The sequence below is a fragment of the Neospora caninum genome, chromosome Ia (genome assembly GCF_000208865.1).
Source record: "Neospora caninum Liverpool complete genome, chromosome Ia".
In the NCBI taxonomy this organism is placed as follows: domain Eukaryota; phylum Apicomplexa; class Conoidasida; order Eucoccidiorida; family Sarcocystidae; genus Neospora; species Neospora caninum.
In genome coordinates, this window is record NC_018385.1 from 174,808 (window position 1) to 449,421 (window position 274,614).

General features: G+C 55.6%; 41 protein-coding genes across 41 annotated transcripts in view; 21 read left to right on the plus strand and 20 right to left on the minus strand.

Moving 5' to 3' along the window:
• Positions 1–751, minus strand: part of NCLIV_000170 (conserved hypothetical protein) — a gene marked incomplete at both ends in the record, with an annotated part of 6,299 nt that extends 5,548 nt beyond the window's left edge. The window contains one exon of the mRNA XM_003879505.1: positions 675–751. Within this exon, the coding sequence (XP_003879554.1) occupies positions 675–751 (77 nt within the window). The remainder of the gene's footprint in view (positions 1–674) is intronic.
• A 3,649-nt stretch (positions 752–4,400) lies between these two features.
• Positions 4,401–8,265, plus strand: NCLIV_000180 (conserved hypothetical protein; the record flags this gene model as incomplete). Its single annotated transcript, XM_003879506.1, has 2 exons — positions 4,401–7,647; positions 8,111–8,265. 2 exons carry the CDS (start codon positions 4,401–4,403, stop codon positions 8,263–8,265), a joined length of 3,402 nt encoding a protein of 1,133 aa, XP_003879555.1.
• A 4,750-nt stretch (positions 8,266–13,015) lies between these two features.
• Positions 13,016–17,005, plus strand: NCLIV_000190 (conserved hypothetical protein; the record flags this gene model as incomplete). The annotated part of the gene is made up of 1 exon (XM_003879507.1): positions 13,016–17,005. One exon carries the CDS (start codon positions 13,016–13,018, stop codon positions 17,003–17,005), a length of 3,990 nt encoding a protein of 1,329 aa, XP_003879556.1.
• Positions 17,006–19,081: 2,076 nt separating this feature from the next.
• NCLIV_000200 (hypothetical protein) lies at positions 19,082–23,938 on the minus strand (the record flags this gene model as incomplete). The annotated part of the gene is made up of 1 exon (XM_003879508.1): positions 19,082–23,938. The coding sequence occupies one exon, from the start codon at positions 23,936–23,938 to the stop codon at positions 19,082–19,084; it is 4,857 nt and encodes a 1,618-aa protein (XP_003879557.1).
• Positions 23,939–29,420: 5,482 nt separating this feature from the next.
• On the plus strand, positions 29,421–32,768 carry NCLIV_000210 (hypothetical protein; the record flags this gene model as incomplete). The annotated part of the gene is made up of 1 exon (XM_003879509.1): positions 29,421–32,768. One exon carries the CDS (start codon positions 29,421–29,423, stop codon positions 32,766–32,768), a length of 3,348 nt encoding a protein of 1,115 aa, XP_003879558.1.
• A 4,808-nt stretch (positions 32,769–37,576) lies between these two features.
• Positions 37,577–40,805, plus strand: NCLIV_000220 (putative pyruvate dehydrogenase (lipoamide) kinase; the record flags this gene model as incomplete). The annotated part of the gene is made up of 2 exons (XM_003879510.1): positions 37,577–40,272; positions 40,583–40,805. 2 exons carry the CDS (start codon positions 37,577–37,579, stop codon positions 40,803–40,805), a joined length of 2,919 nt encoding a protein of 972 aa, XP_003879559.1.
• Positions 40,806–45,732: 4,927 nt separating this feature from the next.
• NCLIV_000230 (conserved hypothetical protein) lies at positions 45,733–53,850 on the minus strand (the record flags this gene model as incomplete). The annotated part of the gene is made up of 1 exon (XM_003879511.1): positions 45,733–53,850. One exon carries the CDS (start codon positions 53,848–53,850, stop codon positions 45,733–45,735), a length of 8,118 nt encoding a protein of 2,705 aa, XP_003879560.1.
• A 4,887-nt stretch (positions 53,851–58,737) lies between these two features.
• NCLIV_000240 (putative WW domain containing protein) lies at positions 58,738–60,648 on the plus strand (the record flags this gene model as incomplete). Its single annotated transcript, XM_003879512.1, has 1 exon — positions 58,738–60,648. The coding sequence occupies one exon, from the start codon at positions 58,738–58,740 to the stop codon at positions 60,646–60,648; it is 1,911 nt and encodes a 636-aa protein (XP_003879561.1).
• Positions 60,649–62,259: 1,611 nt separating this feature from the next.
• NCLIV_000250 (putative ribosomal protein L20) lies at positions 62,260–62,625 on the minus strand (the record flags this gene model as incomplete). Its single annotated transcript, XM_003879513.1, has 1 exon — positions 62,260–62,625. One exon carries the CDS (start codon positions 62,623–62,625, stop codon positions 62,260–62,262), a length of 366 nt encoding a protein of 121 aa, XP_003879562.1.
• Positions 62,626–64,939: 2,314 nt separating this feature from the next.
• NCLIV_000260 (conserved hypothetical protein) lies at positions 64,940–75,693 on the plus strand (the record flags this gene model as incomplete). The annotated part of the gene is made up of 14 exons (XM_003879514.1): positions 64,940–66,975; positions 67,235–67,867; positions 68,411–68,646; positions 69,223–69,405; positions 69,779–69,933; positions 70,454–70,672; positions 71,186–71,884; positions 72,513–72,624; positions 73,031–73,136; positions 73,562–73,670; positions 74,003–74,100; positions 74,466–74,509; positions 74,850–74,884; positions 75,331–75,693. 14 exons carry the CDS (start codon positions 64,940–64,942, stop codon positions 75,691–75,693), a joined length of 5,028 nt encoding a protein of 1,675 aa, XP_003879563.1.
• A 5,547-nt stretch (positions 75,694–81,240) lies between these two features.
• On the plus strand, positions 81,241–85,068 carry NCLIV_000270 (conserved hypothetical protein; the record flags this gene model as incomplete). The annotated part of the gene is made up of 1 exon (XM_003879515.1): positions 81,241–85,068. One exon carries the CDS (start codon positions 81,241–81,243, stop codon positions 85,066–85,068), a length of 3,828 nt encoding a protein of 1,275 aa, XP_003879564.1.
• Positions 85,069–86,155: 1,087 nt separating this feature from the next.
• Positions 86,156–88,596, minus strand: NCLIV_000280 (ranbp1 domain containing protein, related; the record flags this gene model as incomplete). Its single annotated transcript, XM_003879516.1, has 4 exons — positions 86,156–86,310; positions 86,958–87,092; positions 87,517–87,748; positions 88,468–88,596. The coding sequence occupies 4 exons, from the start codon at positions 88,594–88,596 to the stop codon at positions 86,156–86,158; spliced, it is 651 nt and encodes a 216-aa protein (XP_003879565.1).
• A 2,207-nt stretch (positions 88,597–90,803) lies between these two features.
• Positions 90,804–93,135, plus strand: NCLIV_000290 (putative mitochondrial carrier domain-containing protein; the record flags this gene model as incomplete). Its single annotated transcript, XM_003879517.1, has 3 exons — positions 90,804–90,833; positions 91,482–92,060; positions 92,503–93,135. 3 exons carry the CDS (start codon positions 90,804–90,806, stop codon positions 93,133–93,135), a joined length of 1,242 nt encoding a protein of 413 aa, XP_003879566.1.
• Positions 93,136–94,873: 1,738 nt separating this feature from the next.
• On the minus strand, positions 94,874–96,243 carry NCLIV_000300 (conserved hypothetical protein; the record flags this gene model as incomplete). The annotated part of the gene is made up of 2 exons (XM_003879518.1): positions 94,874–95,281; positions 95,887–96,243. 2 exons carry the CDS (start codon positions 96,241–96,243, stop codon positions 94,874–94,876), a joined length of 765 nt encoding a protein of 254 aa, XP_003879567.1.
• Positions 96,244–100,142: 3,899 nt separating this feature from the next.
• On the minus strand, positions 100,143–101,996 carry NCLIV_000310 (putative arginine N-methyltransferase; the record flags this gene model as incomplete). Its single annotated transcript, XM_003879519.1, has 1 exon — positions 100,143–101,996. One exon carries the CDS (start codon positions 101,994–101,996, stop codon positions 100,143–100,145), a length of 1,854 nt encoding a protein of 617 aa, XP_003879568.1.
• A 1,998-nt stretch (positions 101,997–103,994) lies between these two features.
• NCLIV_000320 (hypothetical protein) lies at positions 103,995–105,770 on the minus strand (the record flags this gene model as incomplete). Its single annotated transcript, XM_003879520.1, has 1 exon — positions 103,995–105,770. One exon carries the CDS (start codon positions 105,768–105,770, stop codon positions 103,995–103,997), a length of 1,776 nt encoding a protein of 591 aa, XP_003879569.1.
• A 1,630-nt stretch (positions 105,771–107,400) lies between these two features.
• On the plus strand, positions 107,401–111,516 carry NCLIV_000330 (conserved hypothetical protein; the record flags this gene model as incomplete). Its single annotated transcript, XM_003879521.1, has 4 exons — positions 107,401–108,335; positions 108,883–109,424; positions 110,510–110,711; positions 111,078–111,516. 4 exons carry the CDS (start codon positions 107,401–107,403, stop codon positions 111,514–111,516), a joined length of 2,118 nt encoding a protein of 705 aa, XP_003879570.1.
• A 3,424-nt stretch (positions 111,517–114,940) lies between these two features.
• On the plus strand, positions 114,941–117,998 carry NCLIV_000340 (hypothetical protein; the record flags this gene model as incomplete). The annotated part of the gene is made up of 5 exons (XM_003879522.1): positions 114,941–115,652; positions 115,966–116,125; positions 116,454–116,540; positions 117,365–117,527; positions 117,909–117,998. The coding sequence occupies 5 exons, from the start codon at positions 114,941–114,943 to the stop codon at positions 117,996–117,998; spliced, it is 1,212 nt and encodes a 403-aa protein (XP_003879571.1).
• A 1,655-nt stretch (positions 117,999–119,653) lies between these two features.
• On the minus strand, positions 119,654–120,409 carry NCLIV_000350 (conserved hypothetical protein; the record flags this gene model as incomplete). The annotated part of the gene is made up of 1 exon (XM_003879523.1): positions 119,654–120,409. One exon carries the CDS (start codon positions 120,407–120,409, stop codon positions 119,654–119,656), a length of 756 nt encoding a protein of 251 aa, XP_003879572.1.
• Positions 120,410–120,675: 266 nt separating this feature from the next.
• NCLIV_000360 (conserved hypothetical protein) lies at positions 120,676–121,241 on the minus strand (the record flags this gene model as incomplete). Its single annotated transcript, XM_003879524.1, has 2 exons — positions 120,676–120,830; positions 121,163–121,241. 2 exons carry the CDS (start codon positions 121,239–121,241, stop codon positions 120,676–120,678), a joined length of 234 nt encoding a protein of 77 aa, XP_003879573.1.
• A 2,172-nt stretch (positions 121,242–123,413) lies between these two features.
• Positions 123,414–125,138, plus strand: NCLIV_000370 (conserved hypothetical protein; the record flags this gene model as incomplete). The annotated part of the gene is made up of 1 exon (XM_003879525.1): positions 123,414–125,138. The coding sequence occupies one exon, from the start codon at positions 123,414–123,416 to the stop codon at positions 125,136–125,138; it is 1,725 nt and encodes a 574-aa protein (XP_003879574.1).
• A 2,667-nt stretch (positions 125,139–127,805) lies between these two features.
• On the plus strand, positions 127,806–129,464 carry NCLIV_000380 (potential mitochondrial membrane protein,related; the record flags this gene model as incomplete). The annotated part of the gene is made up of 1 exon (XM_003879526.1): positions 127,806–129,464. The coding sequence occupies one exon, from the start codon at positions 127,806–127,808 to the stop codon at positions 129,462–129,464; it is 1,659 nt and encodes a 552-aa protein (XP_003879575.1).
• A 1,364-nt stretch (positions 129,465–130,828) lies between these two features.
• NCLIV_000390 (conserved hypothetical protein) lies at positions 130,829–132,067 on the minus strand (the record flags this gene model as incomplete). The annotated part of the gene is made up of 1 exon (XM_003879527.1): positions 130,829–132,067. The coding sequence occupies one exon, from the start codon at positions 132,065–132,067 to the stop codon at positions 130,829–130,831; it is 1,239 nt and encodes a 412-aa protein (XP_003879576.1).
• Positions 132,068–134,622: 2,555 nt separating this feature from the next.
• Positions 134,623–135,885, minus strand: NCLIV_000400 (conserved hypothetical protein; the record flags this gene model as incomplete). Its single annotated transcript, XM_003879528.1, has 1 exon — positions 134,623–135,885. One exon carries the CDS (start codon positions 135,883–135,885, stop codon positions 134,623–134,625), a length of 1,263 nt encoding a protein of 420 aa, XP_003879577.1.
• Positions 135,886–139,930: 4,045 nt separating this feature from the next.
• Positions 139,931–142,712, plus strand: NCLIV_000410 (hypothetical protein; the record flags this gene model as incomplete). The annotated part of the gene is made up of 3 exons (XM_003879529.1): positions 139,931–140,012; positions 140,742–141,414; positions 142,355–142,712. 3 exons carry the CDS (start codon positions 139,931–139,933, stop codon positions 142,710–142,712), a joined length of 1,113 nt encoding a protein of 370 aa, XP_003879578.1.
• Positions 142,713–145,052: 2,340 nt separating this feature from the next.
• On the plus strand, positions 145,053–155,162 carry NCLIV_000420 (putative DNA ligase; the record flags this gene model as incomplete). The annotated part of the gene is made up of 12 exons (XM_003879530.1): positions 145,053–145,177; positions 145,664–145,808; positions 146,277–146,450; positions 147,093–147,317; positions 147,868–148,112; positions 148,472–148,951; positions 149,488–149,610; positions 151,189–151,297; positions 151,979–152,077; positions 152,588–152,715; positions 153,103–153,274; positions 153,978–155,162. 12 exons carry the CDS (start codon positions 145,053–145,055, stop codon positions 155,160–155,162), a joined length of 3,210 nt encoding a protein of 1,069 aa, XP_003879579.1.
• A 4,069-nt stretch (positions 155,163–159,231) lies between these two features.
• Positions 159,232–162,298, minus strand: NCLIV_000430 (conserved hypothetical protein; the record flags this gene model as incomplete). The annotated part of the gene is made up of 4 exons (XM_003879531.1): positions 159,232–159,368; positions 159,679–159,832; positions 160,317–160,478; positions 161,570–162,298. 4 exons carry the CDS (start codon positions 162,296–162,298, stop codon positions 159,232–159,234), a joined length of 1,182 nt encoding a protein of 393 aa, XP_003879580.1.
• A 1,884-nt stretch (positions 162,299–164,182) lies between these two features.
• NCLIV_000440 (molybdopterin biosynthesis protein, related) lies at positions 164,183–167,929 on the minus strand (the record flags this gene model as incomplete). The annotated part of the gene is made up of 1 exon (XM_003879532.1): positions 164,183–167,929. The coding sequence occupies one exon, from the start codon at positions 167,927–167,929 to the stop codon at positions 164,183–164,185; it is 3,747 nt and encodes a 1,248-aa protein (XP_003879581.1).
• Positions 167,930–172,596: 4,667 nt separating this feature from the next.
• Positions 172,597–173,316, plus strand: NCLIV_000450 (conserved hypothetical protein; the record flags this gene model as incomplete). The annotated part of the gene is made up of 1 exon (XM_003879533.1): positions 172,597–173,316. One exon carries the CDS (start codon positions 172,597–172,599, stop codon positions 173,314–173,316), a length of 720 nt encoding a protein of 239 aa, XP_003879582.1.
• Positions 173,317–177,353: 4,037 nt separating this feature from the next.
• NCLIV_000460 (conserved hypothetical protein) lies at positions 177,354–192,400 on the plus strand (the record flags this gene model as incomplete). The annotated part of the gene is made up of 23 exons (XM_003879534.1): positions 177,354–177,433; positions 178,288–178,415; positions 179,055–179,183; positions 179,917–179,970; positions 180,208–180,285; positions 180,681–180,800; positions 181,182–181,384; positions 181,988–182,057; positions 182,469–182,975; positions 183,587–183,955; positions 184,348–184,443; positions 184,776–185,032; positions 185,425–185,518; positions 185,892–186,146; positions 186,445–186,564; positions 186,814–186,858; positions 187,370–188,035; positions 188,358–188,493; positions 189,107–189,298; positions 189,753–190,278; positions 190,745–191,444; positions 191,839–192,255; positions 192,354–192,400. 23 exons carry the CDS (start codon positions 177,354–177,356, stop codon positions 192,398–192,400), a joined length of 5,289 nt encoding a protein of 1,762 aa, XP_003879583.1.
• A 2,639-nt stretch (positions 192,401–195,039) lies between these two features.
• Positions 195,040–196,517, minus strand: NCLIV_000470 (putative poly(ADP)-ribose polymerase domain-containing protein; the record flags this gene model as incomplete). Its single annotated transcript, XM_003879535.1, has 2 exons — positions 195,040–195,889; positions 196,300–196,517. 2 exons carry the CDS (start codon positions 196,515–196,517, stop codon positions 195,040–195,042), a joined length of 1,068 nt encoding a protein of 355 aa, XP_003879584.1.
• A 3,963-nt stretch (positions 196,518–200,480) lies between these two features.
• On the plus strand, positions 200,481–204,382 carry NCLIV_000480 (conserved hypothetical protein; the record flags this gene model as incomplete). Its single annotated transcript, XM_003879536.1, has 6 exons — positions 200,481–200,665; positions 201,114–201,420; positions 202,011–202,107; positions 202,550–202,638; positions 203,190–203,310; positions 203,757–204,382. The coding sequence occupies 6 exons, from the start codon at positions 200,481–200,483 to the stop codon at positions 204,380–204,382; spliced, it is 1,425 nt and encodes a 474-aa protein (XP_003879585.1).
• Positions 204,383–206,700: 2,318 nt separating this feature from the next.
• NCLIV_000490 (conserved hypothetical protein) lies at positions 206,701–211,979 on the minus strand (the record flags this gene model as incomplete). Its single annotated transcript, XM_003879537.1, has 9 exons — positions 206,701–208,561; positions 208,846–208,916; positions 209,008–209,060; positions 209,573–209,679; positions 209,979–210,033; positions 210,458–210,533; positions 210,921–211,070; positions 211,383–211,430; positions 211,812–211,979. The coding sequence occupies 9 exons, from the start codon at positions 211,977–211,979 to the stop codon at positions 206,701–206,703; spliced, it is 2,589 nt and encodes an 862-aa protein (XP_003879586.1).
• Positions 211,980–217,250: 5,271 nt separating this feature from the next.
• NCLIV_000500 (conserved hypothetical protein) lies at positions 217,251–225,521 on the plus strand (the record flags this gene model as incomplete). The annotated part of the gene is made up of 6 exons (XM_003879538.1): positions 217,251–217,772; positions 218,130–222,910; positions 223,425–223,716; positions 224,269–224,367; positions 224,824–224,898; positions 225,492–225,521. 6 exons carry the CDS (start codon positions 217,251–217,253, stop codon positions 225,519–225,521), a joined length of 5,799 nt encoding a protein of 1,932 aa, XP_003879587.1.
• A 2,741-nt stretch (positions 225,522–228,262) lies between these two features.
• Positions 228,263–233,888, minus strand: NCLIV_000510 (putative translocation protein sec62; the record flags this gene model as incomplete). Its single annotated transcript, XM_003879539.1, has 11 exons — positions 228,263–228,379; positions 228,674–228,768; positions 229,310–229,417; positions 229,966–230,073; positions 230,585–230,780; positions 231,197–231,277; positions 231,589–231,728; positions 232,181–232,217; positions 232,705–232,896; positions 233,539–233,616; positions 233,868–233,888. The coding sequence occupies 11 exons, from the start codon at positions 233,886–233,888 to the stop codon at positions 228,263–228,265; spliced, it is 1,173 nt and encodes a 390-aa protein (XP_003879588.1).
• Positions 233,889–237,343: 3,455 nt separating this feature from the next.
• NCLIV_000520 (conserved hypothetical protein) lies at positions 237,344–238,607 on the minus strand (the record flags this gene model as incomplete). The annotated part of the gene is made up of 3 exons (XM_003879540.1): positions 237,344–237,535; positions 237,883–238,006; positions 238,390–238,607. 3 exons carry the CDS (start codon positions 238,605–238,607, stop codon positions 237,344–237,346), a joined length of 534 nt encoding a protein of 177 aa, XP_003879589.1.
• Positions 238,608–242,840: 4,233 nt separating this feature from the next.
• On the plus strand, positions 242,841–248,516 carry NCLIV_000530 (3-oxoacyl-(Acyl-carrier-protein) synthase II,related; the record flags this gene model as incomplete). Its single annotated transcript, XM_003879541.1, has 10 exons — positions 242,841–243,041; positions 244,216–244,446; positions 244,905–245,076; positions 245,377–245,505; positions 245,849–246,006; positions 246,278–246,570; positions 246,933–247,097; positions 247,507–247,645; positions 247,788–247,958; positions 248,436–248,516. The coding sequence occupies 10 exons, from the start codon at positions 242,841–242,843 to the stop codon at positions 248,514–248,516; spliced, it is 1,740 nt and encodes a 579-aa protein (XP_003879590.1).
• Positions 248,517–250,040: 1,524 nt separating this feature from the next.
• On the minus strand, positions 250,041–252,057 carry NCLIV_000540 (50s ribosomal protein L27, chloroplastic,related; the record flags this gene model as incomplete). The annotated part of the gene is made up of 4 exons (XM_003879542.1): positions 250,041–250,510; positions 250,826–250,909; positions 251,226–251,477; positions 252,030–252,057. 4 exons carry the CDS (start codon positions 252,055–252,057, stop codon positions 250,041–250,043), a joined length of 834 nt encoding a protein of 277 aa, XP_003879591.1.
• Positions 252,058–253,149: 1,092 nt separating this feature from the next.
• On the plus strand, positions 253,150–257,488 carry NCLIV_000550 (putative dihydroorotase protein; the record flags this gene model as incomplete). Its single annotated transcript, XM_003879543.1, has 9 exons — positions 253,150–253,340; positions 253,627–253,714; positions 254,131–254,226; positions 254,487–254,537; positions 254,877–255,005; positions 255,250–255,372; positions 255,674–255,829; positions 256,922–257,018; positions 257,463–257,488. 9 exons carry the CDS (start codon positions 253,150–253,152, stop codon positions 257,486–257,488), a joined length of 957 nt encoding a protein of 318 aa, XP_003879592.1.
• Positions 257,489–260,848: 3,360 nt separating this feature from the next.
• NCLIV_000560 (conserved hypothetical protein) lies at positions 260,849–263,350 on the plus strand (the record flags this gene model as incomplete). The annotated part of the gene is made up of 1 exon (XM_003879544.1): positions 260,849–263,350. One exon carries the CDS (start codon positions 260,849–260,851, stop codon positions 263,348–263,350), a length of 2,502 nt encoding a protein of 833 aa, XP_003879593.1.
• A 1,427-nt stretch (positions 263,351–264,777) lies between these two features.
• Positions 264,778–272,810, minus strand: NCLIV_000570 (conserved hypothetical protein; the record flags this gene model as incomplete). Its single annotated transcript, XM_003879545.1, has 14 exons — positions 264,778–264,825; positions 265,081–265,190; positions 265,682–265,774; positions 266,003–266,261; positions 266,690–266,818; positions 267,243–267,722; positions 268,098–268,161; positions 268,297–268,375; positions 268,654–268,850; positions 269,192–269,316; positions 269,531–269,746; positions 270,829–271,029; positions 271,647–272,147; positions 272,796–272,810. The coding sequence occupies 14 exons, from the start codon at positions 272,808–272,810 to the stop codon at positions 264,778–264,780; spliced, it is 2,517 nt and encodes an 838-aa protein (XP_003879594.1).
• Positions 272,811–274,614: the final 1,804 nt, after the last annotated feature.

A 274,614-nucleotide genomic window follows, 5' to 3' on the forward strand; every position in this document is an offset into this window, starting at 1 on the left:
GGAGGGAGAGATCGCGGGAGCGCGGCTCAGCGAGTTTTGTTCGCTCTCACGGCACACCCAACCTCGCGTGCTTCTCTTTTGTGCAGGAAAATGAAGCCGCAATCGCGGCGCTGTTACAAGGCATGATGGCGTGGCGGGAGGATCTTCTGAACAAACACGTGAACGTGTACGACGTCTTCGCAGTGGATCGGTGAGTGCTGTTTCTCCAGCCCAGGTGAGTGCGCGTATCGAACGAGGACGTAAGCTCGCAGACTTCGACAACCGGGTGCTTGAACAGCAGACGCGCCAAATTGCACGCGATCACTGGAAAAGGGCGAATAGATCGATACGCGTGTGTGCAGGCGACACTGTGCGCCAGCCGAAGAACGCGAAACGCGGAGTCTTTGTAGCCTCTGTCACCGTGCTCTCTCGGCGTAAAGCCCGATACAAGGAGGTACATGCGGGTAGGCAACGCAGGAAGCAGCGGAATTTCAGTGCATCCGGGGAGGAAAGGTGACCTGCGACACCGTCGATCTTTTCCCGTGGATCGTCGACACCACAAGGACGCCGAGAATCCCCCCAGCACACGACCGTGCATCTGTCGGTCGAGGTTCACCGTACAGAAACATAAGACGAAACTCAGGCACGCGAGGGAGTCGGCAGGCACGACGCAGCTGCACAGAGAAACCATGTACCTGTTGTTGATCGTCTCATAGCACGCAGCAAGAGAGTCCTGAAGCTCGTCAATGCCTACGGCGGCTCTCGCTGCCATCCTCGCAGGGTTTTCGTGGTCAAACTTTTGCGGAGGATCTTTGTCGCCTATTCGGGGCTCTGGAAGCGGCTGCCCTCCTGAGTTGTTGCTTTCTAGAAACTGAGATCCGCGTTTCTGTGGCCGGGCAACAATGGTCAGATTAGGAGTCTTCCGAAAAAGAGCTGCACACGTTCAGCAAGCGTGTGCCATCTCCGGTGAAAAAAACCGCGGCGGGGATATCCAAACCGCCTCCGGCCCGACGAACAAAACACTCGGCAACAGTTGTCCTTTGTGAGCTTTTTGCTTTGTCTGTGTTTTGCGAAAATTGCCTGTTGCGAGCTATCAAATGAACTGGGCCCGAGGAAAATCTCGTCCGAGAAAGTCAAGTTAAACCACACAGCGCATGTGCGCGGTCTTGCACAGTCTCTGCATCAGAATGTAAAGCTAGGGAGAGCGAAGTCGTACACCGCGCAGCTCCAGATCATCACCAGCAGTTCCCAAAAAGGACGATAACGCAGGAATTCCTCAGAAAGACATCATGCTCATTCGGCTCTGGACTGCTTCGAGGCGATCGGTCACTTGAGATTTTCCGTGCATGCGCAGAGCGCAAGGCAACAACAGCGAAGCCTGGCGGGCGGCGTCAGGCTCGAGCGCGCGTGAAAAGCTCTGGCCGATCTGTGTGTGTCTCTCTCCCGTTTCGACGGGACAGGAAGGGATCGGGTACGCGTGTTGGGGTTCGTGAGAGAGCGAAGGAGTGCCTTCCACAGTTGCACTGCCTTTATTTGTCAGCAAAGTTTACTCTGGAAAGATCGCGCTCTGCAAGTTCTGCCGCGGCAGCGTTCGGCAGACTCCTTTAAACTTTAACGCACGTGTTGCGCCACGTTGCAACAGCGAGAATAGGGAACCTTCTGGAGTTGTTGTCTCTGGTTTTTGTCGCTCCTATAACTTCTCCCAGACTCCCCCGCTGGATCAGGCGAGGAGAGACGGTTGAACGCGCCGACAGCCGAGACAACGGAATCATGCTAACGAACGAAGTGAACTCAGCTGTGGCACATCCGGATCGACAACTCTTCTCTAAGACGCTGTATTCTTCGAGAGTCCTCCCAGTATATTTGAGCTGGTCTCTTCAGAAAGGGGAATGCGTGCTGTTCTCATAGGCTGTCCCGAACGAAAAGTGGTTCCCACCTGCAGCGCCCCTCAGATGAATTCTCTGCCGGCCGGCAATTGCTCGGCCACAAAAAAAATACCGCTGTCGAGGAATAGTATATAAAAACCTCATGGTCTTGGCATACACACCACAGATCTTCCCTGCCTATATAGACCTCCCCAATGGAGTCACCAAAAGCCTCAGACGAACAGTTGCTCTTTTGACACAGTGTATACTGCACTAGTTGCTGCTTCGTGGGCACGCCGAGGAAAAAAGACTGGCGATTTTATCTCCGTGCAGTCCTGCGCATTGCGCCGCGCACCATCCTTCGGATGAACGTCCCAGTGGAAACGGTCGTTTTCCGCTTCACAGCCGATCAGTTTCACTTCGCGGTCCATCGGTCGGTCAGATGGCGCCATGTGACTTCCACATCTCCTCAAGTCGTTGTCTACAAACTCCCTCGAAAACTGTATTGGCTTCACACCCTCTGGGATTTCCCAGCTCGATTTTGCCCCAAGGGTAGCCTTTGCGTCCTCTGCCGCTAAAAAGCTGAGCTCTCTCCTCGACGTTCGCTTGGAAGACTCTGCCTCCACTGCCAAACTACTTGTTTCTCAGCCTCTGTACTTTTCCGGATTTGTGCGCTACACACTGTAATGCCATCTCAACTCGAGCTCCCCCGCAGCTGCTCACTTGCCGACTACGGCCGGTGTCTTTCTGGTGAACTGTCGGTGGTTTTCCACATCCCAAGTGCCGCTGGCATTTCGCGTTTTTGCAGAAGACTCCCATCCGCGCCGCAAGCAGCACAAGCTGGCTTTGTCCTTGATTTTTCGTACCCGTCTAACAGGTCGGCCAAGCGGCCGACAGACTCCCTGGCCTCAGTCGACGCCCGGCGACTGTTCTGTTTGTTGATGTGACATGTCGCTTACGAATGGGTGCCCATAGGAATGAACCGAAGAGCCAAGGTCGATTTCAGAAGTGGGAGGAGTTGACTATATTGACTATACCAGCGAAAGAATCGGCGTCCATCTCGTCGCCACCACGCAATGCGTTTCGGCGGGAGCGGTCGTGCAGGGTGTCTCGCCACTGCGGCTGGTGAAAATTGAGGGAGTTTGCGCCCTAGACGTGTCTGTGGTAAACGGCAGGGAACCGGCGGATGACAGACATGGCGAAGCAGATGGCCACAGGCCGTACACACCACGTTGAGCGGTAGGAGAGTGGCGTGTAGATCCGCGCCAAGAGCAGTGCTCGGGCGCGGCAGCCTTTATCTACGAGGTGTAGAGTAGAGAGCGTATTCCCCGGGCCTACGGCTGCTTTCCACTCCAAAGAAAGTTTCTTGAGGAGCTCGATCGTCTCTAGCAGCATGGAAGAAAAAGAATCCGCACCGTCTGCTGTCTCACGATAACTGGCGACGTGCTGGTTAGCTGCTCGGCGCGGATTGAGTGAAGTCGAAGTTCCTTTTTTCTCACCACGGCATCGCGTAGTGCCGCCATTTGAACTAGGCTTCAGAACCACCTCGCACTAACGGGGAAATTTCTTCTGTGTGTATCGTGCTTTGTCCAATAAATGAGTAGATTTGAAGGGAGCCCGGGCGTTCTTCTTCCTCTCTCCCGTGTTTAGTCGCGCATGCCTTTTGGTCGAGTTCTACAAGGCACCGTGCAGAGAGGGAGAGGGGGGTACAGTCTGTACACTTCGGCGTCACCGCATGGCCGTCCGTTTCACGTGGAAACTGGTTTTTGTTCTAAAAATCCCACGTTGTGCCCATTTATCGTGAGTGAGCGAGCTGCAAATACTCCCGATGATTCTGGTGGTCGGACGCTTCCCCCTCCGAAATAAATGGGAACGAGAGAGCTGCCGTTCCTGGTGTCTGGGACGGGGGAGAAACCGTCTTTTTGCTGGTTCCTGTAAATTGCTTGCAGAGAGAGACACAAACACGTTTCCGAGCTTCCAGAAAGCCTTTTCTGTGGAAGTTCAGTTCCCAGCCACACTACAGTAACGCTGGGGCTGCGGCGCGGGGTGTCTCACAGACGTGTGCCGCAGATGAGATTTTGCATTTTGCGCAGGCGACTCTTGACTCGCTCTGCGCTGGACCCTTTGGTCGCAGTTTCTGTCTGTCGAATCTGCTAGGCTCTCCTAAATTTGGAGGTTTCGGGATTTCCCTCCTCGACTTTTTTCTTTGCCGCCGCCTGCAGTTCCGTAGCTTCGCCCCGTCCACGACAGCGGCCTTCCGTTTCGCTTGTTTCCGGCACTGCCTGTCTCGGAACACGGCCCCCTCTGTCTTATGAAGACGAGAAAATCGAACTGCTCGGTGCGTCGCTGATGCGTCCAGGGAAACGAAGCAAGGGAATTAAGGCGGCTGCGCTCCAGCCTCTCCGTTGGGTTCCCCGATCCGAGTTTTTCCCCGCGATTGCCTTTCTAGTCCGGCCGCTCCGAAGAGGAGAGCTGAAGAGAACGCCTTGCAAGAACGGTTCCCTTGGTCCCAGTGGAGCTGCTACTCGGTGGGGTGTGAACCGTTGTTCCAGAACGATGCCCGGTGCGGCATCTCGTGAGTCTCCTCACGAAGTGGTTGCCTCTGCGGATTCTCTGGAGCGACCTCGCAGCGCGTGCACAACTGAAGAGAGTGCGAAGAAGCCCGTTCCAGGAGTCTCTCGCGTTCCTGGGCGGCGCGAAACGGTGTTCCCTCCGCCTGCGGAGCGGCAACCTCCAGGGGTTCCGCTCCCGGACCAGGCAACCGGCAGGCCGCGCTCCCCTGCTGGTCTCTCGTCGCCGGATGGCCAGCGCTTGTCTTGTGTCAAAATCCTTCCGAAAGAAACTCAGCTGCAGGAACACTATACAGGGGGGCGGGGCGTCGGCTCGCCGCTGCACGTTTCGGCTGACTCCCCTGCCTCCTTCCCTGGTGGCTGCGGCACGTGCGGGCGTGTGGAAACGGAAGGGAAATCGCCTGCCACGCCTCTTTACGCATATTTCTACGGCTGCGTTCTCTTCTGTCTGAACCTCTTCTCCGCGGGAATCGTAGACCGAATGGTACGCTGGTGCGTCGTCTCCGCTCTGCGGTTTTTCCTCGTGAAGCTTCTCCAGCTGCAACGCCGGCGGTACCTCGAAGTCTGCTGCGATCCGACTCAACGCTTCACGCACATCCTCTCCGATGGACGCCTAAAGGCAGAGCGGCATTGTGTGCGGACGGCTGACGGCTGCGAAATCTTCTTCTACCGCCTAGCGAAGGTATCTCACCACTGCTGCTCGCTCGCTTGTTCGCCTCAGCCCAACTTTTCGGGGAAATGTCCCGTCCACAGCGGCGCATGTGCGTGCACGGAAGCTGAGCCGGCAACGCGCGTCTGCGCCTCCTCGCCTGGCGAGCCCGACAGCGGTCTCCGCGGTGTCGCTCGGACGTGTCGGTGCGACTTTCTTTGTCACTTGTCCAGAGAGGCAAAACCGTCCGTTCACCTCACCGAACGCCTGCCAGGTTCCTCGGCGACGGGGCCGCGGCCGCCGCCAGTGATCAGCCAGCGGATAGCTCCCCACCCCGGGCCGTCTGCATGCGAAACGCATCTCTCGCCGGAAGACTCGCCTCTCTCCGGCGTGAGTGACGGTGAGGGATCAGCTGTCTGTACACCGGCCGTTTCACGGACTTCTGCTAGGCCGGCAGAAGTCCGTGGGCCAGAGGCAACTTCCGAGGCGTCGGCGGGCAAGCGCCGCTCCACTGACGAGGGCGGCATTCCAGCAGACTGCGGGCGTCGTCTGGCCGGTCTGCCGTGCACAGAAAACGTCCAGAGCGGCATCTCTCCGGGTGTACGGACAGCCCGCGACTCCGAAGGCGAGAGGAGCCGGCCCGCGACGCTGGAGCCGGTGCGTCCATCCGTCAACGTCGATCGCGCTGCGCTGCGCCTGGAACTCGAGAAGAGTGCACGCGAGGGCGACGAGCGGCCTATCGTGTTTCTGCAGCATGGCCTTCTGGAGTCCTCGCTGAACTGGGTCAGCGGCGGCGCGGACTCCTTGGCCTTCATGCTCGTCGAAAGCGGCTGCGACGTGTGGCTGGGCAACAACCGAGGCAACGAGTATGTTCACCTGCGGCCGGCGCAGAAGCTCGCACAGACGCGGGCAGAGGACAGCGAGCGGGGGAATGGCGGGGAAAACCCGGCCGGGGCGACGCAGGGGGGACGCGCCCCAGCCCCCGAGGGCGCGTCGGGCGAGGCGGCTGGCGACGCTGGCGAATCTCGGGAAGACTGTTTCCGCGACTCAAGCGCGGATCTCGACTGTGACGAGGACGCCTGTCTCCTCGCGGACTGCGCGCAGACTGTGCGAGACCCAGACGGAAAGGTGGGGTTTTCGGCGGCACAGCTCGCCGACTGGACGCAGAGACGCATGTGGGAGAAAGCGCCTCCCTGTGGGGCATCGGAGTTGCGCGAGGACTCGCGCTTCCGAACCTGCAGTCAGCTCTGTTGCCAGTGCACGGGTCTGACTCCCTTCCCGGTCGTTCCCAGCTCCAGTTCGGAGGCCGACGAGCGGAGGATTCTCCGGAACGCGTGCCTGGAGGCGACGGAGACGCTCATGCGCCTGCTGCGGTCCAGGCAGCCGTGCAGCAGACGCCGCCCGAGGCGCTGGAGTCTTCCCTTTCAGCGCTTGCCGCGGGCTGGCGACGCAGGTGATCGCGACTCGGGATTTCCACACTTTGGCGAGCGCCTGTCGTTCTGCAGAGGAGGAGACTCTTGGCACGAGGGCGCTGAGGGCGCGAAGAGCACCCGCGAGGCCCGCGCGGCGTCAGACTGCAGCACGCGGGTATCCCCGAGGCAGACGAGCCCCGCGCCGTCTCGACAGCGTGCGAGTGCGTTCCCGCGGTCTACGACACCGCCGCTCTGTGAGGGCCAGGCGCCTGCGTCGGCGGGCGATCCTCTTGGAGACGAAGTCCGGGCGTGGAGTTGCTGGCCTTTCCCGGGGCGCCAGCCGACCCCGCAGGAGAGAGGCGCGTCCCACAGCGCAGCAGACGAGGGCAGAGACTCTGAGCTCCGCCGCGTTCCGCCGTTCTCGACAATCTCTGCAGCCTCGTCTCAGATGTGGACTTTCCACGACATGGCCACGTACGACGTCCCGGCGATGCTGCAGCACATTCTCTCGCAGCCCGCGAGGGACGGTCGGCCAGCTCGCCTGCGCAAGATCTGGGCTCTGGGGCAGTCGCAGGGGGCGGCGCAGTTGATCGCCTTGGCGTGCTCCTACCCGGAAGTCTGTGCTCTGTTCCACTCTCTCGTGCTCTTCTCGCCGCCAGTCATTTTGCACCCGCTCGCGTCTCTCTCGCTCTCCACGCGAATGCTGATTTCGCTGGGGCTGAACCACCCCGCGCCGCTCCTCTACGGCATCAAGGCTGCGGAGAAACTCTTTCCCGCGCCTGCGCTGTCCGTCTTTGGAGACTGCGTGGCAGGACACCGCCTCATGGGGTTCTACACCGGCGACATTGCCTGGCGACAGCGCTGCATCAACTTCAAGTTCACGCCCAGCGGAGGAACCAGCAAACTGAATTTCCAGCACTGGCTCAGCATCATGCACGGCGGCGCGCCCATCGGGCAGTTCGGCGTCGAGACACACGAGACGCGCGAGGAGCTGCAGCTCCAGCGCCGAGAAGCGGAGGCGACTCGCCAGAGGAACCGAGCGCGGCAGGTTCTCGAGAGAGTCGGCGAGACGCGAGACGCCACGCCAGGCCCCGCCGCGTCCTACCGCCTCGAAAACATCACGTGCCCTGTCCACGCCATCGTCGGCGGAAAAGACAACCTCGTCAATGCAGGTGAGCGGTTGTCGCGCATATCTTTTCGTTCCGGGCAAGGGCGTGAGGCCGGAGGCGACTCGACCTTCCTCGAGCTCGCAAGATGCAGTTTCTTGGCCGTCTTTTCAGTGAGGACAGACGTGGAACCGGGGGGAGGAGGGAGTCTATAGGGGCGGACGGCGGCTCTGGGTCCAAGAGAGCGGGAGTGGAGAGGTCCGACGACCTCGAACTCACTTTCGCCAGTTTGTCTGGGGGAAACCGCCACCTTCCCGGCAGTCGCGGAGATCGCGCTTCGCGTCTTTTGGGACACGTCCTCTTTCGGACAGAACCGGATGCAGCGCGCAGAAGCCAAGACACCTGCCGCAAGTCGCAAACGGGCGTAAGGACACACTCCTCGTTTGTCGTTCCGTTCCTCCGTTCCCGTCTGTGAATCGTCGACAACGCGCTTGTTGCGCGTACTTCGATGTCTCTGTGTTTTCTGCAGAAGCATCGGTGGCCTATCTCTCGGCATGCATCGACAAAAATCTCCTGACTGTCCAGCTGTGGCCAGAAGCAGGACACTTGGACTTTGGCTGGGCCCGTGCGCGTCGCTTGGACCTCTACCCCGAGTTGGTTCGCCGAATTCTCTCTCAGTCTTGAGCTCTGGGTGTCGCCGCTTTGCGCTTGAAGGGTTCTAATTTCCGTTCGGCGCCACGCCATCCGCCCAAGAGTCGGCTCGGTCTTCTCTTCGGGCAGCACAGGGAGACAGGGCGCACGTCTGGTCCCCGCTTCAAACACACACGAGAAACCGCTCTGGACTGCGACTTGGAGCTCCGAAGGGATGTTCCAAGGCCCCCACGCTGAGGCCACTTCTCGGCAAGTTCCACGGTTTTTCGGATGGTGACTCGTGCAGAGAAGCGGGCTGCGTCGCCAAACGCGAAGCGCCGCTACGGAGGCACAGACGCAAAACTCTATAAAACTTCACTCCGTGAACCGCCAGCATCGAAGCGATATAGGGTTTACCTGTTTGGAATGTGATGTACAACTACGCGCGTTTACACTGCCCGTCACAAATACACGTATAGCTAGATAGAATATATTATCTAGATATGTAAATATATATCTGCATATGCATGTGCACCGTTTTGGTACTGGAGCCGACGGGTTTAAGAGGGGATGTCGGCGTGTGAGTGGGGAGGTTGCCGCATAGGCTCAGTGAGGGAAAAGGCGGTGCGCGGCGATCCTTGTTTTGAATGAACGAGGTGCGGCTCTGTGCGGCGCGTTCGTGCGTTTGTTTCCGTGGAGTAGTCTCTCTTGTTGAGTGTGTATGGGGACTGTGCACCGTGCGAAGTCGGGTAGGGCAGCGGGCGTCTCTTCTGGGAACGGCGTGGCTCTTTCTGGTTGTTGCTCGGTGCGGCGTTGCTCCTTGCAACATTTTTTTCCAATTTCGGTGGTGGAAGCATTCACCGCGTACTCCTGCGTTTAGTGTCTGTTCAGCTGGTGACGTGTGATCCTTATAAAGGGAGGGCAGTTTGCGGGTGCCTGCTTGGCTTCCGCCGTTCGCACTTCGTTTCACACGGGTTGGGTGTACATTTTGTGGGAGATCGGCGGTCGCGTCAGTTGCATTCAATCAATCGCACATCAGAAACCGATCTGGGTCCAGGCACGCAGCCGGGATGCGCAGCTAGAGAGCGCGTCGCTCGCAACCGCATGCGGCGGAACGGCAGTGGACGAGGGAAGGCGTCGTAGAGTCTAGCCACTTGTCTCATGCATGCAGAATCCCTAGGGAAGCCGAACGAGAGGAGCCTCACTGGAGATCGGGAAACCCGTGTTTCCATACACGCGGGTATACACCCCTCTGTGCCAAAAAGGTAGATCTGTTTACTTGGACCCATGCAGGGAATTGATGGGTTCACGCTGGGGGCTCGGGTTTGAGAGTTAGACAGTAGAGCTCCAAACACACGGCTCAGGGACACTGCGGTTTTCTAGCGATATAGGAGGGAGAGAGAAGTTTGCTTGAAATGCCCTCCATTTCCTTCGCGCAGATGCACGATCTGTGGCAGCAAGATGCAGTTCAGAGGGTGGCGCTCAAAGGATGTAACGACCACTCGGCAGTAAACCAAGTACTTCTTGCTTCACAGCGCTCAAGTGTGTTTTGACGTCGAACGCTCTCCTCTGTTCACGCGTTCACTGGTCTTCATAGGCTATCGATCAACATATTGGGCACATGCAATACACTGACTACAGGACTCGTCATTTTTGCTGGTACTCGCGGATTCAATCATGTCGTAGGAACAGCAGGAAAAGGCAATACTCGATTTTAGGGCTAGTGCGGTCTGAATGTCGTGTATCTTGTCGGAAATTGTTTACCTGTTGAGATGCCATCTCTTATAGTCTCCTTTTGGGAAAGATGCCATACTTGTAGAGCTGCTGCAAATCTTGTTACTCTGCGTAGTCAAATTTAAAGAAGCTGGTGTCCTGACAACTTACAGGAAAGTTACGAGAAGCACGTGACTCTAGAACCGCCATGCCGGATATAGGTATCCACTTCTACCGGTGAGAGCAGTATTCTCTCCAAGTCGAACCCATCGGGTTCAACGTTATCGGAAACTGTGTGCACTACCACTGCATGGACTCGAACCGACTTGGGAGTCAATTTTTTCTGGTCAGTCAATACAACGCAAGATGGAGCGCGACTTCGTATTCGCGACGCTCATAGGTGTTGACCCCCGCCGAGCTACCAGCTGCAGTTTGTGTGGCGAGCGGGTAAATCAAGATCGCACTTGGTGTGGGTCGCAGGACACGGCAGGCGTTACAAAGGGTGGACAAAGTGCATGTTTCCACGGGAAGTTACATTAATCCATCGACTGAAACTTTGCGAACATGCACAGGTGCCATGTGTGCGTCCAAAAACGAAGAATTTCTAGCTTTGCTGACAGCAGGATCATGCGTGGTCTGTCCCAAGCATACTATGCATGTGCTCTGAAGAAACTCCGAGGGCGCGGAACATGGGAGTCAGCCACGATCGGTGTCAGTTGCTTGGAAAAACAGGTTAAACGGGGGTAAACCCGACAAGGATGGCTTCGTAGAGAGAGCATTTGCAGTCTTTCTTTGGTCTTGTGATTTTTTTCTTTGGTTCTTTCTCACATGCGAAAAACTCAGGTGGTCTTCCGAGAACTGTAAGCTGTCGTTTCCATCAGAAAAATTCGTTTTTCCCAACCGAAAGACTTGAGAAGGTGTCGACATTTTCTCTGCCTCAGCCAGGCGGCGCCCTAGCAGAAGGCCCTGAACACCGGCGGTGGTTGGAAACTTAATTTTCCCCTCCCCTTTATCAGTGTCGTTGACTGCGTGTATCAGCATCCCCAAATACATGGAGTCCATCTCTACGCGCGCACACACGGACATTTGTATATCTAACCGAATGGTTTTACACATATTGCGCCAGGTGCGAAGTTTGAGAACGGCAACGGCGTATCTGGACTCGGTCTCACCTTGCGACCGGACTGTCCACTTGTCAAAAAAGCGTTGACATACAGGCATTTCGCTAGACCCTTTTTGTGCCTCAGTCTGTCTCCCTTCTCGCGCCCCGCTGAGTTATGGCTGCTAGGTCTCGACTTTTTCCTCCGGGCGCTTGGCAAGAAGGCCTCTTTGTTTCAGATTGTATTTCTCATCGATGCGGCGCAGCTTTCTGTAGCTTCTCCATCCTCTAGGAACACTGTGGAGCTCCACTTCCTTCTTTGCCTCTCCATTCTTCAGAAGAAGTCGTCTCTCTTTCTCTGATGCACAGATCAAACCGCACTGTCTCCACTCGGTTTTTTCCTCGTCCCTCTCCGCAACGGCGCCACCACACATATTCAGACACATCAAAGCCCACAGCCGACTCCGCTGCTTCTTTGTCTCTCATGTTTGCTCCCGGCGCGTTTCGCTCGTTCAGCCTGAGGCGCCCGCGACGCCTCTCGCGTGGCCTGTTTTCAAGAAGGCCTTCTGGCCCACCAGAAGGAACAGAACCTCACGAGTGCAGAGGCGCCTCGGTGTCCCGACACACTGAGGGAAAACGAAGCAGATCGCACTCCGCAGAAACGCGGCTCTCTCGGTATGAGCGATGGTGGGCCCTCCTTACGAAAAAAGGCCCGGAAAATTCCCCGGAACAACATGGAGTCTTTGAAGAGATCCGTGATCCGGACAGCAGACGATGTGGACGACAAAGCGGCGCTCAGGGGAGAGAGACACGGACCACGGAAGGGGGGATTCCGGATACCGGGCACGCGAAGAAAGACCAGGAGAAAGTAGGAAACGAAGCTGACCAAACAACAAAGGTGAGCGACACTGGGGAAATTTCGTGTGCGTTTTGTTTCTCCCTCACCCAAAGAGCGGGCCCTCACTGTGTGTGTGGCGCGGAACGCGCCAGGAAGGCGGTCGAATCATTTCTCCGTTTCTCCCATACTCTATATATTTAGATATAGATGAGACGCAAATAGCTAGGTAACGATGTAAAAAGGGTTCGCGCGCTCTCCCTGTCGATAAATACATCCCCTGAGTAAATTTCGATGTACCTGCCAGTCGTCTGTGTCTATTTCCGGTACGAAATTGATCCCTGCGAGCGTCGCCAGTCAAATGCCTCACCGCACTTCATCGGTGGGCTCCGGTCCTCCATCCTGGTGAAGCCAAGCACATCTTTTTCTATCGTGAAACTCAACGACGTTCGGCACTAAGATCCATCGCCTGCGTCGCCGCCCGTCGGACCCAAGTGTGTTGCCTCTTCGCTCTCTTCCTCTAACGATAGACAGCTCGAACGTTGTGCAAAGTAAGGCGGGGCCCGCGGGGAGTCCTTGGGGAACCCTGAATCTGTTCAACAGAGCCTTTGAAGAGAGCGGCGTGAAACGACACACGTCGCAGGCGTACTCGGGAAGGAAACCGGCTCTCGGGCATCATATTTTCTGCTCCTCTGCAGGTAGGGGACAAGGCGACTCCAGAGTGCCTCACTCCCGCTCCGGCTGATGCATGTGCGTCTTTTTCGGGCCCGCGCAACCCCTGGCCGGCGCCTGGCCTCCGTCGCTGCCTGGCGTTTCGCGCTTCGGGCTCTCTTTTGTCTCCTTTCGAAAAAGACGCTGGTTCGGCAACACACTCTCCGACCTCGATCGACGTTTGTTGGCGTGGGCCCTGTCGCTCTTTGTCTTCCCACGGCTCCGAAGTCTGCGACAACGCAACGAGTCAGAACTATTCTACGCTCCCGAATGCGGGATCCTCGGTGAGGAGTTCCTGCCCCGTTTCTGTCCCAGAGACGGAAATCCTCGCGAGAGGTGCGTCTTCGCCCTCGGACAGTCAGGTGATGCTAAGTTTGTTTCGCGCAGCAGAAAGCATTGTCCACTGTGGAGACCGTCGCTCATGCAACAGGGACACGCGAGCCCAGATGGTCTCGAGAGAAGCTGAGACGAAGTTCCCTGCTCCACCCTTTTCGGAGCTGTCGCAGTCGAGCGGAGCCCCCGCGCGACGAGAGACGGGGAGAGCGCGGCGCAGAGAGAAGCCCGCTCGCGTGCCGCCGCCGCGTTCGTGCAGGCGACGGCGAGACATCGACAGCCAGCAAGAGGATTCCCTTTCAGAACTTTCTTCTGTCTCCGAGAGTGCCTCTTCGCACGCTGCTGCGTTGCGCGGCCAGCAACGAGGCGGAAACCGCTCGCTGCGAGGTTCGGCTCCACCCCGTGGTGTGCGTTCCGATTTCTTTCCCACGAACGCGCCATCCGCTTCGTCTGGTGACGCCGGTGCGATCTCCGACCTCCCCAAGTCTCCAGAACGTCTATCCCCAGCCCTGCGTCTCTCCGTAAGTCGCCTTTTATCTCCACGTGGACTCGCCAGCACGCGAGATCCTCCCCCTACGCCGGAGCCTCGGACTGCGGTGCGCCCGGCCGGAGGGAGGGAGATCAGGAGTCCAGTTCGGAGTCGCTCGCTTTCGAAAGACTACGACGGCGAGCCCTGGAATGAGCTGTCTTGTCAACTGAGCGTCGCGTTCAACTCCAGCTATCTCTCTGAGGACCAGGACGACGACGAACCGCACTCTCGTGGAAGTCTTCTTTCTGTACTTTCGTCTGAAACGCGGGCGGATTCGCGGCGTTTCGCCCCCGCCGGCCACGCGCCGCTCGCTCCTCCCACCGGCGGCGAGCAGACCTCGTTTGCCTTCTCGCGTTCACCCGGAGCAGAGCCGTCGGGGCGGGACGGCGGAGGCCGAGGCGCGGCTGCTGTCCCTCGCCGCCAAATCGCTTCCCGCGCGTGCTGTCCCGCTGCAGTGGGGTATGTCTGGTCGAGCTGTTCTTTCCTCGGCACGTGTGCGCCTTTTCTCTCAGGGTCGCGTGGGCTCGCAGAGAGAAGTCCAGTCTCCGCCGGTCAACTCCTTGAGGGGGTGGGGCGAGACCGTGAGGGGAAAAGGGAGGACGAACCTCTCCGCACTGAATGGGACTCTGCCGACGCGGCGCCCAGCGGTTCCGCCGAACAGAAGAAAGCCGTCAGGGTGTGCAGAGCGAACTCCTTCGCGCCTCCCCCCGGCATCCAGAAAGCACGACACGCCGGAGACGGAGAAGAACACAGGGAGGACAGGCTGCCGAGAGACGCGGACGCTGGATCCTCCAAAAACGAGTGTTCCCTCAATAAAACAGACGAACAGATTTCCTCGAGATCCCGGGAAGACCAGGGGGAGCCTCAACTTTCTTGCAACGGAAACATTTCGCGCTCCTCCTCCGCTTCGCATTCGTTTTTTTCTTTGTCTTCCCCTTCCGCCTTTTCTTGCGGCTCGTCCTCCGTCCCCTCCTGTCCCTCGTCTCCTTCCGACACGGGCCGAGGCAAGACGTGTGCGGACGGGGAACTCCGGAAAGGCCGGGAGCCCTGTAGGGAGCGCGTCGAGAGGCAAACAGCAGTCCCGGCTGACCCTAACGGCAGTCAGGGCGGGGGCTACACAGCCGACAGGCTTCGCGCCTCCTTGCAAGGCGCCGCTGAGGCTTCAACGGGGTTGACAGCTGCAGAGACAGTCTTGGCTTCAGTCGGCAAAGGCGTCGCCACGGCCATCGAATGCGGCGCGGCGTCGCTGGTCGACCTCCTCGTGGACACGCTCCCGCGCCTGTCGCCAGAGCCGAACTACTCGCAAGTCCGCGTGAGGACCTCGGGGAGTCTGATGCGCCCCAGGTCGTGTTCGCCGACTCTCCTCCGTCGCGAGAGGACGCGGTTTTCCAGTTTTTCGCGCGCGCTGAGCAGCTGCGGGCTGCCCTCGCTCTGCAGCGCTTTCTCACAATCTCCCGACGAGCAAAAGCGCCAAGAGAAGCCGGGAGGAACGGACACCGTTCGCGACGTCCAACGGGACGGTTCATGGTCAACCGTCGCCCCGCGCAGAATCGAAGCAGGGCTGGGCTTTTTTGAAACGGAAGGACGCCCTGTCGAGTCCCCGGAACAACGGACGGAACTCGACAAGAGAATGGTTCTGCACATGCTCCCGAGCTTTTCCTCTTTGCGTTTTTCACCTGTCCCAGCGCCGGCGCCATCTCTCCGCGAGAAACGCCAGGGGGGTTGGGGCCTAGTTGAAGGGCGGCTTCGCACGGCTCCGGCGACTCTTCTTGAGGGCCGCGGAGGACAGCCGTTCTCACCAAACGGTCCTCTCAACTTGGCGCGAACCGGGCGACCTGAAAAGAAAGTCTCTCTCCCGTCTTTCGTGCATCCGGTTTCCTCTCCGCAAGGCAATCGGGGAGAGTGGGAGACAAAGAACCCGTTGAACGGGCTGCCTTCGTCACACTCGCAGTTCGTTACGCACGAACGTCCATCGCATACACCCCAACGCAGGACCATGTATCCCGCTGACACAGACAAGACTCGAGGGATAGCGCCTTTCTATGCTACCTCGGTGGAGAAAAGCCGGGGGACGTACAGACGCATGCCCGAGCCAGTGAGCAGCGCCCTTCTGCATGATCGCGTTGTTGGCGACCGTACAACTCCCCTTTTACGCGGTCGTCATTTCCCGACCCTCCAGGGGAGTGGAGCTTCCGTCGTTCGCTCACCTTCTGCTGGGACGGCGTCTCCACCGTTCTCAGGAGCGCCCGACGCTTCCTCTCCAGGCGTTCCTGGCTCGTGTGGCAGTCAAACCAGTCGTGTCTTCACCCCTTCGATTCCTGCGCTCGTAGGCCGCAGTAGCCCCGCCACGGAAGAACGGACTCCCGACGCCTTTTGCTGTCACGCGACTTCCAAGACCGCATTGACGCCGTGCACGACCGCCGCAACCTCCGTCGCGTCTTCGCTGCGCCAGCTGGCCTCTGAGAAGCAGCCTCTCGAGCCCGTTCCTTCTTCCGCTTCTTCCTCGCCTTCCGCGCCTTCTTCGTCTGGTTTCTCAGCAGGACTTTCTGGCAAAGACGGTTCTACACGGAAGCCTCTCCAGCCTGAATTTGTGGCGACGGGTGAAGAAGGGACCACCTCACGGGGGCTTGCCCCTTCTGGGGCGACAGGAGTTGCCATGAACGGAGCCAGAAACGCGGCGCCAGTTTCACCGGAGAAGCTCCCTTTTTCGTTTAGCGCCCCGTCGGGTTTCTGTTCGGCACCGCCTGGAGCCGACTCAGCCACAGAATTCGAGCGGCGCGCCGCAAACGCCGAGCGGAGTCTTCACTCTGCCGCGCACCTGACACGCCGCTGGCCAACGCAGCATTTAGGGTTAGGAGAGGAGACGCCACGCAAGATGAGGAAAGACAGCGGAAGACGGTGGAGCGGCGAAAGCAACAGCACGGACATCCCCGTGCACCGGGCCAGCGAAGGGATGGAGCCTTTGTTTCCCTCGAACTGCAGAGGAGTGAACGTTGAACAGAAAGGCCCGGAAAGGCCTCCTAGTGTCCAGCGGGGACGAACCTGGGCGGGCTCCGCTCGTGCTTCCTCTGCAGGCCTCTTGACATCGGAGGCGTCTTCCCCCTGTCTCGGAGCGGAGGTGGGGGAAGAGACTGGGAACGACGAGCAAGGATCCGGAAGAACAAGGCTACCTGCCGTGCTACGCGCTCGCTGGCTGCTGGAGGAGCTCCAGAACCAGGCGGACGCAGGAGCACTAACGAGAGAAAATTTCCCGATGGAAGAAGTGCTTGACCTGATGAAGCATTTCGACGTTTTGGATGTGGGCGGAGTGAGCGTGTACAGGCTCGAAGCAGACTGGCAGATTCCGGAGTTCTTCCCACAGGGTGCGCCCAGCGAGGAGTGGGTGCATAAGAACCACGCGGACGGCGTCAACTTCATGCTGTCTCTTCAAGAGATCACAACTATCGCGACAGACTTATACCGGGAACCCTGTTTCCCGAGTTGCCGCCTGCAGTCGCAGGGGAACCTAGACGCGCATGCTCCTTCGGAGCCCGTCATCTTGACTCTGGACACAACGGATGGGCAGAGGAGTTGACACAGAAGCTTACACGAACTCCACGGTCTACGTCGCAATGGACAGCTGCCTCAATAACCTCTACAAGTAGCCGTGCGTATACGCCGTTCGTCGCCTCGTGATTCTCGCCAAATGCAGAAGGTTTGATACCGCTCGGTCTGTCGACGGGTGAGAGCTGTCCGTGTCGCTCAAAATCGAGATTAAACATGTTATGAGAATTCGTATACGGCGGTCCACGAGCGACACGCTTGTAACCGCGAACACCAGAAACGTTCCTTTTTCATATGCTAGCATATCCCGATAGAGGGATGGGACGGTAGACAGGTACTCAAATGGAAATACAAGGAGATAGAGGACTCAAAACAAGTAGCGGTTCGGCTGGTCAGATGTATCAATCCTATAGATCAGTAGTGTGCTGGTGTGGACAGCTGCTGCAGCGCAGAAGGTTGACTGATGTATGATCTGAAGAGAACCTCTGTTCGTCTGGGCTCGAAAACGTGCTCGCAATTTCACTTTTCATCTGCTCCGGCCTTTTCCTTCATGCGTAGTTGCCGAAATTGGTCGCTTGGCCGAGATGCTTCTGAACAATCGACAGTCGGGGTTCCTTCCGAAAGACGAGAAAACCAAAGAACCGGTCTGTCGTGCTTACGCCTTTTTCTGCCATGGAGCGGCGCGTGCGGGTGCTGTGCCTCGTGGCGGAGGCTTTTGCACGTTGTAGAGGGTAGTCTTGGCTATCTCGACAAGAAGAGGTGTGAAGTTTGGAATCTGCCTCGACCTCAGCAACGTGAGGTTTACTTCCCGTGTTTGAGCCCGTTAGTCCGGCAGCGCTGGGGACGCAAACAGCTAATCTCCGCTCCGCGAGGGAAGAATGAAGAGGAGCCAGAGGCTAAAGGTGAAAACACTGCTAGAGACAGTTTGTGCGCATTCTTGTACACGCCCACAAGGACTTCTCTGTTGGGGAGCCTACTTTGTTTTCCTGACTTGCTTCACACACACACACAACCTAAACCCTTCCTCGCAGGGACTTGCGCCACTTGATCGATGCTGCGTGCAGTGTGCAGCGAGGCAAGGAGAATGCTAGGAAAGCCCAGCAGGTTGGCGCGCCAAAAAAAGCTCTCCGCCTGACTTCGTACCCTCTGTTTCTTGCGCCTCTTTGAATCAGAAGTGCTCGCCTGGCCTGTGCGTTCACACTAATTCGCACACACGGCCTGGAGGAGTAGCAAGTCCCTCTGACCTGAACAGCCAATTCATGCGGCCGAACAGAGCTTCCGTTCCCGCACTGTTCCGGAGCAATTTCTTGTGGTCATAACGGCCCTGGAACTCTTTGTCAGTTGAGTCGCTCAAACTTTACCAACTAGATGGGCAATGTCTGTAGTCTCACTTCATTCTGTTTTGGTGAACAATTGCTTCCAGGGGAGCAAACATTGGCGGGTCTTTGCAGCGGAATGCTGCGGAAAAACGTCCTCGACTGCCAGAGGGCCAGGCATCATGCATTCTGGAAAAAACGCGGCAATCCTTGTCAGTTCGAAAGTCACACCTGCATGACGGCCACGTGAATCAGTTGTAGCACAGACCAAGATGCATGGATGTGGATGCCTGCTCTGTGAACTTTCGAGACACGAGCCACACAAACCTCCGCCAAAATTGAAGACTCATACCTGTGCATGGAATCCACGTGCACTGTACATTCGCTGCCAGTGTCTCCTCCGCATCCTCAAAGAGAAACCTCTCTCTCCTCATCTTGCGGGGAAAATCAAAACATTCTAAACGTGGCCATTTCTCCGCATACCCCCATCCCCCGTCTCCTCTTTGACCACGAACCCGAGGTCACGAACACATCAACTGGAACAGAGTATCTCTGATTTAAAATGGGTTCCTCTCTGCTGGAAAAGAAGCCACTTCTACAGAATGGCTTACGTTTCGCATTCCCACCACCACTTTCGTGGGTCGAGAAATCCTGGCCCTCAACATCTGTAGTGTTTTCCTTTGCAAAAAACTAGAAGAGCCGTGCAGCAGAGCCTGAGTGAATCCCTTCTGCAACGTGTGAAAAAATCATCGACTAACTTCGTGAGGAAACCACAAGCCTCAACTAAACCCTCATGTCGTCGCTGTACGGCCACCTTCGTGAAGGGAGATTTCCTGTAAGGAGCGGTACGAATCTATCCGATTCAGTCTGTTGAAAGCTTCTGATGTAGACAAACAAGAGTAGTTCCGTTCAGTCTTTTGTGTCCCTATTTGTCCGCATCGCTGGTTCTCATTTGAGGCGTTGGGAAGCCGTGCCGTCTCTTCCGCTGTCTTCCGTTGGACCTTTGTGGATAGCGCGTTCGGAGCAAAGAACTGCCCGACTCCTGTGGTGCGTTGAGAGGAGAAAGCTACAACATCAGCGTGTGAGCCGGTTCCTGATGCATGCCGGCTTTCAAGGGAATTCTGAGCGATACGGAGATGCCGCCCCTCGTATGTATAGACGGGTTTTATTCTTCTGCAATCGGCAATTCGCTGAAAATGGGGTATTCGCCCTGGAAGTGACTCTCGCCTGTGGTGAATTCCAACTGCTGCCGGTGCAGTGTTTGGAGAAGCGACAAAGCGACGGTTAGGCTGTACTCGTGCGTTCAACTGAGAAAACAGCCAGGGAGACGTGGGTATCACTCCTCCGGGACTACCTACTTCCTTGAACCTGGACGGCTTCTGAATTCGCTCGAGAAAGAACGGAGGAGAAGGCCGGCTCGCCTTCGTCTTTCTCTCACCTGCCGTGGGCCACGCCCCAGTGTAGCCACACCCTCTGCTCGAGAGGGGGAACCTGGAAACCGGAATTGGCTGAGGGCAAAGAGGTATCCACAGAGCCTTGCCTCGCGTTCGTTTTTGTTTCATCTGCCTTCCTCCAGAAGGCCACGAATGGACGGGTGACGGAGAAGCGAAGGGTGGAGAAGAAACAGGGGGTTTGCCGAAGACTACGGCTGAATACGGTGTAGAAGGCGAAGCAGAAGAAAAGGAAGAAAAGGATAAACAAGACGAAGACGGAGGCGCAGGACGTCCATTGTTTTCAGCGAAACGAAGTGTCGAACGGAAATCCCAATACCTCTCGCCACGAGTATGAGGAAGTCTACGGCCAGCCCGAATTGGATCGAATTTCACACCTGCAGATATTTCTTCCTTGTAAGTTCTTTCTCTCTTTCCTCCCGGAATTCGACTGTTGTTTGCCACTAGACTAGGTGACGGACCCGCGCCGTCGACACACGGCGCCCTGAAACACGATTTCCGAGTTTCTGCAGGCCACGAGAGACTGGAGAACTCCGAGGAACCACACCGATTCAGGACCTCGAGTTTCGCTGTTTCACTATGCGGCGCCGTTCTTCCTGCTCGCCTCAAACTGGACGACTCCCCGCGAACAGGGCGCGAAGCGTTGCGGGGACGGTCTACCTGTTGCTGACCATTTTCTCGGTGGGGCGTTGCCCGCGGGAGAGCAGCAGAGAGACAGGCAGATGTTTCGGAGGGTTCACCAACAGCGGGCGTCGGAGACAAAAAGGAAGGAACAGGAGAACAGGGTACCTCACCGGTCTCGGTTGCTCTGGGCACCGCACGAGAGATACAGGGTACGGACGACGGCACTGCTTGTAGAGGAAAGAAACAGTTCGGGGGTTGAGCAGGCCGGGAACAAGGAGAGGCGAGTGGGGAAGACGAGGGGCATTGCAACCGGAGCAGCCTCTTCTGTGGAGAAATGTAACATGGAAAAGACGAGGAAGAGTGATCTGGGACTTTTTTCAGAGATATGTGCAGTAAACCACGTTCTCGATCCTGGGTAGGATGCATAAAATGGCCCATTATCGCCTCGGCTCCTTCCCGGTGGTCAATCTTAAAGCAAACCGGGCTCCTGGTCAGCCCGGTGCCTCCGCACTCGTCCCGTCGGCCACCACAGACTCCCCAGACGGCTTCTTTTTTGCAGAAGTCTTTGTGGAATGAAGAAAACGATGAGGACAAACAAGTTACCTCTCTGTTGCAGGAATACGGTGAGGAACAAGAAAAGTCGGCAAGCGGGCGCTTTCGTCTCCTTGGTTTCGTACAGGATCCATCTCGGGTTCCCTCGTCCTCCAGGCTCTGATCGGCGGCGGCGCCTGCAGGCTCCTCTACCCAGCTCTGTAGCAAACTTTCAACGAGTATGTTTTGGAGTGTCTCGGCACCTCTCCCGAGAACACTCACAAGACCTTCGCCAACGACAGAAATAAATCTTTCTGTCTCAGTCCAGGTCTGCTTGTTCTCTGCTTCAGGCGTTTGCGAACGTCCTCCGTCTGTGGAAAGCAGTGTCTCCGGCTGTGACGGAGATTTCGCCTGATTTCCATCCTCTTGCATCTGAGACGCACAGTCTTCGTCCTTTGGAGCAGATCTGTGAGACGTGGACCTGGAACAGCTGACGCCCTCGACAGAAACAGCCGCCTGATGTGAAGCAGGACGCCTGTGATGGTTGGTCGAGGCAGATGTTAATTCGCCTTTCTCCCAAGGAGGAGCCAGAGTTTCTGGGTAGAGCGGAGGAGGATCAGAAACGGTTGTCAACGATAGTCTCCTTCGTTTGGATCTTTTTTCTCGTCTTCCTCGGACTCCTTCCCTGGATGAAGCAGCAACCTCCAACCCTGCCTTGTTGTCCGAGGAACTCGGATGTTCTCTCTCATCGTGTTCTCTATCTGCCTCCACAGAGCCGGCATTACCTGCTACCTCGTCCATCACGCACGTGGTTCCCGACAACTCTTTTCTGCCGTCGGGAAATTCGCTGCGTTGTCGCAGACAGTAGTCGGGTACCTCACTCTGCGCACTTTCAATGGAAACTGATGGTCCCTTCAAATCTGTACCTGCATGAGGCTCCTCGTCACAATGCACGCTGTTGCTTCCCGAGCTACAAAGGCTTTCGGCACGGTTGTGCAGGCAGGGGAGAAAAACGTTTTCGGGGACTTCTGAAGTCATTCTGCCGGAGTCTCCTGTTGCAAATGGCGTGAACCCTGATGTTTCTTGACACGACAACGGGCGTTGCGCTTCACCCTCTTCTGGGCCTGTCGTGTCTTCGGGAGAGACGAAAACGCAAAAGGAAGGTGAAAACGGGACGTCTTCATCGTCAAAGTCAGTCTGGCTTGGACATCCCTTCCTCTCTGATGAAGAGAGGACTGTCCGATCGCGAGGCAGCAACAGTGCAGTCAGCCGCTTTTGAGAGCCACCGGAGTGGTGACGGACCGTCCAGGGGTGACTGGTCTGAGTGTGTCTCGAGGAGCAGGACGACCGAGAAACTGAAAACAACGAGGTACTGTTCTGGGAAGGACTTCTATAGCTATGTGGGGTTAGCGGCATTGTTTCCGTTTGCAGCCAGTCGTCTCGTGAGCAGCAAGCCGCCTTTCTAGAGAGATCGCTGAGACCGTCCTCTTTCCTTTCTCTACTCTTGAACTCCTTCATATCGTGTTCCCCACATCGAATGCGGGTGTACCGCTTCCTACAGACGCCCCGTATTCTGACTCGTTTTCTGCCGATCATTTCCTCTGCATTGGTTCTTAACATTCGTTTCGCTGTGTGAAACTGTCTTCCTTTCTGCATTTCGTCCTTCTCCCGAAGAGAGCTGAAACTTTCCCGTTCTCTTCCCTCCACTGGCCACGGACAGGAAGCGGGAAAACCTTTCGGTCCAAACGCTAGCATGCCCTCGCCTGGAGGCGGCACGCTGGGCGTTTTTCTCTGGCACGCCAGCGGGTCCTCGCGAGATGCAAACACATCTTCTCGCGTTGAAGATTGCGAGCATGTGGATCTCTCAAACACTGTACAACAAATCCCAGAGCTCTCCGAGGGAGCAGAACAGAGACGAAATGGTTCCGTTAGAGAGCCAGGAAGGTCAAAGATGTTTGTGTCTATTGGGCGGCAACAGCTCCAGTCGTCGCCGGCACACGCTGCTGTAGGGCCAGTGTGTTTTTCATCACAGGGTTCCTCCCCAGAAACAAACGTATCTTCGTCGCTTACGCCATCTTGTCGGCACTCGTATTGGTACTTGCTTCTCTCTACCAAACAGTTTTCATATTCTCCATGGAACACGCGATCCCACTTTTGTGTGGAAGCCTCGTGGAGTCCAAAATCGCTCACAGTGGGTGTCTCGCGTTTTCCCTCTTCAGTTCGTAGTTCAACGGATGCGAACCCCCCTTGAAACCCCGTTCCCGACACAGATTCTCCTCTCGTAAAGCGTGCTGCAGGCAGTGAGTCACAGTTCCGGTCTTTCACTACACCGCTGTCACTGCTTTCCCCTCGACGGGCCGTCTTCTGATTTACGTACGTTTCACCCTCGCTCAACAAAACCGTCAAGAAATAAGGAAAATCCGCAGCAGGGAGAGATATGGGATCCTTTATGTCTGTTTCGTTCCTGTTTTTCTTCTGCCCAATTACGAGTTCTCTGCCTTCTGGGTTCAACAGCTCTCCGTTTGGCGTTCTCGATTTCCCACTAGCTAGTGCTTCCCATCGTTCCCTGTCTGCTGCAGCTGTCCAGTCCTTGCTCACCACCACCTTTGTTTGTCTAGCTGCTGCCTGCTCGGGCAAAAACTGCACTGAAGGTCTGTCTGGAAGAGAGCGTCTCTCTGATTTGAAAACGGTGGACATCAAAGAATCTGACTCAGCAGCACACGGGAGAACTGTTCCTTGGCCGTCGTCGCTGTCGAGGTTTCCTTGATTTCCCTCCGTGCCACACACTCCGGTCCCTGTCAAGGCTTCGGCTTTGTGGTGTCTTTTCACCTTCGACAGATGTTTTGAGCTGATGCACGACGGAAAGCACCTCCCCTGAAAATGCAGCCATCCTGTGCGTCCTGGCCTCTTCGATACGGCGGGGCAGTTCATGGCCTCTCTTCCTCTCCCTTTTTCTGCTCCTGGGAATCCGAGCGTGAAGGCGTCGCCGCTAGAGGCACCCTCTCCAGCTCCGCTTCTCCGATGTTGCTTGAAGCAGAACATCCCGCAGAAGTAAAGAACTTGAAAAAAGTCGCCGAGCATGCAGAGCACACTCTAAAAATCTCAAGATGGGCAGGCTCCGGAAATGTGGCAACGAAAACGACTGAGAAAAAAGAGATACAAAAATCTAAAAATAGATTTGCTCTCACAGAAGAAAGGGATCGAGTCTTTGTTAGGTCAGAGGACCCCGCTGTGTGCCGAGCCATAAACATCAAAGACAACATGTGAATTTCGAGAGCTTGTCGGGAAAAAGTTCTAAAACGGCTTTGTGTTCAATAAGAAGAAGCCGGCAAAACAACCACATTCTCTCTCGGCCGCTATCCGATCCATGAATCGAAAAGTCCATAAGAAAATACGCAGATAGTTCAGAGAAAGGCATCCACATGCAGCAGAGTTCTCGCACACGAACGTGTCCGTTTTCTCGTCAAGAACGCAAAAACTTCGCAGTCAACTCTCTCTCTGTAGACCAGTGTAGTGGACAGTAAGGAAGACTCTCTGTTTCCGTTCATTCCCGTTTCAGTCTGTCTACACGGGTGCTTTCGATTTATGGCCAAAACTCGTGCAGACAAGCTAAATTCTTTTTACAGATGGGGAGGGGAAACAGCGTTTTCTTGTTGTTGTTCTGCTCTGAGCCCAGACCGGCTCGCAGAAGAAAACTGCATAAAAAGCTACGTAATGCTTCTGGTTTCCTGATGACTAGAGGTGACTCTGCCATACAAGAAAGAGGCGCGAACGTCAAGCGAATCGAATTGTCTGACACAAAACGCCAGGGTCGTACAAACGATGAAAAACATTAGTGGCGGAACTCAGGGTGCGTTTGTCTCGCCTCGTCCGTGCCGTGGTATGAAAAAACGAGTCGGAGAATTGCCAACGACAGAGAAAGAAAAACGAGTACACTCCACTGACAACCGAAAAAAGAGGGAAGTAAACGGCTGTTTTGTTTTTTGTCTTGGCATATATCTGTAGAAACGCTGGATCACAGAGACTACGCCCCTTTGTAGCATCATGGGAGAGTGGGGAGGCACAGCAGTCAAACGAAAACAAGCGAATTAAGAGCAACCCGAATGGTCGTGAAGCGTGACACAAGCGCACCAGGAACAACTACGAGAAAGTGTCACGACAATAGGAACACTGGTAATAAGATGAGAACGGTGTAAGCGGTTCTAGCAATGTCCGATTGCCCCAAAACAACAGCGGCAAAAACGCCAGAAACACCAGTAAAAGGCGTCATCGATAAAAACGGATTTTACGGTGAACTGAGCTTGGCTCTTTAGCCACCCTGAGAAAACGTTTTTGTGACAGCTTCTGCTTTTGATGCGAAGCCTCTGCTCTCATTGTAAACTTCACCTGCAGTGGAACCTCTTTGTCAACAGAGAGCAGTCGCTTCTCACCTGAAGCGCCCCCTATAACAGAGGAGAGCTTTTCCTTTCTTTTAGCCTCTCCCGTGCCATTGCGGTGTATCATGAAAATGTAGAAGACCAATTCAAGGACTGATAGGTGAATTCGTTTCAGGCCGCCAGGTACCGGCCACACACCACACTACTCTACATGTGAAACGGCTGGGCAGGTCACTGGCTACAGAATGACTCTTTGTGTGCCTGAGTGCACAAGATTAGCATTAATTCGAAGGTAGTGACAGGGGTATGCTAGCCAGTCTATTCTCTAGGTGGTCTCTCAAAGAGACGGGGTGCCTAGCCGACGGCAGGAGATGGACCTGTTACCTCGTTCCAGATCTCTGTACACCCTGACCTGTCCAAAAACCATTTTCCACTATCCCTAGACTGGTGTGGTCAGTTAGAGCTGTATATTTCTTTCACGAAACAAGCGATCAATAAACTGCTGAATCAGCTGGTCTACGGCAGCTTAGGAAATCGATGAGCACTCAGGAGCACCCACCATCCCTTAAGAGTGCCTGGGGATTTCCTAAGATCATTAAGATCACTCGATCACCGTGCGCACTTGCATGCGAACTGGAGGATAAATCGCTAACTAAAGTGAAAACGACTGGTGTAAAATCGCGTGTCAACCTACCGTGTCTTTGTCATCTTTTTACAGAAGCGACGGGCCACAAGTAAGTCCTGATGGCGCCTGGCTACTTTATTATGGAGTGTATATGCGTGTATCTCATCTGTTCTACGCATCGCGCCGAACGCAATCTACACTTTTAAAACTATTCCCAGGTTTGTCTACCCATGGGCAGCCCCATTCCTGATGTGCGATTCACTGAATGGTAGAGGCAGGTTCTGGTGAGCGGTATGAAGACAAGTTGGGGGCTCGACGGTCTCCCCACATGCGATGTTTAGCAGTAGATCTGCATGTACCGGAAGTTTCCCGTTAGATTTGGAGTAATCCCCGCCCGAAGTGCCTGAAACGAACCTCTTGTTTCTCGCTCTAAAAGTCACACAAGTGTTATTGTGAAAACGTTTCTTCCGGCCTGACGTGCGACAAAACCTGTCTCTCAAGTTTAGTATATAGAAGAGTCTAGGCATTTCCATGCAGTGTCCCACGTGAATGTCCGACTTTTCGTTATAGAAAAGATGAGCACATCACAGGGAGAAAGAGTATGTAGACGACGTCTAGCATCATGTAGTCTGATTCCGGAGAAAAGGGTCTCCCTGCCCGAGTCAACAAATAGGTTGATTCTCTAAATCATGAGGCTACACTCACACCTGTTCAGGTTTTCTGTTCTCATTCCCCATTTTTACGTGGAAATAGGGTCAAGACAGGTGAACCAACCATATTTGCGTGGCAAAGAAGTCGTACTTCACTTAATGAAATGTTTGTCACTTGCTTTCTGTTGTAACATCAGTTTTTTTGTCAACCGAACGGACACCGGAGAAAGCTGCCTGTTTGGCGCGTTGCGTTTTTCCCGAGTTTCGTGAGCTCAGGGGAATTCGACTTTTTTGAGAATGTGTTTGCATTCTGAACAGTTGACGTTTGACCAACCTTTGTCATCAGGGCCGGAACATCGGGCGGACTAACACCAATCTGTGTTGCAGCTGTGTGTGTATCTTTGAGTGCTTCTTGCAGAGAGCTGTGTTCAGGTTTTCTGTTTGTCTTTCTGTTGTTTTTCTTCACACAGTTATCCCCTTCTCTGTAGCGGTGCCAGACGACTCTTCTTCCTATTAGTCTTCGTTTCCTCGTAACTCTTCCGTCTAGCCGACTGCTTTCCCACGTTCAGATATGATCCCGTTGCCTCCCCACCGCGGTGCGGGTCCAGTGTAACCAGTTTTCTCGTGTGTTGTTTCCCTTTGCGCTCCTTGCTCATGAAAGAACTCAAGCAGATCGTTTCCTCTGGAAAGCTTTGCTCCCTACCTACATTCGAAAAACGAAGAGCCTGAACAGAGGCTAGCAGGGCATTCTTTCAGTTGATTCCTCGCCGCGAGTTGGGCAGCCCTGTGTAACGGGACTTGTCCGGCTCTCGACCGAGGTACCAGCCCGTCACCCCGCCGTGGGGAGTGGAAACAGTCCAAACGATTCCAGCCGACGCAAACTAAAGGCATTCAGTCAAAGGCATGCAAACTAAAAACTGTCAAGTGGAACCTCGAGCGCACCTCCCCATTTTTGTGCCTTATTTTGCACCCATGCCATCTCTGAGGTCCTTTCGGGCACTGAGCCGGCAGTGCCAGGAAGCCTCGGGGGTACCTATTGCTCGTCCGTTGGGTTCTGTTCTGCAAGGCGCGAGAGCGGTAGACGCAGAAAGCACATCCGTGGACGGCAATGATACTTTACAAGCGTCACCTGGAGAAAGGGAACGACGAAACGTCTCCGCTCCTCAGTGCGGTCGTTGCTTCGCATTCCTCAGCCGCCGGAATCAGAATCGGTCGGAGGGGGGTGACCACAGAGGCATCAAGGGAAACAAGCATCCAGCAAAGGGTCCATACCGCCAGAAATCAAGAAAATTCGAGGCAGTGTTTAGACGGTTCAGCGATACTGAGAGCCTAGACAAGGTAAACGGCCGTTTACGGGTACCGGAAGTCAGAACGGTCAGAAAGAAACTCAAAGAAGGCCGTAGACAAGCGAGGCCACCCGGCCGTAGACGCGCCCCGGCCAACCCTCTGCTTGTCGCCGTTCTCCAGATTGCAAACATGTATATATATATATATATCATCTTTGTGCGTATATTCAATACGTGGGTCCGGTGCTTGAGTACCAGGGGGGCATCGCTGCGGCCACGGTTGCTTCCTGTACTGCCTGAGTGTGCAAACGTGGTATTTCACTGGCAGTTTTGGGGGCCCATCAATGCAAGCTCGAGCGACTTGACCACTGCGCGGCACGAAGGGGATGTTACTCTAGCCGTCCAGCAGCTTGCACGCCTACAGAGGCACCCCACGCAAACCTAGCATTCGTTCTGCACATGTGTACACACTCTTCTCCCAAACCAAAGCTTATCGGTGGTCCTTCCGTGTAGGAGAAGCCTTCCTCTTTCGCCCCCCGAGTCTTTGCGCTCCACGGCAGCTAATCAACAGGCTGTGTTGGGTCCCGGACGCTCCGAACTCGATGTTTTTCCTCATGTGCCGCGTCGTGTTTCTCTCATTGTTTTCAGGACCGTCCGACGTCTCCCCTTCTTGTCCAGTCGCCTACCCTCAGACCAACCTCCACAGAGGGTACCCAGTGTCCTTCGCCTGACGCCGGTACCGGCCTCAACAGCAGCACTGCATCCCCTCTTTTGCTCTCGCCAGCTTGCGGCGGGTCTGCTGGTTCCGCGCAGTCTTGCGACGCAAGTTCGGAACCGCCTGCCTGTTGTCATGCGCAGACACCCCACAACGAGTCAGGGATCTGTGAGAAGAGTGCAAATTATTTCCACAGCAGGTACCCGCGGGCATCTCTGCGGCCCTGCAGCCCCCGCCGCCGAGAGGGAGAAAGGAGGCCGGGAGACGGGCACGCTTCGCCGACCCAGAGGGTACCTCGGTTGCCGAATCTCTCAACAGACGAAACTGCCGGTCGAGAACCTACCCTCCCTCCAGAGACCCAAGAGGACTCCGAATCTGCCTACAGAACGTTTCACCGTGCTTCTCTGAGAACCTCAGAGGACCGTTCTCCTGAGCAGACTGTCCGCCACCCGTCTGCAGTCATCGGCGTGACCGAGCTGCGACGGGAGGACACGTCCCGGCCTTCCTCCTGTCGAGGGATCGAAGCGCGTGGGAGAAGGGAAGAAATCTTGAGGCGATGCTCTGGCGTCTCTCTGGAATCCTGTCAGAAACAGAGTTCGTCAGGCGCGTCTCCGGTGTCTGAAGACAGCGATGGAGGGGAATCGTCGCCCTGTAGTTTTGCAGTGTCTCAGCAGTCTGCATGCGCCCCTTCGTGTGGCGAGCGACTGAGCGGCGTCACTCTGCGAAGCGGCCGCTCTCCCTCGGAACTTATTTTTGCACCCCCCGATGAAGGCCAAGCAGGCGGTCTCGAGGCACAAGTACCCAGCGAGGCGGAATCGGCGGAAACTGCTGAGGCACGGAGCGGAGGACGAGACCCCGCAGTCACCAGTGCGATGTCGCACCCCTCCCGCCTTTTCGAGAGGAGCGCCTCTTCAAGGATCCCCGACAGCAGCTGGATTGACCGGGTTCCCGGTGGGAGTCCTTCCCAGTCTTCACTGGAGGCGCGAAACGAATCAAGAGTGGACTTTGCGTCCAGCGTCGAGGAGCGTGAGTTGACACGCAGAGCCACGCGCCACCACGAGGAGGGGGTGTCCGATGATCCCCAAGGCGGAGCGAGCGAAATTGAGAAGGAAGCGACAGCCCCTCCAAGCGGCGAAGACGAGGCTCCTTTTCCTTCCACGGTTACGGCTGGCGCCCCACGGGTTTCTCTCTCAAAGGAAACGTTAGCAAGCGACAAGGATTCGCCTGCTTCCGCAGCTGCTGTCGACCCGCGCGACGCTCCGCCTTCTCCAGCGAGCCGAGCTTTTTCGCCTCAGGCGATGCCCGACTTCGCCGTTTCTCTGACGGAACAGAAAGCGGCGTGGAGCCGCCCGGTCGCGGCCTCTCTGCAGTCGCCTCGAGGGCCTTTCCCTCCACCGGCAGTTTGTCCTTACGGGGGGGACGGGAGAGTAGCTGAGGCGGCTTCCCCTTGTCGCCCAGCGGATTCGCTCTCTTCCGTTGCAGAGTGTTTTGTTTCGCTGGCCGACGAAGCGCCTGCCTCCTCCCTCGCGCGGCCTTCATCCGGGAAAACGGCCACGAGCTCCCCAGAGAGTCTCCTGAGCGCTCAGCCGGGACTTTCCGGCCGTGAACCCGATCTCACTTCGACGGCTGAGGAAACCGGGCACACGCACACAGCTTTGCCTTCGCCGACTTCCTCAGTGGAGTCCCCCACGCAGAGGCTTCTGCCCGTGAGGGCCAGCAACGCTCAGAACGCACTGCCCCCGAGTCAAATTGACTCGAACGTCCGCGTGGGGCGAGACGCGCCCTTGACTTGCCTCGCCTCTCCAACCTTTCCGAACGAAGGCGAGACGCCGTCGGAGGGTTCTGCCGAGCCGCATAGCGTGAGCCAACAAGAGCAAGAAGCGAACATCTCGTTTTGGAACGGCCAGCGGGGAGACGCAGTGACGGCAGGTCCATCGCCGGAGGCGCATGCACCGTCAGAGGCCGAACAGGCCGCGGAGGAGGGTGAGAGGCGTCTCGAGACCGAGGAAGACCTCGCGAAGCCTTGTCAGAAAGACACCACCCCAGTTCAGGGAACCGACAACACAGACAGATCCCGAGACCAAGGAACATGGGCAGAAACCCGAAACGAAGATGCCTTCCAGGACTCCACAGCGGAGTTGACGTCTACAGAGCGGGTCCTGGCGACTGTCGGCAAAGGCGTCACGTCTGTATTTGAACGCGGGGCGGCGTCACTTGTGGACTTCTTCACAGAAACGCTCCCCTACCTTGTAGAGCCTCACGGCGCGCAGAGACCCGCCAGGGTGCGATCTTCGAGTTTCACGCCAAATAGGCAGTTCCTTGCAACGACGGCATCCACCCTCGAGAGGCCGCACACGGCTGCGGGTTCGGTGGGGAGGCGCGCGAGATCTATCTCGCCTCTTCGAGAGCGCGTTCGGGGTTTCACCAGTGGAACTGTTTTCGAGTGCGGGGGCCCAGGCGAGCACCAGTCCCTGGATTCCAGCGACGAAGGCGAACCGCGGGTTCCGCAGAGGCGCACGAAGAACCCACAAGAGCTTGCCCGTGCTGTCGTGCGCAAGAGAAAAGACAACAAGGGGTACAAAACTCATCTCCACCCGTCGCCAGCGACAGGACCAACTCGCTTACCGCCGTTGCCGCCGCGACGCGCCTCCGCTGACGTCAGTCGAGGCCTCGGGGACAGGCTCCTATGCTTTCCGTCTGCCGCTCCACAGAGCCCCAGTTCGCGGCCCAAGTCGACAACGAGTCTCCGTGCCCAGACGCCGCCGCTTCCCACTTGCTCACGCACACGGTCTGCTTCATCAAGACGTCCGGAAGATGTCGAGAGAGACGAGAGGCGGCGCACTTCTCTCAGGCCTGGATTTATGCACCAGTCGCTGGATGGCCGTCAGCATTTTGGGCCTTGTGGAGCGCCGACAATTGGGCAGAACGGCGCGCTCCCATCGCTTGATGTGGGCGTCTGCCGGCTGCAGTGCGCGTCGCCGGCGCAGCTTTACACCACAGCACTGTCGCAACTTCCCTTTGTGTCACCGGAACAGCAAGACTATGTTCGCGTCCCTAGAATCCAGTCTTTCTCTCTGCAGCAAGCGGGTTGTCGCCGCGTGTCAAGCATGGCCAGTGAAGCCGCCTTCCCGTTCGTGAGGGCTTCACCCACGTCTGCCCTCGGAGTACCCTCGTGTGCAAGTGTCCCGGGCCATGGCGGCCTTCATAGTTACAAGGTTTTGCCAAGGACAGCCGACAGTTCCTCGTCTGGGATCTATTCTTTTTCGACAGCGGTGCCCGTCTCCTTGGCCACCGACAGCACGTTCGTCGCCTCGCGGGCCGAGTCTCCCGGCCCCCACGGTACCGTCGCGCACCTGCGTTCGGCCCCGGCTGTCGACCAGTCCTTCGGCGTAAGTCCCCATTTTCTGCATCCCTGCCTGTCGGGTTCCCCCTGGCGAGTGAACCCTCACGCCGCCACACCGTTGAGGAACTGCACAGAGCCGCCGCAATTCGGCGCCGTTCCCCTTCCTGCCCCGTCGAAGTTCCCAATAGGCTACAGGTCGGCAGCTTCGCTCGATATGTCCTCAGGTGGTCCCCTTCAGACTGACCCTGCCTCTGGGGTTGTGTGTAGCGTCACGAGACAGCTCAACGACACGCAAGGTCTCCGACCCTGTAGGCTCTTGAATCTCGCGCATAAAATAGAGCGCGGCAGGGACGAAGGCAGGACGGAGACTCCGGGGCGAAGCGCCGCTCGGACTGAAGAGCTGGGCACGCTGTACACAAGAACGTCGACCGGAAAGGAAATGCAGACGCACGCGAAGGCTCAGTACCCGACAGAGCGAGCGGCCGGTACCGCATGCACAGAGGGAAAGGGGGAGTCTTCAGCGTTTACGCTTCTCACGTCCTATGGCGATGTCGGCGGCGAGTACAGAAAGCCGCCGTCTCGGCTCCGCGCGCTGTGGCTGCGAGAGGAGCTGCGGAGGCAGCGGGAAGCAGGAGAACTGACGAAGGAAAACTTTCCCATGGAGGAATTCCAAGATCTCCTAGAACCGTTCGAAATTCTCGAGGTAGGTGGAGTGAAGGTGTACAAGCTTACGGCGGACTGGAAGTTGCCCCAGTCCGTGCCAAGCAGAGAATGGATAGAGCGAAACCATCGGGAAGGTCACGAATTCACAGCTTGTCTTGAAGATATCACCGATGTGGCCAACCAGCTATTCTTGCCTGCGAGTGCGACTGCGTAGCCGCGCTGGATTCGACGTGGCGTCTCAAGTCAACGATTCCAGTGTCCTGTGGGTGCGGGCTTCCGGGGCCGAAAGGCGGATTACGAGTGGTCTCTCGAATCCCACTATCGAGAGCATAAGCTGGACAGCCCCATATCTGCTGTCTCTAGTCTCATATAGTTCCACCGCATATGCAAACGATCTCTGCATCTCGCCTGTTCGAAACGACGGGAAACGCGGGGCTACATTTCTGTGACTGCTGGATCGAGTGCAACAGACCATCGTATTAGTGCAGTGTCGTCGCCCGTGATCGTTTTTCCGATATTTGGTGTCTGACGAGGCCAAAGAGGGGGGGACAAAGGCGGGAGCGGAGGAGAGAGAAAGGCACACAGAATGAGAAAAACGGAGGAGAGGGCAGGACCGACAGTTTGAGAGACAAGAGAGGCTGACTAGAGAGCTTCTTAGACAAGGAGGACGAAGGTAAAGCGTTGCTTCGAGAGGCCCGAGTATTGTTGCAGGTACACAAAACACTGTTGTGTCCGTACTACAGCGACGGCGTGGACCGTCACTGCTGAAGACGCCTCTCTGGTGTCGACTCGAGGTATTTTCCTGCCTCATCGTCCTTCTTTTTAGACGAGTGCAGGTGGTAGCATATGAATTTTTGAAGTCACTTTCGGACCTCACATTGTTTCACTCGGAGATCCAGCACGTTCTGGAGGTGTGTCGCGCCGGCGATAAACAGACACGGGGATCGCGAAATTTGTCGCAAGTGATTTAGCTGTGGTTTCTTGTCTAGGCTGTTGAAAGACGCGACTATTTCCGGTCTCAGTCTTGCGTCTTCCGTTGTTTCCGAGTTTACTGCGAAGTCAGAGTATCCCGGAACCTTCGAGTGTTCGACGCCCTCCACCGCTTTGGAACTTGAGAAGCATGGTCACCGCATCTTGTTTTCCTCTCTGCCGAGTTATGAAACTCACTCATGGGCAGACTGTTCCTCCTGTCTTTTGTGAGGGTTCCAATGAGTTGAGTCTGTTTTCCCGTGACGGAAATGGTTGTACACTTTAGACACGTTACTACGTTCTTCCCCAGTCGTAGTGACGGCAGCTGGACGAGGGTGACCTCAGAGCGTTTGTTGCTTTCTGAGCTTCTAGAGTTTCTGTTGGCGAACCCCGGGCTGCTAGCTACATTCACTATGTCCACGGAAGCTGCACCCTAGAGGCTACACGCTTCTGTCGTGAAAACTTTGCCGGAAGCGGCGTCTATTTGAAGGCGCGATATCCAGTGGCGTGGTGGTGTGCACCAAGAGATAAAACGCACTCTGCTCATATCAGGGATGTCCACGCAAAGTAGCGAACTGGGTCCTTCTCAGACTCCTGGAGTCTATGAGGCCTCCTGGGCCGGCGCCACGCCCTGGTTCTTTTGAGGGCAGCGCAAGCCACAGCATTTGGTCGGGCACTTCACATGCATCAACGACGCGCCCGCGTTTCCTGCCAAAACTGCACCTGATTTGTGCACTGTGTTGATCTTCGAGCATCCCTGAGTGCTCAAAAACACTGCGTGAACTGAAGGAAATTCTTGCAGGTGTGAACACCGCAGAGGAAACGGGCAACTCCGTAACGCGGAAAAGACACGCCATCGGCGAAACCCTGTGTGCGTGCTCGGCTGTCAGTACACCCCATCAAATGAGGTTCCGCCCAATGAGACCCACTATCCGGTAAATCACATCCGTGGGTTTAAGGCTATTTTGTGAAGCGGCAGTACGCCTTTCTGGCAAGGGCAGAAGGCAGTTCCCCCCCCCCCCCCTGTGTAACGGCCGTGTCAATCCTGCCGCAGCTTGGCGGCCTGCTCAACGCATACTTTTCTGTTCTGTTGCCCATGAAACGGGTGTCCCAAAAAAGCTGGCGGCGACGTTCCTCCGGCAAAAGCGAGGTCGACTGGCAACTTGAATCCCTAAATTTCCTCGTGCCACCCACATGCCAGATAAAACACGGGGCCTCTCCTGATTTCCCATGTCTGTCACGGGCCGACAGCGACGGAAGAACTCGAGCCTTCTAAGCTTCTCCCGTGAAAACGTTTCGCGTTTCCGGTGTGAAGAGCGAGCGGGAATCGCGAAAATGAACGGCCGGAGACCTGGCATTCTCGGCCGCTTTGCCGTCTCGCCAGCTAGAGCCACAAAGCGCACGCGGGGAAATATCGTGGTGGGCCAGCTGCGCTGATAGAGAAGAACCCTGATGCGCCGGCAGGCCGGTTCCTCCGCTGCACTGCATGCATTCAGAGGGCAACGTGCACCCGGCTCAGCGCGTCGCTGTCCGTTCCTGTCGGCAACGCCGGACAGGTCGTCCTATAACGCCAGAGACTGACTGCAACGGAGACTGGAGACGAATGCGCTCTTCGTGCGTCCCATTTTTTGCATTTTTTTCGCCAAAACGAGGACCACCCTGCGGTGCAAACGCGTTGCGGTAAAGGCACGTGCGTCTCTCCTGCCATTCTCCAATCAACGAACTGGGACAACGGGACTGTGCCCGTTGGGAACCAACTGCGTGCGACCTTCGCTTACACGAGAATCGCCGCGCGGCACCGACAAGCATTTTCTGCCGACTTGGTGACGCCTCACGATTGCAGGCGAAACTCTGCGGTTAGAATCAGTTCTTCCGTCTCTCTGCATCTCTCCTTTTGAGGGGTACCTCAGTCTGTTTCCTCTGCGGTCCTCGCTGCAGGGACTTCCCCCCGCTGCACTGGTTTGTTCGTAGCTCTCTCTGCCCAGCTGCAACTCTCCTACGCCTCTCCTCCTTCACTCCTGTCTTTTGTCGGGGAAGACCACCTTTCTTTGATTCCCATGACTCGTTGGGACTCGCATTTGCGCCTCGTCTTTTCCCCTTTTCTTAAGATGAATGAATTGACTGGTGTCCGGTGGTGCTGCGGTGTCCGCAGCGCCGTTTTCCCCGACTGTGCCCGGCAAAAAAACGGCGCATCCAACGACGAATCTGCCCAGGTCCAGCAGCACCAGGAGAACCGAGCGAAGATTGCTCAGCTCTATCCTGCAGCTGTGAAAACAGTCTTTGCTCGCTCCATTGCCTAATGAAGAAGTGTTTGCATATTCGCCACTGTATTCTTTTGCCCCTCGGCGTCTGTGCGGCCCGACGTGTCGGTCTCGGCCTCCATTTTTTCAGCCGACGTGTGTAACGACAGCCGCGCGTAGAACGAAAGGTTCCTTCTGCGTTTCCCGCGCTTCCCTGCTGCACTCAACTCCGGCCGACCCGCGAGAACCTTGGACAAGATTGAGTCGGCGACTCCCCCTCTCCTCGGGCGGCCCTGCTGATTGCGAGGGCTGGCCTGTCTAATGTGAGGGCTGTAGGCACCCCATTCTTTAGTCGGATGCGCCAGCAATCTGGACTTGTTCTCTCGGGGAGACGTCTTCTCTGTCCCTGTGCGCCGCGCCGCGAACACTGGTCTTTCGCATCTCTTCGCCGCGCGAGGCCGGCAGGAACGTGCCTTCGCGTGTCTCCAGTCGCTGTGGCAACACATTTCTGCAAATTCGGAGGTAGCCCTCCCACTGGTTCGCCTCCCGCGACAGCTTCCGTGGCATGTGCAGTATTTGTTCCGGGTTGCTGTCCTCATTGCATGCAGGCGTATATTCTGTTTGGAAAACGGTGTGCGGCGGCGTGCAGAACATCTGTCCGTTTTGCAGCTCTTACATGCGTTGGAAACATCTCCAAGGAACTCGTTCACCTGGCGCCGTCAGTGATTCTCGACTTCGTGGAACCCCCTTTTCGACCGTGGCACAGCTGCCAAGAAGCTGCGCCATCCTGTGCGCGACGGACTCCCCCGGGCGTCTCCAGAGAGCGGCTGTGTCTGTTTTCCCGGCGAGCAAAGATGGGTAGGTGCTGCCGCGCTCCAACCTGTATCGGCTGCTTTCTGCGAAGGCGCTGACTGCGCGGGCTGCCGCTGTTCCGCCGCAGTGAGTGCAGTCGACGCTGTTCTCAGCCGTTCGCCCCTCGTCCTGTCTCTGCTTCGTTTTTCCTGTCACTCTCGCTTTGGCATGTTCGTGTATACCGGCTGTGTGTTCTCGGAGATATTCGCGGTCGGAATTCCCCTTTTGTTTCGTGCCGTAGACTTCGTGTTCGCAGTTGCGAAACGGGAAACTTGCGCAGAACGTGGTGTCTCGCCGTTCTCTCGCGAAACCATTTGTGTCTTGTGTTAGTGTCTCGATTCTCACGTCGCTTTCTCCCGGCGAAGAGACTTCTCTGTTGTCTGTACATTGTCTTTGAGAACGCTGAGGGTGGGTCTCTCAGCGAAGAGCGATAGCGCCGATACGCGGCGCAATTGTGTGGTAAAGGGGCGGACGGGTGTCCGTGCTTTTTGAACGCGAGGCGTCTATAAACCCCATCCTGGGACCGTCGCCGTCGTTCGGGGACCGGGAATCTATACGTGAGGCCTTTCTCTGAGGTGCTCGCGTCACGCCTCGTTCACGTGGTTTCCTTCCTGATTTTGCGCGCCTGATGTCGGCTGGGTTTCACCAGTGGAGTAGATTCTGTTTCCTGGCATCGCGTGTTGCAGCCTCCGCTTTTCAAAGCTGGTGTGCCCCGAAAACGCCCACAGCAAATCCGGGGAGCCGTTTATTTGCTTCTCCCCTTTTTCGTTTCGGTCCCGGGAGTTCGCGTCTCCCCGCCCAGGATCGATCTGCCTTCCGGCAAGTGTCTCTTCGTCCCGCCCTTCTTCGCGCTGGGGCGTCTCTTGCGGACCTTCCCGCGGGAAAACCGAGTTTCCCTCGAATTCGCCGCCAGGCGTTCCTGCGCAGTCGCGCTCTGTCTGGTTTTCAAGATCCAGCCAAGATGGTGACTTCGTCGGTAGCACCCCCGTGGAACTCGGTCACCTGCCGCGCAGACATGTCGCCGGCGGCTGCAAAAAGTTCCGAGGTTGACGCCGCGTCCGCCATGGTGCGCCGGCGGTCCGTGGCAGCAAAGATCCCCGAGAGCTCACCTGCCGAGTGCTTTCTGCTGTCGATGCCGAACTCCCTGGTCCCGCCGGGGGCTCCGCGCCCAGACCTGCTGGGAGGCGCCGTCGACAGCCGCCCGTTGCAGGCGCGGAGCCATCGCAGCAGCTGTCCCGACCTGCTTCGCGGCGTGAGCAACGACCACGCAGCGGAGCTGAGTCCGCTCGTGTCGCCTTCCTGGCTGTCGCGGAAAAGAAAGGTGCGCGGCGCGCTCGAGGCCCTGGATTCCAACGACTGTGAAGTGTGGCGGTTCCGGTCCTGCGCGTCAATCTCCAGTTTGTGTCGGCAGACGTGGGACTGGCCGGAGCTGGGCCGAGACAGTTTTGAAGACGCGCGGAGCGGTTCAGACGTGGACGCGAACGGTGGGGGTTTCGATCGCCGGACTGTCTCGCCGGCGTCTCAGGAAGATCTGTCTCCTTTCCGCAGCGGAGGAGAGGAGCACGCGCCGGGGGGGTCTCTGGACGCGGGGCGCGGCGACGCGTGCGAGGCCCTGAAACTTCCCGTCCAGGCCCCGTGCGGATCGAAGGCGCTGGACAAAGCCGACCGCGAGACGCCTGCGACGCACGCGTCTCAGTTGACATCGCCGTTTGGAGACTCTGCCTCGACAGGCTTCTCGGACCGGGGCGACTGCGCGCTGTCCCTCTGCGCCGACGACAGCGCGTCCCCGAGTCTCCTCTCCGAGGACGGCGAAGGCCCAGCTGCGCAGGCAGCGCCGCCTGGAGACGCGAGCTGGAAGACGCGCGTCCCGCTCGCCGAGCTGATGGGGCATTCCGGCGGCGCGGGGCACGCCTCCCGGCATGTCGCCCAGGCGCTTTTTCCGGCCCCGCCGGCGCCGTACCTGGCTCAGCTGCTGCAGCTGCAAGACGTCTACGAGGCAGCCTTCCTCGCCGTCGAAGTCCTCCCGGAGCGGTACCTCCAGCGCATTCAGCAGCTCGACGCGCTCCAGAGCCTCGTGGGGCCGGAGCTGTACACGCGGTGTAGTCACCTCGCGACGGTGCGCGCGATCTACGTGGAGAGTTGCGACCTCGTCGCTCGGTGCAAAGAGGAACTGCTCGCGCAGCTCGTCGAGGAGGCGACACGCCATCGGGAAGAGTCGGTCGAGAACGCAGACGACGACGACTGGCCGCCCGAGGACGCCTTCAGCACGCCGCTGGTGAGATCCTTCTCAGGCACTTCGAGCGGCGGGGGGTTTGCGGCGAGACCTGCAGTCGCGCCGGTCTCGAAGGAAACGCGAGACCCGCGGGCGATCCTGCGGCGGGTCGCCGAGCAGCTGCAGGCGGTCAAGGCGCTCCAGAGCCAGGTCGGTCCAGATCTTCTCGAGGGGATGGCGGAGTTGGTGGCGGAGCTCTGTCGCGGGGAAGCGGGCGAGACCCGCCCGGAGCGGATTCGCGAGTTCGTGGACCATTTCCTTCACGCCTTCTTCAGCTGCCGCGTGGCCGCCGAGCTCCAGCGCGAACACTTCTTGACCGCCGTCGAGGGGCGAGACTGCGGAGCGATCCTCTCGTCCCACGTGGCTGTCGAACACCTCATTTGCCGCGCAGCGCTCGACGCGCAGGAACTCTCGTTGCACCATCTGGGAGTCGCCCCGCCTGTCGAAATCTACATCTCCGAGCTGCGCAGCGTGGACCAAGAACTCAAGGCCTTCCTCCTCGCGGCAGCCCGCTCCGAGGGCCCCTCCTCCGTGGGCTGGAGCTCCTCGGCGTCTCCCGCGGGGCGCGCAGACGGATCGGAAGCGGCCCTCGGGACCGACTCGGCCGAGCGCCGTCCTCCCTGGCTGGCGACTCCTTCGGCCGCGAGCGCCAAGACGGGCGCTCAGTCGCCGGTGTCCTCGCCTTCCTCCTCGCTGCCGGCTTCGCCGCTCGGCGAATCCCCGCGGGAACCGGGTCTCCCCGGAACCGTCCGGTTCCCGTGTTTCTCGTCGTACGCGTATAGCGGGATCTTTGAACTGGTGAAGAACGCCATGCGGGCGTCCGTCGACGCGTGGGCGGCGGCTCCGCGCGCGTCGCAGCCCTCTGGCGACCGCGTGGGACCTCGTGAAGAAGGCGGCAGCACGTGGCGGAGCACGTGCAGTTCGCTCTCGAACGCGTCGCTCTCTCAGGGAAGCCTCGCCGTTCGCGCTCCCTGGCGCCTCGTGACGCTTGGCCGGTCCAGGCGCTTGAGGAAACTGCCGGGACGCCAGCTGGAGTGCGTAGTGGAGCGCAACTCGGCGGGCGAGACGCGAACTGGGCACACGCGCGTCGTCGTGCTGGAAGAGAACGCGCCGTCGTCCGTGAAAGTGAACATGGTAAAGGTGCTCGGCAGTCTCGTGATTCAAATCGAAGACTCCGGCCGGGGTCTGGGCGCCGAGGAACTCGCCAAGATCTGGTCCTTCGCCTACTCGACCGCGCACGAGAAAAGTACAAAGGGCGTCGCCGTGCGCAACGGAGAGTCCGACGAAGCCGTCCCCGTCCTCGCAGGCTGCGGAGTCGGGCTGCCAATGAGTCGAGTCCATGCGCAGAGTCTGGGTGGCGACATCTTCATGGAATCTGCCCAAGGGTAAGAGCGGAGGAGTGCTCCCGCGCGTGTTCGCGTCGTGCGCGTGTAGCCCCGCGAACGTGAGACACGGGGAGACAACGACCCGTCTGATGAAGGGGGAGTGGTGTACGCCGGTGGTTTGGGGGGAGGGGGGGGGGAAAGCAGGCCAGCGCGGCCAGTCGTCGAGTTTCCGCTTTGCTGGAGAGACGAACATGCAGGGGCGGACGTGCATCTCAGAGTCTGAGGAGTGTGTGTGTGTGTGCCGCGTTTTGGGGGCATTCCGACGTCGTTCTTTTCAAGCGACGTTTTCTGTTGAGTGTGCTGCCTGCAGGGTCGGCACGTGCGCGTACATGTGTTTGTCTAACTTGCAAGAATTCCGAAACGAAGCCTTGAAGACGCACGGCAGAAACCACCGGGAACTGCTGGACGGTCTGCACGTACAGCCCCTCTCGTGCGCGGAGACGACCTCGATGCTCGCCTCCACGCCGCCCCCGATGGTTGTGAAGGCCCGCGGCGTGGGTTCGCTACCCTCGGCGTTCTCGCAGCTCGTCTAGGCGCAAGTGAGCGTGGGGACTCGGGGCGTTGCGAAGTTTTCTTTCTGGATGCTGTGAGTCTCGGCGTTTGTTGGAGAGACGGTGGAGAGACGCGCAACGGGGCCGCGCAAAAAGAGAAGCCTGAACCGGGGGCTCCTCGCCTTCTCGGGAGCGAGAGAGGCGCAGAATCAAGGACTCAAAAGGGAGGAGACGCATGTGGGAACCGAAAGGAGAGACCTTTTTGGCGTCGAGAGACGCTCTGGAGCCCTGCATTTCCTGCAGAGTCTCCGACCTTGTGTGTGCGTCACGAAATCGGCACGGAGAGTGCAACAGGAACGCCTTTGGTTGCCCAGAGGCAGAGAGAAGACGCGCGAGAGAAATGGGCGCCCGCACTTTTCGACTATGGCCATCGAAGTCGCGTCAAAGAAGCGCGTTGGTATTGGCGACGCGTGTGTCTCGACGCAAGGCGGGGGGTTCGAGCGCCATGTCTTCCATGAAGGAACGCCGCTCTGAGACCGAGTTTCCGACGTGACGTCTCGTTCTCCGCTGACCTGCGCGTGATGTGCACGGCTGAACGGCCACGTTTTTTCACAGAATTGGGGATGCAGAACGAAGAGTCCACGCCATGTGCGTCCGCGTTCCTCGTCTCTTTTTTGCTAGCGTCTCTACAGCTCAACCGGACAGTAGTCTGAACCGGATGGCTCAGAGTCGGGGAAACCGCGGCTGTGGAGGAGTGTCTTGTCAGAAATCGACAATGGAGAAGGCCACGCCGGATCTTGTTTCGACGCCTTCTCTAGAGAGCGGGAACCAGAGGGCGTGGGGCGACCGAGATAGAGGGGCGAGGGATCGCCCTGGATTTTCCGGTCGGAAACACTCCCCTGTTGCTTTCCTGCGCGTCATGGTTTCGTCCTAACACCCGATGGAGAGAGGAGAGAGGGAACGTGCATGAAAAGGTGACGCCTGGATGTGCCGGTCGCCCCTGGGACCTCGCGCGTTTTGCAGTCGCACGGAAACGCCTCGTCTCGGGAGTACATTTTCGCTGCTGGCGTCGAGCTGGAGACGTGGACGTTCGCCGCGTTTCCCGCGAGTGCGTCGCGCAACGTTTCGCACCTTGCATGCCAGAGAGGTCGACACTCGCGAGACTGTGATGTGTGTTCTCGCGCCGTTTTGTGCAAACAAGGCAATTCCACGCTCGAGAAGGAAAACCTCGAACCGCGTGCGCGGTCGTTCGAAGAATCTGCGCGTGCGAGAGCAGAGGTTTTCAAGAAACGCCTCTCGAGAGGGGGCCTTCAGTATTTTTCGCTCTTTGACAGACTGTCTTTTGAGTTTCGCACGCGCGACGCTTTTCGTGGAAGAGCGGCCGCGCTCGAGATCGATCGCATGTGGCGACGGCGCCTCAGGAGCGTTCCCAGTCTGGCGGTCGCCGAAAAAGATTCCACGCGGAACGGCGACGGGGCCGGAGAAACATGCGCGGGAAAACTGCGGGGGACTGGCACGGCGAAGCTGAAGCGCCGAGCCCGCATTTGAGTGGCGGCCTGGGTGTGACTCCTCCCGTGTACATACACTGCCCAGGCGCACGCCTAAATAGTCAGAAAGTTCGTCTTTTGAGGCGGAGTCGTTTTTTCTGCTCCCTTGCATTTTTCAAAGCAGGGCGTTAGCCTTACCCGGCGGGGCCCTCTGTCTCGCGCCAGCGCGCTCTGGTGTGCACCGCACCAAGGGGCCGTGTCTCTCTGCGGCATCCCCGCGTCCCTGCGGAGCGCGCGCGGAAAAAGAGACAGTGTGTGTGGGGTTCCCCTTTTGTACCTTTCGGGTGGTACGTTTCTGTTGCAGTGTGTGTGAATTTGAACGAGCGCGGTGCGTGGCGAGCTTTGTCTCTCTTTTCTCGCGGCTGAACCGCGAAGAAGACGCCCTCCTCACGCAACGCGCGCGATAGTTGTAGACTCGTGTGCCTCGGAAAACCCATGGACACGCGCTTCTTTACATTTCCTGTGTGGACGTAGCGGTCTCAGTGTGAAGAGCCTTGAGAGCTCAGGCGGCTGACCTTTTATTCTCAAACTTGTGCACTCGTGCGTCTTCAGAGAGACGGATAGGTAGATGGGAGCCCGTGCATGTCGTATTATGTCGCACAGGCTCCGTGGCAAGCGTGGTCTTGTGTCGAACCCTGTTTCGGAGAACTGGGAGAGACTCTCTTCTTTTGGCAGGCGTTTGGGGAGACGTTTTCAAGGACGAGTACACTTTTACGTACGTATTTTGCAAGTCCATTTGTGTCTGCGCCCACAAGTGTGTGTGCACGTTCATATCGCTACGCATGCGTGTAGATTAGGGTGGTGTGTCTGTCGATCAAAGTGTGCACGGGCACTCCAGTGAAAACAGAAAAAAGGCAACGCTTTGATTTTTTAGGTGATCCACGACGAATACGAGCACCACCGCCTGCGCTCTTGAGAACCAGAGATCGAACAGGGACGGAGAACCCCTGGCGCAATTGCTTGTCCGTCTCCCCGTTTGTGTTTTTTCTCCTCTGCGGCGCGCACGCCGCCGTGACGCAGGAGTGGAGGTATCCGAATCAAACAGCTAGACGAGGGGCTCCACGAGAGTGTGTGCACTCGGGCGAAATAAGGGATCTCAATGGTGCTTGTGACTGGTTTGGCGTGAGGGAACGGTCACGTTTTCCCCTGCAACGCACGGAGTATAAAAATGGACAGAGGACGGTTCACGCGAATCGCATACACACGCCTCGCGTTGTCAGCAGCTTCTTCAGCGAAGGTGCTCGTGCGTGCACCCGCAGCAAAAATGATCCGCGACCCTGAACCGTAACTCGAATAGAAAGAGACATTTTAGCACGTACGATCCTGAATATGACTCCTGTTACGAGATAGAGAGACAACCAAGTTCTCGAGGATTGCTGTACACCACCACCGCACTGGACTCTGCCTTTGACAGCTGAAAAAAGTGCTGGATTTGCGCACGGAGAAGAGCCGAGTTCTGGGAAGAGAGAGGCACGGTGAGAAAACGAAAGTTGACGAGGCTCCGGCACGGCAGTGCGTGTGCCTCGCGCCGCCCTGTAAATACGTCGCGTTTCTGCGCCGCGCGTGGAAAAAAGGCCGAGAGGCCAAGGCCGATGCCTCGGTGCGAACGACGAGCTCGACAAGGAAGAAGAGATCACACGGGAAAACGAAAAGAAGGACGGTAGAGACCGCGATGGCATTTTAGGCACAAGTGAGAAACCTGTGTGTAGTGCGCGCGTACGCTCTTTCCCCGATCGACCAAGCTCGACTCTCGCGACAACGTAGAGAATTCGCATGTGACGCAACGCACCTCGGCGGCGGGTCACGCCTGATATCTACCGCTGACTGTTTGTCCATGAGTCTATTTCGTGTGGAGCCGCTCGCGTCGTCTTCAGGGAAGTGGATGAGCGCTCGGAAACGCGTTTTTTCTTACGTGTGCAACAAGCCGCGTCTACGTTTCCAAAAAGAGTCGAGCAAAGAAGCAGTGAGGAACGGTGAGGACGGGCGAGGAAGGCCTCTCGTTTCGCCTGTGAAGTGTCTCCGCGCCAGCCGGAGTTTCTCGCGAGCTGTGCGGATGTGTGTCGTCGAGCCCGCGCGCGGCAGGTTTGCACAGAAGGGTTCTTACGCGTACCAAAATCGTTTGAGGCCCAACGCACGTCTACGTTTCCGATCTTCTCACGAGAGACCAAAGCAAACCGCCGACCATCTCCCTCCGAAAGGGTCGTCCCGCTGGCCTGGTGTGTCTCTCCACGACACACTCGGCGGACCGGCGAGAGACCACATGCGAGAACCCGTTTCTCGAGAAAGTGCCCCGGCTGCGATGTGTAAGAAATATAGAGAGAAGACAGAAGAGATGGAAGATGTCACCGATCTTTCCTACTTCCCTGCCGGGACCTGAAACGGATCATCGTGTTTCTTCCCAAAACGCGAGACACACACGCTTGGCGACGTTTAGCGGAATCTTCCACACTGGCCTCCCCTCCCCCCCCCACCCCCCACACACACACACAACACACTTGGGATCCACGCCAGAAAGAGACTTGCCGCGCCGCCCTCTCCCCTCGAGACCTACAGATCGAAAGCTGCCTCCCTACCTGAACCCAGCCCTGCTTTTGACTTTCGCAGTGCAAACGGAAAGCAGTCGGCTACGCAACGTCGCACAGTCCAAGCGCTGTCCTTGGTGCATCACTCACGCACGGCTGGCCCTCCGCACAGGTTTACCCGCGCACGCAGCGATGGAACCAGAAAAATCCATGCATCGGTACGAAAAAAATCGAGACAAAAAGACCAAACACCCGGCTCCCGAGCCGCTGCCACGCACTCCACAACCACTGCAGATCTCCACGCGAATGCTATGTGACACACATGTGAACATACTAATATACGCTTCGCTACATATACGCGCGCCGGTGACACACAACCACACGCGAATATATACGCATACAAAATGTCGACAGAGAGACGTCGATGACACACATACGAATACACTCAAATGGATTTCGACTCGAGTGATGCTAGTAACTTGGGCCGGAATCGAAGTCTCGACGTGAACCTTGTTTTGCCCCTGGCAGCCAGGGGTTTCCATATACAGAACGGAAAAATGTGATCTTCTCGGGCGCGCGCACCAACCCCTCTCCCGGCGACCATATATACATACGGTTTATGCGCACTCAACGACTCCTTTCCGGACCCACCAAACGCTTCCAAACTTCAATCTCCTACGCTGCTGCTCAAGACACAGCCGCCTCGTGTGCGCCGAGAGATCGTCTTTATATACAAAATGTGTTGCGGCCTCTGAGACGAGCTTTCGCACTCTCTGCGTCGAGATTCCATGGATCGCCACCGCACACACAGAGGCGACGGCGCCGCAGTGCTGCCTGTCAGTTCTCGGGCCCAGAGGCTCATTTCCGGGAGGCTGAAAAGGACGCGCGGCGAGAGGTCGCCTAACCGCACATCTTCTCGACTGCTGGATGAGGGCAGAAGAGTAAATTTGCCAGTGGGTTTTCCATCAACAGCCAGTCGCCTGGTGTCAGGAACTTCTCAAAGTGTCGGAACCTGTCTTCGTAGGTTTCGTGCCTCGGGTTCCGATCGTATCCAGGGCGCGTGCCCACAGTCGCTTGTCGGTCCCCCGGAAACCGGTCGCTTTCAACGCCACGCGACGGCTGGGAAACCCACAACCCAGCCGCGTCTGAGCCGTCCCGCATCGTCTCCGGTCCAGGCCCCCCTCCCTGCGCTCCGAGGCCGTCGCGCGCTCCACGTTGCCGCTCTCGTCTCTGAATCTGCGCATTCAGGAACGAGAATGGGAATGTCCTCAGCACCAGCAGGCGCTCGTAAAACTCGGGGTCCACTGCATCCCTGCATGCAGCCTCCAACGCGTCTGGTACGCCGACGTGTTCGCCTGGGGCCACATCGGACTCCTGGCGAGACCCGCGGCCGCGCACGGCTCCAGAGTCACCGCAGATCTCGGACCCGCCCGCCGGTCGATGCCCATCGGCAACGGGCGGCTGCGCCTGGTAGTCCCCCCAGACGGTCCCTGTCTCTTCGATTTCGCCACAGCGCGCGCCGTTAGGTTTTGCACCCGAGTCGGCAGACGACCAGAGGCGCTCCGGAAGCGGCTCTCCTCGCGACACCCTCCAGAGGGCTTCTTCCAAAACCCGCGACGGGGTCGGCTCAACTGGAAGTCCGAGATGCCCCGAAGCGACGCGCACAGCCGGTCCTCCCGCGCCTCGTGCGGCAAAACAGCTCACAGAGTCTCCAGACTGCCCTCGGTGCGCTGTGTCCCAGACCCCCTCGCGTTCGGGGTTCACAGATCCCAGCGCGGACACGGCGTCTCCGACGCGTTCGGGGTTCACAGATCCCAGCGCGGACACGGCGTCTCCGACGCGTTCGGGGTTCACAGATCCCAGCGCGGACACGGCGTCTCCGACGCGTTCCGCCCGAGCCGTCGTTCCACTGAGAGACGCGCGCCAGCCGCGCTCTATCGACGACGAAGCGCCGAGGTCTTCTCGCCCGCCAGGTACGTCCCACTCCGAGGCCGCTCGCGCACGTCCGCCTCCACACCCTGGCAAGAACGCGCGTTCTACGGAAGGGCGAGAGGATCCATTCCACGACACCCCACATGCACAGGAGGTGAACCCACAGCGCGAACAGGCAAACGCCTCCGGATACGCGCGGGGCCGCGCAGTCGCCGCTGGGTTCGCGCTCGGGCCTAAGGCGAAAGGGTTGCTGGGCGGGGCCTCGGCGCATGCAGGCGTCTCGTGGCCTCTCTTGAGTCGCAGGTTCGACTCGGGCATTCCAGGTGCCTGCGTCTCCGCTGCGACGGCGCGTACCAAGTCCACAGGGAAGGCGCTGGAGACTTCCTTCACGAGGCAGAAGGCGGCGCAGAATTCGTCGAGCGTGACGAGGCACCGGTGGTCGAGCAGCAGGAGAAACGCGTGCTCGAGACGATTCAACTCCCCGACGGAGATGCCCCCAAACTTGGCCCACAATCCGTTCGTGTAGAACCGGTCGGAGTGCGCTTTGGTGACCGTCATGAAGGCCGTGAGGAGGAGGCGGTGCGCGTTCCGAGCGCAGAACGGGAGATGCGGATGGCGGGTGAGAACCCGTGAGATCAAGACGAAAGCAATCAACGCCTCGTGGGCGGAGATTTGGGAAAACCGCTGGAGGCGCAACACGTACTCTCGGATCGACACCGACGGCAGGTGCTGTCCCGCAAAGAGTCGCCACAAATCCCTGTACAGGCCGCGCGCCGACTGAGCATCGGAAGCTGAAGTCTCGCCTCTTGAAACGCCGTATGTGGCGCAGGACGTGGGAAGTGAGGGGGAACGGGAGGACTCCGCGCGCCAAGGCTCGTCCGTCTCCACACACAGTCTCCCTGGCGCATCCGCATCGCCCTCGGCGCCCGACACTCCTCTGTAGGCATGTGTCGCGTCTCCCTCGTGGGTGACGACGCAGGCGGCATGCATACCTGCGAACTCGCGACACTCGGTGTCCTGCGACGGAGACAACTCCTCGAGCTCGAGCTCTTCTCGGCCTTCCGTCTCCCACTCGCCAACCGGCCGCGCCGCCTCCTCGCGAGCTCCGCAACCAAAATGAGGCGCCCCAGCGGTGGGCGGCGCACGAGGCCTCTCCGAACGCGCAGGGCGGAAGGACTGCACTGCGTAAGATGCCCTCTGGAACGGCGGGGCCGAAGAGGAGTAGATGCGAGGTGCGAACTGCCGTGCCGTGTCCCGGTGTCTCCGACTCTCTGCCTCGGCGGAGACAGCGAGTTGAGCCCCCGCGACAGGGCTCGACAACGGGCGACGTGCGTCGCCCCACTCGGGAACAGGCGCGTCCAGGCCAAACTCTGTGGGGTCGAGAGTCTCCGACCCCTCGCCAGAGAGACACGCGTCGACCGCAAGCGAGGCGGAGACGCAAGTCTCTCGAGCATTCGCGGCGCCTGGTCCTCCAGAGGGATGGCCAGTGCCCGAGAAGACAGCCTGTTCCGCCTCGACGCCTTCTGTCAGAGTCGCTTCATCCCACCTCGTCACCGTCTCGCCCTCAGACGCCCGCCAGGGGCTTCTCGGGCATGTCCAAGTTGCAGCCGCTTTCTCACCTCGCACCCCGCAGAGATCTTCTCGCTTCTCGCGCGGCTCGTCTCCCACGGGACACGCCGTTCCGTTCTCCAGCGGACACTCGCGCGCCTCCGGCGCTCCCCACAGTTTGGAGGATCGGTCTCCGACACCGCTGGACACGCACGCCGTTGTCGCTGCGCCCCCAGCCCCGTGTGCCTCTGTGCGCTCTGCGCCGCGCTCCCGTCTGCAGGGGTCGCCGCTTCGCGCTGGAGCGGCTGACGTCTCGCACGCGCACATGCGTTTAAGCTTCGCCTTCTCGGCCCGAGACACCACGACGGCGAAGAGACACGCCTCGTCCAGAACTGCGGCGACTCGCGGCGGCTGCTGGAGCACCAAGGCCGCGAGGGCTGCGACTTCCGCCACATGCAACGGAAAGAAAACGGGGAGAACCGAGTCGTGGAGGAGGAGCCCAAGGGCCGGTGGATGGCGCGTGTACAGGTCGGGGATCAGCCGCAGCAGGGCCTTCGCCTCGCTCGCGTCATTGTTGTCGCGCGTAACCTCTTTCGGCCTCTCGTCCGTGCGCGGCGCCACGTACCGCGCTTGCGCGCTAGCGAGAGCAGGGCGGAACGCGTCTCTGGGCGCATGAGGGCCGAAGCCACAGACAGCCGCGTGCTGTGGCGGGGCGTCGCAGAACGCCCTGCCAGGTCCCGGGTGTACCCACAGCGAAGCGGCGTTGTCGCTTCCCCGAGCGAGCGCCGCAATCTCTTCCGAAGTGATGGGCCCCGACGGGAACGACCTGTGAGCACGAACAGACACTTGAACGCGAGACGCGTCGACTTCAGAGCCGACGTGTCTCGCACCCGACGCTCTCTGAAACATCTCCAGGCCCGAAGGCGCGACGCGCGGGGGGAACGCCTCGGCACCCGGAGCGTCTGACCGCACCAGCTTCGCATACTCGGCCAAGGCCAAGGTGTGCAACCTTTCACACTGTCGCTGGTCGAGCGCATGCAGTTCGTATGCTGTCCCGTCCCCTCCCTCCCCTCTGCGTGCCTCGGCCGCGGCCGCTGCGCGGAACGGCACGCCGCCCGTCCCCGGCAGCTCGTCAGACACAGTCGCGCCTTGGGAAAACGCATGCAGCGCGCGTTCCGGGAGACGTGCGAGGGAGTGAGAGACCGGGCAACGGTCTTGTGCGTCCGGGTTGCTCCGCGGCTCCTGTGCCGCGAACTCCGCTGCGAACGCCGCCTCGTTTCCCCTCGCACCCTTCGCGCTGGTCTTCAGCGCTCGCGCCGCGTGCGCCGCCTGTGCACACAGCGCCTGGGAGACTGGTTGGACCTTCGAGATCGACGCCGCGATTCGCCCCACGTGGTACTGGAGCTGGCCCACCAACTCAAGCACCCGCACGCGCTCCGTGACTCTCGCTGGGGTCTCCCGTTCCCGCGCCCTCGGCTCGGCCAGCGTCGGAGCGTCGCGCACCCACCTCTCGACTGCCGCGCGCTCGTCGCTCCTCAGATCCGGCTCCTGGCGCTCCCACGCAGGCTGCGCGAGGCCGGCGTGGCCGCTCGCCGGCGGTACTGCGCCCTGCGCGAACTGCCGAGTTGAGCTTAGTGCGGGGAACGCGCTCGCATTGGCATGGGCAAATGCCGGAGGCCGTGGAGCCTCGTTCAGGAGCATCTCGCGCCTAGCATGCGTCTCACCTCCAGGCGCAAGTAGCCCCGGCTCCAGCAGCGGACGGAAGGCGACTTCGGACCTCGCGGCGACCTGATCGCCGGTTTGACGTCCGACGCCGCCAGCGGACCCGTAGACTCCTGGCCCCGTCGACGGCAGATCCTCCCGGTGCGCGTCGCCGTTCAGGGGGAGCGCGGTCGGCTCCGAGGCCACGGGCCCAAGAGGGACAGCGCGAAATGCCGCGACGGAAGGCTCAGGATTCTGGGTTGCCCACGGCAGCAACAGGGCCAGGCGAAGGTTGCGCTCCATCGCCCTGTTGTACGCGTGCTGGTCTTCGATGCCAAGATGCGACGGCGCCGGGCCGAGGCGGCTGTCGTCGAGAGACAGCGGCCTGCCGTACTCCAGGCTTCTTCTCTCGCTTGGCAGAGAGTCAACCGTCTTCCCCGGTATGGGCCTTCTCGTCACGTTCTCGAGCCGTGTCACCCCGGAGCCGTCGCCGACGCCGCTCGCTCTGGCGAGGTCGCAACCCGCGCGGAAACGCGCAGCCTCCACAGGCTGCTCATATCCGACCTCGCGTCGCAAATGTCCAGGCAAACTCGTCTCGGCTGCGGTCGGCGCGGGATAGTTCGGGAATGCATGCGGCGCGCCTCCCCCCTCTTGCGCGTCCAGCCGCTCTGCGTCGGCGGCTCCATACACGAAAGCAGCGGCCGTGTTCCGCACCGACACGAGTTCATCCGCGGGGTTCCCCGCGGATCTGGGCGGAGCCCAGGACAGTCCCGCATGCGCACCCGCAGGATGCGCGCCCGCAGCCTGCGAGATCGGCAGATGCGAGTAAGGGTACGCTGGGGCGCTTGCCAGGGGAGCACCGTCGGTCGCACCGTAGGCTGTGTGTGCGCCTGCGGCGCTCTGTGCATTCCCGGACGAGACAAAGGCGTGTGTGCGTCGCACGTCGACTGTCCCCTGTGCGCGGGCGCTCGCGGGGCCGAAGGCCGACTGGGAGGGGAAGGCTCCTGGCCGAGGGTGGTTCGGGACGGAGAGCGCCCGGGCCCCGGCCGCGCCGTCGCCGTTTGCCTGCAGCACATCCTGGGAAATCAGATCTTGTTGCTCGGTGATCAGGTCGGAGACGTGCGCGAGTGCCCGCGAGATCCACAGGCGCGTCTGGTGCCGAGCGCTCGTGTCGGCCGCGGCGCCGTCCCCCCCAGCCACTGCGAGACTTGTCTGGACGTCCGCAGGTCGCCAGGCTCCGAGGCCGCTCTGGGCTGCGGGGTCCGCAGGGCGAGAGGAACTCTGCGCGCCGCAAGGTCCCGACGCTCGGCCAGGCAAGCCCGCGCCCAGCGACTCCACGTGCGGCGGGAGACCGCTCTGGCTGAAGCTCCGGCCGCTCGCGCTCCCCTCGGGCGCCTCGGAAAACGGACAGGGCTGAGCTGTGAAGTCCCAAGGGTTGCTGTCTGGGGAGGAGGAGAACGACGCGAACGCCGAGGTCGGCGAGGACGAGGGCGTTCCCGCGTCTCGGCCCGTCTCAGGCTGCAGAAGAATGTCCAGACTCTGGCTCAAACTCGCGAGTGCCGAGGCCGGCACCTGGAGACTCGCGCGCGCCATCATCGGGTGGGCGACGAGAAGTGCGCGAAGCGCCGCTGTGTACGCTGGATCCTGGAGGAGCGGCAAGGACGAGACCAGAAACGCGGCGAGGTCTCGTCCCAGCTGCTTCATCTCCTCCTCTTCCTTCTTCGAGGGAACGCGAGTCGTGAGCGCCGGCCGCTGCGCAAATGGGCGCCTCCCCTCGCCCGACGGCCTCGATCCCTCGACCGGAAACCGAAGTGCATGCGCCGACCCGTGGCGACGCAACGGCGGCAAGCGGGACTGGAGGCCGGCCGCTGGTGCCTTCGCGACCGGGCCCAACCCGCCCCACCCCATCAGGCGCGCAACGACGTCGGAGCTCCCGTGATTCAACAGGATCCGCGCGTCGCCCTGTCCCCACAAGTCCGAGAACTCCCGCGCATGCCTCGAGGCCCGCTCGCCTGCGAACGCCGGCTCCGCAGCAGGCAGGTGCGAAACAGGCGCGCGCTGGACGGGGGCGTCTCGAGGTTCCCACAACGCCTCCGTGTGCGTGTCGCGAGGCTCCGCCTCCGCGCCTAAGAGACGTTCGCCACTCTCGTCCTCACGGCGCGCAGGACCGGCCGCGGGAGGGTCAAGATACGCCTTCTCACCTTGATGGCGAGATTCGTCTGGGCCTTCCTCCGAGACAGCCTCAGGGACGACGTCGACCTCGGCGCAGTCCACCTGGGGGAGTCCGGAGTCTCTCTGCTCAGGCGTCTCGGCGACCTGGACAGGTGCCCAGTTCGACGCCCCATCCCCCCGGGGGCTCGACCCCGCATCGGCTGGTTCCTCCTCTCTGCTCTGACTCGCGTCCGAGGTGCGCGTTCGCGAGGCGTCCTCCGCGCCCATGCTGGAGGGTGCGGCCTCGTTGTGCGGGGAGCCGGACATGTGGGCGTTGCCGTCGCCTCCAGCACGGGCTGATCCCCTGTCGTCTGCCTGATTGTGCTCTCCTTTGTCTCCCTCCCGCGCCCCATCCGCGTCCGTTCCGCCCGGTTCGTTCTCGTCCCCGTCCACGAGGACCGTTGCCTCCACGTCCGTCGGTGCTTCTTGCCTCACCTCGGTCTCCTCGTCGTGTTCTTCTTTCTCTGTCTCCTTGGAGTCCCCGTCGCCTTCCGTTTCCGCGTGCCCGCCAGACGGGTCCTTCTCTTCCCTCTCTGGGCTCGCCGCTTCGTCTTCTTCCTCGCTCGCTCCCTCAAACAGGTTGTGGTCATCGAGTGTGTAGACATCCCAAGAGCCGCGGCGACTCTGGCCCGCGCTCCGCAGGCGGCGTCGGGGCACACTGTCGCTCATGCTGCTCATGCGCCGAGGCGAGGAGCAGAGAACGCTCCCCGAGCTCACCAGGCTCGGCGTGCCCGTCCCGAAATCTGCGACTGTGCTGGACTCGCTGCAGTCGCTGAAGCGGCGACGGTCCCCCAGCCGAGGCCGCCCCGAGGCGAGGCTCGGCGTTTGCGCGCCTTCCCGTGGCTCCTTCGCGCGCTGCCGCCGGTCGCCGCGAGCCGGTTTGGGCGGCGTGCTGGGCGAGAGACGCCCGCCGGGGGGCGAGGCTGTCTCCCGGGGCGAGAACCCGCGAGCCTCGCCCAACCGGCCTGAACCCGCCCAGCGACCCCGCAGAAAGAAGCCGCCCACGCCGACAGTCCCCGCCGCGCTGTCTCCGTAGCGGGCGAGCGGCGAGATGGGCAAGTCGGTCGTCACCCGTCTGACGCCGGGGAAATCCTCGTCGCGCTCGAGAGCCGCGCACGCATCTTTCCTTTCGCCGCCAGAGACTGCGGGGCGCGGGGCCTGCCGGCGCAGCGAGGCGACGCGGGCGAACCGCGCCCGAGCTGTCTCCGCGGGAGGGACAGCCGGTTTTTCAGCCCGCTCGCTCGCCTCAGCGTCGCCCAGGCCGCCTCTCGCGGAGGCCGAGCCGAAGAGCGAAGAGGACGGCGCAGACGAGGACGACGCCTCGGCGCGGGAGGCGAGGCGCGGCGCGTGCGGGGCCGAGAGCGACCGAGACGTCTCGGGAGAGGTATCGGGAGAAGTCTCGGGAGAGGTATCGGGAGAGGAGGTATCGGGAGAAGTCTCGGGAGAGGAGGTATCGGGAGAAGAGGTATCGGGAGAAGTCTCGGGAGAGGAGGTATCGGGAGAAGAGGTATCGGGAGAAGAGGTATCGGGAGAAGAGGTATCGGGAGAAGACTCGCGGGTGTCCTGAGAAGCGGGGCGCAAAGGGGTGCACCCCGCCCCTTCGTCGCCAGCTGAAATTCCACTCATTCCATTTGAGACAAAAAAACACGAAAACGCTCTGGCTGTTGCCTCCCGGTCCGCCTCGCTGTCTCGGGCGACGGGCGCAGTGCGAAACAACGTGCGCGAGACGCGAAAGAACGCGCGCTTGCGATCCGGAGAACCGATCTGCGCGAGAAAAGAGCGACTTTTGAGGCGCACGCGGGGGGGGGGGGTTTAGCGCCACGCGTGGAAAGGCGTGTGCACGAAAGCGCGAAGCGTAAGAGGAGAGAGACAGACCTTGGAAAGGAGCGGTCGCTTGCGGGGCGCGAGTCTCAAAATCGGGGGGGAGGGGGGGGGGGGGGAAGCTGGGGACTGCAACGGGGTCTGAAGAAGGAGCGGAACCGGCGTGGAGCGCGCGGAACAGGAAAACACCAGAGAGGCGCACTCCGCAGCCCGCGAGAACTTCCGAGAAAAAACAGCAAAGAAAGACGGCTGCGCAAGCGCCCACGAGAGAAGTGGACGAAGCAAAGAGACGGCGGAACTCGCCCTCACCAACGTCTTCAGGAAAAGAAGCTGGAGGTACCAGTGGGTTCCCGAGGCACCGGCGGAAGCGGCGCAGTGCGTGGAGGCGAAGAGTCAGAGTGGGGTTCGCCCGGAAACACGAGAGGAAAGAAAGTTGGGAACAGCACAAGTGAGGGGAGCGAGAACGGGTAGCGGGGGAGATAGGAGGATGAAGACCAGGTGGGACCTCAAAAGGGAGAGGAGAATGGATGTACGTGCTTTTCGGCTGCGAGCGGAAGAGAACCAACCCGCCAGGGGGTTCCCCGGAAAGGCGAAAACGCCTACGTTCCGCGACTTCACGGCCCCGTTAGAGCTTGCTGTCTTGCATGCATCGTTTCTCCGTCGCCGCACGACGCCCCCGACGACAAAGCGGGCCGTCGGCCCCGGTGGGGGAGATCTCGGTTTTCACAGGAGCGCGTTCGGATCCAGGTAAGAAACGGCGGTCTCGAGTTCGTGGGCCGCCGCCACCGACTCTGGCTGCAGTCGCACTCGCTCCTTCGCGGGGAAACGCGCGCCCGCGTTTTCGCAAGGAAAACCGGACTGTTGGGAGACGCACGGGGGGGACGGATCAATCACGAGACAAAGCGGCGAATGAACCGACTTCCTGTGCGCTCCGCAAATATGTGTCTAGGCACACAGTCTTCGCTGGATTCTGTGGCGGGGAGAGGACGCGACAGTCTCGCGCAGACAGAGAGGGGAACGTCCCTGACTCCAGCAGCCGGCCTCCTCTCGCAAGAGAAAATGCAGGAAATCAGACCTGATTCGACCTCCTGGGTCACTTGGGACGACGCTTACAGAGACCGTTCGGGCATCTCTCGGCTCTGTGCTTTTTTCCCTTTCTGGCTCTCCGGCCTCTCGGGGTTTTCCGGAGTGGAGAAAATCTCAGCTCTCGGAGCGTCGGATCCGCCCTGTCCTGTTGAATCATGAACAGGCGAGCGCGAGAAACCGGTCCGCGGAGACTGTAAGAGAAAAAGGCGGCGCGACTAGAAATCGCAGAGAGATTCGCCGAGGTGGGACACACGCTTTCCCCCCTGCGATGCTCACCCAGTTGTGGCCGAGACGGCCCCAGCCCCTCTCGAAAGAGCGTTTTCAGGACCACTCGAAAGAGATCAACGCGTCCCGCGTTGACTTGAGGAAAAGAACAAATGCTTCCAGCACTCTGACAAAGGAAGCGACGAGTGCAGAGAAGCCGCGTCGCATGCTCCGCCCCGCTCCGACCCGAGCAACAGCACAAACTAGCGGAAGATTACCCCGTCTCGAGATCGCAGGCGCAGAGACACAGAGAACGGGCGGTGGGGAAGGAGGACGGCGTGGGGGAAAAGAACGGGGTGCGGGAACAGCCGCGGTACTGCACTGCGCACTCTCTGAGCAGTGGGCGTTCTCCACCGCACAACCGCGTCAAAAAACCAGAACGCACACAATGACAAGGCACTTTTAAAATTCGAGAACACACTTTCTCCGCGACGTACGTGTGTGTCGGGGGCAGCGCAGTTCTCCTCGGCCAGGAAGACAGCCTCTTCCTGGCCGTCCGCCTGCTGCGCACTCCCGACGCCGAGAGTTTCGCTGCGCGTTTCCTCGGCGTCACCTCAGCCACTCGGCGTCGTCTCTTCCGATCTCGTCTTTCCCGCACGGTCCGGTGCGTTCGGCGCGGCCTACAGGCATATGCCGGAACGTCGACCAGTGGCAGTCGTTCTTCCCCGCCTTTTTTGAGAGCGCGTCACCGCGGGGAATTTGAAAGATGATGGTTCCTCCAGGAACGTACCGTTCGCGGGGAATCCTCAGGAAAGCCGTGCGTCGCGCAGCAGCAGCAGCAGCAGAGTGCAGAGCGACAGAGCAATCGCCCCCTCTTTGTGACGCGGAACAAACGGTTGTGATATAGGCGCGCAGCCAGAGAAAACGCGCTCGGAGGCTGTCCCGCCGCTTCTCACAGGTGTACAGACACCGTCGCAAAACCCCGTCACACTTTCTGCCTGGCCGGGTTTTTGTCACTCAGATAACCGCACATGTTTTACGCTGTGTTTAGCAGGCCGAAAAACCCGCTGGGGGAACGGGGGTCGGGAATGGAAAGAGCGAAACCCATTCAAGCAATTCTATCGCGGCCACCCCGCCTTACGTGACCCTGTGCAAGTTCCCCGACATTCCAGTGGGGCGGCCTGCAGAGAAATCGTGGTTTGAACGGAAAGGTGGCTTTTTATTGAGGTGGTTTAGATGGAAACGCAGAGATAAAACGCAGCTGGGGCAGACATTCGACTGATATCGGATTGCCCCGCCTAGCGCCAGGTAGTGCTGGACACTCAATCCGTGAGGGTGAACACTGTAGTGCTGCTGAATCTATTTACACGGTTTTAGTACTCAAGAGTTGCACTGGCAGTCTTTTAGTAGTACGGGCGGACGCGTCACGCGAGAAAGAGCGGTCTAGTCCCATACTGAAGGAACGGCATTCGAAACCCTCACGAAGGCGGATCGATACACGTCAGAAAGAACTCATGGATGCACACACGTGTATATGTGTAGGTTTTGATTCAAATATATGTATATATCTATGTAGATAGGTAGATATATGTGTAGGTACATGCCACTTCAGTAGGCTGGTACTGGAACACATACGATAGATAGGTCAAAATGTAGATCTGTGTACGCCTGTATTTCTATTAGAAATGGACATGTTTACGGGCGTCTCGATTCACATGTGTGCATATATGGACGTATGAATGTTTAGTCAAGTGGTATATTTTGCGTATGCTGGTGTATTTGCATATATAAAAGTTCATGGGAGTGTGTATGTGTATAAACATGCAAGTGTGTTCCTGTCGGCATACGTACTCGTGCGACTCATCCGCTTAGGTGACTGTACACGGGTATCTTTGTGTGTCTCGGCGTGCTCGATCTTGGTTTTCTGTGCCTCGTCGCATGGACTTCCGATGGAAAGAATGGATTTGAGTCGCCGCTTTCCCTTTGCAAACCGGGGAGGCGACAACAGAGATCCAGAGGCGTTTGTGATTCTTCTTCGTCTCTGCACGACCCTTCCGTCGCAGCCTGTGTAACAGGAGAGCGGTGCCTTCGCACCGCGCAGCACAGGCGCAAGACTCTCTCACTGTCTCGCAGCAAGACCAGAGTTTCGGCCCGCGCCCGTGCTCCTTCTTTTGACAGTTTCTCCGTTTTGTTTTTGCTCCAGCGGCCGGGAAACGGACTGCGGTTTTGCTGGCAGGCACCACGTTCTTTTTCCCTTGGACCTCAGCATTCGGCGCGCCGTCTGTGTTCTTTTATCCGGGGTTCTTTTGCGCAAAAAGCGAACACCTTCCTGCGGGAAACTCTTTTGTGCCCGGTGTCTCTCGGTCGCTCAGACGTGCTTTTTCTTCCTTTTCGCTTCACTCGACGGACGCGACAAACACGCGTCTACACTTGCGAGTTTCCGTCTCCAAATCGCTGTTTTCCGTCGCTCGACGCACGCCAGCTTGTGCGAGTCCGCCTCTGCTTCCCGGAGATCCCTTTTTGAGAGGAAACTGGAACTCTCCACTTTTTCTTTCTTTCCTGAGCAAAAAGCGAGACAAATCAACGCACAGAGACCAAGATGGGGAAGGCCAGGCCTCGCGCCGCGGGAAGTTCTGCCTGGCGGCCGCTGAGAGTTTCCCCTCGCGATATCTAGCAGAGAAACGCGCGAGAGAAACAGAGAAAAAGCGAGAAGAGCTCGAAAGGTCACAGCCCAAGAGCCTTCTTGACATCGCTCGTGGAAAGTTGACACTCTTCGCATGCACAGAGTCGCATCTCTAGCCTCTGCCAGTCGCCCTCTCAATCTTGTCGCGAGCTCGATCGTCTGGATTTGTGTGTCTTTTCTTCAAACACGCCATCGTCAACCGCTCCATACACGTCTCTCTCTCTGTCCTTGGATGAACAAATCTCCCGCGTCGCCGTCTCCATCTACGTTTTTGCATATCTCTTCAACAGTCCGTTGCCTTCCACGTAGTTCCCTGCTCGTCCGCCTCCCAGAGGGTGCCGCGAGGCCGCGGCGTTTCTCTCTCCTGCCTCTCGGGCGTCTCCCCTCGTCTGCGGACTCCCTGTCTCCTTCCTCTGCCTGCTGTCTCTCGGTTCCCCCGTCCATCTTTTCTGTTTTGTCTTCCCCGCGCGACGCCTCCGTTTTTTTCGGCTGTCCGCGGTCGCGCTTCTCCTCGCCTGTCCCTGCACGCCCCGTCCCGGGAGAAAAGCTCCAGTCGGGCCGTGCCTCGCAGCCTCCCCCGCCCCTCCTCGCCTTCACTCACCATCTTCTCGCCTGCTCTTCCTCTCTCTTTCTGCGCCCCGCCTTTTCTCTCTCCCCTCTTTCGCAAACGTCCGCCGTGTGCGTGCACCCGCTGAAACAGAGAGAGAGGGAGAGCCCAAATGACGTCTCAGGGCTCCTCCGTGGACGCCTCGCTGGGGCTTTCCCCCGCGGCGCTGTCTCCACTGCCCCCAGACTGGTACGAGTACCGCGACCCGCGCGGCGTCCCCTACTACCACAACCCGCGCCTGAACGTCACGCAGTGGGAACGGCCGACTGCCGCGCCTCCGACCGCCGCGCCCGCGCCTCCGACCGTGTCTCTGGAGCCCCAGGCGTCTCCCGCTGGGGCGGGGCCGAGCACCGTGGACCTCTCGGCGGGGCGCGCCGCGCCGCGCAGCGTGCACCAGGGCGGCTTCTTGTCTCTCAGCGACACAGGCCTCGAACCCCAGTCGCGTGTATGTACAGACCCAGGAAAGACACGCGGCGCGCTCCTCGACGGGGCTGTAGGTCTCGCCTCGGGCGCTCGCGGGCCAAGCCTCACGGCGCCTGCCGGAGACGGTGGCCCCCGACAGGCTGGGGTGTGGAGTCTTTGTGGGTGTTGCGAAGGCGCGCGGGCTGCCCTGCATCGTCTCTTTGACGTCACAACTGACGACATTCTCACGCGTCTCAAGCTCGCGCTTCTCCCCTGGAAAACGCAGGACGTCTGCACGAACCCAGCGTCAGCTCCGGCCGCTGGCGAGAACGCGGAGCCGGCCGACAAGGACTCCTTCGCGTCTTCGACTTCCACTCTGGCCGCACTCTCCCCCCTAACTGCGCGCCCGTCGCTCGTCTTTTTGAACTCGCCGGACGCGTACGGTCCCTTTTGGTGCGCGACTACGCTCGTCCTCCTGTGCTTCGCGTCCAGCAACTTGCCTTTGCTCCTCTGGCCGTCGCGCTTTGCTGCGGCGGGTCTCGCGGCGGATGTTCGGCACTTGACGCAGGCTGCCGGGTCGGTCTATGCCGCGCTCTTCGCGCCGCCACTCCTCGTGTGGCTGGGCCTTCTGTGGGAGAGGCACAGACGCGGGAGCGGCGGAGGTTCGGAGACGCACGCTGGCGCGTCTCCTTTCGCAGATCCGCGCTTCGATCAGCTTTTCTGCCTCCAAGGCTACGCCCTCGTGCCTCTCTGCGCAGGATCCGCCTGTCTGCTCCTTCTCGGGCTGCTGCCCCAGCACGGCTCAGTCGTCGCGCTGCGGTGGACCTCAGCGGGCGCTGCGGGTGCTTCCGCCTCGCGGTTTCTGTACGTACACCTGAAGCCGCTCTTGGCGGCCGAGCGGCGGCGCGCGCGAGTCGCAGCGGTCGCGGGACTGCTCGCCTCCGTGATTCTGCTGCTCTTTGTGCTGCTGAGTTTCGCAGGCTCCTCAGAGCCGCCCACAGGCTCGCGCGAGGTCGAGGCGGCAGGAGACAGATCCTGGAACGGAGACGGAGACGCCGGAGGCACGGCCCCTGCGGCGAGCACTGCGGACGAAGAAGCAAGAGACGCAGAACGAGAAGAAAAAGAAGGAAGAGAAGAAAAAGAAGGAAGAGAAGAAAAAGAAGGAAGAGAAGGAAGAGAAGAAAGAGAAGAAAAAGAAGGAAGAGAAGAAAAAGAAGGAAGAGAAGGAAGAGAGGGGGAGACGGAGCAGGGCGAAGGGGAAGAAGAGAACGGGGAGGAGGGTGCGCGGGGCGAGAGACGAGGCCGAAGCGCAGGACGGAAGAGACAGAGCGAGGCGCGAGACGCGAGAGAGACCGACGCGCAACTCCCAGGAGAGGCGGAAGAGACAGAGACACTCGGAAAGCAGGGACGAACAGGGGAGATGGAAGTCGAGACGGAAGAGAAAGAAGAAGAGAGTGTGCACAGGGAGAAACGTGTGCGCGGAGAAGGAAGGGAGAGAGGACACACCGGAAAGGAGGCTAAAAGCGAAGAGAGCGTTCAAGTCGAGGAAGGGTCGGAGGCGAAACGGCCAGAAGCGCAGAGGGAAAATACAGACAGTGAGGGGAAGGAAGACCCCGAATGAGATGTCACTGGGGGCGCGCTTTTCTGTCCGAAAAACGTCTTTTATACACAGGTGGATTTCACCGTGGGTTTACCGCCTAGGTCTGTGTACACTTGTGGCCGATGCGTGTCGAAGTCTGAGTGCTCGACTCAGACTTTTAAGGACGTTTCCTTCCCTACGCAGGCTGCTCGGTTTCTTCTGGGTCCCCGATACTTCCACTGCGACGTCTTTTCTGCACGCTCACTTTCAACTCGCTGCTCTTCTCTTCCGAAACCGAGGCTCTCCGTTCTGTTCTCGTCTCTCACGCTACCCTCGTCTCGACGCAGCACCTTGTCTCTTACAGACTCCAGGGCTTTCCACTTTCTCTTCTCCCTCTCTTTCTCTGTCTCGTTGGGGCTCGTCTGTGGCATTTGACGCAACAGCCCGTCTTCCTTCTCTGTCTCCGTCTGCTGTTCCTTCTCTATCCTCTTCTTCCTCCCCCTCTCTCTGTTCGTCTCTCTCTTTCTCTTCCTGTCTCTTTCTCTCTCTATCTCTTTCTCTCCCTCTGTCCGTCTCTCTTCCTCTCCCTCTTTCCCTTCCTCTCTCTTTCTCTTCCGCGCTCTCTTGCTCTCTTCTCTGTAGTTTTCTTTCTCTTTGGGTTCCCTTTCTCTTTCTCTTTTTCTCTCCATCTTTCCCTTTTCTCTGTTTCTGGCTCTTGGAGTCTTCCGGCCTTGTTCGTGAACCCGTCTCTCGTCGAAGAGAAGTGCCGAGTCGTCGCCTATACGCAGATCTAGGGATCCTGAAACGAATTTGCTCTCACCCCAGTGGCGAGCAGAACGTGCAAACAAGCGCGTTCGCCGCTTGTCGCCTCGCCGCAGGCACACAAGTCGACGCGGGATACGCTTTCTACACAGAGGTGTGAAATCTTTTCGTCGCACCCGCAGGAACCGAGGAAAGAATCGAAAACGAGTGCTCGTGTTCGGCGGCCGCGCATGCGTTTTTTTGTGTGTCGCCTTTGGTGTTAAGACGGTAGTTGGAGGAAGGTTTTTCAGGGCTAAAAAGGGACGGAGAGCGCGGGAAAGGGATCTCGTCTCTGCGGCTGCGTCTTTCGCTCAAGACTGCCGCAAAAACGCTGGAGAGCGACACGAGCTTTGGCGAGAAAGCAAAACGAAGGCGACCATGCAGCGATGGGCGTGGGGGGTCCGTTGCTGCATGCGCCCCGATTGGGAAAGTGTGAAGCATTGACAATGGCTCTCAGCGTCTTGTCTGAAAGAAGAAAATTCAATTCCCCAGCCCCGTTCGCGCAAAACAGAACGCAAGAGATCTCATTGGAAAACTCATGAGACCAAGATCCAATGCGGCACCACGTCATCACAAATGAATAAATATATATATATATATATATATTTATATATGCATGAATACGGGTAACGTAGCGTCATCCACACGTGTATACACATTTTATATGGTGACGACAACTACAGGTAAGGAGTCGCCCACATCATCTTTGCGTGAGCTCGACGTCCCTCGTTTTCTCCTCTCACTGCCATTTCCTTCTCCCCCCTACATATGTAAATATATATATATATATATATATATATCTTTCCCGCCTCTCTGTCTTTCCTCTTTTCTCTCCGGTTTCTGTTGAGCGTTTCACAGGTCGTGGATGTTTCGCACTTTGTCGGGGCTCCAAAAGAAGACGTTTTTTCCTTCGTTCACGAGGGCGCGGAAGGAAGCAGGCTCGGTTTCAGCGAGGTTGGCCAGCATCTTGCGGTCCAACCAGATGTTTTGTCTCCAGAGACTCGTCGACAGCCAGGCGTAGGGAAAACTCCACTCGCGGCCTGCGGCGTTGATGCGGCCAATCCAGAACACGCGGTACCGCCTCTGACGCTGTCTGCGCATTATATACGAGTAAAGCAGCGCCTTCATCGCGCGCACGCGAGCGATCTTGATGCAGTTCCGCGATCTGCCGCGAAAGCCGCGAACCACCTCGAAAATAATGTCCCGCGGGATCTGCATGCTGCGGACGAAAGAAGAAAGGACGAGGACGGAAAAAGGGAGAAAAGGGAGCGGGGAGGACGAGGCAACAGAAGCGAGACGCTGTGCCCTTTCAGAGGCGACAAAGAGGAGGCACACCGGAGCCGGAAGAAAAGACGGAGAGGCGAGGGTGACGGGAAGAAGTCCGCGAGAGACAACGAACGACGACGATACGGAGGAGAGATCAGACAAAAGAGCGATTCCGTTCTGCGAGGGGGCCGGATCTTTCTTTCCAGGCCTGCGGTCCTTTTCTGTCTCCGCTGACAGGACGACTCTTCTGCGCGGAAAGACGCACCGAGGGGAGAGGCGAGCGTGGGTGCCGAGAAACAAAGCGAGAAAAAGAACAGCTGAAGCATGACCGAGAGAGAGCGGCAACGATACATCCGCAGAGAAGGCAGTCGCGAGAGAAGGAAGGCGGAGAGAGGCCACAAAAGAAGAAGTGCGAGGGGAGCGGAGACACGCGAGGGGACAAAGAGACACAGATGGGACAAACAAGTCACAAAAAGGGTACGGAGGAGACCGAAAGGAAACGAGAGAGGAGTGTCGGACGACGCACACGAGATTGCTGGCGATGTCAAGAAACAGCCGAGCTGCTCTGAGACGGAAAGTTTACAGAGGCATGTGCGGCGGCCGGGACGCCCGGGAAAAACGAGACAGCCAAGACACCGTCGGGGCCGCGCATTCGAACGCCTCTTTGTGAGGGGTGTACTTACACCTCGCTTTGTCTGTCGTCGCGTTGCCGCACCGGCTCTCTCCTGATTCACGCCGAGAAACAGCCGGTCGCGATGGAAGAAAGGCGCTCCTCTCGCCTTTTTTGTGGCAGCGAAGGCGGCACGAAAGTGGAGACACGTCTTCTTCTTTTCTGGGCTTCGTTAACCACGCACCCCTGCTTCCTTCCCGTGTCTCGAGCACGCCGTCTCGCTGGGAGATGGAGATCAAAGGGAGACAAAGGTAATTGGAGCGAACTCGCAGCCGGAAAAACGCGGAGACACTCCCTTTTCAGGCTGCATGCGGGCCGTCTTTGCGCACACTGGCGCCCAGAGCGGGCGTCGCCGGCTATTAGCCGAGACGTACAGTGCACCTGTTTGTTGCAACGCACGCAGAGAGCAAACAGCGCGCGCTGTGTGTTGTCTTTCGCGCACATTTTTCTCGTGGCGAAAGGTGACGAGTACGTCGCACTCGTGGAGGCGCCAGAGGGCATTGAGCGGCGGTTCTCCAGAGTTTTCTCTTTTCTCTCGCTGTGCACTTTGCATTTCTTTGTCATCCCTTCGGACCGGAGGCGACTTCCTCGTGCTCTCCTGTCTCTCGCGATCTCCATGAGACGCGGAAGAGAGGTTGCGACGCTCGCCACACTGAAAACAGCTAAGACACCGAGGAGAGAAGAAGAGAGAGTCGCACGAGAGAAAAAGGAGAGCAGAAAACGAGGAGAGAGGAGGAGAGAAAACAGAGGGAGGCCGGAGAGGCAAAGAGAGCGCAGCGAGTGAAAGGGGAGAAAGAGAATCGGAGAGATGGAGAACGAAGCAGAGAGTTGGAGTTGAGGCGCTTGTGCGGTCACATGCGACGGTCTGACACTGTCTTCGCTCTCTTCTCGTTTCGTCTCTGTTTTGTCGATTTTCCCAAGACGCAGGATACAAAACGCTGCAATTCGAGGCTTCTTCGCCGCCCCTCTGGCGGAGAGCGAGGCGCGAAGACACACGTCGACCTCCGTTCATCTCGTGGCTCTTTCCAGTCACTCTCCCGTCTCTCTTTTCTCCTCGTTTCGTCCCCGCTGTTTCTCGTCCCCCCCTGGTCGCTTTCCTCCCTCGTCCTCTCTCGTCCGTTCGTCCTCTCCTTGTTTTGCGTCTCTCTTCTCTCTTCTTTTCTCTCTTCTTTTCTCTCTTCGTTCCTCTCGTCCTTTGTCTTTCTCTGACTTCTTTTCTCTCTTCTTTTCTCTCGTCCTTTGTCTTTCTCTGACTTCTTTTCTCTCTTCTTTTCTCTTACCTTTTGTCTTTCTCTGACTTCTTTTCTCTCTTCTTTTCTCTCTTCTTTTCTCTCTTCTTTTCTCTCTTCTTTTCTCTCTTCTTTTCTCTTACCTTTTGTCTTTCTCTGACTTCTTTTCTCTCTTCTTTTCTCTCTTCTTTTCTCTCGTCCTTTGTCTTTCTCTGACTTCTTTTCTCTCCTCTTTTCTCTTACCTTTTGTCTTTCTCTGACTTCTTTTCTCTCTTCTTTTCTCTCTTCTTTTCTCTCGTCCTTTGTCTTTCTCTGACTTCTTTTCTCTCCTCTTTTCTCTTACCTTTTGTCTTTTGTTCGGTGCAAGATGTTTCCACCTGACGGGGCAGACCCGTTCTTTCCGTCCTTTCTCCCGTCTGCCGTCTCGGCCGGCGTCGCCCAGTTCGATCTGTCTCCTTTCGGCGCCCCTCCTCCCCCTGAGACACACGGCAGTGCTCTCTCTTTTTCGTACGCTTCTAACTCTTCTAGCGCTTCTGTTCGTCTCCCTGCCTCATCGTCTTCGCCGCTCTCGGGCACTCGCCCCGTCCATACCTACACGGGTTGTGTCCCGTTGGGAAACCTCCGCGTGGTGAACTGCCGCCACGGGGAGCCTGAAGCGCTGCAAAAAGAACCTCAAGAAAGTGGCTCTGCTAACGTCGCCCCTTCCCCCTCCTCCTCTTCTCCCCCTTCCTCCTCTTCTCCCCCTTACTCCTCTTCTCCCCCTCCCTCCTCTTCTCCCCCTTCTTCCTCGCTTCCTTGGAGCTTCTCCGAGTTCTTCCGCGGCGGTCGCTCGCGGCGCATCTTGCCGTGCACGCTGACCGACAGAGACGCGACTCTGAACGCAGTTGTGAGTTCCGGAGGCGGCCTCGCTCTGACGCAGTTCGATCTGCAGCTACGTCACCTTGTCACTGGAGAGCGCCCGCCCGCGCCATGGCTCGACTACTGCATGCGCCGGGGCAGGAAAACTGCCGAGAGTTCGAGGAAAGAGGAGACGCCAGGCGCGAAGGAGACGGGACAAGACGGAGAAGAGGGCGCGGAGTCGAGAGAAGGAGATGACTTCGTCAGGAACTTTCTCGCCGTCGACGCAGAGCCCCGCGACTTGCCGTCTTGTCCCGTGCTTTCGGCAGCTCAGGTCGCCGGCCTGTCCCTTTTGTTGGCGGGGGCGAGGGCGACGGTCGGGGTTTGCGAAGGCGGTCGCTTCTCGTGGGAAGTAAAGATTCTGGCCTTGGAACGCGAGACGCAACCCCTCGCGTTTCCGCCGTGTGAGGACGGGAAGGAAGGCGTCGACGACGCGCGAGAGGCGCAAGCCGCCGATCGCCGCGGCGCTTCTCAGCCCGAAGAACTCGCGACTGGAGTCACAGGTCCCGACGACTCGCGGGCCGACGGAGAAGACGAAGGGAAAATCTGTCAACCGCCGGCCGGCGACACATCCTCTTCCTTCACTTTTTCCTCTTCCTCCTCTTCATCGTGCGCCTCCTCGTCTTTGGTCAACGCAGGAAACGGAGGCGCGAGCTTTTCGGGTTTCCTAAAGAAGAGTGCGGCCGCTGTGTCTCCGCTGTCGCTGCGTTCGGGGCTTGTCCGCGTGGGCGTATGCACGGCAGGCGACAGTCTCTTCCTCGGAGACAGCGCCACGAGTCTCGGCATCGACTCCGAAGGTGGATGCTTCGCTGCGGGCCGACTCGTGTGTCTGCAGAGAGAGAAGAGAGACGCGAGCTCTTCCCTCTCGTCCCTCGCCGCGTCCTCGAACTCGCAGATCCACCCGGCGAGCGTTTCGACGGCCAGCGACTTCGCCTCTGGGGGCGTGCACAGTCAGCGAGAAGGCCCCGCCAGCGTATCGCCCTCCGAGGCGATCTGCCCGGTCCCAGACGGCGAACTCCCGAGCGAGGAGCGCGCGTGGGAATTCCAAGAAGGAGACGTCATCACGGTCGTGCTCAACATGCGGAAGGAAATCTCCGAAAACGGGCGATGTGCAGTCTGTGGCGGAGAGATCCCAAAGGAGACCGAGACGGGAGAGAAAGGGAAGACAGAGGAGGCTGGGGGGGGTTCGGTTTCCCTTCCGTCTGTGTGGGACGATGAAGAGAACACAGGGAAGCGAGAAGAGGGAAGGCGAAAGAGAAGAAGGCGACGGTGCGCTGTCGGGCCTGGCGCGCAGCCGGCCGTAGAGACAGGGAGAGCCTGCGAAGGAGTCCGAGAAAAAGGTCGAGGACTCGAGGGGCGGTCGGGGTCGCCCAAGCAAGGCGAAAGTTCGCCAGAGTGCTCGTGCTGGTCAGTCTCATTCTTCCTGAATGGTGCGCGGCTCCTCGGCGCCGTCAAGCTCCCCAACGCATGCAAGGGTCAAGTCCTCTACCCCTGTTTCAACGTCAGGTAAGCGACTACCTCGTACGCTTCGTTTCATCTCCCCACATGCATTGGAAGAAACACATCTACTCGCATACAGGCATGCGCGAATGGACACACGTGTGTGTTTTCTACGTACCCAATGCTTAATTACATTTATATATATATATATATCGTTATCTTCATATCCCTGTTTCTCTATTGATGGAATGTTTATTGTTTCTGTGTCCTGTGTGCCTTGCGTCCCTCTGGTCGTTTCGCTTGCGGCTCTGGTGTCTTTTTTCAGGGGAGCGGCGACTGTTCTGGTCAATTTCGGGTCCAGGCCGCCCTTCTGCGCCCTGCCGTTTTGGTGCCCGATGCTGCAAGACCACTGTCTCTCTTCTCCGCCGCACGTTTTTCCCTCCCCTTCTCAAGTCGCCTTTTCCCCGGCGGAGGATCCTGCCGCCTCGCCTCTCTCCGCAGAAGCGACGCTCTGCGTGGGGCTTCCAGGCTGCGGACTCTTCGACTTCCTCGACTGCTGGAAGCGCGAGAGAGAGAAGAGCCGGGGGCGGCCCATCACGGAGATCTCCTCCCGCGCAGTCGCCCTCTGGATCCGCCTCTCGCTCTTTGCCGTGGCGAGCCTCGGAAACGCGCGAGACACACAAACGCTCTTCGACGCAGAAAACACCGACTCCGAGCCTTTTCCTGCGTCGCCTGCAGACTGGACGGCTTCGGGCTTCGCAGCGGACGTCATCCGAGCCGTGAGCGTAGAGTCCGGGACGTCTCCGACCGCGGTCGGAGGCGAGAGACACGTCGGGCGCGGAGACGCCCCCTGGAGCTGGCGAGGCGGTCCGGAGGGAGACAGCGTCGCGGATCCCCTCGCCTTGCAGACGGGCGTTGCCGCTCTCGACGATCTGTCGCGCGTGAAATCGGCTCTTTTGTGAGTGTGAAAAACACAGAGTAGATATGTTCCTCCACGGAGACTCGATGTGGAGTGGAGCCCGCCGAGAGAGGGTCTGAAACAGAGACAGAAAAGGCGAGGTGCTCCGCGAAGGTGGGGATGAAGGCAGAAAGACATCAGTGGAGACGTTCGGGAACCCGAGAAGGATACACATGAACCGATCGGTCCAAAATGTTTGCCCGCAACGCTTATGCCACATAGAAAGACAGACGTGCACGCCGCTACATTATATATATGTATATATTTACACACGTACAACCGTATATGCATATGTGCATGTCCAGATGGATAACTGCCTGGATACAAAGATGTAGATATACACATGCTTGTGGAATTTCTGGGTGCTGGCGTGTGTCTTCACGAAGACACCACCTGTTTATTGAACCCGGGGTCTCCAAACGTAACTTTTTTTTCCGATTTCGAGGCACAGGCACGTCTGCATGCGCTCGGCCGTGGACCGCGAGCGATTTGGATTTCTTCCGTGTCGTTTGGTCTTCTGCCTCGGCGTCTTTTTTTCTACAGGCTGCTGGCGGCTTCGTCGCGCCGTGGAGATCTGCTTGTTGCCGACGTGGTAGGAAGCCTGCAGCAGAGTCGGCGTCGAGAGTTCGCGGCGCTCTTTTCCGAGCCCGTGTTCTCTCGCCGGTGTCTCCTCGTCGTGGGACCGCCCCCGCTGGCCTTCGCTGCGAGGCTCCAGGCGAAGCTGCACAGAGAGCAGCCGCGACTGCGCAGTCTGATTCGTCAGCTGCGAAGAAGACGCGGTAGGCAAACTCGAGAGAATCTTCGGGGCTTCAGCGGGAAGGGATCTACAGACAACGGCCTTGAACCGAACCGCACGGGGAGATTTGCCGAGACAGCGAAAGAAAGCAAGAGACATAACCCACGAGGCACTGATCCGGCATATATATATATATATACGCAGGCAAGAGGTGCTTTATACTCCCTCACATATACACGTATAAATGTATATATATATGTATATATGTATGTATGTATATATATATATGTATAGAGAGAGAGAGATAAGTAGGCGCACATCAATAGACAGGTTTGTATGCCGTTAAGGGATACGATCTGGGACGTGTGTGCGCGCAGATATATGTCTGTCGTCTGTCCGTGCTTTTGTATAGAGAAAGCTATGCATATCGGTATACACGCCCAGACAGATTTTCAAAGATCTACACACACGTTTGTGTGTAACTGTACCGTCTCGTTTTGTGAGTGAGACGAGAGAGGCGACGGACAGCGCGCCTGGTTGAGGGGCCGAGAGAGAGACACAACGAGAGTTTCGACCATCAGAAGCTTTGCTGGACATGTGCCTGCATGTGTTTCCTCAGCGGAGGCAGAAGAGGCAGGCGACGTCAGTCTTTGCGGCGGCCTCGACGAGGATTTGGTGATTTTGGAACAAGAGATACGCGACGCGCGCGTGCAGCCGTGTTCGCCCACGTTCGCCCCCACGAAGGCGTGGACCAATGGGGTTGTGGACGATGTGCCTTTGTGGAGCCTCAGTTCTCAGCTCGGTAAAACAATGGACGAAAAGGGAAACGTTGCCTGTCGAGGGCTGAGAAACGAGTCTGGATAAAGGTGGTTTTTGTGGTGGCTTTTGTCGGAAAACGCATCGCAAGCAGCACACGTCCGCTGGGTCTTTTGGAAGGATCCTGGCCTCCCCGCGAGTCTTCAGAGAGGGTAGAGAAGATTCTTCTATTTGGATGGTTGACAGTCTCAGATCTTTCTCTGTTTACCAGACGTATTTCTCGATTGCTAGCAAACCTACAGTTGTGTATGCACAGGTGAATAATGTGCATGTATATACGTAGTTATGGATGTACACGTAGCTGTGCATACAGGTACAGATGTCGTGCATGTCTGTTGTCTGCTTTACGCGCGTTTCAGAGGAATTCTCACTGCCATCTGCCGACGAAGGCTTTGAGACGGAAGTGGCGTGGCGAGAAAGCGTCGAAGAGGCCGAGAAGAATTTCCAACTTTGGCGGGTGCACGTGGCTGCGAGGCGTCTCCAGGATCAGCTGAAACCGCCTCTGTGGTTCAAGGTGAGCTGCTCGTTGGGAGTGTGTGCGGACGAAGGAAACGGGAAGAAAGAGAAATCGCGAAAGACAAGAGGAAAAAGAGAGACACACGCGGCAAAGTCCTTTTTCTTCTGGTCGCGGAATCCTCTCTCCTTCCGTCTTTTCCACGTCTTCCTCATGTTCTCCTTCGGTTTCCTTCTTTGTTATCTCGCTTTTCCTTGTCGCACGTCTGGTCTTCGTCTCTCACTATTTTCTCACGATTTTCTTTCTTCTCTCCCTCACTTCTTCTCTGTCTGTTTCTCTCTCTTTATTCTGGCTTCTTCTCTCACTTCTTCGTGTGTCGAGTGTCTTTGGGAGGCGTTGGGGGTCTGGAAGTCGTTTCCAAGAACTAACGCGCTCTATCTCTCCTAGTGCCGTGGGCGCGAACGCGTTGGGCCTGGTCCCAAGTACGCAGTGAGCTCTGCAGATGCAGGGAACCTGGCAAGCGCGGGCGCGTCTTGCGTTTGTGCATCAAAGGAGTCTGTGGAGTTCTTTCGTTCCGCAGCCGCAGCTGGCGGTCTGGGCCGAGAAGCGCCTCGCCCTGCAGGAGTATCAGCGCGCAGTCTCTGCACGCTACGCGCGCGCCCTCGTCCACCTGGACGGAGGCTCGACGGTGTTGTCGGCGGACTTCGACTTCGGATTCGCCGATCTGACGCAAGTGATGAGAGACGGAGGCGACGCGAGCAACAGCTGCGTCACCAAACTGATGCAGGCGCTGAAATCCGTGAGGCGAAAGAGCCAAGAGAAAGACCGGCGAGGCGCGGAAGGCGCACGCCAACTCAGCAGGGGGCGACCCGCACACGTGCGCACGTCGAAAAAAAGCGAGATACTCCGCGGCAAGACTTGCAGCGGGGAAGATACGAATCTGCGAAGCTGCGAAGCTGAAACGTGTCCACCTGTTAACGGGGGGGGGGGGGGGGGGCGGCCAAAAGGGAAGAATCGGGAAAGACCAGAAACGTGAAGCAAAGATTTCCAGAAGGAAAACACCCTCCTGGTGTCGCACTCCCCTTTGGTCCTACACTCTCATATATATAGTATTATTAATATATATAAATATATATATATATATAAATATGAAGATAAATGCATGCGTGAATTCACGCATTTGTGGGTGACGATGTAGGCGTGTGAGTCCACGTTTGTTTTTGCTGGCTGACTCACGTCTGTTCGTTGGGTTTTGTTCGATTCTTTTCGTTTCTCTCGGCTGTGTCGCTTTTTTTTCGGGGCCCCTGCGTAGGTCGAAGAGCATGCAGCAAGCTCGCTGGCGCTCTCGCCGGAGGCAGCCGCCGCCTCGCATGTTTCTCCCCAGCCTCTTTCGCCCACTCGAGTGTCGGGTTCTTCGTATGCGGAAAGGCTCGAGTTCGTGACGAAGAAGGCCGAGGAAGAGATCGCGTCTTATTCCACAAACGTGGACTTCCGATTCCCCGCCCATCTTTCGGAGGGGCCGTGGATCCCAGTTCTTCCCCTCTTCCCAGCAGGGTCCGATCCGGCGTCTTCCTATCCCTCCTCCTCTTCTTTTCCGTCTTCCTTTTCTCCTTCCTTCTTTGCCGTTTCTTCGCCTGGTGTCCGGGGCAGTCAGGCGGACGCGGCGAAGAGCGGCGCGTCTGCGGCAGACTCCGGCGTTCCAGCGCAGAAGCTGCAGACAGCGTCTCCAGGCGATCCTTCGTCTGTTTTTGAGGCTCGAACCGTTCCGCAAGCCGCTGCGTCGGCCTCAGACCTCGCACCGTCCTCGGCGGAAATGGGATCGGACGAGAGCGCGTCGCTCGCCGCCAGCGCCCTCGAAGACATTGTCCGCGAGCACCAAGTGCGAATGGAGCAAGTCAACAAGGCAGCTGCGCTCGCGCATCCAGCCGGAGTTCCGTCTTCGGGCCCCGCGCTGCTGGCGGCACCTGCGGCAAACGCACCGCGCTCCGGAGACGACCTCGGCAAAAACTCGGTGAGCGACAAAGACGCGCGCAATACGGGCGACCACCAGCCGAGAAGGGAACCCAAAGAGAAAAGGGACGAGAAGGACGTGTGCGGAGACGCGCCTCGGGAGAGATGGGTGGCCTTCCTGTTTCTCCATCTGGAGGGGGGGAGGGTGGGGGAGAAACCGTTGAAGAATCTCGAGAATTGCTTCTCTCGGGCACATCCGTCCGGCCGTTCGCTGAGAAGTGAAACGTCTCGCCGCTCTTTTGCTCATGGAAACAAGGTGATCGACAGACAGACAGACACACACACACACACGTGTGTACTCCTACATACATATTTTGTACATGCATATACATATCTATATATGTATATATATGTATATATATTTATATATATTTATATATATATATATATATGTATATATATGTATGTATATATATATATATATATGTATATATATATATATATATGTATCTATATGTATATGTATGTATATATATATGTATATCTATATATGTATATATATGTATATATATATATATATGTATATATGTATATATATACATACATGTATATATATGTTTATTGATATCTGTGTGCATGTGCATGTTTTGGGTGTGTCAATTGGGTGGATCTGAATGCTTTCTGCGCAGCCAGTTCCCCGGGAAGGCTGTTTTCCGCTTTTCATTCACTTCGAGTCGGAAGACTGGAAGATGCTCGAGGCACGCGTGGAAATCCACATGTTTCTCCACGCCTTTTCGCAGGGTACGTTGTCGCCAAGGGCCATAGGGAGAAGATGAGAACGAAGACCGGCTTCACTCACGAATCTCTAATATGTCCACACGGGCATGCCTACCATCTGCACATCTGGATTTATACAGGAATATGTGATTGTATTGAGTTGTATATAGATGTATGCGTACATTCTGTCTACATCTGTCTGCATATACACGTATTTATCTACACATACACATGGGTCTGTGTGTCCTTTCCTCTTTAAATGCCGTATGTATACCGTCGAAACATATCTACATGACCCCATCTCTATCTATACGTATATGTGGGACATTGGAGATGGATGTCGTCGTCGAGACGTCGGCGTCTTCGAGTTTGGCTTCTTTTCTAGTCGACGATTCGCTGTCGGTTTCTGTTTTCGTTTCTTATTCGGCAGTCGTAAAAGAGAATGAAGGCCGCGTGCCGGTGGAATGGTTCAGCGTGTACTACAACCTTTTCTTCGACCGTTCTCTCAATGTCGAAGATTTTCCCAGCTGCCTCAGGTAACCATTTCTCTGCATGCGCATTCAAGCGCTCTTTTGGTGAGAAATAGCTGCAAAAAGGACCGCGTTTTTCCCAGTGAAACGTCTTTTTGTTCTTCCGTTTGTGTGTGCTGTGGACGGGATGTATGGGGAGCTCAAGACAGCACTTTTGGCCGCGCGAGAGACTGCGTGGAAGCGTCTTCTCCGTGTCACGTCTTGCTTTCTGTCTTCCTTCTTCCTTTTCATCGTGGTTTTCTTTTATTTTTTGTCTCATCTTCTCACCATTTCTTCGACTCTCTTTAGGGGCGGGCGACAGGCTTAGTGAGGATGTGTTGACTCTAGGGAGAATCACTGTCCCCGTAGAAGCGGGGACACCCTGAAGAAAGGCAAAAGGGATGTATTTGAGAGTGGCGCTTTCCTTCACTGCTTCCGTCTGCTTTCTCCAGCTTGGACGACTTCTTCGAGCAGCTGACCGACACCGTCGGCGTCGCCGACGAGCCTCCTTTCGTCTTTCCTCTCTTCCCTGCGCATGCTCCTCTGGCAACTTTCATTGCGGTGAGGGCCTTGCGTCAAGTGTTCGTTCGCGACAGGGCGGATTGGCCTAATCAGGGAGCCCGTGGCCACGCTTGTAGCGATGTTCTCTTTTTCGTCTTTCTACTCTTTCTCCTCCTTTTCACCTGTTTGCGATCATCTTGCGCGCGCGACGTCTTGTCTGGTCGCCTTCTTTGTCACATTGTCCGCTCCGTTCTTTTTCTCTGTCGAAGGCAAGGCTGCGACGTGGGCGAGAGACGCCGCTTCTACATATACACATATACATATATATACATATATACATATGTGTACATGCGTTTCCAGTCGCCGCTGTGTGTCTGCCCTGCGTCTCGCAGTTGACCGAGAAGGCTCGCCGGCTTCGCCGGTTCAAGGTGGAGGAGAAGAAAGCACGGAAGCTTCGCTCCTGGAAGATTGTCACGAAGTACCACCATCTGTAAGTGTCTGCCTGAGATATGCGAGTTCCCCGGTTTGCGCATTTCCTAGCCACGCGATTCTGCTGCTTTCTTTTCACAGTTGGACCTTTCCATTTTGTGTGTGGAGCAGACGTACATGCATGCCGATATACACATGCGTATAGATTTAGAAATTTACATATATCTCGGGAGAGACACAGACACAGGGGGAGGAAGAACCAAACGCTATTCAGGTGTATGCGTGTATCGTTATGCATGCATCGTGAGCACGTCTTGTCTTCCGTTTTCCGGCTCTCTCCAAGTCGCAGCCTCGTGGCGTCTTGAGTGGGTGCGCTTTCGCTTCTTTGGTGACTTCCGTTTGCCTGGTTTCGTTGCCTGCATGCAGGAAGGGCGTTACGGGTTCAGGTGCGGCCGAGCCTCTGTCTCCACGTAGGCGAAGCGGGAGTCACCCCCACCGGGAGAGAAAGAGAGGGGAGAGTTTCTGTTTCGAGCGGCACATCTGTGTCGAGGCGTGTGCCTGTGCCTGCGCAGAGGGGCAGCTGTCGAGGAAGGCGGGAACGCAAGCCCAGATGAGCGTCTTCGTGAAGAGAATCGTCTTGCAGATTTGAGACACGAGGTCGAAACACGCGGTCGTGGTGCTGTAGAGACACTGCAGATGCTCATCAGAGGCGGCGGCCGTTTGTGTGTGGCTATTTGCTCTTTAGCTCTTTCCTCTGTCCGATATGTTTGTTTTGTGTTTTCTCGCGGCGTTTCCTCTCCACGCCCACAGGTCTTTCCAGCCAGCATGTTGACGGAAGAGGCAAAGTAAGTCGGTCATTCGTTGCTGCGTTCTGCTCCTTTTCGGCCTTCTCTCACTTCGTGTTTCCCGCAACTTTCTTTCTCGTGCTGCTCACGTCGTCGCTCTTTCCCGCGCACGCGATGCTCAGGACGAAGCGGCGCTTCAGAGCGCCTGCGAGCGCACGTCATCGGATGCGCCCCTCCGAGTCTCCTTTTCTGTGCCGACTCTCTTCCTTCGTTCAATGTGGATTCTGGGGACGGTCGCCAGGTGGGAATCGACCGGCCTTCAGCAGTCGGCGGGCGACTGCGGTGTCAGGCGTCTGTTTTTGACCGCTCTTCCTGCCCGGGTCCGGCGCGTCGGCTTCGCTCCGTTCCGACCTTCCGACTGTGCGCTTTCTCCGGCGGCTCGGCGCACGTGCTGGCCTCACATCGCGACTCCTCTCTGTGTTTCCTTTTGCGCTGTGCGTCCTCAGCTCTCGCCCGACCACGGCGGGGCTGCGGAGCTTCGGAGGCGGGGCCGAGGGGGGACGTACGCCTCCGAAGCTGCGAGTTGGGATGTTCCTCGCGGCGTGCAGCCCGCGGGAAATTTCCCGTCCACGGGGAGTCGCGGAGGAGGCGGCGCCGCGTCTGCTGGCCGTAGCCGGTACCGCGGCGGAAGTCGCGAGGCGGCCATGTATTCCCCGTACGCGGGGGCGACTGGCCTCGCGGGGTACGAGCGGGGGAGCGGCCAGGGGAACTATTACTATGACCCAGCTTCCGTGCAACAGTACATGCAGTACGTTCACGCGTACCAACAACAGTACATGTACTATCAGCAGATGATGCCCAACCAGTGAAGGCACACACAGGGAGGGGCTGCTGGCCGCTCGCGGCGCTCGCGGTCGGAACGCACAGTAACCGCATGCAGAAAAGAGAGTAGGAGCGAACGTTTTCAGCGAGTGTCTGAGCGAGCCGAGATAGAGCTCTCGGCCCAGGCAGCGCACCGTGCAGTCCGTGCTGTGTAGCTAGCCTCCACCAGCTTATGCACAGTTCGCTGGAGAGAAAACGCGTTGGTGTAGCGGTAGGTGCCGCCGTCACAACCGAAAATCCAAATATCGGGAAACGCGCAGCGAGAGCCGTTCCCTGGAATCCGCGCGGAAACCGCAGTGCCGACAAAGCCGCGGAGAGGGGTTGCGCCTGGCGGAGACGGTTTTGATTCCGTCCGAGATGGGCGGAACACGCGTCTTCACTCTGAAGGGACGGGGAACGTAACAGAGCGGAGGAGGCGGTGGTCTCTTTCTGGGATCCGCCCAGGCGGCGTGCATGCGCTGTTTAGTACTTTTGCAATGCAGCCTGATGGAACCGGACGGCGCATTGGGAGTTTTCGGTTGGCCGCAGACAGACCTGTACCGTGGGGCGTGACAGCAGAAAGCAGCCTGGAGCGAACACGAAGGGCGCGAAAGGCGCCAGGTGGGTTTCGCGATGAGAACCGCGCGAGGAGTGGCAGCTTGTCGCCTCGGAAAAGCGATATAAGGTTCAGTCCCGAGTTCTCTTCTGATCCCCGGCGTGTGCCCGATGGTCATTCTGAGCCATCTTTATGCAGAGAATGTGGCGATTCGGCAATGTGTGTTGTTGGCTATTTACCGCCTCTGAACGAACCGTGGCGCATCCAGAGAGAGAGAGCGCCGTCACTGCCACGCTGGCGTCTGCGTGTTCCGAGCAAGGCGCCGCTGCAGCCGTTGAGACTCTGAGTTTCGGCCGAACGCACGCTGTGGCAAACGTCGACGCGGTAGAAGGCAGAAAGCGCGTCACACGAAACTCACGTTTTTTATCGGCAGCCGACGCAGCATTCGAGTGGTATGTTTAACCTCGACACGTGTGGACAAGCTACGTGTTGTTCTAAACGGGACAGAAAGTCGCTGACGACTAACGTCCTAAAATTCCTTCCACACGAGTAACAGTCGACGGCGAGCCCCATCTCGTCTGCGGAATCACGGAAGCACTGAAGAACACGTACGGTTGTCAGTGCAAGAACCTCCTTTCCTGTCGTCGTCTTGAGGGACAGCCTGAGTGCGTCACACTGGGCAACAAAAAGTGGGTACAAAGGTCTAGCACCGGACACGTGCACCTAGTCAACTGCGGAAGCAATGCACACTTTTCTTCTGCTGCTTTGTGATGAGGAAACGTTCAGCAAGCATCCCTTTGTCAACGACGGAGAGCGCGTCACTTGTCCGATCTCACTAATACACGACACCGGCTTTTTCTTCAGCATCGCACCAGGCATATAAGTCGCCCCGCCTCCGGAACAAGGCGACACTGTGCACGAATAGATCGACTGTATATCTGGTACTCCATGGTGATAAACCGCATATATCGACAGATTTTCCTGGAGGAGTCCGTCGCGACGGAGCCCTGTCTACCGAGTGCGTCTGTTTCGTTTCCAGTGAACACGACGCGTTTCTGTTTTGTTGGGCTGAGTGCGAAGTTCCCAGCGCCCCAAAACATGAGTCGCCTTTAGAGGAACACCTACACCCCAGGCCATCGCTCTTGCATAAGGATTTCCGGTGTTGACACACAGTGTCTCCAGCACGCAATCTGGAGCTTTGGTCCTTGAAATGTCCCGGTAGAATGACGTGCATACAGAGCTCGCCCGACTCTGTTTTGCACACATGCGGAAGACCGCAGAGCGCACATATTCCGTTCACGCGGAGAATACTCATAGGCATAGCACGCCTCTGCAAAATCGCCAACTTCCGCTCCGCCAAGGTGTACCCTCCGTTGAAGAAAAATTGCACCAGAGCCACATTTGCTCCTTCCTTCATTACGACGTATACCCCCACGGTGACAGACCACTTCCGAAGGCCGTTACTAGCACGCAATCGAACGTTTCCTCGCCATTATGAGTGAAGTGTCGCCACACGGATCCAGAGCGAGCGGTGCTTGAAGAACAAGTGAAGTCTGACCCGTGACCCGTCGTCAATCCGGCATCTCTCTCTTCCAGCGGGAAGACCTGCAGAGAGCATCTTCGTGTGAAAACCCGTGTTCATTGTTTACGGTTACGACTCCTGTGGTATCGAATCGCATTTTTGCTTCCTTGGCTTCGTATCTCCGTGTCAGAATCGACCTAGGAAGACGCTTTCGCGATACTCATCCCGCAAGACGCTTCACGTAGGCTTGGAGATAGAGTCCAATTCCGACAGAACCGTTCGAAACATGTGTCGCTGTCACCCCGCGGCTGTGTCCCCCGGAAGAGTTCTGTCTGACTTGACGAGAGAGAACCGCTATTGGATCTTTCGCCGTTCTGACTGGGGAGGCACAGGCCCCTTGCTACAGAACAAAATTCAGTAGGACGATCGTTCACACTGTCAGGTGGAATACTTTTGAGCAGGGTTGCCACGTGTGTGCCTCCTGGAGGTGACTTGCTCGACACAACGCACCCCCGAAAGCGATGTATCTTGGCAACGATCCTGTTCATCGCCGCTTTCCGTGGCGCTGCGGAAGATGTGCTTTTTGCACATCTTCTCCAGTACACACACATTTCCCCCTCTGTGACAGCGCCCGTGTCTCGAGGCCACCACCGCGCCTCTCCGAGGGGGATTTCCCCTGCGAGAGCCTACCTGATTCCGCACACACAGGCCTCGGCAGTCTTCGGAACCAACCAGCCTTTTCGCTTGTGTGTAGGTGTGCATCAGGCAGCCGCAATCCTCCACTGACGCCCTCAGGAAAAACAGGCGCCGCCCCTATTCACTGAAGGACTCCTGGTTGCTTGTCAGCCGGTTTGTTATCCCGAACAGCGATACAAAGAGACTGAACACCCACGCAAAAAGGAAAGCAACCTGTTGTTGCTTTTGAACTTTGAATTCGCAGATCACAGCAGCGCCCCGCGGCGGGAGCAAACCGGTATTGTCCCTCGGGGGTTTTCACTGCCGTTTTCGGCATTCTGGACGGGATGTCCTACCTGCAGCCCTCACAGCGAGAGAAGTCTCCACGCTTGGCCCAGGTTTTCTGCCCCGCCCCTGTGTCAGTCACTGCGACGCACAAATGCCTCACCCCGGGCGCCGTTTCAACGTGTGGAGTTTCCGAGCGACGTGGTCGCATTTCTGGCCTCGGTAACTCTCTCTGGTCTTGCAGAGTTGCGAGATTCATCGCCACTCGCACGCCCGAAGCTTCTGCAAAGACCGACCCTCTCCACTACCAAACAGCGTTAGACGCGTTTTGCTTCCGGAACCCGTTTGACTACTTGCAAATATGAACAGCATCGCTCACTCTTGCTCCCAATGCTCTTCAGAGACCCAGCGTGGGTTGTGTATCGTCTGACCACCGTGAGATTCTAGAACGTCCGCTGGGCTACTCGATGGAGACTGGTGCCGAGTGATACTGCGCCGAGAGCTTCCCACTGGAAAACACACGATTGGGCATAAGGACGTCTCTCTCCGTGGCCCAGTGGTTCTACCGTTGCCTGTCGCGTCCTGCAAAGCGTTTCCAGCAGCCGATGCATGTGTCTTTAAACCACCTTCGTCAGGGACAATAAACTCAAGCGCGACGTTCAAGGAAGCGCCTTTATCCCCTGTCTAGCTACGGCCTCACAGACACCCGGTGACCCCGCGCAGCTTCAGACACAGCCAATCAAAAATCTGCGAACGCTTTTCGACGCGCCCAACCATCTGAGATTCTCTTCGATTCTTTCTTGGCGAAAGGATTCTCGTCGGGGTGAGAGCAACGAGGCCGCGACCCTTCGCCTCCTCCGTCGAGCAGTTGAGTTTTTACGCCTCAAAACCCCGGAAGTTTAGGCGAAAACTTTGCGACGAACGACTCCGCTCAGCGCTCCCTGAACACCCTCCCGAGCACCCTGGACCGGAGAAACGGATCCTGCTGAACGCTTCCAACAAAACAGGTGCAAAAACGGAAGGAACAAACCTGAGAAAGAAACTGAATTCGAGAGTCGGATGGATTCGTTCAGAGCGGGACTTCCGTCTCCAAAAAAGCGCGCGAGGAGCGACGGTTTTAGATCGCGTGGCGGAACGCTGAGAAAAGAGCACGTGAGCTTCTCGCTTTTGGACTCAGACTCGCTTCGTTTTCCACTGTTGCTCTCCGTTTTTTCCACATTTTTTTCTCTGCGAGAGGCTTGCGGATGCGTGTGCGGTCCTCTTTCCCCGCTAGAGCTCCGGATCTTCCCCGACTCCGTACACACCGTAAGACCCGCCACAGCCTCTCAAGTCCCCGTGCGCCTGTCGCGTCCCTGGTCGTTCCCCCCTCCACACCGCGAATTCTTTTTTCGTTTTCTGGTCCTCACGCGATGCTTCGTGGAGGCCTTTTTTGTCCCCTTGGAAGGACGGGATCCGTTTCCTTCCAGACTGACCGCCTGCAGATGACGCCCGGTCCAGTTTCCACTCGACCGGACACAGCACGTGCGTGCTGGCGACATCTCAACTGGCAAGGCGCCACACGGGAAGCACTGACGCGTTTCAAAGACCAGCCTTTCGTTTGATTTCCCAAAACTCAGTGCAAGATTTCCGTACTCCGAGCTGCAACCGCGTCAAACGTGCGCCAGCAATCCTTTTCTGGGTCCGCAGGCTCCCGGAGCAGGGATGCTCGCCCGGCTGTCTGTACACCCCGAAGCGTTCAACGTGTGGAGGACGCGGCGTCTTGTTTGTAACGCTCTGCGTCGCCGGCATATGGCGACATTTCGTGGAAGCGGCTTTACGGCCGCGAGAGCCTCCAGTGAGGTTCTCTCGGCCAGTCTCCTCAGTCGAAGAAAGGCTTACCACAGTTTTCCGGTACCTTGCCCATCCATCGAGCATTTCCTAGGAACCTCGAGGCAGGCCGCCACATGCCTTTCTCCGTATACACCGCGCAGCGCCGCCGCTGCAACCGGTCCCACCGCCGAGACTTCTCGGCAGTCTTCGTGCGTCTCTTCCTCTCGATCGTTTTCTCGATCCCCCCATCACCCCTGCATCGTGTCCGCGAGGGGAATGTGTCGCCGCCATCCCGCGACGTCCTGCGATCCCAGATTCCCGCGGTGTCGTCGATCGCCAGCACTCCCCTATACAGGTTCTTGGCACGGAGAAGTACGCGGCGAAAAACAGCGGCAGCCCGTGCATGCCTGGCGCCGCAACAAGACAGCTACAAGTCCGCCCCAGCCGGCACCAGTGGCTGCGTTGCTCCGAGACCGTGCGCCGCCGCCGATGCGAGCGGGGCACCGTGGAATATCTCCGCGCATAAATCCGTGGAGGCGGTTTTCTCTTTCGCCTTGTCCACTCTCTCGTGGTCCTCGTTGCTCTGTCTCTCCCAGACTGCCCCATGCGCCTTGTCCCAGACTGCCCCATGCGCCGTGTCTGAGGTCTTCCGCTTGCTCGCGTTTTCCTCCCCCTCTCTCTTCTGGCCCGCTGTCGCGGGCGTCCAGTATGGCTCTCTCTCCCGTCCGTCTCCCTTTCGCGCGGTCTTCCTGTCTCGCCTTCTCGTCTGCTCCGGCGCCGGCAGCTTCCACTGCCCCCGCCGGAGGATCGGCGTCTCTCGTTATGCCTTCTGTGCGTCGTCTTTTGCGTCTCTCGCGGTTCCTAGATCGTCACCCTGCGCTGCTTGTGCTGTCCGCTCACCTCGAACTCGACGAAGAGCGATACCCCGCAGCGCAGCACTTCTTCGCCGCGCTCGAACCCCTCCGGAGCCCGTCGGCCGGCGGCGTCTCTGCCTCCGGGCTACCTCCGCCGCGGCCTCCGCACTCGCCACTGCCTCCAGAGCTCGCGCCCCGAAGGCGTCCTCGTTCTCAAGAGACAGACTCTTCGCCTTCTGTGGAGAGCCCCGTCCTGCGCTTCTTCCGACGGGAGGCGGCCTCGCGAAAGGCGCTCGTGTCGAGTCCACGCCACGAGACACAGACCGTCTCTTCCATGTCTTTGTCAGCTTCCACTCCGGTTCCTGGCCCTTCAGTAACGCAGCTGGTTTGTTCGTATTTGAGGCGGAGTGGAGGGAACGAGAACCGGCGGGAGAAACGCGGTTGCGAGCGCCTTCACCCCGAGGACCTCGAGGGCAGTCTCGTGTTCATTTGGGAGGTTTCGCGTCTCTGTAGTCGCCTGCAATTCTCGGCCTACGAATGCACTCGCAAACTGCACGCGCCGCTCTGTCTTCTCCTCCCTCCGGACGCGCGCTGGTCTCAGCTTGCCTCGCTGCAGTCTTCTTCCACCCCGCCGGAGCAGCGCTCCTGCTCCTCTTCGCCCTGCGACGCTCGACTCCCCGTGACAGCGGCCGAGTCCAGCGAAGAAGCGACGGCGGCGCGGTTCCAGATCCGATCTCCGTGCCTCCCCGCAGCGTCGCCCACAGCCTCGCCCGCCGACGGCCTCACCGCTGAGGACGTGCGGGCGGCTCATGCGCTCGAGGAGAGCCTGGTTCGGCTCCTCTCGCTTGCGCGCGACAGCCGCGCGGGAACTGCCGTTGCCACGGCGGCCGCTTCGCCGCGCGCTGGAGCAACGGCGAGGGCTTGCCTGCGCGAGGCGGACGCGGACGATCCTCGGCCGACGGCGGCCCAGTTGGACGAGGCTGTTGACGCTCTGCTGCTGCCTCCCCATCGCTGGACAGTGGACGATAGGGCGCGTTTCGCAGCGACGCTCCACCCGCTGCGCCTCACGAAGCGCGTTGCGCGGCCCCGACGCAAGGCCTGCGAGGGCGTGCGGGAGCGAGGCCAGTCGAAGCCGCTGGCGCAGGAATTCGCGCGAGTGGAGGAACCCGCGACCGCTGGGAAAAGAGAGCCCGCGAACGACTGGACGGAAGCGAAGAGCGATTGCGAGACAGGCGCGACAGAGAGCGGGCTGTCCACAGGCGCCGAAATGTGTGCCGATGATGGAAACGGGGCGGCTGCACGGGAAACGCCTGAGAGCAGAGAAGAGACGGAGAGATACCCCAGCGCTCTGGAGGCGAAGACACCGGCGGAGGTACGTCGACCGCAGGCCGAGAAAGACTCCGAAAGCGCACACAGGCGGCCTTCTGCAGAGCCTACCGCCGCCACAGCGCTGCGCCGGGGACTCTTGCTGCTCTCGAACCCCCTCACGTGCGACATGTGGGAGCGCGCCGTCGTCCTCATCACCCACGTGTCTCGCAGGGGTTGCGTGGACGGAGTCATCCTCAACAAGCGCCGGGCGTGGAGGCCTTTGGCCTGGTCTTCCGCGGCTTCCGAGGCGTCTGCTTTGCGCGGAAACGACGAATCGAGTGCATGCACGCACTCAAGGGCTCGTGCGTTTGACGCGTCTCGCCTTCCAGAGGTGTCTTCCGTAGGCGCAGGAAAAGACGCACCGAGCCGACGCGCGCGATGTGCGCTTCTTCCGGATGGCGCTGTGCTACCAACGTCCTATTCGAGTTTTGTGGCTCACTGGCCGCGGCAACTCCGCCTGCTCCAGTATGCCAGAAACAACCTCGAGACAGCCCTCACACTCTCTTCTCCCTCTTCTCTTCCTTCTCCCACTTCCTCTTCTCTGTCTTCTTCTCCCACTTCCTCTTCTCCTTCTTCTCTTTGTTCTCCTTCTTCTTTGTCTTCTTCCGGGCGTGCAAGCGGCTTGCTGGGCGAGGCGTTGCTGAGTCGAGCGAGCGTGGCGTTGGAGTTTCATGTGAACGAGGCGTGCAAGGCGAAGGAGGAGACAGCGGAGACACTTTCGCGTGTGATGGAGGAGATGGCGACGGATCTCTTGGACGCCGTCGACTTCCCTCCCTCGAGCTCGGCTTCGTTTCTGGCTGCAGCGCACGCCTCAGAGCTCCGCAGCGAGGCGCCGTACCTCGTTCGCCTGCTCAACTGGTACCGCCTGCGGGAGGAGCGGGAGAAAGGCGTCCTTTCGGAGTCTTCACGCGCCTTCTCCCTTGCCTCGGGTGTCCCTTCCCATCCCGACGCCGCCGAGCACTCGACGAGGGCTGCGGGCGGTTCGCCGCTTTCCTCGCTCGGCACGCGGGCCCCAGCAGCCTCCGCGCCCTTCCTCGCTGTGACGCCAGTCAGCGTCGGAGACGCTGGAAAAGGCGGAGACGCGGACGAAGAGTCGGCCGTGCGTGGCGACGGTGGATCGGTGATTGTCTCCTTCTTGGCCTCCCTGCCCTACGGCGCCATCAGCCCTGCGCAAGCTGCGGCGGCGGCGCAGAAGGTCCGCCGCGACGCCGCACTCGCCCGGTTCCTCCCCCCTCAGACCGGGCCCCACAAGGCACCTGCGAAGCCAGAGAAAAAAACTCCCAAATATAAGCCGACGCACGCTGAGGCGGGGCATCCAGGCGAGGCAGGCGGGCCAACTGCGTGCGCGCCGGCAGCCCGGGAAGGAGGGAGCGGAGGAGAGGGAGAGGACGGCGGAGCGAAGGAGGGACAGGAGAAGAGCGCCGAGGAGGTTTCAGAGACGCTCGAGGAGGGGCGAGGGCAGTGGCGTGAGACAGGAGGGAGAGGCGAGCTGGGGGGGGACGGCTCCAGAGAAGGAGGACGGGAAACAGATGCCTGTCGCTTGTTAGAGAGATACAGCTTCGGCGGGCCGGTGCCTGGCCTCACAGTGCTGCACAGCACGGCCGAGAGGGGACTTGTTGAAGTCTTTCCAAACGGCGTCTTTCTGGGAACCCGACGGCCGAGAAGAGGCAAATCCACTCCGAGCGCTGGCGCCTCTGAGGAAGGTGATGTCGCCTCGGCAGACCAGACAGATCCAGGAGAGAAGACGTGTGACCTCGGAGTGAAGAAAGGAGAACATGGAACGTCGAAAGATGAGCAGGAGGCTGACCCTGAGACAGGAGTCTGTCGCGCATTCTCTCCCTCCGCTTGCTTGTCATCCCTCGGCTGCGAGGCAGATTTTTCCGTGGCGGCTGGAGAGGTAAAAGAAGCGTTTGACGGGCCGACGCGGCCGGTCGAGGCAGCCCCCGCAGCCGAGGCGGAAGACTCTCCGCTGTCGCGAACGTTCCTGGGAAAGGCGGCGTGGAGTCCTGGACAGCTCGAGAGAGAAATCGGGGAAGGCGCGTGGATCCTCGTGGGGTGTACAGACAGCGGAGTGATGCAGGAGCTGGTGTTCGGCGACGAGTTGACTGCGCGCAGGCGGCGTTCGCCCGGGGCCCTCGAAGCGCCTCAGAGAGACGAAAACGAGCTCTGGAGCCGCGTGCTGTCGGCGCTTGCGGCCAGTCCCTCCTCAGGCTCCCATGCGGGTCTCTACGAGGCGATGAGCCGTTTTCCTCTCTGTCTTGCGAGGGATACAGGTGTCGTGGACGGACGCGAGAGCGATGACGACACAGACTAGCCGCACCGTGCGAGGCGACGCGCGCACAGCTCGTCTTTGTCTCTTCCGAAACACCGGCGAAGTGTCGTATCCAGCATCAAGGTCCACACTGGGCCTTTTCCGAGCGGTTCCGTGCCCGACTGCAGTGAAATCTCTAATTGGGCATAGAGTCGGGGACACTACATGCACGGGCGCATCAACATTAAAGCAAGCAAATGGACATCTATTTTTGTGTATGCAAATGTACACGTTTTTATCGATGTGTATGCATATGCACATATAGATGCATATCATTGTCGAGACGTGTGCGAAGTGTTTCGTCGGTGTCTGTACACAGAGACCCAGAAGGACGCTATGACGTTTTTTTTTCGCAAGTCTGGTTGCATTCTTTTCCAAGTAGTTTCGCCTCAGACGAGGTACTAAAGGTTTAACCCGCACAGAGCCACGTTTGCTCCTTCGCGTTGAGGCAGCGTTTTCCCTTCAGAACGCGGAGAAAAGCGCGCTTGGCAAAGAAAAGAGGGCGAAAATCAGAGACATCGAGACAGAGCTATCGCCTTCAGGGCACACTGTAGCAGCCGTCGGCCGCGCGTTACGAGGGAGCATTTGAAACTTTTTCGGGTGTCGGATTCTGCGTTTTAGTCCAGTCCACTGGCGAGTCAAGGGCCTTTCTTCGCTCAAAGGAGACGCCAGCGCGTCCTCGTTCCGGAACGCGACGCGCCTGCCAGAGTTTGCGGCTTCTGTGTTCTATCTTCGCTATGGTTCTTTTGTATTCTCTCTTTTCTTTCTCTAAATGCTTTCCGTTCTTCGCTCTCTCTTCCGTTTTTCTTTCGTGTGTCGTCCCTGCCTTTTTCCTTCGTGCGTTGCTGTCTTGAGAGAGAGGTTCCGCGCAGCGTTCGTCCGAGAGAACGCGCGGATTGACAGAGAGGCGAGAGGCGGTCACAGAGTTGAGGCAGCGCTCGCAGGAAAAGAGGTTCGAGTTCCTGGACAGAACGACAGACTTTGCACAAACCACGACACAAATGTGGAGAGACGTGTGAGAGAAGAGACACTTGAGGCCAGAGGCCGGGAGGCGCACGACTGCGCAGATCTTTCACTGGTCAAAAAAACACTACTTCGATTCGTCCTTCTCGTCCTTCTTCTCGTCCTTCTTCTCGTCCTTCTCTTCCTTCTTTTCTTCCTTTTCTTCGCCGTCTGCGTCCACGCCGAAAATCTTCGCGTTCAGAGCGGCGGCTTCTTCGAACTTCTTCTTGAACTCTTGGGCCTCTGCGAGAGACAAAGCGAACGAATGCCCACGTATTCACCGCACGCATCTCTGGAAAGACGAGAAACGTTTCCGCGTCCACATGCATCCGCACACGCGCCAGCACACCCGCCTGGCGCTAGACTCCAATCCACTCTCCCTCTCTCCGTCCCCACGGGCACATGCACTTCTCATCACCTCCAACCGCTATATCACTCTGCATATAAATACGCACAGAAACATGCGTGCATATACAGAATATATATATATATATATGCATATACATGTGTATCTCTGTATATATTGGGTATTAAAAGGCCTTTCTCTCAGGTGGTCCTTCTTCTGACTGCGGGATGTGTCTCTCTCTGGCTTTTGCTTTCCTCCGAGGATAAAGCCCGACGATCTTTTCAGCCATTTTACACAGCCGCCTGTCTTTTGTTTTCGCGAGAGTTTGCACACTCGCACTCTTTCTGCGCCCGCGGCTCCGTCCTCTGGCCGCGTCTCACCCCTTCCCCTATGTCACTCCGTCGCGGCGGGTTCGAAGGCATAACGCCGCGGGAAAAAAAAAAACAGAACAGATCGAAGCGAGAGGCGACGGACACCCGTCTCGTTTCAGAGAACGCGAGAAAAGCGACAGGCGTCGCCACGTGTTCTTCCCTGCGGGACTTACGCTCCACTTGTCCGAACTTGAGCGCAAATTGCTCATTCTTCAACTCGCCCTCCGCGAAGTCCATCACCGTCCACACCCAAATCTTCTCGCTGCTCACGTTCGGCGTGAGTTTGCAGTAAACCCCATTGGCCACCACTAAACAAAAAGAAACCACAAAAAAGAAGGAAGCCTCTCAACCAATGCACACCGGTTCTCTCCACAGGGAAGATGAAACCGTGAAAAAGACGAAGCTGCGCCCAAGGCGTTAAAAAAAGGACAGAAATCCTCAGAAGCACACATCTTACTCTCACCAGTGTGTATAAGCGAGAATACATACACATACATATAAATGTGAACGAATATACGCATAACTTGAATGCGTCAACGGCGTAACGACATCAACATGCAGATATATGTGCAAATAAATATACATTATATAAATATATATATATATATATAACTATATCGGAGAGACATTTCCAGGCTATAGCCGCAAAGCGACTGTGTAAACATGTCCACATGACTTGGAAAGCGCGCACGCGCCAGGTGAAAGTGTTTTGTCTCAGGGCGCCTCTCTCACCGTAGTGGTTAGCGACGATTTTGAGGGTTTTTTCTTGGCGAAGAAGAAAGCGGATTTTGCCGGTTTGTTTGTGGCGCAGTAACTTTGCGTCTCCGATCCCGCGCTCCTTCCACTCTCCGGCTGTCTGAGCATCTCCCGTCGAACCCACCCAACGGTACAACTTGCTGCGATACTTCCAAAAAACGTCTTCGTCTTCCTCTCCGGTCTCCACTTGCACGGCGTGGACTTCCACCTGAGAAAACGCTCGCCTCTCCATGCACGCGTCACTCTCAAGATCCCCAAAACACACGACCGACAGAGGGAGAGAGAATCTCTCTCCTTATGTGCGTGGACGTATCCATACCTATATATATATATACATATATATTATGCATGTAGAATTAGGTATTATGTGCGGATATGCGCTAGAATTTACACGTTTATATATATTGATGCAGATCTACATGGCGACGAAGGCCTTTCGGCGTGGCCGCGGAGTGGGGAGGACGAGACCGCGGACACACGAGGCTGCTAGGAAAAGAAACGGAACCTCCACGCCGACGACCGCGCACGCTCCAAAAGCTTAAACCGAAAGAAGGGGAAGAGAAGGAAAACGCTAAGAAAACGAAGGGAGCGGCATTCACGATCGGCGGTTTCGGCATGGAGGGAGATGTGGGCAGAGAAAGATTCCAGAAAGCCATACTGTTGGCCTTCACAGGTCCGAGACCACGAAAACACTGGAGCAAAGCGAGGCATAATCAAAGACTAGCGAAAAACAAACGAAAAACAGACACGAGAAAGGTTGCTCACTGGTTTCTCCATACTGCTCGACTGATTGCAGACTCTCCCATACAAGTCGATATACAAGCAGAAAGGCATCTACATACATGCTTCAATGTGCATCTCTTTGCCGTTACAGAAGACTGGTCTGAGTCTTGATGTTTCGGGGGAAAGACAGGGTTTTCGCCTCACTTGTGGGGTGTTCCAGTTTCCTTCGGTAACTTCCTCCTCGGGATTGAAGTTGTCTTCTTCCTCCTTCGTTGCCGTTGCAGCAGTCTCTGCGGGCTGCGCAGGCTTCGTCTCTGTGGCTGCGTCGGACATTGCGGAGACTCGGGGAAACGAGAAAATGATACGCAAGACAAGGGAAGATGCGCAGGAGAAGCCGCGGGGAAGAACGAGAGAAGAACGAACGCGCGGAAGAAAGAAGCGAGAGGGACGAACGGTGGAAGAGAATTCGCAACGGATGAGGAGACGTCGCGGACGAAGTCTTCCGCGGGTGTTCTTCGTCCGAGGTGTGCGCAGTCGTCGCTGTGTCTCTCCTCCTCGGAGAAAAAAGTAAAGAAGAAGGGAAGAGAAGAAGAGGCAAAAGAGAAAGTAGTGTGCGTGAAAACGAGCGAAAACCACGGCAGAGCACGCGATAACTGCCGTGTTTACCACCGAGAAAACAGGCAGTTTCCCCTTTGGAACAGGGCAGTGCGATGGGGTGTATATATACCGTGAGAGAGCTGCTCGTGCGGTGTCTCGTTTCGCCGAACGATCGGAGCAAACGCGAGGAAGTTTTCCCAAGGAAAGGAGCGTTTTCCGCGCAGCGGCTGCGGTGAAGAGAGACAAAAGCGGGAGGGACGAGAGATTGACAGGGTGCAAGCGATTGTGGGACGGACGAAGTTTGTGGTCGCAGCAGACAACTCGAAGAGAGAGCCAGGAGCAGAAAATGAGGAGAGAGAACCAGCGAGGACAGAAGAGGAACAAGGAAGAAAACACTGCACAAACGCGCCTTTTTGGGTCACACAGAGCGCGGAACGAGAGAGGAGAGAGAAGAGGGCCTGTGTCCTGTGGAACAAGCATCTGCATCCTGGTGGAGAAGTAACACTCGACCCCTCTCCAGCTCTCCCCCTCTCTGTGGGTCGGCTTATATTCGAGAGAACATTCTTTCGCGCAGAGTGCGCTGCGCGCACTGGCGCCGTCGCACTCAGCTGTCTGTACACCGCAGAAAAGAGCTGCTGTGGCTGCAAGGCGACTTGAGCTAGCGCGGACGAAAGCACGCACGCCCACGCCTGCCGCGAGATGTGTCTCACTTCTCTCTTGCTTCCTTTCGAGAAAGTTTGTCTTTTTTAATCCGCTGTCGTGCTCGACTGAAGAACTTCTGCAATTGCCTCTGGCATCTCACCGACAACAGCGTCCTGGGAACGGCTGCGACTTCGCGCGAGAACGAGGAGGGGGAGACAGGATGCGAGAGCCGCGCACCAAAGGAAAAGAGCGAAACGGAACGGAGATCTCGAAAAAATCCTGCTTGTCTTTCACTTTTTTCTCGCGGGCTGCGACTAAGTTGCTAAGGGGTGGACCGTAAGAAGAGGTCCTCGACGAAGGAGACGGGGTGTATACGTATGCGTAGAAGTGCATGCATTTTCCCTGCGCATGCGCCCTTTTTCTTGCAGCGAGAGAAAAGTTAGACAACAACTATCGAGAGGCTGAGGAATCGAAAAACGCACATCCGCGTTTTTCCTTGTTTTCAGTTTGTCCGGCGGTCCATCCGCAGGCATCACGTGTTCACTTTCTCCTGTCTCCAGTGTTTGTCCGACTCACGAGGGGAATAAGCCTCTCCGCCTGTTCAACTGTCCTTTCTCGCTTCGTTTCTCCCTTGCCGTTTGGTTCCCTTTTATACTATCGGACGGACAAGGAAAAAGGTCAAAATCGCTCCGACCAAGGCAGCTGTTCCCGCGCCATGAAACGACCCGAGCATACCGTGTGCTCGATTCTCTCGCTCCTTTTGGGTGGATAGACACTCGGTCGCAGACATCGAGATGACCCAAAGATTTGCGTGAGCATGTAAAGCCGCAAAACTGCGTTCTCTGTGGGACGAGAGCCGCTCCAGTTTACAGGTGGAGTGTACAGTCTCCATCCTCGCCCCGTGGCCAGGACCAGCTTCCCCGCCTTTCTTCTGGTTTCTTTCTCTTCTGCCCCGAGTTCCCTCGGTATGGAGGTCGACGTCGGCCGGTCCTCTCGGCGTCAAGGGAGAGGGGCTCTGCGGCGTGCCGCTGCAGACCAGCTGTCTCCTCTCTCTTCCTGTTCTTCCCCACTCTTGTCCGCCCCCCTGTCTCCTCTGTCTCCTTTGTCTTGCCTCCTCGCATCGCATCCCTCATGTGCGATGGCTGCCTCGCCCGCCTCTTCCTCGGGTATATGTACACCTCGTTCCGCACTAGTGAGCCGTGCAGGGGGTCAGCTCTGTTCTCCCCGTCTGTCTTCGCTTCGGCCTCTCGCTCCGCCCGCGGCGTGTTTTTCCTCGCCCGCTTCTTCTGAAAAGGAATCGCATGGCACCGGCAGATCGGAACAAAGCGAGGGTGAGAAGAAGAGCGCCCGATTGAACTCGGGAATCGCTGGAGCGGTCAGCGGAATCGTCTGCGCCAGTATCTTACAGCCGCTTGACGTCATCAAAACTCAACAGCAGGTCAGGATCTCTATTGCTGTTACCCGTGCAAATGTATCTGCCGCTACAGATGCGTTTATATGTATTCGCAGTTCTAGGCGTGCATGCATGTGCGCGTGTGCATCGAGTGTGATAAAACGCATTTCTGGCTCGAATCCTAGAGGCCCACAGGCCTCTCTTCGCCCCGGTCTCTGTTTGCGACTGTGTCTCTGCCCACCTGCGCACCTGAACAGCTGCAGAGAAAGGAACTGAAACACAAAGTGCGCAAAGAAGCCTCGATGCGAACTTTCCCAGAGTCTGAAAGTGCACATACGGGTTACAGCGGATGCTAAAACTTATATCATTTCTCCCGTCGCCAGTGGGCCGCCTGCATGCGTACAGATGCAGAAACTAGATGTAAGTATGCATGTATGTACACTTTGCGAATAAGAGGCGATTGCGGGTATAGGAGTCTATATCTCTGTGTCTGTCTCTGTCTGCATCTGTATGTGGAAGGGTATGAATATGTGAGGTTCGTCTAGCGAGGGTATCAGCTGTGGTGCGTTGCGTGTTGTGTTCTCAGCAGCAACAGCCAGTTTCAGCAGGCGTTCGCGGGAGGCCTTCTGTGACAGAGGTGTGCAGACGCATTCACAGCATGTGGGGCTTTCGAGGTTTCTTTCGAGGCTTGTGGCCTTGCTTGATTCGCGTCGGACCTGGCACGGGCGTCTACTTTTACTCTTTGGACATGCTGACCGGCACGTGGGCGTCCTTCTCTGCGGTCTCACGGAAAGCGGCTCAGGCGGCACCTTGGCGCCCCGCCTCAGGGCTCTCTGTGCATGCAGAGAAGAGCGAGGAGCCGGGAAACGCGGCTGCGGCAGATGCGAGCAGATGGGGCCTTCGAGGCGAATGCGCGTTGGAAACGACTGCCGCACTTGTGCATGCAGCCGCCGAAGAAACGGCCGGCAGAGGCGTGCTTCTCGAAGGAGAAGAAGAACGCAAGGTGTCCGGGGAGATCGAGGGCGATCTGCAGTCGCCCATGCAGGGAGACTCGGAAAAGGCCCCGCCGTGGTACAACGCAGTTGTCAGCGCCGCGGCCCGAGGCGTCGCAGTCGTGTTCTTCAATCCCATCACAGTCGTGAAGTCTCGAGTCGAAAGCTCATGGGTACGGCCCGTTCCCTGGCGCCACGTCACGTAAATATATATCTACACTGTGTAAAGATATACATTACCGCGCATATACATATATATGTATATATATATATATATGAATATACGTGTCTTTTTTGAGGCGTGCGAGTGCGTTAGGTTTCTGCGGTTACCTTACTGAAAGAATGGCACAGGTTGCGTGTCCACGTGTGCGTGTGTGTGTTGCGCAGATAGTGGGATGTGTAGACCTCACGTGTATATGCGGATTTCGATGCGGGACGTGTATGGAAGTGGAAGGTGGAGTCCCGTAGCGCCGTGAAAATCGCGTGCACCCCGGTGTACATCGTCCGTGGCCAGATTGGCGCGTTCCGAAACACTTGGAACGCGGGCTATTTTTCCCGGTCGTGGGTTGCTTCGTCACCTTTCTCGTCGCGTGTGCCGATGTCTGCTTTCCACAGATGACCTCCCGATCTTCGCCGCCCGTCCGGACACTTATTTTGGAGATGTGGCGCACAGAGGGCCCCGCATCGTTGCTTCGCGGGGCGTGGCTGACGGTGCTCCGCGACGTACCGTTTTCGGGGATTTTCTTCGGTATGTACACCTGGTTGCGAACTCAAGTGGGCATGGACGGTCCCCGCGAAGACATTTCGCACTTTGCACTGAAGAACTTCTGCTGCGGAGCGTCTGCCGCAGCGCTCGCCTCGGCCGTGACGCATCCCTTCGATGTGGTCCGAACGCGGATTCAGCTGTACGGACTGTACGTGGCACAGCGCAACACGCACGGCGCCGGGTTTGCGGCCCCAGCGGGAAGTCGACCGGTCTCGGTTCCGCCGCAAAAGTGCGGTTCCGAGAATCTGCGTGGCCAGGCAGGCCCAGAGTCGGCCACGGCGACCAGAGGGGGCGGCGCACGCGATGCAAAGGGTGTCGATCTCACCATGAGGAAAATGGTGCGGCAAATGATACGGGAGGAAGGCCTCCTGGTTCTATGGCGAGGCTTGGGCGCGCGGCTGGCCAAACGATCTCTCATGTCTGCCATGACCTGGACGTCTTTTGAGGAACTGCGGGTTGTCCTTGCAGAACTGAAAAGGTGAGCGAAGCGGCCTGCCAGGCGTATGTACACCCCGCAGCAGGGAGCAGTGTGGCGACTGACTGGTAACCGACGACACACATCTGCAGGTTGTGTTTTTTTTTGAAAAAATGTGTTTTAACTTGTGGGGAGTTGCCATCTCTAGGGAAGCAAGCAGCGCTGTCGAGTCGCGTCTCGTGACTCGGAATTCCCCACGTCGTTCCTGTAAAAACATGGCTCTAGCACAAACTGGCCAGGCACAGAGCCGCGCCACTGCGTGCTTAATTCGAAGACAGCCCATCCACCGCACCTCTATGTCGCATCGAAAGGGCCACAGTTTTTGGAAAAAGGTCAGAAGCAAAAAGGCGGAAAACGCATGCGAGCCGGGAAGGTATCGGCGGACTGGCGGGCGTCGACCCTGCCAGGCGGAAAACGTAGAATTCCTCTTCAGTTGTCGAAATGAGGAAACAGGTTTTGGCGAACATGCCAGAGAACACGTGGGAAGGCTCCCAAGAAAAAGGACGAGGACGGCTGTCTTGTGTCCTCGGATTTTTCAACAGTTTCGTTCCTTTCTCACCCTCATTTTCCAGATCTAGGACGCTCCTATGGGTACAGTAGCCCACTGCAGATCTCTCACGTCACGCTAGCACCAGAGTCAGAAAAGGCGGCTTCACTGAACGTTCCAAGTCGGGACTGGTCTTGGTCCGGCGATGTGCCCATCCGTCGCGGGTCAGTCTGACGCTCCCTTCGAGTCGGGCTCAAACCGCGGTTGGGGCACTACGAATGCTTTTGCTGAGTGTGACCCGGTGATAAGTGTGAATGCGAAAGACACAGTGTCGCACCAGTTCCCCTTTCTCCGTCTGTAGTAGCAAGCTTGAGACACAGCTAGCATCTATATGGTACGCGCGAAGACTCTTCGGGTCTTCAGACTCCCTCACCAGCGAACCGTGCACCAGGGAGCGGCTTCAAAAACGTCTTGCAAGTTTCGAGACCCTACAAACGTTCTACGCGTTCGATACAGAGGTGGATGCGTCTGAGGGCCCGGGCGACATTTGGAAAGTGCCCCGTTTGCTACTGCGAAGCGAACATTGCTCCCTGCATTACACTTTGGGACGATGGGATGCAGGCGCAGCAAGAAGCAAGAACCAAAGGACGCAAAGATTCGCGACTGGACACCTCGTTCCTCTCGCTGACCCCTGCGGGTGAAATCGAGTCGCCGTTCACGCCAGTGTATTGTCACCAGTGCAAACGGCCAGCAAACGGGAAGGGCGTTTCTGGAACACCTGGCCCTCCGGACTTCTTGCCGGGCAGCGAAAACGCTTTTTCGCGTGTGTAGAGAGAGTGTAGAGAAAAGACCCGCGGGGTGCGGGAAGCGGTGGCCGCACCCCGCGGGCAGTACGACAAAAACCTTTAAAAAAGAGCGTTACCGTCGTTGCACACCGGTGCGCTGTGTTAAGCTGGCAAACGTTTTCCCCACGAGTACACCGACATCCCCCGGAGACTTCACCGGAACTCGTGTTTGTGAACGAGACGCTGGCGTTCCACGAGGCACACATCACCCTGAACCAATCCCTAAAAGCCGCGCTCCGATAGACGCGCGCGACGCACATCTACGCATTCTCGGATCGCGGAGACGACGCATTCGTCGTCTCCGAGGCAGCCACCAAACCGACGCCTTTTTTCACCGCTTTGTGCTGCTTCCCCTGTTTGCGAAACTGTGTCACGTGCACAGGTGTCGCTGTCTGCCGCTGCGAGGGGCCGCCCTAGAACAATTCAATCGCTGTCGGTTCGTGCAAGCTGCGCAACAGAGTGTTTCGTCGTTCGAGCCCTTGCTGCATGCTCGTGTACTTGGGGAGGCTTTCCAGTTCCTTCGGTTCAGTCATGTCGGCCTTAACCGCGTAGACGTCGACTGCAACCTTTCCGTCAGAGGTAATGAACGGCGAAGCCGGCAGGAAGCTCGCCAAGGGCTGAGGGTAAGACGCGTCCTCCGACAGTGAAATGGCGATAGTCGAGTGCGAAGGCATGGAGTAAAACGAAACAATGTGCTCGTCAAGAACTTGTTCTCGCTCCTCCAGAACGCGCGGCGCCAAGTCCACTTCGGCCTCCTCCAGACTCTCCTCAGCGGCAGGGACTGACTCGGACTGCTGAGTTCCGGTGGGGTGAGAACCCTTCTGGACAAAGCACGCAGAGACCGCAGACCGAAGAAATTTTCAACCCGCAGCGACCGCAGATGGCCAATGCACACTTCCAGTAAAAAACACACTTTGAAACCGAGATCGACGCGCGGGTTTACTACCCATCTGCATGCAGGTTATTTGCCGATCTGGAGGTATCTCAGGTGTGTACCGAAAGACTTTCTGCATGCACGACTCCGCGGTCGCGCTGGCAAAAAGAAAAAACCAGGTGTTCGTGCACGCATGGAGCTCTTGAAACCGCACGTCACGCAAAAACGAAAAGAGGCATACGGGACAAGAAAGGTGTCTCTACAAATGTGTACGACTGTCCTCTTTCTGCACGAGCTCCGCTGCCTCTTCCCAGGAGGCTGCATGTGTGTGTGCGCTTGTCTATAGGTATTAATGATGCGCATAGATATTATATATATATATATATATGAGCATGTGTGTGCTTGTATATAGATATTAATGATGTGCGTAGAGATGAGAACCCCCCCCGTATTATCTCCTCCCCGTACGCACACACAAAATTGAAAGGGGCGGCAGCCCCCCCCCCCCCCCCCCCCAGCGGCCCCGCCTGATTGAGATCCGTGTCAACTTACCCTCTCCGCGGCTGCGAAGTCTTCTACGTTGCCGTCCTCCTCCGCGCCGACATCTGTCGTTCCTGTGATTTCTGGTTGCATTTGCATGCCTCCCGCTGCGGCCTTGGCTTTCTCTAAATCCTCGGGTTTCACTGGAATCAGAATCGGGTTTCCTGCCGCGTCGTACTCCATGTAAGCCGGGCATGACATCTCGGGAATCATGGCGTTCGAGGGCACCCGATAGATGTCTTTGTTTCCGACGAACACCATTCTCGTCTCAGACTGCCCACCGGGGATCGACGCACCGCCCTTCCCAGAGACCCCGGCGACAGCCTCTGCAGGCAGAGACCGAAGGGAATCTTGCGCTGTCGACTGCATCGTTTCTGCAAGAAGACGGACGTTCGAGGAGGGATAAAATGCCTGTAACGGAAACGCGCACACGAGAGGGAGAGAACAGGGTATTGGCAGGCGCACGCGCAACGAAACAGTTGCTTGCCACACAAATTAGATCGGCCATCGGACACTCACGTTTCTCGGGAGATACAGCGGGCGCGAAGGACGTTGACAGAGATGCGCGAACAGCGCGTGGGGTGGCAGCCTCTTTGGACTCCGAGACACACTTTTCCGACAATCACACAACTCCCTGAAGAGAAGGAGGACCATTCACTCGCCGGCTTTTGTCTTTTTGTGGCTTGTTAGTATCTATGTCGTCAACATGTCACTGGAATACCAATAACGATGAACCTAATTTGATTAACATACGCCATAGACGATTAAGCTGCAGTATGTTCAAATTTTTGACCACGGTTTTGGTTCGGTTGGTACAGAAGATCGAACCTATGACGAATTTTAACTGAGTTAAACGGCATTTTGAGAGCTGGATACGGGTCCAGCGCAGCCTCACAGGTGTCGGTTTTCCGCGATGTGTGTGTCTAGTCACGCTGCTCCTCAACACTTCAGCGTTTCTACGGCGAAAAAGCTCCCGGCTGCATACACGTCGGGTCTTTTCCCCAGCAAAAGCGAGAACACGTCGGCGTCTAACGCGGGGACTTCATTTGGAGGAGTGCAACACAAAAAACAGCTGCACGACTGTAGCGACTTCCGCGCCGCCCACACGCACCCCGCTCAACTCTCTCTTCTCCAGCCCTCCCGTTTTCTTCTTTTCCCGCGTCAACGAATGCCTCTCTCGGGACAGCTTCGGCTGGTTCCCCTCGTTCGCTCAACCGCCCCCCACACTGACCAAAAGCACGTTTTGCGCGTGCGCAGGGCGCCGAGATGCACTGCTGAGAAAACCGTGAAAACAGCCCCTGGGAAACATCAACGAGTGTCCAGCTAAAGAGGCTCTGTCTTTACTTTCTCAGCAATGCACAAGCTGAGAACGGAAACACCAGCCGCACACAGCCGCGCAGCTAGAGACTGCGCGCAACGAGCGGTGACAAATTGCCTGTGGCAGCGGTTTGCCTGGCATCGCGGCTTTCCTTCGCGTTTTCTCGCAGCGAGGCTTACCGCTTGGGGTGTCAGGAAAGGTTTGTTGAAAAGGGGAAAGAAGCGATGGGGCCTGTTGCAGAAAGAACGAAAAATTCCGGGCAACGGGCGAAGCTGCCAGTCGAGAAAGCCGCCGGCGCGCCTGTCGATACACTCGGGATGCTGCACGTTGCTAGCTTTTACCTAAGGGACTTCTCGAGAAGCCTTTCGCGAGAAGTTGCTCCGTGAAAAGTGGGTACCTTTGAAAAATCTTGAAATACTCGCGCGAGACCTGAAATATCGAATACCATTGCTTGGAAAATACCGAAACTTTTACTTGTAACTGCTCGCTCGGACCGCGCCGATGGCTTGGCCAGCCTGCCGCACCGTGTGTTTCCCCGAGACTTCAGAGCAGCCCACCGGAGGCTGTCCTGGAGAGGCATGCAAATCCCCCTCGCGCACACAGCCTTGAACAGCCGAGCAGTGCAGTGTGTCTCTTTTCCCTGCTGTCCCGTACCAACTTCCTTTGCTTTGTTTTCGCGCCGGAGCCAGGTCAAAAACGAAGGCCGTCGAGACACCTGATGGGAGTAGGGCGGCTCCGACACAGAACGGGACACAGCTGCCTGGGATTTTCAAAAAAGTCGCCGTTACCGCTTACCGCCCCGGCTTCTCTCGGGCGACGGCTGCGGATTGCGGGGACAAAGAACAGGCGTACACACACACTGCGGTGCGCTTGGTGTCCCAGGCCTGTACCGGGGTCGTTCAGGAGGGAAAAGACCGGAACAGAAAGCCGACTCGGCCAAGGAAGAGTGGACCGGTTTTTGTGCATCGAAACGCACGTATTCATATACGCGTTCGCCCACAACCCTGTCTCCTGAGCCGTCTCGTCGGGTGAACAGGAGTCAACAACAAAGGAACCCGGTGTAACTTCATCTCAGAGAAAAACCAGAGGGGACGACCGTGAGCAAGGCATCTCGACTAGCCCTCCGATGGAACTTCTCTGCCGACGCCCGCCACCAACTCGCATCACGCGTGGGGGCAAACACGGCGGACAGAAAGGCGATCGCCCTTTTCGGCCGGCACACCAAGTGCTCCTTCCGCACACTCTATCGCAAACCATTGAGATTACGAAGTTATGGTTTTGGGCTCGTGAGCTATGATCTTTATGTTCTTAGTGCCGGCTTTGTTCTCCCGGTGCAACGGTAGACTTGTAGGGGGGACCCGAATCAATCGCGAGCGTGTGTCACTCGAGGAAGCGTCACTCTTCTCTTGGACGAGCTGCGAGCAGAGAAACCTGGGGGAAAGGTAGAGATCAGAAACCGCAGGAGAGATGTGGAGACAGACGCACGTCAGGGGAGGCTTCTGTACGGAACTTGCCGGGAAACAGCTGCAAACGTGACACTCTCGGCAGAACTCCGAGGGGGAGGACTGCGCCGGAACGGGTAATCGCTGGTTGAGGGGTAGCGGTTCCAAACACCGGTGACTACAATCACAGAATAGAACGCACTCCCGCGATAGGGACCAATTCACCGCACGACAAAACCACGCGCTTCCAACTGTCAGCAGCTTCTGCGAAGATCGTACGAAGGCAAGTTCCCTTCCCCTCAGACCTCTGCTCAATATGAGCGAGCGGGACGGAAGTGGCCAAAAAGGGCGCGACGCCAGTCGAAAGGTCTGGCTTGCAGTCGAGGAAATCTCTTGGGAAGACTCGGGAAGCGTGTGGTCAAAATCTGGAGCCTCTCCAGAGACACGATTTTCTACACGTGGACACATTCAGATAGGCCCTACCCACTGTGCGTTCTCCTCGCTGAGCCACTGGGGTCCCTCTCGCTACTTCGTTACATGAACGATGGAAGCTGCGGTGTACATTTATCCACACACACCCATACAAAACACCCATATATATATATATATATAGTATTGTCTAGGTAGATATGATTCTTTCAGGGCAAAGAAGTGCGGTAGGCTATCTTGGCGAAGGGAGAAGCCACCGAGAGTGACATTGCTCCTCTCGCCACCGTCGGGGTTCTGAGAGAGAGTCTGCCTGGGCGTAAAACGGTCCTGTCGTGGCGCGGAACGCGCGTCCAGTGAACTTGTGGCCGCGAAGAGCGGGAGAGGTGAAGAAGCAAGCGAGTGTATTGTGTACCGGGCGCCTTTTCAAGTGAAAGGAAGGGAAACACGCGACGTGCGACACGCCTGCTGCTCAGCACCTCGACAGCCCGTTCTCTGGAGGGTCTGTGAAGCGCCGACAAATCGTTTCAGGAGAAATCGCCGACAGCGAACGGAAGCCGAGGCACGCAAACGCCTCGAAACAGAAGGGAAAGACATATACGCCCTAGGGAAAACGCCGAGTCAGGGTGGGGCAGACACGTAGCCTGTCTCTTTGGGTGTACGTACAGTCCCCAAAAGAGAGGATTGACAGCCAGCTCGCAGCAAAAATGAGCCGAGACCGCCCCTTGAGTTTCTCTCAGCACGTCCGCTCCATGACGAAAGCAAAAAACTGGCAAACACTGCGTGTCTTGGCGAAGTCGCGCCCCACGCTGTCTTTCGACAGGTTCCCTCCGGAGTCTCAGAAAATCTGTGCGACACGAACCTGAACTTGAAGCCCATGGACTTGTGCGCATTTCCTTCTCTGCTCCCTCCATCCCTGATACCCTGGTTTCCGTAACCTCGCAGCCTCGCCTCGTCTCTCGCAGTGCGCCGGTATCTTTGCACCATTTCTGTCACTCGATCTGTTTCTGTCACTCGATCTGGAGGACCGTTTCCGCCTTCATCTCCCGTGCTCGTCTCTCTCTGCACGCCCTCCTCTCCACTCACTTCTGCCCGCCTGGCGCATCCGCTTCACCTTCCTCTTGCTCGCCTTCCTCCATTTCCGCATCGACAACCTCAATCTCCACCTCGTACGCTCTCGCTCGCGCGTGTGCCTTTCTCAGGTGAACTTGGCACGTCAGACTCAGACCCGGTGTTAGTTCCATCGCCTGCGGGAGGAGAACGACAGTTTGCTTCCAGTGCGTCTCGTCGCTGAAGGGCCCTGTGTCGAGCAGCACGCCTTCGTCTCTCCGAACCGCGCAGGCCTCCTCCCTGTTCCCTTCGCCCTTTCCAGCGCCGTTCTCTTCCCGTCTGTTTTCTGCGGTCCTCTCTACGGCCTTAGCCCCCACGCGTGTCTTCTCACCCTCGGTTGCCTCCGCACCTCCCGCCTCTCTTCGCCTCTCTGCCTCCACGGAAAAGGCCTGGCGGCACTTTCGCAAAACCGTCGAGCACTCCGCGCACTCTGGACGTGCTTCGCCGCTCGTCGCGCTCCCGTTCGTCCTCGCCTCTTGGCCGTCTGCCTCGCTCTCTTCCGCTGCAGCTTCGCCTCGCCCTCCGAGCGTTTCCCCTCCCGCTTCGCACTGAGGGAAGAGACACTCGAACCAGATGGCGAATGCATGCACGGGGGTCTGGCGGGTGGCTGTCAGGCGCGCGTCGAGGACCATCGCCTGGAGCGCGGCGACGGGAAGCTCCGCGAGATCCCAGTCGAAGAGCAGCGCAGGAGCACTGGCTGCGCACTGCGAAGGCTTCAGCTGCACCAACAGCGGCTGCTTGCCTGCCTGCATCTGCGCGAGGAGTCGCTGCTGGAGCGGCGTGAAATTGAAGCCGTGGAAATCCGTGAAGCACTGCAAACGACTCGCCCAATACTCGGAGCAGTCCGCGAGGGCGAGGCGGAGCCGGGCACGCGAGGGGAAGAGGCGTCCGCCCGGACGCAGAAAGACGTCCCGCGCCTTCAACACCGAGTCCAGCATGCCTTCGTGCAGCAGGTAAAACCCCATCCATTCGGAGACAATTGCGTCGACGAAGCGACAGGCGCTGTCCTTTCCATTCTCACACAGCCCGCTTGCCTCCATCTCCTCAAGGAACGCGCGGACGCCGTCTCTGGCCATCAACGCTTCCAAGTCGCTCAACGCCTCCTCGTTTGGTTCCTTCTTCGCGTCCTGGACCTGTCCTTCTTCCCGGCTCGTCGCGTGCTTGGCTCCAGTCTTTGCCTTTTCTCTGTCTGACGCTGCGGGCCTCGGCCCGCGAGCGTCCGCGTGAAGCTGCTTCAGCGCTCGGAACATTCGGGCTGCATCGATCAGTTCCTCGACAGTCGCGTGGACGGGGAGGACGACGGACTGCAAATTGTTCACCTCCACGATCTCCTGGAGCAGCCAAAACGCGTCGCTCGGCTCCAACGCATACACGCGCTTCGCGCCGCCGTCGCGAGCGGCAAAGAGCGAAAGGATGCCGCTCCCGGCTCCCACGTCCATCACCACTGCATTCCGCAAAACGCGCCTGTTTTCCGCGATCGCCCGATGATACGCCGAAGTTCGCGGCCCGTCGCGCAGCATGTAACTGTGCACCGAGGGATCTCCGTAACTCGAGTAGTAGGCACAAGATGCAGAAGACGAGGAAGCGGAGACGGGAGATGGGGACTGCGTGGAGGAGGACAGAGAGGGTGAGGGGTTCGAAGAAGAGGCCCCGCCGGAGGCCTCAGAGAGCGAGGAAGTTGCGGGCTCTCTCGCGGACTCATCTCGCTCACTTTGCGACACACTCGTCGCAGACGAAGACGGGCACGAAGGATGGGAAGGTGTGGCGGAGAAGGAAGGCGAAGAGCCACAGTTGCTCTCGTCTCCAAGTGAACGGCTTTCCTCCATACTGGCGATACCCTAGAGAACAACGAAGTACACCTTAGGGAGACTTCCGTTTTTTCCTGTATACAAGTATTCCGTCCGGTCGGGCCACCTGCGTTTTCCTGAACGTTTCGCGGGCCTCAAAGCTCGCGGCTTATGTGGTTCTTCCGTAGAGAGAAAAACCCGCCGATTTGTACACAGCCTCGCGCTTTCTTCTCTAATCGCTTCGTGTGACCTGTCCTTGCCCCTCACATGCACTGCCCGCCTCAAACTTCCAGCGTGTGTGCGTTTCGCCGCAGCTCCAGCAAATGAGGGCGCGCGAACTCTTTGGAGAAAACGCGGGACAAAAGAGCGACAAATCCAGAAACGCCTGCTCCAGAACTCCAAGCCTGTCTCACAAACAACTCTTTTGCGGAAATTCCTGCTCGCGCGAGAAGCCTCGTCGCGGCCACCCGACGCCGCCGGCCCGACAGCAAAAGGGAAAAGCACGAACGGCCGGAGGCTCTAGGCCTTCTCTTTGAGCAGAGACAGTGCAAGAAGACAGTGCAGAGACGGAAAAAGTCAAGACACCAAAGAACAGAAGAAATGTCGGCGCCTTCCGCGGGAATCTTTTCGCCGTCGCGAGGGCTGCATGCGCGCCAGATGCGTGCACGCGTTCGCAAGTGTCGGTACACCCGAGACTCTGTGCTGTAAAGATCTGGAGGCACTCAAGACCTCAGACGCGCACAGTTCGCTGAAAACTGGAGTTTTTCGCTTTGGAAACGGCGCGTGAATTCCTCGCCGCACGGAACAGCTGCTGCCTAGAGGGTTCCTCTGTCTGTCGGAGACTTGCGTCGAAGAACGGCCCGCGAAAACGGCGACTGTGTCTCTTTGCCCCCACCAACACGGTCAACACGTTTACGGCGACACGATCCGTTCTGAATGTTTGAAACTCCAGGCGTTGTCGAATGGACTTTCTGACTCTTGCCATGCTAAGTAATTTTTATGCTATGGGGCCCAATAAAAACTCGAGGTTTTAGCGGAAGGGTAAAGTCTAGAATCTGCTCCAATCCCGCTCTGTAGCCATGCACACAGGACACACAATCACACACGCTGGGACAGAAGGAAATGTGCGGCGCTCGGGGTGATACAAAAGACGGAAAAAGGCCGTTCGGCCGTTAAGCGCAGCTGCGACAGCGTAGAGTGAAACTCTGTCAGAAGAGTTGGGCATGCCGTTCCCTGCTTGTTTTGAGTCATTAACCAGGCTCGAGGCGACAGCCCAGCGCCTCCGCTAGTGCCGACTTGCGAAGCACAGACGGCTGCGTGCCTCGAGAACGCAGATCGACCGAACCGCATACTGCTTTGCGTTCCTCTTTTTTAGCACATGAGCATGGGTCTTCTTTCCCAAAACGGATTCCCAGGAGATCCACACAGCGCAAGATTTCTCGCTTCGCATTGTCGTTCTGCAGAAGGCTGGTCGCCTGTACCTACAGAAATCTCCGCGAAATCACAGCCGGAGGCTTCCAGGTAGATCTTTCCGGAGATAGGGAAGAGCGAATCTAAATTTTGCCCCATGAGAGCAACTGCCAGCGGCACGGGAAAATGCCGGCTGATCCCCAGGGGTCCTGAGAAGCAAAGGCGAAAACGCTCCTGAAAACGAGCTGTTGACCCGCGCACAGTGATGTCCATGCACTAACGCGGAGTGCGCGATACGTTTCCGTTGTGCGGTGGTGCTATGGTCGTGTGTGTCGCGCCTCGAAACGGCAGAGACTGCGACAGAAGCCGAAGGAGAAAAAACAAACTGGCTGCAGACACACACCGCCCGCAGCAGGGCGGGAGCTCCAGATTGGTCTCGAGAAAAAAGTAAGGAAAGGGTTAGGACGAAAATCAAAATTACGCAGGACAGGAGACGGAAAAACCCGAGAACAAACCAATGACGCAAACCGACACGAAAGAGAGAGACGAGCAATGGCCCCTTGGTTGTGCCGCTTCGCTTCTCCTCTCTTTCTGTCCCTTCGCTTCGTCCTCCTCGGGCTTGGGAAACTAGCGCGAGCCGAGTCGCAGCGTGCGATCAAAAACTTTATTCTTGACTGCGTCGACGTATTTCTTCTTCACGCGACCGTCCAAGCCCCGCACACTGTCTCCTGCGGTCCCGACGATGAACGCCACCGCGCTGGCCTTCACACAGACGGAGGCGAGAAACTCTCTCCCGTCTCGTCTCTCCCCTCGCGGTGTCGGGACGCCCGAGGACGCCCCCGGCGAGCTCGCCCGCGTCTCCAGCCCCTGCTCCGAAAGCCACTTTCGTCCTTTGTCGGCCGTTCCTCTTCGCGCCTTCGCTTGCCTGTGCTCCGCTGAAACGACAGAGCTGTGCGCTGCGGCAAAGACTGTTGTTGTATGTCTGTACACGACGGCTTCCTCGAGCACGATCCGCGAGACCGTGCGTCGCCACTGGAACCTACGCATGCGCAGGTCGCCTCCGGTTCCATTCCTTCTCTGCTGAGGCGCGGGGCCGGAAGCGCGTTGCCAGGCAGCTGTTTGTACACCCGCGCCCCGCTCACACTTTCCACTGTACGTACACCCCACTGGGGGCGGTCCAGGGGGTGGGGAATCGCTCGCTGCTGGCGACGATTCCCTTGCGCGTCGTCTCACGTCTCTGTCTTCGCTCCCGACCCGTGGCGGCGGTGGCGAACCGACAGTTCCCGTAGACTGGAGTGGATTCCTTCCTGCGAGAAAAAGGGGACCGACTGTGCCTGGGAGGTTTCCACCGTCGGTTTCTCCGGCGGCCGCTCGCTCCTGCATGCGCTGGAAAAATGGCAAAGGCAACGACCGCCGAGACACGTGGCGTCTGTCTATACACCGGACGAAGCGGCCTTCGACCGCGCCGCCCTGCGCGAGCACGAGCGCAATGCGTTTCCCCAGACACCCGCCTAAAATCATGCGAAGAAGACCGTCTTTCTCGTACGGCTGTCGATACTTCCTTCTCTCTCTTCTTGCCTCACGGGGCCTTGGCCGGAACAGATGCGCGATCATTCTGTCGCGCTCTGCGCGGGTTCGAACGCAGTCCCCAGACTCCGGAGACGTGCCTGCAGAAGGCTGGAAATCTGCAAGCGCGGAGCTGCACAACAGGTCAGCTAGGCAGGAAGACGCAGGAAGAAGCTCAAGAGAGTGAGCGTCCGGAAACACTGGCGGCAGGTGGGCAGAGACAGAGGCGTCAGCGGAGCGAGGAGACCGAGGCACAGGACGAGGCAGAGAGGAAAGCCGAGCAGGTGAGGGAAAGAGAGACAGGAGAGGTGACGAAGGCCGATGGTCGGCATCGCAGAAAACCCTAGTCGCGGAAAAGGGAGGGAAAGCAGCGAGCGCCGCGACAGACGATGCAGCGACAGCCACGTCGCTTCCGACGGCCGTCTCGACTCTGCGGAGTTTGGCTTCCTCCACACCCCTCGGGGGCTCCTCGTTCTTGCCCCATCTCGCTCCCTCCGTCGCTTCGCCTCCTGGCCTCTCCTCTTCGCCTCCTGGCCTCTCCTCTTTGCCTCCTCGTCTCTGCAGAAAAAGAGCCGAAGAAGAGAGATCGGAACCTCGACCGGGGCAGAGCGAGGCAGGAAGAGGGTAGAAATCGGCATCGAAACAGTCTGCTTCTCCCACTTCCTCGCGTCCACAGTCTGCTGTCTCGGCGTGTGCGCTGCGCGCTTCTTCGCCTTCCCTTTTGCCTCCGGTTGTGTCTCCGTTGTCGTCTCCGCGCCTGTCTCCCTCGGAGCGGGCGCGAGGAGACAGGGCCGTCGCCGGTGGACCGCCTGCAATCGCTGGAAAGAGAGGACGCATTTCCCCTTCACAGCGAAGACGACAGCCACGACGACAGCGCGTGAAGCTCGCACTGGACACCTGTCTCTGGGAAGGCGAGAAAAAAGACCGAAAACCAGGAGACAGCTGCGGGTATCTCCCGTCTCCACCAGGCTGGAGCCGCAGCTGCGTCGCGCTTCAGCCCACCGAGCCCCGCCGAAAGCGCCTAAACGAAGCCGAAATGAAAAGAAACACGAGGCAAAAAGACCAGGTTTTCGCGCCGTCTCCAGACCACAGTGCGGCCTCGTGACACGTGCGGCGGCTGTCTCCGCGCACAGCTGAGAGCCGGAGAATGGGATAGAAGTGAGATGGCGAGCGACCGACCAGTTCTCGCGAGAAACGACCGCGAACAAAACTTCCTCCCCTTGTTCTTTGTCCTGTGTTTTCTCTCTTCTCTCTCGATATCGAGCGGTATCTCGAGCAGTAGCCCGCGAGTCCCCGAGCTCCTGGTCGCAGATGAAACAGCGCCTTCGTCTCTCCGAGCCCAGCGAGAGAGCGGCTGTTTCCGAGTTTCCTTTCCTCAAAAACAGATGACCCGGAAGGACTACGCGACGAGGAGTTCCCAGCATTCAGGCCAGAAAAACGTGTCGGGGCTTCTCTTCGGGTGTCCAGACACCGCCAGGGGACGGTTTCTCGGCCACCTGGCGCATGCAGAGAGACAAGAAGAGACGGCGGTGAAAAGTTGCAGGAGTGCTAGAGTCGCTGCGGAAAAAAACTGTTTTCTCTGTGACTTCCAGACTTTTCCCCCTTTTTTCACTTGCATCTGCCCGCATCCTCAGTTCATCTTTCGCCGTTCTCGGGAAGCAAGGGGTTTTATCGCATGCGCTGCGGTCCTGCACACCTTTCCACGCGGAGCGGAGGGAGTGTGTGTGTCTCTCGCGTGTCTTTTCAGCACATTCGCTCTCTTTTTTTCGACTGGCCAGGCACTCGAAACGGTCCACTGTTCAGAGGAACATCACGAATCGAGCAGGTTCACGCACACGCACTCGCACTCTTTTTCCCCTGCCTTTTTCGCGCATGCTTCGCTTGGAAGAGTGCGCCGTCGAATCTCCCCCTCTCCACCCCCGTCGCGGCTCCTGTCTCTCGCCCCAGTTTCTCCCCCTCCTCAGTTCTAACCTTCGTCTCCGAATCCCTTTTTAACTCCTGGCTTTCTCTCTCCAGTTCTGTTCCCCGCCTCCCTCTTCGACGTGTCTCCTGCTCACCCTCCCTCTGCTCCACCCTCCCTCTGCTCCACCCTCCCTCTGCTCCACCCTCCCTCTGCTCCACCCTCCCTCTGCTCCACCCTCCCTCTGCTCCACCCTCCCTCTGCTCCACCCTCCCTCTGCTCCACCCTCCTTCTGCTCCACCCTCCCTCTGCTCCACCCTCCCTCTGCTCTACCCTCCCTCTGCTCCACCCTCTGCTCCACCCTCTCCTCCACCCTCTCCTTCTCCCTCTTCTTCCTCTTCTTCTTCCTCTTCTTCTCCCTCTCCTCCCACCGCGCACCGTGGCCACGCAGAGCGTCTCTGTCTCTCTCCCTCTCTGTCTCTCCGTCTCTTTCCCTCTCCGTCTCTCTGTCTCTTTGTCTCTCTCCGTCTCTCTGTCTCTTTGTCTCTCTTCTCCTCGCTCGCCGCGATGCCTCGCGAGTCCCCCGCTGGTTTGTCTCGTCAGTTGCTGTCGTCGCCGGTCGCGCAGGACTCTCCGGCGCACGGCGCGGCTCTCCCGTCTCTGAATGCGCTGCAGGTGGTTCGGTTCCACCCCGTGGTTCACGACGCGGATCTGTTCAGTCCATCTGAGGAGGAGGCCTTCTCGCCGCTGTTTTGCCACCATTTCTTCAAAGAGAGCGAGAGCGTCTCGGGCTTCGACGAACTCGCCATCGACATCTTTTTCGCGCCCGACACCTTCGACGCGTACATCTGCGTCAAGGGCGTGATCTCCCCGAAAGCACGAGACCCGTCCGCAGTCCACAGCGCACTCCGGCGGGATCTCTTCGAGTCGGTGCGCTTCCCAGGCGGCCTCGCAACCTCCGCGGAAGACTTCCTCGCGAGCGTCAAGAAGAACCGCGCTCTGTTCTCGCCGCCGGGACGCGTCGTCGCCGAGCGGCTCCTGAGCACGCGGCGCGTCGCGAACCGCGAAACGCGCGAGCGGAAAACGCCTGCGAGAACTGAACGCGATGCGGCGCCCGCGACCGAAGAGGCGGACGCGAACTCGGAAGTCGAGGAGGCGGTAAAGCTGCAGCTGCGCGAGTGTTCGTTCGACGTCGAAGAGGCGGACCCCTTCTTGCTTCTCCATCGCCGAGTCGAGTGGTTTCTTCACTGGTTTATCGAGAGCGCGAGCGCCATCCACACCGACAGCCAGTGGCGCGTGATTCTTCCCTACTTGGTGACGGAACGGCGGCGGGCCCGGGCACCCGAGACCCGCCCTCAGGACGGCGCGGAGGTCGGCGCCGAGAGGAAAAAGACAAAGTCGCCGCGGGAAAAACGCCTGGGAAGAAAACCCGAGGAGACCGACGACTCGCGCAGAGACCCGCAGCCACACCACCTCCACGTCGGCCTCTCTCAGAAAGCCGGGTAAACACACGAACGCGCAAAAAAAGAGGCACGGCGCAAATGTAGAACCACACGAACTTCACCTCTGCGCATGCACAAGCACGGAACGCCAGAGAGAGAGAGAATGAAGAAGGGTGCTTTCTCTCGACGTCGAGAGAGAGGCACGCGCGTCGCCTCAGAGTGGCGTGTTCGTCGAGTTAAGGTAACCCCCAAAGATGGATGATACAGAGAGTCCGATGTGGAAGACAAAACACACGCAAATAGGCACCAGCGCGTGGCCACACAGCTGCCGTACACTTGAGCCTGTGAAGCTTTCTGTTCGGCGGCGCTCTCCCACAAGTGCAGGTCCGGGTGGGTGAAGCGTTTCGTGTCTCAACTAGAGTGATCGCGGAACCGTATAGCGGTGGAACTTCCGCCACGCAGGATAAGAGAGAGTTGGGTTGCGTTCAAACGGCTTTTTGCTTCGAGCTCGCCCTGTCGCCTCTCCCGGGGGCAGTGTCGGGAGATTTCCCCACGCGGAGCACTCTTCATGCGTTCGCTTTCCCACGTTTTGGGCTTTTTCTGGCAGCGAAAAATGCGCAGAAGTCGCGCAGAGGTTTGAGAAGCACTGGGCGGCGGAACACGCTGCGCGCTCCCAGCCTCAAGGCGGCGGCGCGAGCGGGGGGGTGGGGCCGGACGAGAGAGACGAGGAGAAAAGTTCAAGGAGACGGGCGTCCACGAGCGAGGCGGGCGACGGCGCAAAGAAACAGAAAGTGTGCGCCGGGGCCCTCGCGGAGACCCGCGAAGACGGCTTCAGCGTCCTGCCGGTCTTCGCAGTGTATGGACAGCCGGAGTCGGCCGGGGAGTTGAAACGGGAGAACTGCACCAACGGGGCGCGGAAAGAAGGGCATGCGCAAGGGTGTCCGCGAAAGGCGAAGGCAGGCGAGGACGGAGAAGAGTTGCATGCGGAGAAGAGAGAGGAGGCGCCGGCGCGCACGAAGAAGGAAGTCCGAGCTGAACCTGTGCGCTACCACCTCGCGGGGATCGCCACTACGTACACCTTCTACGCAGTCACAGGCTTCAGGAGGCGAATCAGTCAGTTCATGGTGTTTCCCCACGTTCAGCGACAAGGTACGTGGACGGCGGAAGCGAAACGGCCTGGAGCGTGGACTCCGACGAGCGCACGGTGCACGGAACGAATCTCGGGTCGGTCCCTTCGAGACAGATGCATGCGTGTGTCGATCATGTGGATATATGCAAGCAGCTCTGGATCGAAGCCATCGCACGTCGCAAACGTTCTTCGATCTACAGTCCTGTGTAGTCAAAGATATATATATATATATATTATATGTAGAGAGAGAGAAATGTGGATTTTTTCATGTTTGTGGATGTAGATGAGGAGAGACGTCTCGACACACGCATGGGTCTAGGGGTGAATGTGTTTAATAACGAGAAGAAAAGGAGGCAGTTTTGGTCCTATTGGTGGTTTTCGAGGGAGTTGTGCGGCGGATCTTGCGTTCGCTCAAAAACGGACGTTCTCCGATTCGTGGTGGCCTACCCCGCAGTGCCGCGTTTCGTTCACGAATATTACGCATCTCGCCCTCTTCTCTCTCTTCTTTCTTTGTGTTTCTTTTTCGTTCTCGTTCTCTATCTTCCCCATTTTCGCCGTAGAGGTGACGCCTGTGCGGCGGTGTGCCTCATCGAAAAAAGCGGTCGCTGACTGTGTTCTCTCAGGCGTCGGCATGACCATCCTCGAGCATGTGTACTGCGACGCCATTCTGGATCCTTGCGTCATCGAGGCAAGTCTAACAAAACCGAAGAACGAGGACAAAAGAAAAACGATCCAAAGGGACTGTTCCGTGTTTCTGTCTCGATTTTGTGGGGTTTTCTCTTTCGCTTCGTCGCCCGTCTCCTGGTGCCTGTCCCAGCCCTCGCGGAGTGTCCGTACAGCTCGAGAGGAACTACACACAGTCCCTTTAGTCTCTCTGCCTTCCCTTCTCTCTTATTTCCCCTGTCTTCCTCTCGGTGTCGGGGTCTGTTCCTACGTGTTTATCGTGGTGTCTCTTCCTTCTCTTTCCCGTCCTTTTCGTGAGCGTTTCTTTTCCTCCCTTTGTGTCCGTTCTTCTTTTCGTTCCCTCTGTCTTTTCCTTTGACCCTCGCCGTGTCTCTGCGTCGAGGAAGCCGCGTTCTGCTTTCGTTTTTTGGACAGTTCACAGTGGAAGATCCCGCGTCGTCGTTCTCGCAACTCCGCGACGTCGCCTCTCTCAAGTTGTTGATAGATCTGGGCGTGCTGCCCCGTGCGCTCCTTTATCCGCCTGCGGCCGAGGAAACCCAGGAGGAAGAGGAGAGAAGAAAGATGCTCATTTGCCCCCAACGACTCACGAAGCTCGTCAAGGAAACGACGAAGCAGGCCACGAGGTACGCGAAAAACAAGAAATAAGGAAAGAGAAAGACTCCAGTCCGCTAAAGCAAAAACGCCGCCTCTTTGTGATTTCGTGTCTCCGCGGCGGTGGACGCTCCATGCGGCCGTTGACCGTTGAGATCGCCTGTACGCGTTCTCCGTGAGCTTTTTCGCGCAACGCTCTCCGCCCTGTCACCCTCTCGCCCTGTCTGGGGCATGTGGAAATAGTCTCTGAACACCGAGGGTAGGCTGTCCCTCGACTCCAGTCCTGCTGTCTCGTTTCTCTCGGGGTTTTTCTTTTTTTCCGCAAAGCGAAGTCTGTTTCTTCGCTTCGTCCAGCGTCCCGGTTTTTCGGTGCCTTGCGGTGTATGGACACCTCGCAGAATGTCGGAGATCCTCCAACTGGGCCAGCAGCTACCCCACCCTCTCCCGCCCCCACCTCTCGACTCCGAGGACCTCGAACACCGCCGAGACTGGCGACGGGCTCTCCACAATGCTCCGCAAGACGCGTCCTCTTCTGCGTCTTCGCCGCGCTCTGCGAATCTCAGCCGCCCAGGGGGAGCACGAGAAGGAGAAGCGAAGCCCGAGGAGAAGTCTGGCTTTCTGCCCTGTCCAGGCGCCTCGCCTGCGGGCTCCGGGAAGAAAGGAGGGGAGGCGCAGAGTCGCGCAGGGGAAGACGACTGTTGCAAAGAAATCCGCGTAAAAGTGAAGCGCCGACTCAAGAGAGAAAATCTGCACTGGCTAGTCGACATCCCCGTCGCCCAACAGAAGGCGGAACTGCAGCAGCTCTGGCTCCAGCTGTACGTGAAGTATTACCGGTAAGCCGGCGAGAGCCCCCAGGAGGGATCTCGGAGACGAGGAGCGGGGAAGGAAAGGGTAAAGAAGACGACGCGAAAAGGCGCACACATCCAATCCTCGAAGGACATATACGCATACAATCCACATACGTCTACATATATATATATATATATGAGCCAATATGGGTGTATGAATATATATGCTTGTGTATCTGCACGGAGAGAGAAGGGGAGAAGAACTAGATGGCTTGAGTTATGTATTCGTCGACTTAACTTGGATAACGGTAGAGATGTTCAGGCTTCAAAACCCATCGACAGGGCTCAAGGCAAAAGATGAAGATCCCATCCCAGAGGTGCCAAGGAAGAGCACAGGAAAGAGTGCCGAAGGCAGACGGTGAATTGTTGTCAGGTGGAGAGTTTGTTTTTGGGGGGTTCGACGTTGGGCACACCGCTCCGCTGTTGAGAAGGAGAGAGTGCTTCGACGCAATGAAAGACAGAGAGTGAGGAAAGAGAGTCAGCGGGCACGAATGTACACGACTTCTGCGAGGTAACAACGTACCGCCAATTCGATTTTCGCACAGCTCCAGCCTTGCCCAATTCACATTACGCTTTTTTCGACAGGACGCTCTCAAAGTTGAGGAGAATGTTCCCGCTAAGTGCAGCCCCCAGCACGCGCTAAGGCGGCGGTAGGCGGGTTTGTCACGCCGTGAAGATGGCAAAAACCTGAGCGACAATGGGAAGAATTCCTCCCACTAGTTCCGAGGTGAACGCGCGGCACCACGAGCACAACAAGACCGTACAGCGGCCAAGCAGAGAAGATCGACCTGCCGGTTTCGTCGACAGTGCTTGAACTCTAACCATTTGCGCGGAGTGAATGGTTAGATGAAGGAAGGCTGCGCTGTATGTACAGCTGGTCTTCCTGCTCCGTGCTCACCAAGTTTGTAACCAGAAATTGTTTTCCTCGAGGTCTACAAGATAATTTTTTTCTGTTGCTCGGGGAGCGACCGGCCTGTGCTGGTCGCTCTTCCAATTCCATGTGAGTCTACTTGGTCGCGAACATTATAGGCGAATCACAATGTCGCATTTTGGCTTTTTCTTGTCAAACTCTTCGTCGAAACGTGTGGCACTGCGTGATTCGGCAGTTCGCGGTGCTGGGCGGTTCTGTTTTCCCCGTTTTCTGCCGTTCCGGTTTCTGCTGGTGGGTTCGTCTGCCTCGTTCGCCGGTCGCTGCACTTCCCGCCGGGGCCAAATGTGTGGGGGGAGTCGAGCCCGCGGAGAAAAGAAGCTGCAAAACGGTGCAAAGTTATCCGTTATGAGAGGTGTTATTTCTTTCAGAAGTCTATGAGGACCCACTGTGTAGGTTCGGGAAGGTTTCGTTCTTTTGCTGTTTCACGCGTGGTCACTTCCAGAACGCCTTGCACGGGAAACACCACGCGACAGATAGACTGTCTTCCAGGAAAAGGTTGCCTTCAGCCCAGGTTCCGGATGAACTTTAGCGCTGGCGGCAGCAAGGAGACGAACGACACGCGCAGCCCCGAAGTTATATCAGCTTACGGAAAACCGCGAAAACGCTGCTTAAAGGGGACAGTAGAACGCGACTGTTAGCCGAGTATTTAGTCAAGGTGGTGTCAGTGTGAACCCCGACGCGAGCAAAGGGGGCCCGTTGGGGTTTCTTGTGTTCACTCGAAAGAAGAGACGATAGATCCTCCATTAAGGCCAAGGAGGGGGAATGGAAACAGCGAGAAGATGGATTGGACAGAAAGTGTTCGTCCTGTGGTCTAACTCGTTTATACTTATTTTCGCGGGTCATTCTGTCTGCGGAGATTCGCCGCGGCTCGAGGACAAACCACGAGGCAAGATGGAGAGAGACTTTCTCACCGAAAGTCGCACCATTCGACGTGGGCACAACCTCACACATACGAGTCGACAAGCCAGCAGTTCTCCTCCTTACTGAAGCCGCGCAGCAGATGGGGGAAGGGACGTGGTCGGATGCATGCATTATGGCGTGGAATCGCGGTTGTGAATGCCTAGATTTAACCGCTTTATTCAGTTTCTGCTTCGCGTGCTGGACTCCCTGGGAGTTTCCCGCGCCACATCCGGGTCGCGTTGCTTTGGTTGTTGTTTCTCTGGCGAAGTGGCATCGACAGTCCACAGTCCCTGCCTCGTTCTTCGTCGCTTGGTTCTCTAAGGCTGGTGTAACGTTAGGGTCACAACCGCTGGACTGCCGCGTAAACTTCGCTGGACACGGGTGACCCTGGCACGCGTGAACAGATATCGAGCATCTTGCTAGACTGTATACCTCTTTCATAAACTTCAAAAAGCGGGATATCGTGCTGGGTTTCATTACGAACTGAGGTGCAGTAGGTGGTCCGCGTACAAATGTGTGCCTTTGTCCTTAGACTACCCGCCAGCGGCTTCTGGCGCGGTGGTCTCAAGCGGCGGAAAAGAGCCAGTCAGCTCGGCACCAACCGCCGGAACGGGTTTTGGTTTCAGTATATATCTGCAGGACGCGGACCTTTCTAGCGCAGCCTCTTCCTCTCTTCTCTTCGTTCGCCACGACGATACAGTGCGACTCCGTTGATGGCCAAAGGTCGTGTCGATCGTTCGGCTCTCATTCCCGCATGCCGGTTGCTACGACGCAAAAGGGGTGACCCCCCGAGTGCACGAAACAGCGCGCGTGTACCGGTGTCGCTCGATATGACGGCGTTCTTTCGCCTTTTCCTCGGTGAAGTTGAAATTGCAGGCTAACCCGTGCAGAGGCCGTGCACTCTTCTCTGATTTTCAGTCCATAGCGACTTTAGTTCACTAGGTATTATTTCAGGCGGCACACGCCGCAGAAGAGTACTCGACTGCGGTGTAAGTACGGCTGGTGCTGCTGGGCCTGATTCGCGCAGCTGGCTGCCCCCCGCTGTCGCCCAGCTATTCTTTTCATCGATGCTGTTCTGGTGCCGCCTTCTTGTTTCATTTTCTCTGTTTCATTCAATGCATCTGCACTCGTGCAGAACAGCAGCTGCGAATTGTGGTGAAGTTCACGTTGATCCGTGTACGTCTTTTGGCCTGCGGGAAACGACGTGACCATTTCGATGCGCGACTGCTCTGGCTGCAGATGATTGAAAAAACCGGCAAACCTGAGCCTTTCCGTTCCGTCAGAGGGCCCCGACCTGGGATTTCCGTTTGATTTCCGGACGGACTGGAAAAATTGTTTTGCCGCCTGCAGCCACGCGCTGCCGAACTTTCAGGTTTCATTCAAACTCTGCGTGTCTGCCGTGGTTCCTCCTTTTCGGTTTCCGTCGCCTTTCACTCCCCGTTTTCCGTCTGCGACAGACATCATCTTTTCTTCGTCTCTCCCGGCATCGCAGCTCCCGCTCTCCCTCGTGCGGCTCACATTCCACGGTTTTTCCCGTCTCGCTTCCCCCGACTCGGCCCCCCCGCCCCTCGCTGCGTCCACGATGGCGGGCGCGGCCTCTTCCGACGCGTCAGCGTCCTGCTCACTTGGACCATCCTGCCCAGTCTCTCGGTCCTCTTCTTCCGCTTCTTGCCCCGACCTGTCCGCATCTCCATCCTCATCCTCCTGTTGCCCCTCCTCGCCGTCTGCGTCAAAATGTGCTGGGCCCCATTCCGCGCACAAGTGCGTCGTTGCCGCTGCCTTGTCGACTGTCTTGGCTACACCGCCGCTCCTCTTTCCTTCTCTGAAGCCCGTTGAACTGTCTCCTGACCACGTGTCTACGTCCTTCGCATCTGCTCGACACAAACTCTTTCGTTTCTCTCCCTTCAACTTTTCGCCGCCCCGCTCCGGCCCTCTCTGTCCGATGCGGGTCGTCCACGGGTCGGACTTGCAGCGCGCCTGTGTCTTGCCCCCGTTTGCCTCGAGCGTCGCCTCTGCTCCCGCTGAGGCAGAACATACGGGCGCTGTGTGTCCCTTTAGAGGACACACAGATGGCGACTCTTTTATTGCGAGGCTGAAGGGGCGCGCAGAGCCCACAGAAACCAACGAGCAAACAGAAAAGAAATCGAGCCTCGCCGCGGAACTCCACGCAGAGCCCATCAACCCCCGCAACATGATGCCCGACATCTCCAACGAGCCGCACCAAGACGGAGACGATCTGACGCTCTCGACCAAAAGACGACTTTCCACCATTCCCAAGACAGGAGAAGATGCCAGTGAGAGCGCGAAACATGCCGAACCCCCGGCAGGCCTGCTCGCCTGTGTCTGTACACCGCCCCGTGTGCCTTTTATAGCTTCCACACACTCTCAGAAAATACGACATATACATATATATGCCCACTACTCTGTATGAAGATGACTGTGTACATATGCATATACATATGTTTGTATTTCCTTATGTAAGTACAGTTTTAACTGTGCGGCGCTGATTTGCAGTTGATTTGATTTCGTGAGAGGACGAGGCGTGAGGGAGGACTGTAGACTTCGCCTGCCTTTTCGCGTGTTGTCTGCGTGTCCGGCTGCGTCCAGCGTGGGTGTATCCGTCGCCTCTGCAGTTTCACCGCGCAATGAAGAAAAAGAACAAAGAACCCCCTCCCGCTGATGCCATGGAAACCACCGTCTACGTGCATGACGTAGTCAACGAAAGAACTTGGAAAAACATTCTCCACTGGGAGAACTCATTTCACAAGTGAGTCTCACTATATATATATATATATGCATACACATTTGTATGTAGGCTTTTATCTTCTCATACGTGCATGAATATATATATATATATATATATATATTTGGCTACATCGGAGGGGATGCATGCATGTGTATCTCGTGTATTTGCTCATCTTCGCCGTGTCTTGACATATGCAGGGTGTGGTGCCTGGAGAGTCTCTGGGCAGGAAAAGTGATCGGGGAAGAGCTGAAAACAATTTGGCAACGAAACTCGAGGGTTTCTTCTCGCAGTTGGCAAAAGGCGGAAAAATCTCGCGTCTCCTGTTCTCTCTCTTCCATTTCTTCCGCAGGGACTGTGAGAAGCCGACTCTGAGTCGCTTTGTGGGCCGATCCTCCGACTATACGCCGACGGCGCGACTTCGCCAGTACTTCTCCTAGTACGTGTTTCTCTTTCACCACTGTCTCTTCCCGGTGTGAATGCTTTGTTTCCCGGCGGAGAATGCCTCTGAGCTTCCACACCCAGTCTCTGTGTCTAGTGCGGTCGTCCTCGGGATCCCAGAAATATCCGTCTCAATCAACCCGTTGTGTGCACATTCCTAACCTTGCGCGTGTATAGAGAGCAGAGTGTTCAGTCTGCCAGGCTTTGGAAGGAATCAATCGCGCATGCGAGAGAGACGCAAATAGGGTGGATGCGTCCTATGCGAGGCGCCAGTTGTCTCACGGGCGTTCGCCTGGGCGTCTCTGGAGCAGAGCACGAATCTGTTTTCGAAACAAATGCAGGCGACTGAATATACAACCCTACCACTTTAGGCAATCGTGTTTGCCTTCAAACAGACGGCCGTCTCCGTTCTTAAATATCTGTGTATATGTAGAGATGAGTAGAGGGAGATCCAGAAAGCTGGGTTTGCGGCGAGGCGCAAGCGAACAGATCTACAGAGGTGTACCTTGGGCGTGGCATGGACACGTACAGAGAGTGATCGATGATTCGGGAGGCCGACGTGGATTTCCGAGATGTACAGATACGCGTAGAGAGAAGTGCCTCGAGTGTGCAGAAAGCAGCGTTTCACACACATTTTTCCTAGACGGCCGTTGAGTTGAGAAACGTAGATCTTCGCGTTTGCTCCGTCGCGGTGTCTCCAGCACCGAGGGGGGTTGGAGCCTCTCGCACCCTCTGCAAACGTGTGCGGCTTCACCTAGCACACGCGAGGCTCTTCGCTTTTCCCACGTTTTCCCCCTTTCTGTTTCCTGTTTCTCTGTCCAGTATGGGCCTCCCTTTCGATCGCCACGACTGGTATATCGACCGGTGTGGAGAGACAGTGCGGTACGTGGTGGACTACTACGATGACCCCCAGGCCAGCGACAACATCCAGGCAAGTCTCTCGGTCCTCGCCACATTCCAAGGCGGCAAGTCCAACGAACAGAAAGTATTTCCTCTCAGCTTTATGTCTCGTCTCGCCTTTCTCTTCATTTCACTCATGCAGTCTGTGTCCCGCTTTGTATCTCCGGCTCTTCTCCGAGGCAGTGTGCTTGGACGACTGCGGGCCCGAAACTGCAGAGAAGAGGCGCTTCGTGTCGGCTCGCGTCAGGCACGAGAGTCTCGGCATGTAAAAACAGGAACGCGCATCTAAATTTTTTTGAAGGGCGATTTGTCGCGGTTTTTGCGGATGCGATGTGCACGGAGCTTCTATTTATGCCTGCTGTTCTCTCTGTAGTGCGGACAGCACGGTTTCCTCTTTTTTTAGGGGATTGTTTTGGCTGTGAGAAACGCGGCTCTTTCTCTGCCTTCCTTCATCTCCTTTTTTCAGGTCTTCATCGACGCGCGCCCCGCCTGGTTCGACTCGTGGCAGAACTTCTCCGATAATGTGCGCCGAGTCTTTTCTTCGATTTTTGCGTAACGCCCCCGCTTGTTTCCTCTCGTGTCTCGATTTTCGAGAGTTCGCCAATACTTGGAGATCGCGTGGCTCTTTTCTGGCGCAGAAGGCCAGCGCGGGAGCGAGGCAGTGACACAGACAAGAACAGAGGCGACTGTCATAGAGAAAAAAGAGATAAGGAACTTGGAAGGCAAAACACAAGGGAGAGGGAGAACCCCCGTAGAGAAAGTGTGTACGGCAACCAGAAGAGGGGGGAGGCCTGCGCGAGAGATCGCGACGGCGAAACTGAGAAGACGAGAAGAGATGGAAAAGAAACGAGGGTGGTGAAGCCGACGTGTCTTGGGAGAGCCTGGTAGAGAACAGATGTCAGAAAGTCCAACGCGGTGAGACACCCGAGAGTGTGTCGATGGACCCCGCAGATATGGAAGTTGCCAGAAAGGCACAGCATTCCGGAAGCTAGAGCTGTTGTGGAACATCTTGGAAAAGCATAGGAGCGTTTTTCGAAGCGAGCAGAGAATTCGTTCGTTCTGGTTTCTCTTTTTGTATGTGCTCTGCTGTTGCTCGTGGGGCGCGGCGCACTTGGCGTTTTGCCGCCCGAAAACGCTCCTTCGACGCTTGTCCGTTGTGTGAAACTCTCTCCTCCGGCGCGAAAAAACGGCACCGAGACTCATCTGGAGGATTCTGTCCACAAGCAAACAGCGGGGGCGAGGCGTCGGTACACCATCACTCACCGCGACATTCGCCGGGATCAGCGATTTTTTCACCTTCCGGGGTCTCAGTCTCGCATCCACCTCCGTGCACAACTCAACGCGTGCATATATCTGCGCGTAGGCAGGTATCCATACGTTGCTGTAGACAGGTGTACCCTAGCAGATCGATAGAGAGAAATTCACGGTCACGCATACGTATATCGACACAGCGAGGTGCGGCTGGCAAAAACAAATAACACGGTCACTTCGTAAGGGAGAGAGGAAAAGAGAAAGAAGAAGAGGAGAAACGGGAAAAAGACACGGCTGAAGGCAAGACAGAGAAGCGAGCGCAAGGACGAGAAACTTGAAAAGACACACGGTAGTTTTTGCGGAAAGGTGAACGAAAGAACGTTGTGAAGCTGGTGACGGCAGAACTCTGACGGGTCACACCGCCATCAATGACCACGTGAGAGGAGGCGTGGCATTCGGGTTTCTTCTCGGTTCTTCGCTTTTGTCCTGTATGTTCCAATACTGAGAACGAGTAACGGGATGGCGATTTCCCGCAGTGCCCAAGGCATTGCGTCTTCAAGTCTTCCTTTCCCCCTCTATTCACACGTTCCTAAGAGCGATGTTCTCAGGCACCCTACTCACTTCCGGTCCGTCTGTCGCTGTCTCTTTCCTTGCCGTCTTTCTTGGCGCCCCAGGAGACTTTCTGCACTGTTCACTGACCTTGAACCGATGCCTCGCACATCACCAGCAGCTTTGCTTTCTTCTCCTTCGCCTCACCCCTCGTCCTTCTTTCGATTCCCATCTTCTCTCTCTGGGGCGGGCAGTGCGTACCTTCGCGACCCTCACGCGGAGGTCCGTCCGGATCTGTCCTGTCGCCTTCCTCTCGCCTACGGCCGCGCCGCTCTGTCTCCCTCTCGCGCGCCTTGCGCGTGTCTCCGGCGCAGTCTCGTTCTTCCTTGGCCTCGGCTGACGGCCTCAAAATCAGGCAACGATTGTGGTTGGCTCTCCCGGTTTCTCTCTATCTCGATAGTGCACCCCCACGCGGATCAACGGTTCCTGGTACCACGTGGCGACTACGTACAAGAGGCCAGCGACTGAGAGCGTCACGGCGCCGCACCCGAGGGCGACCGAGAGGATCTTCGTTTCCGATTTCTTGCGCGCCTTCTTTGCCGCCTCGAGTTGCGAAAAGGCGGTGAAGCCGCGGCCGTCGGCCTCGCTGGCCATGCGCTTCGCCGCGAGGAGGCGCTCGGGGGCCCGAGAAAAAAAGAGCCGCCACGCGATTCGCGCGAGCGCAGAAGATTTCCGCCGCGTTAACACAGAAAGAAAGAGCGCATGCTGAAGCCGACGAAACAGAGACAAAGCTGGCGGGGCGGAAGCGGCAGACGGAGAGGGGGTGGGCAGTGTGCGAGTCGCGGGAGACTTCTCGAGGGTTTTGTGGTAAACAAAGTGATCGCTGAGGCGTTGCGTGCGCGTCCCGCTCGCAGCTACCCTTGTTGCGGCAAAAGACGCAAAGACAGAGGGGCGTTCGGATGAGCCCAGCCGTCGGTGAGAGAGAGAAACCGCACGAAGCGCGACAGCGGTAGACGGTGGCGGCGCAGAAGCCAGCAAGGGTGCGAGAAAGGGAGACACGAGAGCGGCGGAGAGAGGAACGGAGCCGTACAGAGGAGCGGGGGAAGACGAAAAAAGTCGTGAAGGGAGGGCGGGAAGGCCGCAAACGCGGAGAAGGGGGGACGCCATTTCGAAACAGACGCGACGGAGACGCAGCAGAGGAAATTCTGCTTCCTTCCCCTGCGAGAGAAGGACGCAGCGGCGACCGCCGCCCTGTGGGTGTCAGTACACTGCAGGCGCCGCAGCTCGATGAAGGAAGAATTTTGCCGAGGGTAGACGCGGGCGAATGCGTCCAGTGGAGAGTCGGGAAGAAGTGAACAGGAACAACGGCTAAGAAAACGGTGTGACTGGGTGAGACAGAAGGGGAAGAAAACCAAGAAGACGAAGGAAAGATCTCACACTGTGGCGGCGCCGCCACTGGCGCCTGGTCTCGACTGTGTTGCAACACTGTCTTCTTTGCGGCGTTGCAGTTTCTGTCTCTGTCTTTCGACGTCTCTCAGGACACCTTCGTAGCGCCGTTGGGTCTCCTTCTCCTTCGCGTGGAGCACAACTGCAACAAGACAGGAAAGCCGACACACCAGCAACAATCCGAGTATGGAGCGAAAGATGCGGACGGAAACGAAAGATGCAAATATCGCGCAAAAGCGCTGTCTGTGACGAATTGGTGGACCGACATTTTCTCTCTCTCCACCCGAGCCGAAGGGAAGGGTCACCGCAATTCGTGCACAGCTTGCGACAGTGAAACTGTCATCTTTCCTGCTTCGTTGCAGTCTCAGGTGCCGAGCGGCGAGTTTTGAACGCGTAAACGCGGGATATCGGCGGAAACTGAAAGGCGTAAGGCCCGATTTCTGTTACCATACACCGAGTGTTCGGCATGCTCACATGTACACATGCCGACGCAGAAGACTGACGAGAGTAAAATGAAGATGCTGCCACGGGGCAGGAACCCCTTCCCTTTCATCTTCTTCGGGAACTCGAAGGCGTTGCAGAGGTGCTACGTTCGCTGGAAATATTTTGTCTTTCACGCCCCGGGAGCCTGGAGACGAGTCCCTCTGCTCGTCGGTCGGGGGACGGCGGCCCGATCGGGGCGCGATTTGGCAGCGAAAGGAATCGAGACACTGGAGACGCAGGGGCGGACGGCATCGCGAATGTGGACGACAGAGGAGACCAGTCAAAGAAGCGAATGTCATCTAAAGTGGTTGAGCGGGAAAGTTGCGATTTTTCACCTGAGGAAAAAGGACGCGCTTCCTGATTCGCTCTTTCTGCAGCCCCTAGCTGGAATCGGACAAGCGACTTCTCACGCGGACAGTCGCCCGGCAAAGGAGTCAAGTATGTCGCGGCCGGGGTCAGTGCCCGAACAAAGCTGCCATCAAGACGAAGTAGTTGGTATGCGCGACCAAGATGCACTTTTCGTAACTAAAGTTCTTTCCTCGCGTACAGGAGCATTTCACTATCCTAAACAGGGTGTGTTTCTGGAACAATGAGACTCTCCGAAAACGCGTGTCTCTGTTCCCGGACACGATACGCTGCTGGCGTACCAAACATTATTTGCTGAAACTTCAGAGAGAACAACAGGCGTTTCTTGGTTACTAACTTTACAGCCGCTGTCCCCGGACACCTCCAAGGGATACTGGCGTACTAGCCGGATAACCTAAACACCAGCCATCCACTGTTTACTACGCTGCCGACTCGGCTACTGTACACGATGTGAGCTAATCCAGGCTGCATCTCTACGCCATCATTGTGGATCTCCGCAGCAACTGGAAAAGGGAGAACCCAGAAGTACCAGCATGGGCCGAGGCGGGTGTCCGTGTAGTCCTCAAGAGGACGACGACCGACCGTGACGGTAGCCGGATCTCGAGCGGCTCATCGAACTGCATTCGAAGCTGCAGTGAAAACGCAGCGCTGCGTGTCACCGAGGAGCGTGGCTGACTTCGGCTTCAAACCCAGGCGCGTCAGGGGCCTCGTTGCATGGGTTGTGAAGTTACAAGCTAAATTACAGCTACTTTGTGGGCTACTTAGAATCCCTGCAGAGTTCGAATTGTCTTTTCTCCCCGTCAGTGAGGAGTAGTTCCATGTGAGAGCCTCCGTTTACCGCCACGGGACGACGCCGAGACCTCCACAAGAGAAAGGGCTCCTTTCAAACACCCCTCACAAAATCAATCGCTTCTTCAGCGAGGTCGTCAGTTCGAGACGGAAGGTCACCGCCTAATACTTTGGCGTTCCTTCGCGCGGAGAAGACTAATAGTCTGTGTCGTGCATAGCCAGATTTGCGTGTTAACGCAGGAAAACAGCCGGGGAACAAACGTGGACTGGTTAGCCTGCAATGAAGTCGCAACAGAATCGTCCTAGCGAAGTTCACCCAGGTGCGTCTTCTCGTTGGAAAAGTGACTCATTTGCAAACCCTTCATTCTGCGGTTACCTTGAAACAAACAGCGTCCACAGCGGACCAAAATGGGTGACCGCTCTGGGCTGTTTGCGCTGCCTCGCTGTACGTAAGCGTAGAAGCGTTTGAATACCAATTACTCTGCCGGCTGCACACTGCGCAGTCGCGTTCCTTCTCAGAAATCCAAGCCTGTGCTCTCGATCGCAGGTGCTGCAGTGACGAGAAATCGAATGCCTTTGCATTCGGGGCACTACGAAGGTCTCAACCCGAGCACCGCGACAAACCGTCGAGCAGAGCCAACTAGCCTGACAGCACGACCGGATGACACGAAACAGGAGCTGTTGCCAGGCATTGTTCTCAGCATGAACCGCATGAACTTATTACAGCGGCTTCTCCAAGTCTGTGGTGCACGAGATTTCGCACCTTGACGTCGTCAACCCAGTCTTCCCCGAGCCTTTGTTTTGTGACAGAAGCGGTCACACCCGAACGGGACGCCGTCCCTACCGTGATTCTGTGCGAAACAGAATTATGCTCTCAGCGATTACTGCCGTCCAAATTTCAGCACAACCATTTTTTTTACGCTGTGCTGTCCCGTCCAGTCGTGTCCCAGAATAAGATGACTTTCTTCCATGGGAGGTTTTTGTCGTAGCCGTACGGAATTGTCGGTTTCTCCTGAACGGAAGTAGATCCCGTCTCATTTGTGCCTGGTATGCCGTATCGTCGTGTTCCGCATCTGCAGTTTCCAAGATGAGTTTTTCAGAGAACGTCCCCCACGCTTTAGTGGTTACAGCGCACCAGTCTCTCCCTCCACTGCAACCTGAGGCGCCGCCTGCAGTCCAGCGTATTCAGAGAGTGCCATCATTTGTCGCGCTAGAAAAGATTGCTCAGATACAAAACAAAACGCCTTTCGGCCTCTCGCGTTGGGTCCTTCTCGGTATCTATCTGTTATATGCGTTTCTAGCCGGGCCGTGCTACTGGAACTGGACAGCCTTTGCCGATATATTTTTCCTACGTGGTGAGTATGTATGGGACTGCGAGCCGAATACACTTGATCCGACAAAAGGTATTCAGCAACCAAAGTGTGATACCCAAGATGTGTCAGTTCAGCGGCTTTTCACGATTACCGTGGCATGCGATTTCTCTTTTTCGTGCCTCGCTGGGTTTCTCCTCGATTATGCGGGTCCGCGTCTTACAGGCGTGACCGGGACTACAATCCTTCTTCTGGCGTGGTGTCTTCTGGGAGCAGCAGATGAAACACACCCCACGCTAATTCCAGGAGTTATTTTGTGGGGGCTGAGCTTCTCAGCGGCCTTCTTTCCATGCTTGTCCGTTTCCAACCTCTTCCCCACTTCCCGCAACACAGTAATCGGGTTGCTTGGGGCATTTCGCACCTTGTCTAATGCCACTCCCCTGATACTGCGAAGCATAGCCATGAACAACCCTACACTGGCGCCACGTTTGTTTTATGGATACGGTGGGTTGTGTATTGGAGTTTGCGTTATTATCGCCACCCTCTTGTTCCCGACGCGTCAGTGGCAAGTTCTTCCCTCCCTAGCAAAAGCTGCTGGATTGGTGCCGACCGATGCTCGAACAGGGGAGGGCGTTACACCGACAAGTCCCAGCGAGGCCGATGCTGTGCGCGGTGACAGGGGAAATGTAGAACTCATAGGGGGCGGTCGGGGTTTTTCTCGGTCGCTTTCAACGTTCAGAACCATCACACTGATGGCCGGGGGGGATCGGGATGAGGACCAGACGCATATCGACCTTTTAGAAGCGGCGGTGCTGCGGCAAGACACTCTGGTGACGATGCAACGTGGCACAACAGCAGCCATGGTGTCCCGACGAGCAGACTGGCAGGCATTCCTCCAGGAAGCGTGTTCTATTGTCTTTATTCCTCTGTGTGTATATGAAGCCCTCATGCTGCTGTCAAACAGCTTCTTCTCTTCGGCCGCTCGTCACCTCCTTCCCGCGGCATACGAAGCGAACCAGATCATCCAGATCTTTGCTTTTCTGCCTGCTCCTCTGCTGGGACTCCTTGCAGACAAAACCGGGATTCTTGTTACCATGGCAGTATTGAACGGGGCTGGACTCCTTGCATTCATCCTCGCGATCATCCCGGAGGTGCCCGCCGCTGTGGCATGTCAGTACCTCGCTAGCCTCTGCATAGCAGTCAACAGTTCTTTCATCATCAGCCAGGTTTACTGCTACATCAACCAGAGTTTTCAGGAAGGACATGCGGGCAAGCTCATTGGCCTTGCATGCCTCATTGCGGGGCTTCCTTCTTTGGCAGCCAACGCAATGCTCTCCACCGCTGTAAGTGAAGGGTTTCCCAATATTATGGCTCTTTGCATAGGATTTCTCAGTGTAAACTTTTTTCTCATTGGAGGATTGGCTGCCGCTCGCCGTCAGAGGGCTCAGAGAGTCCTTGCGGAGACCGAAGTCGCCTTCCAACCAGACATGGCAGCAGCGTGACTTTGGTTTCGGTTGCGGAAGTGTTTTTATCGACTTCCTCTAGCTGGTGCGGTCTCTCGATACGTGTCCAAACTCCGTCCCGTTGCCGAGAAACTTCATTTGCTACATCTGAAGTCCGATCGTCGCTCTACTTCGTGTTCGCCATATCTCTCAACCTTGACCGCGAGACAGCTTCCAGATCTGTTCTTCTCTCTTGACGCTGCAGTGCCCGGTCGGCGGCGGCGTAGTAGGCCTTACGGGGTCTCTGGTATACTGGGTCACTGAATTGGAGTTAGACACCCGCTAACTAGACCAGAGAAGCCAAAGCAAAAACTTGAGGCAATCATCTCTACACACGCATGACGGCTGGCACCCAGGGCTTCAACCCTGCTTGCCCGATCACTGAGGTGACCTGCACAAGGACTGGCGCTAATGCTAGCACACACTAGCACACATGGGCACGACGGGATAGCCAAGAACACCTTGGACACAACACGAGCCCCACAAGCGCTTTCAGAAATTATCTACGTTCCACGGGAACCTGTAGACCTGTGTACACGGTTCATATCGCACGAGCCAGATGAATTCTCTTTTTCGATCTTCTGTTTGGCTGGGAATACTCTGTAAGTCCCTGATTATCGAACATAAATCGCAACTCAGGCGCGTTTTTTGGGGCGGTCTATGGTTGCCCGTTTACGCCTGCGTACGCAGTTGATATCGCAACGAAATTGCCGAAGCCAAGGGTCTCTGACGAAGACTCAGGACAGCAGTGCCACATCAGTAAACTCACGAACAGAAGATGGAAGGTATTTTTCAAATTCGGGTCATCAAGAAAAAAGTGAAACACTGGGAAACCGGCGAGTCTGCATTGCCCTTCAGCATAATCAATTAAAAGGTTTGTTCGGCCGTCTTTGTTTACCGGATCGAAGTTCTATTGTGTTAGCAGAGCATAGTTACGATGGTAACTATTGTGGAAATAGAACCAATTGAACACCATGTATTAATATAACGAAGATAATCACGGTAATCTGGGATGTTCTTTGCCTGGAGGTTTGTTACGTTCCGTACAGTTGTAGGTAAAAGGTATGTTAGAGACTTAGACTAGCGTTGGAGCATATTGTTTCATTCGATAGTCCACGCTCAATCTGGCCGTTGTAGCATGCAACATCCTAAATTCCCATCCTGCTGCTACTTCTCTAACTAGATGTTGAACGCTAGCAAATGCACAAGATGCTTCTGAAGTATATCTAAATGCTACTCCAAATAATTACAGGTATCACTCTGGCATTTAGATATGCTTCAGAAGAATCTGCAACACCCAGCGGCCGCTGGCTTAGAGGATTCCGTCGGTCCAACTTGTCCACTCGATTTCGTTGAGCTGCAAGGAATTGACCCCAATTACTCTATAGTGCAAAACGTGTATGGATATTCAGGCTCCTTTCCAGGCAAGTATATTGCCAGGCTGACGGCACGTGTCGGATGGTGAAGATGCGACTCTGCAAAATGGTTATAGCAGACTTTGGAAGTTGCAACGGCCGCTTTGGAAGGGGAGTGGGAGCTTTTCTTCAGTTCAGTAGTGCGGCTCAGCAAAAACTGTTTGCATTCATGCCAAATGTAGTAAGGATCTGGACAGGCCGCTTTCAGTCTTACGTAACATAAAGCGTAGATGAGACTGCATCAGTGACCGTGCCTGGCCACCTTCTGGAGGGAGAGCTAGCTAGTCACCGACCAATCAAGCAAGCGCCTTCCCCTTCAATTTACTGCATTGTAACCATGAGACACACCTGAGTCTGCTGCACGTTGCTGTAGTTACTCTTGGAAGATTATTTTCTTGAACTTGCCTCCTATAAACACGATTGGGAAAGCATACCTGTTCTCTACTCATGGAGGACGCGACGACGACAGTTCATGTACCGCAACGGCGTACGGAAGCTAACGCCATCATCCAGAACACGCGCCAACTGTCCCATGGTTTCATTTCCCGTGTTTGAGAGCAACTGTCGCCCAGTGTTTTTTCTGGTTGAGTGTGTCGCCGGCCACTATCGTTGACTCACCTTATGTATGGGTTTTTGTGTACTCTTTTTTCCCAAGCACAAGATCGATCGACAACACCGCTACGTCGCCCCTACCCGGAATATTTCAATTTTCACACGAGTAGCTCGATTCGGAAGCTCCTTGTGTGCGTTCGAGCTTTCTTGGCTCTAAGTACACTCATATTCCCTCGTCCTGAGGTCCTTACTGAGAGGATGTCTGAATGTTCGGTACTGATAGGGCTTTCTGAAGGGCCCAAGAGAAGGCGACGAACCAGATTTGACGTTTCAAATGTCTCTTCGGAACCGTATTCGATGCGCAATCCAGTGTGGCTTGGAAAGGATTAAACCATTGCCCTCTCTTCAAACTAGGAGAGTGGGGACGCGTCGAGGAAGGTCCCTTTTCTTGCATTTTGGTTTTTGTGTATCAGCGTCAAATCATTCTCTACTTTGGGATGCCGAAAAGTCTACACGATGCGACAACTGGTCACTTTTCAAAAGGGCTCCCTGCGTTTAGCTTGTCATTTCGTGTTTCGTCTGACACTCAATCGCATCCACCAGATTTTAAACTGTTCATTGAGTATCCTGCCTGGACCCTCACAGACTGTCGTGATTACGTGAACCTTACGAAAGGGCCGTCCTGAACTTTCTATACAGGATGGCAAGGTGGACATTGCAAGGAGACTCTGATGTCTCCCTAGTTGGCTCGAGAGTTGTTTCCAGTTTGCAATGCGAGACGTTGTCAATAGTACAAAATAAAACTCCCCTGCGTCTCTCCCGTGAATGTCTGCTGTGCATCTTTTGCGTATACGCATTCCTGACTGGGCCATTTTACTTCAACTGGGCTCCAGTTTCCTACGTTTTTCTCGCGGCAGGTTTCTTCCGTGGTGCATGCGACTCCGGTGAGCTAGATTATTCGAAACCAGCGGACGAGCCCAAATGCCAAGACGAGGAAATCGCAGTCCACGAATTTTTCATTATTAGTATGATGTGTGACATGTGCTTCTCGTTGCTCGCTGGCTTGTTGTTGGACTCTGTAGGGCCCAAGGTAACCGCTGTGATAGGATCTACAACGCTTGCGGTCTCGTGGTTTCTCAGCGGAGCATCCAAGCACTTACAAAAATCTGGTGCGGCAACCATCGTTATGAGCGCGAGCCTGTCCGCGGCCTTCCTACCCTGTCTTAGCATTGCCAATCTCTTCCCCAACGCACGCAACAGTGTGATTGGCCTGCTAACGTTTTTTCGCTATTTGTCTGGCACGGTACCACTTGTTTTGAAGACTGTTTTCTTTGAGTCCGACTCAGTGGAGGATACTCGCTCTGTCGCCTATACTTACGGGACGTTGTGCATCGGTTCGTGTGTGTTCATGGCAGCTTGCTTCTTCCCTTACCAGAAATGGCAGCGTGTACGGGCCCTTGAATATCCCAGGGATATCGAGACTCCGGGTGCCGCAGAGGATCTGCCGCCATCTGGTATCCCCACCGAGACACCAGATGCCAGGAACAGTTCCGACACCGAAGTCACTACCAGACGTAGAGGAAGCATCGTCAAATGGTGTCACAATAGTATACGTAGATGCTTAAGTGCACCATCTCATAGTGTAGACTCCCTCGACGCGGCCAACCTGAGATGCGACATCCTTCAAACTATAGAGCGGGGAACCACAGAGGCCAGGCTGCTTTCCTGGAATGACTGGAGGGCATTTTTTCTCGATGCATCGTCCTCTGTATTTATTTTTCTGTGCTTGTTTGAGGCATTGTTACTTATTAGCGAAAGCTTCTTCAAAGCGGCCGGAAGGCGAATCATCCCTCAAGCATACGAAACAAGTGAAGCGATCAATATTTTGGCCGCTTTCCCAGTTCCTCTTATAGGATTCCTTGCGGACAAACGAGGAATAATCGCATCTATGTGCATAGTTAACGTATTTGTGTTGCTCGCATTCATTGTCTCCATCATTCCCCAATTCCCCGCCATTTCCGTATGCCAATATCTTGCATCTATTACTATGGCTGTAGCCGCTCCTTTTTTTGTTACCCAGATCTACTGCTACATTCTGCAAAGTTTCCAGGAAGCGCATATGGGAAAACTCATCGGCTTGGCATCGTTCATTGCGGGGCTTCCAATGGTTGCAGCAATTTTCATGGTGCGAGCTGGATTCCAGAAGGGATTCTTCGACATGGTGATTATCTGCATTTCGTTGCTTGGTGCGAGTTTGTTTCTTCTCGGTGTCATAGTGATTCTCCGCATGCGAAGAGCAGCGAAGGTCCTCGCAAAACTGCGTCAGGAGAGATCCTTGCAGGAGTTACCTCCAATTTGACATTGTTGTGAAGTTTGCGGATAATACGAGTCCATGGGCAACACAAGCAGAAGGGCGTCGAAGTGCTGAGGGGAATGTGATCTGAACACGATGTGCTTTTTTCCCGTTGTAGCTCGTCGTATCGCCTGGCGACTCCGTCCCTTATCTCTCGTGTGATTTGGACTAGGATGGGATAGCTTGTCGACTGTTTGTAGGCGGTCCTGTCACACATACTGAACGACGAAGTTGGACTAAGGTTTCTGCTGCCTCAGAACAACATCAGTGGTTTTGTTTCGTATTGGGCAACCAAGCGATGTCAGCGTGGTCGGCCTGCGATGCGTTTAAATGTGCCGAGCAACAGGTACAAGGAGAACACTCGCCCTGATGTCCATCCAGCTTTCACTTTCGGGAGCAGCACAAAAACGATGGCCGTACACGTAGCGAGATCCGATGTTGCAGCTCGGCCGACTTGGGTAATTCGGGTCATTCTTTCAACAGATGGTGGGGAATGAAGCGAGCCCGTAGTAAATACAGCCTGTTTGTTATTGTTACCCGCAGGGAAGGCAACGACAGATAAAAAGAGGAACGCATCCCGCAGGCCCATTCCGGTAACCGTGCGATTCAATCCAGTACCCGAATGATCTTGAAAATGAAGACGTGTCGATGTTTCGTGGTGAGATCGAAGCGGCTACAGCAGGGCCATCACTGTGACTGCGCTACTGCGGGTTTTCCCCACTGTCTACGTGTGTACGAAGTGAAACTACCTGGTACGGCATTGGTTGATGGACGGGAAACACTGACAAGGCTGTGCATTGTTCTATTGAAGGATAGTGTACACAGACACTCTCACTATTGTTGTGTTGCTGTATGAACAGAGAGGAAGCCTCTTCCTCTTTGAAGAAAACCACAAATGGACCGGCAACACTCCAAGAAAAAAGACGAGGTCTCCTATGCAGGTGTGGTACGTGACCAACGTGCTAAATTTGGCATTTTGGAGTGTATCTGTCGCGTAGCTGCAGTAAGCGTAACCTGGAGCTCTCGTGCAACAGGTATGTTTTCTAGCTGAGACGTGCGACAAGCCTCATCGTCTTCCAAAGAACGCTTCCCTACTCTGCCGTTCCCGCACGCAACGAGATTACGAGCATCTTGTCTCTCCACAGGTGGCCCATAATGGCCTCACTTTTGTCATCTACACAGCGGTAGTATTTTTTTACTGAAACTCAAAAGCATCGATGGGAAACTAACGATACCTCCGTATGGAAATCGCTTGCTGGCAAGTCATTAGGTGAATCCGCCCGCCAACAAGTGAACCCACGTCCCCAAACAATGAAGTTAGCTTTCCTTCCACGGAAAGTGGGGCATTTCGGAACGTCTCTACACAGATCTCAAACACCGGCAAGTTCGATCTGGGCGGCCCCTGATGGGGCGCCTCGCTCCACAGCCTCCCTGGCTCTCTGGTATTTTCGAAGGTCAGATAAATGCTTGCCAGCAACACACAGCGATGCCGGAATCCAGCACAAGCACGCGCAGCAGCTCCAAAGAATCAAGCAGGCTATGACTGCAAGGATAACATAATGGTATGCTGTGTTTTCAGCCACACACGCCGTCCGTATTGAGTACTTGACACACGCTGTGGCTTCTTGGGGCGGAAGGTACTTTAACTGGGATAAGAATTCTGCTATCACCTTCTGATCATCCAGGAGGGTTTTGTCGAGTGCATAATCGGTTGCCAAACGGTCGAAGCCACACGTCCCCCTGCAACTCACGGGCCATTTCCTGAAATCAAGGATATCGTAATGAGAGTAGTTACACATCTGCCCACGGGTAGCTAGACCTCCGAATACAGATGTCACACGTTTAAAATAATTAGCGCCGTACCCACTGAGGCCTTTCTTGCACGGTTCGAGGGTTTCGTCCAAACGAACAATGGATGATAGTCCTTCTTGCCTTTCGGCTGCCTCGATCGATGTGACTTCCCCTACTCCTGATCGAGATCGATCAGGGAGTAATTCCGGTGAAGCGTCCGACACCGAGTGATATGCAGGATCCGCTGCTATATCTAAGGCTGCGCGGGCTGCGCAAAAAAGAATGTAAATGTAATATCCCCACACCGCAACCGTTAATAATAAAAGAACAGTGTCCAAAGCGAGGTATAGCTGCAATCCAGTTGTATTCTTCGTGGACACTGCCAGAATGCCGATGATTCCGATAAATACGCCGAGCAGCATGGAGACAATAGCGAGATCAACATTCACGGGTGAGAAGGCAAAAATCAAGAGAACCCCCGTGATCACGAGCCACACGATCACCACAGAAATCATGGACCTGACACCAGCTGCGTTTTTCTCAATCTGTTCGCGCGTGGCTTGGAACCCTTGTTCTAGCATTGCCCTATTTCCTTCTCCCGACTGTTGACACGGAATCTCCCAAGGCAAGTGAGTATGGGCAGCCGATTTCGGCTCCGCCGATAGTTGTTTCGCTGTATCGTCGTTAGCAGCCATGGCAGCCATTTCCCCTTTGAGACCGGTTACTGTATGTTCCGGCGGCACGCCGGGCGTGGCCGGCTGCTCTTCGGGAGAAACTGCTATGACCATCTTCTCTAATGTCGCTGGCGCTGTACGCATTCGTGGCCGACAGGACCGTGCTGCTGGGAGTCACTTAACGGGTGGCACAGTTCCAGGGCACGTGCGTCGCTGAGGCTTCTGTGACCACCACCCCTGACAATAAACACTAGGGTGTGGTAGACGAGGGGCACTGAGGACGTACGACACATATCGAGAGAGAGGAAACTGGAAGTGGTGAACAATCACTCCCAGGTCGTCGTAAAACATACAGTCCTGATTTAACTAGCGGGAGAACTAACCGAAAGAAGCATATCAGCAGGCATTCGAAGAGAAAAAGACAACAAATATTGCTCCCCCCCAGGAACTGAACTGAGAGGATAGGCAGCGGTGCAAAGGTGATAGTACGTGACCAGCCGACGCCACCGATTTCTGCTTTTACTGATAGCAGTCTAGTGGAAACAACACTGAACGTCATCTACATACGCGGGGCCTGCGGCTTTCCACGCTAGATCGACACAAAAAAAAATTGGTGCTTGGAGTGTATTGCAGCGGAAATATTAGGGTGGCGTTCTGCCTATTCGAGCTCTGACGCAAAACTGATTCGTGAATTGATGGTGTGCGTCGGCTCGTTGCTCCCACACGAATAGTCACGCGCAGAAAACGTCGAGCGACTAGCCAGGTCTTTCGCATCACCCGGCGCTCCATCATAGTACCGTTCATGGCACTGCAGTCGCTCTAACGTAGCAGTGAACCCGCCACCAGCCACTTTACGAATACAAGTTGGCTGTTTTTGTTCTCTCAGGCGCCGATATACAGCATTCCACCTACACACGGAGTCCGTGTCTTTCCGGGTGGCTTTGTTGTAGCCGGCACTTGAGTTCCGCGTCTCGAACTAGAGTAGAGACCTGACTGAATGGACAATGAAGAGAAAAAGTTGTTCTTTTTCCATCTCTCCTTCTACGATGCCCTTGCAGAGCTGCCTGCGGAAGCGCTACGAGCATAACATAACCATTCCTTTCATTCTTGGTATTTCAGACCAGGAATACAGTACTGCAGGACTTCGAAGATGTGTACCGTCAACGCAGTGAAACGAGCTCTCGCACAGTTACAGAAAGCTGAACTACGGAGCAGCAATATTTCGGAGTGCTAGCACGAAATGTGCAGAGGTCAGAAACCCCACGATTCTAGACCTTCGAAGATATTGCCGCATCACCTGGACGAAAACAAACCAAAATTACGGAATTGATGCCCATCATCCTTACGCAGGCGATTTGCGGCGACAGGGGTCGGCAGAAGAATACCTCTCGCCTTTCTATTACTGCGGCCTAGCAGATGCACGATCCGCAAGCGTACACTACCATGATTTGGGCTTTGAGGCTAGTTTATCTCTGCTTCTAGGTTTCTGAACAATCCGAATGTGCGCAGGCGGTGGCCGTCCTTATGGCGCCTTACGTATCTTGCTTCACCGTCGTGATCTAATAAATCTTTGAACCGTTCGAGTTCAGACAAGCCATTTCAGAGTGGTCTGGGTTCGTTAATGACATGCACTTTCCATTCTTGAATATATAAATGAACGCGGATGATGCCAATTGTTGGTGCTGGTCGCAATTGCTTTCAGCGGGCAGCTGAAACCAAACACTTCACGGTGTAACATGGGGAGTGACCTGCAAGAAATCTTCAGGATCAAGACGAAGTCACGGCTCGTCGCCATGTTTATCAGAATTTTAGGGCAGCCTGGCATGCAGGCAACCATACTGTTTTACTTGCAATAGCCCCGACTTCTAAACCAAGTTATCCACAAACGTTGTCAGTCTAGCGATAACGTTGATAGTGGTTTTTCACCTGGTTCGCAAATTTCCGATATACAGAGAAGCAGGGTTTATGAGATGGTGCCAGGTGGGGGCTTGCCTTTGAATCTACACTAACTGTTACTGTATGCAGCTGTAAAGCGGAATTAATCATGACAGGACATTTTGGTTCGTTAACTGTGACTGTTAGCGTGCTATCAAGGAACATTGCCCGCTTGTGCTCCTCTGGCAACCAACCTAAAGGAGCAATCACTGCACACGGCGACACTATATGATGACAGATCAGCCGCGCAAATAGGTCTGAGACCCCGCAGTTCTCACCCATGTCGGTGTCCATGGACTTCCGCACTACTACTGAACCTCAATCGTTGGGCTACGGCCTAGGGCCTCTCGGCCCGTTAAGTGTATGCGGTTGTTTTCCAATTGTGTGCGCTGAAAGAATAACTTTTCAACTTGTCGCTGCTGTCGTGGAGGTTGAACAGCAAACGACACGGTGCGCCAGGTAAGCGCACTTTCATTTCCTGCCGTGTAGCTGCACAGCTCAATGAACCTGTGCATCGCACCATTTGAACAGTCTCACCATTGAAAGTCGACGTGCGAAAACACAGTCAGAAACAGAAACCATGAAAGACGGTCCTCCCTTCATCATGCCAACTAGCGTAGCCGCTCTGAGAACGGAACGTGGAGCGGGAGTGTGGGCTTCCGTTGAACCACAAGGTAGCGGAGTACTTGACTGTGGATGAGAGAGGGACGGAGCTGTGTGAACCCGCCAACCGGAGACAGCGGCTCGTCGTAAAAACCTCGCAACTACGGGCCATTAGCTTCCGCACACGCTTCTGCTGCTTTGATGTCCCGGACAGCGATATGATGCTTCTTGAGCGCCTTCACATACCCCCTTGTATACTTCAGTGTGTTAGGAAGGCAGCACAAACAGCCACAGCACCCGCACAACAAGAATAGACCAATCACACCAAGAATAACGTATACATAGTACGTGTTCTCTGCCGCACATGCAGTGGTAAGAGAATCAGCATAACATGCAACCCGTTGGTGTGCAGGCAGTTGAGAAAGCTTCTCTGCCCATTGTACGAGGACCTTCACATCTTCTGGTTCAGTCGGTTTCAGCTTGTGCCCGACAGCCAACATATCAAAGCCGCAGGTCTCCTTGCAGCTGTATTCCCACTTTCTGAAGTGCAGAATCTTGTGATGCGAGTAGTTGCACATTTGACCGTAGGATGCCATTGCAAGGAAAGTAGACTGGACGCTATCCATGTAGTCCGATCCCCCATTTTCTATACCGTCCCTGCACTCCTCCAGCAACGCGGCGGTTGCAATGCCGCCAATTAGTGCTCCGATGTTTGGGTCGTCCTTGCCAAGGCTTTCAAAATAGTCCTTGAGGGCCCCCAAGTCTTCCAAATTAGGAAGCTTATTTAGATTGCCAAGATGACTGCCAATATCAAATATGCCTCCACCTCCCTGAGGTATCAGACCACCAGTCGTGTCTTCCACCCAAGTATTGACTTTGTCTTCCCCAGATGCAATCGCTGTGAGTGATGCTCTGTAGAACATGTACGCGTAATATACCCAGGTCGCGAAGAGATACAGAATGAGTATGACACCAAGGACCATGTATAAAATTGATCCTACGCGGTTTTTGCAGCACACGCTTGGGAGACCGAGTACGCCGCTAAGCAGACCCAGCAACACAAAAGTGAGGCTCAGGCAAATGAACATCGGCGCGAAACAGAAAAACAACACTACACCCAAGAAAATGAAGAGAACCGTAACAACGCAAATCATTACGGCCACTTTCTTGACCCGGTGTTGTGCGTCTTCCATAGCTTGCCGTGCCCTTTCTTCGGCCAACCCGCGGTCCACTAAGAACTTGGGGCACCCTGCAGGGGGTGCCGCAGCGTTGACGATAGGTTCAGATTCTTCATCTTTCTTTTCAGTTTCCAAATCTGGTTCAGGTGAGCTTTCAGGCTTCTCTTCCTCATCACCAGCCGTACCAACAGACGGAGGTTGCTCCGTCAATGGCACTTCCTCAACGGCCTCCTCTATGGTTGCCATGATAAACAGGGAACAAGCAATAAATAGGAGAACAACAGCGGTAAGCCGGTACAACCGAAACAAGCACAATATAATCTACACTCGGCTTCCTAGATCGAATTTCTTTTCAAGCGTACAACAAAGAGCTCAAAACGGAGCGACTCGCCGTTCGCCTCCATAGGCGTAAACACAGGGCCCCTCCCCCCCCGCTGCTCGCCCGAATCATGAGCCGTTTCTAGGGTTGTGCACTGCAGTAGAGCAACACCAAGAAGCGACAATCCCAAGGTCACGCATCCCAAACTCGCAATGACGTCCTTGCAAAGCGAAGAACTGAAAGAAACTGTATGGAAGAGCTGCTACAGGGACTCGTTAACAGCTAGCAAAGCTGCAAACATGGTCGCTGACGTCGTGCTAGTCGACTCACGATCCCACGCGGCCATCCCGGGGCACTCGTGCCGGTTCCCGTATTCGCCGCGCTTGCTGCATGCTGCGTCCCGAACGCCGGAAGAGCTGAGCCGGCGAGGGAGAAGTGTATTCCGCTTTGCAGGCAGCACATATTGACTATTAGATGCAGCGACTTACCAGGCGCCATTTTGCAACCAACAGCTGCAGGCGTTTTTCATGGTCTCTCGTTGCCGCCGAAAAGACGCACATATGGAAATAGCGTGCAGGGAACAGTCGCTCCTGCGGTGTGATAGCTTCCTACTCTAACGCGCACTCAAACAAAGAGGGGTCAAGCCTTTCCAACAAACAGAAAAGCGTCCTCCATCTGTATAGGATAAACCGTGTACTCAGCAACAAAACGTTTTGCGCGCTGTTCCCTCGTTAGGTTTTGAAGGGACGAGTTGTGCTGACTCTCGTGTGCACACGATGTACATTGAGTTGACGAAGCGCATTGCATGTATGGTATTGCTAACCCGCTACGCTAAAGTGCCCTGCCGTGGGGTATACTTCTTCGGGCATTTTGCCAATGAAGAAGCCTACAAAGAGTTTGGGTTCATTATTACAGTCACATTTGCTGGGGCGTCTGCGCCCCGGTGATGCCTTATCAACAGCTATGCCGGGTCTCTGTGTTTCGCAGGGTCAGCCTGTAGAAAAAATGACGGACCAGTCCTCTGACTGGACACGATTTGCCATTCCAGCGCGTCCTCTGCAACATCGATCGAGTTCCAGTAGCACACGAAGTATCGGCCGGTGTATTCAAGCGCAAACACCGGTCCAGCTGTTAGACAGGACAACACACTCCCGGGGACGAGAACGCCAATTGAAGCCTACCGGGATCTAGATAGAGAGCTTTTCGAATAGCTCGGGGAAGAATATTCCTCTGTAACTTTTAACAGTGGTGGAGTACAGTCGATGTGCATGAACACAGCGTTGACAAATCCGGCTACCGCTGAGGCCAGATGGAGATGAGACGATATATATATATATATATACATCTATATATATATATATAATATACATATAAAATATATATTGGATCTCGGCGTCTTTATCCAAGCCTTTAAAGACGAGGTAACCACAAAATGAGGTCTATACGAGTAGGGTGATTTGCGTTTCTCGCTTGGAATGTCGCTTCTGCAAGAAGTAGGTGGGCTGGAAAATTGTCGTAAGGGACTGACGGGGAGAGATACGGTTGAAGAGTTGTTCATCCATTCCAGCAAAACCTGAGAAACAGTTCAGGTGATATGAAACGCCAACCCGTGCAGAAAGAAATATGTTGAGTAAGAACGGGACAAGACGACTGGGACACAAATGAGCCACTCGAGGAGAACAGAGAGAGGCCTGGCACGAAAAAGAAAGCAAAAGCGTCGAGGCACCCGTACGGGAGCAACTTCGGGCACAAACGGGATAAAGTGGTAACACAGGGTTTGGAATCCTCTCATGGAGACGCGAGTTCAACATCTGCTCCACGATCGAGAACCAACACGGTACCTCTCGCCAGGCTATTCTTTAAGGAGAGAGTTTACACGGTGGAGGTGAGCGTGAGGGTGTACCGCAGTTACGAGGACACGAGGTTTGCGAATATGATTTTGTACGCGATACAACAATTTTGGGCGTTCACTAGAGAGCCGATGTGGACGTCCTCATGGTAGACTCCTGAGGACAAAGTAGTATTCGATGGAGCCTCTGCACCGGGCACATAGGCGACCAGCCGGAGAAGATGCCTTGGTGGTAGACTGCAGTATTCACGAGCTACACAACCGCCGATGGTTTGGACCGCCCGTCCCGGATCTCACTTCTACCGAGATTGGATAATCGCTTGCTATGCCGGACAAGTGTAGACATCCTACACCAGAACGCAACAAATCCAGGATTTTTTGTATTCTACGGACAATACATACGCTTGGCCTTTTTCGATGAATGAGCTGAAACCTAAACCAGCTTCCTGGGAAGCAAGCGTTATGCTCAGTACCTTTTCCCCTCCCACTGATTCCGAAAAGATCCGGCTTTTTGCGCCATGTTTCACGAACCGGAACACTACTACTATGGAGTGCCTCAAAGCCCTCGATGTGGTGACTACACGGATGAAATAAAATGGGCAATGCAGCCCAGAAAATTTCCCTTTTAGTGATGATGCTTGGAAGTTGCAGTATCGTCCCGCTTGACTTTCCTTCCAGAGTGTGAGGGCAGCGACGACGCCCCACACAACAGTCCAGGGGTTTTGCCCCGCAGGCCTACGAAGCTTCACAGGAAACTATCGGGGCTGCGGCTGACCGATGCGGCGGCCAAGACTGTCTGCCGTCCTTCAGAGCAGACGCTTTGACGAACTCTTCTTCGGCGATGCCGTTTTGCGGGTGTGTAGCTGCTATGCAAAGCACACGAAGGAAACCGATTAACGGCGTCCGCCCCAAACTATGCTGCCTGAAGAGGAGTTTCAGAACGAAGCTGGAAGCAGATGACAAACTTAGTGTGTAGCTCTTTTTCTGCATGCTTACGGATATCCGTTCCTGGTGTATCATTCCTGGTCCGTATCTACGCATATGAAGAGACGCTGATGAGGTGGCCAAGAACGTGAGCGCCTGACAAGAGTGGTGTGTCAACCTCGACCAGAGCTGTCGAGCTCGTGTGCGGCTGTTGCTCATGAGAGTTGACCAGACCCGACATGCTGACACTTTTACTGGAGAAAAGCACTTGCAGAGCTGCTCCTGCAGCGTTGTTGATGATACAGAAACGGTTTTGGAGACGGCGACAAACGCAGCCCCCCTCGAACCAAGGACGACGTAAACCTGCGTCGCAGGTGCGATCCTTCACGCTGCTTCAAAATCGAAATGTATCGCGGCCACGTCTAAGTCATTCCCCATTTCAGGCGCCCCAGCGCTTTCGTGTAACAGCCAGAAGAGTTCCCCATTCACGAATTAAGCAGATGCAGGACGCGGGGGAATCATTCAGAGGCGTGATTTTGCCGTCTTGACTGGCTATCTCATAGCTCATTGATATAACATGACTGGGATGAAGCCTCACGCTGCGATGCTGACTCTTGTCTGATGAATGTGTCTGAACCGATCTATTGCAGGCCACTGCTAGCGCAACCACGAATGTATTCTTCCTCTTAGGAAGGGCGTTTGGTCAGCATTCGAAAGACGCTGCATGAACTGCGCCTTAGACGCGCGGTGGTCGCGGTTGCGTTCCTATGGTACCATCTGGCAGGCCTGACCTACTTTCGTGGGCATTTGACGAGTGTGTCTGACAGAAGCCGTTGCTGTCCCGCCGGGCTCAAGTAATCGGACTCTCAGCACAACGGAAGCCCGGCGAGACAACCCAACACACCGAAACCGTTGCTACCTGCCATTAGTAGGAAGAGGCCGGTAGCAAAGCGAAATGACCATGTACACTACGTAATCAATCCTTATGCGAGAGACATGAAAGGTTTTATGCAAGTACATAGGCGTTACGAGAAAAGCAACTTTTATGAAGAAGGAACCTCCAACCTGACAGTAGCGGTTGTTGCCTGGACACTCCCTGAGAAGCCTTCTGTCCCCTTTTTTTCCCATAGGGTGGCCGAAGAAAAGAAACGAGCTGTTGACACCTTGGATTGCAAACGTCGACCAACCTCCGATTCAAAATGCCGTCGAACGCTTTTAGGAACAAGAATAAGCATGGAGCGCTGCCTGGTGCATCCCATGCCCTGATACAGACGAACAGTGGTAGGTTATCTCCATTAGTCGCTATCGAAGGAGTTGATTTACGACTCGAAAGAAACCCGAATGTTTAGTCCAGTCACACTGCTACTCGTGGTTGGATTGAGCGTGCTATTTTGCAACTTAGAGACCGTGAAGAATACACATAAATGACCCGTGCCCTGTTTCCAGTGCATCAATGATTATGGTTCAACGTCTGTCATACCTACCGAACACCTTCAATGACACGATGTAAAATCTTTGGACAGAAAATTCTGATCGATGGTTCTCTGAGCTGAGGAACCCACATCCAGCATCCCTACAGGGGGAGGTCTCTCGGGTGCTTGGGGGCACGAGGCACTTAGCTGATAGCGGGAAAAACGGTTTAGCCTTCCGCTGAGAAGCTGAAGTCATATATGCCTTATGTGCAGCTATTTTGTCAAATGGTCTCTAACTGTATCTCTTCCGCGTGAGTATGCCGGTGTACATGTGAGCAGGGGTATATGAATGAATGTTTTCATCTCTCTCTCTACATATATATACGTGAGCGAGAATCTCCGACATATTTTACACTTTACGTTTATGACGCTCGTTTTATTTGAGCGACTACGTACAAACGTTGTTTCTCGTTCGCGCCTGACAATAAGGCGCAGCAGCTCGATTTTTTCAATCCAGCGGGCATCGCAGTTGCGGCTTTTTTCTAACCTTTTAAGTGGTAGGAAATAATTCTTGTGCAATTGTGTGGGTTTGTAGCAGGACTGCAACAACCTGGGACCACTCAGAAGCTCGGCAGACAGCAGCGGCTGACAGTTGGCGGCCCGGTGCCGTCGAACGATGCACTTGAATGGGGCATTGGACGACCGACTCAGAACAAGTTCGTAGATAGGGAAGGAAGTGTGGTAACAGTGTACGCAGCGAAGTCAAAAGCGGGGTGTTCTGCCCCTGACGTGGAGAAGATCAACCAGGATGCGTTTTGCCTGATCGAAAGATATGGGGACTTGCCCAATCTCTTCTGGTTTTCAGTCATGGACGGTCACGGGATGAATGGTCATCTGGTCTCAGATGTCGTTCGTCAGATCCTGTACAAAAACGTCCAGGAATGCCCAGCGTTCAACAGGGATCTAAAGCAAGCTCTTCAGAAAGGGTTTTTCAGGACCAATTGTGAGCTCTTCCAACCGGGAATCGACATCACAATGAGCGGAACCACCTGTGTTGCGTGTGTGCTTCACGGGACGACATTGTACTCTGCTAACGTGGGAGACAGCCGGGCGATCATGGGCCGGTCCAATGGCAAAGGCGGTTGGACGTCACTCTCTCTCTCTCACGACCACAAACCAGACAGACCTGACGAGGAGAAACGCATTCTCGCTGCAGAAGGCCGTGTGGCTGCACTGAAAGGACCAAACGGAGAACCTCTCGGACCAGCCAGGTGAGAAAGTAGATTTAACGCGCCGTCTCTGAAGAAAAATTCCTCATGAAGTCAGCTGCCTCCTCAGTGCTGTTGAGAAGGGGAGTGCGAACAACACCAAAGGTGAAAAAAGATGCAGCAGGGAACCATCAGTCCCTCCCTTGTGTGTAGAGCTAAAAACGAACAGCTAGCGTCACGGAAATGCCCAAGTAACACCAAACTTGATTCTCTTGGTCTCCGCGCTAGTACGCACGAGTTAGAACAAAACTCTATACTTTGCCTCCCTGCAACTAAATCGACTTTATGGATCTGGGCACACATCATGCTCAAGGTTTGCCAGTGCATTTTTGTCGTAAGTTCGAGAGGGATGTATATCGTTTTCACTTTTGGGGCGTTTCGGCGAGGGTCCAGGGCGTGTGATCCTCGGCAGCTGCCGTTGTGTCGATGGACGGTAGACGATCCTCGGGAGTCGGATCCTTCACGAGTTTTGCCGAAATATACGTGGGTTACAGTGTTTCAACTCTTCTATTTCCCAGCGAGGAACACTTCTGACACCCCCCGGCACACGCTATTCAGAGCGGCTCTTCCACGAAAACTGCAGTCGATTCCATACACGACCGGTTACGACGCACGCCACGCCCCTGTTTGTCGTCGCTCTGCACTGAGATAACACTTTCATGTAGAATTTCCGAAAGCAAGGCACGTGCACTGGAGCAGGAACAGAGTGATGACCACGAGTAAGTGAAAATAGTTTATGACGCCTATGCTGAATGCTGCTGATCTAGTGGAAGCGACATTGAACCGAGCACGTTAGAAATGTGACTTCGCACACAAACCATATTAACAAACTGTTCTCTCTCCACGGATTTGGCGCATCATGAAAGCACATTTCCAATGACTCGGTCTCCAGAGAGACACGGTGGCGTTCGTATCCGCTCGATTCTGGCACTTGCGTCTTCAGAGTTTGGAGGAAGGACTGCGATGCCCCAGGGCTCGCCATGTCCCGGTCCCTAGGCGATTCCTTGGCAGCCTCCGTCGGAGTCATAGGCGAACCAGAAATTTTAGTCGCCTCTCTCACGCCTCAAGACGATTTCATCGTAATTGCCTCCGACGGGTTGTGGGAGTTCATGACGAACGAAGAAGTGGCTCAGATTGTCTCCCGATTCCTCGAATCCAAAGATCCGATGGGTGCTTGCGACGCCCTCATCGAAGAATCCAACCGGAGATGGAGACTTGAGGACGACGTCATTGATGACACGACCGTCGTTGTCATCTTCCTTGATGTTGGCAGAAAGGACGCGGGTGAAAAGCGAAGGTGAAGATGCGTGTTCTCTACACCTGAATCTATCCGAAAGGATTCATCAGGACATGCAAGTTTGCGCTGTATGACGCACAGGCTTTTGAACTGGGTGCACTTCCGAAATATCCTCATACATAGCAAATCCACCCTTTCTTATAACCGTCTACTGTGCATATATATAGCAGTCTTCCTCTCTGATGAAGAGCTACCGTCGTGTTTATCGTCACGACGGGCAGCACTAACAGCTGAAGTGCTGTTTCTCGATTTCGAATTCTCCGGGTGGCCGGTTGGAGTGAGGTTTTGGTTTTTTCTCTGGCATAAGTTCGCCACGAACGACCTTTTTTCTCTTCGACGAACTCTCAGGTCAGGGGTTTGTCCCTTTTCCAAACACGGGTTCCCGCGTCTGAGAGCACTCAGATTTTTCGTTTCTCCGCGGGTTTCTTCCCCTTCGATATAAAAATGAGGTCCGCAAAGCAGTCCGATATCAAATCGAGAGACCACTTGGGACGACGTCAGTCTCTACAACAAAGGAATCTGCACATTTCCATGAAGGAGCGAAACATCCACAGGCCTCGCCAACGCTTGTTGCACGGCTGCATCGCATGGTGTAGGAGACCATGAATGAGGAATAGACACAAAGCCTTTTGGAGTCGAACACTTTATGCGTTTGGCTAAATAAAAGACAAGTCCAAAATCAGTAGCGCCGCCAGATGTGACGCAGAACGAGTCACAGCGGAGACGTACTCTCCATTATTTCCGCACTGTCTTTGTGAGAGGCACAACGGCCGCAGACTCTACCTTGTCCGACAGGTTTAGATTACGCGACTGAAGTCACCTTTTTTCCATGGGTTCGTGCCGGAAGGTAAATGTCTATCCTACACAGTTGGTTGTATGGACAAACGTTGCATTCAATAGATTCGTGCGTAGCAGCGGCAGTCCTTGCGCTGCCATGGCTGCCCCATTTACTGCACGCTGCGCCAAGACAAACGCGTTATGCTTTCTATTTTCTCTGCTCTCCGTAGTGCCTCGAAACAAACGATCCGATGTATACAAAAGGTTGCTGTCTCGTCGGGCGGCATTTTTTCTCGCTCAGTGTATGTTCTCGTGTTCGGCAGATGATGGCGTACTACCCCTAGAATAGCTCTCTTTTCAAAAGAATCTAACCGCTCCAAACGAAAAAAGGAACCCTCACAGAACTGTGCCAGGCAGTGCACAGCTCCTTTCAGACGTATGAGAAGAGCGCCCGTGTCTTGCGCTCAGCTGATCCTGGTTCCGTCGAGTCATTTGTTTTCGCGCATGCACCGGCTCTCGATACGCGAGACCGCGGCCAGCCATAAGAAGAAACGCATCGTCGCGCTGTTTTGTCCACAACTGTCTCAGATGTACACGAGGCTCCTTTCTTTGATGCTGCGTCGATGCATTGTCTTTTTTCTGCATGCAAAGTGCTCCGGCAAGTCTCGGAACCAAGACGCCGCGCTCCGTCAAGTTGCTCGAGTTCTGGTGGTCCGAGGCTTCGCTGTCACGCCACTTCGTGTGCGCGCTGCTTCGCTTGTCCTTTTAAGAACGCTTGCGTCAAAGTGGGTACAGGAAAATGGATTCTTTCTTTTCCGCGGTAGACGTTTTCCCCTTCATCGTTCAAGCAGGAGCCCTTACAATCCTACGAACACTGGAACGGCGTAGGCCGATATGCCAGCGCAGATGCGGCGCGACTCAGCAGTCTCGTCTCACGTGACGCTATCTCATTCCTCGCAGCGCTTCCTCGAAAAATGGAACCTTCATTTGCGCCTTCTCAACGTCTGAGCGATCTCTGGAGACTCTGTACGCATATTTATCGCCTCGAGTTCCGGCTCATGACGCATTTCCGGCCATCTGCCTCCGTTGCGGTGTCTCACCGCTGGCATACTACTCGGCGCAGCTTCGTCACACTGTCGAGCAACTCGGGAAAACCAACTACATAAATTTACATGGTTCTAGGAATTCTGCAGGTATCGGTACCGCGCTTAAAGTTGCCTTTCGTCCTCAGATGTTAGCGACGGATGCCAAATGCCTATCTACGTCTAATTGGATTAATCTTGCTTTCGGTTCTATTTCCAGGGAAATACGCCGCGGTCAACGTTCATCGAGGGATAAATATGGATATTTTTTATGTCTAAAGGTCTGTTCTATGGTTCCTCTGTCTCGCACTTTCCCTCCAGTTGAGTCGCGCGCTGTTTGAAGTTAGGGGAAAACTCACTTGCGCGAATCGTCGCAACCGACCGTTCTCTTCGTTCTCCTGTTTCGTCCTGGCCTTCACCTGCCGCCCGTTTTCCTCCAGTTCCCTCGGCCCTTTCTTCTTCTCTTCTCGTTCTTCGCCGCCGCAATGACGAGCTCGTTCCCTTCGAGCCGCGCGCCTGTCGCGTCCTGCGACGACCTGCTCTTTGCGGAAATCTGCAAAGTGCTCGACCGCTTGGCTGACCCTTTTGCCAAGGCTTCGGACAAAATGCAGTACGCGAACTTTCCGGGAAAAAACGGTGGCGAGGCCAAGGTGCTGCTTGGCGGATGGCCCCTCGCCCCGCCTCAGCTGAAAAACACAGCGAGCGTAGCTCGCCCGCTGTCGCTCCACAACTGCGATGTACCCATTTTTTCTTTGTCCACGCACATATCCGCTTCTCCCGCACGTTTCGTCGAGCCCCGGAGTCCACAAGTAAAAAGAAAGGCTTTTGATGGAAAGACAAGTCCACGGAGCTACCCTATATATAGATATGTTTGGTTATCCTCAGGCATTCATCCGTTTACCTGCCTAGCCGCAGACCGCCTCCTGGCTGATCTGTCAACCGCACTCCAAACGCACGTGTGCTCATATGTATATGCATATACATCAAATTTCACATATATAGATAAATGTATATCATATATATATATATCGATATGCATGCATTCGCTTGGTTGTGCGCATGTTCCTCTTTTTTCCTGTTCTGTGTGCTTCGCCAGCTTCTTTGCTCGCTACTTGCAGCGTTTCTCGCATTTGCCGGTTTCGGGGCTCTACCCTCTGTTTCGTCTGCTCGTCCCTCAACTCGATCGACGCCGGCCGCCGGCGCAGCTGAAGCAACCTCTGCTGGCACGTGTCTACACTCAAGTGGGTGTTTCTTCCGTGCACGGAATTCAAGAAGGGGGCAAAGGCGGAGGAAAGTGGCAAGCTGCATGCGCAGAGCCTGACGGGCTGAGCGACTTTCCCACACAGAAAAATCCGTAACTCGTGCGAAGAGACGATCGAACGAGGACGCGTACATCTGAATACAATCATATATATATATATATATATATATATATACAGGCACACCCCAATTCGTACACGGCAAGGCTGCAGCCTCGTCTGCCTGTCGGTTATATTCATATATACGTGCACATATATATATATATATATATATATACATATATCTATGATATATGTGTATCTCAATAGAGAGGCGTGTACGTGCGGAGATAGTTGTGGCGTTTTGTGTAGAGCTGCCGACCACGTGTGTATGTGCCGTTCCTGAAGACGGGATCGATACGGGCTTTTCCTTTTTCTCGTCGCTGTGTGTTCTGAGCCCTCTCGCTTCAGGTCTTTGCTCTTCCACCAGCTGCTGCAGCCCGTCTGAAGCTGTACAAAGACCCCACGGCGGCGACGGCCTCAGCTGTATCCGGGGGGATGGCCGTCAAAGCGGGAGATTTTGCGAGTTTTGTGGCTGCCTCTGTCCAGGAGAGAGTCGGCAGAAGGCGCGCAACTGTTACAGTGGTACGTTTTCCCTTTCGCGTCTCTTCCTTTCGCTGCGGTACCTCGTGATTCTCTGTCGCGACCTGTGGACCGGATGGTGGCGCTTTTGCATGAGAACGAGACGGAAAGTTCGAGGTCTGTCGGCAACTAAGTCTCCTGGCTGAGACTGTCTACGTAAACCCCGACTGCTGACAACGCTGGCCCCTCGACGCCCTCGCGCGCGTCTCTCTCTTCGCTGTCTCCTTTCTCTCCTCTCTGTCTTGCTGTCCCTCTGTCCCTCTCGTGTCGTCTCTTCCTTGTGCTCCCTCTGCCTCTTTTTCTTTCTCCCCTTCGTTCTCTCCGTCTCTTGTCCCTCTCGACAAAAATGGGACAGACGGCAGCGGAACCAGGCGTCGAGGATTTCTGAGGACGGCGTATTTTTATTTTTGCATGTATCGGCGCGTGGCCTTTTCCGGTGTCTGTCCGCTAGGACGATCGTGCTAGGCCGCTACGCCTTCTAGCGTCTTCTGACCCTTTCCCTCTCGCTGGCTGTCTTTTCTTGTCCCATGGAGCGCATCTCCAGATATACTCCGTTCTCGCCGCTTCGTTCGGTGGTTGAGCGCGCTGCTTAGTGAGCGAGTGAGGGAGGCATGCGCTCCGTTTCCGTGTCCGCTTTTCGTGCAGAAAGATCTGAATCGGGAACTCGACCTCGTCGCGCTGGCAGGTAGCCTCGCAGAAAAGTCGGCGATTCTGCAAGGCCTTCTCCCGCAACTGACAGTCGACGAGCACAAGTGGTGCATGCGCATTCTGATGAAGGAGGTGAAGATGGGTGGCGTTAGTGGAGAGCGCCTCCTGACGCTCCTGCATGCGGATGCCAGGAAAATCATCAACCAGTGCTCGGATCTCAAGGTGCGACGACACCACTCTGAGCACACGCGTCCCACGTTCTCTATCGCGTGGCCAACGGAGTCGCAGCTTTTTTTCTGTCGGTCTTCCTAGGGGCCGCGCCCGTCACCTCCGAGCTCTGCATCTCTCTGTATCAAACGCCCCCCGCAAAATGTAGCCACTTTTGACGCTCGGCTCTCCACCTACATCTACATATATATATATATACGTACATATATACATATATGCACATGTACATTAATATATGTATATAGGTTTATATATATATATATGCAGATTTGAATGTATAGGTAAATCGGTAGCTTATGACGCTGCTTGCTTGCCTGTATCCGGGCTTGCTCGTATGAGCATCTGTCTTTAAGTATCTCTACATCGATATCAACCACTAGAGGTTGATATACGTACATATATACGTATATATATATGCACATATATACATATATCGTTTAAGACCTAGGTGTATTTAAACGCTTCATTATATGTGGATTTTCCCCTCGGTGGTTTCTCTTGCCGTGGTAGTCTGTGTCTCTTGTTTTTGGCTGCGAACGCGCAGAGCACGTTGGATGTGATTGAGGAAGAGAAGGCGGAGGCAGCGCAGGCGAAGCGCGAAGGCGCCGAGGGCGACGCGCCCGCAGGCGAGAGGGCGAGCTGTCTCCGCCTGCTCTTCCAACCCCTGAGGCCCATGCTGGCGCAGACCGTGCGGCCGGTCGCGTCCGATATCGGCGCCGTTCTTTTCGGCGAAGGCGGAAAAGTGACAAAAGACTCGAACCGACCCTCCGAAGAAGCGCGAAGCGAAAGGTGCGAGTCCCCGCCACAGGTGTTTCGCGACGCACCGGCGCTGTGGAGACAGGCACCAAACGCAGCGGCACTGACTGAGAAAACAGAAGAAGTGACGCCGATAGAGCAGAGAGAGATAGAGAAAGATAGAGCAGAGAGATATAGCAGATGATGAAAGGGAGAGAGATGTCCAGCAGAGAGATGGAGGCAGCAGGGAGATTGCGGTATATCAGAAAGGGAACGGCAGAGCAGACGATAAGAGAGTGTAGAGTCGGCTGTTTGGAGCGTTCGGGTGTTGGGCGCATGGCGAGAGAAGAAACAAAACATGCAGCCGGGGAGAGGTGCGATGGCGAGAGTGTTCCGTTTTTTCGTGTCTCCAGCGCTCAGTCTTCAACGAAATCGCCAGTCGCATCTCGTCTCTACTTTATCGAACGGAAGTACGACGGAGAAAGGCTTCTGGCTCATATCGACAAAACGCGGACTCGCTGGAGCCAGGCATCTGTTCGTCTTTTCACCCGTCGGGGCCGTGATTACACATCTCTCTACGGTGGAGGCGGCCAGCACCGATACTCTGCCTCTGCTTCTTCTGCGTCCGCTTCGTCACTCTCTGGGAGCGTGGGAAGTCGCTGGGCGAAGCGTGAGCGCTCGTCCTCTGAAGAGGAGGCGCGAGGTCAGCTCGACGGAGCGAAGAGAGGAAAGCGCGAACGAGGAGAGCCGGGAGAGGCAGGAGAGACGGGAGGCCTTCGTGGGCTCGCGGCGACGCTCGCGGAGGCCTTGCGAGGTTCTCAGGCCATTCTGGACGGCGAGCTGTTGGCGTGGGACGACGAACTCGCGACTTTCCTCCCCTTTGGCACCAACAAGTTAGGCCATTTTATGCGTTCTTTGAAAAGTTCGCACCTCGATCCAAACTCTGAGCATCCTTCCGAATCGGAGGCGACGCTGTGTCTTCACTGAACGCCAGGCGGGGCTCTGCACAGGCCGCGCTCAGCAGTCTGAGACACTGCGGTTTCTGTCCGGGAGTGCGAAACGGAGGTTTGCAGCACGAGCCGTGCGGGCCCCTGTCCACTCGCGAGTTCCTGCGCGAAGGGACTGCTTGCACACCTCGGCGTCTCGCTGTCTGCATTGATAACTCTCTGGCATCAATCCTTCCTGGACGCGTCGCGGGCAAACTTCCCCACTGCGTCCACCCCGCAAGGCAAAGACGCCCCTGTCTCTGTCCCCCTGAGGGAAGCCTCCGATCTTTGCACCGCCGTACACCTCCATTCACACGTATATAGATGCATACATAACTACAAATGTAAATGCATATATTTCTGCGTACGCATGCGGCTGAGGTATAACCTTCGCGTGTTTGCCTCTTTGCCTCTGTGGCCTTGTTGTTTTCTGGTTCGTGCAGAAGCGTGGCGGCGGCGGAGACGGCAACTTGCCATTTGTCCTACGTGGTATTCGACGTTCTGTACTACCGGAACCTCGAGGGCGACGAATACTCGCTCTTGAACATGAAGCTTCAAGACAGGAAGTAAGTTCTCTCTGCCGGTCTCTTGTCGCTCTTCAAAAGGAGTCGGCGCGGAGCACTGACTCTGGGAGCGCAACGCAGAGCGGAAGCGTCGCTCCCCTCCGTGCTTCTCCATCTTGCCAGGAAATCGCGTTTTCGGGAGACGTCACCTTTGGCCACATCGGTGCATAGGCGGCGTCCTTTAAAATGCCTTTTTGTGTCAATCTATATTGGGGGTCGGAGACGCTTTCCTAAGATCTCACGCAGCCTCTTTCCGAATACCCTTTTCTGTTTTCGTTACCCAAAGTATCTGGCCAGAAGTCGGTCGGCAGTGTCCCCTTCTTCGCCGGATTCAAAACGCGCAGCTCTACCCTGATTGTGAACGGCATGCTCACGTTTCGGTTTTGCCTCTACACAACTAACTAGATTTGCTCTTCGTGTGAACCACTGCGTTCTTGTTGGACCTTCCTGAGGATTCTTTTGACAAGCTGTCGGGTGTCTTCGCGACTTTTCCTGTGGCGCTGTGCCAGGAATCAGTCAGTGTGCTCGTTTCGCCTGTTGGCCTCTGTCCTCCCGGTGAACGGCGTTCTTCTCTCTCGCCTCGGGTTCCCGCTTTTCCGCAATTGCGCCTTTGTCCGCTTTCCCCAGCTTCGCCCGATGGGGAACGGTCTTCTTGCCTGTCGCCGGTTTCCCTGATCTCTTCTTAGACTGCTCTGCCACCCTTGCCTTCCCTCGTGAGTTCTCTCCTTGTTTTCTCCTCTGATTCGTCTCTCCCGTGACTTGTCTCTCCTCTAATTTGTCTCTCCTCTGATTCGTCTCTCCCCTGATTTGTCCCTCCTGTGATTCGTCTCTCCTGTGATTCGTCTCTCCTGTGATTCGTCTCTCCTGTGATTCGTCTCTCCTGTGATTCGTCTCTCCTTTGATTCGTCTCTTCGATGTCTCGTGTCTTCGATGTCTCGTCTCTCTGCTGTCTGGTCTTTTCGTCTCCGTCGTCTCCCAGTGTTTTTGCACTCGGTGTTTGCGCATGCTTTTTCTTTTGTCTCCTGTCGGGCGTTTTCCGTTTCGCTTTCCTCGGAGTGCTGCTGGAACGCATTTTGAGGCTGTCCGGCAACCGGCTGATGCTAGCGCCCTTCTCCAGCGCGACGCGCCCGAGTGAAATTGTCAAGGCACTCAATTTGGCGATTGAAAGCCGCCACGAGGGACTCGTCGTGAAGGACGCATCGTCCTTCTATCGCCTCCACTCCAGGCAAGAATGCATTCAAAAACAGACAAATCCGCAAAAACGTGGATTTCACAATATCAAGACAGAACACGAAATAGACAACTGTAGATATATATATATATATATATAAGCATCTATGTCCGTATACAAAAGTGAAAATACAGAAATGAAAACACATGCATATTTATATATTTAAGCACATGTCTACATACAGGTAATGTATGCATTCAGATAGATAGACAGATAGACAGATAGGCAGATAGATAGATAGATAAATGTATAGATGTGTATGTTCGAATGCATGTGTTCGCGTCTTTGGGTTAGACTGCAGTGTCTCTTGGGCTCAAAAGTGCCTCGCGTTGTGTCTCTTTTCCACGCAGAAGCGGCGGCTGGTTTAAGCTGAAACCCCACCTGGGCAGCTTGCCAGACACCCTTGACCTGATAGCCGTAGGCGCGTTCTTCGCCGAAGGTTCGAGGCGACGGGATATGGTACGCCGGCCCCAAGGAAGTTAACAGAACGCCGGGTATTACTGATCCATGGAACGGCGCGATTTCCACGTAACCAACCAGTCGCTTCTGGATTTACAACCCTTCGAGGACGTGATGGAGGGTCATGGCTGCAAGAACGAAACGTCTCGAGGGCGAGAAGACTTCTTTTCCGGAACAAAAGCGAAAGGCATATCACACCCGAGACAGGGACAGAACCGACACCTCTCGGCACTGCCTCTCTCTCCACAGACGCCTTTGCAAGCACACACATGCATGTGTGTCTGCATCCAAATACAGGCCTAGAAGCACAGTTTGCTCATACATAAATGTATTCATATTTGAAAGCATAAATATGTGACTCTGTCTAGGCACCTCGCATTGATACACGCTAACCTTTGTGCACATGTATAAAGAGAGAGCGTCTGTTGTCCAGCAACACTGGATGCTGCTGCGGCTAATGGGCGCAGGATTGCTGTAGACGGGGAGAGTCTGTGTGCGTTTCTGTCGTCCGTGGACAGGTATTTCGAGGTCTCCGTGCCCTTTTCTCTTGTGTGTTCGATCTGCCGAAACCAACACCCGTGCGGCGCAAGTCTCACGTTCAGCGGTGCCTCACTAGCCTGCGCGAGAAGCCGCCGACGCATGTGTTCTCCCGCCTCTGCTCTTTGCGTGCGCGGTTTGCAGAGGTCTGTCCATCTCATCGATCACTGTTCGCACTTTTTGCTCGGCGTCCTGGAGGGCAAAGGCGGCTCGGACGCGAAACGCGTCAAGTCCTTCTGCAAGGTACGTTCTTTTCCTCGTGAGTTCCACGAAAACATCCGCAGCAACTTCCCCAACTTTTTGGCAGCCTGTACGTAGTCGCCTGTGCAGGCTCTCGAGGGCAGGAAGCTGGTTCCCTCGCTGCCGTCTCGGCGAAAACGATTCAAACTTTTTTGGTTTCCCTCAAAGAGAGAAGCATATCGACACTTGCGTGTGCGCACGGTTTTCCCGCGGACTCTGCATGCATGCAGCTTGGACGTTCCGTGTGTCATCTCTCTCATAGGTTCGTGATGCAGGCGACCGGCCACACGTTCTTCGTTGCATGCAGAAGCGCCTGTCTGCCCGGTCCTCTTCACAGAACCGCTCTGCAGTGCACCGCGCCGCTTTGTGTCGAGGCCGAAACGTCTCCAGGGCGCCTCTCTCGCCTGCGAATCTCACCGCTCCGTCCAGCTGCGTGGTGCATGCGCTGGCTGACTTGCTCGTTTCACCAGCTGTGTGTGGCCTCTCGCGTGTCCTTGTGCGTCGTCTCTCTAGATCGGCACCGGCTTCTCGCTCGCGACGTTGCGAGAAATCCGAGATCACCTGCGGCCCCACTGTCGTCGCTTCCAAGCCGCCGAGCCGCCTCCGTGGTTCGATGCATGCACAGGCAGCGCCAGCATGCGGTAAGAAAGACAAAACGGGCCAGGGGCGGAGGCAGGCAGTCAAAGTGACCAGGTTTGGACGCCATGCCACGAGCAGGCGATCCCAGCAAACAGAAGAGGAAGCCAACGACGCGCGAAAGGCATATATATACATATATATGATTATATACTCATCTGCAGAGGAGGAGTAGATATGCTGGTACGCGTGGATAAATATATATATATATATATATATATACGTAAATGTGGATACATGCATATCGATCTATTTCACTGTGTCTATATGCGAATATGGGTAGGTGTAGGTAACTTGATACATATGAATACATATATATTTATATGTGGAAGTGGCCTGTTCGGTGGTTTATTGCCTCAACTGGGCTTTAGGTTCTCTTCGCATTTTTTTAGAGTCGACGTGACGTGGCCGCCGTCGTGCAGCTTCGTGATGGAGGTGAAAGGCGCCGAACTTTCACAAGGGAATGAATTCGACGTGGGCGCGACGCTGCGCTTTCCGGTCGCTGTGCGCCCGTTCCGCCGCGACAAGGCTTGGCACGAGGCCATGTCGGAGCAGGCGCTGCATGTAAGACAAGAATCGAAAAAAGAATCCGTGTCTCGCCTCTTTTCTGCTGGAAGTTCGAGTGGGTGCAAACAGAAAAGACGCCGCCCGGCAGCGGTAGCAGTGCACGGGGCACCGGAAAAGGCCGAAAGAAGAGGAAACAACGGCACACGAGAAGGAGAGGGCGAAGAGGAAGAAGAGGGAGAAGGAAAGACAAGGCACGTAGAGAGGACAGAGAAGGAGAGGCCACGGAGTTGGTAGTTCTGTGGCGGCTAGCTTTCTGCGAACCACTTTGGCGAAACTTCCATCTTCGGCGGGTGCTGTGCGCGCGAAGAAGGCAAAGAATATCTGGAACGCTCCAGCAGCAGAAAGAACCCAAGGAAGAAAAGAGAAAGTCAAAGACCCGCACAGGAGAGATGCAGCCCAACTGGAGACGCGAGAGTGCACTGGCCATCCCCGTAGCCCCTCCCCTCTCAGATTGCTGAGGCATGCACCATGCCTGTTGTTTCAGCTGTCAGCAAGGCCTTTTGGTTGTCTTCTTCTCTTACGTGGAGTCCGATGCAGTATCCTATGCACTACAGTGTCTCTGGTCACACTCACTGTGCGTTACCCCCTATCGGGGGCCTTTCCACCACAAAGCGAGAAAGTTCAGCGTCGTTTCCGACGTTAGCAGCATTATTCAAACGGGTGTTTTCCTGTATTTTCTGTCCCGCTGAAAACGGTGCAGGCGTTTTTCGCTCTCGCGGAAGAGTGCGGAGGCCGCCTGCTCTCTCAGCCGCTTTCGACCGCGGACGCAGAGCCTGCGTCTCCGCGGGGCGGACCTGCGGCGAGAGAGAGACAGGGCAGGGTGCGTCCTCTGTACCAGCATTCCGAAGATTCTGATGGAAGCGACTCCGACGAGGCACTGCAAAGCGGCAGCGCAGATCTGCCGGGCGCGGGAGCGGGCGCAGGCGAGGACGGCAGCGTTGGTTTTTCTCCGACTAAAAGGCGTCCCAATGCGCTGCCGCTGTCTCCCTTCCCCCTCGAGGGTCTGTCGGAGTCGGTCCCTTCTCGGCCCTCGCCTCTCTCCCGCGTCCGCTCGGCGTCTTCTGGCTTCGCTCGCCTCGCCCTCCTGGCGGCCTTTCGAGCGGCCGACACGTCTCTGATCCAGCCGAGCTCGTCTGCGTTGCGAGGCACCCATATTTGGGTTCTTGCGGGGAACGAAGAGGCCTTTCCCAAGGCCTCCCTGGAGGCTCTCGTCGCTCACCTTGGGGGGAAAGTCTCGCAGACACTCTCGCCGTCTGTCACCCACATCCTCGCCGACCGCCCGTCTTTTCGAACGCGGGCGGTTGCTGCAGCCGTCACCAAACTCGCCACAGAACGACAAAAAAAGTTGTCGCTCGCCGAGAAACGAAAACACACGAACTCCCCTTCCTCCTCGTCTTGCTCTCCTGCCTCGTCCACCCCTGCTTCGGCTTCGCGTGAGTCTGTGCACGTGGCCCCAGTCGTTCACTTTCGTTGGATCCTCGAGTGCGCAGAGAGAGACGCGGCGGTCCCTCTGCGGCCGTCTTTGGTGATTCACGGGACGCCCGAGACTGCGCGTTTGTTTGCGCGGCGTTTCGACATCTTTGGAGACGCCTTCGTAGAGGACGAGGAGCCGACGGCGCGGGGCGAGGCGCGACTTTCGGCGCTTCTGACGCATGCAGTCGACGAGGCAGACAAGCGAAAAACCGAAACACACGGCAAGGAGACTGAACGGCGAACGCGCGAGGAGACAGAAGGACGGGAACAGGCCGAAGATGAAGAAATATTTGGCGTCTGCGAGACAGAGACAAACACCTTGAGGCGAGAGTTGGAGCCTTTCCTAAGAAGCGAGGAAGGCAGTCAGCAACCGCGGGAGGGCGCGGGGAAGACCGTCGCCACCCTTGAGTGAGGGAATCGACACGAGCTCCAGTTCCCTAGAGTGGAGAAAAGTTATGCCCTCGAAACTCAGACGTGCTGTCGTCCGGCAGCTGCGGGAGAAGGCGGGTTTTTCGTCTGAGTGCTCCCAGGTGCTGTTGCGACTATCGAGTCAAGATTATTTCGTCGCATGACCATCACTATGTTTCTATCGATACGGAGAGATACAGATAGAGACGCTGATGCATATGTCCGTGTATGTGCATGGGCCAATGGAGAACAAGCAGATAGGCAAACCTGCATGCATGGACGAGGTCGAGAGGGTGCGCCGAAGTGATACCGTCGTCGCAGACTGGCAGGTACAAGGTGTTGCGTATATATGAGCGAAGCCGCTGCCTTGAGTTGCTCCTCCTTAGTGTTTTATGAGGCTGGTCAGGTCCTCTTCTCTGCATGCGTTTCTCTTTCTGTAGCATGCGACTGTATGTGATCCCGGAGGATCTCGCGTGGTGCTCACCGTCTCTGCAGCCTCTTAAGGCGCTTCAGACCGCACGCGCGGAAGTTCTTGCGACGTCTAATGGTCTCCCACTTCCCCCGTCTCCATCTCCCAAGCCCCCACCTTCCGCAGCTCCTCCGCCGCATTTGGCATCTTCCGCCTCTTGCGGTTCTTCGTCTCCTGCATCACCGTGTGATGTGCTTCTTCACAGACTAGAGAGTGTGCACAGGGCGAGCCTCGTAGCGCAGAGCTGCCATCGAGGAGCGAGGTAAGCGATGCACACCTTGTCTCCGTTTCCAGGAGTTTTCCATTTAACTTTCAAATTCGGAAGCTCTGGTCAGGTTTCTTCATGGTTCTGCGAGAATACTTGCGCGCCTTCTTTTCTCGGGTCTGCCTGTCCCCTCTGCTCGCTGCGTCCCACCTCTCCCGATCCCTTCACTTCTCTCTCTCCTTCGTTTTTCTCTCCTTCTCTCTTTGCCTCTGTGCTCTCTTCTTTTTTCCCTCTGAATGTTCTTCTTGCGGGTGTTCTCCTTTGACATCCACTCGCGCTGTTTGTGTCTCGTCTCTTTTCATCTGATCTGCGTCGTTCTTCTTCGCCCTTGCGTGTGTCTGTTTCCTGCCGTCGCCTCCCTCGCTTTTTCTCCATCCTCGTCATTTTCTTTTCTCGAGAGAAACGGTCGGTCGTAGCGGCATCGACGCGATTTCGGGAGACCCAATACAACCCAGCGGTCGTTTTGTCGTTAAACGGAGAGCCTCGCTGCCCTTCGGCCCTCTGCGATGCGTGTCTCGGCCCTGTCACTTCCAATTTGCGGAAGTTTCTTTCCTTTCTCACTGTTTTCTTTGCAAGGCTGGTAAACACTCCAGCAGCAGCCACGCACGTTCTCCTGCCTTCCTTTTCAACCCTGGGGGACGGAGGCGGAGTTAAGACCTCGGAAGCGGTGCGAGACCAATCGGCACAGGACGTGGAAAAGAATGGCGAAGAAGACGAGGGGCGTGGAGGAGAGAAGGCAACAGTGGAAGCGGAAACGGGGACAGAAGCAGACATAGGGAACAAATCAGTTGAACGCTGCGCTGGCTGCGCTCCCGAATTTATAACTGCAGCCATGCTTGATCGCATGTTAAGGCAGGAAGAAGGCCAGGGAGAGGGAAACGTGGATGAGGCAGAAACGCCTCGAAATGACGCATAAGAACGAACCCTAGATGCAAACACTGAAACTGAGAGAAGGGCGTATTCTGCCGTACAGAAGCTGAGCAGTATGCACGTGTATCAACTTCTAGACCGACAAAAAAGCAAGCACGCCACAAACGTTCAAGGAATTGGTTGAATTTACTCTCGAGCGTACCAACAAAGGATTGGATTCAAAACCTAAGCAGAGACACCAATTCGAGTGACATGGCGCCAGCTGCAGAGGCAGCTGCTGGTGGGAAAGGACTGTTGTCAAACGGAGGAGACAGAAAAACAGGAGAAAAGGCGACCTCCGCCGGATGACACAAACCAGGGGGCCGGGAAGAGCAAGAGGCGCAACAGCGTCTCCTCTGAAACGCTGCGATGCCGGTTTGACCAGGCAGGTCGCATGGGGCGGCGGACGTTCGCCGTGGAGGAGGCGAGACTGACCGCGAACGCAGGACCACCAGGAGCTTTCGCCGACGTCACCTGCCACTGTAACCGCTTGTTCTGCCTTTCACTTTGGCCGTTTCCTTCCTGGTGTTTGTACGGAATACACAGGGTTGGGGGGGGTGGGGGGGCCGAGACATGTGCATATCCACCTTTATTGACCAGCCATTTTTGGGTGTGTGTGTTCTACGACGTCCATACCGCGAGTAGGAAAATCTTGGTTTTCTCACTGAAGCTCGAACCGTCACCCTGTAATGCCGGAGGTTGCGCCTACATAGCAGTGTGCAGCTGACGGTTGGAAGTTTCAGTCCGGCAATGCTGCAAGCGCCCAAGCAGGAAGAGGAAGACATGGAGGAATACCAAGGCCACAGCTTGATCAGGGGTCGTGCCAGTGTGACACCCGTTAGAGAAACCGCGGGTACACCACCCAACTGAGGATAATTGTTTCCGGTGAAGGGTTCCGGCAGTGTGACGCACTTCGTCAGCAAGACCGTTTTTGCGCTCGAGAACATCCTCCTCTACCTTTTGTGACCGCTCAAAAGGTTCTAATGCGAGATCAGGATGGTTTCCACAGTAGTTGTGTAACACATGCGTTTTCTCGTTCAATTCCGGATGCATGCCGTTGGTCCCCGAAATATCTTATTCGGTACGTTTGTCTTGCTGTTGTGGTTCCCTGTGGGTTTCGACATTTCCTGGTACGAGGGTCGACCACCTAGCGTGTGCTTTGTCAATCGTGAGTGCGTTACCCAGAAAACGTTCCTTTTTTCATCCCTTACCATTACCGGGGGCTGGAAAGGGTGGCAATTGACGCGAGAAGACTAGAGATAATCCTGCGCCCCCGTACGGAGGGAAAGTGAGTCTTCTCGCGTCGTAAGCCTTCACACACACGCAGGCGGCGTCAGTATTGTGGAGAGTATCCGCATGCGAATTTCGGACGGGGGCGACAGCGAACCGAGAAGGCCGCCCAGGAGTTCATGATTGCGGGTGATGTAATCTTCCTGCATCCCTCAAAAGTGAAGACGTCTGCGGATCGCGTGCACGTGCGTCATCTAGACCTGACTCCCAAGCCGAGTTCGGATGCTGATCCGGCCCTCTACCGTCCATGCTTTAATCAAAAAGACAAGGGGCTGGCAATAATTCTTCAACAGCCTCCTGTTGCGGGGACAAAAGTCTTTAAGAATGATTGTGCACTACAGCCCATGGGAGTCCCTTGATTGAGAGGTGCCCGGCCAGCAAGAATCCGATCCGTGTATTCCGTGCAGACTTTAACGTCACGAACCATAATGTAGTAGGATATTGAAATCCAACACTTTTAGCTGTCTAGCCGGTCATACAACTGCACAAACAGTTGACCTATTGGTGGCCTTTGGTTTCGTTCTTTGCCCAGGCACCCGCCACGCATCCGGCAATCGATGAGTCGTCTTGGAGTTCTCTACGGCAGTAGCGCGTAACCTGGTGTGCGGAGAGGCAACTGCCGACTAAAATGGAGTAGAAAAGGGAATGGTACTGCTCTTCTTTTGCTGCCGTAGACAGCCGGAATACGAGTGAAAATGTATGGGCAACAACAACGAAACCAAATCCTGAACACTTCCTCAGGCCGCCGTGCATACAAAAAAAAGTTTTGCAACGGGACGTGAGACGGGACTACATTGTACTTGGCTTTTTTTACACGCATCTCTAATTTTGTCACGGCGAAAATATACGTAAAGACAGCGAGACCGCACGCCGACTTAAACAATATTCCACTCCTCTATTTCACCCTCGCAGGCTTAAACGGTGGCGGCGATGCAGACGCCTGCTCCAGACGCTTATGCAGCTGCAGAAACTCAGTTCGCGGCCGAACGGAAACGTACAAGTTTCCAAATGTTTCTTTGCCCGCTCAGAGAGTTATCCCTCAAAGAAGCACGCCAGTCAAAAATGTACGCTTTTTAAAGCGGTTAGAGAACCACCACGCCCGCGATCTCTTTGCTCTCTCACAGATCCGCATCCTTATCACTATTTCTTGCCGTCGAGGATGAGTCCTTGCTTGTTGTCACTAATATCAATTCCATCTTCTTTGAACCAAGCTACAACATCATTCTGACCCAACTTCGCTGCGTTTCCTCTGGGAACAAGTCGCTGATGGGCGCCTCCTGGGGCAGACATCGCAGCCGGAACAATGAACACAAAACACGGAGTGGAAAAAGGAGACGACGAAAGATGATATGAAGCAAACAACTGAGGCACCCACCAGCTTATACCATGGAGTCTTCACACACCTACACGTGCGGAGACACAACAAATTTGCGGGAAGAGACGAGCGAACACTGCCACGTCAGGACGCCGTATTTGATGGACAAAGCCGGCGCAGAGTTGAGCATAGCCGCAAAGAGACTGAAGACAGAGAAGGAGGAGCGGTCAACCAGCCGAGATACAGCCAATGACAGGAGCTGCAGTCCTCACCTGCTGCCGCTATTAAATCTTGGAACTTTTTCTCTGACAGGTCGTGGCCCTCTTTGAACTCTTTGCTTTTATCTGCCGGAACAACGGCGACGTGCGAGAAAACGCTGAGGTCCACGGGACGGTCCCGTGGAAGGGTTGCCACCTTGTTTCCAACCTGAATCAGATGAGACGGCCACATAAACTTGCTTTCTTGAGAGACAGCGGGAATCGCAGCTATGAGCTACACGATCTCGGCCTGGCAAAATAATGGAACCCCAACACACTCAGTGTGACCCCGGCCCAGACGGCGTTGTCTACATATGAGTTCCTGCCGTCTGGGCTGCAGCGGACGCTGCCCGGTATCAAAGATGCTCACGCCCTTCCCTACGTGGATGTCCTCACGTTGCGAAAAGACCCTCTATCAAACTTTCTCCGGCCTCGCGCGCATCAAAAAGATGGGGGTAAGAAGTGGGACGGAAATACCCCAGTGCTTTTTCAGACTTAATTATATGCGTACGGACATGCGGAAGCGCCTGTATACAAATGCGCGGCATCGGTGGAGACTTGTAACAGCTGCCACGTGAGGCGGCCTCGATTCCCAAGCGTCGGCGACTTGTGACTGGGAGATCAGTTGGTAGCTGTGCCTGGAGGTGACTCACCGGCCCAACGTGGAGAAGAGAAAGAAAAACCTGCGGAGGCATGTCTTCTGTCCAGTTCCGGACACACAAAGTCGCCTCGTATTCATCGCACGTCTTTAAAACCGTAGCCCACGCGGCGTAATACTTTTGTTTCTCATTCGCCTTCCACACGCTCCATTTGTCCTGATGCACCATGCAGTCGAAATAGGAACCAGTCGCTTTTCCAAAGTGGCGTTCCAAGACTACCAGAAAGGAGACAAACACTGGCTCAAAGACACCCTGGGAACGATACATCGGTACTTTTGAACGCATACGCGCGATAGTGTGACGCTCTGAACCTTGCCGCAGGGTCACATAGGAGCCGTCCAGGCCCGTCCTCTAAATGAGTACCAAAATGGCGTCTACACTGTGATCCGCCTAGGTCTTTATACACGTACATACATACATACGGATATACATATACACATACATACATATACATACATACATACATACATACATACATACATACATACATACATACATACATACACTTACGTACACTTACATACACATACACTTACATACACTTACATACACATACATACACATACATATACATACATATACATATACATACATATACATACATACACATACATAAGCATACATATACATACATACACATACATACACATACATAAGCATACATATACATACATATACATACATATACATATACAGCATATACATATGCATATACATACGGACATACGTGCAGACGTCCATACGTACATACATACAGGCAGTAGAGGTCAAATGTTATGCCGACTGAGAGTATGTCTGTACACGTTTGAATTCCACAGTAAAGGGTCGGCCTTAACGTGCAGTTACGCGTGGACACCCCGGAATTATCATAATTGCACCGAAGCTGAATTCACTGAGACATCGCTTTCTAGAGTGCAACGGTGTTAACTTGCGGGGCTGTCGGTGGTGTTCCAAAGTAGGGAAACAGAATGCCACACGCAGCGTTTCTGATGTCATCTGTTGCTACGGATGTATGCGACGGTGCCCAGCGCATTCGACTTTTTTTATAGTGTGCCTGGGAGCTCAGCTTGCTTTACCGCAAGAGCCCTTCCGCTCGTGTGTTTAGGGTCTTCGCGCGGAGGACCGCCGTGATTGAGCGTAATCAAGACACTCCATCCACGAATAAATTCTCCAGACATGTGGAGTGGACAAGTTCGTGGAAAACGTGAAGCTGTAAACTTCTGGAAGATATGTGTGAGCGGGCTTACTTCAATGCCGGTCAGAAGCTCCGTCTTCCCACCCTTCTGTTCGTACTTCATCCGGGGGACGCTTTTATGGAGAGCAGGGACGAAAGACACAAGGATTTTGCCAGCTTTCTCCTCCTCCTCAGGAGAAAGCTCTTGCTTCAACCAAAGGAGGATCAGGCTTCCGCCCTTGTCAGGCACGTACAGAAGGTACCCGTAAGCCGAAGCCCTCGGTTTGTACTCTCGGCGGTTTTGCCCATCTGAGTTTGTGACATCCGTAATAACGGGTCCCCCAGTCGCCTTCACCTGCTCGCGAGCCTGCCGAAGCAGTTCCAAATCCCTGGGCGAAACATGCTCGACTTGTTCAGGAAGATCAGCCAGATCGCTACTGATCACTGCTTCCACAACAGATACGTGGACTCGGGTGTCTCCATTTTTGCCTTCTTCTGTGACGACCTCTTCTTTGCGAATCACCGCAGCCGGTTCGGGAGAACGTGAGACCACAGCAGCTGCTGCTTCGTCAACAATGTTCGTTTTTTCGCCCTTTATCGATTTCTTATCTTCTTCGTCTACGGCCACGATAACGTCTCCGTCCTCGGTAACAGCGGCGGGAGCGCCTGTCACAGCCTCAATTTTCTGCGCGGTTTGAAGACCCTCCGCCACTGCAACCGCCCGCTCAGCCTCGGTTGCTTTCGACTCACTGTTACGACCCTTGGATGAATCCGCTGTGCTTTTAGAGCAAACGCCTCCCATTTTGTTCGTCAAAGCAAGAAAGAGAACGCAAACCTAGCGTTTGCAAGGAAGATCCGCCAGAGGAAGTGCAGCAACACAGAGCAAATCGCAGCTGGGCAAGCTGCAACAAAGCACACTCGACGATACGCGACACGGATAGCTGGACTAAAACCGCAGTTCCCCGCTTTTCTCCAGGAAAGATAAATTTGTCTTTCGAGATTAGAGACGAAATGGAAATAATCTCTCCTTGGCATGCGGGAAGAGGCAGTTTTTTACTCAGGAAATGAACGAACAATTGAAGTGGATTTTGGCTGCGAATGAATGCGTTCCCCCTTAACAAGGACACCGTATACCGAGTCGCTGGGTGAGCGCTGCAGTCCGCTGGAGATCGATTCGTTGCCCGGCGAGTGATTGCCAAAAAAAGGCCGATTGCGTCTCCGCATACCAAAAAGCAGATTCTGGCGTGTGTCAACTGCTGAAACTCCGAATGTGAAGGACTCGGAAACCACAGTCCTTTCTGCTTGAGCGAATCTAATCGTCCAAACTGAGCACGCCATCGGCAGACCCGCTTTTGCCGGCGGTTACGCCTACAACACAACAAGCGTACGCTCTGGATATCTACTTCTCTAAATAGCGAGATTGTGTGCAAGGTTAATTTGTGCTTTAACCAACACTGGCGACACAATGTGACCCCCACCCGTTTCGCATGACACACACTTTTCGATGATCAGCAAACTTCCACTTGAGGTCCGCCCTCCACAGTCAGCGACAAAAACAAGGGGAATACGAGTTTGTGCCGCAGTGTAGGTAGGAAAGAGAAGGAAACGTGTAAAACGACTAACCGAAGACGGCGGGAAAATACAGGCATAGCGTAGATCACATGTTTACAGTGCATAATGGGTCCTGGCTTACCCTTTCTTTGTAAAGCTTTCGGAGGATTGAGCTTGTAGAATGAGTCGAACGACCCGTCCCACGAGGAACGTAGAGTGTTGCTACCGTGAACACGAGACGTTGGTACAGTTTAGACTACATCAAGTTCCTGCACGTGGCCGCACCCTGCGGCTGTCCCGGCGTTTTCCCCATGTTGCTGTGCTGCCGCCGGAAGGATCGCCGGCGGCACGCTGTCGTTGCTTCCCTGTACGTTCCGGGAACACATCAACTTCCTCTGAGCTCGCAGTTGTCTGTGCTAGTCGTAGCTGCGATCCTCCTCTTGCTCCGCGGCTCCAACCGGGAAACAGTTTGGTCCGGCGACAACTGAAACACTTCGACACTAACGGCCTACTTGAATACAGCAAAGTGCCTTTTCCGTTTAATCGCATATGCATCTGCTCGCAAAAACCAGTGATTTGCACACTATGCAAATGCAATCGAGGCTGTGTAGTTCGAGATAACTTCTTACACACAGGTCACCTGCCACTGCTGGCTTCCAGACCCTCGCGGCAGTCTACATATCAACAAAGTTTGAGCTTAGATGTCGCCGACCGTCGGTGCATGCAGTCAAGCACAGAGACGAACGGTTGCTTTGTGACGCTCTGCCCAGCCTTTTAAGATGATCCCGAAGCGTGGGCGCGCGCGCCCAATCTCAGCAGGTCTTTTGTCAACTTTGGTTTTTTAGTTGCAATAGCCTTTGTACTCCACGTAATGACAGGTATGTAGTAAACAGGTGGCGTCCACCTGAGGCATGCGGAGCATTGCCGCAGGCATTTCGCGGTTGATCTATCCGGCTGCTTCCTTTCCAGTGGCAGTGTATTTCTTGCCTCCAAGGAAGCAGCGCTAGGAGGGACGCGCACTTGCGTTACGGACACAACCCTATTCAAAGAAAGAACCGTCTCGAAATCGTCGGGCCACGCCAACGTGGCAGTTTACGTTAGAAAAACGTGAAGCCGCCTGTGCACGCACAGCGCCTCACGCTCCCGATGTGACGACGTCCAACGCATGGGGAAGAACCGGCGACAGGGCTTGGATGCATTCCCGAACAGCCTGTGGGCTCCCCGGCAGTCCAAAGACCAACGCTCGAGCACCGCAGTCGCAAACAGACTGCGCATCTGGTTGATCTCCGGTTCCTGGCTCCACAACGTCATGTGGAGTCCACCCAGCGGGCAGTTGCTTTCCGTGACATTCGCCTGCCTGTGTGGCCCACGCGTCGCGGGATCTGTGCACATCTTTAGCCGCCTGTCTTGTGCATGTGACAATACCTGCACATGGGCGGCCTAGTGCCGCCATTGGGGTGCACGTGAGAGACTCTTGCATGAGCAAATGCTCGAGGCCGCTACATCGAACTGAGAAGAGCGGCAGCAAAGACTGCGGGGTGACGTCACGTACAGAAAGGCCCGTTCCACCGCAAACGAAGATGAGACACGGGCGGACGGTCTGGTCCGCTGGCTCGTCGCCACATATCGCGTTACCAGAACCCATGGCCTGCGATCGAGGATTCGTGTATCGACAAACAAGGGACAGGACTGCTTCCTGAATTGCGTCCCGTTCATCTGGGACCACCCGAGTCGCGAAGTGGCCTCCGTGAACGAGTTCCCTCTCCGTCCCGACAGTTTTTTCGCTCTCGACTGGATCTCCGTTGAGGTGCACGAGCTCGGCGAGCCCAGGAGAGGACCGAAGGGTGGTCAGCGCCGCCTCAACGCAGGCGTCCTTCATGGTGCCCCCAGAACACCGGTCGGAAACGACAACAACGCCAAGAAAGCACGTGCGTTTTTCTGGCGCCTTGCCCAGCGCATGGCGATGGGAGTGATGCTTCGTGAGGACGGCCGTCTGTCCACGGTCGCCTGTCCTCGATCGAGTGTCCTGCCCTAGACTGCTTCCCGAGGTGGACGTTCTCTGGGCACTCGCGGGCCAGAAGTCAGACGCGTGGACGCCAGCCTGCTGGGGTCGTATGCGTTCGGAAGCCTCGCGGCTACGCGACTCTCCGCACCTGCAACGACCGACTGAGTAGCTCAAAGAGGACTCTCTTTCAATACCGGCTGGCCGGCCTTGGGCGCGTTGCTGTCGCTCTTCCTGCAGCGTGAGGAGCTTCAGAAGCATCTTTGGTGGAGCCGGAAACGGAGCGCCGAGGAGCCACGCCCACAGGACCTCGCCCGCCTCGTGCCGATCGCGCCCCGACCTTTGCGTAGGCGGCACCAAGAGAAGAGCGTTCGCGTTTCCGCAGCAGCTCAGCAGCCGCGAACTCTGCTGGTCGCCGGTGGGGACAGCGTGGAGGTAGACCTGTTGGAGCGCGGCCTGTGAGGCGGGAAGCGACCCGTTGCGAGCGTCAGAGGAAGCGAGCGCGCCTTCGCAGGTGGGCGGGAAAAGCGAGTGCGGAACGGGGAAGTCACACAGCGACGGCTGGGCGTCGGAGTGACGCCGGCAGTCAGTGCCAGCGTTGAAGTCAACGTAGACCAGGGACCGCTGGAACTCCGGTCGGCTCGGATCAGGCCGCAGCGGGGCGGTAAGCCCAACGGGCAGCTGCGGCGGGAGGTGGCTAGAGAGCGAAGAAGATGGAGAAAAAGAAGAGAAAAACTGCAGTGCAGGACCGACGAGAAGGTGAAAGAGGACCCACGAACTGCAGGGATTTCCAGGCAGCCCAAACACGAGAAGTGTCCGACAAGGAGACGCGTCCGTCGCCGTGCCTTTCGCAGATCCTTGAAGATCCTCCGAAGAACTTCTGTACACGCGAAGCGAAGCAACGATCGTCGGCTTGCCGGGTTTCACGTTCAGGCGTCCAAAGTGGATCTCCGTGTCGACACGAAAGGAACAGCAGCCTCTCGCGCAGACCGGAAGCTGACGCTCTCCCGTCGTTTCAAGTTCCGCTGAGACGCGCCCACTCCCCAGATTTCCCTGCCGCCCGTTCTGGCGCTCCTCCTGTCGCTTCTTTGTTTCCTCTTGCAACTGCAGAAGCGCAAGTTTGATGCAGTCGCTGTCCCCCATGGACACGCCGCCTGTCGTGAGAAGGACGTCGACTCCGGGGTCCACGTTCGGCCCGCCAGTCGCCCCCGATCCACTCACGTGACTCTGAGCATCGACCTCCGTGCACCACGAGCACTCGCAGCGGACTGCTTCACCTTGTTCCCCTTGCGCTCTCGGCTGCTCTTCAGACCAGTCCGCTGGCTTCCCCCGCCTTGTGCCTGTCGCGAGGTCGATAAGGAGCGCACGGACAGCCGCCACATCGTCAGGCAGAAAGTGCTGCGCGAGGACGCGGACGCTCGGACACCGGTCCGTGATGAGAGCGGCCAGAGTCGGGGAGTTGCTGTCGTAGACCTCTGCTGGTGATCTGGAGCCGTCGCCGAGGGAGAAACGCTTGTTGGCCAGCGCGGCTGCGGGCGAGAGCGGAGGCGAGGCGCCAGCTTGAGCCGTTTCCTCGCTTGACGCCGACGCCGCGGCCTGCGAACCTCTGCTTCTCCCGCAGAGCTCTTTCTCTTGCTTCGCCCGCTGCCCAGCTCCGGCTACTCTGCTCACCAACTCGTCGCCAATGGCCAATGTGTGCACGTTGAGACGCCTGTACACCTCGAGTCGCCGGATGTCGAAACTCGCCAGCAAACCCTCCTCGGCAGGTCCCACCCGCTGGCCTTGCTCCAAGAGAGGCACACCTGCTGCAACGTCGCTGCCGATCGCGCGAATGTTCGCTCCAGGCCTGAGGGCCGCGACGGCAGTCGGGTCCGGAATGCACAGAGATCTCTCAAGGTCGACGACGCAGTCTTCCACCGGCACCACAGCCTGGAACTGAGCAGGGACAGGCGCTCCCGTGGTCACATACACGCACGTCGAGTCGGCAGAAACGTCGTTCCACGCCTCTTCCTGACACCCGTTCGCGGATTTCGCTCTCGACCGCGATTCTTCTCGCTGCTTCCCTGAAGCGTCTCCGACTTCTGAAGCCTGAGGACTCTTTGGAAGTTGCTGGCCACGAAAAGGCACAGCTACGCCGCCTGCTCGGACCTTCTGCACAATCCGAAGCGCCCGACAGGATTCGTCCCGCGCGTCTGGGGCTCGCCCATGAGAAATCGAGACGCTCCGCGACGCCTGTCGAAGCCCGCCGGCGTCCGGCGTTAGGCGAATGGCATAGCCGTCCACAAGAGAGGCGCGAAACGCAGGAAAAGGCCGGGGAGCAATCACAGAGGTGGCTACGCGACGGTCTAGAAACGGCGGGGAAATGTAGCACGTCAGGGGAGGCTCGCCCACGCACGGGCCGCCGAGTCGCCTCGACGCAGTCTTCTGCGAATCGCAAGTCTCCGCACGACTCTCTTTCTCCTGATGTCGCGCGACTTCGTTCCCTCCGGGACAAGAGGATGCGTACTCCTCGCTGTGTGGTGGACCTGCCGAAAGTTTGGTTTTGCCTCGAAGGAGATTGAATCGATGCACGTGCGAGTGGATAAGCCGCCGAACCTCGCAGTCGACGAGGAACTGAGCCTCGCTGAGCTCCAACATGCGGAAGCTGCTTACCTCTCGAACGAGGCCGTGGCCATTCATCAGGCTCGTCTCGCCTTGGCCGAGGGCGGCGTCATGATTCAGGCAGGCCGAGGAAGGAGAGCGACTTGACGATGCCGGGGTGAGTGGTCCTGGACTTGCAGCCGCGCGGCACTGCGCGCCTGCTTCTCCGATGGCCAGTGATTGTCCGGAGCCTGGCGGGCCTCGATTCGCCGCGTCTTTTCTCTTTCCTTTTTGCCTCATCTTTTCCCGGTCGTTCTCGCACGTGACACCTAAAAGCCGACGAACACGGGCGTGTCTTCTCGCTTGAAAGACGGACCAAACGGGACGTAGCAGGCCTCGTCACGCGAATATTTAAAAGACGCTGCCTCTCGAGGCCGCGCAGTGTATCGCCTAGGCAGATATGTGAGTGTATTTATTGGCACATGCACATGTGGCTCTGTAGGCGCGCTCATAAAGACAAGGACGGAAAGGGGGAAAGACTCCAGAAGGACTGTCAATGTGGCTGTGATGCTCGAGCCCTGAGCAGAGTCGGAAGTTTGGAAGGAAGCACGCGAAAACCTACGGGTAATGTGGATACGGATATTCCTTTATAAAATCACACTCTATTGTTTCACATTTTTATTTTGTAGGACCTCTTGGAGAAATACGAAAAATCGGCAAGGACACGGAAGGCGGTAGCTCGACTTAATCGACGAGTCGGCCGCTCGTAGCTGGGTCGGCATTCACCAGCATTTAGGTGACCCTACGGATGTCTTGATTTCTTCGAACTGGTTCACTAGTGAGCTTGGTTTTCAGGCCGCAAAGGGAAGACATTGTCAACCGTCGACCTCACACCAGTGTCACAGAAGCAGCTCTGTCCATTTCCATTGCGTGACGAGAAGCCAAACGAAAGGAAAAAGAAAAAGGGGGATCTCGGCGAAAGGATGTGTATGTGCGTGTGTGCTCGCGAAATTTGGAGCCCGGGATACGTCCTCACCACAAGAACCGAAGAGTGCGTCTCACCCCTTTTCGCGCAGCGGGGAGTCGCAGGGGTGTCTCCCGCCCCTTCCGGGCCACTCTCAAACAAACAAGAAGGACGGCCGAGAATGAAAAAGCGCGCCTTTGTTGTTGCAGCATTATCTCAGCGGCACAGCAAACGAATAGGAGAACAGGACTGTGGGAAGAATAAAATATTTGTATGCATGTTTCGGTGGGCCGTTTTCCCCCCCGGGTATGACGGCAAAGTGGGTCGCAGAGACAACTGAAGGCGGACGATCCTGCCGCCTTCGCTCGCTTCCAACGAACAGAAAAACATCGGCAACACACCGGCTGTGTTTCTTCCATCAAACCTCGAGCCCTTTGCATCCTCTCGCTTTCACGTGTTACAAAACAGTTCGTCCATGCTGCAACGGCGGCGAAGACCACACCAGGCACATCTGTGATGCCGAGCTCCGACTACGAGGGCGCCGGGCGTCCACAGCCGCCGTGGAATCTCCGTTTTTCTGTTTGAGCGCCGCAAGGGCGATCTTTGAGAAGCGTTGGCTATGGAAAAAGCTCGCCATGAAAGGAACATGCAGGCCGGGAATCAGTCAGCTAGTGCACGCGGGTGCCGTTTTGAGACTTTCTGACGAGTGTACACCCTCAGGCTCTCCTTTCAGTCCCGTTGTTTTTGCTGATCCGTAGTCAGAGTTTCGCGTAAAAGCGGAAATCCGTAGTAGGGTGCTCCATTTCCATGAAGTCTGGTAGCGGCAAGTGAGAATACTCTCGTTCGGCAGAAATATTTATGCAGGAACTTAGATGAAGGGCCATGTCCCCGGCACAGAATATCTGAACACTCGAGCCTGTCCACGATGCCCGTCCTGCTGGCTGCGCTCGCAGCGCACTCATTCTCCCGGGGAAAATGTCTCAAGCACGTGTTTTGTTCCCAAGTTCGCTTCAAGAGCCAAAAAGCACAGCTCGTTTTCCGGGGGAGTTTGTGGGCCCTTTGAGAGGTGGAAGCACTCGACTTCTGTTCGTCCTGGAAATGGATTTCAAGATGCGGATTTCATACAAAAGCAAGTGGCGGGGTCTCTCCTCTCCCCACTCAACGGCGTGTCATGAGGTATCTTCACCTAAAGAAGGACGCGCTGAGCATGATATGAGCCGCGATCCTCGGTCCAGAGCTGGCCGAGAGAACACAATGCGCAAATGTGTGTGTGTGTCTCTCGGGAAAGGCAGGGGGTATGGAATGCTGCAAATGAGGCCCTCGCGCGACGGGTACACTGAAAAAAACAGCTTACTCCGGCGCAACTATCGACGTCTGCTGCCTTGTGCGTTTTCTTCGCGGGGGACCGACGGATGGAGGCTGTAGCCTGCTCATGTGTCTGCGAAAGTCCTGAGTGCCTTGAACACTTAAATCTTTCTTCCGTGATGGTTTGATGCCGTTTGGTGTAAGTAAACCCATCCATATACGAGTACTTGCGAGATCTCACGGAACGCTGCCCAGGTTGCTTCGTCACCAGTTCGATTATACGAGCTGTAGTGGGTTGGTTTCACAACCTTTTCTTGCACCAATAATCTCCATTCGAAAATGCGACGGGTTCGGGACCGGCACGAACCGCGCTCACGTGGCATCTAACCATTTGTGTTAGTCTTGTGTATACCAGGACGGCAGATACCGGCTCTGCAGCGATTGGCAGTACCATTACTCCTAGGTGCGACATCTGTAAAGGCAATCCCCATCTCAGGAAACACACGCAACACACTTTGGGATCTCTGATGTTCTGGGTTTGAGTCCTTTCGCTTCAGCGTAAACAACGGCCTGTAGGCCAGCTTGCTGGAAAGCGTCTTTCCGTCTTACTATGCCATGCCGTATGTGGGCGGTGACGGCCTGTTCCTATTCCGGTTTTGCTTTCCCGCTGACAGTAAAAGCGAATAGTTTTCTGAGTTCAGTACAGCGGTCAAGCCTTTGAACTGTACCAACTCTCAAAGAGGAACGGGAGGACGACCGTGGCTTCTAGTGGAGTCGGCATCACGGCGCTCGCATTGACGTGTGCTCATCCGGTTTCAGACCCCGCCAAGATACGGCGAGGCATGCAGTTTCCGCGCGGCCGGCACTCGGCTTCGATGCAACCACAGCAGTGGCAGAATAGCTTCCGGAGCGCTGTTTGCATGCGACAGAACGCCTTCTCTTCTGGAGAAAAAAGCTAAAAGGAGAGAAAAATCGTGACGGTTCCGGGAGGACGGTGTGCGGAATGCGGATGGTACTGTTAAGACTCACGCGAGTGCATCGAGCGTGGCTTCACCACACCCTAAACAGCAGCGTTTTGACAAGTTGACCAAAGCAACGCGCTTTTAGGGGTTCCTGGACGCGTCTTCGCAAAAAGCTAAATGACACCCAAAAGAGGAGGAAGGCTTTTTTGCTGAGTTTTCAGGAACCGCCTGCGCTGCTCCGCAAGTCTCTCTAGCTGGTCGAGCATGTGTGTGTGTGTGCAGTTGGCTCCCTGGGCTACGTTTTTTGGACGCGGTCTTCTTTACCAGCATTGAAAAGCGTGTGCATAGCGGGCCTCGCCCACTCAACTGTGTGATCCGAAAATCACACGGACCTTTCTTTCTGTCCTTTTCCCTGGAATTGTCCGTGTCGAAGAATTCCCCGCGGGCGCGGAAGAGGCGCCGCCATCTTTTCCGGCCACATTCTCCGTGATGCCCGAAAATGGCTAGGAAAACAACCGCCGTGGTGCTTCCCGTGTTGTTTTCTGGCCAACATCTCGTTCACGGCTCTGAGAAGACTATCTTCTATGGTCGTCTCCATGGTAAATCAGATACGCGTGTCTAAAAAAATTCTTGATACATCTAGCTTCCAGCAAGCTTCGCTGGACAGTTGAGGCTGCAAGTCCACAACGCAGAGTTTCAAACCCGCGGTGGTACCCCCCTCCCCCCCCCCTGTTTCCGCTTCTTCCTTCCTTCCCGTACTGCATTGAGGACACTGGAAGATTCTGCTTTTGCAGAAGGAATTCGCGTGTAAAAGGAATTCAACCGGCCTGCAGCGTGGTGAGAACAACCGGAGACTGGGCGTCATCATGGAAAGGGCGCTGCATCGAGGCAGCAGGTACGACTCCAGTCCATTTGTCTCGCTAGACGCTTCCTCAGCTTCATCTCGGGCGTTGGCTGCCTGTCCTTTCAAAAAGAATGTCGACCGCACTGGGGTAGCTCAAGAAAAGACAGGCATTTCAGATTTCGAGCCTCCCGCGTGTGCTTGCGTCGTATCCCCGAGATCGCAACTTGCTCGGAGTCGGTCAAACAGGAAGACAAAGAGGAAAGGAAAACGGTCGGCGGGCGCGCCAGTGGCATCCAAACACCCTTCTTCAAGCGACAGTGCGTCAACAGCCTCCTCTTCGGTGATGTCGCTTCCTGCCTTGTCTCGCGTTTCGTCGGCCGTGTCGGTCTTTTCTGCGCAATCGAGAGAAGAGGCAAAAACGGATCCCGGTTGTGACGATGTGGCAAGAGCAGTGGATATCCCCGCTTCAAAGGGCGTGCGCGCGTTTCCCGCAGTTGCGCGACAATTGGACGGCTTACGGAAAGCGCGGCGGCAAAAGGGGACACGCCCCGCGGCGGAGGTGCGCACTGCGGACGCGGAGGGGAACAGCCCCGCGCCAGCAGTTGAAGCTTCATCTTCGAAACACAAACTTGGTCCAGAGGAGTGCACGGGCAGCGCATGTGGTCAGTGGCTGACGCGTTTCTGTTCCAGCGTGGTTGCCGTGTCGCGGTATCTTTTCCGACTCGGAGGGAATCCCCTGGTCGCATGGGGCCTTTTCTGCTTTCTGTTGCTCCAGGAACACCAAATTCACCTTCTGTATCACGGCGGTTGCCGAGCACTGGATGCTCTAAATGCAGGTTTGCCCTCTCGGTCTCCTTTCGCTGGCGCTTCCCGGGCCGAGGCAAGTGACTGGATGGCGGATCTGGACGATCGAATGGGACAGCAAATCTTGGCTCACACGCTGCATGGTCGGCAACTGCCGCCGGGTCTGCGTTCCCAGTGTATGTACATGCTGATCCTGGGAGTGGCGGCAACGAGTCTCCTGGCGCTCGGTTTCTTGAGCCACACGATCGTATGCCTCGTGTCAACCTTTTCTCGCCGTCCAGTCTCTCCCACTAAAGATGCGGCTGCAGAGACTTCGGGCCTGAGGATGGAGCAAGCGAGAGAAATGCGGCCAGTGCCAGGCGACACAGAGAAGGCCAACGTCGGAGGCGCCTCAACGAAGGCGACTGGGGAGGGGAAGGGAACAGAAGATTCGAGAGCTGTTCAGAAACCCGTCGCAGTGGCAAACTCCTCCGGCGAGACACCTGACCAGAAAAGATCAACATGTGACCGAGGCCAACAGACTGAGGAAATCCTGGGCCTTTGGCTGAAAGCGGTCCCCCGAGAGCGTGGGGACGCCCTCCCGAGAAATGAGGAGTTTCTCCGCATTGGACCTCCCAGGGACGGCAACGTCAGAACGTGCACCTCTATGAGAGAACCTGGTCGAGACGCGGGATCTCGAGAGCCCGAGACTTTTTACATCGGAGATGATGAGGGCGATTCAGGACTGGTGAGCAGCGCAAGTTCGTCGAGTGATGATCTCCTCTTGTTGGCAAGCGCCTCTGGCGAGCGAAACAGTCTCGTGTGGTGATAGGAAAAAGACGGACGGACGACGCTCCAGACACGGCTCGTTCACGAGTCCCGTTCCCGCCTGCCGTCTTTCAGTCTTCTCTGCAAAATCGTAAGAAATCTGGAAGAGAGAAGGGGAATCGGGCTGACCATACACAAAAGGTGTGCGTCGCTTCCTTCGGGGGTTTCTACGCTGCATCTCCTCGGTGTAGGCATTTCGTGAAGAACCCTTTGAGCCGAAACGGCCACGAAGGGGCGTGTTGCAAATCACTCGCCCCGTCCTGTTTTAAAGCGGGAGGCAGACCTCGGCTCGCTCTGCGGGGTCTGCTTTACTCCGTGTGCCTGGTCATTTCATGTAAAGGTTTGGTTCGTGTGCTGCTCCGTCTTGGGTCGGCGTGAGACCAAGACGACACGTCATGGCGTGTCAGCACATGACGGAGGGCATTTAGGGATTCACGTCTTTAGTGAAGAGGGAAATGCGTTCTTCTGCAGTATTTCTGTTTAACTGGAGTATATGCGTCCGCTGCACTCGCGCGTAGATGGCAAAACCGCTGCACTGCTCGAGTCTCAGATTCCCACCGCCCAAGCGGTCCAGGTGGTCTTCAGAGTGGTGCTATCGATCTCCGAAACGGTGGACTGAGGCCTTTTGTGGTTTCTTCTTGCTCCTTAAGGCTCCTTTTTAATGTAGCACTGTCGTCGGCGCGGGGATTGACATTGGCTTTCCCGTTGAGGTTGTCGAAAACAGCAGCTCGCAGAGCATTGAAAGGACAGGGTTGGTCGTGGGACGAATGCGGGAAAATAGTCCTGATTTTCGCTTCTGCACAAGCAAAACGGCTACAAAATTACGCAGATTTTTTCCACGAGATCAAATTTTTTTCTCCGCCTTCTTGACCAGCTCACAACTGTGGATTACACATATGTCCGAGAGGAGTGCGTTTCACAGTTTGCCATCTTTGCCAAGCTTTAATGATTCCCATTGGACACCGGCTTCAACCATCCCTGATTCCTTGCATATGCAGATATGCCCCGAAAGCAGTTTCGTCCGCGCTAGCCAACACGAGGTGCGTTAGCTTCGTAGGACGGGGCACGGATAGAGCAGTGGTCCATCGCTATCTTCATGGAAACGAGTTGTGCAGTGCCACGGCAGAAACGTCAGGCAGTGCTGGAGGATGAACTGCAAGTGAAAGGTCGCTCCACACAGCCAGACTCGCGAGTGCACTCCTTTTTCACCACCGGAGGCAACGGAAACTTTGGAACACCCTCCTACGTAACAGGCGGTAGTGCCGTCTCTCTGCTTTCAACTTCAGCATTGAGGCGTGAAGTAGCGCAAAGAGTCAGGCCAAGACTGTATGAAGCCAGAAATTTTCCGAGTGTTTTTTGATGGAAGCCAAAAGATGTGAAGTGAGGGCTCGTTCTGTGCCTGCAAAATCGGTTCGACGGAATAATAGTAGCTAGGAACCTTTTCAAAAGGTGCCCAGTACGGGTCGTACGTTACGAGGGTATCGCCACCCATCAGCTATTCCCCGATGCCTCGTTGTCCAGTCGAGACGGGCGGGGGCTGTTGCACGTTTCCTTCTACGGAATTTACTGAGAGGGCGTACTGCGCTGCTGTGAAATGGGGCATGTTGAACTCTACAAGCGGTCGCCAGGATGGGTGCACTGCGGGACTACGGGGCAAGTGTGTTGCAGAGCTGCTATGCCAGCAAGGACATAAGTAGGTTAGGGTAGCGTCAGCAAGGTATCGACTCCTGGGTTTCCAGGAACATCGCAACAATATGCGACTGAGTATCAGCCACCTTGCAAGGACACATTCAATCATGTCCAGTTGACGGGTTACTTTATGTTTTGCTGCTATCCACTTTCTCCGTATCAATCGCACCGAGCGGGGAAGAGTACTCGGCGTCCCGAAGAGATGCTGTGTCACGAATAGTGGTGCAGCGCCATTCTCACGACCCCCGCCCCCGCAGGGACTTGTTCACTAAAACACCGCAGTTTTTCTGCCGAGGCGGTCCGACATGAATAACCTAGCGAGCTACGTTATCCGAGGATGGATGTCGCACCTTGCGGCAGGAAAATGCTTAGGGGCGGTAAGGCTGAGGGGCTCTCTTTCTCGGGGATCGAACCTGGGCCTTGAATCGGCAGTTCATGGGTATGAGGTCTCTACAGTGTGTTTCCGGGATATATGCATTAACGTTTGACGGAATGGCAGGAAACAAGGCAGTCGCATGTGGGCAATACACAATGTGAAGAACTTACGCTGTCATGTTGAGAAAACACGCACGATGAACCCTTCCGATCGTAACCACCGAAAAGGGAAAGCTATCGTAGCTGTCCACCATATAGGGGTATTGCGAAATGGGGTGGGTCCACAGGGAAGTGGAAAACGATGAAAAAGAGCGTGCCGTACGATCATACAGAGCGTTCAGAAAGGAGGGGGAAGACATTCTTGGAAAGAAGGTGTTGCAACCTGAGCTATGTAACTGTCGAAGTAGGCGAGCACATCAAGTACTTTGGGTATAGCAGTCCGCATTCTCTCTACAGACCCCGGACGCTCTATGGTTCCAGCTTTATTTCGCATAGTAGCCTGATGCCAATAAACGACCCCAAGACACCTAAGAAGTCCGCTTGCATTTGTGACTGGTGGTGGGAGATTCTTAGGATGTCTCGCCCTCAAGCTGACAAGTACACAGCTGGCTTTCGGCGCACGTGGACTGCAGTATCCGGCGTGTTTACACTGTCCCTACAGCTGTGTTGTTTCGTCGATAAACTGTGAAATGCGCCTTCTTTCCGGGCTGACACACTTACCAGGCAAAAGGATTCGCCTTGGGTCATTGTTGTGAGGTCTTTTCAGGTTACTACTGAATGCAGACAAGCACGGGCACTTTTGGCAGAAGCTCACTTCCAATTCTTAAGCACGGGCCGCGAACTCGGCCCCCCAATATGGCACGTATTTTGTGCATCGCCTTCAACACCTCTCGCTTTCCCGTGGAAGATCCGAACCTCAGGAAATCCTTTTTTCTGCTGCATTCCGCCGAGGAGCTTAATAGCTCCACCACGGAATCTGTTTATTTTCGGCCTGCTTCGCTGGCCCTCAATCAAGCTGGAATAGCCTTTTTGATGGGAGCTCCACGAACGCACGAAACTCGGCGCTGGCAACCGCGTGTCTTGCCGAGCGGCGTGTCGTGGCACTGGGAGCGAAACTGGACCCGACGAGCTACCAAGCCACTTGCACGACGGGGGGAGACCTCTGAACGACTCTCTTGTCTAGAGGTTGGGTTTTCCAGGGGAAAAGGTACCCTTTTCGCTGCAAAAAAGTAGCAAATGCCCTGCCGAAGGCTTTTTCAGTGTCGGTGCCGCGATTTGTCTAACAATGAACTAGGAGACCGTGAGCTGTCTAAACGCGCCAGTCGCGGCTCATCGGGTTGAGTCGTCGTTGAGTCCCTTGTCCCGCCGTGCTTGTCGCTTTTCCCTCTCAGTGACAAACTTGCCTGTTGTCTAGTGCTTCATGCATTTCTTCACACCTCGCGGTTCTCGACACTCGTAAATGGCTCCTGGAGCCGACAGCTGAACCATCCGGTTTTTTCCTGGCGATACATGAGAGGTAGCCAGCCCTACGCAGCCCCTCTCGGATCAAGCGTGCTAGTCGTTGAGTTCGGCCTTTTCCTTTGCAAGTTTAAGTCTAAGTTTCTCCGGGGTGGAACGGCGCTTTATTCGCAAAGGGTTCGTGCCACGGAAACGAGTGGCATCTACCCTGGAACTTCGTGCTGTCTACCGCTTGGTCTCGGAAGCGGTTTGTCTTGTGGCGACGCCTCCTCTGTACCGTGCATCTCAGCAAGTCCCTTTCAGACCTCTCCTCGTTCGCGGCTCTCCAAGGTACACTCTGCCTGGTGTCAGCGCGTCGCCTGTTCACTTTCGCGCAGGTTTCGTCGCCGCCAAACCCCTGGCCGCTGGCCAGTACTGCGGCGCGCGGCGGTGCGGCGCGCCTCCGCCAGAATAAACACCTAGAAACGACTGCTCGCTTTGCACGACTTTCAGGAGGAGCCACAGGACTGCAAAAGAATGACCAAAGGCCGCTCGATTGAGCGACTTTCGTGTCAAGGTGTATACCCTGCAACCGATTATGGTGTCGGCCAAGCCAGGTACGGCACGGGGTAGCCTGAGGAGCGCTTCTCGGAGGCGACTTTGTTTTTGAGCACGACTCTTTCCCAGGCTTCCCTCAGGTGCTTTGTTCCTGCGTGTGTGATCGGTGACAAGGAACCCATGCAGGTGTAGTCTAGCCGAGTGCGTTCGACCTTCTGCCGCCTTCTCACGCCTAAGAACAGAAAGAAACGCGTTAGAGAACACATTGTCTTTCGGACCCAAAAGAAAATCCATGGCTCATTCCTCAGAGTTCCACCTGGGCCACGATCATGTCGTTTTGCAATTGCCTCGAAACAGCTGGTCTTCGCGTGGGGAGACTGGAACGCCTTCGGAAGTGCCTCAACAAACCACCATTTTTCCGGTCATGCCTCCTTACATCCTTTTCCGCGGCGCGAGAGACGAGACTCGACTTGATTGCGATATATACACGTATTTGCGGCCGCATAATCGCGTAGTAGAAGCCGAGGCAACCTCTTTGCCGCTTCAGTTACGTTGGGAAACCTGCATGCTCCAGTTCGCGTGGGACGAGCACTGGCCTCGGCTAGAAGCGCTGTTTGCCCGCAGCTGTGCCTTGCGACGGCGCCAAGAGCCACGGCACCAAATATGGCAGTGGAGAAAGGAGGTCTGCAGTCACTGTAGCACCGTCAGACCAAACGATGAGTTGAAACCGAAACGGTGCATGGACGTCAAAGCCGTACAGATGGATAAGAAGGCTGCACAGTTCTTGAGCGAACTGCGAGTCTAACGTGCATTCAAGGCGCTCTTGGACCCCTGCGAGTGGGGTTCGTCAGTCTCAACCAGGTGTGGCCTCAGGACTCGCGCCGCTTTGCTGTCCTCTCTTCTCTGTCTTCAGCATGACTGCAGAACGCGTTGTCGGCTGGGCGCGGGCCGCCAAAGCGGCGACCCCGAGGCGACTGGTTGCTATTTCCGTCACTCTTCTCTGCTGTTCGCTCACAACAGTCTGTGCCTTCAACTTACTAGGTGAGACCTGCCCCGCTTCGCGGTGGCTGTCCTCGCCTTCAGCGCAAACCTTTTCTCTCCTGAATGAGTCTAGCGCGGATCCACGGTGAACTAGGTTAGGCGCAGTGGACGCGGTGCGCTGCGGGGACGAGCCGGAGAAGTCGGAGCAGCGAAAACCGTGTGTATGCGTGTGACTAAACTCGTCTCGCCTAGAACGTTGTCCCGCTCTCGGCTCAGACTTTCCTCTGGTGCCCGCAGCTCAGCGAGAATTTCCTCGCTTCGCTGCCTTGTACGATCCGTTTCCTGGGCCCTGTTTGCGGAACAGGTGCGGCACAGACGGAGACGACCGGCGTGTCATCCTTCACCAGTAAGCGCGCCAGTGCAACTCGGTTGTTTGAAAGCCACTGCACACAATGTTTCCCCCGTATCCGTGCGCCTAGTGCTCTTTTCTGTTCGCAAACACCCTGTGTGGAGCCCACTTCCCTCTCTCGGTCTTCTCACTCAGGCTCTGACTGTTTTCCCACCTAGGCACATGTGCAGGAGTCTAAAGTTTTAAACGGATGCGTTCCGCGGCGCGTTTCACGGGTGAAAGTGAAGAAGCGCTTTCCAGTGCACCTACTGGATTCAAGCAGACACCAGCTGTCTCCCCTTGGCGTACAGAGCATGTAGCGGCGGTGATTGGTGACGCACGCGGCCAAGCGCTCACGCTCGACAACGACCCTGCAGGTCTCGCCGAACTCCTCTTCCGATATGATGCCACGATAGCTAGCTTGTCAGGAGATTCTGCAAGTGAGTCGAGAGGGGAAAGCTCTTTTGAGAAACGGTTCGAGCGGGGTGTCTGTCAGTTTCTCTGTTCTGCCTGGATGGCCTTGCGCTGTAGGGCCAGGGAGGCTGGAGAGTCGCAGGATTCACGTGCAGATGCTTACCCGCCTTTGCGCGTGAAACGGTAACACACGCACAGGAGCCCCAGAGTCATGCTGAGCATCTACCCGGGCATGTTTGTCTCCGGGGCTGCTGAGGAGCTGCACAATGACTCAGTTGTCACGCGGATGCAGATCCACTTACATAGGGAACTGTTACACCTTTTTGTATAAGGTTTGCATGTACCCTCATACGCGCGCACCCGCCCGCCTACCGCACCTCTGTTTCAGCTGGGAGACCTACCGTACCATAACTGTGTGTGCCTGTCTGAGTTTCTCTGCCCACCTAACTATGCATATATATAGATAAAGTAGATACATATACATATATATGTAAAGACAGATACAACTAATCATATACATATATATATATATATCCAAATGAGATTGAAGCCCGGCCAAAAGAACCGGAGCGTATTGCGACATGAAATGAGGGAGTTTTGTCGCGTCCGTGACGCCTGTGTGTTTTTAGAGCGAAGGGCGTTCATTGTTACAGACATGGCAGAATTGGTGGTGTAGGCAGCGTCGCGAAGTCTGTACTAAGAAAGGCGAACTGACTTGAAGGCATCTCATGCATGTGTCCCTTGTCCTCTGTTCTTTAGGTCCGGTTTCCCCGGAGGAGGCAAAAACGAGAATTACGGATCTGCTCCTGAACGGTACGCCCTCGATTTGTGGGGTCGTCTTCACTTTGTTTTTCGGCACTGAGCCGTGGCGCTTCACTGTTGTTTTCCAGCTGCTCATGTGTTTCGCTTCATCCGTTTTTCGATGTCGGGCTCGGAAGGATCTTCCTGGAATCTTGAATATACGCGCCGGGTGCGTATGGCTGAGCCGCCGCTTGCAGCCACCGGTCGTGAACGTCTCGCATCTGCTGCTTGTGTCTTCTTTTTTCTCAGGTCGTTGGCGGCTCCCCTATCCGAGGACCTATCGTGTGATTGACGCCTTGATGAAAGACTTTGTTGAGATGAGAACTGGTGCGTCTGGAAGCGAACACAGCTTCGAAGATTCTCACTACAACTCCAAACTGTACATTCAGCAAACGGTCGGGATGCACCAGCTTGAACTATCCGGTGCCCCAGAAACTGGGTAACCCTCGCTTCACTGATCATCGGCCCACAGGATCCCCGACCCATCTCGAGCCGGGCGCGCTGTGTCCGTGTCCTTCACAAGGATGGAGAAGACGATTCGGGAAGCATGTCTCTCGCCGTGTTCCATTTAGCGCTTCTCTGAGTGTCGTGATCCCCCGATACTTATCTGCTTGTGCCTCTGTGCGCGTCGCCAACGTACTGACGTTCCCTGTCGTCGAGGTACGCATCCATTCTCTCCGCCACAAATCCCTGGTTCGAGGTTTTCCTTGATCTGCCTTCAGGATCTGGAAGGCCTTGGTGGATGGAGACGCCGCCCTCACGGGGCAAGCGCCGCATGAGTCCTGTGCCGTTCGGGGTAACAAAGAGGGGATGGGAAACGTGCAAGCGCAGAAACCTCAAAGGTACGGCAGCGCGAGGTTTCGGAGCGGTTGTCTCGGCATGCTTCCGTTTGTGGAGGTTGGGTCCTTATGCAGCGCCATCTAAGTAAAGAAGGGTTGTGGGCGTCGGCCCGTTCGCGAGGTTCCGTCCACGGGGAGGTGTTGCCTAAATTCGAGCGTTGACTTCATGTGCTACCCCTCCGTGTCTGAAGTCCCGGAAGAGTCCAGGTGCGGGATCAGAGGGTGCTGAAAAGGAACCTGCGCGGGACTGGAAGGTGCGAGCGTCTTTTGTCTTAGGGCAGCAAAGGATCTCCAAGCGCAGCCTTGGGCCTTTCGGGGCACTGCATCGGGCTCACCTGCAGTTTGTGTCTCTGTCTCGGTTGGTTCTCGTGCCTGCGTGTGAAGGTTTCGCGGTGGGCCGCACGCTTCCGGAAGTCCTTGACGACCTCCAAGTCCAAATGCAAGCATTGGTGGAGACGGTTCTTGTAGGAGAGTTTGGCGTCTGCGGGCCCTTTTTTCTCAAGCAGAAGTGGAACCAGGACTTTGACTGTGTCGACACCAAAAACCAAGATGTCCTTTTTCCCCAGTATTTCGTCCCGACCACCAGTGTACGTACAGAGGGTTCGAAGGCCCGCCGATGTTTTCCGAGAAAAAAACGGCTTTCGTAAACTGGTTCGGAAACGAAATCATTTGAGTTGCCATAGAGAGAGCAGCCCAACGTCGACTGGATAAAGAAAGTCTCGTGGCTCCGTTTTTGACGGACCCCTCACTGCTTTCGTACTCAGTGGTTTGTTTTGTAGCGTTGCTTGCTCTCAGAACCGTCTCGATCTCAGCACGCCTTCGTGTGCTGCGGTGTATACCACCCCGCGAGACGGGATGCGGGCGCAAAATCCCCGTGTGCCAGCGAGCCCACATCGTGTGGCCAACCTTGTTGACGAGAGCAGTTCGAGCGGTAACACCGCGGTAGAAAGAAGCGCCGCAAAAAGGCCTTGCGGAGGTTTCGTTCAAGCGCCTGCGTCCCCTCGCACCTGACCGTCGAGGTCGGGTTGGCGTCTCTGCAACCTACCGGCTTTAGTGTGTGTGGAACATACTCCGCATTCGATCTGGGGAGCCACCCTGCCCGGTCGAGCAGCTGAGTCTTCTTTCTAGCTCTTTCCCGTCAATTTTCCTCTTGCAATCTGTGCACTTGTTTCTCCACCTGTCGCTCTCAGGCGAGACACGTCCGTGTCCGTGCCCAGGATCATCCCGACCTGAATTGCCTCGCAAACTGCGAAGGAGGAGGTGAGTGGCTTCGGTTGCAGATACGCGCAAATCTGTTCAGAAACCAGACGGCGCGCACGGCACGGCCTGCAGGCCTTTCGCACGAGGATACCACGTCCGTGGAACCGCTTGCTCTGGGCGACCGTGTTTTGTTTGAACGTCAACCGGTTTCTGTTGGGACGCTGACGAGCACCGCGCATTTTTAAAGAACCGAGTTTCCCCGATTTTTCCTGTTCGCGGCTATAGAGCGGGCGCGGGCCTGCGTCTCGTACAAGGAACGCTGCGTGTTTCCGAGTCCCGGTGGAGGCCTATGGGACCGTTTTGTCTTTTCCTTTCGACGCTTCTTCACGCACGCGGAGCCCCCTTTTGTCTCTTTCCTCCGACACAGTGCACCCTCTCCGCTTTCGCGCCCGTGTTGCTTTTGTTCGCCAGGCGACGCCATCTCGGAGCGACGCGTCTGGGAGGCCGTCGCTCGGGGGTCTCTGGCCGACGACCCTGCGTCCGGCCGCCTCGAGTATTCTCCTCTTCTGCCAGCCGCAAAGGAGACGACTCTCTCGCGCCTTTTGTTTTCGCTTCTCCCCGACTGGTCGCAGTTCAAGAACGGGAGTGCCGACCAGACCGACGTGCAGGCTGTCCTTTCCGTGGCGCAAGAGTTCGCGGAGCTTTTGAATGCGTTTTACGCCGAAGTGTTCGTCGCCAACGGGCAAGGGAGCGATCCCGAAGCGACCCGGCCGACACCCGGAAAGTTTCACGCCAGGAGCATTCTCGCTCTCTTCGATGAACTGGAAATGAATTTTTGCTCTTGGGCAAAAGCTCAGGGCTGGATGCGCGCGGAGGGACAGAAGCGGAGACTGCAGGTCGCCGACTGGCTTTCGCTCAGAGATATCCGCGACATGCCCGTTCCTTACCACACTCTGGCAGGCATTGCGATTCAAGCACGTAGGTGAAAGAAAGGAAGACGGTTCGGCTTGCTCTCTCACGCTTCATGTGTTTTCCCTTTCTGCCGGTTCAAACACCGACAGAGAGCGCAAGAGGCGAAAATGAGGGCTTCAGCAGACAAACAGTTGAATAGGCGTAGCCAACAGAAACGCGCAAGGAAAAGAGCGCTGCAGCCGAACCGCTCGTCAGATGCGCATTTGGGCAACTGGAAAAGCAGCTTTAGCCGCGCCGTGAGGAGCTCGGGGAGTTCCGAGTGCATGACTGGCGAGGGAAAACGGCCGTGACCCTGCTCACGATGCGTGGACGAAGTGAGGGGAACTTGGAGCCGTTCCTAAGAGACGCGTCCTTCTGCTCCGGATCCTACCGACGTACTTCTTAAGAAGGTCTTCTTCTTGCCTCTTTCCCTGTCGTTTCAGTTCTGCGTTTCGCATCCTGGTGGCGCGTCGGCAGTGTGTGTGTGTCGCTTTCGATCCTACCGATCTTTCTATAGACGAGCTGTCTCTGTTCCTGACCACACCAAGCCCCCTGTCAGTCCTTCACATCCCCTTCCCCCCCCCCTCCTTCGCCAGGCAGTGTTTACGGTCTTTCTTTCCTGCGGATTTTCGATTCAGTGGACTTTCTCACGACAACGTCCGGGTCACCTTGGGCGCCGTCGGCCTGGTGGCAACGCACCGAGACGGACCTGGCAGTCCACCCCCTCTCCGACGTGTCTGCCTACCATTCGGGGTCGCGCCGGCTGGCTGAAGTGTCTCGCCGCTTTATTCACAGCTTCCTCGCCCCTCTGCCCACTGCTTTGCGGGCGACTGTCCTCGCGCTCGTTGGACGCTGGGCGGCAGAGTGGGCCAAAGAGGCGACCCTTCCCGCCGACCGCGGCCTCGCTGACCCGGCCCCAGCCAGTGACGGAACAGAGAAATACTTTGACTTCAGCGACGGAAGTGGACGCGCCCCGAAGCTGCTTTTTCTCACGACCCTCGTTGGCGGTGAGCCAAACACGCCTTCAGGCCGTTTTTCGTAGGATCACTAGACACCCGCTCCCCCCGAAGGACAAAGAAACTCTATCTGTTGTCCGCCTCAAGCAGGCTCGGTTTCTGATAGGCAGATCGTGAGATCGTGGTGGCCGTACAGGCAGCGCTTCCTAGTGGGTGGTCTATGCTTTTTGACGTGTGGGCCGAGCTTTCCAACTCGGGGACCGACCAAACACAGATTCCCGCACTCCCCCTGGTGTCACAGGACCGCGACATATACCAGGCAACCCGTATCTGGAGCTTCTAGTTTCTAGACCGGTGTATGAATACTCATCGCCACAGCGTGCGCGCAGCCGGCGCGCGACAGCCGTAGGTGCGTTTCGTTCTGTTTTGCTGGCGCTTCTCAGGGCGGAGCCCCGCAGAAGCGGCCGCTCAGAGCATTCTCGAAGCCTTTCGAAACGGCTATGGCGCACACCTGAGCGGCATCCTCGCTCGTTATGCCAGTAGGTCGACGGGGGCCGTGAGGCCTCAGCAGCCAGGGCACACTTTGAGCGGTGGTCCACCGGCAAAAAGTGGCCATTCTCAGCTCGTCTTTTCCGCGGCGTGCCCCACAGAGTCTTCTTCCTTTTCCTTGCGTTCGGGCACTCGTTCTTCTCGTTGCGGTCGTCTGCTCTTCGCCCGGCTCTTTCAAAGTATCCTACCTCTCCCCGTGTCCTCTCTTGCCCCGCCGCCGTTCCTCCACTCCCGTCTCCGACCTTCTCTAGTCCTCCGTTTCCCAATACTCTTCTCTCTTCCTTCCACGTCTTCTCCCGGTTTCGCGTTCGTTGTGGTGCAGAGAAATCTCGGGCAAAAGTCACGTACCTCCCGATAGGCCGCGTTGTCCACGTCGGAGCTTGCCCCACGGGTGGTCCGGGGATGTGGACGGCCTTCTCAGACTCCGCCGGCCTGGCGTCGGGTTCCCTCTCTCTCTCCCGCTCCTCGCTGCTTCGCGCGTTCGAGCTGATCGCCGCCTCGAGCTGGAATGCTCTCGCCCCCCTCGCAGCCGCCGCTAGCGTGCTCGAGCAGATCAAGGAACTCGTTGCGGAACTTGAGGTAATGACTCGGGACGAAAAGAAAAGCAAGGCCTGCCGGATTGTCAGTTCCGGCGCTTGCTGTTGCGTGTTCGTCCAAGTCCTACACTCCACAGAAGAAGGAGATTCACTTCTGCAGTTGGACAGAGACGTGCGCGCCTTTGACTGTGGTTCCCCATCAAAAAGGGGAAGCGAGGCGGGCAAGAGACGCGATTCCACATGCTCTCGGCGTTTTCGTCTGTTTCTCGCGACTCCTCTAGGTCGCGATGAACGGCGTTCTCAGCGACTTCATGCTGACCTCGGGGTGACCGGGCCTCGGTGGAGAGCGGGCAGACACTGTCGGAGAAAGGCGTGAGGGGCCGAAAGAATGAGGAACGGTGTCTTGTGCTTCTCTCGCGTGTCTCTCTTTCACAGGGCGCCACGGACTCTGCGTCGCCCCGCGCTCTTTTGGAGATGCGCTTAATGCGAAGCAAATTCGGAAAAGGGTACCACTGCGCCGTGGCCAAACGTAAGGCTTGAGAGTCCGCAAGAACTAAAGGGAGGTCAGGAAGCACACAATGTTTCCCTTAAAACGCTTACGCGGTTTCCCAGCCGTCAGTTCGGTTCCGCGATCTCCACCGGACCGTCTGGTGTTGAATCCACCACAACCTCTCACAGCTTGTCAGACAGCCGAGAAGGAGCCGTGTTCAGGCTGGCCAGCAGCCCTGTCCCGTGGCCGGCGTGTGGTTCCACTGGGGCGTGTATCTCCTGGCGTCCTGCTCAGGAGCGCGCCTTTTGCGCCTCGAGTGTGGAGGCGTACAGTGTCCGGTGGTCCGGCAAGAGAAGCAGACCCCGCCCTTTTTTCTGCACACGCGTGCATTTTGCGTACGCTGCGTCCTCAGGGGAACTCGCCAGATTTCTGCGGCGGTCCAGAGCCCGCACCGAGGAGGAACTCGATGCCCTCGTTCGCGGCACGGTCGTCGAGGTGGCCTACGAAGAACCTCTCACGTCGACCAGACCAGCTGGCGGTCGCGAGGACAGCAGCCCCTTGCTGCCCCCGGGAGAAGGCCTTGTGGAGAGAACGCGTTTGTACATGTCCTGTAGTTTCGCTACCGACCCTCAGGAGCGCAATGCCTTCATCAAATTCGTTATGACTCGTAAGTTCGAAGCACCCGTGGAGAGGCGGTTCCGACCGCGGAGGCGTGGGAAGAACGCGAGAGGACGCCCTGCGCGCTTTCACGTGGCCACCTCACCCACCACCTTTGCTCTGTATGCACGGTCCGCGATGGGGAAGCATGGCACACATCCCCTCTGACGTAATTCGCAGCAGGTGCTGACCTGTCAGAGAGAAGCCTAAGTCATTGTGCTCGCAGGGAGGACCCGCCTGCTTCAAAACGCACATGCAGAAAACTCGGATGTCTACGTCCACTTTGGTGGTTCACCGGTTGTCCTCAGGGCGAAACGTGGGCCGGCTCTGGCGTGGCATCCGCGGATTCTTCCGAGGCGTCAAACGCAGAGTCCTTCGCTACTTCCGGCGTCCGGTGCAGGCTGTAACGCAGCCGGAAGGAGAAGCTCGTAAGCGAAAAAAGGTGTTAGCAAAGGAAATTTGCAAAGCTTTTGCGTGTCCCTCGGCTCCGCGTTGTCTCGGGGCTCATGCGCTCTCATCGGGCCCGCCGGCCGCGACTTTCGAACAAATTGCGAGTCGGGGACCTGACGCCGCGCGGCTCCCAACTGGACTTTTCCGGTCGAATGGTGAACCTAACTGTCTGTGGCGCTAAACGCCGCACCTGCTTCTGTCTTTTCCGCTGGGTGTTGTTTTTGCAGCGTCTTGCGTGACTATTGAACAGCCCCCGACGAGTGTCATCCCTGGTAAGTGAAACTCTTCGCTGGGGTTTCTGTGGCCTTTGTGCCTGTTGAGTACTCAGAAGAAAGCCCTCGCTGAGGAGTCCCGTGTGCGTGTGTCTGACTCTCGAGTGAGTTTCTCGGGTAGAAGCATGCCAGCGACCCACGCACAAGCACATGGCGCCTGCGCGCGCTGTATGTACAGTGTACTGTCGCGGGAGGCCTCGCTGTTGAACCGCGGAGCAAGCATCCGTCGTCAAGCGCTTTCTCGTTTCTTTCGTGAAGAATTCAGTGTCGATATATTCCTGTTTTCTTCTTCCGCTGTGGTACGCGCGTGCGCCCGCCAGCCATGTTCTCGGCATATTACGCGACGACACATGAGAAGGCTTCTGCAGTCACTTTCTCCCGCGAGTCTCTCTCCCGTTCCGTCGCCCTCAGTTTCTCGCGTCCCGATTTCCCTGGTTGCGTGCGATCTTCACTTCATGGCCTTCTTCGCCTCTATTTCTCATCTCCCCTCTGTGTCTGCTTTTTTCCGCAGTCACCATTCGCCAGGTCCAGCCCGCGTCGAGCTGGAGAGTGGATGCTTTGACTCACCTGCGCCTCCCTCGGTCATACGGCCCCTATTTGTTCTCTCTGCTTCACGATCTTCCGTCGATGAATCGGCCCTTCGACCTTCGCGTTGCTGGGCAAATCTCTGGGAATAACCTCGTCCTCGCCACAGACGTCGATGACACGTTCATCTCCTCAGGAGGCTGGCGAGTTCGGAGACCCGCCGCCTACCTCGGAGGTGCCGACACGAGCTACAGCAGGGGCACAGGGTACCCTGGGATGGGACCACTGTACTATTTGCTGACTCTGGGATCCGGCAAGCACGGGGACAAGGCGTTGCCTTCTCCAGAACCCCTGTCTTCACCTACCCCGTCGACCGCTTCGACTGGAACAGAGTCGCCTTTGTCCCCCTTTCTTGCGCCTCAGGAGGCGGAGCCGCCGCTTGCGAAAGAGCCGTCTCGGGTTCTCCCTCTGATTATGCTCACTGCGCGCCTGTCCCTGAAACTCTTGAGGCCCATATTCCGACCCAAGTCTCTGTATGCGCAGATGGCCAGACTCTATGATTACGGAGTCGCGATGATAACTCGAAGTCGTCAGGTCGCACAAAACGACCTTGTGATGGAAAACCCTCAACCAATCCTCACCGCGTTACGAGGTAGGCCAAGCTCCAGGAGACTCGAAGTAGTTGCCAAACCTGCAAGTGTCCCCAAAAACTGTCTCTTGGTGCGCCACACAACAGGATACGCATGCGCGTGTGTGCTGGTATCCAGTGTCGGTGCACGCCCGTTTGGTGCATCAAGCGGATGTATACATACAGAGTGGAAGATAGGCAGTGTAGACGCCTTCAGGAGTACCACTGTTAACACAAGAATGACATACTGCCGGGTCACTGGTTCTTGGCGACGCTGCCGCCCAAATGCATCTGGTGTCGCGGCAAAAAAACCTGCCTCTGCTTCCCGGGTTGCCTCCCCGTGCAGGCAAGAATCTCCGAGGACTAAACAAAGTGAAAGGCATTGAGATCTACATGAGACAGGCGGCCGACGGCACTGCGGATCCGTCCTTGCCTCTCACTCCCGCTACCAAGTTCCTGTTCTCCGGCGACACATTTGAACGGTAAGAAGATTCGGGAATTCTCCTGAGCAAAACCGCTCTCTCCACCCATGGCCCAGTCTAACGCCGGCTCGGTCCTCTTGTCCCAAGTACACACATCCAAGTGGTGTATGTATGTCGTTGCACACATTCCACTCTTCGCATGTGCCCATCTGCGACTGGCGCATCTAGGTAAACGCGTACGGGATCTATCAGTCTGTGTACCGGCACATCCAAACTCCTAGCCATCCAGCAATCCTCCTGCCTACCGGTCGGCCTCTTTGGGCCTCTACCCATTCAGCCAACAGGCGTCTGTCCACCAGCGCATCTTCCGTCCCGATTCTTCTTTCTCTCCGTCGCGCTTCCTGTTTCTCTGTTTTTGGTGCGCCTGTTCTCAACGCACTCCCAGGCGAGGTGGCCTCTTCCTGTGTCCCCTATGTCCTGTTGGAGTCGCTTCGTCTTTTCTCCATCCCATCACGTGTTTGGTGATTTGGGTCAGACTCTAGACGCTGAGAACGCTGGCTCTCGCCTCCAGCTGGTGCAGCCGCAATAGAGGTCATAGTCACTCTTTCTTACGAAACCTCGATCTCTGCTCCTCCTGTCTGCTGCGCCTCTCTGGTGATGCCCGTCTTCTCAGAGATCTCGAAGCATGCATTGTTCTCGGGATGCGTCACCCCAAGTCGTTTGTGACCTGCCTCATGCACATCGTCTTCGACACTTCTGAAGCGGGAGGGGCAAGGCAGGGCGCTGTTCCGCCCACTTTCGGCGGGCCCGGTTTTCGCGACGCGGAGGAGCTGCCTCCTCATGTTGCTCTTTTCAATCTGGAGAGGTACGCTTCTCTCGGCCGTCTTGGCGTTGGCCCCGGTGTGCTGTCTGGCGTCCCTGAGAATGCCTGCTTCCCTGAAGAGATGCGTGCCGCCCCTGGCTTCGACGAACGCTTCGCTCTTCTTAAAAACACTTTCACCGACTTATATCGAACTAGGAGGGTAACCTGCAGGTCGCGACGCCTAGCTTTTTTCACAATACCTCCCGATGAGTGCGCATTCGCTCTGGTCCGCTTCTCTCGCGCCCGTTCTCCTCTCGGCCCTTCCCGTCTGTCCTGCCTTTCCCTGCATCCGCGTGTCCATGTCTCTTGCGGTGACCCCGTGGTGTCTCCGCCCCTCGCGGCAGTCCTCGTTGCAGCTGCGCCCACGTTTTCACAGTTCGTTTCGCGCCGCTCGTTCCGTTTCGGCGCCTGCTTGACGCCGCGCCTCGTCGCGTGTGTGTCTGTGTACGCTTTCCAGTCACATTCCGAAAGCGACGCCCAACATGTCGCCGAACTTCACGGCGGGTCGTGAAGGCGCCTTCTCGGGAGCCCTCGGAGCTGCCGTCCGTTACGCGGTCCGTCTTCCTCCTGAAGCGCTGCCATCATGGGGAGACGCCAGCTGCGAGCAAGTGCGGCTGGACTATGCGTGGCAAGCGGCTGAGCAAGTCGCGGCTCGGCTTCGGCGTCTTCTGAACACCTTCCGGTTCACGTGGAAGCGCGACAACCTCGCCAATATCCTGGAACTCGAGTCGACCACGCCCCTGGTCTTCTTGAGGTGTTCCCACATCGAAAAGGCCGAACCGGGGGAAGGCCCCGGAGTTCGGTTTCTGCCGGTTGACGAGCCTTCTCCCTTTGCAGGCCCCGTTCTGGATTCCGAAGGACGAGTGATTTCCGAAGCGCTCGGCCTCCCCATTTCCATGTACCGGACGGCGGTCGGCGCCGCCCTGCATGCGCGGTATCTGAACCTCATCGACCAGACAGATATGTCGAATTTGACCGTCGCGGTAAATGCAGGAAACAAGCTTTGGAAGAAGGGAACGACGGGGAACAGATGCTGCAGCGTGCGGGCGTGTAGACAGGTAGCGATGTAGGCCGCCGTGGATGTCCCCGGTGTCAGCGTGGGGGAAACCTAAAGGACCGCAAACGTCTCGAAGCACAGTTTTCGACATGAACGAGTGCAAGCAAATGCACAACGCCATGTGTACACGAAAACAGATAGGGCGGCACCTACAAATGAGTCTTGTAGCTCGCAGTCCTGCCAACGGGGTCGCGCGGCTTCCTCGGAAACCAGAGATGCGTTTCGGGTTTGTTCCTCGGGACTGGACGGGGCACGCCAGAACCCGCAGGCTTCGCTTTGGCTTTGCACAAAGGGCAGGGTCGTGGAGAACTCACTCAGGTGTCGAGGCGTGGGAAAAGCAAAACGTGGCCAAACACCCCGGGGTCTCGCGTTCTTTCTCCTTGAATCTGCAGACGATTCGCCAGCAGCGCAACATTGGACCGCCGGCATCGTCGACAAGGGAAGATCAATGGACCGAGTTGCTGGCGGACTTGCGGCTGCAGCAGATGTTATTCGGGGATGTTTCGCCGGCGGCGTTTCTGGCGTCGCATGCTTTCGCCGTGAATTCTTCTCTGTCTGAAACTATTGGACAGCGTCTTCGGAACGTGGCCTGTCGAGCGCAACAAGAAGAGACGTTCGAACTCTTCAGCAAACTCTTTCGATCCACGTTTCCGGTGGGCGACGCGTACGAGGCGGCCTTGACAACCGCTTGGAACGCCTGGAGCCGCGCCGCTCGCTTCTACTGTTTGTATGAGCCCCAATTTCTCCACCTGTGCACTGCCGGGCAAGCAGAGGTGGAGTACTTGGCGCATTCAGTGGCTCAAGTCACGCCTTTTATCGAGCCAGAACCGAGCACAACCGCCGACGAAATGTGCCAAATGCGGGGAGAGGACGGGGAAGTCAGCAAAACCGCGTATGAGCCTGTTCTCCTCGGCCTGCTGGCCCGCCTTTGCCTCTCCAATCTCGAGGCGTGCCGGAACTTGCTTGCCCATTTACAAGACATCGGGAAACTCGCGCAGTGGAGAGCTGAAATTTCATCTTTCAGTCCTACGGGCCCTGGATTGATGCTCGACAGCTTCGGCATGGTTGCCTACCCTGACCCAGATCCGAGCGGTAAGCAGGGGACCGGAAACAAGGATGTGCATCCCACGTCCTCGAGTTCCGACGTGATAACGGCTGTGACCGAACGAGTATTGCTCCTAAATCGGTGAGAAAGGAGCCTTCCCTTGCAAATACTTAAGGCACCGGGGGACGTTCACATGTTACTGAACGCTGTAGGAAGGCGGCTGTTCGCGACTAGGCAGTGCAGTTGTTTCTCTAGCAACAGGGTGCGCGTTTCCTGTCGGCCCGACGACGACTTGGAACCGGGAAGCGTGGTCCGCCGGGCAACCTTCTTCCAAGCAGACTAAACGAACCGTGTACCGTTTATGGCCTTGCACTCTCATGTGTCAAGTAGCTTCACTCTTTCATGGTTCTCTCCATCTTCCGCTGTGTGCGTCCCGTGCAGGCGGCCTTGGTAGGAGGCACCGTTTACCAGCAATCCTCAAACCGATGGTTCGCGCTCCCCCTGCAGAACAGCAGCCGACGTGGCCGAGACTTTACAAACCAAACCAATGGGCAGAAACGGCCACGGTGTGGAAACAGTTGGATTTTTGTCTTATCACGCCTTTGCAGCGACTCGCCACCAGAACTGTACAGGATATGGTGTCTCGCCGGTGGGGCCTCCAGGGTGTTTCGCTTGAGGCAACCGCCCCTGAGCTTGCTTACCCGAAGTCGCCGATTGGAAATCCCGCATTGCTTTTGCAGGCCATTGGCGCAGGGAGGTTCAAGCCTTCTCTGGGGACGGAATCTGCGGAAAGCGTGGTGGATCGCCCCGGACCTCAACGCGGAATTGTCGCAGCAGTCGAGCACGACTTCCAACGAGGTAGAACCTCCCCGAAGGAGCGTGTTGCCCAGCTGCTCACTGCGCGTGAAGAGAGGACGCGAAGGATTGCTGAAACACAAAGTTTTTCCGTTGCGCAGTCATAAACATGGAACGGCGACACGCCATGAGCGGACGTGATGGTTAAAGCGAAAGCCACAAGGAGACAGCCAACAGGAAATGTGTCAAGATGCACGCTACTGTAGTAGTAGTACTACCGCCACAAGAAAGACGAGCTTACATACTCATCTTCTCAAAGCCTAAACAAAACCAAGAGCCCATGAATATGCATTAGACGCGGTGTACACACATTGCTGGGTGGAATGGACTTTTCAACGCTTATAAACGTATATAATGTTTTTTTTGTGGCAGCCGCTGCGGGCGCTTGCTTCGAAGCCGTAGAGTGGTGCCACACAGAGGCGGCGTTCTTCTGTGCGCTTCTTGATGCTTGTGGAATCGAATTGATGCGACCCACTTTTTTTTGGTTGGGAACGTCGTCCTCGATTATCTGTTTTTCAATGCTTCTCGTGTAATTTTTTACTTCTTGATACCAAGCATATCGTTACATTATTCCGTTTTTTACTTTCATGCAATTCACAGCAAACGAGATCGTCTTTCCAGGGACTGTGCGGATATCCACAGTATCACCGCATGCTTTTCATGGGGGAGAAACACCGAGTCGTTTCCAACAATTGTCACAGGCAGAGACCGTACGCAGCGCTTTTTCAGAGAAGCGGAACGCCCTCTCGGGGTTGTTCAGGACCGTGAATAACTTTTAATCGACGACAAATATCAGTGCTCACTAATGATTTGACGGAAACCAGCGTGCCATGGTGTCACCTGGCGACACAACACCGTACGTTTCTTGCAGTGTCTATTCTGCACCACTATATTCTACATCGTGCTTTTTCAATGCCACTACCGAAATAAATCATTAATCAAACAGCACGAAACTCTTTGTCCAGAGGCAACCAGTAGGGTAGACGCTCTCCTGTCGTAATCGTCCCTCTGCCAACCCGTACGGTTGCCCTCCGCAACGTTTTTGTCTGCCCGCCAACAAACCGTCAAATTACAAGATACTCTTCTAGGAGCTTCACGTTATATGGAAGCTGTTGTCATCACGGCATCCCCACAATTATGCAAAGGGCATCCGTGTCTCTCAACGTCTGAAAGCATTGCTTTTTTTTCTTCTCTCAATCCTGACGTACGGACTACATCACTGGTACGGTTCTTCAAGCCGTGGCGAGAGGCACACTCAGCATCTTCCGTGTCACCGCCTCCATGCAGCTCAGCTGAGGTCTATCACGGGCACCAGTGTGTAAATACTACGCACGCATGAACCGTTTCACGAGCTTTTGGTCCGCTTAGGAATAGAAAAAACAGAGAGCTGTATTGGAAGGCAATAGCCGCTATGTTGACGACGGGAACCTACATACACTGCAAGTTTTCTGGTTCTGGAAATTCGCTGTGCGCAAGCCACGCCATCTCAACCACGGGCTGGGAGGGCAGTCGTACAGACAATGTTGCTTTCTTGGTTGTCTGGTTGTGTTACCGATGAAGTTTGAGTATACCTTTTCATACATATCGTGGTGATGAGCAGTCAAAATATGGGGATACAGCCGCGCGGGTGCTCGCACAACACCATCATCAAGCGGCTGAAACACGGGGGAAAAGTACCGGAGAGCAGCCACCCTGTCAGTACCACACCGTGCCCAAACATTCATATTAAAAAACATTATACGCATGTGTGGCGGGGGGGGGGGGCGTTTCAGACCAGAAAGAACTGGGCACCTATATGAATGTACGTAGGTTTCAAATAGGCACAAACGAATACGTGAATTTACATATAGTTACGTGTACGCGTTGCACCTCGATACAACTGCAGATCATGCACCTGAAGCATTCGTGTTCTCATATATTGAGCTTGGCGCCTCCTGCACAGCCACATGCGAGTATGGATGAAAAGACGTTGTACGGTACTTCTTTGCCGTATCTCGACCACCAAAGCTTCCCGACACCACTTCCACAGAGAATGTGGAAACTGACCAAATTGTGGTGAGCCAAGAGCATTAAAACTCAGATATATTACAAGGTGTGAAACCTCTAACAGCTTCGTCACTATATGCGTACTAACCGGTTCATCATGCGCATTTGTACGTCCACAGTAACACTGCGTGTACACAAATGGCTCTTTTCTCTGCTGCCTACCCCGCTCAAGATACTGGAAAACAAGGTAGGTCCAGTGTCACTCCATACACACGGCGATTAGAGAGGATACCAGGAGCCAACCCACAAAACACACGAGCGAGCCTGGTCACACCACGTGGTCATTTGAGACACCGCCGTTTTCGTTTATTCGGCCCTTAGGAGAATGGACAAGAGGGAAATTTCGCTTTTCGTTTGTTCTTCCTCTTTCCACTTCTTCGGTTAACAATGTGCCATCTGATCAAGATTTCAACGGCCCTGTTGCGGGTCCTCTTCTTCTCTGTGCTATGTCCGTGCTGCTGATCACCTCAGGGCAGCTCTTCTGTCGGATCATTTTCCCACAGTGGGAAAGTAGTCTTCTCCTCTCTTTACGTCTTTATTTTTTCAGCAGTCCATTCGCAAGGAGATGGCAGCGCTTTCTACTTTTTGCGTTGCGAACTGAGGACGAGGTCCTCATTTCCATAGGGTCCTTCCACATTCACCGGTTCGGCCTGTTTGACAAATAGTTCTTCACGATCGACTGTTACGCTCTGTGGGAGACTATAAAAACGGTTCTCCCCTTCAGTTTCCTCTTCCTTGTAATTATTTCTTCCAAGGCAGGCGCACGATATCTTTACTCTTGAATGTGCATCGGTGGTAGTCGCCTTCACTATCCATAAACCCTGGACAGCTGTAGACACCACTGTTGTGGTCAAACCGTAGGAACCCCTCGCTGCATTCTGGACACTTTGGGATGGCACCCATCACTTCACCTTCTGCCGCTCGCTGGACGAGGTCGTCTTTAGTGCCACTGATCTTTTGGTTATTGCGGCGTAAAATTTCTTTCAGTCTCGCCACTGTCTCTTGAGATGCTGCCTCTGCAGCCACTGCGATCGCGTCCCGTTGTTCTGGCGAGAGTGGTCCCTGATCTCCCTCGAGTTCTGTCTTTTCGTCTTTGCTTCCTCTTTGTTTCGGACTGACTACCGGTAGGGCCTCAGAAGCCACGGATGTGATTGCTCCCCTCCTCTTTCTTGGTGTCGCTCCACGCGCCTCTTCGATCTCTTGTTGCTCTCCAGTCGGCCGCTTCCCACTCGCTTTTGTTGTGTGCTTCCTTTTCGCCTCGTTCTTGTTACTCTTCTTCCAAGGTAGCTCCTCGTCTGTCCTATCCTCCGTATCTTGCCTGGGCGGCCTCATCGTTCCCTTCCTTTTCCCAGAGACTTGCGAGGCCAGAAATTTCGCGCTTTCCTCAGCTCGTTCTGCTCCTAGAAAAGTGTCGGCAGTTGGAGCATCCGGATCGCTGTGACTGAAGGGCTTGGGCATCTCGCTGTTTCGCACGGCCTCAACGAAGTGGCGCAGCTCCATTTGATCGGCTTTTGACAGCTCCTTCCAGCCGACGAAAAGTTCCGCGTCGTCAATATGGGTTCGCCACCACTGATTCGTAGTCTTGAATTTCCTGGAGAGGAAATGCACCGTACACGTCTACACTATGATGAAATGGATACAGTGGCAAATTTGAATCGGTGTTCCATATACGAGCTGCTTTACAGAGCACAGTACACGTCTTTATTATGATGAAATGGATGCAGTGGCAAATTTGAATCGGTGTTCCATATACTAGCTGCTTTACAGAGCACAGGGAGTTGATACCCAGGTAAGTACGATACCAGCCACAGAAACGGTGGTGGTGTTGGCGGCAGGACCGTGTACACTTGATCCCAATTGCACGCACATGTATGTGCCAACGAAGTTCGGCGATGCATACCAACAGTAAACTATATCTACAGGTACAGCAAAGGATGTATTTATCTAGGCTTGAGCAGCTGGCTCCGTCTATCTCACACGAGGCAGCGACGGAGGGCCTACCTGAAACAGTTCGCGTGACACCATCGAGGAGCTTCGGCAGCAATCGTTCTCTGTCTGTTTATGTTAACGTCTTCAGTATCCGTCAGTGAAGGCTCGGCGAATGGCTGACCGGTGCCAAGCCGAAGTTGACCTTTTGGAATCGAGCTGTTGCACACCCGACAGCGAGCGCGACCACTGGGCGCATATTCGCAATGGAAGACAATTTCCTTCGCCGGCATTTTTACGGTAGTTGAGGAAAGCTTAGTTTTGACGCTGCTGAAACCGTGAAAAAATGACGAAAACCGAGACGAAAATACTGCTCAACTTCTGTCTACATACGACCCCAAATGCACAAGCGAGCGAATTCAGCTGATGTCCAAGAGTGCTGTCGCTGTCTTCCCGACGGTCTCTTTTTTTCGCAAGCTCCTCATAATCCTACGCCGACGTATGGCTAGACTGGAGGCAGAAGATGTGGCTTAATCTTGTTTCGAGAGAGCAGACGGGAAAAAGTGTCTCGCGAACCTCCTGGCGATCTGCTGGGTTCCGATCTGGTATCCGTTGCAAGAGAAAGACGCAGCCTCCCTGTGCAGAGCCCGCTTCTCCCGCGTAAAGTAACTCTCGGATTCAGTCGGTCACAGGAGATACGAACGAGACAGAAAAATGCCGGGAAGCGGAAATGGACATAATCGCTCTGAAGGAAAGAAAGCACAGAATTCCCCAGTATGCTTCCACTGCCTTCGCCGCGCCAGTCAGGCCCGTCTCATGAACCGTCGCGCGAGATGGAAAAGCTAATATCGTCGGTCACTAGATTTCGGAAGCGGAGGGGCACGAGGTCTACTCAATCATAGCGTGAACGGGCGCTCTAGTCTCTTGTATCCTTTGATCAATGCTGTAGCTGAGCAATCTTCGTGCCTATCTCTCACTGCGCAATGGGCTACACAGCCACGGAAATGAGGTGACAGGAGGAGCCAAGAAATTTCATCAGCCAAAATATCCTCACCACAGGTGGACGAACAGCATGGTGCATACTCGGTTGCTACAAAGCAAGCAGCTCTAGCGGTACCTTTGGTGTTGCAAGGTAATCCACTCCATAACGAGCAGATCTCTCGCAAAAGCCTCCCCTGTCGTTGCCGCTGCTCAGGAACCGGCACACGGCCCTGAGCCTATCTAACACACCATTGCTGGCTGTGTGCTCCATGCGAGGCCTGTGTACACAGTATTACTTTATTGGTCGAAAAAGGGAAATATGCCCAACGGGCATATGCTTTTTCTTCCGCAGTTGAGCGCCTCATCCGAATGTCACACGTTCACGCGGCACACTGAACAACAAGGCACGGAAAAGGATAAAACAGGGAAACCGTACTTGATGTGCCTCGACTGGCGTCTCATTCCTACACTTGCGTGTGTACCGGTATGCATCTTACCAGAGGAATAGATCGATTTAGCTGCAATCTCATGCTGAGGACGTGCTTTCTGTACATGTTCTGCACAAAGAAATAGAATGAACCAGCAGAGTCGACTCTTGTCACGTTATGACGAAGAAAAACAATAGCGAGGTTTGTGGGTATGAGGTCGCCTCTAGCCAAGTACCACGGCCGGTACTACGCCTGCTGAGTGCCCCTCTTCGACTGTCACAGGTAACCACATACTGAGTAGATTTCCAAGCTTGCGCAGATATTTCACAGAATTTGTGCCACAACTAGGGTGTCACTTTTCTGCAATGAAGGTATCCCACTTGGTTGCCCAACTAAGTCGATTGGTTGCCCCTAACCGAGCTGTTAGAGTTGCTTCTTCGTGTACGGCAGGAGCTGCGGAGAAAGGATCATACATCACCTTATTCATACTGCTTTGTGCCCAAGGGAATGGAGTGTGGCATCTGATCCACCTGCAGTGGACTGTTGCGACTGTGGATCTCCTCTCCTAGCTTGTTTCATATTTCTCTCCCCCCCCCCCCCCCCGACACCGCGAAACCTACTTTTTCCACAACATGATCTTATCTTGCACGGACCGTCCCCCGTTGACAGTATTTGTTGTGTATCAGTAGCACGTGGGAAAAGACGTAACTCACTCCAGCTGCGCTATCTTTCTTCCAGAATTCATGCGAGGCCCGCGTTAGTCTTTAATGCCCATACAGTTCTGTTCTCCGGCTCTGGGAAACTAAAGCTGCCACAAAAACCTGGTGCAAACTGGTGACGACGAATCTCTGTCCGACTGGCAGTTTTGCGGCCACCGCAACGGGCTATGACCCCACCTCTCTCCTTGACAAAACGCTTCCCTGCCTCCCTTTTTCGCGTTCTTTTTCCCGCACGCCGCTAACTCGACATGGTTTTGACCACAGCAGGGAATAAAATCCCTTTTTCAATGCTGTGTAATGCAGTGTGACCTACACTTAACGACAGCAGAGCGCTGGTCACCTCCAATTGTCTTCCAGATTGCTGCATGTGTCTGGCTTTTTGCGCAGTGAGTCAATCGGCCGGCGCGCTGTTTGCCGCAGACAGCCAGTCGATTTCCGGTTGAGTCCGTGGGAACAGTTCGCGGCTTCAGGAGATCGGTGTCCGAAAACCCCTTGCTTTCCTAACTCAATCCAGATTCCTTGAAATTGCGTCTTTAGAACAGCGAGAGGACGAATCCCTTTCGTATCGAAATCCCGCGCATATTGTTGGGACCGCCTCAGGAGCCGTTGTGCAGTAGGGAACCGCACGCGGCCGCGACAAGACAAAGATCGTGTCTCAAGCAAGAGATCCCGTTTTTTTATCGTGTCTCGCAGCACGGAACGCCGAATATTTTCTGCTTCGCAAGTCTGTTTCCGTAGTTTGGGTTTGTTCTGTGTGAGCTCAAAAAGTCCGGACTGTCGGTTAGTATCTTCCGTTGGATCCGGCCCTTCTTTCTAGTTGAATGACGAGAACCCTGCTGTTATCGAGCTTGCGACATGGCGAGGCAATCCCGTGTTTTTTCCCCTGTATCAGAGAGGAAACGGCCCCTTGAGTCGAGTCCTGCTCTGCCCATAGCCGCTTGCAGAGGGAAGACCGGTTTCAACAACACTACGACTTCTTTTCCCTTTTGAATCAAAGGCTCCTTTTATGGGCCCGCCGTGCCGCTGAGTCGTAAACTCGTTTCGTTATGACCATCTCCAAGCGCAATATAACTTTGACATTAGGTCCTCAACCAGTCACTTTTCCCCGTCCTCTCCTACAGTAAAGGCTACGCACCACCTGGTCTCCAACCTCTCTCCTCGCCGCTTAGGCAAACAGTGGTAACTCGTGCCGACCACCGTTTGCATGCGGGCTTCGCCCTCGCTTCTGACCTAGGACGAACACGCCTTTCCTCTGACGCGCCTCCTCCTGCTGTAACCTCCACAGGTGTATCGGCACCTCGGGTTCTTCCGGTTTGTGGCTATGGCACGCAACAGCGAGTTCTCGCCGTCGTCGTTCCGGTCCTCAACGCTGGCTTCTCCGAAACTCAAAAACACAGCGGCGGCGCAAAAAACCCCACATCCTTCCACTCTGGGTCAAGGTAGCTCTCTGCCCTTTCCCACTGCATCCTGCCCGAACAAGTCTTCGGCTCCGGACCCCGGTTTTATCGGTGAATCGGCTAGAGCAGCACGAACAGCACCACCTTTGTTCTCTCCTGCGTTGGGTGGCTGTCGACTCTCTGATGCCTCGGCCAGCATGTGGCCTGTCGGCGACGCAAGACGCCTACCTTCGGACCCATCGCGCCCGTTCTCACAAGACGATGGAGTCTACGATCGTGACTGGGCTCTGCATCTGGCGACGAAGCGGGTTCTCCGTGAAGATCCCGTCCGTCCTATGATTCTACGGCCGAGCTTTAAGTTCAACCCTGCAGCTTCTTTCTCCTCGCTTGAGGGGGTTGGGAGAGGCGACACAAACAAAGCGGAACGCGAACGCACCCAACGTCAGAGGCTCGCATATGCGGAGACAGGTGACTTGAAACCCTCAGCGAAACTGAGCCTGACGGTACACGATGACAATGGTTATTCGGGTCGGTCGGAATTTGAAAAAAGAGAAGATCCGCAGTGGACTCCGGCAAAGTCCAGGGAAGCGGGATTTTCGAGGCAAGCATCCCCGGAGCGGGAGCTAACGTCACCGCGAGAAGCAACAAGTGCCCCTCCAGCTACTGCACATGAAGCCTCTTTGCCCTCACCAGCGCCGCCCGTCTGTGGGGACAAAGCCACGTCGAGGGAGATGGTGACGCGAATGCGTTGTCGCAATGTTCTACTCTGTTACGCCCTTCTGGACCCGTATCATCAGGGATATATTGATGTCCAAGAAGCCTGCGACGCGATTGGAAACATCCACAAACAAGACAAAGATGTGGCTGAAATCCTTCTGGTGCAACTCCAAGACATGATTGCTTACGTGTCCCCCAGGTACGTAGCACAGAGCGAAGCGCGTGCCTTCAGGGTTATTAGCGAGGGTACATGGCCGCGTCTAGCTCGTCTTGTTGGTTCACCCACGCTGGACGGCTCTTGGGCACGAACCAAAACCTCACTCTACCACCTTTCACGAGCAAGGATGACGCTTCTGGGTCGTGGAAGGAAAACCGATGAGCCGGTTGTTTCAAGACTTCTCTGGCGAGCTCGTAGCGCGTTCCATTTCTGGGACGCAGTGGACACTCAAAGTTACGTAAGAGTGCTGAAAGGACAGAGTAGTAGCATGGTGCCAAATTCCTCTTTTTCTGGGGAGGGTGAACTGCGCTTGATCTCCAATGCGTTCGTGACACGTCCGAGGCTTCCCGATGCGTTGCTCTGTCTCGCCAATGCGATGAACGTGCCCCTTACATTCTCATCCCTTGCACTTCTTCCTTGCTTGCGACAGGGGTGTCATTGAAAAGCAAGACTTCCTAGCTGAAATTCTTCGTCGGGTCGAATCAGATCTGGCCGGGACGACGCCCTACTATTGCCTGAGGGGTAGCTCGAATCCGGTCTCGAACGCTTGGCAGCGAGGGCGTCCGTTCACCACTGTAAAGAACCGGAGTTTCTACCAGGGAGACTACGTGCCTAAAGGCGTCCAAATGCATCTAAAGCAAGCGGACGGGGACGTGGCTGAGTTTCATCTGAGACGGCGAGGCGGTGGCGGCATGACACTCCAGGAAGACAGGCCTTTCACACAGGCAAAACCACGGGTGAGTCGGGAAGCAGGAAGCATATGCGATTCATACAGACAGACAGGAGATGAGAGAAGCGGCACAGGGTCTATCCCGAGGGTGAAACGAACAAGAGATGGCGGCAGAGAGCCTTGCTGAGGTAGTCCACCAGGGGTACCAAGGCTGAACGGACCGACAGAAGGCCTGCAACTGCACGCACCGTAACAAACCTACATTCAGAAAACCCGTATTGGTGATGGATGGAAGCATGCATGTGTCAAAGAGTAATGCGGTAGCACCCATGGAGCGTACACTCCCTTCCCGCTGGGCGTGAGCAACTTGAAATCTTTTGCAGCCCGTCGAACCCACATCTCTACCAGACAGCAATGCACCACCTCCATACTGCCAAAGACGATGGAGAAGCAGAACGGGTCTCCCTATCCTCGCGTTTCGCACCTACGAATCAAAGGCAGTCACTTCAATATACGCTAGGAGTCGAAGCAAAGTGGCCGTTTCGAGAGTTCCTTTCTAGTCTGGGAGTTCTGTCAAACACATCTCAGTCTTCGGCATGTACACCAGAAGTACGCGTTTTCTTTTTCTGTGCTCTTGGTTCGCCCCCTTCCTTTCAGGCGCAGGGGACTTTAGAGGACCACATTCAGCGGGGGCGACTACGACGGATGCAGAAACTGAAGCAGATCAAAGATGATATCCTGAACAAGGAAATGGGTAATGAAACACGTTGAAAGTTGCGCAGGTGTTTTTTCGGCGGTGGCCCCTGTGCATGCGTTTTTATATCTAATTCTGTTGATCCGCCGAGAGTTTCAGCGGAGCTGCGATCTCTCAAGGTAAACAGGCTCGTCGTAGTTATGTTTTTCGCGCGCCTGCGAGGAGCTCGTGACCAGTAGGAGGCATAAGGACGTTTCGGATTTCGGGAGTTTCGGTTCTCCCCGGCTGACCCCCAGACGACTCAAGTAAAGGCGGGAAACGGCCAAGCTTCCTGGTTCTAGAAATTGTGGCCGTCGACTGCGTCTACAGCTGGTGTGCGGGCGCTCCATTCAGACAGCTCGAAGCCGGGGAAGGGTTCGGTGGAGGTTCGGTCTGTCGCCGTCGTCGGCGGGATGAGCTGGTGTGCCTTTGGCGCGTTTTTCTCCTCTGGTGTGTTTTTCAGCCGAGTGCACATTTCATCCGAAGACCACTCCACTTCCTCCAATTACGAAACCTTTCCCGTCAAGAGAGACCATGCGGAGAATGATCGAGGTGAGTCCGTCCTCCGCTTCGGGCTTCATCATTTCATGCTTTTGTACAGCTGCCTTCGGCACCTCGGGCGTTTGTTGCTACGCGCATCTTCTCTTGGACCCGTGGCACATTTCCGCTCTCAGCTGTCCACAGGGCTCTCCTGCATGGTCCCTTTGTTCTGGTTGCATCGGCGAGCCTGAGATCCCAATGGAGGCCTGGTGGTATGTGGCCTTTGCGCTTCGCTCGGAGAATACCTGTCACTGACAGCATCCGATGGTACACAGTGCCCTTCTGGGATACAAAGTGCTTCTCCATCGACTGTGCGCCCCTCTATCGCGCTCTGCCTTTCTTGCTTTTCAGCTGGTCCGTTTTTGTGCATGCAGACTTTCCCGGGTTGGCCCTCGATGCAGGGATCCTTCTTCCGGTCGTGGGGTTTTGCTCTGCACCTTTTCAAACTCCGTCAAATCGTTTTCTGTGCCTTGACGCGTGCGTGGCAAGCCGTTAGCCTTGTTCACTTGCTGGGCTGAACTGAGCACTTCACCGTTTTTGTGGTCGCCGTGGCGTTTCCGCAGCAACAACAGAAGGCGAAAAAACGAAGTCAGGTCTTCATCGAGTACGACCCCACCGACACCGTAACCCACGAACTGGCGCTGCCTCCTGAACTGACCGAAAAGGAGAAGAAGTCGGTCCGAGGTGAGCTGCACTCGAGGGACCGCGGGTAGGGGGAGCGTAGCTGGGCCCAAGTGCCCCTTTGTCCATTCGAACTGAGCTTCCAGTCCCCGTCCGGAGCCGCACGCGAGACGCCGCTGTACTCGGCACAACGGGATACTGACGCAGATACGGATGCCCAGCGTGCCGTAGAATCTCCCCTGCGGACCTGCGTTGGTTCTGAGTTGCTTCCTGCTCACTGCGGCACTTTGCGTAGACCCTAAACCCTGAACGCCGATTGCCTCTGTTGCCCTCAGCGCGGGCCGTGGTGTCCGTAGCAGTGTCGGCCAGCTGGATGAAGGCGTGCGGCGTGAGACTGTTGTGTGTCAAGAGAACGAGCGGAGGAGAGCAGCACGGCAGAGAACGAAGGGGGTGTGTCAGTTGTCGCTTTTCAGACGTAGCTTCACTTTTTGGCTGCGACGTGTGCGCAGAGGGCGGCAACGACTGGAGCCTGGCAGAACAGGAGCCGGAACGCGACGAGCTTTTCACGTGGGTCGTGCATGCCGGAGATCCGCCGACGAAGCCAAAAGCTGTGGAAGTTGCTTGGCGGGCTCGAGACCTTCCGAAAGTGCCAAGGGAAGCAGAGTTCGTAGCAGACGCACAAGACAGCACGCAGCTCCGGCCGACAGATATGCCGCAGACTGCACGACTGAGAACGCCAATAAACGCGCATGAAGAGCTTCCCTCGCGGCCAAGCGCGACCCCACGGAAGCCGACAGTGGAGGAAGTTCCGTGCGAACAGCCAGTCCAAGATCCTGTTCCATCTGAAGACGTCGTCATCCAAGCACCGTATCTCACTGAGAGGGAATTTGATTCACGATTCGACGCATTCGTCCCTGAAGCGTGGCAGACTCCTGCAGAAGACCCAGGAATCCACGTACACGACAATGAGGGTGACGGCCGTCTGAATTTCAACTCACTCCCAGTGTACTACCGCCAGTCTTTGCAGCAGTTGTTTCGAGGCGGAGCCGTTGCAAAAGGTGGTCGGAGGCCCACACGAGAGGAGAGAGAGGCAAAGTTGAAAGAGTGCATGAAGATTCTTGAGGACGCTTGCTAACAGAGGTGTGATCCCTCCCTTGGTATATCGTGGAATCCCTTCACTGAAAGGGAACCCGGCGGAGCGGCAGACTCGGAGGCGCCATTCGAGTCCTGATGTGTCCTAGGTATCCGTAGATCATGTTACAAAGCAGTGTCACCAACCGACTGTGGAATGCAGACTTCCACCTGAAACGGGGGCTTTCCTGGCACCTCGCTCGAGGCGTCAGAAGCTGACAGTGGCTAAGATTGAAAGCTACTCGACCTATCCCTTTGTCGACTTCGCTTAAGATCCACAGGCGTCATAGACTCGACTCCCCGCCAAGGCCTCCCTACCAAATCAGGCATGACAGCGATGGGAACCACCATCAGTGTCTAACGCGTTTTTGCTTTTCAGAGAAGGAGCTTGTGGGAAATCCTGCGCAATGGTTTGTCTCAGAAACTAGAAACTTCACTGGTCTCACTCACTGCTTTGTCAGTCAGTCGGCCCCGGACACTCAGGCTCTTGCACGCTTGTAGCGGTTTTCAAGTAGGAGATTACTTCTCCGGACTTCTTAAAGTTTTGGTTCAGGCAACAGCGCCACTCGTAAGCGTCTGGAACCATATATTGGATCCGATGCGCGACGAGTGCATGGTAAGGCACCAGTCCCCAGAGCATAACCTTCCTCGCCCTTCCGTGCTGCTGGTCCCCCTTACGAGGGGAGTAGTTAACCTCAACCACGGTCAGACGCCGGTGGCATATCGGCCAATGAAAAACCCAGTATGAGCGTTCTATCATCGTGTACGAACGCGCTGCACTCTGGCAGGTCAGGTGTTTTAGTGAGTGGCGGTGCGCTGACATACTTTGTCCAATCCAACAAAAGCGTGTCACTGCAGTGCACACCTTTTGGCCTTTGTGCACCTAGGAAGCCGTCCGCGAATCCAGTGTTCTGGCCGCCCCGCGAGTGATGACAGAAGTATTTTCCTCCGACTAGCTCACTCAGCGTTTGTTGCGCATGGCGGTATACACGCAGCGGCAGAGAATCGTTATCTTGGATGCGCTCTGGAAAACTCGTTCACGACCACGGTTATGTGTCTGCTACGATTAGTGTCATGAACCTGAGTGACGCAACAAACCACACCACTGTGTAATAACCTTAATGTGGTAGGATATTGAAATCCACCACTTTTAGCCGTCTTAAGCGGTCCAGTGGGGTGGTCAGCAGTCATAAAGAACTTGGTTGTTTGTATCTCATAACTGGAGTATGGGCAATGCAGGTATGGATATTGCACTACACGATGCACACTATATTGTTGCACATTTCCATTTTGTTTATCTCTTGGAGCTGTCTTCGCAACTATATGTGGAATTATCTTCTATGGTAAAGATATGTTCGGACTCGACTCTTTTCTCGGCCATGAAACCAGTTCGGTCGCCGAGGCAGCCTGCACACCCTATCGATCGCCAGCGGCTTACAGTGGTGCAACGTGATGTGGAAAGGGACAACGAAAGTTGAACCAATCAGCATCTCAGCTCTTGTGAGCTTTTGAACCGCTGGTGGCGCAAAGGCACCTCCGTGGCCTGCCAACTAGCCCCTCATTAGACTAAGATGCAGGTATCATTGACCGTCTTCAAAGGGAGGTAAAACGCTTCATGGTAACGCTCGTAGCAGTTCCCAGACAACCTGTCTAAGTTGGGAAGTTCGAAACGATCTGTGCCCCGTTCTCATGCAGGTGAACTCGCCGTGACGGCACCAGAAAAGCCGAAACGTAGCTTCCTTACGATGTTTTGAATCGCTGCTGACCTGCTGCTTCATCCATATCTCATTTGCCTAGACAATTGCTGTGCCAGGATTTCAAACAGTCCAGCTACGCGGGAACCGGCGTCATTGAACACACGCTCGATCATTCGTACACCTGATTTTTATTAACTGATTGCATTCGGTGTTTCGGGACTCGAGGCTCTACCTGTGGACTGTAGGTACTCGCCATACTCCCACTTGGCGTTATCTCTTAGCTTGAAGGAATCTCCTACTGTCGTTTAACTGTGTTTCTGAAAGCTGCAGCGGATGTGTCCGGTGGAGACACCTCGCCCTACTTTCGTGTCCGCGTTTAATGGACCGCACTGCCGAAAACTCGCGTTGTGCCCGCGAAAAAAAAAACTGCAACAGCGAATATGTGCTGAACTCTCTCAGCGACGAATTCCAGGTTTCCAGTGTCGAGCCTAGGTAGCAGGATCCGCGCGGATCTGCGGAAACTCTGTCCAACTCGAATCCGAGCAAAACGCTAGTGACGCGGCATCGGCGACCTTTACGTGGCCAAACAGGTGAAACCGACTTGAATCCTACAGCAAGCTGCTACTCAGCGCCGAACGTTGGAGAGGTCAAGTGGTGACACGCGTCGTCTTGAACTATAATCGCCGTCCCCGCCAAACGTCCGGCTTCCTGAGCTATCCCATGCACTTTCGTCCTCTTCCCAGGTTCCCCGTGAAGCGACAGACAGCATCCGTCTCGGTCCGAACATCCCCGGACCTCCTGCTGCACTCCTCGCGGATGCCAGCGGAGACGCGAGAGTCCGGCTCGGCGACCGTCCCACCTTCCCGAGTTTCTCAGGCGCGAAGGCAGACGCTCGGCCCCTGCCGTTGGAGCGCCTCTCAGATGCTCGGCGGCCCGCGGGCCCTCGAGCGCTCGGCAGGGGCGACTCCACAGTGCCGAGGAACGCGCCAGACTCCAGGCGGCTTAGCGGGACTCGTGGCGACAATTGCGGGCTTGGCGCGACCGACTGAACAAGCGGGCTGGCCACAGTCCTCGACGCAAACCTCCGAGGCCGCGTGCCTCTCCCGTTGTCCCTTTCATAATAGTAAGGGGAGATCGGTGGCGGAGCTGGCGACCCAGGTTCTCTCCTTTCGAAGCCCGCCGCTCTATCTCGACCTCGAGCGGGAGGGCTCGAATCGCTTTCGGATTCGAGCACACTTTCTTCTTTGGCGCGTTCTTCCTCTCCCCAATCCTCGTCCTTGAATTCCCTCTCCGACAGTTCGCTTTCGGCGCCGTCCCGAGCCGAGGGCGCCTCCGACGCGTCTGCCTCTGTATCAACAACAGAGTCGGCGCGTTTCCACGCAGAGTCCTCCGCTTCTCGAGGCGAGACATCACTCTGCTCCCCCCCTGACGAGGCTTCCACGTCTTCTCGGCGCACTTCCTGCTTTTCTTTTCGCCAGTCTCGTAAACCGCCACTCGCGAAGTCAGGGCGCCCCCTCGCCTCCTCCGTTTTTCGTCTCGCTTCCGCGAAACGCGCTGGCCTCTCCCCGTCACCCAGGTCGAATCCGTTGTCACTCCTGACTCGACGAGGCGAGGCGAGCCCCGCTTTCCCGCTTGCTCGTCGGTAGTCTGACACCCTCTTCCTCTCCATAGTCGCCGGCGCACCTGCCACTTCCCCGTTCGCGCGACGGTTTTCTTTGTCCTTCGCCGCCGCAACAGCGCCTGCAGAGGCGCGCCGATCTCTCGGCAATTCCGGCCGTGTCCGGACGCCTTCATCTTCGACCTTGTCTCCCCGGCGCACGCGAGGCCTTCTCTCCCTCGCCTCCCTGACTTCGTCCCGCTCTCTCCCTTCCCGTCGGCGAGGAAGATCCGCAACGCGTCGGCCTGCCGGTCGGCGCTCATCCTCTTCTTCTTCGCTGTCCGATCTCCTGCCGCTTGCCCTCGTTTTCCGCGATGCTCCTTCTCTTCCGCTTTTGAACTCAATCACGCGTGGCGGGCCGGTCCGGCGCGGTGACCCGTCTACGGCCGCGGTCGCGGAAACAAAATGTAGCCGTTGCCCATTGTGAGTCGATTTCCTCCTTCCCTCTTCACCTCGGCTTTGCGGAAAGATGACGCCGGCGCGTTCCCCGCCGGGCACCTCTTTCCCCGGAATTCGCGGAACACCGTCCTTGTCGAGTTGGTCTTTGCCCTCTGCAGTCCACATCAGCTTCGACAGAACTCCCTGGAACAACGAAGGTTGCTCCTCTCTCTTCTTCGCTTTTGAGCCTCGACGGCGCCCCTCTTCCTCTTCACTGTCGCGCGCTTCCTTCCAGGGCTGCTGCCAGGACCGACCTTCCCTCTCGCCTGCCTCCTCGTCCCGGCTCTTCGCGGATCGCCCCATATGCGGAGAGCGGTCAAAGCCTGCAGCCCGTCTGGACCCTCGTTTATCGGCTTCATGCGGCCGTGGCCAGCGGACCATGCCTTGCTGCCTGTGGGAAGGAACCACAGACGATCGACGCACGACGACTGCACGGCAGAGTTTTACGTCAGTGGTGTGGAGAAGCGAAAAGGAGCAACGGCAGCCCATGAGACACCCGCTACAGAAACCCTACCCGGTCATGAATACAAAGCTTCTCCCTGCAGCCAAAATAGGAAAAATCACTGGGACGCCCCACCATCCACAGACCCATCTAACCTCTTCCTACGAAGTCCGGCACGCTGAACTGAACTCCCAGAAGTTCCCTGCTACTTACGCCGACTCAAGTGATCCTACATGCCGCCCCTTCCGGTGTTGACGACGTGCCATGTCAGCGACGGGTTCTTCTCGATCGCCAAGACCATAACCTGAAACCCAAAGGAGGCCGGAACGCAAACCGAAACTAAGCGGACTCCTCACTCTACCCCGCGTCAGCAAATGCAACGCCCACCCACTCACCACGGTTCCACTCGTCACAAAGACGCTTGGACCGCGAGCCTGGAAACCGGAGACTGGAGAAACACCCCGGTGCGGCATCGAGAGAACGGACTCACCACGACTGCGGTAAACGAAGACATTCGAGATCTAAACCAGGAGTCCAACTCGTAGTAGCCTCCACAAACAGCTAGACAGAGCAGCACACTGAGGCGGCAAGCTTGCCCGGCGTAAACGATGTATCAGAGTCACCTCGACGACGGCTCAAGGCGGGCGTTGCGCGCCTTCCTTTTCCCGTCCACTCCTGCAGATGGAGGCAAACTTTTCTCCTCACCAACCGGGCACTACGCGAGCTCCTGCACACGAACATGCTCTGCGTTGGGCAACGGAGAGGCTGCTGTGCGCGGAGCGAGAGTCGCGAGGAGAGTGCAGGCCTTCATTCAAGTCAGAAAAGGGTTACGATCGCGACCCTCTCGCCCGCGAGAAAATGTGACGCGATGCGCCGGACGTTCCTCCAGCGGCGTTTCCAATGCAAAACGTGGCCCCACCCCGTGGTGTGGGAGGACGAGTTTTCAGGAAAAACGCTTACCGTCTTGAATCCAGTGCCCGAACCGGCAAATGCCGCGAAGACGCTTCGTTTCGTCGGCGAAGATGTCCCTCTGGAAACGCAGCTCATCGAGTTCGCTGTGAAGGATCCTGCGCAGGGACGGACACAGAGAACAGACGAGACTGGACGGAAGGGCACTGAGGCCGAGCTGGGTACTCCCCAGAAGAAGCTTAGAAAGAACCCATGTCAAAAAAGTTTATAAAGAATCCCTGTCAAAAAACTCGTGTGAATAGTCCGTCCCAGTGAAACTTGTGTCCACATAGAGAGACGAATCAGTAGGTCGGCCCTTGCTGAAGATGCCGCCTAGCGTTTGGGGTTTTCGGGAGAAGTCAGTGAGACGGGAAATGGTTTCGAAACTGCCAGGCGTTTCGCTCCGGTATGGACTCACCAAATCACTCGCTGAAGCTCTTTAACTTGGCCCAGTAGACGCGATTCCGCGTAGCCTGAGGAAACGAAGGGAATGGAGAAGGGACAATACGCGATTAAATCCGTTTGCACATGCTGAGCTGTGGAAGCCTCGGGCAACGCGGGCCCGAAGCAGACAGGGGTATTTTCAACTCGAGAGCCTGGTGTTTGGTAGGTCCGCCGTTTACACAAAAGAGTTTGCATGTTTTACAAGTTACGGGTATATGTGCACATCCATCTCCACTCGTCGCATGCTCTCTGAAAGACGCGTTTGACGGGGCATTCGGTACGGAGGCTCCAGAAGGGACAAAAGACAAACCGAGCGAAAACGCGAGACAGACTCCCCCGGGAAGCAACCGATCACCGCCGCACACGCCTTCGAGGCCGCGTCTCTTTCGAACGCAGTGGTCTCTGACCCAGGTGCGTTCTGACCATCCCAAACCTTCGTCATTTTTCTCTCACCTTGGGCCTCCATCACCATGGAGTCATAGCTAAGACAGATGTCGTCAATGTGGCGCTGAAGACGGCGCTCCGTTTGCTGGTCATGCAGGTGTACAGGAAAACAATTTTTTGAATGGGTCTCCATCACACACATAAGCATCGTGCGGGTACCTACGAACGTCCTCCCACGCAACCATGTTCACGTGACTGTGAATATATGTACATGACATATTCCTGTATGTGTATATCTCCGATACATTACACATGCTCTTTCGTGAGCGTGCGCATTCTGCGTGTGTGCTGGCAGGTGTATGTACGGCCACAGATTCCCCTTTCACTTGTTTTCGTGGCCACGGCTCCTTTGTGCGAAATAGGACTGGCACTGTTCATGCGGCTAGGCAAGTTAGTTGCCTTTCTGGTGGACAGAAACGACCAGAGACGGCGTCTCGGTCCACCCGTCGCACCGTCCCTGTGTCTCGCACACCTGGATTCGCCGGCAGTCCTCCTCATACTCGAGAAGGCGCAAGTCGAGCCCTTGCTTGAACAGCAGAAGAGTGTCGTCGAATTCCCCCACGACTCGCCCCTCCTCGTCCAGATAAGGCGCAATGAAAGCTGCGAGCTTCGCTTGGTCCTCCTGAAGTTTCACGCAGGCAAACCGCCAATGCGATTGGCAAGAAACCAAAGAAATGCAATGGGATAAAACACACGACTGCAAACGGGAAGCTCCAGCGGTGCGGCTAAAGTATCGCGTTGAAACCGTAGAGTACGGACATTCTTCCAACATTTCGTCGTGGGTCCCCACATGCGAAGAAACATGAAGAAACCACGGGGAAGCACCCAGAGCCGAGAACGAATCCGGCCGTCACCGGACCGCCCCGCAACTCGAACTCGGTCCGTCGGACCTGGAGACCACGAAGGCCACCACTGTTGTGTTCCAGGCGCTTACCAGCAGGAGGCTGTGCTCCGCAGTGATTTCCGCCAGCTGCTGCTGATACTACAGAAAGCCAAGAGAGAGAAACACACGCTAGCAATCTGGTGGGGAGTCTCGTAGTGTCCCTGCGACGAACAGCGAGTGCGTATAAATGCCGATCCAGGCATGCGCATGCAAAGAATCGCGCATCGATTCTATGTGCAGAAAAGCGCGCATGATCCATCGACTCCGAGTATGCCAAAGTCTACAAAGCTTCCGTCCAGAGCAGACAGGCTTAACGGATGATTTCCACTGCGAATTGCACTGCTCTCGACTGTATGCTTCTCACGCTTCCCCGCGCTCCCGGTGCTGACACACGTTGGGGTGTTTCCTCTGCGTTTGCCTTCTGGGGTCAGATCGACCGGTTCGCGTGTCGTGCTGCTGTCCCTTGTGTGTCCCTCTCACCAAATCAACAAGAGCCGCGATCTCGGCATTCGCGAGAGCGAGGTTCGGGGGCAACATGGGCTGCTGCGGCGCGCCGCTTGCACTCCCCGGAGGCCAAGTGTATGCGACTGGCGGCGGAGGGCCAGTGAACGTGAACTGCGGAGCTTGTGGGGAAACAGGCATCCCCATGGGAGGACCGGGGAAAAAAGAGCCGACTCTCCCACCGGGAGCGCTCGAGGTGCCTCGTGAAGGACTCGTCATGTTGCCGCGCCCCCAAGAAAAGACGACTCGCGGCACGAGAGAGCACACGAAGACCTCAGCGGCGCGGGCGTTTGACAAAGTCTTTTTTCCCTTAAGAATCGCCGTTTTCCACAGTGTGGTTAAGATCACGGTTTAAAGGGGCGCTCCCATGGGGGCATGCATCCCGTCACGGCCACATAGACACCGACAGATCGTGTGAAAATGGAGGTGCTAGAACGCAAAGCAAGGCAGAATCGGAGACGAACGAATCAGACGCAAAAAGAACAATGGTTACGGAGGATGTGTTGCTGGAGCCAAGGCAACCATCAGAGCAGACGGGCGCTGAAATCTTTGCACGTGCAGCTATGTCCAGCAGTGCATTTGCGGGAGGTCACAGACCCCCAGCGTTTGTTTGTGCAAACGCACCAGCCGTCCACTACGGGAGGCGAAGTACAGAGAGGCGACGAGACCGCCGAGCAGGATCCTGGTGGCGCTTTGAGGTTCCCCGTTATCCTCCATCGCAGACTGACTCGAGGTTCCGGTCCCCTTCTTGGTTGAAGCGCGGGGCATGGACTCTCGTAGAGATTTTGTGTTTGTTGGCGTCTCCCGTTTCGTAGTAGAGTGAGCAGTCGCGGACAGGTGAAATTTTTCGAATCTCCTGAGCATCCGCGAGGTCTGGTGATGAAACTCAGCGGCTGAACACGGGGTTTACCCAACAGGTTTGCACACGAGACCAGAAAAGCTTCTCTGGGACACTTGGCCATGAAAAGCGGGGATTTTACGGGCACTACCCCCACACGAAACAAGCTTGTTGGACACGACTTGTTCGCTTGTTACTGTGGCGGTGTTACGAGCATACGAGAGCCGTATGAAACGGAGAGGAGTTGGTGGGACAGCCAGATGAGTGACACCGCAAGACGGCGCGCGATTGCACTTTGGCGCGAATCGACCAGGTTTTTCTCAGGTTTAAGAAAATCGGTTCGAAGGCAGGTCGCGAGGGTTGAGACGTTTGAGGATCAAGAAAGAACCCCCAAACCGCGCTGCTACACGCAGACAGCGGAGTCAGGAAACGAAGCATGAAAAGGAGACAACCACTTTGGCTGGTGTCGTGGGAGAGAAAGCACTCTGTGGTGCGGGCACAATTCTTTTCGAAAAAAACGAGATTGTCGACGAGGAGGCGAACCCGTAGTCAAATCTCAGACACCGTCGCAGCTCATCGAGCGCCCCTTGTCTCGAAAGTGAGACTTTTCTCGGAAACCGCTCGACGGACATCTCACAAGAGGCTCTCTGGTTCTAGAAAACAGAGAACTACGGGACGGAAACCAGAGTAAGGCAAAACTACACTTTGGGCACTTTTTGTGAACTAAGTCCCCAAGAAGGATGTCATTTTCTCTTCGAGGAAGGGCGCCTTGTTGAGAGGCAAGTCGCTGCGAGGTTGCCAGCGGCCACCGCTTGAGTCGGGCCCAGCGCAGCAACCAAGTATTTCCACGGACGCTGTGGAAAAAATGGTTTCGAAAAATAAAATTGCCTCGTAACATAGGCTCCCGAACTCAACTGTGACTTTCCAGAAATTGGAGAGAGAAAGGTTTCGGCCAAAGCCAGCGTCGGGGAGGGCAGGAAAGGCTGGCCAACAGTTCGCTCCATGCCACGACAGAATCTGTCATTCGTGAAGGAAAGACAGAGGGAGGGATGCGGTACACCAGAACGGAGAGGGGTGAAAGCATTGGCATGCCTTTCCAGAAAGCTGTTCTTCGAGGCAGCAAAAAGCGCGTTGTTTCTCACCAAGCTTGGGTTTTATGATATTGAGAGTCTCTCGGGTGAATGTTGGGTTTTTTCAGGACTGGAACGCCAGCCTTTGCCTGTGGTCATTCTGAGGTGTACTACAACCAGGTGTCACGTGTCTTTTTTGTAGTTCCGGCATCTAGATTTGATTGTGAAGGAAATTGGGATTACCAGTCTCTCACACGCACACGTGTGGTTTCACTTGCTGACTGCAGTGTGCCCTTTTATCCTAAGCAGGGTCCTGACGGAGTCAGCCATAGGTTACACGCGTGGAAGGAAACGTCGTGGGAGACGTAGCGTACAGAACTTACCGACCACTTTATCTTTTTTCTGTTTCCCTGTGTCCTATCCAAGGCGTATCCTGTCCCCTGGCGAAAGCATTTTCTGTAGTGAACTGGGTACCGAATACTCGCTCGCAAGAATCCACGAAAACAGCAGGCAGAAGAGACACAACGGGAGAAGGTGGCCGTGATATTTGGAATAGGGGAAAACCCGTATGTTTTCGCATCGCGTGAACACAGTAAATAGCGCTTAATCCGGTGTGTTTTTACCAAGCAGCTTCTGCTCTTTAGGCTAAACCCCTTGGAAGGGTGATCCGGCAGATGGTTGGCGCAGGGAAAAGATCATATCTGTGGCACGGAAGTCGCATGGCGACACCGAACGCTTCACAGTTCTAAGGGCCAGTGTTGGTCTGAACGCTTCACTCTGAGACGTCCGGCTATTCCACACGTCCTCTGCGCTTTCGATGAGCCCTGTGGGAACGCCTGGCAGGATCAACCTTTATCGAAGGGTGTGTCGGGCAGACACAGTTGCAGGGAATTTGGTTTAGTGAGTTCGTTGAGGACTATCGGTACGCGCGCGTTTTTTCTTTGGACGGACTGTGTTCGCCATAATTCACGACAGCAAACCACAACGCATCACGTTGCAGGCTGCCCGAAAACGCGAGGATCCTTTAGAAAAGACTGAGTGTGAATTCCACTTAAACACGCTACCACTCGTATAAGATCCTGGACACTGAATCCATGAGCGTGAACATTGTAGTTCTGTTGAATATATTTCCACGATTTTAAATGGTAGATAGGGAACAAACTGTCTCCAGACGTTCTTAACCCAGCTCACGTATTACATCTGACGGTGAACTATCGTTCCTAACTGAATCTTGTTCAATAACAAGGGAGTAATGAGCCGACATGGAGGTGCTGATACAATCCGAGGATTAGAACTCCCAATATTATCTGACCTGTTATCCCCGGCGTACCTTACGACCGTTATATAATTTAGAGATGATGCCCGCATGAGAACTGAATGCACAAACGTTCAGATGGCAAAGTGGTTCGCATGGTGTGGAGGGACACTGCTCGACAAAAAAACAAGAAAAAACAGCCTTGAAAACGAGCGACTACGTTTGTGACCTCAAGGTTGAAAGAGATGCCGTCCGTGAAAAACACCAACGCTGGACTCCCATTTCCATCTGTACTTCTATTTCCATCTGTACTCCCGCATACAAGGTGAAAACACGGTGAACAAGCTTCACAAGCGCTGCGTTTTCAACAAATTCTCGACCAGGACGCCGTGGCCTAGGTGGTCTTTACCGGATTTCACTACGAATTTTCATTCTAGTAAGGTCATTCCACGGAATGTTTTGGACGGCTTGGAAAAAGCATAATTTTCCAAGTTGAAAAGTGGAGAACATAGAACGGAGTCACTCGCAAGGCGTGTGTGACGGAGTTCGTGCTGGGACACAACAGGGGAGGGATGCCATCATCTTGTCATGGGTGCCTGGCAGCATCCCCCGACCCGTCAAGTTCTCTGAAGGAAAATTCTCCCGCTTTTCTCTCCGTGACATCACACATCAGAGCCGTGTTCGCGCCTGAAGCGGCAGATTAGGGAGGTGGTTTGTTTTTGCTGTCTGGCGTTTCCCCTTCGTAAACTTTCAAGCAAGTTACGTGTTTTCTGCCTGTCTCAAATTCCAACATGTGGTACTCTTTCAGCAGAAATGGAAATAGTAAAGTGGCGCTTTGGTCAGGTAGCCCGTTCGTGTGCGTGTTTCTAAGATTCTCTCGACACTAAGATGCTCCAGGTTTTTGTCAGCTTGCCGCGGTCAAGCTTCGCCACTTTGAGTTCGTGTCTGTTCCGCCCAAGATAAACAGTTTTTTCGGCGAATCTTGTTCCCCAAAGAGTTTTTTATTCCGTTCTGCTGAAGCTGCCGTGTTTGTGTGAAGCAGATCTTATTCGTTTCGTCTTGTCTCAGCGCCAGGGGTGCTATACGTAACTTCGTTTGTTTTCAAATGCAGTTTATGGTTATGCATTGCATGAACGAATGCGTTGGTTTTGCGCTTCCAGTGTAGATTTCAAGTATATGAATGGCCTCGATTGTTTGGGCTCCCAGTTTCAGCCGCCGTAACCGTTCCGATGGACCCCCACTGTAAAAACGCCGTTACGAGTTGAAAAAGCCAAGTGTCCGTCTGTCGAGTTTTTGCGAATTTTGTTCCAATTAGCGAAAGACATAACGTGGTCTTGCGCCCTCCGTTGCTTTTTTTCAATCGCCGCAGCAGCTGCGCCTTTTGACTAACGGCAGAAAGGGAGAGAAGCAGGGAATACGGAAAACGAGTATACCAGTTGCGTTCATTCCTGAGACTTGTTCTCGTTATACTCCCCCCCAGTGTTGTGTACCACAGCCTCTCTTTCTCCTCTTCTGTCGTTGATACACGATCGTTTTCTTCAGCACCAGGCAACTCGTTGTCCAAATTCGGCGCCGACACCAACACACTTCTTAGTAGGCTGGCGGGTGTACAGCTGGATGGCTACGGATGAAATAAATACGATTTGATCGGAATTATGTGAGCGCCGATTTCTAGGGTTGGAACCCTGTGGTGATCTACTTCATGCTCTCTGTTTTGGATGTCCAGACACTCGCACTGTATTCTTCCTAGTTTCTGTATGCTTTTTCCCGCTTACGTGGTTCCGGTTTCTTCCTCGTAAGTAGTTTCTTTGACTTGAACGGAAGTGCGCCCTTTTGTCTGTTGGATCCAGTGTGAGGTCCCTTTCTCCAAAGACGTCACCATGTTTCGGGTTCCTGGCTTCGGCGTAGTTTTACCATATCCGTTGTCTCCTCTCTGCCCCTCTCCAAAAGTCCCTACTTCCTCCTTCTCTTGCTCGAGAAAAAAAGCAACGGGCACCCTTGCAAACAGTCCCACGCTCCCAAATCCGATGTTTAAATCAGCAACAGGACGCCCGCTTCTTCTTCTGTCCCTGTTGTTTGTCCTTCTGGTGCCGAGACTGAATCCTCCCTATCTCCTTTTCTCGTGTTCTGCCACAAGCAGCGACGCCCCCTCCAGTACCCCTCCTCCTCTCAGTTTTGGTATCACAGGGAGGCAAGAAGAGCAGAGCATAGCGAAGGGGAACACAGCGGAAACTGAGGCTATAGTCTCACTTCGGATGCCCGAAGAACCGGGCGTTTCAGCCACCAATGCGTCTCACAGCAAAACGCAGAAAGACATCAGGAACAACACAGACGAGACAGATGCAGAAGATGGGTCTTCGTTGCCCGACACTGCTGCAGACGAGTTGCCGGGAGTCGAGCGCAATCCCTCGGCTTCCTCGAGGACAACTTACGACATGCAAGCGTCTGGAAAAACAGATGAGGGGCATGTCAGACAAGCAGTGGGTAGAGAAGAGCACGAGGGTGTTGCCGATTTGGTGACGAGAGAACCAGAGGACGTTAGGCATTTTTTGAATGGGAAAAACAGGTCAACGCAGCCTCAGCCCGGCGAGCGTGGAGAAGAGAGTGAAGGTGGCCTTCCTGCCGGTTGGCATGAATCGGAGAAAAAGAGAGATCTCCAGTCCCAAGGACAGCCGCACGAGCAGAACGTTGCTGATGAAGGGTCCTCGATGGAACCTAATTTCGGGGAAGCTTTCGAAGCAAGAAACAGAGACCGCGACGATGAGCGAGTACAAGAGGTATGGATGGATCAGAATTTGGGGTCGATTCCAACCCCAGCGCGGTCGCCAGAGCCTGGGATGCCCGCATCAACGGAAGCTTCTGGGCCGAGATTGTCTCCTCTTCCTTCTTCATCTCCCTCGCAAACACATTTTTTTCCTGCGGCACCGACAGCTGAGGGATGGGTTGAATCCACCTCGGCTTCTGTTTCCTCTTCCTCCTCCCCACCTTCCTTGTCCCTCGATCCGCCTCTTGCACATCGTGAGTCTTCTCTCCCTGTGTTTTCTCCAGAGTCTTTTTCATCTCCATCACCCTCGTCTTCCCTTTCTTTCCTAGCCATCCCGCTTGACGCTGTCGGCCTTCTCCCCCCCCACCAGCGACTCCCTTTCATTGAGACAGCCCGGCGACTTCCTCCTGAACTGCACGCGATGCTGCTGGCTGAGCTCTTGCGTGCGAATGCGGAGCCGTCTTCCCCAGAGGTGGGTTTCCCTGCCTCGAGTGCGACAGCGACTTCTACCAGCGAGGATTTCCACGGCTCGCTCACCGCTCCGCGCCGAGAGGCGCCTTCTCCACTGTCCACAGGGCGCGCGGGCGCAGGAAGGGCAAAGACAGCCAGTCCTGTGGAAACGCCAGATTCAGATAATTATGCCAGGGGAGGAGGAGGGACAGAAGTCTCTTCTAGAAGTAGCGCTGCTGCTAGACAGACACCCTTGCCGAGCTCCGCGACGCCTTCGTACGCGTTTCATGTCGGGGCAGCCGCTTCCTCTCCTTCTTTGCCTCTCTCTCCTTCCTCGATTCCTCCTTCGTCTGGGTCTCCTTCTTCGACCGGCGCTCTGTCGGCTCTTGGTGCGCCTCCTCACGTGTCACGGCAAACAGAGGTTCCCTACTTATGGGGAGCTCATCCGGACCCCCACGAAGCCCGCGGCGGCCACGGGCGACATGCCGGAGATGTCCCTTTCGTCTCCCCTGGAATTTCCTCGGGGTACACTTCTCAAGTTCCTTCTTCTCTTCCACCTCCTCCCTCCTGGCCCTCTCCTTCAGCGCCCTCAAGCTATGTGCAACAGCTCGGCGCTGGAAACCCTCCCGGCGTCCTCCCCTCACCAGCCTCCTTGTCAGCCTACTCCGGTTCCCCTCCCTTCCCCCCCTACTCCGTCGCTTATTCTTATCCGTACCCTCAGCCCTACTCCCCATATCACGCGTCTTCTCTTCCTCTGTCGGCGGTTCTGGCTGCGGCGCCGGCGCCTCCTCCGGTTTTGGCAGAGACTGTGAACGCAGCGGTGGGTACCGCAGTGAATCACGCCGCATCTTTGGTAGACAACACTCTGCGGTCCGCTATTGTCGGCATCATCAATCCTGCCACATACAGTGCCGCGAGTATGCTGCACAGCCTCCAAGCTCTAAACGACAAAGTGTATGCTGGCAGTGAAGTTGCGACCCGAGCCTTTCTGGACTTTGCGGCATATCGCCGAAGCCATCCGGACGACACGCTGGCCCAATTCGTCAACAGCTTGGAAGAAGCGACCGACACTTTGAATGAAGCTGCCACGGCAGGCACGCCCAGGCTGAAACCGACGATCGAGGCGCAAAAACAGAAGAATCGCAGTGTTAGTCGAACCGAAGATCTTTTGCTGGAAGGAATGGGGCTCTTTTCGCCGTCCACCGAACGCGACTACAACCCTCAGACGCAAGCGGGTCCTACTTCGCTGGAAGGTAGGAAAGGAAAGGTCGCGTTTGAGGAGAGTTCACCGAAGAAGTTCCTCTCCAGAACCGACGGACCGGCAGGCGCACAGGCAGCGGGCCGACGAGAGAACGAAACAGGCACGTCTTCTGCCGGAGGCAAGGAAACCTCTCCTTCCGGCGTAGGAAAGAGAGAACGGGAAGTGGTGTCCGCGACCGGTCCGAGTGAACGTTTGCCTCAGGAAATCATAGATCTGCGCACACTTTTAACGAAAGAACAAATTGACGTCCTTGAAAGCCTGATGCAGGTTCTGAACGTGGGCTTTGATGCCACCCTCAACTTCGTCAAAAATCAAGGCCGCGGCGTCCCTGGATTGAAGCAGTTCCCTTTTTTCCATCCTTTGCAACAAAAGGTCATGAACATGTACTACAGAGCTTCTGCGAACCGTGACGCGGAAAAGCAAATCCTGGAGCAAAACGAGAGGCAGGAGGCCGAGCAAAAGGCCATGCGAGCGCGAGCGGAAAGCGAACAACAGTTTTGGGCAGCCATGCAGCAGGAGGCACTCCGACAAGGAATCGATCCTCGCGTCGTCGTAGCGCACATGCTGCAGACAGCTCTGCAAAACCCACAGACGCCGGCTCCAGCGGGTGCCCCAAATTCGCTCGCAACCCTCTCGAGGGGGTTGCACACAAACGCATTACCTTCCCGAGTCGGCGGAGCGCACGCCGTTGAGTTTCCGCTGCGAAGTCTTGTCGGCGCTGCGACCCCTCTGCAGGGGAAACGAAGCAGATTGTTGACATCAAAAGCGCCACGATTGCTGGCGAAGAATCGCGCTCTGTCTTCTCGTGCGCCGCTGGGCGCGCTGAAGGAACTTTCGGAAGGAAAGGCAGAAGACGAAACGCCGGGCGAAAACAAAACGGTGAGGAAAAGCGAGCTCCATCAAAAACGGGAAGGGGGGAAAGGTCCGATAGAGCGTGGAGACGCAAACGGTAAGGAGAATGAAGGGCGAGTGGACAAAAAGGACACCGAGGTCGATCTTCTTCCCCACGACAAAGCGGCCTCAGTTCCCACAGTCGAAACATCGGAAGACCGTTCGGAAGTGCGCGTCCATTCCGATGCGCCGGCGTCAACCGACAAAGGGTCTCCTTCCTCCTCAGCCGAACAGGAAGAAACCGAGCCGACCGGATCACCGGCGGGGACGCCTTCTTGGCAAGCGGCTCCTGCAGGGGCGGGGTCTTCTCCGAGACACCTCGCCAGCATGCCTCTGCCGCTTTCTGGCCTCCAGGCCTTTCCCTTTTCGGCGCCTTCGTCTCCCAAACCTTTTTCGCCGCCGTCCACCTTCGTCCTCCCTCCTGTCATCTCGCTGCCGTCGTCTGCAGGAGTCTCTGTGGCTCCAACGGCTCTCGACCAGCTCCTGTCTCTCATGGGAGTTCCGGAAAACTGTCTCCTGGAAAACTTCCGCTATCGAGGACTCGCAAACGTAGTGGACCGGCGCAGTTCTCTCTCCACGTGCCAAGCTGCTTGTCGAGCTGCCGCCGCCGCCATCTCAGGCAGTGCGCTGACTGAAGGTGACTTTGCCAGTGCGCAAAACCCGCAACAGCAGAAACCTTCTTCTTCTGCCCAGGCGCCTCCTTGCGGATTCATTTCGTTCCTCCCCGAAGTCGAGTTGTGCTACCGCTATGCCACGGTGGAGGGTCTCCTGCCGGCCCCTGGGTACGTCTCCGCTCCCATCTCTTGCTCCATTGTGGAGACTGGACAGTTTGGGAGGCAAGACGAGAAGCGAGCGGCAGAGGCACTGCTCCTGTCGGGCTTTCAGTCGGAAGAGCAGCTGCGCGACCGCGAGGCACAGGAAACGACCGAGCGCCAAGAACTGAGAGAGAGAGAGCGACGAAGCGGCTCAAAAGAAGAGACAAAGGAACAAGGCCAAGGCGCAAGCTCCGCGAACAGACGCAACCCAAACGGGTTTGCCTCTGCCGCCCTGGAGCACGGTCCACAGCAAGGCGAGACACCGTTCTCCGGAGACGTGCAGGAAACCAAATACCCACCTCGACGCGAGAAGCAAGAACGGAGTCGAGCGGCGGAAGGGCCCTCCCAGGAGAGGCGAACTCCACCACGACTGCCAACCGAACAGGCTAGTCGTTCTGATGGCACGGATTCGAACGCAGTGAACGCCCGCCCGCCTCTGTCGTCCTCCCCTGCTGCCGCCGCGTCTCCATCGTTTTCTCCTTCGGGCGAAGCGATGTCCAGACAGAAAGAAAACTCGGCACAAAACTCGCCAAGAAAAGGATTCGCTTGGGACGGAAGACGGGGTAATGGCGAGGAGTCGGCCCTGGCATTCAGCGGCTCGGGTCCGCTTTCGCGTGCCTCCGATGTTTCCTCCGATGGCGCGGAGACGTCTCTTGTCGTTTCTGCGCCCTCAACATCGCAGACGCACTTTTACTCTCCCTCGCTGGCAAAGCACCAAGCAGCGGAGGAAGCGTTTTCGCTTCAGTCTGGCCAAGTCCCTAACGAGAGCTCAGCGTCGTCCCTGTCGCAGTCATGGTATTCTGCAACGAAACCTGGAACTCCAACAGACTCACAAGCAGTCCCTTCTTCTCCGTCGTTTTCGTCTCCCTCCGTTTCGCCTTCTCTCCGCTCTCCACTTTCTCATCCCTCTTCATTCTCGTCGCCCGCTCCCTCCACTTTCTCCTTCCTGGCACCGTCGCCTGAGGCCCCAACCCAGCAGCCCGCCTCGCCCGTTCCACCCCGCCTCGCTGCACTTCCTCAGCCGTTTGCGTCTCCGCAGGCACCGTCGGTGTCGCCCCTGACCCTTTCGTCTCCCGGCGCTTCGCACGCGTCCCCAGAGTCTCCCGAGCGACTGCCCGACGCAGACGAATCCTTCGTGTCCGTGGCGTATTCTCCCGCGACCGGGTCTGGCCTGAACGACACACTTTACCCACCTCTGTCTCCTGCCGCGACGCCTTCCGCCGCCAACGGCTCCCCTTCCGCGTATGCAGGTCCCTTCCTCACGGGCGCTGCTGCATCACCCCAAGGCGGCGGTTTTCTCCCTCCCTCCTATCCGCCTTCTTACTCGCCGCCTTCCTTCTCGCCGCAGTCCGTGCCGCCTGCCTTCCCTCCCGGGTATGCGTCTGCTCCGACCCTCACCGCCTTCTCAGCGCTGGCGCCTCTGCCGACCATCACCACGCCAGTGGCGACGACGGCCGGTTCGCTCTTACAGACCACGCAGGGGCTCATGCAGGCAGGCAATGCGTTGATGCAAGCGTTTCCCTTGCAGCAGTTGCTCGACGCGGGTCAGCAGTTGTACGCGTCGGGCTTCTTCCGAAATCGCGGAATGAAGCACTTGCAGATTCCCATGCTGGGGCCGCAGAAACAGGAGCTCCCGCCGCCCCCGGGGATGGAGAAACCGACGGTCAACTGCGCCTCCGAGGGCATGACATGCTGCGTGCCGGAAAATGCCGCTGAAAAATGGAAGGAAAGACCGTGAGCAAAAAGAGGCGACCGTGGCACAGAAAAACGGGGAACTTCTCGAGTGTACATACAGCCGGGGACCTGGAGACTTGCGGCTACGTCTCTGCCCAAATGATGATTTTCACCCATCCATCTGTTCCTTTGGTGTGTGCCGTTCGAAGTGTTCTTCCAGTGACGTGCGGTTGATGTTATCCTGCCTATCTGTGGACAGCAACGGTCTCCCTCGCAGTTCGCCTCTCTGCCTGCCTATGCACGTAGTCTCTTCTGTAGCCTCATCCATCTGTTTATACGTCTAAACTCAGAGGCAAGTGCTTACCGATACGCATCCGCATATAGAGACTCATACGTACGAATTTATATGTAAACCATTTGTGCTTAACTGCCTATCTCGAGATCATGCAGTTGCATCCACTTTATGTTTCTGGCGAGTCTATCTTGCTCGAATGCGCTGTACCTGCAAATATGGGTTGCTTACGTGTCTGTTTCTCTGTGCATGTGCGTCCCTGTCTGTCCTTGGCCTGTTCAGGCCGTATCTGAACAATCACGAGAAACAGAAGAAATGTCGAGCACATTTTGTCACGATGCTCAACTCCCTCTGCGCAACAACAAGTTACGCTCTCAAGGGAGACGCAGTTCGAGAAAAATACGCCTCCGGGGTATCTTCTGCTTCTCTGGCAGAGGACGAAGAAGACAACTGCGGCCTCGTTCTCACAGAAACTCGCGACTTTTGGATTTTCCGCCACACTCTTGTGATCCCTGGGAAAACAATGAATAATGCGATCTGCGAGTGCAAGGAACCGAAGAAAGCAAACGAAGAGGTAAGTCGAAAAACAGAGGAAAAGCTTCGATGAACAAAGACGAAAACAGTCAACATTTCGTGGTGGGCCCCTACACCCATTTTTGTGTGTCCAGGAGAGCGCGGTTTTGTCGCTCATCGTGAAGTCGTAGAGCCAGTCCAAGCATGCATCGCGTGTCCTCTCACGCTTTAGGGTCTTTTTTCTCTTGATCAATTCTGCGTTTTCCTGAATTCACAGCTTTTCATTCACAGCTTTGTTCTTGACCGAGTCCCCCGACTCGGTTGAGCATTTCTTCGGATTCGCCTGTGGATTTCTCCGCCGATACTCGCTACACACTTTTGCGTGCAGTTCGTCAGCTGCATGTACAAACATATATGTATATATATATATATACATACAATTTGACAGATACAGATATCGGTAGAGGTATAGGTAGAGATAAATTGGTTTTATGGGTTCTAAACAAATCTGGGGATTCTCTGCTTCTGTGTCAAGCGATTTTGATGTGGACGGTAGAGAGGGCCCAATCGTTTATCGGCGTTGGGGATTTTTTTGTTGCGGCCCACTGCTCAGGGCCTTCGGCAAATCGAAGCATTCGCAACGTGGGAGTTCTCTCTCCAGGCGGTGCATGCCATGGAGCAGCAGGCAGAAAGAGGGGAACAGATCGCAAAGGTACGGAGAAGGAGTGAAGGTTGGATTCTCACCCGCCAACCCTTTTCAACAAATTGAGCATGCACGCAGGGCTCTCAACCAGCAAACACGTAAAAGTCCAGTCACGCGTCCGTTAATTTCGCGACTCTCTTCTCGCCTGGTCGGATACTCACAAGCGTTTGCGTGTCCGTCTGATTTTCTGTCTACGTCTCGAAACACGAATACACGCAAACGTCTCTTAACAACTGTCCGTATATGTCTATATGTGATTCTGAAGACATCGGGAATGCTTGTGTGGCCCGTTGTATGTGCCTGGCCGTCCATGCAGTTAACGCCTCTGCATATGCGTCGCTGCTGCAGTCACTTGTGCCCGACCCGTGTCTTTTTCCGCGGGTCTGTAAGCCTACACGCACGTATATCTACATGAGGAAAGGTCGACTAACGTACGCGCGATCTCTGTTTTCTCTTCACTTTCAGGGTCTCGGAACGGCACTCGCTTTAACGACGATGCTCGGGCAGCAAGGCGAGGAAGCGATCGGTCACGTCCTTGAGGTGAGAGAAAGAGTCTCAGGACGAGACTCAGAGAGATGAAACGTTCATGCATGGCGACTGGCTGTTCTGGCGTGGACGAGAAAACGCTAGAAAGGAGGGATGAAGCCGTGGGTGGGAACGGGGAGACACACGCTTTGGCTCTTCGGCGAGTAGTGTATTTGTGTCAAGAGAGGCGAGGGTCTCTGCGTCTTCTACCGAGTTTTTGCCTTTGGCGTCCACGGTGGTCAATCTGTGCATGCATTCTCGTCTCTCTCTCTCTTAGCGTGACAAAAAGTGTGTGAATTTGTCTGTTCAACCTATCTGGTGTTCTATCTGTTAACTACTTGCCTGTGATGAGTCAATGCACTCTTTCTCGGTGCCTCTTGTAGCCACCGATCTGCCTCTCGCGCTTGATCTGTCTCCTTTTGTAAAGCATCGGCGCGGTGTGGAGTTGTCTCGTGTTTTGTCTGGAGGTGCCAACCCGCCTCTCCACATCTGTTGGCCAATCGACTCCTCGAAATATTTCTTCACCCGCTTTCCCCTTTATTCGTGACAAGGTCTCAGTCGAAAGTGCGTGCGTGTCGGCGTGTTTTTTGCGTCGTTTTGTTCTCCAGCATGCAAGCTCTCGTGGAGTTCGCAAGTAGCGGCGTTCGCCGTGTCAACTTGCACGGGACTCCAGGTCGGCGCCAACGAACACCAAACATAGAAGCGAACCGAAAAGCGGCAAGCGGAGAAGGCGCTAGAGAGCCGAGAGAGGAAACGGGAAGGGGAGAACCAGAGAGGGAAACAGAGAAAAAAAACGTGAGGAAGAGCATCGCCGAAAGGGGGCACAGCCGAGAGTGACGCCGCGGAAAGGAGACGGAGGCAGCAAGACGTCCAAAATGGGGAAACGAAGTACAGAGAGAAACGAAATTTCGACGGGAGAGAGGACTGAGCGCGAGGGGCAAAGGCACCTGAGAAAAACAGACACCAGAGGTCGCGAAAAGGAGTGAGAACGAGGAAGAGGCAACGAAGAACAACACGCGCTCGGAGGACGCCAGACAGGGAGCAGCAAGATCAGAATGCCAACCAAAGATAGGAACTAGGAAACAAGAATACAGAGAGAAGCACAGATTGCAACTGTCAAGAAAAGACCGAGATACTTCGACGGCGGTCGCCCGCGACCTCGTGGCGACCGTAGAGCAATGACATGTAGTACAGAGGCGTACGGAGGAAGCAGTGTAGGGAAAGAAGTAGACCACACCAGCACATGGGAAAAGACGAAGGACCGTCCAGGGCCAAGGCGAAAAATCGAAATTGGGAACAAAGCACAACGGAAGTTCGTGTCTCATGGGGAAACGCCTTGAACGAATCGGCGAGCATCCGCAAGGCGAAACATCCTTTCGTGGACTTGGTTTCCTGACCAGAATGGCTGACATCCGGTGAACGTCTACGTTGCCAATAGAGCAGATATCTACTTCTCCTCTACAAAAGACGTCACGTTTTTTTAGATGTCGAAATCTCAAGATATCTATATTTCAGATGCACATGCATTATATCCACGTGCACGTATGTAGTTATGAACCTGGAAGGCGTATTGCTCTTTCGGTATTTTCGCACTCGATTTTGCACCGTAAATTGCTGTCTTGCTTCAAGATGTTATGGTACACCATTTTATCTGAAAAGGCAGAAGGACGTTTAACTAAAGTAGGGACTTCTACATGCATCCGGTTGCGTGCAAATATATATATATATATATATATATATATATATATATATATATACAGATATGGAATCTTACAATCCCTTCGAAAGTTAGGTGCCTGTCCTCGGTAGCAACATTTTGGATCTTGCGTACGTGCTGCAGTACTTTTGTCGGATTTTTTTTGCCGAAACCTTTCGAACTTCATCTCTTCGATCCTCACTAGGTCGTCTCGCCTTGCGTGTCGAAGGCCCGTCCGCATTCGCAGGGCGGTAAAGCCTGGTGTGCATGCAGGCTGATCGTCTCTCCGCTGCGTAGCGAGCGAGTTCCTCCACACGGACACGACTGGAGCACAGGGGATGCCCCCGAGCTACGTGGGCTTGTATATCCGTCTACAAGTAAAACTAAGAATTGCACAACATGTATATCGATATGCTGTATATATAGATTTAACGTTTTCGTATATTTATATATATATATATATATATATATATATATATAGTTCACCGTATCCCTGAGAGACGATACACCGTCTGCAGAGCACGTCCGCCTCCCGCATGAAGGCGAGGCTTTGCAGCTGTCGCTATGCTTCGTGAAGACTGTTTTTGTACAAAGAGCAGGCAGGAGGTTCGGAGTCGAAAAAGCACATTGATTTACCTCTTCCCTGCAGAAAGCCTAAACAGAGGAAAGACTAGACAGTGCACCGAGAGTCCGGGATCCAACAGTGAAAAGGACGGCACGTGGGCAAAAAGATCAACTGCTCTCCTTTCCTGTGTGGCATTTCGTGATTGTGGCCTTACGGACATTCTATCAGTGTCTCGATATACATAAGCATGGATATTTTGTTTGATGTAATTAATGTGCATATTTATATATTTGTAAAATGTGTGATGGATTTAAGAGCCCCTCCAAGTGGCATCGCGCACAAGAGAGGGAAATGTCTGCTTTTTTTACCGCGTGGAGCGGCAGCTCAGCTTTCATTTTCGAAAGTTCCCCGCTATCGGCGTTGAGGCTCGTTTTGCGCCCAAAAACGCGTGTGCGTGAATTCGGGAAAATGAGGAAAGGCGGGTCTTTTCGCTGTCGCTGGGAGTTCTGGTCCCGTTAGGGGCCGCGAGGCGGTCCAGCGAAAGAGGGTTCCAAGCAGAATGGAATCCGCATGAAGTGCTTACCCGCGATTTCCTCCCCTCAAAAGGTGCGAGTTCCTTCACCATTTTTTGCTGTTTCTCGATGAAAGGGAGCGAGAAAGGACCGCTGTTGACGCCCGGAGCTGCTCAGTCTGACGTTCACACTGCATGCAGACTGGCGGCTGTGAGCAGTCACAAACGATACACAGAAGAGGAGAAAAGCGGAAACAAGCAGAAGAAGAGGGCCAGGACAGAAAAAAAAGCACGAACTGGGAGGCGGAAGAAAACGCCGAGCCGCACGAGAGAAACATGGCCTCGAATAGAGAGACCCCAACGAGGCATACAAGGGGACGGAAGCTTTGCACGGAGAGCGGCAGAAGCGATCACAAAAACACCACGTGAGCGCACCACAGAACATCTTTTTAGACAGATAGAGATGTTTGTCCTTTGCCTCTTCTCTTGTTCTCGTCTTGCATCTTCCTTTCCCTCAAGACGCGCGGTCTTGTCTCCGCTGTTCCTCTCGCTCGGATGGGCCTCATCGCTCCTGCTACCGCTTTGTTTCCCCTTTTGCATTTTCGAATTAGTGTCGCTTCTTCTTCCTTTTCTGTTCTTCTTCACAGGCGTCTCGAGCTGCCTCGCGCAACGCGGCCTGCGTCGCCTCGGGGCACTTCGGGAAGCACTTGGACTCGAGCAAATCCTGAAAGAGAAAAACATCAGGAAGAGTCGACGCACCCGGCCGCTTAGCATAGTAGGCCACACGGGGAAAGAAGAGAAGAAGCGATCGTCGAAGAAAGACCGCAAAAACAGGAGAGCAGCGTCAAAAGCAAGGAAGGGAAGATCGGCAGAAGGCAGTACCGCACAAAGTTTCAAAGTTGAGACCCGAAAAGACCCACCAGGACAAAAGAAAAAGGCGGAAGAGGATAAAAGAGAGCAGAGCGCGAAAGAGGAAAATGAAGGCTTTGAAAAAGAGGACGCATCGCTCGCGACTCACCCCGACACATTTGCATTTCACGAGACATCGAGCCTGCATGAGGTGCTCGAACGAGGCAAAGCCGCACGGCTTCAGACACGAATATTCGTCTTCATCTGCGAGAACCGAAGCACAAAAAAGAGAGGAAGAGGCACGTGCAGCTCAACTCATCCACAGACAGACCCGTCGACACGCAAGATGCATGCAGGCATAAATGCATGCATGCGAAACTCCCCGAGACGTCCATCGTGGTCAAAGTTGAGGCAGAGCGACAAAAGGGACTCCAAACACGGCACACAGCTGCGAACATTAACGCATAGAGGTACTGATTAGCCAGCACTATTTGCTACGGAACGCTTTGAACAAGATACACAGACGTGTATATGCACACATATATATACATATATTTACATACATGTAGACAGAAAAGACATGCATCAGCGAAAAGAAATACAGGTCCAGGAAATGAGACGATCAAACCTAACGCGAGAGAACATCTGCAGATCGACATCTCTCCTAACTCATTAAGGGAGATGCAGGCAGCCAGATACAGACTCCGACATCCGCACACAAATATCTAAATCGATACAATGGTCCACGCGAGCTTTTTGGGGCGCGCATCCCTCTGAATCCCTGTCTCGTCCTGCGTTGTCGTACCTGCCTTCGCCTCGCCGTTTTCCTCGTTCCCTTCTCCCTCTTCTTCTGTGCCCTGCGCACCCTCCTGCTTGTCGGTGATGGACGCGTACTTGGAGTAGCCTCCAGGCGCTGAGGAAAGCCGAGAACAGCGCAGGCGAAGAAAAAAAGACTCCGGCTGAAACCCACGGGCGCGAGACCGCGAAAAACACGAAAGCGGATATCCGAACCGTGTATTCCGTGCACACCACCATCAGAAAGGAGACTACCAACGTGAATACGGTAGTCTTACAATATGTATACAAATGGTGGACACCTACTCAACATCGTCAGAGCGAAAAACACGAAGACACCGGACGCCCTCAGCTCGGCCGGCGAGAAAGGCATGAAAAAAAAGTAAAACAGTTCCACAAGATACACGATACCTCGAAAAAATGGGGCAGTTTTTTCCTCTCTTCCTCTTTCCTCTGCTTCTTTCTCCGTTTTTCTGTCGCAGCGTTCAAGATCGCCAGACCCCGAGTGGAAAATACGTCCCAGCCTCCCCTTTGGCTTGACCCTTTTTGTCTCTATTGTCTCTGTTCTGCCGCCGCAAACACAACCGTGTGTTTTCAAACAGGCATGCGTCGCTGTTCGAAATGTCGATTCATTTTCTCTTCTGTCTCCCTGTCGCAATTCCTCACGCGCTGCCAGGCGTTGGTGGCCCCAGTCGAGGACGTCCAGGAAAGACTGCTTCGCAAAGTTCGCCACGCTGGCGGGCGTGTGCGTCTCGCTGAGTTTGTACAACGTCCCTGAACAGGAGAGAGGCAAAGTAGACAGCTGCGCACCACCATGTCGACTGGCCTCGCCCACAAACGCCCCTGCGCAGGGGCGGTCTCACGCTCGCACACCGAAATCTTGGATCCCACGCAGGCAAGTGTAGGCATTTGATTTGCAGTTGCTCGTGTCTGCGTCGATCTCTGTCGCGCAGTCTAAAAATCTAAAAGGCGACTGGAACGAGTCAATTGACGCTGTGACTTGCGCCGGCGCATGCCGAGAAGACACCCTATATATATATATATATATATATATATATATATATATGTAGTCGCATGTGCACCCGTCACCCTATACATATATATATCTTCAAACAAGTGTGCCTCAACAGGTACGTAAAAAGGTAATATGTGTATGTTAGACCGATACATCTGCAGATGCATGAGATATAGATGTACATGGAGATTCCTCCATAAATACAGATAGATACGGTCTCTGACAGAGCCGTTTGGGCGTGTTCTGTTTGTGCGTTCCTCCTTCGCTGACCTGCGGTGAGGATCGCGCAGAAGATTCGAGCGGCGAACATGGCCCAGTCGTCTTCGCTGCGCTGCCACTCCATCCACGGCAGGAAACTGTCGATGATGCCTGCGTCTTCGTTGAACAGATTAGGTAGGAGCCAGAACTGGAAGCCGAAGAACCAGAAGAAGACGAAGAGAACCAGACGGACGAAGACCAGCACGAGCTGCGGAAAGAAGAAACGCATCAGTTTGGCCGAAGCGGTCCAGAACGAACGCAACTGGTCGACGAGTCTCCGAACGCGACACATCGCGAGGCGAGAAAGGGCTGCAGAGACACTGGGCCACCCGCGCTGTTTATTTCTCTGGGACACACAGACGAAAACTCGCGGGCAAAGGCAAAGAAAACGGAAACAGACGCCCCAAACCCGACAGTCTTGCCGACAGGCATGTCGAGAGCAGTTTGTGGGGGTGGAGAAAACGGTTTTTACAAAAGGGGAGGTGTGAAAGCTGCGGAGCTTGCTCGATCAGTCAGTGCGACAGAAACGAACCAGCTGCGGCTGCGTCCACGACTGCACAGCTGCCTGCGCGTTGTCTTTTGCGTTGCAGGCGTTTCGAGGCTTTTTCCAGAATTCCGTCTTACGATGAGAGTCAGCAGAACGACGGACAGGTACCAGACGGCGACCTTCAGCTTTAGCGGCCACGCAGGGAACATGCAGACGCACTGAAAAGCAAAAACGGAGGACTCGGAAAAAGACGTCTTTTCCAACGCGGGGAGACGTGGCGCCAAGATTCCACGGACACTGAGCCCGCGCAAGAGTCGTCTAGAAGCTGGAGAAGCGAGGCGTGCCCCGAAGAGAAACAGGCGAGCAAGGCAAGACCGCCCTGCTGGGTGGCTGTCCAACAGACAGACACGGCGAAGGTTTCTTCCCACGAAACCCCGAGATCGGGATTGCGTTTTGATTGCGTGTCGTCGCTTTGCTCTCAGAGCGCCCCTTTTCCGGTTTTTTCCCCACCCTCTCGCGTGTCGCATACCAGAACGGCGGCAATGATGCAAAAGAGAATGAAGTGCTGCCAGGACTTCGAGCCTTCGTAAACGACGACGTAGAATGCCTGGGGATCGAAGTTCTGCTTGGGCGTCATGGCGAGGCGCTTTGGCCACTTGGGGCGTTTGACTGCGAAAACGCCACAATTCATTTTTAAAGGCCGGAGTCGACGTGGGAAACACGCAGGGGCAAGATGTGCACGCAGCAAGTGCCTTCCCGGCGCGCCGAAAGACAGGGAACGACGCACCTCACTGGACAGCCTGTCTGCCTACACTCCGAACGCTCCGGATGATCGCCGTTTCCCTCTGTCGGTGAACCTAGGATCCGTCTGTCGACCGATCCTGGACCGTTCGCCTCTTCATTCCACGTGTCTCCGCGCGCATATGCATATGCGTGCACCCAGATACCTCCAGAAATACATGAATATTTGTGCGTGCGTGTGCGGAGGGGGACCAAGGTGCGTGGGGCAACATTGCGCAGCGAACCCTTCTCTTGCTCCGTCTCCCCGTGAAGCGAAAAGGGGTGACGGGTGTTTCTTTCGCGTGGAACCTGCTTCTGCGTCACGGAGCCCCGACACTTACAACGTCCTTCCTCGTCCTGCTCAATGACGCCGTCGATCTGCAGAACGCACCAGCATCGACTGCATGCAGGCCCCCATCCACCGCGCGCATTCGCATGCACTACACAGACGTTTCCGCACTACACGGGCACACGCGAACTATATACGGACGTATGCTTGATACCGAGCGATCGAGATCACGCGTGACACACGCCTAATACCTAGGTCTATGCCGCATCCTTCTGTCAGCGGACCCCGACGATGGATAAGGAGGCGATTGGATGGACGCGCTCCAAAAAACGCGCCCAGAAGGTGGATCGAGAGGCAGGGCTCTGGGGAGTTGCACATGTAGAAAACGCGAGGAATCGAGAGAAGACCCGGCAGGCGCGCACAGGGACGCCGGACTCGTGCCACACACGTGCATGCAGATCCGCGGTGTATGTCCAGCGGCACGTGTCCTTGGCTCCCGCTGTCCGTTCCCCCGCGGGTTGTGTCTCGTCGAAGAACCGTTCCAGCTTTTGCGGTTCGTCTCGGCCGGACGCGTACCGGTTTGTACTGCGCTCTGTACATGAATCCGAAGCGAATCAGTTTGTCGCAAAACTCGACAACCTCGGCCTCCGTCGTCAGCAACTGGCCGTCCAGAGCGTCTGCATGCTTCTTCTGCAGCATTTCGCGGTTGTCCATCATCCACGCAAACAGGTCTTCGCCTCGGCAGTAAAAAACCGCTCGCTTCCCCACCTAGAACGACAAGGGACACAGGGCAACAGCGGAGGCCTGCCTTGGGCGCCGCGCCACGGAAAACCTCGTTGTCCATCCCCCCACTATGACGGACGCCCGAAGGAGAGCTCTGGTGTGCCGACCAGAGCCGCACGTGGTTTTTCGAGGGCACTGCAGCGAACCAAACGTAGAGGTAGACTTAGACTCGGAGCACGCCAGTAAAAAGCAAAGTGTGCCCGGAAAAGAGGCAAGTCTCCAGTGAGTGTCGTCACAACCAGGCCAACACAGGGGACCCTTGTGTGGCAGTACACCCAACTGAACCTCTTGCAGTAATGTAACAAAGATAATCGGGTAATCTGGGATCCTTGGACGCACACAACGACAGCCGCGCCCCGCAACAACACGCGGGCACACAGGCAAGAGAGAACAGAGTCACGGAGAGACAAAATAAGGGAGGCGCACAGAGACGAGCGCAGCGCCTGAACGCATGAGCGGCACGCAGGTTGAGGGAAATACGGCCATGAAACGAAAAAGAAAGCGAAAGCAGAGAGCCAGGAACCGCGAAGAAAAATGGCAGCACAGAAAGAGAGGAGACCTTTTCTCTCGCGAGGTCTCTCTTCCCTCGCTGGTACTCTCGCCTGCTTTTCGTGTGTAGGTACACACCTCTGCAGCGGTCTTGAAGCGAATCGTGCAGTTCAGAATGATGTCCATCACCCGAGCCAGCGGCTCGTTCCAGTGTTGCTGAAAAGACAGCGGAGAGCACAGGCGCTGCCGCCAATGAGAGAACTGCGAAGAATGAGCGCGCGTGGAAAGAAGCAAACACGAGAAGGCAGAGCTCGACACGCAGCATCTGATTCCCCTCAACAGCCCCTTCGAGTCTCGTTGCGGTCTCGGGCGCCAGTTGGTGCGTTCGCTCTCTCTCGATCTGTCTCTCTCGATCTCTTTCTCTCCTTTCACCGCAGGCCAATCCTTCCTTTCTTCTGCTCGCTCACCTGGGGAGTTGGCGACCTCATTTTCGACAGGAAAGCGAGAAGTGTTGAAACGTGGTTCTTTTCTCCCGTCCCGCACACGCGAATCCTCGGAATGCGGCGAGCACCCGAACTCTCCGGCCAGCCGTCGGCTGTCCGTGCGCCTTGGTCGGTTCGGTGTCTTCTCTCAAAAGGCGTTCGGAGGTCCACGGGCCCTCCAGTCGTTCTCTTCGTTTCGTCTGTTCCCCCTCTCGTGTTTTCTGCTCGTGGCGTGTGTGGCTCTCTGTGGCAGACTCGCGTGTGTCTCCGGTGGCGTTTGAGAAAGAGGGAGGCGAACACGCGGAAAGATGGGAAGCAGAAACGGTGGGCGCGAAGCTCCGACGCGGCGGGCGTCGGTGAGGTTTGTGGAAACGTGCCGAGCGCTGCCGGCCTTCAGGGGGACTCCGGAAACTACGAGGTCGAGAGGGCCGGGGAGAGGCGGGGGGAAACGGAATAAGCGGCAGACACCAGAAACACCAGAAGACACGGGGAACGAAGAGCGAGAAACCGCCGGAGAGGAGTTAGAGATGCGTTCAGCTGGAGTTCGGTGGCCCTCTGTCCACGGCCGTCCCCAGAAGAACGGGGATCGCAGAGAAACGGCTATTCCGAACGAGACAAAAAGACAAGAAACGGTTCAGTTGGGAAGTCGCCGAAGGACAACCTGAGGCGGCGGATCCCCGGGAAGGAGAGACGGGAAAACGCAAGTGGAGGGTGGAAGGCGCGCGCTGCGAGAAAAATCCGGAGAACTTTGCGGAAATACGCAAGAAAAAGGCCGCGCAGGAACGCGAAACACACAGAAAAACGTCCACGGAAACGCAGAGGCAGCGAAACAGCCGTCAGATGTCTGAAAGCAGAGGAAATTCAGACCGCTGCGCACAGTCTCTCTCTCTCGCTCTCCTAGCTCCAACCGCACAGACCGCTGCCACGCCGCGACGCTTTTTTGTCGATTTTTGCGGCTTGCGACTCGTGTCCCGTCTCGCGCTCAGCAAGCGCGTTGCGATGTTTTCGACACATGCGTCAAAACTTTCCCATTGCAAGAGTCACACAGAGCCTCTGGAATATCGCACACGGATGTCGTCGACTCCTTGCGTGCAGAACCTCCCGCGACCGTCGTTTTCGTCCAGCGGACAAGTGAGCAGTGCAGAGGGACACACGCCGCGCTCTTTTGTGCTGGAATGCGGTGTCCCTTACCCGGTTTTTTCCTCTCTTCCTCTGCTGTTTGACACGAAATACGAAAGCCACAGAGTTGTTGGCATGGAAGAACGTTCGCGGCTGCAAGTGGAAATTTTGTCTGCTTAACACCCGATACTTTTTGCACTGTTTGCCGCCGGCTAAACGCGAAGAACAAACGCGAAGGTACAGAAAAGGAGATCAACAGCGAAAGCCTCTTACTAGGTCGATGCTGGCACAGAGATGCGAAAGTTAAGGTAGCAGGTAGCAGAGGGATTAGAAATCCCAGTAGTCACCACAGGGTCACCCAGCTCCATGCGCACACACCCGCACACAATGTTGATCAAGCTACGCGTAACAGGGGTGACACATTTATCGTTTTCCATCTCGTGCACTGTGTGCATGACTCCGGGGACGAAAAGAAGAAAGGCTGAGTGAAGATCTGAGGCTCCGCCTCTCGCAGTACAATGGTCGCGGAACCGTCTACGGTTTCGTAACAGTAAGGCAGGGAAGAGAGCCAGAAGGATCGCGAAAGGGAAAGCAGGAACCGAGGACAGGGGCCGCAGAAACAGAGGACGCGACGCTTTCTTGGGCGCTATCGCCTTCCGCAAACTTCTGACAAGTTTACGTCCTGTTTGTCCTTGACATCTCGATGCGGTTATGCATCCTTCATGAGCAGAATACACAACAGGGTTTGCTACAGATTCGTTCCTCTTTGGCAAAAACATTCAAGATCTAAACCAGTAGTCCACCTCGTATGCATTTAAATTTAGAGCACACCGAAAAATGGCAACATGTGTCCGGAATAGACTCATGGAAATACTGAGTGTTCTCGCAACCATGTTAACGCAGGAGAACTTGGATCCTGTAAACAAAGACATTTAAGATCTAAACCAGCAGTCCACCTCGCAGTCTATACTCCCCAAAAAAGGCCTTTAAATCAAACTCCCGAAGAAACGCCTGTAAAGCCGCGAGAATGAGGCGAGAAACAAGACGACTGCAAGCAATCGTTCCTGTCGCCTAACCTGACTCACCCGGCCCCCCCCCTCCCCACTAGTTTTGTTCTTCTCCGTGTGTTCCTCTGATCGCCCTCTGCCGCCGCACACGCTCTGTTCGGTCTCTCCTTTGAGGTGTTTGGGCGTGCTCACGCAAACGTCAAAAGCATCTCGTTGGTTCTGCGTTTCCTCTGAGGACGTCTCTCGTGTCTCGTGCTCGTCCTGCGATAGCTGCTCAAGGTCCCGTTCTTCGCGTTCGATTGCTGCATCGTGTCTTGCTTCCCCGATTTAGTAAGAGCACCCTGTGAAGCTTTTCTCTCCAGTTGGCAAACGGAATGTGGACAGGATGGCCCAAGCGTGCGGAAAGCCGTAGACGTATTGAGATACCAAGGCATCCCTGAATCCACAATTTGAGGCGTGCACCTGGCGTGTCTTGTCGGCTGTTCTTCAAGACCATGGGGATGTTCTTCTCAGGCAGCCGTCGATTCCTTCCGTAAAACTGCCTCCAGTGCAGCTCCACGCCTCGAGTTCAACAGCGCTACACCTGTGTTGCATCTATTTTATAGAAACGCTCCACTCTTTGTCGGCACAAGGCATTGGGCCGGCAGGATCCCCTTCTTGCTTTCGTCTGCCATAAAAAGAGCACGTCTGCCGTTTGGCTACAGCAACAGGTGGCGTTTGACTGAAATCGAGTGGGTCAAAGAAACGGTGGTTCTCCGTGAAAACGAATTCTCTTTTTCTGTCACACACCGGGCGTACGCCGGTGCACACTCCTCCGGAGGAGTGACCACGGCGCTCCGAGCTCCGATGTTGCAAAAACAGAGACTCCCTTGTCCGTGTTGCTGCCTCAGCTTCCCTCACCGGCGCAAAGGCATCTATATCTCGTTAGCAGCTGGAGGAAACCTCACGCATGCGCGACTGTGTGACCTGTGTCCTGACGCTCGTGAGGGTCGTGTCGCACAGAGGCAACAGCCTCCTGCCGCTCCCATCAGCGAACCGGGGAAACGAATCATCCAATGCCACATTCAGTGAAAGCCGAAGCTGTGTTCTCCCTTTCTCAGCCAAAATGTTTATCAGTGCTAGGCGAGCGAGTTGAAAGTCCGGGCCCCGAAGAATGCGCGCTGCATTCGTGGTACAGTGCATTTCTTCTGCATGTACCCACGGATGCCGTACTCAAACCTGGTACGCGTCTCCTTGCCAACCGCACGCCTCGGGAAACATCCCAGATTTTTCAGAAGCAACCCATCGGAAGAAAAAGCAAGGATGCGTCACACGAGTACGAAACGCGGGCACGTTTTAGACAAGGATTCCGGTACTGCCGGCAGACTTCTCTTTGCCTTCGCCCGCTCCTTTCGAAGCGGCGGCTCCATCTTTGCCAGTCGGTGGTGCCGATTGGCCTGTAAGTTGAAGGTACTTTCGTGTGTAGAGGGAGTGCGTCGCCAGCAAAGTTTCCAAGTTCTTCTCCAACAGCTCCAGAGTTGCGTCGACCTGTTTTTCAAAACGCATGCAACAAGCGCGGACATTACTTCCCATTGCCTGCTGCACGTGACGAAGGGGGAAACCCCGTGCTTACGCTCCGCCCTAAGCTCGAGTATCCGTGGTTTTTTCACCGCTCCAGAACCGTTACTCTTCTCGCTTACGAATCGACATGCAAATGAATACGCATTTGATACATATACCCGTGGAGGCGCTGAAGGACCATATACATACATATACTATGGCGAAGCGATCATTTTTTACAGTCTCTTGGTGGGTTTTCACGTACCACTTTGTTGAGGCTCATCCTTCAGATTTGCAGGAAAATGAATCAACTCCTTTCTACCAAAAAGACTCACCTTCTGCTTGTGTTCCTCCAGCGCCGGTTTGACCTCTCCGACTGTGCGCTGGACGAGAACGCCGCCGACCATCCGGTAGCACCGACGGTCAGCATTCACCTTTGCAAAGGCGTCCAGTACCAACCTGAGAGGCACCATCCCCACCGAACCGCATGCACACGGGAGATTAGCTTCGATTTCCGGATGCGAACACTCAGGGAAGGGTTTGGCCTTGGCCGTTTTCGCGTTTTGAATCATGGCCCGGTCTCACCAAGTCTTTCCGCCGATCAAAAAGGGTAGAAGTCGCAGGTTTTCGCGTGCGGCAGGACTCTAGAAATGGAGAGACAACGAACGCGTCGAGAAAACAGGCTCTGCGTGTGTTGGGTGCGGAAACAGACGCAAATGCAATCCCAGCCGGTCACCCGCACTGGGGTAGGGGATAGGGGAATCTGGACTTGCAGCAGCCACAGCACGGTTCGCTTATATTTGCCCCGTCGCAGGTTTGCCGCTGATCGCCCTGCAGCTTACCGGTGTTCCGAGGCGTCTTGTTGTAGATCTTGAATTTTACTGACGAGCAGAACCTTCTCCCTTTCAACACGGTGGAGCGCCTGCTGGAGCTCAGGAACTGTCCATTCTTTGTTGCCCAACTGTGCGAGGCCTCCCTCGCCTGCGCTGTCCTCGCGCTTTTGGTCGGATGGTTTGTCCCCTGATGAGGAGGAAGCGGAAGAAGATGCAGAGAGCGCCATCGTTGAACGACAGGGCGGCCCTAGAGGTGTTCCTTATTGCGGGCGACCGAGGGGGAGATGGTAGAAACTGGGGGAAGAGTCAGAATTTACCGCGGTTGTCTTGCGAGCAGGCGTTTGCGAACTCTCAGGTCCGGTGCCGGACACCTCCCGTTCCGCTTGTCTTTGCACTGCCGCCACGAGAGGACACCCGATCCGTCCCGGAGGGCTCTGCTGGAGAGACACGGAAGATTTGGTTAGCACGCAGAGTGCATCAGTCGCCTTCCCCCGAATAATTTGGAAGGAAGGGCTGACTGGAGCAACGAAAAGCACGGAATGAGATGTGAAAAGATAGAACAAAACCGGAATCTATCTTTTCTTAGGTCCCCCCGACGCCGCAAGGCGGTAGCATGAAAACAGTCAAGGCAGCGTTGAACGGAATCTCCTTGCCGAAATGCGTAACACAGATGCACAAAAGTCATTCAGTGTCACGCTCAAGAAACAGTTCAGAAAGACTTATTTCGCTGAGGAAATTGTATGCCGTGGCCCACGAAGTGCAGTCCGGTTTGTACCGCGCTTTGGGTCCGTGGGAGACTGGAGAGGAAGCGCAACGCAGGGAAACAATAAACTCGAGAAGACACAGAGCTCGTCTGTCTCACGCCTAGGCACGGGGAGAATGAGGTGCGAGTCCCTGCCAAGATTCGGGGGAAGAGTCTGAAGGATTACTGAGGGCAACAGAGGGACAACGGGGACGGTGGCTGCGTGTGGTGAAGACAGAGACTTCGATGCGGAGAGAACCAGATAGAAACAGACTTCCGCCACAAACATTAACGAGGTGGTGGCGCAGGGAGAATAAATTGAAGGAAAGAAACCGGCAGCGAAAAACGGCAGAATTGAAGTGTACCCAAACCGTCCAACCGCGCGGCTGTCGCAAAGAGACTTAAGCACAGGTAGCAACCGAGCACGTCAGAAGCATGCAGACAGAGCTGCAAGAATCCCTCAGTCACCTAGATGACCTAGCGAAAAAGAAAAAGTACAAAACGGGGAGAACGGACGGTACAGATCCAGTATTTTCTGCGACACACAGCAGCTGCCAGTGCGAGATGGTGTGACAGGGTGCCGCATGCACGAAAGAGAGTTGGTCGAAGGGGCTGAAGGGTGGACGATGGAGAAAAACAGGGAACGAGCGAGTCGAGAGCGGTATCAGATTTGGCACGAACATGGTGAACGCCTCCATTTGGAGATCAAGCGAGGCCGCAGGTCTCCTGTGAATATCTACACACGCCAGGGAAAAAGTACGGGATACGTTTCCTCTTGAAAACACAAAGGAAGACCTCGAGGGTGTGCAGTGACAAACAGAACTGGAGGGAACCCCATTCCAAGGAGAGCAGTTCCGATAAGTTTCGAAGAACTTCCAGGGTAACCAACTCAGCGAGTAGCAGAGTACGGAGCGAAATATACGGAGGGATTCGTGGGAGAAAAACAACTGTGTTGCGGTACGCGCCTGTCCATGGCTGTTGGAGACGAAACGCACACTGGGCATTCCGACAGGCGGCGCTGTCCCGAGAGAACACGTTCCATTTCAGACTCAACGAACGATTGTGATTCAACCACTGTCTTCCACTATCGTGGAGACAGATGACAAGCGTCACCGAAAAGCCTGATCCGTCATTTCTGTAACAGAAGAGGAATGAGATCGCCCTCAATGGACAAGCGATTCGCCGGAAAACCCAGGGAATCAATGCATTCAGTTCAGCAAAACACAAGCTGTCTTTCACACAAAGGTCGGTGAAGTTCCGCGGAAAGGCCAGTCTCTGCTGTAGGTGTTGCTCCATCGTCGTCGATCTGTGGGCGGAAGTTTCGGCTGCAGCAAAGCAAGTATTGGCATCACATCAAGAGTTTTCAACGTTCCTAAGACAAGTACATCCGCCTGGACAAGATTCTTCAGGATAGCAGAACGTGAATGTCCATCGGTCCTGACTCCATATCACCCTGCTTCGGCTGCTTGGTCGCTCGCTAATTCTGGTTTGCCGCATCAAATCATACACTGGAAGAAACGAGTCTCCGATCACCGAGCAGACTATGCTCTTTCCTCGATCTTTGGGGGTCTGTTCACACGTAACTTTTCTGGTCTGATCCTAAGTACGCAGTGAGCTAACTAGATACCAGGAACATAGCAAGCCCAGAAGCATTACGGGAGAAAACGAAGAATACACAAGACGGAGTGGTCGGCCTCCCTCAGAGGGTTTCCAGATCGACCTTGACTCTCGGACACCTAACCCCAACCCTAAACTTCCTAGCACATTCTGCGCAATGAACCTTGATCGACGCCTTGAAGGGCGGTAGGTCTGAGATCTTCGTAAAATGGACCCGGAACAAAGTGTGGCGGTGCTGCTTTCTTCCGCGCACTGGCGTTCACTTCAATCCGCCTCCGGGTCCATCCCGATCACATGCTCATTTGATGCAAAATATACGGCACGCGCAAGGAAAGTAGAACCTGCGGTGCACGTACACAGAGAAGACGATATGCTGCACTCAGCGTGCAACTCGGAAAGAGCGGATCACGACTCCCCCACATTCGAATCACCTGCTGTAAAGGCGCTTCTCTCCCTGCGCATAGTTCCCCGGTTTTGCCGTCCCAGTGGATTCTTGGAGAGTTGCTGGTCTCCGTTGATAATGGCATTGCGAAACCTGGGGAGAGCTCCACGTGCCGGTCCCTTTTGGACTGACGGTTGTCCCGTACCACCGAAAAGCAGGGACCTATACGACAGTCTTGCACGTCGTGTACGTCCCGGGCAAAAACCGTAGATGCGCAGATGCCATTCGTTGCGATTCACGCATAGTTTCGAGCAGGATGCTGCTAAAAGATCGCTCCCACTACACGAGATCCTCGATGTCGGTGGAGCGATCGAACCACGCGCCCACTCAGGAGACCGCCCCGACGTTTGAGCATCTCCTTCTCACCACAAGAACTACATCGAAAGCGTGTTTCCCCTGCATACGAAGGTTCTTCCAAGGTGGCTGAAAACGACAGATTCCTCTTTGGGGCGGCCTTTCGCCTGCGGGTGCTGCGCTATGGCCAGAGCTGCCACAGTTTTGCTCGATATAACCTGTGGCGCGGCAAACTGCTCTGCATGATGCGAAAGGACTCAGAATGGCCGCAGAGAACCCGTTCAGTGGAAAGCCTTGACCACACAGAAGAAGGCAACGGCCTTCATCCCTCCCGCTGTTGTTGCCGCGCGCGAATGTGCCGCCCGCGTGGTTAAGATGGAGCGAGAGGCAACAGCGATACTGATTGTTGTCTTACCAGAATGTGTTTCTGTCCTGTGTGACGGTCTACGTCACTCAAATCATTGGTGTTCGAATTTTTGACCCAGAGGAATGACGACCTCGCAGGTCATGTAGCAGCAGCTGCCAGGTTTTCCCGACCGCGCCTGTGAGCGGGCATCTTTCCAGTCTAAAAAGTCCCTCTTTAAGGCTCTGTGGCCACTGTCTACGGCGCCGCAAGGCTGATCTTGAGACCAGTAGCCTCTGATAAGCGAGCATTCTCCTTTTCGGTCGGCATCGCATTCGTCCTTTGGACGGGATTTGCTTGTCAGAAGACACATCCAAAGTGTGACGCGCAAAGCAGCACCCCCCGCGCACGTCGGAGGACGCCTTGTGGAGGGGGTGTTGGTTTGCGTTGAATTTTTTTTTGTAATTCCCCACGAACCCTCTTTTCCGTCCATCTCGTGGTGTGTGTTGTGGTTTCTTCTCGTTTGTTCTCTCGCCTTGGCAAGTTTCTCGGTCTCCAACAGCCCGCGCTCGGGTGGCAACGTGTGCGGGGCCATGTCCTGAGGTCGCTGCACATTCTGTCTCCCAAGAAGTCGGTGGCGGGGTGCCTGTCGTCTCTTCCGGCTCGTCATTGCAGGAGGGCGCGAGACAGGAGCACGAAACGCAGCCCTCTCAGTTCTGGAACGCGGAGAAGTCGCTCGATTCTCTCTTTCTCACGCGGTTTTGCAGAATCCATGCCATTCTGAGGAGTTGCTGTTCCGGGCTTCTGCACACTTTCTTGGTGGACGAGTGTGAAGAGCGGCTTCGCAAGCTTCGCCACGCATCTCTCAGAGTGCACCGCGCATCCTTGACTTCCTGCAACCTCCTTGTTCCGTGCCGCGTTTCGTGAGTTGTTCGTCTGTCTCTTGTTTCACCTCGCAACGCGTTCACTGTCAGCTTTTTTTCCAGCAGAAAACCCCAAGAACCCTGTGCGCTGAGCGTCCGATGTGGCGCGGCATCAGCGGAGCCCGCACATCGCGCCCTCGTCGGTCTGGTCTCCTCTCTCTCCAAGTTGATGAGGTTGGGCAGCCGGCCTCGCCTGTTCTTTTGGCAGCGGTCGACTTCTCGCATTCTTCGAAGGGAGACACACAACCGTCTCTCGAACTGTTCGAGGCTGCTGACAGGTTTTTGCGGTGGTCGTGTGGCGTGAGCGCACCCGACAGTATCAGGACGAGTGAGAACGCGGGGCCAACACCAGTCTTCGTGTCCCTGAGCGCTCAGTCGCCGACCTTTCTGTGGAGCATCGGCGGCGCCTTGTGTATGCCACTTGACGAAAGCAATGTGACATATGCACGGAACTGCCGTGATATGCATGGAAAGGTCTCTCGAACACCTGGATCATGTGCCAAAGACTGTGGCAGGTGGCGATCTTCGCACACGTCTCTTCCAGCGTTGCAACGCCGGTTTCCTGAAGACTGCAGCCACCCTCGCGCGCTCCGATTTGCGCTGTAAACAGGTCAAGGAACCTACGCGCCCTCTTCGTCAGGATTCCCCCCCCCCCCCCCCCCCCCCCCGCCTGAGCAACGGCGTTCCGGTGCGACGGCTTCACCACCCGGAAGGGAAGAGACCCGCATCTGGTTTTCTCTGGAGTCCGAAACTCGCACGAGAGCCGAGGTGTCTCAGTTGTCTCTTTTTTCTCGCGAGTTTTCCGAAACGCGGATTGAGCGGAGCCTTCGCGCTTTCCCTCCAACTCCGCACTGGCTTCTGCACACGTTGCACTCTTGCCGCCATCATGAATCCTCCTGTCTCGCTTGACCGTCGCCCTCTTTCTAAACCGCCCTTCCTTCTCGCCTTCCTTACCTTCCTTTGCTTCTTCTACGCTGTCTCTCGTCCTGCACAGTCTTTGCTTCTCTCAAAGGTAAGACGATCGCTCCGAAAACCGACGCAGTTTATCCGCTGCCAAAGAAGGGACACAAAAAACTGGCCCCACTGGGCCTAACCCACGCCCTCGGGTCACTCTTCGCTTTCCAGGCTGTGCAGACGATGTCCCTACAGCTCGCTCCATGCTTCTAAGCTGCCTGTGCAGGGGCAAAAAGTTCTCACGCATGCGCTTTCCCCTCATGGCGGTGCGTCGTTGTGAGCGCCGCGACGGGCAAAACCCCCTCGCGCCTCAACAGCCATGTAGAGTTTGGATCCCGAGAAAACAGGAGAACATTTGTCGTCCTGGGAATGTCCGTGCTTTACGCGCCTTCGCACAGGCATTGTCGAGTTTGCACTATGGTACCTATTTTCACACTGTTTGTCTCTCCCTGGCTCAGCCAGAGAACGACGGCCACGGCTCTTTTCCACGCATGTCCTCCGTGTGCTTCTGCGGTGACAGCCTTCCAGCGGCCCCACACCGTCCCTTCCCGGTTTCCTCTCGTCTCCTCTCCCCTCTTTGTCGTCTCGGGCCTCGCTTCGCGCCACGCCTCACGTTCTCCGGCAGGAGCGCAGTGGGGAACCACAACTCCGCGGGCTCTCGGGTCTGCTGAAGCGTCGAGCTGAGAGGCAAAGTGGGCGCCACTATGATCACGGCGACGCGCATGCAGGCACCGGTGCCACGACCCTGAGGGTAGGAGGTTCCCTGTATGCTGTTTTTGCGTCGATTCTCCTAGTTGCATCTGCCTCGCACACAAAGAGAGACGTCTCAACGTTAATGTCGGAATTCGTAGGGACGGACTGTCGTCTGTGCAATCTGCCTCCTTTTTTGGAGAACTTTCCTTCGCCTGGCATTCGGACACCGCCACGACCCGAATGGAAGCTCCCAGGATCCTTGTCGACGCGGCTGTTATCAGGAAGGCGTCGCAGCCTCCTTCCCCGCGAGAAGGGGGTCTGTCTCAGTCAGGTGCCAATGGCTTTCTTGTCAGGACTGAGAGAGCGGCGCTTTCGTGTCGCTATTCGATCAGGGAAGATGTGGGCTCCGAAGCAGCCTGTGCATGCGCTGTGCGGTGCATTCACCAATGCTTCTGCTAGGCAAATGGCTGCAAGTTGACGCGCTCTTCTGTTCACGGCGCCTCCCGGTGTTTGCAGAGCGCGACCGGCACGTGTGGGCCGCAAGGCAGACCCCGCATCGTTTGCACAGGTCTGGGTGTCGTTAGCGGAGTTGGCCTCGGCATCGACGAGTTCTGGAAGAATCTCATTGCTGGCACCAATGTCATTGACAAGGTCACCCGATTCGACCCTTCGGCTATGACCTGCCAGAGTGAGTTTTTCGCCCCCGGCGGCTCACGTGAAACATTCTGGGCCCGTGAAACGAGTCCGGGGTACGCTCTGGCTATGCTGCTGCCGCGTTAGGATCGCAGGCAGAACTCCACTCCGCGGACCACGATTTTTGTGGGATCCCGTCCCTCCCCGTTCCCATCCCCGTTCCCGCTCGGAGGAGTGTCCCCGGCTAAGAGCCGCGGAGTTCGGTGGAGGCGCAGAAAGTGCAAGTCGCAGCTCCAGTCTGTTTCTGATTCACACGACTTATGAGAGACCGTTCGCTGTCGCACTCTTCGTGCAGTCGCTTGCGAGGTTTCCGACGACAAGTTCGACCCCAGAGCCTACTTCACCGACCCGAAGGAAGTGAAGCGAAATGACCGGTACACGCACTTTGCCGTGGCCGCGGCTCGCATGGCCATGGAGGATGCAGGTGAGGAAAGCTCGCACGGCGCCGCCTGATAGAGGAGGCAAGGTAGCCGGGGCAGGCGCCCCCGCAGCGGCGGCGGGGTGGAAATCCTCGCGGCGCAAGCTGGGGGAGCGTGCAGCGTTAAATCCCAACACACTTTCGAAACGTATACGCAACGCGACGTATTGCTACTACCTGTCACGTGCTTCCTAACAGAAGCAAACACGACGTGCGTTTGTGCGCTTTTACAAGCAAAGCCCTGCTTCGTTGTGGACGGGCGCATGCACGCGCTGCGGGAAAACCTGATTCCGTGTGTGTTCGATGAGGTGTATGCATGGCGGCGTGTCGAATGTTGCTGTGTTTTCAGGCTTGTCCCCAGGCGCGCCCAACGTGAATGCTGAACGTTTTGGCATCGTTGTGGGTAGCGGCATAGGTGGACTCGATACCATGGAGAAGGAGATGAAGGTTTTGCAAGAGAAGGGGCCTCGACGCGTCTCTCCTTTCCTCATTCCCGCTATGATTGCGGTAAGCTTCGTGCAGCGACAATCTCATCGCAAGCAGCAAGACGACGAGCGACACCGCCCACCTGACGGGATGCGTCGTTCAAGACAGGCGGCCTTTCATCTCTGTTGCCTCACACTCAGGTTGCGTCAAAACGTGCATGCTCGCTCCTCTTAAGTGCCGACAGAAGTTATCCATGGAATCTGGAAAGGCCCGACAGCACGGGTCTCCGTTCTTTCGGTTCCGGTCACCGTCCCGGTCTCGCCGCTTGATCTGTGGTTTGTGTGTGTCTCAGAACACCGCGTCGGGGATCATGGCAATCGAACTCGGAGCGAAGGGCCCGAACCACGGAGCGGTGTCTGCATGCGCCACATCTGGGCATGCCGCAGGCGTCGCGCTCCGCTACTTGCAGATGGGCGAGGCGGATATCATGATTTGTGGAGGGGCGGAGGCGTCCATCACTCCGCTTAGTTTCGCGGGATTCAATGCTTTGAAGGCTATGGCCCAGGGATTCAATGACGACCCCAAACGGGCCTCCAGACCCTTCGACAAAAAACGAGCAGGCTTCGTCATGGGCGAAGGTGCCGGGTAAGGTCTCTCTTGCTGTTTTTTTGTAAACAACCCCCTGGGTGCTCAAGGAGCCGTTGTCGAGAGACTTTCCAAATGCTCTTCTGAGCGAGTATTTCGACTGACTGCGGTCGCGTCGGTGTCCGTACACTGCGGATAGCTTTACGAACGAAGGACCTCAGACCGCAGTGGCCAGGGCCGGGGTGCGCAGGATAAGCTTGCCAGAATGTGGCGACGGCGCGTCCACGACGCGAGGAGTCTCTGTCACGGGACACACGAGCAGAGAGTCTCACCCGCGTGCACTTGCAGGCCGATGTTGGTGCCGATTCTGTCTGCTGCCTGTGACGATAGGAGCTGTTGTGTACGCCCCTTTTTCCTTGCAGCATCATGGTGTTTGAGACTGAGGAGCACGCGCTTCGACGTGGAGCGCCGAAAATCTATGGAGAAGTCGCCGGATATGGTGCGAGTTGCGACGCGCATCACATCACGGCTCCGGCGCCCGACGGCTCTGGACTCGCCCGATGTTTGCAGAACGCCATAGCAGACGCGTACGTTCCTGGACCTCGGGTGCCCACCGACGCGACTCCTTTTTGTCGAGGGCGTCCCTTTTTCGCACCTGAGGAACGGCGGCGTCACCGGTGCCCCTGTTGCACGCCCTCCGGCCTTTCTCCCCCCTCTTTTAAGCGGTGTCGCTTGTGTTATCTAGCGCACAGGGCGGTGAACAGGAAACAGGTTGCTCTGCGCATTTTAGACTCAGAAAGCAGCGGCTGACCCGAGCAGGATCGCGGCCCCGCGGAGAGGCAACACTGCATTTTCGCCCGCGGATCTGCGCCCTTCAGTCGTCGTATGAGGGAGGTGTCCAGGGGGAGGCGGCACGAGGCACGGGAGGATCTTCGCCCTGAGGTGTGCATGGAAGGCGAAACGTCTGCAGTGTTTTTGCGGTGACGCGTTCCGCAGGGGCATCGACAAGCGGGAGATCGGTTACATCAATGCGCACGGCACGTCCACTCCAATGAATGACCGCATCGAGACTGCCGCGTTCAAGAAAGTGTTTGGAGACGAACAGGCAAAGCAGCTGTTGATCTCGTCGACCAAGGTGAGCTTACGCCGTCGCCAGGCTGCAGGTCGTGTGGGGCGTGCAGGTGTAAAGTTGACTCTGGCAGCTCGTGTAGGTCGCCTGGTCTGGGGCCAGTGCCATCGAGTTTCCGTCGATGTGTTTTCCCCGTCCGCTGCCGCAGAGTATGACAGGTCACTGCTTAGGAGCAACGGGTGGGATCGAGGCATGCGTCTCGGCGAAAGTCTTGGAGACTGGCGTCGTGCCCCCGACCATCAACCAAGAAGAGGCAGACCCCGACTGCGACTTGAACTACGTGCCAAACAAAGCTTACAAATCACCGACGCCTTTCGAGGTGAGTCTCGCCCCGTCAGAAGAGAAACAAGATAGGGCGAAGCGAGAGTCCAACAGAGTTGCCAAAAAGTAGGCGCCTGCTCCGCGGGGCACAAGTTGGCCGTAGTGAAGAGGCCTCTCCGTGGAACGAGGCACTGTGTGGTCACAGCGGAGGTGCGACGCCACGGCTCGCACATGGGCCTGGACTGTCGCGGGATGGTGACAGCGTGTCGATGGTCGCAGCGACTGCGGCACTTCGGTAGCAAAGACAGTGGACAGATCGCCCTACAGGCTCGAGCTCGAAGGGTAGCCTTCCCGGTGATGAAAAGGAACGGGTAAGGCGCCGGAAGCAGTCGGGTGGAGCGACGACGCCCCTCACTGTGAACCAGTCATAAGGCTGCGCTTGACAACCCTCTGGAGCCTGAACGCGCATGTCTTGCGTTCTAGGCAGAAGCGTTCTCCTGGCTACGGGTCTCGTCTGTCGGCTCCGTGTTTGCAGGCCGTTCTCACGGACACTTTGGGCTTCGGAGGCCACAACGCAGCGTTGCTTCTCCGGCGATATAGAAATCGTCCTCAATGATGCAGGATTGTATCTGTCCCTTTTAGCATGCAAACGACTCAGACCACGCGTCAGAGGTTCTGGACAACGCCGATAATGTGAAACCCTCTTTTCCCTCCTTTTCGTCGTTGCCGGTATCTGCTGTCGTCCTGTAGCTGCATATCTGCGACGTTGTGTGCCACGCGCACTAAATCATGAAACGCGTCCGTGTCCACCCCCAGGGCGGACAGGGGAGTCCGAACTTCAGGATTTCACCCACTACTGAAAACGAGAGGCCTCTGTGTGTAGATACGTGCACACGCCACGGACAAAAAATATTGCTCCCGGCTCGCTCACCGGGCGAGCGTCTCCGCTTTTGTGGAGTGGGAGTGTGTAACCGAGCATTTGCCATAGTTGAGGCAGACTGCAACCTGTTCAACAAACACCTTGCGGAGGCGGAGGCGAGGCAGCGACAGTCCGGGCCGTGTCACCCGGGATGCAGGAGCTCCAGCCGTTTGCGCGCAAGCTTGGGTTTGTGAGCGCCTCCTGCGGGGTGTTGATATCCGGAGCGCAGTTCCTCTATTTTGAGAAACGGAGTGTCGGAGGTTCGCCAATCACAGTTCCTGCCTCCCCTATCCAGTCGACGCGGGTGTCCGTTTGCTGTTGGCCACGTGAAGTTCGTCTTCGAGATACGTTCGGATGAAGAACGTCTCCATCGGAAGGGGAAGCTAGGCGTAGGCTGTGTGTCTCGAGAGGTCGCGACAGCAAAGGGCTTTCTTCTTTCTCCCTCTCTGCGGCACTTCGTATAGTTTTCAACTGAGAGATTCTACTCTAGCTCTCTAGTAAACTGATGGACCACATGTGGCCGGTCTACTTGGAAAACGCGTGTTGGCCTCGAGGCCGTACTGTGTGACACTCGGCTGTATCCGTCCGAAGGTGCGCCAAACTCTTCACGTACATCCGAACGGTGCCTGTTGCGGCTTCGAGCGACGAAGTCGTTGGCAGTCTACAGTTTGAGCTCTTCCCGCCACAGTGCAGAGATTGCTACTGCTTCCGCTGCACTTGCAACCCCGTTCACCGAGGGTCCCTCAGGGAATGTGGGCTCTATTGTCAGGGAGAGAACTCGTCTATTCGATTTTCTTCACTCCGAGCACTGAGGAGTTATCACGCCCAGCAGCTTGGCTGCTTTGGAACGGGTTCGACACGTTCTAGTTGTAGCTAAGAATAAAATGAGAGATTGAAAAAAGTCTAAAGGCCTACAGAGTATCACATAGAGAGAAACCACGCGTTTGCGTGCCGCACGCGAATCCACGTGCTGTCTCTCCAACATTCACACAGCACTTGAAACGCCTCGAGGTCGCTGTGATGGGCAACCAACCGAACACCATGCTCCAGGGCTCCCCCTCTCCCCGTGCAGGCACGAGGGCGCGCACTCCGCCTTTTTTCACAGTGAAACAATCTTCCTGTTGAAAAACGAATCGGAGGTTCAGTGACGACCACTGAGGCCACAATCCTTCTCCAGAGGAACACGGAAAGGAAGCGGCCTGCCGCAGCTGGGGTCCGTCCTCAGATGTGTGCAGCTCCAGGCAGGAGCCGTGGATTGAACGCAGGTTGTCTCTGCTCGTCGGTTTCGACCGCGTCTGTGACGCACGCCTGAGGGGAGCCCGCCACGTCGCGTCGTTGCTGTCCTTCCTCCTGCATCAATTCGTGGACCGGCAGTGCGCCGATCCCGGGTTCCTGGCCCTCGTTGTGGACCAGCGCCTGCTCTGACGAAGGAACAGACGGACTGAATGCCTGACCGCCAATCCAGGAAGAAGACAAAGTGCGCAGAAGGACCAACTCCTGTCGTTTTTGGTGGCTACGCGATTCTTCCATGCTGTCGAGGACCGAAACCAAGAAACCGGCGTGGACGCGTCTCCGGTGTCTTTTAAGCCAGCGCCGTTTTTTGAAGTGATACTCAAACTTGTACACTGGCAGGAAATCGACAAACCCGCTCCGGACGGCCGTCAGGGAATCGTCTCGGCATAAACGCACGCCTGCGAGCAAGCAAGCGACAGAAACGGCAAGTCTTGTGAAGCACGGAGGCGGAGCGCCGCTGCATCCGCCGTGTGCGGTAAGGTTCACAGGAAATCTCAACGCCAACCCGAGCAAAAACACGTTAACATGTCCAACAAAAAGGGGTGTACAGTGCTCTCCAGGAAGGTTGTCAACGAGAAGTACAAGTGAAGTTGAAATCGCTGGAGCCCGTTCGCCAAAATCCCGTGCAAAATATCAAGCGTGGTCCTCTTTGAAAGCCGAAACGGCCTGTCGATAAAGATCGACGACCCAGCAGTTCGCATCTGCAATCCTACCGTCGCCTGCTTTGTATCTAGTCCCACGCTGCCGCACGAGGATGTGTCCTGGCAGGACGAATTCTCCGCCGAATTTCTTTACGCCTGAACGCAAATCCAAACGCAATGTCAAACGCGACAGTCCGTCTGTGCGCACCGTGTCTCCTCGTTTCGCTCTGCAGTCGCCCTCGCCCGGAGCGCGTGGCTACCAATTCGTGGGAGGAGTCTCCAGGGAAGACACGAGTCGCGCGAGGGCGGGGAAAACGCGGCTAAGCAATGAACCGGGATGTGCAGCTTTTGACATCGCACTCGAGTGATCTCGACGCCATCGAGCAGAATTCGCAAGCACTAACTAGCGTGTATCCGTTTCGCCGATCAGGCCGCCTTCTCGTTTCCTCGCTCGATCAGACATGGAGCGTACCGAGGAATTTCGGTTGACTGTCGCGTCCATTCTTCGTGCTGCCGCCTCCTTTCTTGGTGGCCCACAGAAACGTGGCTCGCCCTCCTGGACGACGCTGAGTCCCGTCCATCGTGCCGGCCGGCGAGTCGTTTTGTCCGGGTACTTGTGGATGAAACAGGAGACAGTGGGGTCCAGGGGGCGGCTGTCCAGCGCCGCAAAGCCCGTGGACCGGTCTCCGCGAGCCAAAGGAGGACTGCGAACCGCCCTCGAACGCTGAGAGAGAAGTGGAAGCACGACGGGAAAAAAGAGCCCGTGCTGAGGCTGCAGGAGGCGTCGCAGTGCACCCAGACACGGGAGAGCACACCGCTGGAAGCAGCCAACAAGGAGGCGAGTGGTTCCCGTCTGATTCAGAATGCCCCCGCGAAGCGTGTTTCAAGAGAAACAGAGGCGGGGAGCTCAGACGGTCCCTGGCAGAACGCGTGACGCCGTCTTGTCTGCGGCGCCCGCGCATGCAGGAGGCAAAAGACATTCCATGGTGTGATCTATACGGTCTTCCAAGGAGAACTCTCGCGACGCTCAAAGTGCGAACGGGGACGGAAAGGCAAAAAAGGAAGAAGGCGGAGGCCGCGAAGGCAATGGCCGAACTGCGGCCCATAGCGTGGGAAAAGAACAGGGGACCTCCGACAGACAGAACAGAGGCAAGCACGGCGTTACCCGACGGCAGGCATCACGAAAAAGTTTTGTGTGACGATCTGCCGATGGAGAAGACGGACCGAACTTGAAGACGAGAAGGAAAAAGCGGGACACCTTGGCTGTAAACCGTACTCAGACGTCTGAGCACCGTCCACACCATGGTTCTTGGCACGGAGGTCTGAAATTTAAAGGGCTGAAAAAAAGCGTCCCCCTCAAAAAGACTTCCAAGTGCGCGCGGAGACTGTCACGTTCTATTTGAAAGGCACGAGACAAGGGGTTGTTCGCTCTGGGTGGCCCAAGTCCGACAAATGACGGGGCGTCGACTTAACGGAAAACAGCGCATTCTTTAAGCTCACACAGGAGAGAGATGAAAAAAAGAGTGCGCCAGCGACAAGAAGGAGAAGAAAGAAACATAAAAAGGTGAATTTATCTCCTGCGGCCCAGAGAGCCCCGTTCTCTTCGAACTACCTCCGGCAATGACCGCCTCAGCTGTACACCCCCAGAAAGCGAGCATTCAGGAAGTTAACTCCATATCGACACTCATGTATATCAACACTTGACTCTGTCTCCTCGGTGGTACCCATTTCCTTTTCCCCGCCAGTCTCTTCTGTCGTGCAAGACACGCCGAGCCCCGATCTCTCAGCGTGGTGGACCTCGTCGTTGCATGCAGTCTCGCGGAATGGTTGTACACTCGTACCGAACAGAAAGGGTGTACACGTAGTTACTGGCAGATCGAAAAGTCTTAAGAAGAACTTGATTTTACGAATTTTTCTATCGTGATGCGCACGTTAACGCCTCAAGTCTTCACTGGCGTGTGTCCGACCGTTCTGGTGCATGTAGCCCCATGCAAAGAATCAGCGGTACTTGGCGGAGAAACGAGCACGGCGTCGTGAGAACATTGGGGCTCCACGCAAGCGTTTCGCCTTCGTTCGATGTGGCAGCTTTGTGTTCAGGTTTTCATCTCAGCTGAGGATCGGCCTCGTTCCCTCGGTAGCAACTGCTCTGTGGTCCTTTGACTCTAGAAGTTCGGTTTCCTCAGTCCGGCGAGTTGCGCCACAGAGGGTTCGGCTAGCGGGAATCAGCTGAACCCCACCGTCCTGTCTGTCGACGTTCCAGAAGAAAAATCGTCAGCAGGCGACTTTCCTTTGCGTCTAAAGGAGCGCACAGTCCTCCTCGACTGAGCAGAAAGGGGTTGTGCGTATTTTCGGGCTTGGAGACTAGCGGGCCGTTTCCCCCGCGCCAAGAAAGAGTCATGGCAGCACACGATTCTTCGACGGAGACGGCAACGAATGGGGGAGGAACAGAAAATGGGCCAAGCGACTCCTGCTGCGACCAGGCAAAGGCAAAAGCCCTGGTGATGCCCCTCATTAGTGACATGCATGCGCACCTCAGACAAGGTGAAATGGCCGAATTCGTCACTCCAATGATCAAACCGGGAGGGTGGTAAGTGGACCGCGACGTTTCTCCCCTTCCCTCAAGCAGAAACCAGGTTCCAGCATGCGTCGAGCCAGGAATAGCGGTTTTGAGGGGAGAGATACAGAACGGTCCGGTCAAAAAAGTGGGGAAATCCTTCAAGTTCCACCTCCGGGGGAAAACTGCTTCCTCTGACGCGTCAGCTGCAACGCCAATATCCTGATGTGGACCCACACGCAGTTGGCTGCGTCGATGAAAAAGCGAGTTCCTCCTCATCATCCACCTTGAATATCTCTCACCTGTATGTGGTTTTCAGCCGGCGGGTCCTGGTCATGCCCAACACCGTCCCTCCCATCACAACATGTGCCCAGGCCGCTGCATATAGAGAGAAACTCGTCAAGTTGGTGAGCGTTTTGAGGAACGACGCCCGGGAGCCGCTGACACGACGGAAGCACGTTGCTGACGGGGAGGCGACTGGAGCGTCACCGACAGTGCTCTCACCGGCACCTTCCATCTTAGCCGCCTGCTTTGCTGAGGAATTTGATTTGCTCAGCTGGAGGGCTCCTTGGACGGAGTCACAGCAACTGGCGTCCAGCCCCGAACCAGATACGATACGAGTCTGATGGGGCGGAGCTCGGTCTGCACAGGGAGACACCATTTTTGCGGCAATCTGATTATCTGTCCGTCTCTCCCGGCACCTCACTGGCGGTTCCTCGCGTCAGGTCTGCAGTTGTAGGAGCGGGGGCAAATGGATGAGTTTGCTGCCGATCCGCAGAGCACCCTCATTTTGAAGCGGCCCCTGGTTGACTCTCGTCTTCAGGATCCCGGCGTCGACTACCTGATGACGCTGTTTCTCTCTCCGGAAGTATCGGTCGACGACTTGCGGCGGAACGCCAAGGCGTGCCGTGTCGTTGGAGTAAGGCGGATGACGACTGCGTGCTAGAACACCCGTCTGCTCAGTCGACACAGCCAATAGGCAGCACAGTCACCGGTGACGGCGTGATTCTTTTCTGTTCGGGCACACACTTTTGAAGTTCTACAGAGAGCATTCGGAGCCAAGCGCATTGATTCTCTGCACCGTGTGAGATGCGACTTCGCTGCCTACGCTGGGGCAGCAGAGAATCGGAAATGTCGCCCCACCAAGGTGCGATGAGCGTTTTTGCATGGTTCACGCAGGTCAAGAGCTACCCTAAAGGAGTGACGACAAACTCGGATCAGGGTGTCGAGGTGAGAGCCCGCACGGGCTCTGTGTCACGTGCGATCAGCAGTCAAGTGAACAGCCGTTGTGTGCTTTGCGCTACAGTTTAGTCTACGGTACGGAACCAAGAGGCCTCCCGCTTTGCCCGTTGCTTGTGTGGGTCACCGAGCCGTTCTCTGTGTAAACATCGTCGACTGTCGTTGAGCAGCCTCACAGTTGTCACATCTGTGGCCATGTGATTCGCGCACGCGTGCTCCTGCATAGGTCACGCATCAGCGGTGTAACGGCGTGAGAAGATTCGAGTGCGTCCTGAGTCCTGAGTGGCGAAACGCGGAGTGCGCTGCGTAGGTGTGGGTGTTTCTGAACAGAGCTACGAGCAGTACTACGCACTCTTTGAGGCCATCGAAGAGCTCGGTCTTACACTCCATTTGCACGGGGAGGTACCTGGAGTTGCGCCTCTGGATGCAGAAGAGGCGTTTCTGCCTTTTTTCCAGCAGGTACGGGCGTTTTAGATGTCTCTGCACCACAGCCGCGAAAGGGAGATGAGGCGGCAGCCTCCATGCGGCGCGAAACCATCTGCCGCACGAGTCGTACGAAGCTGTCGTCTGACTGACGCCGTTGAGTTGGGTTCTGCCGTTTTTTTCAGGAGGCGCAACAACCCAGCGGTCTCTTCGGTAGTGTGGAGCGAACGTGTCCTGTCTCTCGTCACTGGTCTGCGGGGCGTTTGTGTGTGCCTCGAAGGTCCATTCAAAGTTTCCTTCTCTGAAAATCGTCCTCGAGCATGTGTCCACGGCTGCGGCGATCCAAGCAGTCAAGCGCATGCCTCCCAACGTGGGTGCAACCATAACGCCGCACCACCTAATGGTAAGCCTCAGAGTAGTTTCCGAGAGAGTGACCTGTCTGGGGTGCGCATTTTCGGGGACCGATATCTGTGCCCTACAAGGTGCCTCAGTGAGCTAGCAGGTCCGAAGTGTATACACCGTCAGTCGTGTCTGGCTCTGCTGCTGTGGAGAGGGAGGTCGTCCACACGAGGGTAATGGTGCCTCGCTTTCATTCCTCAGACGCCTGGAAATACGATGTCCAAGATGTCATGTGGCAAACACGGAAGTGCCGCACACGATAAAAGGTGACTCTCCCTAGCCGATTTCCTCTACATTCGTTGTAGTTGACGGTTGATGACGTCATGAAGGAGGAGACGATCAGAATGGCAACGGAGGCTGGAGCTCACAGAGGACTCTGCTGTGCAGAGACAGTTGAGAAACCTCACAACTTCTGCAAACCATTGGCGAAGATGAAGGAAGACCGCGAGGCACTCCGACAGGTGGGCAAAGACACCTTCGGTGGCGGTTCCTCTCGCACGTGCCGGCGTTGAGCTGTAAATCTAGCTTACATCGTCGGGATCAGTCCCTCGGTCGACAGATGCCTTGAATGCCACTCCCAGAACGTGGACAGGGTATCTGAGCGCATAGAGACGCAAACCGTTTGTTAGTAATGTCTAGACCGCAAAATGTGTCGAATCGCGTTTTTGTGTAGTTCTCTGCGGTGCTCTTTTCGATATTAATTACAGTAGCAGGTATGCCAAGGCGGGTAGAGATTGTCGGGCGAGTTATTAATGGAGCTCCTACAGAGCGCAATGGACTGGCATCATCTTTCGCCGATCCGTCTGGGTGCGATTGCAGGTCATTCGGGAAGGGGACAGACACTTTTTTCTGGGCTCCGATTCAGCGCCGCATCCCAGGTGACCAAATGCACTCAAATGTAGGAGGGCCGGACCCACGGCTGACGTTACGGGGAAAACAGGTTGGTCAGGCAGCAATGCATTTAGTCCCGGCGGGAACAGAAGAGCATCAAGGTGTTTTGTGCGATGTCTTGAGGGCAAAGCAGCTTGGTAGTGGTAGTTCCTATGATATCCTCTGCTATGAACATTTGACAAAGCCGTGTCATATACATGGGTCATGGACTGTATTCATTTTGTGCCGCGGCAGAGCGCGCTGGCTGTTCGTCGTATACGGCCCTCCATCGCCTCGTGAGAACTAGCCGTATCCGTGGACTGGTCGTCTGAATGGGAGTGCCTCATTATTGTACTTGCAGAATTGCCAAGGAAACGTCTCCACCAGCTGCAGGAGTATTTACGCAACCGCTTCTCCTAGCTGTAAGCCAGCAAATACAGCCAGACGATGAGTCGCGAGCGTAGGCTGATAAGTCGCCCCACTCGTAAAGCGCCGTTGGGAACTGAACCGGGGATCGTTTACAAGGTGATGACGTTGCCACATACAGGCAACAATATTGATAGCGGATGTCTCATTTGAGGTAGATACGGTACGATGTGCCAGCTTCCACTCACTCAAGTGCTCCAGGTGTGCAAGGCGCGTGCAAAGCTTTGCTCAATGGCATGCATGTGAAATTCCTTCAGTATTTGGCTAGCATATTCGCGGAGCTTGGCTGCATCTCCAACCTTCGAAAGTTCGCAGATGGCAATGCTGCGGCTTTTTTCGGCTTCGAGGCGGCAAGTAAGTGTGCTGTGCATTGTTCGTATGGAAGCGGTCGCTATCTTTTCAGCAGACGATGGGTGTGCTGATGGTCTTTATCACGCATTCACTTTTTAAGGTGGTAAGGCCCCAGCCGGGTACACACTGTCAGCGTCTGGTGTGTTGTGTCTATTTTGACAAGTTGTTCTCTTCTGTTTCTGTGTCTTCGCAGCGCTGGAGGACAACGTTGAGTGCGCCCTCATCAAACCCACGCCTCAAACGGTCCGTGCAGGTTCTGATCCTCACCGAGGAGCCATACTCGTAGATATCCATGCGCTATTCGTACCGATTTGCGGAACTGGTTTACGCGTTTGTTGTGTTTCTATCATGTCGGCCTTGCATGTGCACACCAAATCGAGGTAATCATTGGTAGCTACCAACGCCAATTCGATCGTACACATTTTGTCTTGCATGTTTTCCTGGCAGGTTCCTTCCATCTTTACGTTTCCTAACCATCAAAACGAAGGAGTCGTGCCGTTCATGGCATCGCATGAGCTACCTTATACAGTACAAGTACAGCGCTTCAACCTTTCGCTACTAAAGGAATGCGACGAAATTTGATACTGCATGTTTGTGACTGCTCTTGCGTAGAGATGGATGTTAACTGTCCTTTCACCGTGCCACGGTCCTGGACATTTCTCGTGGGTCAAAACAGCGACTGTGCAATGAAATGAATCAGTGCTCTGGCATATATCGCACCCGGCCGCCGTGCAGTAGTTTTTTGTTTACCGATGGTGACGTGGATGCAGGTCTTTATATGTGCCCAGAGGCACAGTTCAGGGTTATCCATCTCCCGCCTTGCACGCGCATGTCTTGTCCACTCACTGCTGGTGGGCCCGTATGTGGACACCGGGTGCAATGGTGTGCGCGTGGTTTTGACGCTTATTTGTATCGTTAATGGAGCGATGCTTGCGGCATTGTGCATTGTTCCCCGAAACGTGCCACCGAACCTGATCATAGTGTCGCCTTGTATAAGAAAGTAACGCTGGAGGGGTGCTCCGCCTGAAATTTCTCTGAGTCCTGGTCCGATTCCAGGAGGACAAAATTCTCGAGTGCGTCATCTGAAAATTTTTCCTCTTCTCTGTGATTGCCTTGCATCGACCACTGTCGTCTTCCTTTAGATAATAAGCATAGTTACTTTCCTTTTATTTCGTAACTTGATATGGTACCCCGAGGTCGAGACGCGTAACCTACTGCACGTGGATGTCCTCTCTCTAAAGGAATAAAAGTATCAGCTTTAGTTAATTGAGAAAGCTCCCCGTCCCAATAGTTCGCTTTGCAAATTCATACTCGAGGGTTCTTCTCTGATTCGTTAGCGAGCAATATGTAGGTGTCAGGCGAAAGCCTCGCATCCGTACAATTGATGTGTGATCTGTGAGCTTCATCGAGGAGCGACCATGAATCCGAAGTTACAGGATTGTTTTGCAGACTTCCATCCGTGTTTTTTGTGTATGAAGGGTCAGTGTTTGTACGGCCTGATTTATTTGTTGAAACTTTGAAATTAGGTCGAGCTGGAGATGGTGTAAAAATATGGTCACGACGTACTCAAAACGCACATTGTGTATTGCAGCTAAAGGGTAGAGCCGCCGAAGTCTAATCAAGAAGGCAGACGTTCTGATCGATTCGAACAGTCGTGACAACGCACCAACCTTTACTTTTGTTCTCTACATGACAGGTTTCATCAGCTACCTAGTGGTATGACCCCGCGACGCCCAACGACGGCGATTACTGACTATAGGGTTAAGCGGGGGCCACCACTGCGGCCATCAGGTGGATTTCCAAATGTATCAGGACCCTCCTTCGCTCAGAACGGGCACGCCATAACGCAGAAGACAGCGAAAGTCGTAGCGGCTTCTGGGGCCAGCGCGCGATCGTTGGCCGGAAACGCATTTACAGAAGGCGGCAAGCATGGTGACTGTGACAGGAGGGATAGAGCGACAGATCCGTTTGACGCTCGGTGACGTCACAGTATAATATTGCAATGGTTGCTACGCGCTGTCAACATCAGGGTCAAGTTTCCTCGCATGGACAACAGTTGGCCAGTCGCATTACACGACCAAAAATAGTCAGACGCGACTGAAGGATTGAAACCCAACTAGCCGCCGTGCTACCACGGACAGGCGAGAGAAAAATCATGAGCATACCGCGGGATCTAATGAAGCGCACGCATTACCGTAACTCTTTTCGCCTTTCCACGCTGAATCGTAGTGACCAAACGCTCCAACGACACACTTCCCATGCTAACAGCCGGCACCTCATCACGAGCAATATGAATATAGCAAGAATCGGCGTCACCTTGTGATGATGCACACACTTACGCAATGACAGTCTGCAACATCGCTGGAAAATGGCAGGATGTCTGATTGTGGCTAGTGATCAAAGACATGAAGCAGATGTCTACTATCACCAACTGGGGCGACGGTCCGTGGTGGCACTTGTGGACCTCTTGGCAACGTCACCATGTCTGTAACGCCGAGTCTTCAGCTATCTCACATAACTGGCTGATAGTGTAGGAAGTCGCAGTGATACCCGCCAGTTCCACCTGCATTCCTTCTCGGAGTTCTCGTGTCAACTGGTATTTACGCTGAGACTCTTTTGTCCTGCACGTGGCCGTGGGGAATCATCTGAGATTGCTGGTAGGCGTCTAACGAAGACATCCTACTGTGGTAAATCGGAAGCGTCGCTGCGTCCATCGATGTGTTGCGACACTATTGACTTTTCAATTTAGTGGGTACGCAAACTGGTTGCCGGCGGAAGGAATTGACCGTCTCCCACGTGCTTAGTAGATCCAAGCTGCAGTTGCACTCAGTCTGTCCTGAAGTGGGAAAGCCTTGTCTTCGTGGATGTAGATTCTGCTCGCGCGTGCCGAATCTGCTCGGGCTGTAGGATGAATGCCGCTAGGGGAGATTGGTGAAGTATTGACCCCATCCGATCCTCCCTCAGGTCAGCAGCACTGTAAATTGGGTTTGAAATTCTTGCTGGGTTATTCTATTGAGACAAAGAAATTTACTATCTGCTGCTTCTGTTTGCGCTTCGTTTGTTGATGCTTCGGTTGCCCGACTAGCTTCATTCGCGGACTGCGTTCCTAAACCTTTTCCTGTCTATAAGGGAGGACTACTTTTTTCTCAATTGCCCCTTTCTATACCATGCGTGCTTGTGAATGATGACGATGCTTAGTTTTTTAAATCTGTTGTTCCTTTTTTTACCTCTGCTGGTTCGGCTGCCGCACCTTGAGGCTGCGACTCACTACGACCTCAACTTGCCTCGTCACACTGTACACAGAACATCAACGGCCACGAATTCTTCACTTAGTGCACAGGGTAAACTAGTAACTCTGCTGAGAAACTCGTCTACCCCAATGTAGTTCCGTATTTCAGCGACAGAACTTGACTGGTCGAGGGTATTGACGATTAAGGCGAGGTGGCTCGTGTGGATCTGTCTAGCATGGTGCGCTTTCGCTTAGCCAGTGGTGAGCATCCTTCTGCGATGCGCGTAGTTTATGTATGTACTGCAACCTTACGGGAACACATCCCGGAAACTCGGTCGTCTGATGATGGGTTCCGTTTTCAGCCAGAATCACAGAGTAGCCGATGAACTGCGCCGACGATTCCCGGGAACAGGGAAGCCGGGATCAGTGGCTGCAGATTCAGACTCTCACGCAGTCTTTGGCGTGAATCTACGTGCTTGTGCCTGCAGGATCGTTTCGCGCAAGTGATTTGGCGCCGTCTCGTAACACGACGCTACTGGAAGGAGTGCAGGAATCGAACCGAAACCTTCAGGAAAGTGAGGGGTCTAATGGCCACGCGAGCCCCATGAGCCAGCTTTTGTTGTTGGAGAGGACTGCTGCTGAGTGGCTTCGTAATAACACACACTTGTTGCCAACGGATGAAAAGAATGCCACAATCCAGATCCTTCCTCGAGAAATGTTGAACACTACCCGGATCCCCAGCGACCCGGTTTCTATGACTGAGAATGCAACAAATGAAGGTGATATTCCCATATCTAACTCCGAAGATGGAAACTCAATGAAGACTATTCCTCTGCCTAGGATAAAAAAGAAGACACGTCCTTCTACGGATAACGGTCGTCCAGGGCAGGAGCATATGGCACAGTCAGAGGATCCGAAAAGAGGAGTGCAGGACGAAGAAAAACCACAGCAGGATATCGGCATCCCGAAGGGCACGGAGAACCAGGTAGCACAGAAACCTGGAGAAACTGTGCAAGATAGCATACCCAGCCTCCGCGATAATGAAATGAATACGGAGGGCGCACAAGAGGCAGCTCGGACAACCGAGCCAAACGAGAATCGAGGGGAGCTCAACAACAACAAACCAAAAGACGTACCCTCACAGCAGCAACTGTTATCGAGTGCTGCATTAATACAAGGCCTCTTACAGGGTTTAAGACAATTTCTGTGGAACCGTGAAGCGGCTGTTGTGCCACCCCAATCACCCGAAGAGAAGAGCGCTCATCCTGAGAACTCAGCTGCTTTACAGCTGACTGGAGGAGGCCAGTCGTCGAAGACGGAACAAGACAGGGGATTGGTTGAGAACGGGGGACCACCAGAACAGGGGAAAAGTCAGGCTCTACACGAATTAGAATTACTCAAGTCCGCCCGGAAGAGGCGCAATCAAAAAGGTGCTGCAGTAGTAGCGAGAAGGTGTGCCGGCAAAGCTTCCATACCGGATGCAGACGTCGTCGAACTCGACGCATGTCCCTTCGATGATGAGGCTTACGACTTTCTTAACAAAGCCCAACGCATGAACCAGTCGTCCCCTGTAACTCCAACAGAGAGGAGCTTCCGGGGCCGCAGCAGGCAACAGCAGGACAGCCACACGGACAATCCGCCGTGTGTGCTGTGGAGGCAAGGCTGCCTTCTGTGTGGATGCTTCTCTGGGGAGGTTATTTGTTCCTCTTATTGCGTACTAGGGGCTTTTGCATACGGGGCGAAACCGGTTCTAGTGGTCGGGGATTCAACTCATGAAGAGGATAGCGCAGCGGAATCTGCGCCAGGCCCGGGCGGTTCGAGTTGCTGCTTAATGGATAAACGAGAAGCCAAAAGTCTTCCTGCACTGTTCGCGTCTACGCCCGCCATTCTCCGTTCGAATCCATACGGGCTGTGGGACGACGGCACAAAGCCACGGAAAAGGGGAGACCAGTCGACCGGTTCGGAGGAAAAGGACAGCGACCAAAATTCGCATGATTATGGAGAGGACGGCTCAGAGGCCCCATCGGACACGTCAACAACAACCTCAAGACAAGAAGAAGATACAGGAACGTCTGGCGGGACGAGAGATACAGACAGCGAAAAGCACAAGCGAACTCGGAGAGGTGAAAGCGAGGCTGTTGAGGATCACGATGATAAAGGGTCTCGTGATGGTAGGAGGCATAACTCGACAGAACCTATTGCCGCAGAGGGGGGGCACAAGAGTTCTCATGTCCCCTTTTCCAGAGAAGGCAAACAACATGCGGACGACAACCTTGAAGGCGACGGCTCGGAGCAGTCTGCAGTTCCCTCACTCATTGAGGACGCACTCCGTAATTCTCTGTCCCCGATTGGTGAAGTTACCAGAATTGCAATTGAGGCAGCTACAAGAGTGGCTATGGAAGCCGCTGCGAAGGCAGCGGTTGAGTCAGCAATCAGAATGGTATCTGGCGGTTCCACCCACCCCCCAACGGAAGCCGTTCATAAAGATGGAACAGATGACGGAAAGCATCAGGGAACTGACGAAAGTCGGCAGACATATGGTAGTCAACATGCCCAAGGCGGTCAAGAAGCTAGCAGCACCCCCGAATCTCCTACATCTAGTCAGGGAGCTTCCATGGCTCCCCCCATATCGGCTGCCATGCTGTCCAGCTACCAAGAGCAGCTCGTGGGTGTGGCGGGGAACGCAGCGTTAAGGGATGCAATGGCAGCAGTGATCGCCAGAGAAATCGTTCAGTCAAGCGGCGTGGCCATTCCTGCCGGTAGTGGCCAGTCTCAAGCAGGAACAGCTGGTGGCTTTTTCATGCCGCCGTCCGCGCAGCAGGTTGCGAGCTTTACATCTGGTCAACCTCCAGTGCCACTGATAGGCACTGGATCGCCTGCTGGCAGGGAAACTGCACCGCAATCAGGGAGCAGCAATGTCGGTGACGTATATGGGGGACCTCCCGCTATGTGTCCTTCTGACTGCGAAATATATTTTGATGGATGCACGAGTTGCAGGTGTACAGATGAAGGCGCAATTTGCAGGTACCGATGGTGCGCTAAAATTGTCTCCGCTCCCACGTGCTTGAAAAGTAAGGATATTCGTTCAGCAGTAACAACACAGTAGCTACTTGACGCCGTCCAACATACAACAGCAAAATCGCATCGAGAGCATGACACGAAACTTGTGCATACATCGTATTACTTCGCCATCAGTGTCTTCAAGTCATCTTCCGGCTGTAGGTTGCACGGCGTCATGTTGGCCAAGTGAACTGCAATATTTAGGCAACCGGAAGGACGCCGCCAAGCAACGTCCTCACACTCGTGGCGACGCGCCGAGCGAGGGCTGTGTGGGATTACACCGTAGAAAAAAAAACTAGCCCTGTCGATATAAGAAGAAATCCAAGAGTGAAACGAGAATTGAGGTAAACACTCTAGAACTTCAAAAAAGCATTTACCCCTACGATGAACGATACCACACCACTGCACGGCCTGACGATGCCAGGTCAGTATCGGACATGACCAGAGAGAGCACGCACGGATGTATCCAACAAGAGCCTGTCAGAATCTTTCAGTCTACCCTCATACGTGACGTGCAATGCGTGTCTTGATTGCAATCAGGTCGTCCGCCGCAGGAAGTCATCGTGCCCGACTGTCCGTCTGGCTGTGTCCAGACATTTGATGGATGCAACCTTTGTTCTTGCGACGCCATGGGGCGTCATACGGTTTGCCGGAATATATGCAGCGGGCAGCCGCGCAGACAGAGTGCCAAGGTTTCTCAATTGCGCTGCGTTCAACGAACCCGCTGAGTTTCTAACTACAAAAGCATCCCTGGGCTATGCAAGCTTGAAAGGGAGATTTTCCTCCGCTAGTGTGCAAGAAACATTTGAAAAGTATTCTGAACGTGTCAAAATGTTGAACAGAATGATCAGTGTGTGCACGCGAAGTGCCCCGGAACTGTCGGTCACAGGATGCCAACAAACCGTGGAGCCCTCCGCTGGCCTTCGTGCTTCTTCGGACTGTAGGCATGCGTCATTTGCCTTGTGGCTCACAGACCACCCTTGGGAGAACGACAGCGCACGTCGCCTAACAGCTGCCACGAGCGATGCAAATTAAGCTTCGAACTGTTACGGGGCGGGCACTGCCGAAACCCTATCAGCCTCGAAATATGCAAGCAAAGTTCGCGCGCACGTGGGGTTGTCACAGTCCCTCCAAGAGTCAACACACGAGAGAAACTGCCACGACGTCACCCATCTCAACTGTCACCTAGCCCCACTCATCTCATCAGTATGTGGCGAATTCTCTCTTCACCGACGGCCGTTTTCGTGCTGGGCTCAAAGAGCGTTTCGGTTGCTTTTCTTCAGACGTAGTTGTAGCTGTCCATGGTCTTTTTGGGGCGGTCTCCCCCCGGGCCCCCGAAAGCTTAACTTAGTCCCAAAAGGCAACCGGTTACAGCCGCTTTGTGGCCCGCACCTACGTAATGGAGATGGCAGGCAAAGACACGTGGCCGTCTCCAGCGTAAGGGGCCAGCACTGCTTCGTTTTCCACAGGCCATCAAAGATCATCATAGCTTGCCAACGCCCGAGATCCTCCTGCTTTTGCCTGCGCAGAAGCACGACGCACACAACCCCAGTCTCGCAATCCAGCTTTTGCCGCTTGGCCATAAGGGATGCAGACGTTCAAGTTTGTTCAGGAGCAAGCCACCTCACATAGGAGAAAATCTGGCTTTCACAGTGACAGACGAGTACAACAGGCGGCAAAAACAGGGAAGGACCATGTGGTCAGCTGGTCGCCGAAAAAGATAGCAGACGAGAATAGGCAGCCACCGCAACGCTGACGCTACCGGTCCCACCATACCTGAGAGCCGAAAGTGGGAGACGGCAGTGGCTCCGGCGCATCCCAGTCCGGCCGCCGCCTGTTATGGCCGCCGGCATTGCCGTACACTGGACCTGCCAGCGGTCCTCCACCTGCAACAACGATAGAGAAGAAATATATTTATGGCTCTAAATCTGAGACCCACAGACAGCGCACCAGGAGTCTCGAAGCGGAGCCACACTAATGCGATTGACGAACCATGAGAGAACTCCAATCTTGCGCGATGCACTGACACGTGGGGCGAGTTCATCTCGGCGACTTGACGATGACAGTTACCTGCGGCAATCGCAATCTAAGGCAAAACGAAACCCGACAGAAGCCCGAAAAACCCGAGGGGCACTGACTGTGCCGGCGAGCTGCCCACAAAAGGGACCCCAAAAAACCTTGCTGGCCAGCCGGGGATGGCGACCGCGTACCGTTCGTCAGTGTCGTAACTACGCAGCTCGATCGCCCACATCTCCACTAGCACGCGCGGGATCGCGCTGGTTTCGTCACACCCTACATTTCGTGAACCGCCGGCGGTCTATCAATTTCACCGAGTGGAAGCAACGACATAGGCGCACCAGGCGTGCAGCAGGCTTACCGCCAGAGTAATACTGCGGAGGTGGAGGCGGCGGTAGCATCACGCCCCCGGAATGGGCAGCGCCTCTCCCGGCCGGCACCGCATACACCGCGCCTGCGAAAACAGTGACAAGTCACTGGCTTAAAGAATTGTGCCCCCCTATGGAGGTAGGGAAACACGAGCCAGTGGAGCCTGCAACGATACTGGGATTCCTGTCTCGGGGACCAAAGAACTCTTCGTAGCGTCTCTGGGGACATAACTTGCTACAGTGCTCTGTTTAAGAACCGTGAGCAACTACTCGCATCCTATCACGCGTTTCGCCCTTGAGTTAAGCAAACTCACCTCCAGCAAGAGGCGCCGGGACCACGACCATGCCGTAGGGACTGACGACAGAATACCCCGCAGCCACAGTGCCCGAACCTGAGGCCATCGCTGCTGAACTGTGGACTGCGGAGCCGGATGACCACGCAAAAGGCACATCAGAGCGCCGCTGGTAGGGTGCCCCATCGTCTCCCACGCTGTTCCTCGACGACTCCCGAGGCAACACGATAGGTTTGTTTGGGTCCTTCATGTAGAGATCCTTCATGATAATACTTGCGTACTGAACACAGACAGAGACTCGTGCAGAAGCATGAGCTTCACACGAACAAAACCGCCACTGTGGCAAAACGCGTGCACCCCTGCACGCGTCAGATGTCCAGTGACAACTGCACGAACTAGTGTGAAATAGCTCTTACGTCGTGGCCGCACAGAGGATCCCCGAAACTAAACCCATCCCCCGTTGTCAATTTCCCTGTTTGCATGTCTTGGTGACGAAGGAAACCCAGTTGCCTCCCACACGTCGCATGCACACGAGAAGCGGGTGGACGTGTACAGTGCAGCAAGTTGGTTTCCGCGTCACCACGCGCGAAAACTCTGACGAGCAGTGACTGCACTGCGGGATGGACGGTTTCTTTGCATTCGGTACTCAAACTATGTGCTTCAATACAGGCTGCAGACGACGCTACAGGAAGGACAGGAAGGACGCACCTTATCAATGATAAGATCCAACTCCTCTTCGTGCTTCTTGCGAAGGTGCTTGAAGACGAATACGGGCGCCTTGAATGGTTTGTTGCACAGGCGGCAGCGATGTTTGTGTTCGTCGTCTTCAAACACTTTCTGCAGCGAAAAGCACAATCACGGGAGGGGCGAACCAGGGGTTTGTGCTCAGTTACTGGGATGCCACGGATCTGCGCGGTACCAGCAATGCGTCTTATGTGAACGCGGTCTCAAACCCCCGCCTTTACACCTTCCGCTCTGCAAGGCTACTGTTGACAGACGATGTGCGTTCCTTCAAACTCCATGAACGCAGATCGCTGCCTCCCGCCAGCCAGCTAAACTGCCACAAACACGGGCACTTCCACGACGCAACTCCCACAAAAGATACACCGGACACGTCGCAGCTTCGCGGAGAGACAACGGCGTCATCATTGAGAACAGTCTTTCTAGAGGAACAAGCCCGCGTGTTCATTTAGCTTCCTGTCACGGTACCCCGTTGCTCCGCTGAAACTCTCCTGCACGAGACCCACGGGTCTTGACTAACCTCGTGGCAGAAAGCTGTCCACTTCATATTGATCACCGGAGTTTCTTCGTCAATAGCCGCGGGGAGAAGAGCACCTAGCTGTTTGGTTGTGTTTAGCAGTCCTTCGAGACGGCTATCCAGCTGTCTTATCCATCGACGCTGAGATCTTGACGTGCACCGGCGCGTGTCGTCGTGATTCCCGGTTCCTACTGTCCCGTTCCCACCGCCTTCTTCCATATTATGGTCGTGTTCGAGCGTGTGCGGAGCGTCGCTGTCATTTTCGGTACTGTTTATGCTTCTGGCTCTGCTGCCACCTTTGCCTCCCTGCTTCCGCCCTTTCGTCCCATTTGTCGAGACAGACGCATCCTCTTCATCCTCGCTTTCTTCATCCTCGTATTCCCCCGAGGCGCTCTCAATGTAGTGCTGCAAAGAGGGAGGAATATGGGGTCGGAGGAATGCTCCCCCGCACTTTGTGTTCAACTCCACCGAATCCTTGCACAACTGCAAAACCCGGACGCACCACATATAGGGAGAAAAATTCTTCCTGCGCCCCGCCTGCTTCGAAGACCAAGGGCACACCCGATGGCGTTTTCTCTCACACATCCTCCACGGCCGCACAGCCCCGGGCCTTTGGTCGTGCGCCCCCTCGTGCCTTGGTTGTACCCCCCCCCTCCCTATGACGCTCGGTCTGGATACGAAGCAACCAAAACACATCTATTCTGCAAACCCCCAGAGCGTTTCCCACGCCAATCGCCCCCCCCCCCCTGACAGCCAAGCTTCCGACGTCTTGTGGAGAACTGCGCCCAACGTAAAAATGGCATAGGCACGTCACAGAGCGCACTTCCCCCGAAACACCAAGGATTCTCCGGCACTCACCTCGCCACTGTAGTAACACAGCGAATGGACGTGACGCAAGTAGGTGATTTGCAAGTCAAGGCGCCTGCGACACACACGCAGACGTAACAAAAGTTCGTTTGTCCACTGCTGATATTCCGCCGGCAGATCTTGTCCACGAGACCCATCCCTGAACGCCTTCTCTTACAGGCAAGGTGCACCGCTGGTAACGGACACTTACTGTTTCTCGTGCATATCTTCAGACAGGGAAGACAAAAACGGGTTCGTCTCCGCGTCGTCCCAGACTCCCAGTTGCTCGTCTGTCAAAAAGGAGGAGCAACAGTGCGGCCGGTCAACGAAGAAATTCACTCGTCAAAAAAAAAGACAAATCGACCAGGAGGGGATGCGTGCAAGCTGCTTCGCCCACCGAACGAAAGAGGTCCACGGTAAGCGCCTAAAGTCAGGCACGGCACAGAATCGCCCCAAAGTGCTTTCAAGGGCCAGTCCGGTCACCTATGATGCAAATTCGGACGCACGGCAAAAGCGGTCGAACTCAAAGGGCGCGAGACGTCCAGAATAGGCGCCAAGCAGTACTCACCAAGGTGAAGGATGAGACTCCTAGAAATGTCTAGATCCTTCTGAATGCGGTGTGGTGTACAAACAGCTGGCGGCGCGACAGACACATCGCACGCAGTCGGCTTAGGGGGCTCCGACAGTGTCAAAGAAATAACCTTCAGAGTCTCCTGCTCATCGCCACTTTGTGTGATTGTAATCATCGGCTTCGTCACCTTGATCCTATAGCACAATCGAAGAACACGTGCGTCGTAACATTGCGAGTGAATACCAACAGGAATTTGGAAGACGTCCGCCGAATAGTTGTCCCACAGTACACGCTCTCAAATGATTCCGCCTTCAACCGTATGCGGGCACACCACGGCGCTCATTTCCTCGTTCCCGGCTCTCTGCCACGTGCACGACATCTACCAGTCACACAGGGTGTGCATATTTGCCCCTCTTCTCGCGAGAGACGACGTGCGCGGAAAACAAGTGGAAAGAGAGCGCGGCGGATGCCGCAATCCAGTATTTCGGCTGAGATCCTGACACGGGCGGCAGTCTCCTGCAAACCACCAACCTACGTCATATCGGGAATGCTCTCCACGGCTGCTTGTTTTGTCTCCTCATCAGGGAACAGTACAAAAGCCGTCCTTGCTTCCACGGGGCTGCCTCCCTCAGCCATTCCAACATAGATCGCTCCTTTCTTCTGTAACACACCGACAGGGGACAAGCTGCATCAGGCAATGACTAAATGGGTTGAGGGCCTGACTTGCGAATCATAAAACTTTGCGAGGGCCACGCAAGTGTCGGGGCAACACCACGGCAGGAACTCGCAAATTGAGAGACAGACGCCAGAGGCAAAGTGGGCGATAAACGAGCACTGTCCAAGTAGTACGCGCAGTTTATGAAAAGTTACTCACAGCTAACTCATCGTGAATATCAAACTTGGAGATTGCAGGATCAACATCCCGGATCATGAGACACCCGGTCGTAGGAAGGAGCAAATAGGGCGGCTGGGGATATTCAGTTCGGCGCGATCGCGGCTTGGGCTTTCCTTCTTCATCTTCCATCTCTTCGTCTTCTCCATTTTCTTCTTCCATCTCGAACGCAACCGACGGCTCCACGTCTACGGTCTGCTGATTTGGCCAGTCGTTCCACAGGAGTGGAGATCCATCTGAAGGAGAGAAAAGCAACAAGCAAGGGCACCCCACGTCGATTCAAGTAGTCCTAATTCGCGCCGCGTCCATTCCTCGACGAGCTCATTGCGCGTTTTCTGTCAGTCCCTCGCAGAAGAAAAAACACAGAACCGTTTCTTATTCCATCACAAGGGACTTCCAAGCTGGTCTCCTCGGGAGTCGGCGATGCTTCCTCGTTGTTGCCTTCTACCGCTCATGGGCGACTGACTCCTCAGTTTGAGTCGAAATTATCCCATTAGAAGTGGATTGTGTCTCTTATGGAATACAGACAACCAAGTTCTTTATGATTGGGCAGTGGTCTGTCTATCCTTACTGCTATGTTCTTAATGCCTGCTTTGTAGAGGCTCTCCACTTAGCATTCCACAGCTCCAGCAAGTTATCTAACTACGCTCTGCTAACCCCCATCAGAGTGTCTTCACAGCAATCGTTTTCGTCTTTCCGAAATTGTGGTGCCGCTGCAGACTTGCCTGGGCTGTCTTCAATAAACTGTCGGAGTCCGGGATAGTCTGCGTCGAGCGACAGATTAGCGAAGAAGCCTCTGTGCACCTTCTGCGAAGCGACACACGGTCAGTCCGGGACAGAGAGTTCACGACACCCGCATGGAGGGATTCCGCGGCAGGGCTACAAGAGGGCACCTGCGACCAAAATTTACCCTGACCACAACGGGCGCGTGGCCGCGGTGCTGGATCAAGCCTATGGAAAGGTCGAGGCCTCCAACGACTTAGTGTACGTCATACACTGTCCTCGCCGAGAACGGGGCGACGAACGTGCGGCTGCATCCGCCTCCGTCCGGTCCACCGCAAACAAGAGCCAGTGAAAGTGTCTTTACGGCAGACCTGTGCTGAGTTCAATCGATGTGTCCTCACCGCGGCACATGTGTTTTTGAGCAAACGGAAAAGCTCCTCACACTGTCGCAAAAAGGAACTGGCCTTTCGAACCAGCAAGCAACGCTTATGGCCGCACTGCACTCAGGCGATCTGGCCGGAAACGCGTTCTAGACACGTGACGTGATTTTAGGTTACCTCGACAAACACCCGAGCGACGTTCTTCGCCCGAGCCTTCAGCAACTCGAATTGGCGCCGAACAAGATTCGGGTGGTACAATTCCCTCATGAACGCGTTTTTGTTGTGGTTTGAAAAGAACAGCTTGGCGTGGTACTCTCGATACTGCTCGACGTAATTCTCATAGTCCTGGGACAGCTGTTTCTGCGTGCAGTGGTCTGGCTGCAAGACGATGCGCCACAGTCATTTCAACACAAAAGCCTCAATATAGCTGCTGGCCACGGAGAGACGCGAACGTAAGAAACACTACAGGGGGAAAGGAAACATCCCTGATGACCTTCGCAGCGACTCCACTCTGCAGACACTGGAAGTTGCCACAGTCCTGAAAAGATCCACCTTCGTCTACCGCCACCGGCACCGAGAGGAACCCGCGAGAGCGACAGCTCCACACGTGAATCCCCCTATGAATTCCATCACTATTCAGCTGTGACTCTGAACGGGATTCCCAGCGGGCTACGAAGCATGCGCTGGCAGACGCCCGACTCACGCACGTGAGCTACCCGGCAATCACACTCTTCCGGTACGCGCTTCCCATCGCCAGAGTCAATCCTGGACAGGAGCTGGGTTAAGTCCCAACCCTACAAAGGCAGCGTGAGCACGTGGTTCCGGGTATATCCGCTTGAGACGCAAGCGCGCATGCAGACACTGCTCCCTGGCGTGACATTACCCCCCCCCCCCCTCCCCCTCGAAAGGTAAGACGAGAAAGGCTCCACGGTGCCGGTGGTTTGCTATTTTCGATTATGTGCTCTCCCCGCGTATCCTCTTTTCTGTGTGCCTACCCGAGTCATGACAAACTGTTTGAAGTTCATCATCGGGCCCGCCATCATCCTCTCTTGTTCTTCTTCCTCGGAGATCACGGCCCGTCCTGCTTGCCTGTTTTCGTAGTCTGCCCGTCCCCCAGCCTCTCCATACCCTGCAGATCTCCCAAATTTGTTTCCGCCTCCATGTCTCCGCGAATAATCTCCACCCCCGTAGAACGGCTGCTGAGAGTTCGCAAAGTCCCCGGCGTTCTTCGAGCCTCGGCCATTCGCCCCAAAGTGCCTGTTTCGGCCTGTCTGCCAAGACCCGCCTCCGTGGCCTCGTCGATCTTCTCGATCCCCTCGGTGGTGCGCCCCCCCGCGCGCCGGCGACCGGCTGCGGCTGCGACTGAAGCGGCGCGTGCCTCCCATGTCGAGATTCAGGATCGCGGACAACAGGCGGGCGGCGAGCGACAACTGCGGAGGGAGCAAGCGACCGGATCTTACGCGGCCCTCGGGCAGGTTATGCCGACGCCACTTCACCTGAGACAAACAACGGGAGAACGACGAGGCAAATACCATGCAACAGGACAGAAACACGACGCGCCAACGGCGTACGCTGTGCACGGGTGCCTGAATGGATGTTCAAAAACAGTAGCGTCTCCGTGCGTGGAACCGACGGGGGCCCCCCGCCCTCCAGTAGAGCGACGAAAAGAAGGATGCGTCGTGTCTGCGGGTATTTCCCGCGAAACTGAGGTGGCCGCTTCTCTCCGCTTAAACAGAGAGACAGAGGCAGACCGCTCCCGGCACCCTCTATCCGACTCAAATTTCAGGCCACAGGAAAAGACGGACCGCCCCCCCGGCGAGCTAATGCACCGCAGCCTACAGACCGACCCACGAAGCAAAATCTTCTATTTCCCCCCGGCTAAGAAATGAAGAAGCCGCTCTGGAGACGCCCGCGTACGACAGCACAAGTGGAGTGGTTCACGAATACCAACTGCGTGTCCTGGTCCACTGACTACGACAAGCTCGTTTGTAGACCTACTGAAAGCAGTCACAGACGCCTTGCGAAGCGATTCATCAAAGGAAAGCTGCCTTGAAACAACCCCCAACTAAAGGTGTGACCCTCGTCAAACGAACAAGAAAAACAGCGACATACGTGGAAGAATTAATCAGAAATGCAATTCGCACCAACGGAGCGTGCATCTGCTCATAAAAGACACGAAACGCCAAGGACGTGCACAGCTGGAGGCACTACGTCGCGTTCGAGAACGTCTGCAACGACAAAGGTTGTTGCATTGTCCCGCTATCGGCGATGATTCACTCGTTAGGGATGAACCGTCTGCACTCGTCCACGTTTCACCCCGGAAGAAACAGAAGAATCTTCCTACACACAGAGGGATTGTCACTTACTGCGGACAGTGGGTCTCTACCAACGCCTGTGAGGCTGCAGGATCTTCCCTATGCCACAACTCGCAGGTTAAAAAAAGGCGGGCGCGATAACTTTGCATGCGTCGTGGTAGTTTCAGTGTAGAAGCAAATGACAAATGGCAGTCATTCTGCTGGCGCGAAAAAAAAGGTTGGCAGTTCCAGATTGAAACAAAGGCTGATAGAAAGAAAAGTAGTGGATACTAAAGCTGGCCTGCAGTGTACAGACACGATGGATTCCCGCGGGCAAATCACAAGTACCGGAGCCACGAAAAAAAGATGCGTCTTGTTCAGTACGCAACGCTTTCAGTAAAAGAAGAAGTGAGCGAGGGAAAAAGGGCCACTTCGGCCCAACGTCCTCGATGAAAAATGTGCAATGTACGGAAAACAATGTAACTTCACGGAAGACAGGCGACGCCACTATGAAAAGTTAAACGATGGGACGCTGGCTACGCGATAATTCAAGGCGGGAAACTGAATGGACACTAGCATGTGGGGGGATCGATGGAGACGGTGAGACGATAGTAAGTCTTCATCGAAACTACAAACTCGAAAGCAAACAGCGCGGAAAAACGCGGACGAGAAATCAGACAAGCCCCCATAAAACAGGATGGAACTAGAGGGGCAAGAAAGTTGCAGCGCATCGAGAGCCTCCGAAAAAAGGTGTTTACCACCACTCATGTCAGCATTCACCAATATCCTAATCAACCTCTCGACTGCCGCACACGCGTAGCGGAAGGACCAAACCCAGCCTGCGATGAGGGAGAAAAGTTGCCACGCCGCAGCTCAGTGAACCCTTCAAATTGTCCGGGTCGGCTGTACCTTAAAACCCTCTATCGACAGAGGGGCCACGAAAATCTATGGACCCGTTCACTGAAGAGCTCGTTTTAGTGTATCTGAGGAATGTGTATCCGGTCGTACGGTGGAAAGAGGGAAAATATACACGGCGTTCTGCAAATTCAGGGTCATTTATGGCAGTGGGCACGCAGGCGCTGCATCTTCCCTCCTCGATGTTTGATATTCTATACCACCCGATCCAAAATCGTTTTGTCTTTTTGTTACATGACGACCGGTGTATTTAGGACTAGTTTACATGCGCGCATTTTAATATGTAGTTTAATGGGATGCTGGAAGACGTAATCGTTATTAAGCGGCAGGTAGTCCTGGACACTGAAACCACTGCCGTCCTCCCCAGCTCGGGTAGTAAAGTCGGCTGTTCCCCAGCAGTTGGGTGCTGTCTCGCTCTGACTAGCCTGGTCCTCTGTTTGACATGGCTGTCCGTATTCATTGATTTTCGAGGCGAAGCTGATTCAAGATATAGATTTTGGTCACTGTTTCGAGACACAGAACGAAGACTGTTAAGACAAGAGTGGTAGTTTAAACCAAATAGGTGTGAGACCCATGGTGACGGGGGAGAATTTATCTCACTGGTGTCTCCATGCTCTGGATTTAAACGGCGGAGCAGAGGAAACGGGGTAGATAAGTTTCCCTCTGATTCAAGTTACATGCATCAATTTGGTTTGTAGTTTTATTGTGCCCCGTGAAAGAACGACACTACCGGGCCAGTAGACATGGGTCATGG